Source organism: Moschus berezovskii, chromosome 23, assembly GCF_049115385.1.
Source record: "Moschus berezovskii isolate FMDL1 chromosome 23, NW_MosBer_1.0, whole genome shotgun sequence".
In the NCBI taxonomy this organism is placed as follows: domain Eukaryota; kingdom Metazoa; phylum Chordata; class Mammalia; order Artiodactyla; family Moschidae; genus Moschus; species Moschus berezovskii.
The window spans coordinates 31,183,172-31,426,964 of NC_142482.1; the positions used below are offsets into that span (position 1 = coordinate 31,183,172).

A 243,793-nucleotide genomic window follows, 5' to 3' on the forward strand; every position below is an offset into this window, starting at 1 on the left:
AAATCCTAGAGGCTAAATAAATGGTTTTGGGGGGAAATTGAACAATTTTGTAGGCAGGCTGTCAATGTACCTCCAACAAGGGGTTCTATGACTGTTTGGTGTGAAGGCGCTGGATCAGCATAAGAACATTTATGGCAGAGCAAAGTGGCACTAGTGAGGTTTCCCCCTTTCATCAAATGAAGAATGGGTAGTGAAAAAGCCTGAACCCAAAATCAAGAGTCATGCTTTCTATGTTTTGCTCCACTTCTTTCTAAACTGAAGAAATTCAGGCAAAACATTTTGCTTCTCTGGGCCTCCCTTTCTCATCATGAGGTGATTGGGTCAATTCTTTGATGACAGGCTTTCCTTCTGTGTTTACCCAAACTCAAATCAAATATTCTTGCCACCACAAATGCTTTCAGCATTACCCTGGGGTGAGTCATAGAAAGCAAATTTCACACTGTGATCAAACACATCACATTTTCCAACATGGCATATTCTGTAGCAACTATGTTATTAATTTCTACTAAGTTGTGGCACCAGTGCACCCAAGCCAAAAAGGAAAAAGCAAGAGTTGCAGAATGGATTAAAAAAATGACTTCTACTCTAAACTGTATCACAAATAACGACTAAAAATATATTGTGCATAGAGGGGCTACCGTGTTAACTTTGGAGATTAACTTAGGGTCATTTGTATGTAGCACCTTTTTAATTTTTTTTAATTTAATTTGTATTTTTTAATACCAAAAAGCATTTTGTATTGGTGTATAGCCAATTAACAATGTTGTTATAGTTTCAGGTGGACAGTGAAGGGACTCAACCATATATACATGTATCCATTCTCCCTCAAACCCCTCTCCCAACCAGAGTGACACATAACATTAAGCAGAGTTCCCATAAGCACCTTTTTTATTTCAATGCAAGCATTCTTTAAATGCACTTAAAACAATGCCTTCTTAAGAACATTAAAATTTTCCTAAATGTCATTTACAGTAACTGGCTTTGGCTTGCCTATCTGCACCTCCAAGGTGCATAAATTCTAAACTAGTGAGGTCTGAATTAATGAAATATTATCAGATTTATTTTTGGAATGTGTTGAATCAATTGATAACTAACTCTTAGAACATCATAAGCGAGAGAAATAAATCTGATATGATGTAGGAGACTACACTGGAAGCAGAGATCCCTTTATCTAGCAAATGCTGGAGTATATAGAGTTAAATTTAAAACAAAATGAGATTTCCTGAGGTCTTGAATGCTAATATGTACTGCATTAGCCTTGAGATGGGTACTGTCCTTCATAACAAAATAGAATCCTTGCCAAATCTGGTATCTTAAAACAGTAATGTAGACTCCAGCTTTCTGATTAAATTCTTTGGATATTAAAATTTGGTTTGACCTAGATTTGAAGTGACTAGATATATTTTTCCCCTGTAAATTTCAGGGAACTGCATATTGAGGCCGAAGGGCTGAATCTAAATCTCTCTTCTAAAGACACTCAAAAAAATATGCCCAGCATTAAAAGTTTCCACCCGAGGCCACAAACAAAACAAGTTGGATTCAAGCAGCAACAACAACAGTAAAAAAAAAAAAAAATTAGGAAATTCTGTAATTAGACCTCAACATGGAAATATGTTCTAAATAATTTAAGTGACTGCGGTTAAAAAAAGAACAGAAATGGCAGAGCTGTTCCATTTTTGCAAGAGCTAGTTTTCAGTTACTTTCCCTGCACTCAACAGCATCATAAAATGTTAGTGTTGGAAAGGTTGCTAATGACCATCTTTTCCAGCCCCTCTTATAGAGAAAGATGTCCAGAGAGGCAATGGAACTGAAATTGACCAGTGTCAGGAATCAATTAGCAATGGAATGCCAACTAGAACCCAGCTGTTTCTGAGCTAGCACACGGCATGGCAGTGTGTCTAACAGGCACTTACTAAATGTTTGTGGGATTGAATGAAGTTACCCTTCAAGTTTTCACTGGAAACCAAATGCATCAAAAATCACCCATTTTTTCTCATAGGTGTCTGTTCTCCAAGACATGTTCTCCAGGTCTGATTTCCTGGATTCAAGGAAAGATTTATGGAGAAGGGAGTTAAGTTGGGGCCATTGAAGGAAGTTTTTCTCCACACTGAAGTTTGGGCCGGGAGAGGAGAGAAGAAGATAAAGAGGAAAAGGTTATGCAAATGCAGTGATTTTTGCATCTTTTTTTTTTTAAATAGGATTGGTAGTTTGGTCTGCATTCTCATATTTCTGAGGGAGTTAAAAGTTATCCTGGTATAGAACAAAGTGTGTGTGTGTGTGTTAGTTGCTCAGTTGTATCTGACTCTTGGCAACCTCGAGAACTGCAGCCCACCAGGCTCCTCTGTCCTCAGGATTTCCCAGGCAAGAACACTGGAGTGGGTAGTTACTCCCTTCTCCGGGGGATCTTCCCAATCCAGGGATCAAACCCAGAGCCCCTGCATTGCAGGTGGTTTCTTTACCATCTGAAGCACCAAGGAAGCCCCATAGAACAAAGTAGGCACTTGTTAACTGTTGAATGAATGAAGATACGTTTTACTTGAAATCCCTCAGCTTTCTGGTTGCTGCTACCAATTCCTCTTTTCTGAAGGAGGAGACTGAGGCTCAGAGAACATCATGGTTGGCCAAAAGTGTTAAATAACTTCTTTGAATACTTTATACTTTTCCTCTTGGCTCTCAGTGAAAGAGTTCCAGTCTTCTCATCAACTTCGTGTTCTATTATGAATTTTTTTATGTGGGCATAAAGGAAAAATATAGGCCTCTAATGGATGGCTGAAACCACAGTGAATATGAAAAATCAAAATGCCTCTGGGTTGGCAGATGCCAAATGCCATTGAACAAAGGAAATTGCATGCTCATTTGGAAGGAGAGAAGGGTGAAAATAAATGACAGCTCAAGTGCCTTGTGATTTGCAACTGCCTGCTTAATCCTGTTTCCAATTTAACAGCATGTTCTAAGTCAACAGAGTCCTATGTTGAAAGAGACTTTGTGGGGTCTATGTAATGAGAACAGTATTGAGTTCCTGGGTTCCCTTTTCTGAAGAACTCAGTATAACTCCATTGGCATGGTCTCTTCCAATGGGAGAAGAGTGACTTTGTTTATCCCTGTATGTCTAGCCTGTGTCTCAGGGGATGAAATCACCTCTCAGCAAGTAATTTAGCTAATGGAAGAGGTCAGGAAAAATGACCAGTATTGCCTTTTTCTGAACACCACTCCATCCCCAAAATGAATTTTTTATGAGGGAAATGATTTGCTTATTAGGTAGGGTAAACAGAGACACAATGTCATGTTCAAATTGAGCAAGTTTAGATTCAGAGTGACACTGAACAAAGAGCCAGGCTGGACCTCTCAGGCTTTTGTGGGATGCGAAGTCGGGGGAGATGAGAATGATTCCAATTAACCTCACTGGGGAAGGGCTTGCAATGGGGCAGGTTTGAGCCACTGATGGCCAGGCCGTTCAACCCTGGAGAGCAGAAAGACGGGGAGATGGAAAGTCATCTGATAGCAGCATAACTTCACTCTTTAAACCCTGGAAACCAGACTCTGATGAAGATCTGAGAGTCTCCAGGTGAATTCTGTCTTTCTAACCACAGGGAAACTGAGGCTCAGGGAGGTGTAGATGCTCGCTCAGGTCCCAGAATAATTAACCTCTGGGGGAAGTCTTATATCCAGGCTTCTTTGTTATCATGAGAGGGGTGTGAAGGTATCTACCTTCACTCATTCTGAGCAAAACTCACCCGGCTTGCAGGAAACAGATCTGCCTTGGTCACTAACGTGCTGGGCACCTAGAAGATGCTCAAGAAATATTTGAAGAATAAAAGAAAGAAACTCAGATCTGAATATTGATCAGGACCAAAGATTGAAAGAAACAAGATTTCCAGACTATAACCAGCTTGGGCCTTGAGCTGGTTCCCGGGATGTAGGTTGAAAATTCTGTTCTGGGCCTGGACAAGGGACACACCAAATAGAATCTGGAATCAAAATGTTGTGATGATCAAGGGTAAAAGTCAGCCACTTCTCTCTAGCTTACAGTGTGACAAGGAATAAAGGAGTCTATAGCAAATACTTGGTGGAGTGCTCAATAATTGTTAGTGGTGATAATGATGGTGGATAATGATGACAATGATGACAAACTTTGTACTGTACCAGATCAAGGTCCTCAGCTGGAGGTTTCTTCCAATTTTTAGGACCTTGTGTGACCAGACCATAGTCATTGTTTTTCATAACTAGAACTAACACAGATATATTGTTCATTAAAAGCATTTTTAAAAATATGTTGGGACTCCATCTCAGGCTTCCTTATAATTCGTGATGAGTGTAGATGAGTAAAAAATGAGCTTCACAGAACATTCAGGATTTCCAACTGTGATGAAGTTAAAGCTTGTGACCTGTACAGTTCCCTTTCCCACAGAATGATCAGATTAACCTTTCTAAAGGTTGTGTTTGCCACGTCCCTCCTCTGCCCCAAAACCTTCAAGGGCTCGCCGCTATCACCCACACAGGAGCGTACAAAGAGTACCCATTCATTAGCCTGGTGCTCACAGGTGACATCAGCCTCACTGTGATTGGTCCCTATGATCTGTACAGAGCCTAGATTCCGTTTGCCATCCTCTGAACTCATCTGGCAACTTCCACCTTCACACATTTATCCCTACTCCCTTCCTCTTTCCCATGCTTCCATTTTCAGCTTGTCTTTAAAACCAGTAGGATTGGCTCCCCTTCTGAACTTGGACTGTGTCTTGTTTTGGTGCGCTTCATAAAATCTTTATGTCATTCTGCTACCTTGTTTCGTGGTCTTTGAGATTATTTTTCACACCAAACAGTAACCTTGACGTGCAAGACCATTTCGTATGCGTCTTTTCGTCCTCTTGAGTATTTTTCAGTTCAGTTCAGTTCAGTGGTTAATATTTTCCCATTGAAGGAATGATGGAATGAAACGTGGATTGGAAAAAAGCTCCAGCTTCTCACAGACCGAGGAGACTACCTGTGCATACTGTATTAATAAGGATTCCAGCTGTAGTTTTTCCTCTGCAGTTTCCTAGCAGGAGAAGACTGCCTTTCTCCCAAGGGCTATACGAGTTTGATGTTTCCTCCTGTGTCTGATACACTAAAAATGGCGGAAGGATTTGCATCGCCAGGTATAATACCGGTGAGAGGAGGAGAGCGATGCCACCCACTGATGCAACCACACTTTCCTGGATGATCTGCCCTGGCCCCTCGTTGACTTTAAACACCGCAAAGTCCAGAGTCCCCCCCAGCAGGATGCTCTTCCTACTCATTGTCACATGACTGAGCAACCATTGCAACAGCTCTGCGGGAGTATGTTCTGTATGTGCTTGTGTGAAGGATTGGAGAAGGCAATGGCAAGCCACTCCAGTACTCTTGCCTAGAAAATCCCATGGATGGAGGAGCCTGGTAGGCTGCAGTCCGTGGGGTCGCTAAGGGTCGGACACGACTGAGCGACTTCACTTTCACTTTTCACTTTCACACATTGGAGAAGGAAATGGCAACCCACTCCAGTGTTCTTGCCTGGAGAATCCCAGGGACGGGGGAGCCTGGTGGGCTTCCGTCTATGGGGTCGCACAGAGTCGGACACGACTGAAGTGACTTAGCAGCAGCAGTAGCAGTGTGAAGGATGGTGGAAACTGAGATCTTTTAATTGGAACCTGGCTGTGTGAAGAGGACAGGACTGGCATGAACATGGAGAAAGGATTATACAGACATGTTTAGGCTCAGGGAGTAATCCAGGTTGATTGGAGCTTCAAGTGGAAGAAGAGTGGAAATTTGAAATGGAAGAGTGAGGTCACAGTAAAGAGGGCTTCAAAGCCAGGTTTTAGGCTATGAAATCCAGGCAGGGGAAGGCAGAGCATGGCGGCGGGAGGATTTGAACTAGAGATGCAAACGGGAGGATCAACTCTTGCTCTAGAATTTAACCTGTGCAATTTTTAAAAAAATAAAGTGGAGCTATTTCCTATAAAACCATCATGCAGATTAAATTATATAGCATACATGAAACAACTCTGTGACATATGAATGGTAAATGAATTTGGCAAGTTATTGGTCCCATTTCCATAAAAGGTAAGAGGATAGATTTTGCTAGCTGTAGAATAATCATCGCAGTAGGGTTCTTGGGTGAGATTCTAGATCCAACGATTGAGAACTTGGTTTGTGGTTTACAAGCATGAAATAAAGAAGTTTTCATGTCCAGGAAGCAGCTTGGGTTCCCTGAGCACCCTTCATGCAGGCACAGTACCATTCCCTTGGTTGTAAGGGTTGCTCAGAAAATGCAGCAGAAGTAGCATATCAGAATTTCAGTGAGGCAAGCTTCTTTGCAAGCTTCTTCCTCATAATAGGCTGATGAACAAGATTGAAGGGGTGAGGAGGAGAGCACGCTGGCTTGTTTGAAAACAGGCCCTTCAAAGTGATGAAATCCATCACAGTGATGTTAAACTGCAGATGATTTCTAAGTATCATGCTACCCATTGAGCTCAACATTTTCAGAAAAGAACTTAGAAGAACATATAAAAGGTTTGCTTATCAAATACGCAAATGGAAAAGGCCCTGGAAGGAATATAAATGTTAAGTAATAAGACTTAGGATTTTTAAAAACTCTAATATTTAGAGACTGCTACAGTATTTCATTTATTTTGACAATAAACACTGTTTACTTCATGATGAGCTTTCAGAACAGTACTATCCATGCATCCAAATTACAAACACACTCTTCTCTCTCTCTGCTTCCTAAACTTCTATGAATATTCTGCTCCCCTGGCACAGAACCAGCCCCATAGGAATGGAACAAAGACAGAGCGCTCCTTCTAAAGACCAAGCTGTAAAATTAGCAAAGGAATAAAAAACAGCTGGCGAAATATGATAGCTGTTATTCTGAGCCCATGAACCTGAAAAGATAGTTTATTTTAGAAGACAAACAAAATCTGCCTTCTGTTTGATCTGGGACAGCATCCACCGTCAGAAGCCGTCCGTTTGCATTTAGTTACTCGGGAGGTTTGGGACAAGCCGTACAGGCACTGTAAATAAAGAACAGAAAGGATCGGTTTCCATCTTAATTTGACAGTAAACAGTACTAATTTGACTCTGCAGCTGTTTATCGATACCCAGGGAAAAAAAGAAGTTGCAATTCAATAGAGAGAACAGTAGCCAGTGTGTTGGGGCCGAATTGTTCCTAAGATGGCAGGAGCCAGGCTGTCTTGAATCTCTCCATGTTAGGAGAACACAATGCAAATTGCCACATGGTGCGGTTTTCATCTGGCAGCAGGGCCAGCAGTGGGGACGTGTAGTTTTTAGCCTTCAGAGAGGGCTCTCGCTTGTGGCTTCATCTTGACTTGTCTTAGCAGCTACCAATGGATCCCCTGTCAATCACTTAATATTTTATAGAAAAGAGTTCTGACCCCAGGGAAAATTCTTCATTCACTCACTCACTTATTTGACAAATGTTTATTCAGTGCTTCCTATGTGCCAAACTCTGGGCTATGTATCGGCATTAAAAAGACGAAAGAGCTATACAGAAAATTGCACACCAATAATGAAGACACTATAAGGAAAGCACAGTAATAAATAAATGTGCACACTGATTAATCAAAGATTCTGGTTAGTTGAGTTCTTGTTATGCTGAATTGGTCATACAGAAGTAGGCTTTGGTATCATAGACTGGATTTGAAACTTATCACGAACAAACCTCTTTTGTTTCCTTCACTCATTCGTTACATTTTGGGTGATTCTGACAAAGACGAATACACCAGACACTATGTGAGTAATGAGGATTAGCTCAGTTAATCCTCAAAACCACATAATAAGGTAGACTTATTTGGCCAATAAAGAAACTGTGGTGCAGCCACTATGGAAGTCCCTTTAAAAATGAAAAATAGAGTTACCATATGATCCTACAGTCCTACTTCTGGGCAAATATCTAGAAAAGATGAAAATCTAATTTGGAAAAATCCATACACCCCAAAATTCAATCTAAAAGTTCATTGACAAGTGAATGGATAAGGTATGTGTATATATGTATGTATACATATTTGCATATGTGCATATATATACAAATGTAAAGGAATACTGCTTTTGTTTAGTCACTAAGCTGCGTCTGCCTCTTTTGTGACCCCCTGGACTCTAGCCCACCACTTCACTTTTTAAAAAGCTGAAGCAATGAAGGCCACGGTTTCCCATTTCCTTCTCCAGGGGATCTTCCCAACCTAGGGACCAAACCCATGTTTGCTGCACTGCAGATGGATTCTCTACTGTTGAGCCGCCAGGGAAGCCCCAATGGAATATTGAAAGTGAAAATGCTAGTTACTCAGTCATGTCCAACTCTTTGCAACCCCATGGACTGTAACCTGCCAGGCTCTTCTGTCCATGGAATTCTTTAGGTAAGCATACTGGAGTGGATAGTCATTCCCTTCTCTAGGGGATCTTCCTGACCCAGGGATCGAACTCAGGTCTCCTGCATTGCAGGCAGATTCTTTACCATCTGAGCCAGCAGGGAAGCCCCAATAGACTATGTCAGCCATAAAATAGATTGAAGTAATGCCATTTGCAGCAACATGGATGAACCTAGAGATGATTATACTAAGTCAAACAGAGAAAGACAAATGTTATGTGATATTATTTATATGGGAAATGTTAAAAAAATGGTACAAATGAACTTATTTACAAAACAGAAACAGACTCACAAATACAGAAAACAAATTTATGGTAACCAAAGGGGAAAGGTGGAGAAGCAATAAATTAGGAGTGTGAGATGGCAAGGTCCTACTGTATAGCACAAGGAATTATATTCAATATCTTATAATAATCTATAAAGGAAAAGAATTGGAAATATATATACACACACATATATATCACTTTGCCGTAAAGCTGAAACTAATACAAGGTTATAAATCAACTATACTTGAATAAAAAGTTGTTTGTTTTGGGAAAAAAAGAAACTATGATGCAGATGTTGGGTTTCTTGCCTGTGGTCATGCAGCTACTAATGGAGAAGCCGGGCACAGAATCCTAGTTCTGTGAGCTCTAAATTTCATGATCTTTATGATAATGCTCCCCCTTAAGGTTCTCAGAGGTTATGAATCCCAGTGGCTCATCATGTTCATCAATTACCATTGTCATATATTTTTGGGAAATCATAGGTTTTCCAATAAAGACAACATTTATTCTAGTACTCTATGACAATTTACATCTCAGACCTGTTTGTAGAACATTAAACTGCCTCCTTGAGAGGATGGTCAGGGTCTCCTGCTTAGAATAAACAGGATATTGGGCTTGAAAAATATATTTGTTGACCACTTACTATGCACCAGGAATGAACGTGGGTTTTGTCATTACAGAGAGTCACAAATCCAATCAAGACATTGTTCCTGTGACATTATCCTGGGTCTTTACCAGGAGTTTCCTGCCTTCCCATACCAAATTTAAAACAAACAAAATCCCACAGGATTTCAAATAATTCAGAATATATTGACCACTTACTGTCAACCCAGGGGAAATGAACAGCTATTAGAAGAAAAGAAATCCTGTGATAGGTTCAGTTTAGTAAGAATATGCAATTTTACCAGTTATATCTTAATTTATGTTCCTTTCAGATGCAACTGAATCTCTGTCATTAGTTCATAGTTGGTCTGGCCAAATAAAGCATTCTATTTAGAAAATGGAACACTTGCTGCCACCAGCGTCTCTTTATTTCACTTTTTAAAAAGCTGAAGCCATGAACTTGTGACTTCTGGACAATTTCATGCAGTTGGTTTGCCTGTGTCCTAATGCACAGTAACTGTCAGCTTTGGAAATCTGGATGGCAAAGGACAGGGCATGTGAAGTTTATAAAGGAGCAGATTGGCTCCTTTATCTTATGTGATTTGTCTAGGACACCCATTTGCTCAGTTTAGTTTTATTATTTGACTTGCAGGATCTTAGTTCCCTGACCAGGGATTGAACCCAAGGCCTAGGTAGTGGAAGTGGTGAGCCCCAACCACTGGACCACCAGGGAAGTTCCAAGACACCCATTTGTTGAACACAAAAACATGTCAGAGTGTATTTCTGAACATCATTATAGGGAAATAAGCTGTGAAACTCATTTAGGTTGATTTGGCACCAAGATTCTATTCTATATCACTAATCTATACTTTGTTACCTGAGTGCTATGACCTGCTGGGGTTTTTCTGGGTCATTTGTTGTTATTCTCCCCTTTTTGCAGAGAGTTTGGAGCATTCAGTGCAAGTAATAGTTCCACTGATATATAAAACAGAATTTTCTAGTGATCTATAACCTGGGAGACCCTCAGGCTGTCTCAGTGCCAGCAGCCCAGCACTCTGACTCCACTGCCCTCAAAGAATTTCAGAGATGAGACCTCTTAGGACTGGCTAATCAGGTGGTTCAGAGACACCATCAGAGATCCACGTGCTTCCCATCTCTCTGCTTTGCCATCCCACAAGAGTTAGCATCATGTTCAGTCATATCCCCCTATGACACCAAGGTATTTTCAGGGGCAGGACCCATATCATATCCCAACACGCCATGTCCAGGGGAAGAAAATAAGGTTTTCCTTATGCCTCTTTTTAAAATCAAACAAATCTTTTCCCCAAGCCCCCAGAGGACCTGATCTCACATCCCAGAGGTCCAAATTGTGTTACATGCCCTGACCAGTCAGGCTTGTGTTACAGGTCCTGACTTCCACCAGTCACAGGCAGGAGGAATGGAGATGCCTTTGTGAGCTCAGACCAACAGAGCACCTCCCCTAAAGGGCAGGACTGTGGGAAGAGGCAAAACCTGAACAAAGTTGGGGTTTTTTTATCAAGAAGTTTGGGTGAGTACCTATTAGCTAGGCAACAAAGAGTGTCTGCTAGAAGGGTCGTGGCTGCTCTGTCTGACCTTCAACAGTCTTGTGTAGAAAGCAAGGCATGACATGGGACTTCCCTGGTGGTCCAGTGGCTAAGACTCTGCACTCCCAATGCAAGAGGCCTGGTGAGGGAACTAGATCTTACATGCTGTAAGAAAAGATCCCGCATGTCACAACTAAGAACCAGCAGAGCTAAATTTAATTAATTAAGAAAAAAGAAAGCTAGGCATGACAATCCCCAATAAACAGAATAGAAAATTGAACATTTTAGTTCTTTGCTCAAGACACTTGGAGTGAAATGGCAACGTTAAGATTCCAGCCAAAGTCTTCAGTCCCAAGTCTATTGTTCTTTGCATTACTGGTTTCCTTGGTCTCGAGATAGTCCGTGAGTTTTCATCCCTCTGGTGCTGACTACTGCCTTCCCTGGTGCCTGAACTCAGCTATGATTTGTCTTCTCACAATGCTGGATGAGCAACCAACATTTAGAGAGCATTTACTATGTCAGGCACTGTGCTGAGAACCTTGCTGCGTTAGTGCCACAAAACCCCAAATCACACAGCCAGTGTGAGGACTGAGGCTTGGCCCTGACCACTCAGTCCTAGAATCAAGTTTTCAGTCATTACACTACCAGGGAAGGGGCTTTGTATTGTCAAGGCTTCAGTGGGCTGGTGTGAAGTTAATTCAACACTGCACAACCCGGAGAGAACTTGTGAATGGAAATTAGAAAGGTAGATCACGTGCTCTTGGAGACCACTGTCACCTGGGACAGTGGAAGAGTCCTTGCATCTAATCCACTTACTCCCACTTACAGAGTTTTAGACCTTAGGGGAAAATATTCCAACTGAGCCTCAGTTTTCTTATTGGCAAAATGGGAATAAATATATTGAAGCTTTGTTATTGCCAAGATTAAGGAAGAATCTAAACAGAAATACTCTGTAAATTGTAGAACATTCTGATGATTATTGGTTAGTAATCATGATCCTTGGTATCACTGCTTTCAGAGGGCAGAGCATTCCATGCACACAACTCATCTCTGCCCTCTGAGATGGATAAGGGGTTAAGAGATGAGAACTGTGATATGTATGGTTGAATCTCTTCGCTGTCCACCTGAAACTATCACAACATTGTTAATTAGCAATACTCCAATATAAAGTGAAAAGTTAAAATAAAATATGTGTGCATGCTCAGTCGCTCAGTTGTGTCCCACTCCTTGTGACCATGTGTCCCTCTCTGTCCATGAGATTTTCCAAAGCAAGAACACTGGAGTGGGTTGCCACTTCCTACTCCAGGAGATCTTCCAGAACTGGGGACTGAACCCACATCTCCTGTATTGGCAGACAGATTCTTTACCACTATCGTCATCTAGGAAGCCCTAAAATAAGATAACTTGGAAAAAAGGAGAACTGTGGAGCACTACTGGCAGTCTTGCAGACTGCTGGGGACAGTCAGCTTCATCTTTACCCAGGGCTGTGCTATTCTCTGTAAGAAGTCACCCTCCACCACCCTTCCCATCCTCCTGGGATGTCTTCCACACCTCTCCTGCTGTTCCCTACATGCATTACCTCTTGCCCTCAGAATTATTTAATGCCCCTCTCCATCATGTGGTTTATCAAGTAGGTGGCAGCGACGGGTAAGATTGTAAATGACACTGACAAAATTACTGAATGCACATAAATCATAATGTGGATAAACTGCTGTAGATGGCCCAGGTCCTGTATAAGCCAAGCATTTGCTTATTGGAGCTGATTTTATTTGTGCTGCAGCAGATGTGGGCCAGACCAGAGAGAGAGCCAGCCTCCCCGGAGCAGGATGAGATAGACCCACAATATACTGTATTTGGAAAAGACCCTGGCAATCACCTAAACCTTTATATTCCTGATGTTAATGGACATCATGACTAAGAAAGAGGTTTGTTTGTTTAGCCACTAAGTCATGTACGACTCTTTTGTGACCCCATGGACTGCAGCCTATCATGTTTCTCCGTCCTTGGGATTTCCCAGGCAAGAATACTGAAGTGGGTTGCCATTTCTTTCTCTAGGGGATCTTCCCAACCCAGGGATTGAACCTGTGTCTTCTGTGTTGGCAGGCAGATTCTTTGCCACTGAGTCATCAGGGGAGCCCAAAATGGTATCTAGCATTTGCGGATTCACACTCAATCCAGACTCAAATATGGTCCCCAAACATGGAGGTAAACAAGCTTCTTTATTCACGGTTGGATTTTTGAAGTCTTTAATAGACGAATACATACTATGGATGTCTAAGGTGTAGTTTCCCAGAATAAGCTGGAAATACTTTTTTTTTTTTCATGGAGCATTGGATGAAATCAGTTTTCCCCGCCGTTGTTGTTCAGTCACTAGGTCCTATTGTGCTGTTAGTCACTAACGTCCTATTCTTTGTGACTCCACAGACTGCAACAGGCCAGGCTTCCCCGTCCTTCACCGTCTCCCAGAGTTTGCTCAAACTCACGTCCCGGGAGTTGGTGATGCCATCCAACCATCTCATCCTCTGTCGCCCCCTTCTCCTCCTGCCTTCAATCTTTCCCAGCATCAGGGTCTTTTCCAATAAGTAGGCTCCTCCCATCAGATGGCCAAAGTATTGGCGCTTTAGCATCAGTCCTTCCAATGAATATTCAGGTTTGATTTCCTTTAGGATTGATTGGTTTCTTCTCCTTGCAGCTCCAAAGGCTCTCAAGGGTCTTCTCCAGCACCACAGTTTGAAAGCATCACTTCTTTGGGACCCAGCCTTCCTTATGGTCCAACTCTCGTATCCATACATGACTACTGGAAAAACCATAGCTTTGACTCTAAGGACCTTTGTAGGCAAAGTGATGTCACTGCTTTTCAATATACTGTCTAGGTTTGTCATAGCTTTTTTCCCCTAGGACACTTATTAAAACCCATCATATTATTTTATATTTGAGGAAACTGAAGTTTCCAAAAGTTCACTGAGTTACTTAGGGTTTCAGACTGGCTAGAGGGAAACATAGGCTCCTGGTTTATCATATTCCATAGATGGTTCTCAACCTTGAGGTACATCAGCTTTCCCTAGAGGGCTTGTAGAAACAGATTCCTGGGTCCCACACCAGAGTTTTTGATTCAGTAGGTCTAGGGAGGGGCCTGATAATTTGCATTGCTAATAGAATCCCAGGTGATGCCCATATTGTTGATGTGGGGATCTCACTTGAAGAACCTGTACTTCATACTTCCTGGCTGTGTTAGATGCTACGACAGAAAACAGATGTATCTGCTTTCTCATCCGAGGAGAGGTGTGACTTTCTGGATGCTGAAGCAGCTTTTGACCTAGATAGAGCAAACACTTGCCCTTGTAACTTGTGGTTTAGGGGCCCTGGCACACCAGCTCATGTGTCCACAAAGACTCCACTTTCCCTGAACTTCATCCTTCCCTTCACCCGCCCCTTCAACCCTACCAATTGGAGATTCATCACCATGGTTCTTTGCTTCTTTTTGTCATAAATTGCTTTTTGACATTGTAAATGCTCCAGGAAAGATTGAGGACAAATATCAGTCACTCAGACATAAGATTTAACTAAATCAGGTTCCTCTTTGACCTGGTGGGGAATACCTTCATCAGAGAAAGGGGATTTTTGACTGGTTTGGAGAAATTACAGGAGGAAGACCTATTTTAAAGGAGGGAAGGTGAACTTTAAAATGGGTTGCTGGTGCCTGGTTGGTGAGCATGTCCCGGAGGCCATGTGCAGTTTTGGACTGAGCTGTTCCTTCTTGGAAGAGGGCATGGCAACCCACTCCAGTATTCTTGCCTGGAGAGTCCCATGGACAGAGGAGCCTGGCAGGCAACAGCCCATAGGGTTGCAAAGAGTCAGACTCTCACTGAAGTGTCTCAGGATGCTCCTTCTTGCAGTGAGGAGCTACTGAACCTGGGTTGGAGGAGGGAGGAGGAGAGATGCAGATTTTCCTTTTGAATCACAAAGGCACGTCCTCATTTGAATATGGGAGTCTAAGGTCTAGGGTAGATAGGATTGTCTCCCAGGGCCCTTGCAGAGCAAGACACTCATTCGGAGCAACACCCCAGGATCTGGTGAAGGAGTCTGAGTGCTGGGTGGTCGTGCCCTGTGTTCGTGGGGATGTCTGTCGGCTTTGCTGAATTCTGTTTACTGAAGAGCCTTGGCTTTGTTCCCTTGGACTGTAACAAAGGCCGCTCAGCCTCTGTCTCCAGTTTCCTTGCTCTGTGTCTCCCTCTGAACCGCCTCTTTTTCCTCTAGTCCTCCTCTCCCTTTCCCTCTGTTTCTAATCTCTTGGTCTCTCTCTTCATGAAGGGAGATGTGAGGAAACTTCTCTGGACTGAAGATCTAAATTGCCAGCATCTGGACTACAACCAGGCCCATTTCCAGGAGGTGCCATTAGCAGAGAATTCCTCCAAAATGGCGCCTTCTCAGAGTCGAGATCCCGTGGGGACTCTGGTCAGAGCCTTCCAGAGTCCCTGCAGCTGACTAGCTAGGGAGAATGAGGACGTGGTGAGCATAGGGATGGGCCTAGGAAGAGCAGAGACCCCATTCCACACGCCCAATACCAGGGACAGTTCCAGCTCCTTTTCATCTCATTTTCTGCTTCTTCAGGGCAACAGGCCACTATTCTAAATAGCAGATGGGATTTCAGACCCTGGCATGCCGACTGGGGAAATCGAGGTCAAAGATTTGGGGCTACCCATGGCTTCCCTCAGAGAAGGCAATGGCAACCCACTCCAGTACTCTCACCTGGAAAATCCCAGGGACAGAGGAGGCTGGTAGGCTACAGTGCGTGGGGTTGCTAAGAGTCGGACACAACTGAGCGTCTTCACTTTCACTTTTCACTTTCATGCATTGGAGAAGGAAATGGCAACCCACTCTAGTGTTCTTGCCTGGAGAATCCCAGGAACGGGGTAGGCTGGTGGGCTTTCGTCTATGGGGTCGGACAGAGCTGGACACGACTGAAATGACTTAGCAGCAGCAGCAGCAGTATGGCTTCCCTGGTGGCTTAGATGTAAAGACTCTGCCAGATTCTATCCCTGGGTCAGGAAGATCCCCTGGAAAAGGGAATGACTATCCACTCCAGTATTCTTGACTGGAGAATCCTGTGGACAGAGCAGCCTGGTGGTCTACAGTCCATGGAGTCACAAAGAGTCGGATACAACTGAGCAACTAACACACTCATAGTTTCGGGGGGACCTCTCTCACACTGTATCTAGGACAGTGATCTCTGGAGGACAATTAGCATCTGCCACCCCAGTCGCTGAGCCTTCTGATTCCCTTAAAAGGGTCTTAAAGCCGTCTTCTCTGTGCATTGCTGTCTTTTGTTCCTGAGACACAGGGCCGGGCACAGCAAGGACCAACAGCCGTGGAGAAGTGTGGAAATCATTTACTACAAGTCTCCCAGAGGAATGCAGAAATTCGGATCAAAGTTAGAATGGACCCGTCAGGCAGGATTTATCCTCCCCTTTCTGAGTTCTGATGACTGACATTGTTCTGTTTTTATTACTGGCCCTTGGAAGCAATTGTTTTAGAAAAATATTGTCTAGACCTGAAATTGAGTGAATATGACATTAATTACAGAGGCTTTCCTCTGTGTGTCTCTTTACCAGCTGTGTTTTCTGCTTGGGAGCCACTGGGGGCTTCCGGAGAGATGTTGATGGTGAAGGGAAGGAGCCGCTGAGTGGAGGACCTGCTGTTGGCCGGGTTTTGAGCAGCATCTTTAATACTGGTTCCTTCATTTCACCTTCATGAGGACCCTATGAAGTTGGCACCAGTTTCCCTGTTTGACAGATTAAAAACAAAGCAAAACTGAATCTCAGGGACATTCAGTATTATGTTCAGGAGCACACAGGGCAAAAAAGTGACATCAGGATTCAGATGCAGGTCAAGCAAACGCTGCAATTTATGTCCTTCCATCCATAGCTCAGTTGGTAAAGAACCCTCCTGCAATGCAGGAGACCCTGGTTTGATTCCTGAGCTGGGAAGTTCCCCTGGAGAAGGGATAGGCTACCCACTCCAGTATTCTTGGGCTTCCCTGTGGATCAGCTGATAAAGAATCTGCCCACAATGCAAGATACCTAGGTTTGATCTCTGGGTTAGGAAGATTCCCTGGTGAAGGGAAAGGCTACCCTCTACAGTATTCTGGCCTGGAGCAATCCATGGACTGTGTAGTCCATCGAATTGCAAAGAGTTGGACACAACTGAGCAACTTTCACTTTCATCCCATTTAGACCACTGCAGCAAGGTAGCTTGAGATGAGACATGAGGCATCCATAATGTAACAGTTATAGATTCACTTGACGTGATTATTTGTATAGATTTTTAAGGAAATTTTTTTCACCTGAGAATCATAATGTATTACTAGGTCATGCCATCAATGTAGTGTGTTATAATGACTGGCATTAAGAGAGACATGAAAGAAAATCTGTGTTTTAACTACACACAAGTGTGTGTAAGTTTGTATTTATGGACCTAAAGCAGAATTGATTTAGAGGCCCCTATTTATGAAAAAGGATATACAACTTATTAAGAATGAATTACTAATTTTAAAAAGCTGATCACAAGCATCACAAAACCTAGAAGACAACATGGTATTTAATTGTTAATTAATTGTTTGATGTGCTTTTTAATACGAGTTTTCCTATATGTGTTGGCTGCATACTCTGATTATTTCTTTATATAATCGCTTTGTTGTATATTACTTTCTACAGAAAGAGATATTTTCTTTCTTTCTTTTGAAGTATAATTTACAATGCTGTTTAAGCTTCAACAGGCTTCCCAGGTGGCACAGTGGTAAAGAATCTGCCTGCCAATGCCTGAGACACAAGAAATGCAGGTTCAATCCCTGGGTTGGGAAGATCCCCTGGAGAAGAAAATAGCAAACTACTCTAGTATTCTTGCCTGGAAAATTCCATGGATAGGGAAGCCTGGCAGACTACAGTCCATGGGGTCACAAAGAGTCGAACACGGCTGAGCACACACACACATACATTTCAAGTGTACAGCAAAGTGATTCAGTTATATATAAATATATTCTTTTCAAATTATTTTCCATTATAGGGTATTATAAGAGAAATAGATATTTGACCTTTCTTAGTGTGGTTGATTTAAAAAAATTTAATATTGACAGAAAAGTTTTTTTGCAGCATCACAACTTGTAACTGTCATTTGATATTTGATCAAATTTTCATTTGATATTAAAACTGTTCTCATATTTGGGGGGAAAATCTGTCAAGTATTTTTCATATATGTACTGCAAGCCTGGGTAAATTTCCCATAGTCTAGCTTCTAGTTTCACTCATTTCAAAACTTTTTCTCCCCTACAACCACAGGCTTTCAACGATGGGGCCATAGGACACATATGTACTGTGCTAAGACAGCTAAGGCGGTAGGTACTTTTATGTCACACCAACAATAAACTGGTACCGTGGGCAGTGGGAAGAATCCTGAGAGGTATTCCTATCTTGGGAGGACTGACTGGCAAACACTTACCCTAAAGATAAGTGGCTATGAGGTAGCATCTGTCAGTCTCTCTATCCATGTTCTCATTAAACAAAACTAACTATATCCCCAACCCGCTATCTCAGCTTCTACTTAATATGATCCATGAGATGCCCACTTGCCTTCCATCACTACCCAAGATATGGAGATTAGAAAGAAGGAAAGCTGGAATGGAAAAACACAATAGCTTCTATCTCTTATCTTTACAGACATTATAAAAAGCATCTAGCCATGTGAACACACCACTAGGGTCCCTCCCAAGGTCTTGTGTAAGTGACTGACATGAAGCTTAAGTGGCACTAGCTTCATGGAAAATCCTTCCTCCATAGAGGAGGAGAATGGTATTACTGATAGATATGCCAACAAAGGTCCGTCTAGTCAAGCCTATGGTTTTTCCAGTGGTCACGTATGGATGTGAGAGTTGGACTGTGAAGAAAGCTGATCGCCAAAGAATTGATGCTTTTGAACTGTGGTGCTGGAGAAGACTCTTGAGAGTCCCTTGGACTGCAAGGAGATGCAACCAGTCCATTCTAAAGGAGATCAGTCCTGGGTGTTCATTGGAAGGACTGATGCTAAAGCTGAAACTCCAATACTTTGGCCACCTCATGCGAAGAGTTGACTCACTGGAAAAGACTCTGATGCTGGGAGGGATTGGGGGCAGGTGGAGAAGGGGATGACAGAGAATTAGATGGCTGGATGGCATCACCAACTCAATGGACATGAATTTGAGTGAACTCCGGGAGTTGGTGATAGACAGGGAGGCCTGGTGTGCTGTGATTCATGGGGTCGCAAAGAGTTGGACACAACTGAGCGACTGAACTGAACTGAACTGAACTGATATGATTTTTCCCCTAAGGTGTGCTAAAGTTACAGAAAGATTGAGAACTGGAGTTTGGGAGTTGATAAAATACCAATCCTGGTGCTCTGTAGCTGGTGCTGTATTTAGTACAAGAGTTGTCTAACCTTTTCTGTAAAGGTAGTAAATATTTTACCCTTTGTGGGCCATGCAATCTCAATGGCAACAACTTAACTCTGTCTTCCTAGTGTAAAAGCGGTCCTCTATAATACATATATAATACTATGGCTTTGTTCCAATACAACTTCATTAAAAAAAAAAAAGGAGCAGTTTGCTGACACTTAGTAGGGCAGCACCCTTAAGGCACATGGAGAGTGTGCCTTACCATGCTACTATGTCTTTATTGGTGTTCGCCATCTTCTGGTAACTTTAGAACAGGAAGGATTGGAAGAAAGAAAGAGAGATGACTTGTTACAGGGACAAGACTAAGACATTTTAGGGACACAGATTTGATTTTCGGCTTCCTCCTGCCATTTTAAAGTCAAACATACTCTTAACTCATGGAAGCAGACTTGTAGTTCTCAAGGTTAACCTAGGTCGCCTCTCCAGATTTAACTGAAATACTTGGTCAAATTTGGTTTTGTCTATTTTTTTAGGTTTAAAGGACCCCAGGAACCTTCTGGCACTGACCCTTATCACCCAGACCCACCACTGTTGGTCCATGTCTATTTCCACAGCATCTGTGTTAACATTGTATGGCTGTGTGTTAGTCCTTCAGTCGTATCTGACTCTTTGCGATCCCATGGACTGTGGCCCACTAGGCTCCTCTGTCCATGGAATTCTCCAGGCAAAAATACTGGAGTAGGTTGCCATGATATCCTTCAGGGGATCGTCCCAACCCAGGGATTAAACCCTGGTCTCCTGCATTTCAGGCAGATTTTATTTTATGATCAAAAACCCTGCACAAGTGAGGGAAGCCCCTGTGTAAACGTTCAGTTCAGTTCAGTCACTCAGTTGTGTCTGACTCTTTGCGACCCCGTGAATCGCAGCACACCAGGCCTCCCTGTCCATCACCAACTCTCAGAAATCACTCAACCTCATGTCCACTGAGTTGGTGATGCCATCCAGCCATCTCATTCTCTGTCGTCCCCTTCTCCTCCCGCCCCCAATCCCTCCCAGCATCAGGGTCTTTTCCAATGAGTCAACACTTCACATCAGGTGGCCAAAGTATTGGAGTTTCAGCTTTAGCATCAGTCCTTCCAATGAACACCCAGGACTGATCTCCTTTAGAATGGACTGGTTGCATCTCCTTTCGGTTCAAGGGGCTCTCAAGAGCCTTCTCCAGCACCACAGTTCAAAAGCATCAATTCTTTGGCGATCAGCTTTCTTCACAGTCCAACTCTCACATCCATACATGACCATGGGAAAAACCATAGCCTTGACTAGATGGACCTTTGTTGGCAAAGTAACGTCTCTGCTTTTTAATATACTATCTAGGTTGGTCATAACTTACCTTCCAAGGAGTAAGCATCTTTTAATTTCATGGCTGCAATCACCATCTGCAGTGATTTTGGAGCCCCCAAAATAAAGTCTGACACTGTTTCCACTGTTTTTCCATCTATTTCCCATGAAGTGATGGGACCAGATGTCATGATCTTAGTTTTCTGAATGTTGAGCTTTAAGCCAGCTTTTTCACTCTCCTCTTTCACTTTCATCAAGAAGCTTTTGAGTTCCTCTTCACTTTCTGCCATAAGGGTGGTGTCATCCGCATATTTGAGGTTATTGATATTTCTCCTGGCAATCTTGATTCCGGCTGTGCTTCTTCCAGCCCAGCGTTTCTCATGATGTATTCTGCATATAAGTTAAATAAGCAGGGTGACAATATACAGCCTTGATGTACTCCTTTTCCTATTTGGAACCAGTCTGTTGTTCCATGTTCAGTTCTAACTGTTGCTTCCTGACCTGCATACAGGTTTCTCAAGAGGCAGGTCAGGTGGTCTGGGATTCCCATCTCTTTCAGAATGTTCCACAGTTTATTGTGATCCACACAGTCAAAGGCTTTGGCATAGTCAATGAAGCAGAAATAGATGTTTTTCTGGCACTCTCTTGCTTTCTCCATGATCCAGCGGATGTTGGCAATTTGATCTCTGGTGCCTCTGCCTTTTCTAAAACCTGTTTGAACATCTGGAAGTTCACGGTTCACATATTGCTGAAGCCTGGCATGGAGAATCTTGAGCATTACTTTACTAGCTTGTGAGATGAGTGCAATTGTGCGGTAGTTTGAGCATTCTTCGGCATTGCCTTTCTTTGGGATTGGAATGAAGACTGACCTTTTCCAGTCCTGTGGCCACTGCTGAGTTTTCCAAATTTGCTGGCATATTGAGTGCAGCACTTTCACAGCATCATCTTTCAGGAGTTGAAATAGCTCAACTGGAATTCCATCACCTGCACTAGCTTTGTTCATAGTGATGCTTTCTAAGGCCCACTTGACTTCACATTCCAAGATGTCTGGCTCTAGGTGAGTGATCACGCCATTGTGATTATCTTGGTCATGAAGATCTTTTTTGTATAGTTCTTCTGTGTATTCTTGCCACCTCTTCTTAATATCTTCTGCTTCTGTTAGGTCCATACCATTTCTGTCCTTTATCGAGCCCATCTTTGCATGAAATGTTCCCTTGGAATCTCTAATTTTCTTGAGGAGGTCTCTTGTTTTTCCTATTCTGTTGTTTTCCTCTATTTCTTTGCATTGATCACGGAGGAAGTCTTTCTTATCTCTCCTTGCTATTCTTTGGAACTCTGCATTCAGATGCTTATATCTTTCCTTTTCTCCTTTGCTTTTTGCTTCTCTTCTTTTCACAGCTATTTGTAAGGCCTCCCCAGACAACCATTTTGCTTTTTTGCATTTCTTTTCCATGGGAATTGTCTTGATCCCTGTCTCTTGCACAATGTCGCGAACCTCTGTCCATAGTTCATCAGGCACTCTGTCTATCAGATCTAGTCCCTTAAATCTATTTCTTACTTCCACTGTATAATCATAAGGGATTTGATTTAGGTCATATCTGAATAGTCTAGTGGTTTTCCCTACTTTCTTCAATTTAAGTCTGAATTTGGCAATAAGGAGTTCATGATCTGAGCCACAGTCAGCTCCCAGTCTTGTTTTTGCTAACTGTATAGAGCTTCTCCATCTTTGGCTGCAAAGAATATAATCAATCTGATTTTGGTGTTGACCATCTGGTGATGACCATGTGTAGAGTCTTCTCTTGTGTTGTTGGAAGAGGGTGTTTGCTATGACCAGTGTGTTCTCTTGGCAAAACTCTATTAGCCTTTGCCCTGCTTCATTCCGTGCTCCAAGGCCAAATTTGCCAGTCACTCCAGGTGTTTCTTGACTTCCTACTTTTGCATTCCAGTCCCCTATAATGAAAAGGGCACCTTTTTGGGGTATTAGTTCTGAAAGGTGTTGTAGTTCTTCATAGAACTATTCAACTTCGGCTTCTTCAGCATTACTGATTGGGGCATAGGCTCGGATTACTGTAATATTGAATGGTTTGCCTTGGAAACAAACAGAGATCATTCTGTCATTTTTGAGATTGCATCCAAGTACTGCATTTCGGACTCTTTTGTTGACCATGATGGCTACTCCATTTCTTCTAATGGATTCCTGCCCACAGTAGTAGATATAATGGTCATCTGAGTTAAATTCACCCATTCCAGTCCATTTTAGTTCACTGATTCCTAGAATGTCGACATTCAGTCTTACCATCTCCTGTCTGACCACTTCCAATTTGCCTTGATTCATGGACCTAACATTCCAGGTTCCTATGCAATATTACCCTTTACAGCATTGGACCTTGCTTCTATCACCAGTCACATCCACAACTGGGTATTGTTTTTGCTTTGGCTCCATCCCTTCATTCTTTCTGGAGTTATTTCTCCACTGATCTCCAGTAGCATATTGGGCACCTACCAACCTGGGGAGTTCCTCTTTCTAACATTACCAACTTCTAAATTAAACTGATCATAATATTAGCATGATTAAGGTAAAGTTTCTGTAATTATCTTCTTGAGGAGACTCTTTAAAGGAAAAACACAGAACTAGTCTTCTTTTTTTTTTTTTTTTTTGCTTTGGAAACTTCAAACTATTTCAACAAATCACTATGATTATTGTATACTTCAGAGTTAAAATTAGGAATAAATTTTAGTATTTCTTTCCTGCTTTCTTCTCTTCCCTCTCATTATAACCAAGTTATAAGAAAGGACTTGATTAAATAAAGTGGAAGGCATCATGTTGTAATTTAAAGCATTTTGGAGTTCAGTTTTCCTCATATGTGCATTCTCCTTATTATATTTCCACTACCCCAATTAGATGCTTAGCATCAGTAACAGATGCCTATGCTACATCTAATGTACCTTTATGGGATAATATCCAATATTAGCCCAGAGAGTTAACTAATTTTAAATGTAAATAGTATAAAATATTTTATTTAACCCTTCAGATATGAGTGGTTCTGTTTACCAACCCCACCAAGAAAAATGAATGACATTTCATTTATATTTCATTTATGGCAAAAACAGCAAATCTTGGCTAATGGTAAGTTAGTTCATTAGAGAAAATTAATGATGATAACTTTTACAATTGCAAAGTACTTTGATTTTGACTTTTTCTTTTGGAAATCACTTCCTGGAAATTATTTGAAAAGATATTATATTTCTTATATGAATGGTACAGGATCTATCAAAAGAAATGGGTCTGCAGTTACACTTTTGATAAATAATCAGGGTTGTGTTAGTCACTCAGCAGTGTCTGAGTCTTTGAAACTCCATGGACTGTAACTTGGCAGGCGCCTCTGTCCATGGGATTTTCCAGGCAAGAATACTGGAGTGGGTTGCCATTTCCTCCTCCAAGTGGTCTTCCCAACCCGGGGATCAAACCCAGGTCTCCCACATTACATGTGGATTCTTTAGTGTCTGAGTCACCAAGGAAGACTGATAAATGGTCGAGTTGGGACTATTTATCCAAGTTGGTACCCTGTCCAAAATATCCCCCCATGGTGAGAGAGTTAGGCTTCAATGTTGACTTTCTGATAGCATGGGGTAGTGATGGGTAAAGAGCAGGGTTTCTGAGTCACCCTGAAATATATTAGCATCCTGTCCTTGCCACTCTGATGGTGTGAATTTGGGCAATAATTTAGTTACTAGAACCTCTGTATTTCATGTGTGATCGGAAACAGTAAGATTCATCTTTTTTAGACTTAAATGAGATGGTTATGTCAGAGCATTTGATAAGCTGCAACTTAATTAGTTAGGTTCAGTACAGTTCAGTCACTCAGTTGTGTCCAACTCTTTGTGACCTCATGGACTGAAGCACACCAGGTTTCCCTGTCCATCACAAACTCCCAGAGCTTACTCAAACTCATCTCCATCGAGTCATTAATTAGGTTAGGTTATCTTTTTTTCTCTTCCCCAGTTTCTGTAAACAGTGGTTATTGACCTTGGATACATGTTTGAATTACCCAGATAGCTCTTGATGCCTTAACAAACCCCAGATAATGAAAATCTAATAAATAATTGAAAATCAGACCGCTTGTCTCTGAGATCATTTAATTGTCCCCACACCAAAAGTGGGCACGAGGGAGCCAGAAATCTTAGCTATCAACCCAACAATGTTTCATTTGTGTGGGGAGATTTGGTAGAAGGGAGGTGTCTTGTAACAATAGATTATATTTTCACAGCTCTTTTATATTATGTTTTAAAGAGCTCTTCATATATGTTACAGATTTTATTCTCTTGGCAACTCTGAAAGTTTTTTCAGCTTCAGAATTATTACACCACTTGCAAAAGTTCACAGCTTTCAAGTGGAGGAATGAAGACTCACTCCCAGGTATTCAAACTCCAACTCATACCCAGTCTCCAAACTTCACATTAAATCATTGTCGAAGATACTCCATTGTCTGCTTTGTCCAGTGTTTCTGCCCTCTACCCAGACACATGATAGAAGGAACAGAAGGGCTCCCACGTCTGGAAAAAGGGTATCTACTCCCACGTTGCCAGCCCCAGGAATCAAAGGCTGATTTTCCAGAAAGATGGAAGAAGGGACTCAATTATTCAGGGGTCTCCCATCTATAGTCTGAGCTCCAGTTGAGTGGTTCTTTGGTGGGTAGCTTGGCAGAGCAAGGTAATTTCCCCCCAAATTGGAGGACTAACATAGGATTACCAACGTTTAAATTTTACTGAACATGGACATAAAAAACAAAAGTAAAAACAAAACAACCCAAAATCTGTCATCTACTACGAGTATCATCTCAGTGAAAATATCTAACATGACCTCCAAAAAGATAAAGCAAACATACTCTCAGAATGAAGGACAGCTCTTTCCTGGAATAAATCTAGGTTTGTGAACAATTCGCTCCCTCCCTTCCTCCCTGGCTTCTTTCCTTCTTCTCTCCCCTTCCTCCTCCTCCTCCTCCTCCTCCTCCTCCTTCTCTTCCCTTGCCTCTCTCTCCTTCTCATCACAGAGCACTGCAGTCCTCCAGAAATGAAGCTTTCCATTTTCTCTGGGAACAGATCCTTCTTTGGTTTGGTAGAGGCCCTGGGGTAAGAGTGAACTAAACCAGTTGTGTATTTCTTGGAGTCTCTGAGATCCTTGTGTTTCCAAGAAATGTGCAGGATTAAAGATATGTGTTCACCGTGATGTAAGAGTGTGCAGCAGAGTGGAGGCGGGCCACCAACGCATTGAAATGTGCCCACTGAAAACAAAAGGGACCCACCTCTCCTCTTCCCAAAGGAGGTGCAAAAAGCTCAACTGCCACGAAAACACAAAGCCTGAGCACTGCCTCGGGGCTCCTTGGGGAAGAGGCTGGGTGGGTCTGTCAGGAGAGGGAGGAGGCTGTATTGCTTGGAGAGCCGTACTCCAAGTTGGACGTTGCCCTTTGCAGTGGGGAGATTGGGTTTCCCTCTGATTGTATTTAATGCTCATGCAATCGCAGTTGAACATGAATCACTTCATTTCCTTTTGGTGGCCCCACCCTCCTACCCACTCCTCTCTCCACAACACTTGGATATCCCCCCAAAGTTTCCAGAAATCCTCCACTAGGCCCAGATCTTTGCAGTTGGGGCTGTCTCTTGGTTGGTTCTGCTGTGACTTTCACAGGGCAGAGGCAGCGGTTTAAGTCAGGGGACACAGATTTACAGATGCAGTTAGTCATTAGTGAAGACTGCTTACATTCTACAGCCTCACTGATGTTTTGTCCATGGACCAGCATAGCAGGCATCTCTGGGAGGCTTGTAAGAAGTTCCTCACTCCTGAACCATCAAATCAGAATCTACATCTTAAAAGGTTCCCAGGTGATTTGTGTGTCCACTAGAGTCTGAGAAGTGCTACCTTACAGTTCTCTGGGTCTTAAAATATTTCTGACATTGGCCTCTGCCCACAGATCAGTTCAGTTCAGTTCAGTCACTCAGTCATGTCTGACTCTTTGTGACCCCATGGTCTGCAGAATGCCAGGCTTCCCTGTCCACCACCAACTCTCGGAGCTTGCTCAAACACTTATCCATCGAGTCAGTGATGTCATCCAAGCATCTCATTCTCTGTCATTCCCTTCTCTTCCCACCTTCAATCTTTCCCAGCATCAGGATCTTTATGAATGAGTCAACTCGTCGCATGAGGTGGCCAAAGTATTGGAGTTTCAGCTTTAGCATCAGTCCTTCCAATGAACACCTAGGACTAATATCCTTTAGGATGGACTGGTTGGATCTTCTTGCAGTCCAAGGGACTCTCAAGAGTCTTCTCCAACACCACAGTTCAAAAGCATCAATTCTTCGGCGCTCAGCTTTCTTAAAATAGTCCAACTCTCACATCCATACAAGACTACTGGAAAAACCATAGCTTTGACTAGATAGACCTTTGTTGGCAAAATAATGTCTCCGCCTTTTAATATGCTGTCTATGTTGATAATTGCTTTTATTACAAAGAGCAAGCATCTTTTAATTTCATGGGTGCAGTCACCATCTGCAGTGATTTTGGAGCCCAAGAAAATAAAGTCTGTCACTGTTTCCATTGTTTCCCCATCTATTTGCCATGAAGTGATGGGACTGGATGCCATGATCTTCGTTTTCTGAATGCTGAGTTTTAAGCCAGGTTTTTCACTTTCTTCTTTCACTTTCATCAAGAGGCTCTTTAGTTCTTCTTTGCTTTCTGCCATAAAGGTGGTGTCATCTGCGTATCTGAGGTTATTGAGAAGATAGTCTACAAAAAATTAAACTCTGAATTCCCATACAACTATAGAGTGAGTTCATAGATTCACTGAACTCATTAATCAAGAAAGCTACAGGATGTTAAAACTAGCTTACAAGAGAGTGAAAGAGATTGCAGTATATATAATCAATAAAAGACAGATGGAATAAGGTAGAAACTTTAAACACAAAATTAGGTGATGTCCGACAGGACCATAAAACCATATCCCTTGAAGTTATCTTTTATACTAGACTTTGCTTACAACTTTACCAGGTAAAAATTATATGTCATTTATCAATCTTCTATAAGTTAACATCTAACTTTACAAAGTCTAGCTCTTAATATTAAATAAGTCAATATTAAATAATAAGTCCTGATCCCTAGGACAAAATCAGCTCACTCTTAAAAAGGCTTGTGGGGAAGTGTTCTGGTATGAATCAAAAAGGGAACTCAGTTGTCTTTTGTGTTATTTCCAAATTTTGAATCATCTTTCTTTCCTTTTTTTCCCCAAAGTCTGTTCAAAAAAAAAAAAAAGCTCACTGGGCTTCCAGCTCCTCTCATTGGGCTTCCAGCATGATAAAGTCAATCTCTATCTCAGGGATGGTTTAGTCAAAGCATCTTAACCTGGGTTTCATAAAGAAGCTTCTGGAAACCTCTGCAATTACAAGCAGCATTTGGTGTTTATGTGACTTTTTCTAAGGAGACAGCCCATAACTTTTGTCGGAATCTCAAGGCGCTTATGTCCCAAACGGCCAGAATTGAATAACTAAGCTGACACTAGATTTTAAGAAGAGGCTGAAACTCATAAAATTTGCATTATTAGCACCAGAGTCCAACAAAGTGAGCACATTAGTCCATCTAGAATATAATTTAGAAAGTGTTCTTATGAAACGTCCCACCAGCCTTCCCAAGTTGGATTGACCTACAGGACAACCATGAGTGGCTGACTTTCAAGTTTACAGCCTCTCCTATTCGAAAAGTTCTCCTAACTTCTCACCACTTTCCCCCATCTATCCTTCAGGGCTCAGCTGTTCCATGGAGCCCTCCTCGAATCCTCCAGCCCTTAGAGGGCCCTCACCTTCTGAACTCTTATGGCCCTTGACCTGTCTGGCCTTATTAAGGGTTCATATCTTTCATTTCTGTGCACTGTAAATACTTTTAGAACAAGGAATGGAATAGAGAAGGATATTATTCCTCATTGCTCCAATAGCATTTGACTCAGTGTTTGGCTTCCCAGATGGCACTAGTGGTAAAGAATCCACCTACCTCCCAATGAAGGAGACGTGGGTTCAATCCCTGGGTCAGGAAGATCCCCTGGAGAAGGAACTGGCAACCCACTCCAGTATTCTTGTCTGGAAAATTCCATGGGCAGAGGAGCCTGGTGGGCTACAGTCCATGGGGTCACAAAGAGTCAGACAGGACTGAGTGACTCCATACACACACACACAGAGTGCTCTGCAATATTGCCTTTGAATGGTATTATGATTTGATTTTTCTATGTTTTGACTTTTAGACCACCCCCCACCCCCTGGCTAGGAGAGGTGGGGGCATCCTGCTGGGATCCTACTGACAGAAACAGAAAACCAAGAAAGACACAGATACAAACTAAAGAAAATGAAGGGGTCACCACCCGAAATCCAACATTGGTGATTACAGCCTCCATTTTACTCTGTTTCTAACTTGAACCATTTCCTCTGCAAATTATTTGGTATGGAAACATTGTGATGCCCCTCAAGGGAGGTGGGAAAGAAAGTAAGGTCGAGGAAAAGGGAGATCAAAGGGGCGAAAACTGAAAACAGGAATACAAAGGATGGATTCCAGAGACAGAGGGAAGGCTGTGTGAATGACCAAAGGCGGGGAGAGAAGGCTTCTCTGGACAACACGGGCTCATCGCTGGGCAGGCCTCTCCCACAGCTATGTTTGCACAAATATGTCAGGGGTATCAAGAATGTTATAATGATACTCCATCACCCATGGTTCTCGTTTTAACCACTGTAATAAGCAAAACATACAGAGCACATTGCTGGCTTTCAAGACTATAATTTTCTCTGAGGAGAAATATTGCAAAAAGGGGAAAAAAAAAAGACAGAGAGAGAAGAAAACATGATATTTTGTCCTGTTCCTAAAAAAAGCATTCCCCTGCCCCCCTTCTTTGCTGCTCTTTCCTTTCATTAAACTGTCCTTAAGTGCTTTTAGAGAAAACTAAGTAGGCCACAATTCTGGGCTGCTGACTGAATAATGATGAGTCTGGAAGGTTGTTGGGATGGCCAGAGAAAAAGAGGCCCAGGTCCACTGTCCTGAAATCCTGAGACCCAGGGGGATTGTGCCCGTTGTGGCCGGACTCCTCACGTTGAAATGATTTCTCATTTTAAAGGAAAATCAGGGACATTCTTATCCTTATTAGTCCTCTGAGAACTTGGGCCCTGGCCAGACTTTATTGGAAAATTGCAACAAAAGAAATTAAACATAGGGGGTTCTGCAAGGGTCTTATATTTTTTAAGGGTTACACGAGAGGCATATCGAAACCAGATTATTTCCAGAACAACCCTGCTCTATGAGCTGAGAGATATTCTTTGCTTTCTAAATATTCACTTATCCCTTGACTGAGATTCTGCTTGTTAACCATTGTTCATTTCTGGGTAAGTACTACTAAGATCGTCTGTGTGAGTGTTTAGTTGCTGTGTCTGACTCTTTGCGACACTGTGGACCCTAGCCCTCCAGGTTTCTCTGTCCATGGGGTTTTCCAGGCAAGAATATTGGAGTGGGTTGCTGCTTCCTTCTCCAGGAGGTCTTCCTGATCCAGGGGTCAAACCTACTTCTCCTGTGATGGCAGGCAGATTCCTTACCACTGAGCCACCAGGGAAGATCTTATTATAAGATTAGCCTCAAGGAATTTACAAAAGAGAGGTGGGTAGATCCTTGGCCACCACAGTGTTCAATTCAACTGGACAAGCCTCTTCTTGTTTACTGGGGCCCTGAGAATGACTGGATATGTGGGGCGGGGGTTGCGAGGCGGGGGCGAACACCAGGGAAGAGACGCAACAAGAACTGGAACAAGAAAGAAGGAGATAAGATTATATGTGTTTCCTATTCACTATAGGGAAGGACAGAGATTTATGTTCTCAAGTAGAAAGTGGCAAATGCAAGTGGCCTAAGGAGAAACAGGTCTGATGCATGAATCTCTCTGTGGTCAGTGTCTAAGCTTCTCACGGCTGGCTCAGCATAGAGAGCGCATCCAGGCTTGGGAGCCAGACACACCTGGCATGCATCCCAGTATTGCTCTTTGCTGTGACCTGAGCACATTCCCTACTCTTTCTTGACTTCTGAGAATGGATTGTAGCAGAGGATCCTCCAAGTGGCTCCCTCTGTTAAAATTCAGAGATTCCTCATTTTCTAATAACTTTTCTGCCAGTCTGATAGATTTGCTCCAGCTCATAAGTAGGACCAACCCTGCCCGCATCGCTGAAGGACCAGCACCCTCCAGGGGGCGAAGGCTGCTCTCAGATTAGTTTCAGAAGTGTGATGTAACTCTTGTCATTTTCATGTGGCATAAAGTATTACTCTTCGTGTACTTTTTTTTCCCAATCATTTGAAGGTAAGCCCATTGTAGCCCATGCCTGGTGGGCAGAGCGACCCAGCCAAGGGTCTCCAGCTTGTCCCCTTCAAGGGAGCAGGAGAGACTTGACATGGGTGAGAATCCCTTTCCATCTTCGCTTCCTTGTTCTCCCTCCCGGTACTCACATATCAAAGCTTATCACCCTGGTGATTATTTTTTTTTTAAATTGAAGTGTAGTTGATTTACAATGTTGTGTTAATTTCTGCTGTACAGCCCAGTGATTTAGTTCAGTTCAGTTCAGTCGCTCAGTCGTATCCGACTCTTTGCAACCCCATGAATCACAGCACACCAGGCCTCCCTGTCCATCACCCCACATACATATTCTTTTTCATATTCCTTTCCATTATATTTTACTCACAGGATATTGAGTATATGTCCCTGAACTGTACGGTCAGATCTTGTTGTTTATCCATCCTCTATATAACAGTTTGCACCTGCTAATCCCAAACTCCCAGCCCGTCCCTCTCCCACCCTCTCTCCCCCTTGGGAACCACAAGTCTGTTCTCTATGTATGTGACTCCATTTCTGTTTCGTAAATAAGTTCATTTGTACCATATTTTAGATTCCAAACATAAGTGATATCATATGGTATTTGTCTTTCTCTGTCTGACTTAACTTCGTTTAGTACGATCATCTCTAGGTCCATTCATGTTGCTCCAGATGGAATTATTTCATTATTTTGTATGGCTGAGTAGGCTTCCACTGTGTTTAAGTAAATACATATATAAGTGTATATAAGTGAATATATACATATACATGTTTGGTGGTGGTGTGTGTGTGTGTGCAGTCGCTCAGTCGTGTTCGGCTCTTGTGACGCTGTGGACTATAGTCCTCCAGGCTCCCCTGTCTGTGGGATTCCCCAGGTAAGAATACTGCAGTGGGTTGCTGTTTCCTTCTCCAGGGGATCTTTCTGAGTCAGGAATTGAACCCAGGTCTCCTGCGTTGCAGGCAGATTCTTTACCGACTGAATACGCTATAGTTTTCCTAGTAGTCATGTATGGATGTGAGAGTTGGACTATAAAGAAAGCTGAGGGCCGAAGAATTGATGCTTTCAAAATGTGAAGTTGGAGAAGACTCTTGAGAGTCCCTTGGACTGCAAGGAGATCCAACCAGTCCGTTTAAAGGAGATCAATCCTGGGTGTTCACTGGAAGGACTGATGCTGAAGCTGAAACTCCAATACTTTGGCCACCTGATGCAAAGAGCTGACTCATTGGAAAAGACCCTGATGCTGGGAAAGATTGAGGGCGGGAGGAGAAGGGGATGACAGAGGATGAGATGGTTGGATGGCATCACCGACTCAACAGACATGAGTTTGGGTGGGCTCCTGGAGTTGGTGATGGACAGGGAGGCCTGGCTTGCTGCGGTTCGTGGGGTCGTGGAGAGTCGGACACGACTGAGCTGACTAATATATATATATCACGTCTTCTTTATCCGCTCATCTGTCAGTGGATATTTAGGTTGTTTCCATGCCTTGGCTATTGTGAATAGTGTTGCTATGAAAAATAGGGGTACGTGTATCTTTTTTAATTATAGTTTTGTTCGGATATGCGTCACCCTGGAGATTCTTAATGCATTGTCCTCATGCACTAGAAGAAAAACAATTGGGAGGAAAGGAGTAAATGTTAGAAATGCGAAAGAAAGCAAATCATAACATTATATAAACAGCATAGTAAATTGTGATGATTTTATGTAATTCTCTGTTCTCTGACAGTATGCTGCTGCTGCTGCTGCTGCTGCTAAGTCACTTCAGTCGTGTCCCCATAGACGGGGACCCCATAGACGGAAGCCCACCAGGCTCCCCCGTCCCTGGGATTCTCCAGGCAAGAACACTGGAGTGGGTTGCCATTTCCTTCTCCAAGGCATGAAAGTGAAAAGTGAAAGTGAAGTCGCTCAGTCGTGTCCGACCCTTACGACCCCACGGACTGCAGCCTGCCAGGCTCCTCCATCCATGGGATTTTCTAGGCAAGAGTGGCTTGCCATTGCCTTCTCTGTCTCTGACAGTATAAAGATCACAAATATTAAAATCAGGAGAGAAACTAAAACATAAAGGAAGGCCATGAGCACAGTCTCAGGAAAGACCCACCACCAATTTAGATTGTCCTCTCCAGCTACTGTGCATTTTTCTCACTCAGCATCTATGGAAGATGGTAAGATGTGTTCTAAAAGAGACAAGTTATTCTGTTGCTAACAGAGAAACACCCTCTTACCTCATTTGGCCCAGAGTTTCATTTTGTGATTAGAGTCTCAGGGTTTCTAAGCTCTGCTGAAGTTTCCAATTCTCTCCTCTAGAGCCCTTGGGCTTAGATGTCCATTCTAGATGCCAAAGCTTCTAAATGTCCCTCTTTGAGAAGCTTCCCTATGCCTGCTGCGCAGAATGAGCTGAATGTCAAGAGCCCTTGCACACCGAGACAGTGGCCCCAAACTTGTAAGGCTAGACTAGGTCAGAGACATTGGTTCCAGCACTCTTCTTTGACATGAGGGGTTTCCATGAGTTGTCATGAACTTGAGGGCCCAGGATAGGCAAGGTTAAAACATGACTGGGGACTTTCCTGGTTAAACTTTCACCTTCCAATGCAGGAGGTGTAAGTTCAATCCCTGGTTGGGAAGCTAAGATCCCACATGTCTTAGGGCCAAAAATGCGAAAATGAAGCAGAAACAATATTGTAACAAATTCAATAAAGACTTTTAAAAAAAATTGTCCACATTTAATTTTTAAAATGTCTTTAAAAATAAAAGTAAAACAGAAACATGATTAGGTATGCGGTATGTATCTTGTAGTGTTAACAAAGAATTTCAGACTTATAATAGAACAAGAATCAGGTGTTTGCATTGCAAATATTCTCTCCTCTCTTCCTCCAACAGTGATTTTTGGAGATCACAAAGCAGTGGACTCTGCTCAGGAGCCTTGGCTGGAGACCTGCCCCTCTTGCCGCTCTGGCCTGGAGTGAGCCTGATACCCTGTCCCTGGCCTGGCACTGGGCCTCCTTCCAATAGACAGTTCATTCATGTCTTCATCCCAGTGTCTCCCCCTGCCACTAGAGTTGAGTGCACATGTGAAAATCCCTCAAAAGAGCTGCCCTTTTGACATTGTTATCAAACACCGTCTCCAGACCTCTGTGCTCCTGTCTTCCTGCTGTCTTTCCAAGACGCACTTTTCACTTGAGGCTCCTACCTTATAAATGTCAGGCTGGCTTCTCTCATCATTCTCTCCTGGAGAGCTTCATGAAAGGAGGGCTGAGGCCATATTTTATCCTGCTTGGCAGGACTCCCATGGGAGCCATAGAGTAACTCTTCCTGTCTATTACCATGAAGCACAGAGTTATCTAAATTGTGGTCCCACAAAAAGTTGCATGGGAGCAGAGACAAGGCCCCATGCTTTTCCCAGAGAAAGAATTCAATACAATGATGTTGGGTGTAGGACTTCCCTGGTGGTCCAGTGGTTAAGAATCCACCTGCCAATGCAGGGAACACGAGTTTGATCCCTGGTCTGGGAAGATCCTATATGCTTCAGAGCAACTAAGCCTGTAGGCCACAACTATTGAAGCCCAAGCACCCTAGAGCCCATGCTCCTCAGTGAGAGAAGCCACTGCAATGAGAAGCCCATGCCCCACAATGATGAGTAGCCCCCGCTGGCAACTAGAGAAAGTCCACACTCAGGAGCAAAGATTCCACACAGCCAAAAATAAATAAAATGAAATGTTAGGTGCATGAAAGTAATGAAGTACCCTACTTTTATCCTTCCTTTCACATTAATAATTCTTGGAAGTGGAGAGTATTGGTTAAACGATTTTACATTTTACCAAGCACCCTTCTTTGCTAACTTTTTGTTGGCTGAAACTGGAGTCCACTGCTATCAGAACTGTCAGTGGAGAATGTCCCTTTGGAAGTGCCCGCCTACACCTTTCCAGGGTTTGCTACCACAGCCCCCTCCCCAGTCAAGAAGGGGGCCCTTCTGTAGCCCCCAAGGCCTGACCCCCATCAGTCTGTCACCATGTCTGAGCTGGTGTTTCTGCTTCCACCTGTTCTGTGACTGTCAGCCAAATCTCGCTGAAATATATCACTTGTGTTCTCTGTCTGGGGATAATATATTTGCATTTAATAGGAACCTTTAGAAGGTCCTGTGCTCTCACTCCCAGAAGTGGCTTTAGAGTGAGGATTTCAGCAAGAAGAATGTTAACAACAAGTATTATAATAATTTATCTCTCCTCTTGGATTAAAGTCCTCTTGGGGGAAGGCCCCTGTTTTATACATTGAGTTTGCCTGGAAACACCTACCTCTAGACTGTCATCAATAATATTTCATGAATAAGTATGAGGTGACTAGCTAATATAGTAAGTAACTTGAGAGATGATATATATAGGGATTAGTATAATCCTGCCCACATCATGATTTGCATTATCCGTGATCCTCTACAGTGGTTTCACCCACTTTGGTTGAGAGAGAAAATTTTCAATATGGTGGTTCCAATGATCCCTATGTCTTGATATTCAGAGCCTTCCATGATCCCCTTCCCTTGAGTGAACTGCTTCAGGTCAATAGAATACAGCAATATTGATTAGATTATATGATCTCAGTATATTTCTATGATTAAATTACAATGATTGTCACTTCTTGGTAGCAGACACCTTTGTGGGCTTTGCTGAAGTAAGTTGCTCATATGATCAGAAATTCTTGTAAGTCTTCCACTAATAGCTGACAAGGAACCAAGATCCTCATCCAACAACTTGTAAGGAAATAAATGTTGTCAACAATGACATAAGCTTGGAAGCAGATTCTTCCCCAGTTAAACCTTCAGATTAGACCGCAGCCCCAGATGACATCTTACCTGCAGCCTTGTGAGAATTTCTGAAGCAAAGGATCCAGCTGAGCTGTGACCAGCCTCCCGACCCACAGGAGCCATGAAATAATAAATATTTCATTTTTTAAGCTTCAAACTTTTGGTAATCTATTATGCATCAATGAAAACAAATAAAGGGTCTTTAGCCCATTTGTCCTCCAAGTTGTCAGACATTCCCAGTGACATTTTCAATGGAATTAATCCTGAAAACAATGCCCAAGACTGAGAGATGAGTATAAGCCAAGTCTCAGGAAAGTTGTTCCTTCCCACTTTATCTCCTTCCCCAACATGACTCCTTTGAGAAAATTCACAGCATTGAACAAATTTCTCAACCTCTACAATCCTACAGAGCTCTGACTGACAGGGATTAAATAGATCCAAGAGGTGCTTACCCTGTGCTTCCTGTCTGTTCTCCTGTCTTCATGGAGGTCTGCCTGGGTCCTTAGTGAATCCTTCTCCCTGCCCTAGAGCTTGTCCATGTGAGCCTTCTCTGGAGGAAATGCCAACCCCTCTGGCAGCAGGTACCAATCTTTGGTTCATAAAATATCTGGACAGTTTGTTCAAATAGCAGATGTGGTCCTAACTCAGAGAGATTCTTATTCAGGGAATCTGAAATGAGGTCCAGGAATCATAACTTTTAGTAAGCACCCAGGAGATTCTGATGCAGATTTTGAAGGTGGTGAAGTCCCAGGCTTTGAGAAACCCATAGGTTCCAAAACATTTTACAAAGTTTCCCAAAGAGCACTCTTGGCACCAAAATGTCTATATGTCAATTACCTGCCAGCAGTATGTAATTGCTCTTGTGACCTTGAAACTATCAGTTAGTGTTAGGTTATTTCATTTAGTTAGAAATGAAAAAGCACCAGCTTTGGAGTTACAGGGCCTCGGTATGAGTTCCTGCCCCATCTAGAAGCCCTGAGGGGGAGAAAAAGCATCTTCTTGAGCCTCAGCTTCCTCACTTGTAAAATATGCAAAAGAATACTGGCATGGTCAGGTGTGAGGATGAAGTGAAGTAGTATTTTCATGGCATCCAGCTCAGCATCCAACACTAAGTACATCTCGAAAGGAGACAGATTAATGATGGTAACAATGGCCGATAATTACTGAATTTCTACAGCATGCCCACCTCCGTATTAAGAACTTTAGGTGTATTGTTTTATGAAATCCTCTTGGAGATGGGTATTGTTAAAAGCTCACTTCCACTTATTCCTAATATCCTGAGCCCTTTAAGGAGGGCAGGTACATCTTCATTCTTTCCATTCTGGATTGAGGAGGTGGCATGGTGAGAAGTAGCTTGCTGAGGGTCATGTGATGGCAGACCCAGGAGTAGCTCTGTGTCCCTCCATCTGAATCCTCAATCTGGGACTTCCCTGGTAGTCCAGTGGTTAGGAATCTGCCCGCCAATGCAGGGGACACGGGTTTGATCCCTGGTCCGAGAAGATTCCACATGCACTGAGGCAACTAAGCCCATGAGCCACAGCTACTGAGCCCGCTTGTTCTAGAGCCTGTGCTACTCAACAAGAGAAGCCACCGAAATGAGAAGCTCGTGCACTGCAGCTAGAGAGGAACCCCTACTCGCCACAACTAGAGACCATGCACAGCAACGAAGACCCAGCCCAGCCAAAAATCAATCAATCTTAAGTCTGAATCATGATGCATCAGCGACCTGTCCCAGCATCCTGGGGTCTCGTGTCCACAGGTGACGATTTGTCTTTTGCTGGCCTTGCTTGCTAATGAACGTGGTACCATCTGTGATTGTCATTAACAATATCCACCACCACAGATCCAGAAGGAGGGGAAATCGTAGTGCCTTCTGTATCTCGGGAGAAGCCTGTGGCTTCTACCCGATGTGTCCAGAGCATCGGTCTGAAGGGCTGGACAAACCCAGTTTAATGAGGTTGTTAACCAGCTCCCCACGGTGGTCACAAGGGACCTTGTTAGGAGAAATTTCCCATCCTTGGGGAGCTCTTTGCCAGGTGATGGACCACGCTGCCGGCAGTGGGTGGTCAGGATAAAAATCTAGGGCTCCTCTTATATGGGGAAAAAAAAAACCCCTCTGAGCAGGTACCTGATCTTTTCCACTTCCTTGTGGGGACCACCCACATGGCATGTGCCCTGGAAACAGGCGGGGAAGCGGCCATGTGTTTTCACTTAGGTGCGAGGTGCTCAGTTGCGCAAGTGTCACTGCCTACATGGTTTCGGCCCCGTGTGGCCCCGGGGTTCTGAACAGTGGCTCTGGCTCCCTCGCTCTGGTTTTGATCATGTAAGTTGAGAAAGAATCGCAGGAGGACTGGGTCACGAGCGCATCTAACTTACTGACCAGAGGGTCACTTCCCAAGTTCACGAAGCCGGATAGCAACATAGCCAGGCCCAGGATCTGCAGCAGCCACAAGTCAGAGCAGAAATATACAGGCTCACCAAGGAGCACCAGGGACCGGGTTCTGCTTTCTTTAGAAAAATTAGCCTGGCAGAGCTGCCTGTTATGTTCTGGAGAGCAATCAGCATTGTGATTTGCATTATCTCGTTTGGTCCTCACATCAGCCCAAAAGGCACATGCTGCTGCTATATCCGCTGTTTAGATGGCCGTGACCCAAGGTCACAGAGGCAGTAGGGAACAGGGTTTTTTCACCCTGCTTGAGACTAGCGGGTGGGGACTTCCCTGGTGACTCAGTGGTAAAGAATTTGCCTGCCAACGCAGGAGACGCAGGAGACTCAGGTTCAATCCCTGGGTCAGGAAGGTCCCCTGGAGGAAGTCATGGCAACCCACTCCAGTATTCTTATCTGGAGAATCCCATGGACAGAGGAGCCTGGTGGGCTACAATCCATGGGCTCACAAAGAGTAGGACACAACTGAACCGCTGAGCACGCATGCAAGACTAGTCTGCTACATGAATGGATCCTAAGAGTCCTGGGCTATCCTCCCCTCTTTCTTTCCAGTAGGGGCTGACTGTGGTGGGACAATGCTTTTTCCCAGCTTTATAAAGACCTCAGGGATCCTGGAGCATCCTCGCAGGGGTCCCATCACTGCTCAGATTTTCCCATGCCCTTCTCCTCACCCCCTTATGAACTCTTTGGAGGCAGCTCCGTGCAGACATGAAGTGTGGGCTGCGTGCAGTGATGTGATTTGAGGGCTGCTAGAAATCCCCAGCCCTGAGTCCCCTCCCTGGGGTCTTACTGCTGAGAGCTAAAATGTGAAGTCCAGCTCTGGATTCCAGCCCCCTGTGAATGCATCCCTACCTTACCGAGACAGTGTACCCCATAATTCTTGACCGTTCAGCCTCCCTAGTTTGTATCAGGAGGTTTCCTAGCTCCCAGTCTAGAAGATGAACTATATGGGAACGTTTGTCTCTGAGAGATGATGGGGGACCTGACTCGTGGTAGGGAAAGAGGGATACACGGTGAGGCTGAACTTGGACTTGAACCACAGCCATATTGGATGAATATGGTGGAATTCAGTTATCTGCTTGAATCTGAATCCAGAGCTTCTCAACCTCCAGTCCGGCTGAGGCCACAGCAGGGCTCTCAGTCATCAGCCCTCAGGGATGAAGGACCCAGATGAGTCGAGGGGCCCGTCATGTGTGGGTGTTTGCCGAGGGCACCGGGAAGGGTGCAGTGGGTGGCACGAGAGCCTGGCTCTAGTACTGCTGCCTAACGAGGCCAAGGGAGCCTGGTCTTCCCAGGGCAATTCCAGCACAGCTCATTTGTGCATGTTTTACAATAGTGTTGATAAAATCCCCATGGAGCCCTGGAGCATGTGTGAGGAGTTCCCACCAGAAATCTAAACAACGCCCTGGTGTTGCTGACAGCTTAATAATGTGACAAAGTTCAGCTCCTTCAATGACAGGGACAGGAATGCAGCTGGGCTGGACTGACCTAGAGCTTTAAAAATACCCACCCCGCCTCCCAGCTCTGACCCAGCATTTGACAAATAACCTTTCCTGAGTCTCCTTGAAGGCACCAGACAAAACCAAGTGCCACGCAGGGGCCACATGCCACCGTTAAAATGTTAAATGGAGTGGCAAGGGCCACCAGAGTCACTTGGGGCTGACATTTATCTTTATTATTATTATTAATAATAATGCATATATTGCTTTTTGGTGCATTCCAGGGTTTTTTGCACTCCTAAATCAGGCGGCTGTACATCAGCAGGCCCGATAAATCACCCCAAGAACCCAAATTCAATGCAGCTGTCAGGCCAGATCCGAGAGAAGCAGAGTCCGCTTAATTGAGCTGCAGCCGGGAACCGACGGGCGTTGCCCAGAACATCAGAATAATAGCAGTGTTGCTGATGACATTTCAAGAGCGAGACATGAACTGCTAGCTTCAGCTTTAATTTTACAAGAGGGAAGGGTAGGGGGGTGGGGGGACGGGTACAGGGAGAAATCTAGACTTCACCAAATATTTAAACTCTTAGCTTTTTTTCTTCTTTTTTTCTACCTCAAAGCCAGTGCAGACAATGAGTTCCACATTGAGAAATTTTAGTAGAAAGAATTCCTTTTTGTCCTTCTTTCTCTAGCTCCTTCTCCTTTCTCCTGCAGGCTCCTTCCTCTGTTCCATGCCCCTTCCCAACACAAAGAGAGCTGAAAGTAAAGGAACTACAGGGTTTGAGTTGGAGCCAATTGAATGGGCCAAGAGGTTACATATGGAGTCAACAAATCATGGGACCATGAAGGATATTACTGATTTAAAGTTATGTATGTTAAAGCCCGAATCTTAGCAGCATTCATAAAGGTAAAGGTAACTAATGGAGAGGCTTAACCGACAGAAAATGGGCTTTTGCCCAGGCTGCCCTGCCTCCCTCTTCAAAACTGCAGGGCATTTCAGTGGCAGACGGGCTCCCAGCCCCAGGGTCTCCCCCTGAGCTGATGTTAGCCTCACTCACCAAGGAAGCATGAGTTCAGCTGGAGCCTGCATTTATAGGAGGCCTCAGACACCATCGCTGGGTTTATTTTCCTGTGCCCGAGTGTGTGTGTGCTTCTTCTTCAGATGTTTTGGGGTTACTGAGAAAACCATTCCCTTTCCCCCCTTTAATTTTTAAAACTGTGTGTAATTTCAGGGAAATTTGATCCATGTGTTTCGGATTCATTTGCACTTAATCATGAATACCCCTCTGGAATGAGTTCTTTTCTCTCCCAGCAGATTCTGGTGCCCTTTTTAAGAAGCCCTGTCAGTGCCCTTCTACCCTGGGCTGCCCCGTCCAAGTGCAGAAGGTCATGTTTGGCCAAAGGAAAACCAACCTGACCGCTGAGGGCATGGGTCTGGTTTGAAATGTCAAACTCGTGAATTTGAACAGTGTTCTGCCAATGGGGAAATGACTTCTCCCAGCCCCAGTGTTTATATAGCCAGAGAAAGAAGACTTCCATTAAAAAAAAAGTGAAGATGTTCAGATCAACTCTAGGGTATTACCTTGTGGCCACTGGCATGTCAGCCTTATCTTCCGATTCACAGGTTTAGAATGAGCGATTACTGCTTTTTGGTTTGTTTGTTTGTTTGTTTTTTGAGGTTCTTTGAGAAAATGCTTTTAACCCAGAGATTCCCAACTACTAAAAAACAAAAAAACACCCAGTAACCCTTTTGGCTGGTAAAGAATCCTCCTGCAACGCAGGAGACTCTGGTTTGATTCCTGGGTCGGAAAGATCTGCTAGAGAAGGAAAGGATAGGCTATCCACTCCAGTATTCTTGGGCTTCCGTTGTGGCTCAGCTGGTAAAGGAATCTGCCTGTAATGTGGGAGACCTGGGTTCGATCCCTGGGTTGAGAAGAGACCCTGGAGAAGAGAACACCTACCCACTACAGTATTCTGGCCTGGAGAATTCCATGGGCTATCCATGGGGTCGCAAAGAGTCGGACACGACTGAGTGACTTTCACTTCACTTCTTCACTTCAATCCTCTTGGCTAGCTTCCAAGGGCCATGGCACAGCTGTACCCAGAACACACATTTCCCCTCCCTCCATCCACAGCAACTCAACCACAGCAAGAAAGCCACAATAGCGTCCCTTCCATCCAAAACAAACATGTCATTACCGATCTCAGATTAATTGATGCCATTTGTGTGCCCTGACTGTTGGGTTTCAGCTGGAGCCCACCCAATGGCGATGGCTGCCACCCTTGAAACCTCAAGGCACTCACAACCTTGGCCTTTGGCAGAATTCCCTCTACTGTCCTTCTTTAGCCCTGTGACTCCAGACCTTCCCTTCTCCCACTCCCTGCCTACTCCTCTCCCACTCTGAGGCTTCAGGAAATTTTGAAATGTATTTCCAGTGGAATGAGGTTATCTGTAGAACTGAGTTTTGCCTTGAGTAAATGTCTTTGCTCATTAATTAAAAAAAAATTTTTTTTGATGTGGACCATTTTTAAAGTCTTTATTGAATTTGATACAATATTGTTTCTGTTTTACGTTTTGCCTTTTTTGAGTCACGAGGCATGTGGAATCTTCGCTCCCCAAGCAGGGAATGAAAGCACATCCCCTGCACTGGAAGGTGAATTCTTAACCACTGGGAAGTCCTTATTTTGTTAATTTTAAGATACAGGTTTGTTTTTAACATCCCTGAAATTAGGATACTCCTTGCAATCGATAATGGTAAAGTAATTTGGGGAAGTGATGGAAAGCACTTCCCTTTTTAGTGGTGCATAGAATAATGGTGCATCAGGAATTTTCTGGCAGTCTAGCAGTTAGATGCTTTCACTGCAGAGAACCTGGGTTCAATCCCTGGTTGGGGAACTAACATCCTGCAAACCCCTTTGTGTGGCTAAAAGAAAAAGAAAAAAGAATACTAGTGCATCTATCCGAGTCCCCAGAGAAACATATGCTCACTTTTCAAAATACTGTGATAAAATTCTACCTCTCTCACTCATTTCCCCGCCATTCTTTCTTCAGTAAGAGCCTCTGGGCCTCATGCCTGATTCTCCACACAATCGGAAGGAGATAAGAAGAGTGTTGAAAGGGCCCCTCCTTTTTGGAAAGTTATAATTTAGTTCCAGACATAAGTGCATACACGACCAACCATGCAAAGTGCTAAATTAGTGGTGTGGCCAGAAGTGGTGGAGAAAATCAAGATGGAGCCATGAAGTGGAATGGAGGAGCAGAGCCGGGAGGCAGACAGCCTCGTTGCTGGTTTGGCACAATGACCCAAGGAAGTGTATTCCCACCTGCAGCGTGAGGGGCCTGTGGTGGGTCAGAGTGAGCCATGGTGTGCTCCACCACAGAACTGAATCCAAGGGGAAGCCTCAAGAGAAAAGGGTTCCACAGCAGGGGTTGGAATGGGAAGCAGGGCACTGAGAAATGTCACTATATTCCTTTCTCAAAGATTCCTAACACAGCTTAGAATATCATAGGCTAATGTAAAATTAGAAACAGACTCACAGACTTATGGAACAAACTTCTGGTTGCCAGGGGGTAGGAACGGGGGGAAGAGATAGGGAGTTTGGAATCAACATGCACATACCGATATATTTAAAATGGGTAACCAACCGGGACCTACTGTGCAGCGCCGGGAGCTCTGCTCAAAGTTATGTGGCAGCCTGGGTAGGAGAGGAGCTTGAGGGAGAATGGATACACGTATATGGATGGCTGAGTCCCTTTGCTGCCCACCTGAAACTAACACAACATTGTTAATTGGCTATGTTGTTGCTTAGTCACTAAGCCGTGTCTGACTCTCTTGCGACTTTGTGGACTCTAGCCCGCCAGGCTGCTCTGTCCATGGGATTTCCCAGGCAAGAATACTGGAGTGGTTTGCCATTTCCTCCTCCAGGTGATTTCCCTGACCCAGGGTTCAAATCTGAGTCTCCTGCATTGGCAGGTAGATTCTTTACCGCTAAACCACCATTAACTGGCTCTACGCCAATGGGGAAGAGGGAGGTGGGAGGGGGGTTCAAGAAGGGGAACACATGTACACCTGGGGCAGATTCATGTCAATGTATGGCAAATGAACCAATACAATATTGTAAAGTAATTAGCCTCCAATAAAAAAAAAATTTTTTTAATTTATTATTAAAAAAATTTTTTTTTAAAAAAGAAGTTCCCAACAGAGAAGTTCTACAGTGATGGAGTTATTCAGATTGTCTTTCATCAGTTCAGTTCAGTCACTCAGTTGTGTCCGACTCTTTGTGACCCCATGGACTGCAGCACGCCAGGCCTCCCTGTCCGTCACCAACTCCCGGAGTTCACCCAAACTCACGTCCATTGAGTCAGTGATGCCATCCACCCATCTCATCCTCTGTCATCCCCTTCTCCTCCCGCCTTTAATTGTTCCCAGCATCAGGGTCTTTTCAAATGAGTCAGTTCTTTGCATAATATGGCCAAAGTATTAGAGTTTCAGCTTCAACATCAGTCCTTCCAATGAATAGTCAGGACCAATTTCCTTTAGGATGGACTAGTTGGATCTCCTTGCAGTTCAAAGGACTCTTAAGAGTCTTCTCTAGAACTACATTTCAAAAGCATCAGTTCTTCGGCCCTCAGCTTTCTTTATAGTCCAACTCTCATATCTATATGTGACCACTGGAAAAACCATAGCTTTGACTAGACGGGCCTTTGTTGGCAGAGTAATGTCTCTGCTTTTTAATATGCTGTCTAGGTTGGTCATAGCTTTTCTTCCAAGGAGCAAGCATCTTTTAAGGTCATGTCTGCAGTCACCATCTGCAGTGATTTTGGAGCCCAAAAAATAAAGTCTGACACTGTTTCCACTGTTTCCCCATTTATTTTCCATGAAGTGATGGGACCAGACGCTGTGATCTTCGTTTTCTGAATGTTGAGCTTTAAGCCCACTTTTTCACTCTCCTCTTTCACTTTCATCCAGAGGCTTTCATCAGTGTTTTCCAAATATATTTGTTCCTTGGATACTTTCTTTCAGTCAGTAGCTGCTCAGTTCAGTTCAGTTCAGTCGCTCAGTCATGTCCGACTCTCTGCGACCCCATGAATCACAGCACGCCAGGCCTCCCTGTCCATCACCAACTCCCGGAGTTCACTCAAACTCATGTCCACAGAGTCGGTGATGCCATCCAGCCATCTCATTCTCTGTCGTCCCCTTCTCCTCCCGCCCCCAACCTTTCCCAGCATCAGAGTCTTTTCCAGTGAGTCAACTCGTTGCATGAGGTGGCCAAAGTATTGCAGTTTCACCTTTAGCATCAGTCCTTCCAATGAACATCCAGGATTGATCTCCTTTAGAATGGACTGGTTGAATCTCCTTGCAGTATAAGGGACTCTCAAGAGTCTTCTCCAACACCACAGTTCAAAAGCATCGATTCTTCGGCGATCAGCTTTCTTCACAGTCCAACTCTCACACCCATACATGACCACGGGAAAAACCATTGCCTTGACTAGACGGACCTTGGTTGGCAAAGTAATGTCTCTGTTTTTTAATATACTATCAAGGTTGGTCATAACTTTTCTTCCAAGGAGCAAGCGTCTTTTAATTTCATGGCTGCAATCAGCATCTGCAGTGATTTTGGAGCCCAAAAAAATAAAGTCTGACATGGTTTCCACTGTTTTTCCATCTATTTCCCATGAAGTGATGGGACCAGATGCCATGATCTTCGTTTTCTGAATGTTGAGTTTCAAGCCAACCTTTTCACTCTCCTCTTTCACTTTCCTCAAGAGGCTTTTGAGTTCCTCTTCACTTTCTGCCATAAGGGTGGTGTCATCTGCATATCTGAGGTTATTGATATTTCTCCCAGCAATCTTGACTCCAGCTTGTGCTTCTTCCAGCCTAGCGTTCCTCATGATGTACTCTGCATATAAGTTAAATAAGCAAGGTGACAATATACAACCTTGACGTACACCTTTTCCTATTTGGAACCAGTCTGTTGTTCCATGTAAAGTTCTGACTGTTGCTTCCTGACCTGCATACAGGTTTCTCAAGAGGCAGGTCAGGTGGTCTGGGATTCCCATCTCTTTCAGAATGTTCCACAGTTTATTGTGATCCACACAGTCAAAGGCTTTGGCATAGTCAATGAAGCAGAAATAGATGTTTTTCTGGAACTCTCTTGCTTTCTCCATGATCCAGCAGATGTTGGCAATTTGATCTCTGGTGCCTCTGCCTTTTCTAAAACCTGCTTGAACATCTGGGAGCTCACGGTTTACATACTGCTGAAGCCTGGCTTGGAGAATTTTGAGCATGACTTTACTAGCGTGTGAGATGAGTGCAATTGTGCGGTAGTTTGAGCATTCTTTGGCATTGCCTTTCTTTGGGATTGGAATGAAGACTGACCTTTTCCAGTCCTGTGGCCACTGCTGAGTTTTCCAAATCTGCTGGCATATTGAGTGCAGCACTTTCACAGCATCATCTTTCAAGACTTGAAATAGCTCAACTGGAATTCCATCATCTCCACTAGCTTTGTTAGTAGTGATGCTTTCTAAGGCCCACTTGACTTCACATTCCAAGATGTCTGGCTCTAGGTCAGTAGCTGCTACTGCTGTAATAAACCTTAGGAAAACTGTAAGTTCTGTTCTGGCATTCCAGGGAGGCACGAGCCAGTGTGGAGCCAGCGCCCACGGGAGAAGGACGCCTCTGAGAAGTGATGTGAGCTGAGGGAAGGGCTTCTGGCTCTTGGCTGTTGTGTGCCATCGTGTGCTGTGGGTGCCACACTCCTCAGGTGTGGAGTGTCATTGCTGAGAGGAACGCCTTGACCAATTGATCAGACAGGAAGCAGTCACTAAATATGTTGAATCTAAAAGACAACACCAGTGAATGGATATGCAACTCAGAAACTGACTTGCAGATATCAAAAACAAGTTAGTGGTTACCAGTAGGGAGGGAGGAGGAAAGAAGGACCAAGTAGAGATATGGGATTAATAGTACATATAAAAATAGTTTAGTAATAAGATAAAAACTACTATGTATAAAAATAGATATACAATAAGAATATCCTGTGTAGCATAGGGAAGGGCAGCCATTATCTTATAATAACCTCAAATGGAGTATAATCTGCAAAAATACTGAATCACAGTTCTGTACACCTGAAACAAATGTTGTAAATCCTTCAATAAAGCATAACAAAAAACAAATGTACTTATAGAAAAAGAAATATTAAGTACCTTTCTTGTACTTAATAGAGTTCCATGTGCTGTGCTGTGCTTAGTTGCTCAGTTGTGTTTGACTTTTTGTTACTCCATGGACTGTAGCCCACCAAGCTCCTCTGTCCATGGAGATTCTCCAGGCAAGAATTCTGGAGTGGGTTGCCATGCCCTCCTCCAAGGGATCTTCCCAACCCAGGGATCGAATCCAGGTCTCCCGCATTGCAGGCAGATTCTTTACCATCTGAGCCACCAAGGAAGCCCAAGAATACTGGAGTGTGTAGCCTATCCCTTCTCCAGGGGATCTACCCTTTGAGAGACCGGGAATACCTACAGAGAAGACTGGGTGCTAACAAACAGATGCAGTAAAACGGCTGGTCACTGAGGTAGAAAGAAAGCACCCCAAGGAGATTTACATGGCATTGAAGGCTTCCCACAGAGGAACCATCAGAAACAGAGCTTGAGTTTCATGTGCTGTGAAGGAGTGGTGTGAATATCTAAGTGCCTGGAACAGAAGCAGAAGGCGAACATTCTGGAAAGGGAAAAGAGCATGAATAAAGAGAAAACAGCATGGGACTGCACAAGTAGCTTGTAGCGGCTAGAGGGCAAGACTCATCATGATGAAGGCAGGAAACGAAGATTAATGAGTTAGTTGGGACCAGACCATGAAGGGTCTAACTCAGCAGTAGCGACAGCAACAAGAGAAATAAGTGACTTAATTATCTCTCGCAATAAGAAGTTGACTCCTTCTATGCCTCTACTTGGCTGTTCCTTGTCATGCTGGCTGCTCATCCTTAAGCTATTGCCTCGTGTCAGTAGATGGTATCCATGAACCAGGCATATTTCTCACGGGTGAGATGCCTTATCCTTGAACACGGGCATTTGGAGATATCCAATAAGCAAAGAAAGCCAGGCTTTTTTTTTTTTAACAGAAAGAAGTGATATGATCCATAGGTCTTTTTTATAAGGTCACTGGGCTGCAATGTAAAGGCAAGCGTGGGATAAGAGAGACCAGAGGTAACAGATGGTCTAGAATTGAAATTATCTAACAAGTATTGTACCCTGACCGGAGAAGGCAATGGCAAGCCACTCCAGTACTCTTGCCTAGAAAATCCCATGGATGGAGGAGCCTGGTAGGCTGCAGTCTATGGGATCGCTATGAGTCAGACATGACTGAGCGACTTCACTTTCACTTTTCACTTTCACACATTGGAGAAGGAAATGGCAACCCACCCCAGTGTTCTTGCCTGGAGAATCCCAGGGATGGGGGAGCCTGGTAGGCTGCCGTCTATGGGGTCGCACAGAGTCGGACACGACTGAAGTGACTTAGCAGCAGCAGCAGCATTGTACCCTGACACCTATTCCTAGCAAGACTTGGAAGAAGGGAGCTCTTCTCTTGAAAAACTGCATTCCATTTTTCATGGAAGACAATTCTCCCAGGCCGCCCCCAAAGATGTGCCTTCCCTCTGGTTGTAAATTTAGTCACATAGCTGCCCCCAGCACAAGGAAGGCAGAGATACTGAGTGTCTGGCAAAAGAGAATGCAATAGTCATGAAGCTACTCAGGATTTAGCCACTTCAGCTGGGCTGTGTCCTCAGTGGAATATTAATCTTTTATGTCATTGAGCTGAGAGAGATGGTGGGTTTTGATGGCCACAGCTGGATCCCTTTTCTGGTACACGTGGATGGATCCCAATGCGCAGTAACTAGGAAAGACAAAACGGCCTCATGGGTGAGGAATGAGATTTAAAGCTCAATCATGGCAAGTTTTGGAAGAGAGGGCGTATTGGCAATTATTGATGAAACTCAGTCTTTCATCTCTCCAGAGATTAATAATGACTTGTATCTGCTTGTATGTGATAAACTGAAAAGTACACAAAAAATGCTGAGTGTCTCATGAAATAAGTTAAAGAAACAGAATTTTTATCAAGAGTGGGGGAAAAAAGACAATTTAGTTGAAAGATTTGTTGAGAGACTTCCCACCCCACCCCTGCCCACTACCAAGAAGGATCACCTAAATATTTCACTCATGTTATACCCAGGAGGTCAACAGAAGATCATTTTTCTCCAAGAAACAGCTGTGATTGAAAGGCTGGGGAGTATTCAGCCCCCCAAAATGGATGCGTATGGAAGATGTTCCACTGGGGATACAAACTTGACAAAGAAAACATGAACTGCCACTCTCTGGACATCCCCAGAAACTGATTTCATACCAAAGGAAGGCTGATAAAATGAAATTCATGAAAACCTAAAGTGTCTCTCCCACTCCAGAGCCCCTGAAAGCGAAGGGAACACTGGGTTCTTGGATGTTGGCAATAGACGTTAGGAAGATAGAGTTGAGGAGCTCAGAGAAAAACAGAGAGGATGCTGTGTCAAGAAGCTTCAAATGTGGAGACAGCCCAAGAGGGATGAGAGAGCCTCAAAAGTCTGAAAACATAATAAAAACATGAGCTTTGTGAGGGATAAAAGGTCCCCACCTGAAGAAAGCAACATGGCCCAAGAATGGCTGCAAATTTCCACAGAATGAAAGTAGGAGAACATTACTGAAGATGGCTGCTTAGGAGTGGGACCAGTTGGCTGGAATCCAAACGATTAAGTCCCACCTGAGCTGAGCCTTTTGACATTCTAAAGCCATCATTATGGGCTCTTTGAGGTCTCATCAGAAGTCCTGACATGGATTGGTCTGTGGTTCGAGGTGGTACCACATGACCAAAGGAAGCCGAGTCCCCAGTGCCTCTCCCAGGTGTCACCCGTCACTCTAATGCTGCCCAAGCTTTAGCCTCAGCTTCCAGGTCAGTAACGAAGGTGAACCCAGTGAGGACACTTGTCCATCCCCTCCATGGCCCCTCCGAGAGGCCCCACCTGATAACTGTGTCCTGTCCTCCTCTGCCCAAGTCACGCCTGCACAGATCCTTTTCATCAGCCCAGCTTCAGGTGGCAATTTAAACCTTTTAAGGCCACCTGTCAAGCACCCACTAAGTAGATTTCCTTTTATCGTGGCTCACAGGGAGTGACTGGATAACATAATTATGGGGCAGGAGAATGGCGCATCTTAATTTGTCTTTGAGGATTCGCCAAGGGCCCCACAAGGGCTAAATCTGTGATCCCCTGAAAGGAAATCTAAGGAAGAACCTGCCAAATAAATCTTCCAGGTGCTCTGCAGGCAAATAGATTTGAAGTGGCTCTTTTCTGCCCTTTGTCACTGCAGAGCTCAAGGATATTTGGGGTGGACAAAGCTGCAGGGTGCATCCTCGTGGGAGGAGTTTGAGGGAAGCAAAGGAAGAGGTGTTTTCCAAATTGCCTGGAGTCAGGGCACAACCAGGTTGGGAAGCCCTTTGGATGTGGGATGATGCATGTAATGACTGCGTGGAGCAAGATCTCTGATCTCCTGAGACTTCCTGGGACATTACCAGTGCCCTGTTTAGTGCAGACACCTTCCAGTGCTTATAAGGTGGGTTCCAGCGAGGTGGTGCAAACAAGCCTCTTGGTCTCAGACTTCAGGGCACCGGATGCAAACATCCCATCTTTGATGCAGCAGATAGCCTCTCTGAAGATGCTTGAAAATGCTCTTAGCTGGTGCTTCAGATGCTTAAGTGGCATCCTGTTTTGGCTGGAATATGTGGAAACAGAAAGGAGCACATGTAGGATTTGTTCTCAAATGAACAAACACATGATCTATTCATTTCCTGGGGCTTCTGTAATAAAGTACCACAGTATGGGTGACTTCAAACAACAGAAGCTTATTCCCTCAAAGTTCTGGGGCCAGAAGTCCAAAATCAAAGCCTTGGCAGGAACTTGCTTCTCCAGAGCCTGTAGGAGAGAATTGTTCCTTGCCTCTTCCAGCTCCTGGTGGCTCCAGATGTTCCTTAGCTTGTGGCAGCATCTCTCCAGCTTCTGCCTCTGTCTTTCCACTGCTGTGTTCCCAGTATATTGGTCCGTGTTCAAATTTTCATCTTCTTATAAGGTTGCTGATCATCTTGCCTTAGGGTCCATCTTAATCCTCACCTTAATGACCTCACCTTAACCTGATTACATATGCAAAGACCCCGTTTCCAAATAAAGTCATATTCACAGGTACTGGGGTTAGGACATCCCCCAGCATGTCTCTTGGGGGAGCATAATTCAACCCATACCTCACGGTTTTGTGAAAAAGCAAAGTTATTATTCACATGATTTATTGAATATATTGTCATTTCAAGTTTGGGTTCATTCTCTAACAGAGGCAACGACTCTTTTATTTTCGGCTTTAATTCTAAAAGGAGATAATCTGGTATAATGTAATATAATGTATAGTAAACTCAGGCATAATGAAATTGTAATACAAGTTGAGAAGGGGGCTGTCTAAGGGGCAGAGAAGCTACTGAGGACCTAACTGTCACAGGAAGTGTTCTGAGAAGTGGGAGAGGATTGGGAAGAGGGAGAAAACTAATCAGTGAAGCTTAATGAATTGAAATCCCCCCATTCCTTGGGCAGACCGTAGCATGACTTGTTGATGAGGCAGCATGGTTGGAGAAAAACTAACAAAGCAGCACCAGTTTATAGCACGTGCGTGCTTGTTGCTCTGTAGTGTCTGACTCTTTGTGACCCTGTGGACTGTAGCCCATCAGGCTGCTCTGTTGGTGGAATTCTCCAGGCAAGAACACTGGAGTGGGTAGCCATTCCCTTCTCCAGGGGATCTTCCCAGGGATCAAACCCACATCTCCTGCAATTGCTGGTGGATTCTTTACCATCTAAGCCAGTTTAGAGTGTGTGGTCCTAACATTTCCAGAAGATCCTTGTGGTGGGAGAATGTTGGGTGCTTACAGAACTAGAGGTGCTGAGAAGAGGACTGAGGTGAGAGCAGGTCTGTGGGGTTCTCACCAGGGGCATGTCACACGTGGACTAAGGGGGTGGGACCATGCAAACCAGGTTGCCCAGGGACTCATCGCAGCCACGCATCCTCTCTTCACCTACCCTCGGACCTGGTCTACATGTGATAAAGTTCTGTTGATTACAGTTCTTTACTGAACTCTGTAGAAGGCTCTAATAGCTGGCATTTGTAATGTTCCTAAGGTTTCAGGAAAAGGGGCTAATGCTAGCAATATTGAATTAACCACCTGGAGGAGAAAGCACATGAAAATCAATGCGGATGGCGATTCTACAAGCCAGGTTGAGCACTAAGGGATGAATCTGGAAGAGAGGCATGATGGCTATCTATAAGCTTGTTCCAGGAGCCTAAAGATGCCGTGAATGGTCTACCTTCAAAAATAAACCCTGTGAGCTCATCTGACCTACCATAAACAGATTTTGACACATATTACATAATTTTCAAAATTGGTATTCAGCACTGTAGCAAAGTCACATAATCCAATTAATAAAACATATGAAAAGCTGTACAGAGAAAAAATCTCCTTCCTACCTTTTCCCTTTCTGGTCAACTCTTATCCTTCCCAGCAAGGAACATTATTAGTAGTTTTTTATTTATTCTTCCACAGAATTCTTACAAATTTTCCAGCTAACATAGATACACAATTCTGTTTTCCTTTTTTTACATCAAAGTAGCATGCTATATCGGAGAAGGCAATGGCAAGCCACTCCAGTACTCTTGCCTAGAAAATCCCATGGATGGAGGAGCCTGGTAGGCTGCAGTCCGTGGGGTCGCTAAGGGTCGGACACGACTGAGCGACTTTGCTTTCACTTTTCACTTTCACACATTGGAGAAGGAAATGGCAGCCCGCTCCAGTGTTCTTGCCTGGAGAATCCCAGGACGGGGGAGCCTGGTGGGCTTCCATCTGTGGGGTCACACAGAGCCGGACACGACTGAAGTGACTTAGCAGCAGCAGCAGCATGCTATATGGGCTTCCCTGGTAGCTCAAACGGTAAAGAATCTCCCTGCAATGCAGGAGACCTGGGTTCAATTCCTGTGTTGGGAAGATCCCCTGGAGAAGGGAATGGCTACTCACTCTAGTATTCTTGCCTGGAGAATTCCATGGACAGGGGTGCCTGGTGGGCTACAGTCCATGAGATTGCAGAGAGGCGGACATGACTGACTAACAGACCACAGAGCGTGCTTTTTCCTACAACCATTTGTGTGGGTATAAAATGGGGTACGTGGGATTTCCCAGGTGGCTCTAGTGGTAAAGAAACCACCTGCCAATGCAAGAAACGTAAGAGACATGGGTTCAGTCCCTGGGTCAGGAAGATCCTCTAGAGAAAGGCATGGCAAACCACTCCAGTATTCTTGCTTGGAGAACCCCAGGAGAGAAGCCTGGCAGGCTATGGTCCATAAGGTGGCAGAGTCAGACACGACTAAAGTGACTTGGCAAAGTGGGGTATATACACGCTTATTCATTACGGTATTGTTTGTCAAAGCAAAAATTTGAAAATAACTCCAGTATCCATCAAATGAGGACTAGTTAAATGATGGAATATCTCCATTGTGAAGTAATGCGTAGCTGTGAAAAAAAAAAAAAGCCTGTGTATTTACATGGAAAGATCTATAGGATATATTAAGTGAATAAGATACAAACAATATATGTAGTATGTATTCAGGATAGGAAAAAAGGAGGCAAAAATGATATATATTTGCATTTTTGCATCAGAATAAAAAATAATCTGCAAGGATTCACTAGAAACTAACAGTCTTTACTCGCAGATGTTGAAGGAAGTACAATGATCAGAGACGGGGAAGGGGATAAACTTTCCAGTATTTATTGTTACAGTATTTTAATTTTTGAATCATGCAAATGTGTTTTCTCTTTAAAATAAGAAATACAATTAAAATTAATTAGATGCACATCCCTAGCATCTGATAATTATACTACAAGGAATTACCTTACAAATATTTCTCACACATGTTCAAAGATACCTGCAAAGAAGTTCACCATAGAATAATTTCAACAGCAAAAGGCTGGAAATGACCTAAATGGCTATTAAATGTAAACCAGTTAAGTGAATTAAGTTACATTCAAATAATGAAGTATTATGCAGATATTCCAGAGACTGTGAAATATTTATTGATATGGAAAACCCTCCAAGATATATAAAGTAAAAAATGTGATATAAAAAGGCATTGTGCTCCAATTTTTGGTAAAATTAATTTGATACACACATATCCTCCCAGGTATCTTGTATGTTTATTAAAAGGAACTTGAGGTTCTATGTTTGTGTGTGTGTGTGTGTATACACATGGAAAATTCCTGGAAGCAGAAATATAAGAAGCTGCTCACAGTAGTGGCTTCTGGGAAGGAGGTAAGAATATTTGGAGAAGGAAGATCATCTATTTTTCATTGTAATGACTTTTGAACTGCATGACTTCTACTAAGTGCATTTTTTAAATTAAAAATATTTTAAAACCAACCAACAAAAGTATATTTGTACAAAAAAACATTGCAACTGTAAAACGAACCACTGAAAAAGCTTTTTATGTACTTACACAGAAGTTTCCAAAATACGTTGTTAAACCGTGCAGTTTTAATTTTAACTGCTTCAGGGTTTCCCCTACTTTGTGTTACCTATCAGTTCTACTTGGTGATCAACCCATACCCATTACTTTGGGCTTGAACATGTCACATCCCTGCCTTTCGAATCAAGGATGACTGTTTTTTGCTCTGTTCTGTCTTTCCCCGTCTTCCCTTGTGGCTCACCTAGTATAAGGATCCACCTGCAATGCGGGAGACCTGGGTTCGACCCCTGGGTTGGGAATATCCCCTGGTGAAGAAAATGGCAAGCCACTCCAGTGTTCTTGCCTGGAAAATCCCAAGGACAGAAGAGCCTGGAAGGCTACAGTTCCTGGGGTCGCAAAGAGTCAGATACGACTTTCTTTCCCCACCTCTAAGACTTGATATTAGTCTTTTGGGTTAAAATCCTGGCTCCTACTGGCTTGTGAACATGAGCGACTTAACTGCTTTGGGCCTCAGATTTCCCATCCATAAAAGAAAAACAGAACACATTACAATGATGCTGTAAGAGTTTGAAATAACCAGCATGCGAGGACCCAAGAGGAGGCATTTTTCAAGATGGTGGCTGTTATCGTCATTGATAGTCCATGGGATGTGGCGATGAGAACTGTAAACAGGAGGAGCCACACCCTGGTTCTCCACCAGGAGAAGCAAGGCTTTGTGTGTCGTGGCCGAGGCTGTTCCAAGGACCCAAGACTTCCGTGGTGAAGTCCAGTGTTTGCCTGGTCTTTTGGGCCACAATAGCCTTGGGTCTATATTTCAGAGAAGCAGCTACTAACAGTAGTTCAGAATTCAATATTCTCTGGGTGCAGCTCCTTTTCAGTTCAGTTCAGTTCAGCTCAGTCGTGTCCGACTCTTTGCGACCCCATGAATCACAGCACGCCAGGCCTCCCTGTCCATCACCAACTCCCGGAGTTCACTCAAACTCATGTCCATCAAGTCGGAGATGCCATCCAGCCATCTCATTCTCTGTCGTCCCCTTCTCCTCCTGCCCCCAATCCCTCCCAGCATCAGAGTCTTTTCCAGTGAGAGAACCCCATGAACAGTATGAAAAAGCAGCTCCTCTCAGGGAAGCTTATTCTCATTTTTAAGCATAAATTGTGTCTACTGACTCCCCCTCTTCCCACCAACATGCCTCTTATTGCCACCTGCTGCTCTCACTCCACTAGGCTTATTTATGTTTATCTCTATTTATAACAATGTCTTTCAAAAGAGGAAGTGAGGATGCCCATGTCTTTCTTCACTTTTCCAGTCTTTAAAAGAAAAAGAGTGGCCTCTCCGTGTTTTCTCTGTTTCATCTCCCAGTGCAGCTCTGGGTCAATTGGTCTCACTGATTATCTAGTTGGCTTTCTGCCTTGATGCATTTATAGGGTCTTTTATTATTGACTTTGGAGCTCCTTGTAAGGTACTCCAAAAAAGCATTTTAAAATAGTCTCTAGAGGGCAATTTACATTTTAACTGCTCTTTCATTACCCCCCTCAACACTCTCATATAGTTCCCTTTTCTAGAATTAAATAACCACATGATAGCTTTTGGGCTCCATGTCTCTTTTAGATGTTGAACTTGGCCCTGTTTTGGTGTTTATTTATATAGTGATTCAGTTAGAGTTTCATGATCGTTTCCATTCTTCAGCCTCATCTTTCTCCTAGTTTGTGTTTTCAGGTTATATGGCATCTTGATAAATCAAGGGCCGGATAGTGTCATCTTGGCCTTTTTTTTTTTTTTTCAGAATTCCTCTGAGAATCGCTGACCCTATGGTCAGGGACTGTGCTCAAGGAGTCATGAGAACGTTGTAGGCATGAAAGGAAAGTCTCCATTAACTAATCTAGGATTTAAGACGAAGCTTTGTCTACCTCTTGGGTTTTATTTTAGAGGTCACAATGATTTGGAGATCATTACCCTAGAGATATGGCTTGCTAGGTGACTCAGTGGTAAAGAATTTGCCTGCCAATGCAGGACACAAGTTCAATCACTGGATCATGAAGATCCCCTGCAGGAGGAAATGGCAACTCACTGCAGTATTCTTATATGGAAAATCCCATGGACAGAGGAGCCTGGTGCGCTACAGTCCACAGGGTTGCAAAGAGCTGGACTCGACTTAGTGACTGAGCATGCACACTTTATAGAAATATAGACTTGGATTTCAGGTTCTCTCTTGCCACTTTCCTATCACACTTTTATAAATCTCAGTGCGGGACCTGCCAACTTGCCTTTTTCTCTCTCTTCACTCATCTTCCCTAAGGATGGCCCCAACTTTATTGTGAAGTTCAATGAATAGTGAGAATTTCTGGTGGAATATTCCTAGTAGAAAATAGCACTTCACATGTCCAATATTAATGCTTCTGAAGCTGTAAGAGAGGACCCTGTCTTTACCCACCATCAGCATACACACACACTTTTCCATGTTATGTTCCCAGTACCTTTAAGACTATTCTGGCAGGGTGTACACTAGGCTTAATCTTATGTGGCCTAAAGATTTTTTTTTTTTTAATTTTTGTGTGCTTTATTTAAAGGAGGAATTATACATCCTTTTTCTCTTTCTACTTTAAAAATATACCAAGAAGTCCCAAGGGGATCAACAACTTCTCCAAGAACCATCTTATACTCAACTCATTCCATGAAGGGGCAGCCTCATGGGTACATAGCAGATGAACTGCAGAGGAGGAAATAGCACATTTCCCTCTGAAAGAGAGAAAACCTAATGTCAGTAAAGAAAGTGAAATTGTGCACTTAGCAGAGATCTTCGACAAGTGAATAAGCAGATAGCAGTCAGGTATATTTCACCTCTCAAACTGAGAAATTGAAAAATGATACAACTCAATACTGGGGATGATATAAAATTAGAAGCACTCACATTCTTCCCATGAGAGTAAGTTGAAACAGTCTGAAGGCAAATTTAGCAATAGTATATATCAGAAGCCTTAAGATCTGCAATTGAAACTTTTGATTTAGCAATTTCACCTTCAGAAATCTACTTTAAGAAAATAAAATAAAATAGAGCTAACAGAGAATCTCCCCTCTTGGAACTTTATGATAGCATTGAGTATAAGTAAAAAAATTAGTGATACCTTAGAGACCAAATAATAGGAAACTGGTTAAATGGATTATGATCCGTAAGAATGATGTTGTAGATGAAAAGGGACTTAGAAAGATGTTCTTGATATATAAGAAAAACATTGAAAAAAACTGTATAAAGAGTATTAGCTGACAATCATCACAATCCCCACCTCCAGAAGAAAAAAAAGCAAAGTACTTTCCAGGTAGTGTTAGTGGTAAAGAACTCGCCTGCCAGTGCAGCAGACGAAAGAGATGTGGGTTCAGTCTCTGGGTAGGAAAGATCCCCTGGAGGAAGGCATGGCAACCCACTCCAGTATTGTTGCCTGGAGAATCACCTGGACAGAGGAGCCTAGCAGGCTATAGTCCATAATACACGCTAAAAAGCAAGCCAAAACAAACACTGGAAAAACTTGTTGATTAGGAAAAGTTACGTTTATTAGATTTATTTCAATAAAGATGAATACAGAGTCTTGGTAATATAGCAGGAAGGGGAAGCTAGAGGAGGAAATTTAAGTGCTTTAAGTCAGAGCTGAGTGATTGATTACAAGATGGGTTTTACCAGGTAGGGAGCTGGTGGGGATTGAATGATTTATAACAGCTTTGGATTGATGGGCACAGTAAGTTCTTGAAGCAAACATTGTTGAGCAAACTGTTAATCTTTATAAGTAAGCCAGTATTTTCTGGAGCAAATAGTAGTTTATTTTTGCCTTGTCCCAGTATGGTTTGGCACAGAAACAGGAAAATATGTTGTTCCCTTCATTGTCTATCCTAGAGACAAGAAAGTACATTAGTTTCAGCTGTCAATAGCAGTTCTTGTTTTATTAGAAATGTTATTCATATTTATGCTTCAATCTCTCACTAGAAAAAAGTTTAGGAAGATACTTACATATAAACTAAAGGTGGTTGTCTCTGGGTGGAGGAGTTACAGGTGTTCTTCTAGTTTCTTTTATTTTGTTTATCTGTATTTTCTAAATTTTATCAATGAACATTTACTCAGAAAAAAAGTATATGTTTAACTCATATTAAGCCAGGTAATTGAGGACTCTAGTATCCAGTATTTTCTTCATGTCAAAGCTTCTAATGTATTTCTAAACATAACACCAAATCAAGGCAGAATTTTGTTGCCAACTTGAGAAAATGGCTAAATCACTGACTGATGCTAAAGCTGAAACTGCAATACTTTGGCCACCTCATGCGACGAGTTGACTCACTGGAAAAGACTCTGATGCTGGGAAGGTTGGGGGCGGGAGGAGAAGGGGACGACGGAGAATGAGATGGCTGGATGGCATCACCGACTCTGTGGACATGGGTTTGGGTGAACTCCGGGAGTTGGTGATGGACAGGGAGGCCTGGCGTGCTGTGATTCATGGGGTCGCGGAGAGTCGGACACGACTGAGCGACTGAACTGAACTGAACTGAACTGAATCACAACCATGCAATTCAATATGCATTCAGTTCATTTCAGTTCAGTCGCTCAGTCATGTCCGACTCTCTGCAACCCCATGAATCACAGCACGCCAGGCCTCCCTGTCCATCACCAACTCCCGGAGTCCACCCAAACCCATGTCCATAGAATCGGTGATGCCATCCAGCCATCTCATTCTCCGTCGTCCCCTTCTCCTCCCGCCCCCAACCTTTCCCAGCATCAGAGTCTTTTCCAGTGAGTCAACTCGTCGCATGAGGTGGCCAAAGTATTGCAGTTTCAGCTTTAGCATCAGTCCTTCCAATGAACACCCAGGATTGATCTCCTTTAGAATGGACTGGTTGGATCTCCTTGCAGTCCAAGGGACTCTCAAGAGTCTTCTCCAGCACCACAGTTCAAAAGCATCAATTCTTCAGCGATCAGCTTTCTTCACAGTCCAACTGTCACATTAGACAACTTTTAATCTTTCGGACAGACAGATTAGTGCTATACAGACTGTATTAGAAGGATCCATTTTTCAGATGTATATTGAAAGCACAAATATAGACATGTATTTCTGACCTAGACTCTGTTATCACTCCATTTTCAGAAGGATGATAAAGCGAGGGGTCAGGGGCTCCAAGGAATTGAAAAGTAAGATCCAAGGTGAACCAGAAGTCTAGAATATGTCTCATGAGTCTCTAATCAACCATTGATAAATTTAAAAAAATTTATTGGAGTATAGTTTATTTTTTTGGCACATCTAATATTTGCTGAGTGCTGGACAGGAGAGGCATGGCATAAAAATTGAATATCCTATGTTCCAGTCTCTGAAAGAGCTTAGTTTTCAGTGGGAGCTATGAGGAGTGATTGACACACAGGGAACAATTTCAAGTAGCTACAAAATGGCATATAACCAAGCCCAGGTGGACCAGGACTTGATTTTACACTTGTCTGTATTATATTTGTATTATGCATCTTGTGTGATCTAGACTCCAAGTCCTATAACAAATTCACTGATTTGAAGGCTTGGGATATTGAGATATTCTAGTTAAAGATGGGTTAAGCTCAAACTTTTAAAAATTTCCATACTTTATATTGAAAATCTTTCCAAAACTTCAGTCTGCTTTACTTTCTGGGCAAATAAATGCAACTCAATGACACTAATTACAGGGCTCACAATAATTTACTCTGCATTTAGAAGTAGATTTCATTCAATATAGATAAGAAAGATAGGAGACTGGTATGGATATGAACTCCAGGATAGCCTGAAATTTCCCTGATGGCTCAAATGGTAAAGAATCTGTCTGCAATGTGGGAGACCCAGGTTTGATCCCTGGGTTGAGAAGATCCCCTGGAGAAGGGAATGGCAACCCACTTCGGTATCCTTGCCTGGAGAATCCCGTGGACAGAGGATCCTGGTGAACTTCAGTCCATGGGGTTGAAAATGAGCAACTAACACACCCACAGCTTTAAAGGAGCCCTACCCTCTCGACTCCACACATGAATTGCTAGCATCTATGTGCTGTCTGGTGATCATCTCTTTCTATTAACGACCACAGTGAAACCTTCCAACAGACTGAAGATACCAATTGGCTGAAATGTCATTCCACTTGAAATAGCACTTTATTATTCATAAATACTCTTCATCAGGGATTTCATCCTCTTGTAACAGGGCAGGAACCTATGGGACTTTCTCAGGACAAGCCTTTCCTTGTATCTTCTGCTTTAGCTCCTTTCTGAAGTACCTGTTGTGTTGTTGCTGTTGTTGCTGCTTAGTCACTAAGTCGTGTCCAACTCTTTTGTGACCCCATGGACTGTAGCCTGCCAGGCTCCTCTGTCCATGGGATTTCCCAGGCATGAAAACTTGTGTGGGTTGCCATTTCCTTCTGCAGGGGTTCTTCCCAAACCAGGGATCAAACCTGGCTTTCCTGAATTGGCCGGTGGATTCTTTACCACTGAGTCACTGGGGAAGAACCTATTGAATAGATAATAGTATTTGATGCAAATTTCCTGAGTTGTTCTGCAGATGTGAAACCTGCCCCCTACCCGCCACCACCACCAAATGGAAGATATTAACTACTTGATGACCCTGAGTGCAGAACTCCAAGCCTCCTGAAGCCTATAAGGGTTGATAAAGTTAACCCTGTGATCCCGCCCTGTTAACTCACCATCAGCCAATCAGAAAACTGGGCACAAGTTGATCACACACCCTGCTACCCTCCCACAACCACCTGCCACCACCTGGCTTTTAAAAATGCTTTGCCCCTGCAATAAACTTTTCTCTGCTCCAAGCTTCGTTGTTTGGATTTGTTTAGTCTCATAGGCAAGAGGATTTGGTAACCTACTCCCAACCCCACCAAGGGGAAATTGAGACTCAAAAGGAGCCTTGCATCAAATCACATAGTAAATTAGTGATGGACCTATGATTAAAATTCTGGCTTTGTTTTTTAATCCTCGGCTTCTTACCTCTCCAAACTGATACCCATGTCTTTCCCCACAAGGTGAAACTTACTGAGGACTCTGGAGGTCTTAGCTACTAGACATAAAAGTAAAACAGACACAGCGCACAACATCTTTGAAGTGTATGAGATGCTCTTATTTCAAGTCCACCTTTTGGAAATCTCTCTGGAGCAGGGTTCCATTCTCCTCAACGCCAAGCCCGGTGATCGCCACTTGCATGTCCCTTGGTCTTATCATAGCAAATGGGGAAGGAAACAAGGCACAGAGAGGTGAAGACCCATGCTCCCAGCTCTTGGTCAACCTGTAGAGTAGACCCTCTGCATTCAAACAATGGATGAGCCAACTATTGATCTAACTGGCTATGAACAACAACGACAAACTTGGCTAATGTATCGTGTAGGTTGTTTTGGACCACTCAACACAACAAACACCCTCAGACAGTCTCGGATGTGTTATAGGACAGGAAATGTAAGATGGGAACCAACTTTAGAGTTTGACAATTCAGCAGCTCTGGGCCCATCCAGGACCCGGGCTCTCTCCACTCTTGCCACGTTTCAGAGTACTATTGCCTTTGCCTGAGGATTGCTCCTCATGGTCACCAGAGGGCAGCAGCACGTCCAGACTACACACCCACATCCCAGCACCAGAGGCAGTGACTTGGGGAGTCACTTCCTAAAGAATGTTTCTAAGAATATCCTGAACAAACCTCCTCTCACAATACTGGGGGAAACTTGGTCAACAGCCCATTCTGAAACCAACCACAGCCGGGAGGACAGGCTCGGACCATTTATGATTCACCCTTGAACCTAAGGTTAGAACCATTCTCACCAGAGTCACAGAAAGATGAGGAGGGAGTGGATGGGTGGGAAGGAGGGAGGGATGGGCGAGTAGACTCCTGACCCCATCCAATCGGCCAGAGGAAGACGGGGGTGCTCAGGATGGAGAGATGACCAGCAGCAGCATCTTCTCTGAGCTCCAGGCTGCCTCTCCTGCCAGGACTCATCCCCTGAGGCAAGGGTCTGATCTCTTCCAAAGTGATGAGAAGACTTTGTGACAGCATGGAGAGCACAGAGGTACTCCTCGGGTGCTATGTTGACTCCAGGTAAATCTTCCTGAGGATTCTGGAGACCTTAACCCAGAATCAGTTGGCATGATGGTAAGGGTGGGAATTTTAGGTCGGGAAGGCTGATAGGGTGAGGCCATTGAGAGCCAAGAGAGTCCTTTCAGTGCAGGAAGCCAGTATTCTAAGGTATGAATCACATCTGTACTATCACTGCTGGCCCACCCCCAGGTACAATACAGGTAGGAAACTGAAATGAGACCCATGAAGGAACATCAGGATATTTTTTTCACCTGACTCATGGACTACGATAGGATTTCTAGCCTTGCTAAAATAAAAATCCATTTTTAGATGGCTGGGTCAAGCGCTTTTTGCTTTTCCTTCTGTTATTCCTCTATTATTTTTTCTTTTCTTTTTTTTTTTTTTAATTGAAATGTAGTTGATTATGGGCTACCCCAGAGGCTCAGTGGGTAAGAATCTGCCTGCCAATGCAGGAGAAGCAAGAGACAATGGCTCAATCCCTATATTGCAAAGATCCCCTGGAGAAGGAAATAGGACTCACTCCAGTATTCTTGCCTAGAAAATCCCATGGACAGAGGAGTCTGGTGGGGTACAATCCACAGGGTCACAAAGAGTCGGACACGACTGAGTGCACACGCCATGCCATGCCTAGTTGATTTACAATGTTGTGTTAATTTCAGCTGTTCAGCACAGTACTTCAGTTATATATACATTCTTTTTCAGATTCTTTTTCCTTATAGATTATTACAATATACTAAGTAGAGTTTCCTGTGCTATACATAGGTCCTTGCTGGTAATCTATTTTATATACACTTGTGTATCTGCTCCCTGGAGGAGGGCATGGCAACCCACTCCAGTATTCTTGCCTGGAGAATCCCCATGGACAGAGGAGCCTGGTGGGCTACAGTCCATTGGGTTACAAAGCATTGGACTAAGCACAGCACAGCACAGTGTATCTGCTAATCCCATCCTTCTAATTTATACGTCTTCCCTACACTTTTGGTAATCATAAGCTTGTTTTCTGTGGGTCTGTTTTTATGCCTGTGGGTCTATTTCTGTTTTGTAAATAAGTTCATTTGTATCTTTTTTTTTTTTTTTTCAGATTCTGCATATAAGTGATATCACATGACATTTGTCTTTGGGCTTATTTCACTTAGTATAGTCATTTCTAGTCTACCCATGTTGCTGCAAATGGCATTGTTTCATTCTTTTTATTACCTGTTTTTTGGCTGCGCCATGTGACTTGTGGGACCTTCATTCCCCCACAAGGGATTGAATACGGACCATGGCAGTGAAAGCACCAAGGCCTAACACCTGGACAGGCAGAGAATTCCCTATTTCATTTTTAAAAAAATTTATTTGGTTTTGATTTTAAGAAGAATGAACATATTTCCTTTTGTAATGGGAAAATCAAATAACATTTGGAAAAAAGAAGTATTTCATACTCATTTCAAACAGCATAGGAAATCCCCACCTTCAATAAGATGTCTGATGATCGATTTTGTACTATTTGAAAATAAACGAACTTTATTTGAATTAGTCAATACCAATCAAGACTGGAAAACAAATTTATAACTGGTTCAGATTCATGAGGAAAACACTCAGCAATGTCTTCATTAAAAAGGAATTTTACATTATTAAGGCTTGAAAGCAAGTCCTGTTATTTTATCACCACAGTTAAAGGTCTTGAGAAAAATCAAGTGACCATCACTGGGAGTGTTTTTATAAAGTGAAATGTTTGATCTTTAATAAAAGCTAGGCTTCTTTGCTAAATTAGTTAACTCTCCAGCTTATAAAATGGGATAGCCAGGTGGTCAGGAAAGAAAGACAAATTCAAACATCAGTCAGATATTTTATATTTTAAGCATATGCATAGTCAATATCACAAAATCTCTATACATAAATACCATTGAAGACTGTATCCTTAAAATTATATTTTGCCAAAAAAACAGATTGCTTTTATAGAAATAGATTAACCGAAGCTCTACAGTGAGGCAATTTTTAATTTTCTTTTTGGTTGAGGAGGGGAACGTTGGATCCATTTCCTTAAGTAACATTAAGTAAGACTATGAACTCTTTGGGTCTTACCAAATCACAAAATGAAAGGGTCCTGAAACTAAGCTGGGAGGAGAATATTGACGAAGGGAGAGGATGATGCATTCATAGGAGGGCATTTGTTGTTTGGATTACATGCCGAGAGCCGTGGATAGAAACCAATGGGCCGCGTGTGCTAGGAGGATCCCAAAGCCAAGATGTGAACACTTCAGTCCTCACATCAGAACCAGGATGCTTCCCACGCATTTTCTAATGTTCCAGAGGTTTTTAAATGTTATTTTTAAAAATAAGGACGTGATCCCTTGGGAATCATTGGACTTACTTTTAATCATGAGTTAATGCTGCTCATTCCAAGGAGAAGTCACCAGCATCTTGGCTCCCTCTGCTGCTGAACTGGCCTCCTGGCCCTTGGAAATAGGAGTCACAGATCTACCTACTGGATGTCCCTTGCCCCTGCTGCTGCTGCTAAGTTGTGTCAGTCGTGTCCGACTCTGCGACCCCATAGATGGCAGCCCACCAGGCTCCCCCGTCCCTGGGATTCTCCAGGCAAGAACACTGGAGTAGGTTGCCATTTCCTTCTCCAGTGCATGAAAGTGAAAAGTGAAAGTGAAGTCGCTCAGTCGTGTCCGACTCTTTGCGACCCCATGGACTGTAGCCTACCAGGCCCCTCTGTCCATGGGATTTTCCAGGCAAGAGTACTGGAGTGGGTTGCCATTGCCTTCTCTGCCCCTGCCCCTAGACCAACTTAATTTCAGATGTGAACTCTCACTGTTTTTTCCTGATGGAAAACTGGACACGACTGAGTGACTGAACTGAACTGAACTGAGACCTGTACCTTCCTGACACTGCCTCCTTTTTTGTTCTATTTGTCCAGATCTTGCTGATTTCTAGGATCTTAGATCTTCAGGGTCCATTCCAGATGTGATCCATTCTACAACAATTCTAAGATACTTGGTCTTGTCTTTCTGCACAGTGGCCAGTGGGTATAGGTGTTATGAAGAGTTTCCGTTGTTTCATTTGACAAATGCTAGAAAATTCAGCCCAGGAAAACTCATTCTTGGCATGGCCTCTTTCTAATGAAAAGATCAAGCATTTCCATGGCCCCACCAGCAAGATAAGTGAACACTGAAGACAGTATCATTTCTTGGGAAGATGAAATTAGTTTGAGACCTGTGGTCAAATAACCCAATGGAGTGTGGGTTTCACTTTTCAATTCATGAGCTTGATGCCAGATAACTGCATCGTTTGTTCAAAACAAGACAGCCATACCCATTCTGGTAATTCTGAAGTGTCAGGTAATGAAGGTGTGCAATAGAAGGAACTACGTGCTGGATCAATCTAGATTTTACTGATCCAGCTCATCTTATAGCTTAAAATCTTATCCAATATACTCTCTCAGGGCAACCTGAGAGGCAGGCAGGATACAGAAGATGGGTAAATTCTACACAATTGTTCTGAATATGATTCTTATTTCTCCCTCTGCCTCACACTATGCTAACCCACCGGGGGGGAAAAGAAAGTGATGTAAAAACCAAAGGAGAGAAATAAATCTAGAGTGAAATAGAATCTCAACCCAAGTAAATCCCCTCTTACTGCCACTGAGATGCTTTTTGAGGTATTGATATGCATACCAGACCAATAACAAGGGTCACTTCTCATCTCAACACTCTGGAGTTCAGGGTCAAACTGCAGACCTTCAATACTCCCTGAGTTGATTCTGGGGACACCTGAGGACCTTTCCACACTGTGGCTGGGAGATGATATGCTGTGTACAGGACAAAGTTATGGCCAAAACCCAGGGAGACTGAAGGATGTGGAGAAAAATCTCTTTGGAAAAGAATCATCATAAGGCAATATTATTTAAAAATACTCTGATAAACCTTGTCATAGACATTAAAGCTTTAAATCAATAGTCGGTTGCATCATATGATAATCTGCTGCTGCAATAAAAAGATATTCCTGGATTGAGTACCAGGAAATGTCTTCCCTATAACTCCTCTCCGTCTATTAAATGGTTACGGTGGGGTCATCCAACTGCTCCGACCCCACCCCTGTGCCCTAATATGGTTACTGATGTAAAACCAAGTCAACCACAGAAGGAACAGCTAGAACCGACAATATTGATTTAGTTTGGCTTGTTTGTTTTTAAAGGCTGTGTTTAAAGACTTGCCAATTGCTGGATTCTGAATATCCAGTGTCCTCAGTGTTCAGAAACTCCTTTGTAGGGGTTACTCTGCCTGGGGCGCTACTCTGCCTGGGGCACTACTCCACCTGGGGGAGCTTCTCTGCCTGGGCATCCTGCCATTTTCACTGTCGCTCACTGGCTGTGCTTCTCAGGTATACCTCAAGAAGAGCACCTCTCTGGGTCTTGGGAAAGTAAACTGCCTCTTAGATCATCGTACTTATGCTGTGATCTGCAGTTAAGGATCTCTGAGGACAGCAGGAGTTCACACTAATGAAAGGCCTTTGGGATCATTTAAGCTTTCCTCTCCCACAAGACCAGCGTAGGGCTTTCCCCTGTTGTCAGAAGGATCGTTTCCTCATAGTTCGCCTTTCCAGGGACAGAGTTAGCAGGGAGTCCTGCAAAGTTTCCCTTAAAGGAGGAAATGAATCCATTCTCTCTGCTTTTGAATGAAAAGAGGCTTATAGGATGCCCACTGAGAAATGGCATCTTCCTCTCTGGGCTAAAGGAGACCCCCTGCTTCTTCTCCTCTGCTCTGATCACTGGGTCCCCTTTCTCTCCAGAGATCCCTGGAGGCACGTAGGTCCAGATATTGCTTGGGTTAGAACCTCGTGATGTTTCTACAGGAAGGCCCCATGCTATCCTGCCCTCACTGAGCAGTGAGCCAAGTCCTGGGGCTTTCGGGCACTTGGGAGCCTCAACCTCCAGCAACAGGCAACACAGAAGGAAGGACTATTAAAGGTGCGGGTCTGTGGTGGGTGGACTTTCTCCCAGGGCATTCATGGCAAGAGGGAACTGATGACTAGTTCATTTTTCTCCGTTTCCTCTGCACAGGTCCCTGTGCTCAGGCAGGGTAAGCTTTTAAGGAGGTGAAACTGAAGGAGAATGACTGCAGAGTGAAATATTAGCTAAAAACAGCTTCCTCTTTTTCATCGGGCATTTGATCAGACGTTAGGAAAATTTACCCAGATGCACATGTATTTTTTCTTCGAGTTTAAACCACATGGTTTCCCAATCAGAAAGGCCCATGGACTTTCTTCCTAAGGTTCCACGATCAAGCCACCTCCTAAATGTATCTGTCGTGCATCAGAGGCTGCAGCTGAATCAGAGAGCACCCGGCTAGCAGACCCACATCCAGGAACAACTCGAAGAAGCTGGAGAGTCATTTTTGGTCAATTGTTGGTATTTTGCTATGAAGATAGCAGCTACATGACATCATTGGTTTGAGACTTAGATCATAAGAGAAGAGATCTATCTAAAAGATTCCCAGGGAACACTGAGCCTCATACAAAGGTCTTCTTAGCCTCATGTATCCATCCCCCCCTCAGCCCCACCCATCTGCTTTCTCAGAGACCAAAATTCAATCGTGGATAAACATAGTCAAACCCAGGCATGTAATCCCCAATGAAACCACTCCCATAAGCAAGCAAACCCCATGGCTGGTAGACCCCACCGGCCTTTTGGCATCAACACTCCTCCCCTCCCCTCCCCTTCCCAGTTACCCCAGTTTGGAATGGCATGCCAATTTCCCTTCCTGGCAAGGCCTGGGCAGATAAAAATAGAGATCAGCATGAAGCCAGGTACGTGATAGCATCAGACTGTGCCCAGCACTGCAGAAAACTGAGACTGTCTGAAACAGTTTTCCAATCTGGTCTTCAGTGTCTGAAGTAACAAGAGTGCCAGAAAGTGGTGAGTGACTGGAGGTGTGTCTGCCAGGTGCCCAGACCCACGTCTGCCCCGTCCACTCTCTGTCTCCCCTAACACAGCCCTGCACCTCTTTCTAATAAGAACTAGCATGGCGTTTGGCCTTGGAGTTACTGACAAAGAGGAGGGTGGACAAGGTCAGCGTGTTGCAGGATTCTAATGCATCTGAGGAGACATTTCAATATTGGCAAAAGGGGCCAGTGACAATCCCACAGACGGGGTTCCCCCCGCCACCGACCCCAAACACACGGAACCCGTCCAGGTTCGAAAGGCTGACAGCTTGACCGTTTCTCTCCTTTCTGCTTGCAGGATTCCTGCCTGACCGGAGGGGGATGGCGCTGACTTTGGTCAAAGCCAGCAGGCTGGGGGTTCCAAGGATGCCAGCGAGATGTGGCCTGATGGAGACAGACGTTTCCAGAGGCGGCGCGGAAGAGGAGTGTGTGAAGCCAGAGTCCTTGGGGAGACGGTGGAGTCCTTCTGCAGCAGCGATGGGGCGAGACGGCCAAGTTCACGATCGGCTGAGGCGCTTGGCCACGTCGGCGTAGGCCAGCTCGATCTCGCTGTCCGCCGCGCACGTGTTGGTGAACTCGTCCCGGGCGTAGGCGTTCTTGAGGTACCGCCACAGACCCGTCATCTCAGCTGGGAAATCATAGTTGCGGTACTTCTTGGCCACAATCTGCAACAGAGATGGTGTTAAAGCGTGAAATAGATCACTGGGAAGTGTCAGTGACGTGGCCCCGTGTGTGCACAGTGGGGAGACCCTCCATGTATCCCCAGGGGCCAGCAGCAAGATGCTTGTTGTACAAGGTGACGCCTTTTTAATGCAACACTGGTTTATTTTAATTATCGTGTGCTATTTTATTTTTGTTGCATTATATTTTCCCAAGCAACTATAATTTGTCCTCTGATCTAGTAATTCTGCTTCTAGGTATTCCTTTCCTTAGGAAATATCGTGAGTGTATAAGAAGATTTAGTTTCTTGTAAATAGGACTGCAGGACTATTTGGAAATAGCCAAAAAAGGTACCCAACACAGATGTCCAACAACACATGAATGGATAAATACGTTGTCATATAAACATGCGGTGGCATACTGGAGAGCCATGAAAAACGAGGCTGCAGAGGAAATTCCAGGGACTTGAAAAACTCTTTAAGAGACTGTTCAGTCGTAAGTACAGTATAAAGCATTAGGAGAAATACATATGATGAACAGAAGTATATACACCAATCTGTTAGCAGAAGTTACGTCTGACTGATAGAATTATAGACCATTTTTTTTTCTTCCCCCATCCAGGCTTATCTTCAGAAGGGAATACAAAGCAAACGCCTGCAAGTTAGATGCCGGAATGCACATGGAGCTCCAGGGTATGTGGAGGTGAACAGACTGTGATTCCCGTTCTCTCCCTCGTCTGCCACACTCAGGGCTGTGGACCTGCCTTCTGGGAAAGTGGTGTTTGTAGTGAAAGACATGGTAGCATAGTGGTTAAAAGTGTGGGCTCTGGATCCCAGCTGACTGGATCTATAATCCTGATCCCATTACTTGACAACGGTGTGATCTTGGACTAGCTACTTAACTTCTCTGAGCCCCCAGTTCTTTTTCTCTAAAATGGAGATAATAAGATGACCTACCTTGGAGTAGTAAATTAGTTAATATCCATAAAAGTGATCTGGGAGAGGTGCTGGCTTTAAGTGTTCAAGAAACATTATCTAATGTCAGAATTCATTGAGACCCATCACATCTTTATCCGTTTATCTGTCAATGGACATTTAGGTTGTTTCCATGTCTTGGCTATTGTATAAGTTTTGATCATTCCAAACTCTTCCCTTTGCTCCCTGCCCTGAAGAAGGAACCCAAAGGTACATTTTGCCTCCCTAGTTCTTAGGTACTTAACTCTTACATTCTCTCGGTTAAAATAACTATTTTGAGGAGGTCAGTACCGAAGTCACCTGGCAGTGCCTGTCCATCCAGCATAGGTGTGGCCAATGAGCACAATGGGTTCAGGGTTCTTGGACAAAGCCCTCTCTTCACTGCAAGAAGAAGGGGCCTTGGGCTTGCCCACAGCCTTAAGAAAAGGCTGTCTTGGGTCAGGAGCAAATCTATGCTCCAATGAGGGAAGCAGCTTGAAACTGCCGGAGAGAATGAAAAAAGCCCACAGAATATAAATTGGTGCAGCCACTGTGGAAAACATATGAAAGTTTCTCAAAAAAACAAAACAGAACCATCATATGATTTGGTAATTCCACTCCTGAGTACATATCATTTTAAAAAAATGAGAATACTAATTTGAAAAGATACATGCACCCCGATGTTCATAGGAGTACTATTTATAATAGCCAAGACATGGGAGCAACCTAAATGTCTATCAACAGATGAATGGATAAAGAAGATGCGATACATATACACAATGGAATACTACTCAGGCATGAAAAAGAATGAAATTCTGCCATTTGCAACAACGTGGATGGACTGAGCATTATGCTAAGTGAAATAAGTCAGAGAGAGAGAGAGACAAATAATGTATGTTACACTTTATATGTGGAATCTAAAAAAGAAAACTAGATACAGAGAACAGATTAGTGGTTACCAGAAGGGAAGGGCAAAACTGAGGTAGGGGATTAACAGGCACAAACTACTATGTATAAAATAAGCTGTAAGTGTATATTGTATAATACAGAGAATATAGTCGGTATTTTATAGTAACTATACATGGAGTATGGGCTTCCCTGGTGGTTCAGATGGCAAAGAATCTGCCTGCAATTCAGGTTCGATCCCTGGGTCGGGAAGATCCCCTGGAGAAGGGAATGGCAACCCACTCCAGTATTCTTGCCTGGAGAATTCCGTGGACAGAGAGAAGAGCCTGGCGGGCTACAGTCCATGGGGTCACAAAGAGTCAGACATGACTGAGTGACTTCAATACCATCACACATAGAGTAGAGCCTTTAAAAGTTGTGAATCACTGTTGTACCCACGTAACTTATATTTTACATGAACTATACTCCAATTTTAAAAATGGAGAAAAGGAAAGAAAAAGAGCCATAATAAGGTCAAGGCATCCATTAAAAAAAAACCTGATCCACGAGGTGGCCTTGAGTCTCTCGCTGCTGGAATTTATTTTCAGGTTTGTAAAGGATATAATTTGAACTGGGAAACAACAGAGATGCAACATATGAATTTATATTTGTGTTTATATGTATAGCTCCCTTCCTGTTTGCTTCAGGGGCTGAACAGGTCACTGTGCCATGTGAGGGTCTGCGGGGAGGGAACAAGGGTCTTGGGGGCGGCGACAAGAGTCCCACGTGCCCCTCCCTGCCTGGACCCGTACACAATGAGCTTGACCAGAGCTAGTTCTTTCCTCACATGTTGTTCTCGAGTCAGGAGATGAGAATAGGAGGCAGCCAGACAACGAAAGTTCAAACCAGGCTGTCAGCGAGTAGCGGGGCCAGAGCAACTCAGCCTCCAAGGATGCAGATAAAGCTGAAGGAAAGCCAGTGAAAGAGAGAGGGGGGATGCGCACGGGAGAAGCTCTGACGTCTGCAGGAACCTTCTTGCTCATGTTCTGAATTTGCTTTCATATGAAAACAGTTAGCTCCCCCAGCCCAGATTAAGTCTTGGCATCTAAAGTCAAACTGGAGGTCTGACTTGGCTCTCCTTTCACGCTTTCTGCACTTGAGAGGTTTGCCAGGGCTCTGGGGTCTGATAAGCTGGATCAGCAGAAATCCAAGGAGATGAGAAGCGAGGTCCAGCCTTTGTCCCTTTGTGGGTCATCCTCCTTCCGATCTCCAGCTCCTCCGAGTGAATGATGCACTGAACATCATCCAAGGATGGGCATAACTGGGAGTCTAGGGCTGGAAAGAACTGGAGAAACCGGAGGATGAAGCATGGGGCCTGGGAGGTTCATTTGTCCACCTGACTGGACACACGATTCTTGAGTGGGTGGTCCAACCATGTGTGACCGAGAGACGGGGAGGAGAGAGGGGAAGAGGCGGGAAGGAAAATACCCACCCACACCTCTTCTTTCAGACATAAGAAAAACGACTTCCCCAAAGAGTAAATGACTTGTCCCAGCTCCTGCTGCTAGTTGGTGGTGTCTCTTGGACAGCAAGGAGATCAAACCAGTCAGTGCTAAAGGAAATCAATCCTGAATATTCATTGGAAGGACTGATGCTGAAGCGCCAATGATTTGGTCACCTGATGCAAAGAGCCAACTCATTGGAAAAGACCCTGGTGCTGGGAAAGATCGAGGGCAGGAGGAGAAGGAGACAACAGAGGATGGGATGGTTGGATGGCACCACCGACTCAATGGACACGACTCTGAGCAAACACCGGGAGATAGTGAAGGACAGGGAAGTCCGGCATGCTGCAGTCCATGGGGTTGCAAAGAGTTACACATGACTGAGCGACTCAACAACAACAGAACTTGAGTCTCTGGACTTCTAAAATGGTATTCTTCCCATGACCTCACTCTGACAGTGTTACTGATAGAATCACATCACCCATAATGGTGCCACTTCGTCCTCAGGAAAAGAGAATAAAGGATGTTTTGAAGGTGGGATGAGCGTGCAGTTATTAATAACTTCAAAGACATACAGCTTGGCCAGACTTACCAATCACCATTGGCTTGGCCCTGAACCCCAAAGTGTCTTCGTATGAATGGATGGCATTTGCTCTGCCCATCAGCCCTGGCCATCATGATTCCCTCCCAGTCTCCAGCCCTGATGCATCCCTTGGGAGCACCAGGGCAAGCACAGCTTATGTTTCAACTCCAGCTGGTGTGTGCTCTGAATGAAGGGTTCTGATTTCCAGCTCAGGACGTCAGCCGAAAACCAACAGGCAGATATCCAGCTGATAAATGACTGCATCTGATTCTCCTTAGTGACGGGTGGAAAGAAACTGAGCATCACAAGCTAGGTGATCAAATGGTCAACCAATGAGTGTTAATGAAAGGGCCACCATGTATCCACCATTGCGCTTGGAGAAGACCTGTTCTCACAGAGCTTTTGTCTGAGACAGAAAGATATCAACAGGTGTAGAAACAGGGGGCAGTCTAGCTCTACGATCCCACTGTCTTTTGCTCTGGACTGATGAGGGTCAGAAAAGGATGTGTTAGAAAACAAACTTATGGCTATCAAAGGGGATAGTGGGGGCAGGGGAGATAAACTACGAGTTTGGAATTAACATATATGCACTACTATATATATTAATAAAATATCTAAACAACAAGGCCCTACTGAATAGCTGCTGCTGCTGCTGCTAAGTCACTTCAGTCGTGTCCGACTCTGTGTGACCCCATAGACGGCAGCCCATCAGGCTCCCCCGTCCCTGGGGTTCTCCGCACAGGGACCTATATTTTATACTAACCTATAATGGAAAAGAACCTGAAAAACAACATATATACATGTATATGTTATGGTTGCTGTTATTTAGTTGCTCAGTTGTGTCTGACTCTTTGTGACTCCATGGACTGTAGCCCATCAGGCTCCTCTGTCCATGGGATTTCCCAGGCAAGAATACTGGAATGGGTAGCCAATTCCTTCTCCAGAGGATCTTCCCAACCCAGGGATCGAACCCAGGTCTCCTACATTGCAGGAGGATTCTTTACCGTCTGAGCCACCAGGGAAGCCCAGTTCAGAGAAATGCAGGGGACAAAACTGTCTTCAAATGAGATGAAGAGAGCAGCCCTATTCTGTGTTGCTCCAGAGAACCAAGCAAGCAGGGAAGCAGGTTTGGGCTCCACGTAAGGAAGGATGGCTCTTAATAATGAGAACCATCCAAAATGGTAGTGCTGGCTTGGTAGGCAGAGGGCTCTTTGTCATCAGAAATGTGCAGTCAAGCCTGTCACAGACACACAGGAAGGGGTCCACTTTGGGATGGGAGATTGGGATGACTCAGAATTCCTCTCTTCTTTCCATTTCTCGGATACTAAGGCTGTATGGGAAAGATTACGCTCTGTGTCAGCCATGATTGGGAAGTGCAATGGTAGCAAAAAAAAAAAATGTCATTTCTTGCAACCTCCAGCTCTTTAACTAGTAGAAGAGGAAGATGCTGTCTGCCTGCCTCAAGAAGTGGTTATAGGAAATAAGAAGGTGGGTCTGCCCACAAAGAAAACACGCATATGAGAGCACGCTTAATAGAGATCACGAGGTAGTGGGTAGCCAATGAAAACCTATGATGAAAAAGTAATGAAGAGATCTTTGGAGTGATAAGACTATATGTAACTACATAAAATAGGATTGCTGTTGTTTCATCACTAAGTCATATCCCACCCTTTGTGACTCCAAGGACTGTAGCCCACCAGGGTCTTCTGTCCATGGGATTTCCCAGGCAAGAGTACTGGAGTGGGTTGCCATTTCCTTCTCCAGGGGATCTTCTGGACCCAGGATCAAACGCACGTCTCCTGCATTGGCAGCAGATTATCTACCACTGAGCCAGGAGAGAAGCCCTTACAACATGGCAGGCATTTTCAGGCCACATTTAGTCTCCCAACAGCCCTGGTTAAGCAACACATGCCTATGTTACTGGAAATCAGAGGAGCTACACAGCCAGCATGCAGCAGAGGTTGACTCTGGGTCCCCGTTCACTAGATTTTCAAACTCTGATTCTCCATCAGCAGGTGGCCCTATCCTTGTCTCATCCTAGCAAGAAACCCAGGCCTTCGATGGAAGTGGATCTGGGGGGCACCCACAGGTAGAGTGCTCTTACCTTGACCACATGGAGCTTGGGCAACAGGTTGCAGTCAGCCAGGGTCAACTCATCCCCATCCAGGAACTTGCGCCGGGAGCCCTTTTCATCATCCCCGCGAGTGTCGGCATCAATCTCCTCTGGCAGAGGGGTGTTAAGGTAGTCATCCAGCTTCTTCAGAGCCTTGGTCAGGCCTCGCTCAAGGGCTGGTGATAAACAGCAAGGGAAGTGTCTTTAGTCAACCTCTTCACCACTGGATGCAGCCACAGGGACTCCAGGGTAAAGGAGCTTATCCAGAACCCTGTCCCTCTTGCCTTATTATTGTCCCCACACACACTAAAGAGACTTGATGAAAGTAAAAGAGGGGAGTGAAAAGGCTGGCTTAAAACATAGCAGTCAGAAAACTAAGATCATGGCATCCAGTCCCATCATTTCACGGCAAATAGATGGGGAAACAATGGAAACAGTGACAGACTTTATTTTGGGGGGCTTCAAAATCACTGCAGATGGAAACTGCAGCCATGTAATTAAAAGATGCTTGCTCCCTGGAAGAAAAGTTATAACCAATCTAGACAGCATATTAAAAAGCAGAGACATTACTTTGCCAACAAAAGTCCATCTAGTCAAGGCTATGGTTTTTCCAGTAGTCACGTATGGATATGAGAGTTGGACTGTGAAGAAAGCTGCTGCTAAGTCACTTCAGTTGTGTCCGACTCTGTGCAACCCCATAGACGGCAGCCCACCAGGCTCTCCCGTCCCTGGGATTCTCCAGGCAAGAACACTGGAGTGGGTTGCCATTTCCTTCTCCAATGTGTGAAAGTGAAAAGTGAAAGTGAAGTCGCTCAGTCTTGTCCGACCCTTAGCGACCCCACGGACTGCAGCCTACCAGGCTCCTCCATCCATGGGATTTTCTAGGCAATAGTACTGGAGTGGCTTGCCGAAGAATTGATGCTTTTGAACTGTGGTGTTGGAGAAGACTCTTGAGAGTCCCTTGGACAGCAAGGAGATCCAACCAGTCCATCCTAAAGGAAATCAGTCCTGAATATTCATTGGAAAGACTGATGCTGAAGCTGAAGCTCCAACACTTTGGCCACCTGATGTGAATAACTAATTCATTGGAAAAGACCCTGATGCTGGGAATGATTGAAGGCAGGAGGAGAAGGGGACAACAGAGGATGAGATGGTTGGATGGCATCACCAACTCAATGGACATGAGTTTGAGCAAGCTCCGAGAGTTGGTGATGGACAGGGAAGCCTGGCATGCTGCCATCAATGGGGTTGCAAAGAGACACTACTGAGCGACTGAATGGAACTGAACTGAACACACACCGAAGAGAATCTGACAGCCAGTACACCATGCCATCAGTTCAGTTCCGTTCAGTCGCTCAGTCGTGTCCGACTCTCCGCGACCCCATGAATCACAGCACGCCAGGCCTCCCTGTCCATCACCAACTCCCGGAGTTCACTCAAACTCATGTCCATCGAGTTGGTGATGCCACCCAGCCATCTCATCCTCTGTCTCCCCTTCTCCTCCTGCCCTCAATCCCTCCCAGCATCGGAGTCTTTTCCAATGAGTCAACTCTTCGCATGAGGTGGCCAAAGTATTGGAGTTTCAGCTTTAGCATCAGTCCTTCCAATGAACACCCAGGACTGATCTCCTTTAGAATGGACTGGTTGAATCTCCTTGCAGTACAAGGGACTCTCAAGAGTCTTCTCCAGCTCCATGCCATAGGGAAGTATTAAACAGCCTGAAAATGTGAATCTTAACCAAACAGTAAACATTTGCTAATCCATTTTTTAAAAGTATAATGTAAATACAAAAATACAACCATCAGGATAGCTATCAAATCCTTTATAGTTCTCATCTTCAAGAGATACCATAATAATTATCAACTTTCATTTTCTTATTTTATTTATCCAAATTTTGCCAATATTCTGCAATTAGCCCACATAATAATTTTGTAGGAAGAAAAGGCTATTAAATAAGGAAATAACAGTTATATAGACATCCTAGGACAGAGATAGGCACCAAATTTGGGGGAAGCCTTAGCCTTGGCTAACCCAACCAGAGAAGGAGAGGGGTCAAGGCTTCCAGGAAGACAGGACATAGAACAGTGAGTACCCATGTCTAGGGATGCCCCCAGAGAACCAGTGGATCTCAAGGAGGCATCCTTGAGTTTAATTTAGAGGGGCTGTTCTAAAGTGTTAGTCACTGAGTTGTGCCTGACTCGTTGCAACACCATTGACTGTAGCTCTCTAGGCTCCTCTGTCCGTGGAATTCTCCAAGCAAGAATACTGGAATGGGTAGCCATTCACTTCTCCAGGGGATCTTCCTGACCAAGGGATCAAACACAGGTCTCCTGCATTACAGGCAGATTCTTTACTGTCTGAGCCACCAGGGAAGCCCACTGCAGTCCAAAATGGAAGGGTGAATAAAACAGGCAGTGGGCTTCCCCAGAAATGTGCAACCCTGGCTGCATGGAAACCTGTCCCTCAGGAGGGAACATCCAAGGGAAGATAATACGGCAGAAGACTTTTCCAGCCTTGCCCCAGTGATAATCTGGCCAATCATTCATTTACACATAACAACAGGACAGATACTTCCCTGGAAGAAAATTTCTTGAACTGAATAAAAAGGAAAACACAACATACCAACTTAAAAATTAAATACATATATTAAAGAACAGAACAAAATACTCAAAGAAGCAGCTCTAGGATGTCACCATCTCTCAGAGTCATCCTTTAGCCTCGAAACTGTCTACCTAGGCTCCGAGAACAAAGCCGGAGGAGACGACTAGCCGAGTCACTGGCCCCTCCATCTGCATTATCAGTCCCACTGCTCTGCCCCCCGCCCCATTCCCCACCCCCAGGGCTGTTTTTTCCAAACTCTGGTTTAGAGCATGACACTGAGATGATGGGAATCAGTCTGGATGTTAATTCCAGCAGATGAAAGGGAGGAGTTGCCCCCAGAAGAAGAGCCCAGAGGGTTGTGCTCTTGTTCAGATTTTTCCCAAATGTGCCTTCTGTCAGCCCCTCCTCGCATAATCCATGTTTGTCTTTTCATAGAGAGCCTTTGTCTGAGACAATGAAATGACACCAGCCCAAGACACGGCCATTGAACACTTACTGGAATGTTTGGAGACAGGCTGGAGGTTGGACGTGGTTTCTCAACACTTCCTTCTCCCTGGTGTGGCATTTGCTCTTGGACTTCATCATCTGCTTTGTGTTTCCAGTTGGGGAAAAAAGGCTGAGTGGGGCTGGGAAAAATGCTTGCATTCCCCTTAGTAATTGTCTAGACTGGGATGGGACTGCAGGCCTATTCAAGCGCACCAGCAAAGGGTGGATACTCAACAGCACGTCCTAGCACCCCACCCCACCCCCACCCAAACAGCTGTGATTTCTATTGGGTCTGTCTGCTTCCACAAATCCTGCTGACCCTTTCAGCTATGGAGATGGTAACAAAATCTTGCTTCTAATGGAGAAAGGAACAATCAGATTGAATTCCTGTTGAAATATGGTGAGCTGATACCATCTGCGGGAAAGAGATATGGATGGGGTAGAAGACATTGCAGGTTCTAACTTCAAAAGCACCCTGGACCCCTGAGCTGGTCACTCAAACTCGTGTCTATCGAGGCAGTAATACCATCCAACCGTCTCATCCTCTGTCGTCCCCTTCTCCTTACCTCACAACTATGGCCTCACTGCCTATGTCACAACTATGATCCACCAAGTAATACCCCACGTCCAGATGCGCTGAGGATGTCCTGTGTGTGCCAGTTGCATCACTCCTATGTGTATGCTTTCGATCAGGAATGTGGAGGTCAGAAATGGAGATAACCATGGTAGAGAGGAGATGAAGCAGGAGGGAAGGGCCCACGTGACAGAACTAATCTTGTGTTTAAATTCTGACCCCACCTAGGGTGAGTTTTAGGGCTTCCCAGGCAGCACAGTCATAAAGAATCCTCCTGCCAACGCAGGAGACACAAGAGAGGTGGGTTCAACCCTCGGGTCCAGAAGATCCCCTGGAGTAGAAAATGGCAACCCCTTCTAGTATTCTTGCTTGGAGAATGCCAGGGACAGAGGAGCCTGGCGGGCTTCGCCTCATAAGGTCACACAAAGTCAGACAAACGCCTGAGCACACACACACCTAAGGGTGAGTTTCCTGTGATGCTGCTGAGGCTAAACCTCCAAGGCCTGGAGCATGACTTCAAATTCCTCATTGTATTGACTTTCTACTCCACAAATCCTGGAAACGTCCTGATCCTGGCACTTTTGAAGTGTGAGCATGGCCAAGTTCCTCAAACGCTCTGAGTTTCTCATCTCAACTATGGGACTAAAGATCTCTTACAAGGCCACTGTGAGGATTAACTCAGCCAATGCAGGGAAAGTGTGTCATACGATACCTGGCTCCTATTAGGATATCAGTTACTGACAGTTATTGCCATTGTGTTAGCAAGCCGGGCAATCATCCTGCTCTGTCCCTCAGTCCACGCCCTTGGTCAGTGTGAAGTGAAGTGGCGAAGTGAAAGTCGCTCAGTCGTGTCCGACTCTTTGCGAGCCCATGGGCTATACAGTCCATGGAATTCTCCAAGCCAGAATACTGGAGTGGGCAGCCTATCCCTTCTCCAAAGGATCTTCCTGACCCAGGAATTGGAGGCAGATTCTTTACCAACTGAGCTATTGGTCAGTTATCCAAGGTACAGCAGGGCACGAGAGAGCCTAAGCTCCAATCCTGAAGCCTAGTACCTAAAGGAAAGAAATTAACAGCTTGGAGCCTGGCTTCTCTTACTGACTGAATGTCCAGCCACAGTCCTGTCCCTTAGCCTCCCTTGGGATCCTTCTCAGTGCCAAGCTGTGTTGAGAGGCAGGGCCGGGGGGCAGCTAGACACACATGCTTGTGTGCAAACATGGTGCTGTGTTACCGAATGACAACGGCCAGCACCGATATGCTCCCTGCCAGTTCTTTGCTCTTCTACCTGCCAACTCATTCTTTCCCCTGACTCTGGCTCAATCTGGCCTCCATAGAGTTTAATGATCTTTTTTGGCTGACGGCACCCGGGTTGTGAAACCGTTGCTGTTGAACTTTCTGCTCTGGTGAGAGTGAAGGGGATGTGAAAGAAAGCAGAGCGACAAGATGATTTTAACTCCTTCCGTGTTGGCATCTGAAACTCTCCCTCCAAAAGACTTCCTCTGAGGGGAGGAAACGGGGAGCAGAAGGGAACGGGGGATCCCTTCGACAGCAGCAAGCCAGCCTGAAGCCAGGAGACCCCAAGACCCCCCGACCACTGACGTCCCAGGCACTTGATGGATCTCCAGTCCTTGCACGGCTTTCTTCCCCTCTCCACCCCGCCCTTCCTGTAAGGATTTATTCCGTACCACACACAAACGCACTGGGTAAAATATGTGATGAGGAAACAAGGGGAATAGTTCATAAATATTCTCAGCCATATGCAAACAATCTCAAATTTATTTTTCTCTTTCTTAAGGAGGGAAAAAAAATCCACCCATTCCATGATCACTTCCAGATTCATTGAGGTTGATATTACATAAGACCCAATATTGTTTTCTCGTTGTAGAGAAATAATGACTTGGAAACGGCAATTTGAGCTCAGAAAATAATATACTCTTACCCGGGCATGGGGGCTGAATGGAGACCAGGGAGCCAAGACTCAGCCTCCAATGAGCTCTTGCAAGCGCGGCTCAGCCCTGCTTTGAGGCGTGCTTTGCTGACATGCTTTATGCAGCAGGGGTACCGAGGAGCACAAAGGGCCGTGCAGACCCCTGGGGGCTCAAAATTCACTTGGAGCCATGCAGATGTCACAGGTGGAAGGACTGTGGGCCCGGATGGCTCTGTTCTCAGTTTCTCATCAGAGAGTGGATTTTCTCTGGCACGTGAGCTTGCAGATAGAGGAGAGCCAGGGGTCCACCTCTGACCATCGTCTGCAGCCTGAACGGGGGTCTGTTCACCTCTGCCGTGGAGAAGACGGTGGTCACTGGGAGATGGTCCCACGCCCCAGTACGCGTGCCCTGCTGTGTTCCTCTCACTGCTCGAAGCCTATTCCCAGCACCAGTAAGAAAAACACTGATGTTCTCAAGTGGACCAGGTGTTTACACCACTGATCATTTAAGTACACAGCGAAGCTATTGAGATGAGAGCCATTATTCATCCCCATTGAACAGACCAAGAAACTGAGTCTCAGTCTCATCCAAGGCACACAGGCCTGTGCCAGGAGATTGTTCGAACAATCATGGGATGTTCCATGAAGAACATACCTGGTTTTGTTTTTAACCACTCTGGTCTTCCTTACAAGCTCCCAACCCCCGGGTCATGGGAAAACCACAGCATTAATTTAGTCCATTCTGGATCAGAACCTAGTTGATGTAATAATCAAAGTAGTCCCTCTAGAGCATTCTCAGTCTCTTTTGCATAAAAATGCTCAGTTTCTCAGACAGCCTCCCTCTCCCTGGCTCTTCCCCCTGAGTTAATGGGGAGGGGAGGGGAGGAGGCTCCTGGGACCTCCCCGCACAGGGGAGACGGAAGTTCTGGGGTCTGCTGGGTGGAAGGTTGGGGCTACCTTCCACGGGGACTGTGTCTCTTCTCAGCGATGCTGCCCCTTCACGTCCTTCCAGAGTTACCATGGGGATATCGACCTTCGGGTGGTGGTAACAGATGGGATGCTAGCCTCTGTCCAGAACTTTCCTCGGGAAGGATACCCGCGCACAGCACCCCGTGACACTCTCCAGACACGTCTGTAGCTCCCTATCTCCCTCTCCTCCTTCGTCCCCCAAACCCTTGTCTCATTTCCATTTCCTATGTCAGAGATTCCATCATCCACAGAGCAGCAAGCCCCCCTGAGAGCTGATTCCTCCAGGCCTATTTCTTAATGTACTAACTTTGAGAAATAAAGGCCACTTAGAATGTTTTAAGACAATAGCTTGGCTTGCAAGGCTACTGTCTTTTGCAAATGCTATTTTGAGTAACAGAAGCTAAACACAATTTTTTTCCTTTCTTAGAATTCCTTCTACAGAACCCTGATCTCTCTTGAAGTTGATGCCTAGGACATATTAGAATCATGTACCCAGGGAGACAAAGAGAAAAATGTTTTCAAAATAGTAGTCTTATTATATGACTTAGGAGCAAAACTAGGATTTAAAACAGGAGCTGTCGGATTCCAAAACTTAATCTTCTTCTACTCTGCAGGCCATCTCTGGGTGCCAAGGAGTGGCCCACGGCTGCTTGGGGATCCATTCAGACTTCCATCTTCCCACTATGCTACAGACCATTCTCATATCCCCTTATCCCCTGACAAGAGCATGGCTGTCAGGGTACCATTCCACATATCCTAGCTTCAGCAGTGTGTGTATGCTCAGTCGTGTCCAACTCTTTTGTGACCCCATGGACTGTAGCCCGTCAGGCTCCTCTGTCCAGAGAATTTTCCAAGCAAGAATACTAGAGTGGTTTGCCATGTGATCTTCCCAACCCAGGGATCAAACCTCTGTGTCTCCTGCACTGGCAAGCGGATTCTTTACCACTGGTGCCACCTGGGAAGCCCAGCTAGTTGATACCATATTTGCACTCTGCTATTAATGGCTTAAACTGTGGAACATTCTGAAAGAGATGGGAATCCCAGACCACCTGACCTGCCTCTTGAGAAACCTGCATGCAGGTCAGGAAGCAACAGTTAGAACCGGTCATGGAACAACAGACTGGTTCCAAATAGGAAAAGGAGTGCGTCAAGGTTGTATATTGTCACCTTGCTTATTTAACTTATATGCAGAGTACATCATGAGGAACGCTGGGCTGGAAGAAGCACAAGCTGGAATCAAGATTGCTGGGAGAAATATCAATAACCTCAGATATGCAGATGACACTACCCTTATGGCAGAAAGTGAAGAGGAACTCAAAAGCCTCTTGATGAAAGTGAAAGAGGAGAGTGAAAAGGTTGGCTTGAAGCTCAACATTCAGAAAACAAAGATCATGGCATCTGGTCCCATCACTTCATGGGAAATAGATGGAAAAACAGTGGAAACAGTGTCAGACTTTGTTTTTTTGGGCTCCAAAATCACTGCAGATGCTGATTGCAGCCATGAAATTAAAAGACGCTTGCTCCTTGGAAGGAAAGTTATGACCAACCTTGATAGTATATTAAAAAGCAGAGACATTACTTTGCCGACCAAGGTCCGTCTAGTCAAGGCAATGGTTTTTCCCGTGGTCATGTATGGATGTGAGAGTTGGACTGTGAAGAAAGCTGATCGCCGAAGAATCGATGCTTTTGAACTGTGGTGTTGGAGAAGACTCTTGAGAGTCCCTTATACTGCAAGGAGATCCAACCAGTCCATTCTAAAGGAGATCAATCCTGGATGTTCATTGGAGGGACTGATGCTAAAGCTGAAACTCCAATACTTTGGCCACCTCATGAGACGAGTTGACTCACTGGAAAAGACTCTGATGCTGGGAAAGGTTGGGGGCGGGAGGAGAAGGGGACGACGGAGAATGAGATGGCTGGATGGCATCACCGACTCTGTGGACATGAGTTTGAGTGTACTCCGGGAGTTGGTGATGGACAGGGAGGCCTGGCGTGCTGTGATTCATGGGGTCGCGGAGAGTCGGACACGACTGAGCGACTGAACTGAACTGAACTGATTAATGGCTTGATGTTAGCTATAATCCTTGGTGCTCTCATCCACCATGATTGAATCTAGAAGGAGTTCTCTCTGAAGATGGAGCCTACCAGGGTTCTTCACATCATTCCTCATTAACAATAGCAACTCTGCCCCAGAGCAAACGTCTGGGTGAAAAGAGAAGTCCATGTGGGTTTTGCCTATGAAGGAAGACATATCTAGATACTGAGAAATACCTGGAGGATTGAGAAAAGTCAGTCACGTCTGACTCTGCAACCCCATCGACTGTAGCCCGCCAGTCCATGGAATTCTCCAGGCCAGAACACTGGAGTGGGTAGCCATTCCCTTCTGCAGGGGATCTTCCCCACCCAGGGGTTGAACCCGTATCTCCCACACTGCGGGCAGATTCTTTACCATCTGAGCCTGAATGAAGGTTTTACTTTTCATCTTGTCATTTGAGAGCATGTTGACATAAAGGATGCAAAAAGAAATATGCAGCTGTGGTTTGAGGCAGACCACAGCAGAGATGCTTCTGGCTATCACATACTCTTGGAGAGAAAACACAAAGATGGCAACACCTTGTTGATATTTGATAGTCTTAAGCATGAATGAAAATGTGGTGGGAACAAGAAAAAAATCAAATGGACTGTTCTATCGCTTCTCCCTTGCCTTTTGGAGGAAGAAGCTTTTCTTTAGAAACTGAGAGAGGCCAGATTGCTCCTGTGAGATGCCCAAGGGCCAAGGATCAAGGAGACAGGAAGGGGCTGGAACAGCAGAACGGTCCAGGAGAGTTGTGAGGGGTGGGGGAAGAGCAGGTACAGGCCAGGTGGGCAGAAATGTAGATGCTACCATAAAGAATACAATCTTGAGAAGAGACAAATATATTCTAAGGGATGTTTAGGACTTTCAGCTTCGTGATGGACAGTGTAATTCCCTCCCACTAAAAATATCCTATGTAAGGATCCATATTCATCTTCCAGGTTTGGGGATTTGAATCATGTAGCTTGTTTCCGTTACAAAAGTCCCTAAAGAGAGTAAGACTGCCCAGTCATATTGGGGTTACATGAGTATGGATGACCCCATAAAAGTAAAATTATAAAACGGGCAGAAACTGGGGGCCCTGATCCACAGTGACCTTTCTAGAACACAGAGCAGGTAAGAGGTGGCTGATCCCCACGCTCTCTTGTCTCTTAGAGCTGTATCTCTGGGACTTCCCTGGTGGTCCTGTGGCTAAGACTCTGCATTCCCAAGGCAGGGGTCCTGGTTCCATCCTTGGTCGAGAAATAGATCCCACATGCCACAACAAAGACTGAAGATCCCGTGTGCCACAACTAAGGCCCGGCAGTCATACACACACACACACACACACACACACACACACACATCTATAGGTATATGTACATATATGGCTTTCCAGGTGGCGCTGGTGGTAAAGAACTCGCCTGCCAATGCAGGAGACTGAAGAGACAAGAGTTCAACCCCTGGGTGGGGAAGATCCCCTAGAGGAGGGCAAGGCAGCCCACTCCAGTATTGTTGCCCAGAGAATCCCACAGACAGAGGAGCCCAGAACTTCCCAGGTCCAAGGAGAATTAGGGGAGCTCAGAGGGTGAAGCCCACTCCCACATTCCCGTACATGCTCAGGACCCCGAGTCGCCTGGGATCCTCTCCTTGGGTTTAGCCTTGTTCTCTGCAGGTGTAAAATTTTCTTGGTCTGATAGTTTGGAGAATCCACGTTCACTCTGGCATCAGACCAGGGAAGAGTGGACTTGGCCTCACGGGGAGGAAGATGCTGTCAAATTGGCTCCTGTCCATGACAGGCTCATAGGTGGGAAACAGTTCCCGGGCCTTCGTCTCTCGTGCTGGTGAAAACAGGAAAGGTAGAAAGATAGGGGTTTATGAGAAAGCGCCAGAAGCTTCGGCAGACCCCTGCTGTTCCCGTGTGGCATCAGCTGGCCTGGGGAAGAGTCTGCAGCTCAGGCTGCCACAAGTATTATTTCCTGGTACTAGAAAGGACTGGGGCCTTGAATGGGAGAGAGTTGAAATGACAGACTCCTATGGTTCTTCCAATAAAAGGCCAGTAAGTAACTCTCTAACCCCAAGGCAGGATTCAGCTCTAACCACGATGGTAGATTGGGATCTAGGACATCATTGCAGGCTTCCTACCTCTCTTTGGTGGAGAGAATCACCCAGTGAATGGGGCATTTTCTGATAGATTTCTAAAGAATGCCAAAGGACTGTCCTTGAGAAGAGACAGACCCTCTGAGTAGCTTCGTCCTCAAGCCCTGTAGGGGATCATTGTGATTTTTACAGCTCCACAAATCAATTTTATGTTTGCCCTTTGTTCAGCAGTATTATTCCCAATAACAATAAACAAAGACAACAAATATTTTTCTTTAAGAAATACAAGTCTTTGCCAGTTACTGTTCATTGTTCAGTTGCTAAGTCGTATCCGACTGTTTGAGACCCCACGGACTGCAGCATGCCAGGCTTCCTTGTCCTTCACTATCTCCTGGAGTTAGTTCAAACATTTATTAGGCTGTGTTTAAAACACAGGCGTGGTAGAGCATTTAGGACAATACAACATGCCTTTTATAAATTAAAAGTATGAAGGGAGGTATGGATCACACAGACAATTCCAGATTCAAATCATGTGCTGCATTTCCTAAAAGCCACAGTAAATTTGAAGAGAAGGATTATCACTTAGCTCTTCACATATAGGTTTCCTTGTGTGAACACAGTCTGTACCATGTAAACACCCCAGATGTTTATTTATGAACAGGAGGAGAGAGACAGAGAAACAGTGAATGGAGAGAGAACCAGCCGAAGAGGAAAACTGCGGGAATTCACCAGGGAGGGGGAAAAACTAGCTGGAGCCGCCCGCAGAGAATGTGGTCCCCATTAGGGAGCCTGGCCCAGACGTTTGCGATGGGGATGTGGCGCCCCCTTCTGGCCGCTCCTTCAGCAAAGAAAACTCCCGTAACTTGTAAAGCGAACGTTCTAAGTGTGTTTTCTATTAGGCTTTCCAGAAACTCATAAATGGTTGTAAACCCCATTGTGCTAATAGGAAGAGCAACATAAATGCTGACTGAAGCTATTAATGCTGGTTGTAGTTTATGCGGTGGACTGAATCAGGCTGAAAACGGGGAGCGTTTTTACGGTGACTTCCTAACAGGTTATTTTTAAGTATCAGGCCATAGATTCGGTGGGGTGCTGATGTTCAGACATTTGGAATGAACTTCTCAAGGGGGAATCTAACTTTCTCGGTCGTCTGTTCCAGAGTTTAGACCTAGAGACTTTGTTTTTCAACTTTCAAACCCCTCCAAACAGGCTGAAATTATTTAACCGCCCTCTGCCTTCTTCATCCTCAAATAGCAACATCTTTTACGTAAGAGCCATTAGCAATTTAAAAAACGGCCGGAGTGCCATCATAGCTCTCTATTTAAATATTTGTTGGTTCTAGTCATTTTGTGACTATCCTGTAATAGGTTATATAGTTGGTCCATTCTTTGATTTGTCAAATAGGTATCTATGGAGCGCCCTCTACGGGCAAGGTTTGGAACTCTTAGTCCCCCCTGGATTGCTGAATTAGGACTTCAGCAGTGAAGCTGGGATTGTTGGGCATTTACAGCGACATATACGTGGTAGGTGTTTGATCAGTATTTGTTGTTTTATGAGCTGATTTGATCCCAGTTTCCTAAATGACCTACCCCACCCTTATTCAACCACTCAGTCTGAAAAAAACGGAAACCCTTGTTCAACAACCCAGTTGAACATTTTCCATAATGGACTATATTAAAGATACTGTGCACAGACCACAGGACCAGTTGCCTAGGTTGGTATCCCAGATTGGCCACGTACTAGCTTAACCTCTTGTGTCTCAGTTTCCTCATCTGCAAAACAGATCACAGCATGGTACACCTTACAGGGTGGCCGTGAATAACACCTGCAGAAGTCTCGGGCTGGTGCTTGGCGTGCGTACAGTGTGTGATGATGCTGATATATAAGGACCAAAGCTACAAAACACCTAATAAATTCTTAGAGTTGCAAGGAAAAGGACTGCCAGATAAATATTGTGCTTGACCGGTCCTTTGCCCTGAGGAAGTCACACCGGATGAATCAGGTAGAGTTTCTTTCTGCGTGTTCAGCTGATCTTTTCACTCTGACTCTGCTGCCACGACCACAGTTGCACCAGAGTAAGCCTTCTCCTTAGCAGTTATGCAATGAGGCAAACTTAAGAGGTTAAGTTGGGAGGGGGGGTGGGTTGCGGATGACTGACACTTTTGCAGAAGTTCCCAGATTCTGCACAATTACACCCTCCCCTCCCTTACTCAGAGCAGATCTCTGGGTGCCCATTGCTGTCCCCCAATATGGATTACATTCCAGGGGGAGAAACTCTCCCCTGGGCATTATAACTTTTACTAAACAGCTTTTACTACACAAGTCTTACATCTTCTAAAGTTTGAACCAAGAGTGTCTCAGATTAAGTGTGCAATTTTATACTTCTGTTTCCTAAAATCTAAGTGGGGTAATGATTCAGATTTAGTTAAGCCCAAGGGAGAATTTGAAATAGTATGCCTTTTTTTTTGGCAAGGCTAGATCAGATATTTTCACTTCAGTTTTTTTTTAATCATCTTAAATTGAAAGTAGATTATATGCAAGAGCTCACTTTTACCTTCTTTGTTACCCAGAGAGAACCCAGATTTGTTCAGAGTAGCAACAAGCTGGCTCACAATTTTTTTTCCAGACCCCCAGACTAGAGAAGGCCAAATGATCAAGTTCTTCCCAATGATATACAAGTGGAAATTGATGGATATGCTTCTGAGAAAGAAAAGACAAGACACAGGTGGCACTGCTTGGGACTCAGATGTAATGTCTGGAAGTGGAGCAACTATCTTGTGACATGAGGATGCGAGTCACACACTCAAGATGGAGAATCAGATGCTCCAAGGAGCTGGATCCATGACTTCTTAAAGACCTACAACTGCCTGGAACTCTCTTCTCTCTGGACTTTTTGTGATGTGAGAAAGACAAACACCTATTAAAAAGCAAACATTTATAAAAATTGCTTAGATTAGAGCAGAGCATGGCATATAGGAAAATGCTACATAGGTTTTCCACTATGTAAAAATGGCATAAATATTTGATTCGCTTCTGTGATCAGGTTTCTATTATATGCAGCCAAATACAACCTTTGCCAGTACACATATTGCCAATATTTCATTATTACATTATTATTTTAGCACCTGGGCAGTGCCTGGTACTGAACATGTGTTCGTTGTAAGAACATGCTATTCAGTGGGGTTGGAGGAAAGATGAGAGGCCCTAAAATGTAACTCTATACATCTCCCTGTGCTTATGCAACGGGCCTCCTGTCCTCAGAGAACCTACGATGGGTCCTTTCTCTGCGTGATGCGAGCGCTTGGTTTCTGGAGGATGGATGCAGGGATTCCATTTGTTTGGCCTGGCGTGCCCTCTGGCAACATCATCAGAGCCAAACGAGAAGCAGAGGCCACCACCAGCCTGCACCCCTCTGCCAAGTGACACAGGCAGAAGGGAGACCAGGGCCAGACCCGGGCAGAGTGCTGAAAAAGCTTGCTTTGACATCCCCACCATGGAAACAAAATATGGATAACTGAGGACGCAAACGCCAATGGGCATGTGACCATCAGAGTTAGACCTGGGTGCAGGGCCGGAGAAATCATGAAGTGGGATGCTCTCCCCTGGAACTTTCAGGAGTGGAAGGGGTTCTGGACAGGGGCACAGATAAACCCATGACTTACTATGATCCAGATCACTAAATGCTTCTTTGACTAGGGGTTCCTAGAAAAATAAGGTGTCCCCTGGTTTCTGGCTGGAAGAACACTAGAATTCAGTCTGGTGTGTTTACTCTTTTGATTCTTCATGGCGTTTCACCTTTAACACCAAATATAATGTTCTTTGAATGTAGTTACAAAACTGAGAGTGACAAGAAAAATATCATTTAAGCCAACACTACCACCACTACCACACTGACAGTCTTCGTGAGGGGAACTATTCAGATTTTTACACTCTCATTGATTGGTTTTAAATGAAGTTCTTTTTTTTTTCCTACCATGAGACTGGATTTAATATAACAGAGGTTATATAAGCCTTACATGTTTTCAGCTGAGCGACAGTTCTAGCCATAGAGCATCATCAAATTTAAATGGAAACTGGGAAGTGTCAGGGGTGATCAGGAGAATCGGACAGGCTTTAAAGGTGTGTGTTGGATGGGCCAGGGCAGGAAGCAGCCTGGAGGAGATGCTCCTGACATCATCCTCTCTCAGAAAACAAGCAGGCAGGATCGAAGCATCTCAGGGTGTTTAAGATATGGTTTATTGATTCATTTAGCAAGTGTTTATTGAGCACCTGCTCTGAGCTAGAAGCTGAGCTGGGCTCTAGGGATAATGATGATGAATGAGATACAGGCAGCCCATCTCCATGGAGACTGCTGCCTAGACCCTACTTCTCAAAGCTCCCTCCTGGACCAGCAGCATCAGGACCACCTGGGAGTTCTCAGGCCTCACCCTAGACCTGCAGGATCAATATCTGCATTGTCACAAGACCCCTGGGGGATTCAGATGTCCATTCAGCTTGGAAAATGGTCCGGGTAATGAGGAAACAAAATGAAGTGCTATTCGCCTCTTAAGTCTTAAACATATGCATCTATTTAGCTGATGAGGCGTCTCAGGCTAAATTCACCAATAGGCTAGAGCTGGGCTGGGATAACTTCTGGAAAGACAGTTTAAGAGCAGAGTTTTCGAGAAAGCTAAAGGTTTTAAAGTCAAATTTCTAAATGGAAACATTGTTTTAATAAATTATCCTATCTAACTGCTGATAAATACCACACTGAATTTCACCTCTGGCTTCAATTCTTATGTTTTAGTATCACTCGTTTATAACAAAAGAATTTAAAGCTGAGAAATGCCTGGTCCTGCCTCGATCCCTGGCTCCATCATGTCTTTTGAACAGTTTAGCCACCCTTCAGCTTTCTTTGTGTGAAATGGATAGAATGATGCCCAAAATCCTGCCTGGATAAGACTGAGACAGATTTGACAAGCAGGGTTCATAGTCGGGATGTTTGAAGTTTTGGTTAGAAGGTTTGGCCCACCACCTGGATTTTACATCTTGTCATTTTCAGCCCCAGCTCTACCACAAATGGGGAACCCATTCTACAGGCTCATCTCCCCAGGGCCATTCTACAAGTTCACCTCCCCAGGGCCACTCCCCACCAAGAGTCAACAGAGAAGACGGGGACTTTTCTCTCAAAGCCATGTTCTAACCACAGAGAGGGGACTATGAGTGAAGTTACCATATAAACCTACCACAACGCTGCCGAACGGTATGCTGGGAGACCCCCATCATGTCTTGTGGCTAATACAATTTTACATGCAAGCACATTCTGTTTCAGGTTAATTGATCAGTGACCCTGGGTATTTAAGGAGCTATGTACAGTAAGTCCCCTACATGCAGAAGAGTTCCATTCGGAGTCAGCCAATCAGTTCAGTCACTCAGTCATGTCTGACTCTTTATGACCCCATGGACTGCAGCACACCAAGCTTCCCTGTCCTTCACCAACTCCTAGATCTTACTCAAACTCATGTCCATCAAGTCAGTGATGCCATCCAACCATCTCATCCTCTGTTGTCCCCCTCTCCTCCTGCCTTCAGTCTTTCCCAGCATCAGGGTCATTTCCAATGAGTTGGTTCTTCGCATCAGGTGGCCAAAGTAATGGAGCTTCAGCTTTAGCATCAGTCCTTCCAATGAATATTCAGAGCTGGTTTCCTTTAGGATTGACTGGTTTGATTGTCTTGCAATCAATCCAAGGGACTCTCAAGACTCTTCTCCAACACCACAGCTCAAAAGCACCAATTCTTCAGTGCTCAGCTTTCTTTGTGGTCCAACTCTCACATCCATACCTGACTACTGGGAAAACCATAACTTTGACTAGATGGACCTTTGTTGGCAAAGGTCTCTGCTTTATAATATGCTATCTAGGTTGTTCAGAACTTTTCTTCCAAGAAGCAAGCATCTTTTAATTTCATGGCTGCAGTCACCATCTACAGTGATTTTGGAGCCCAAGAAAATAAAGTCAGCCACTGTTTCCATCGTTTCCCCATCTATTTGCCATGAAGTGATGGGACTGGATGCCATGATCTTAGTTTTTTGAATGTTGAGTTTTAAACCAGCTTTTTCACTCCACTCTCCTCTTTCATTTTCATCAAGGGGCTCTTCAGTTCCTCTTCAATTTCTGTCATCTGCATACCTGAGGTTATTGATACTTCTCCTGGCAATCTTGATTCCAGCTTGTGCTTCATCCAGCCCAGCATTTCACACGATGTACTCTGCATATAAGTTACATAAACAGGGTGACAATATACAGCCTTGACATACTCCTTTCCCAATTTGGAACCAGTCTGTTGTTCTATGTCTGGTTCTAACTGTTGCTTCTTGACCTACATACAGATTTCTCAGGAAGCAGGTAAGGTGGTCTGGTATTCTCGTCTCTTCGGAGAGTGCTTCGTAAGTCCAATTTGCCTCAACTAACACAGCAGGCTGTCTACTGCTGCTTTTATGCTTGCTTCCTGACAACCTGGGTTTGAAATAAAGATACTGTAGTCTATACAGCACTTACAGCAAAGCACACAGACGCACAGCCACTGTAGAGGATGCACACACGTGAGCTCGTGCCCATCACGTGAACTAATTTACATGACTGGACATGCAAACACAGATTCACACCTTTGAAAGTTTGTTAAGTTGAAGGTTCGTACGTAGGGGACTTCCTGTAATGGCTTCTACTGGTGCATAGAGATATGAGAACACACACAAGTTGTGTGTGCGTGTGTGTGTGTATACATGCAGGGGGAGAGACAGAGGGACAGCTTGAGTTTCCATGGGCAGACTGCACAAGAGGTAACCACTGCAGGGGATAAAGCAAGGGTAGCCAGAGGTGAGAGAGCACTGAACTCATGTTCGAGTTAGTCATTTAATGTTCCTTTATTCCCCAGGCCTTGAGCGGAGGCCAGGCCAGGCCAGGCGAGCTCATTCTGGTCAGACGGCGGGAAATTCCAGCACATGGAATGGTGTTGGTGGTCTCTGCTCTGCTGCCGGGAGCCCACACAGCTAACACGCTCCCTCCACTAATGAATGCGCCCACCCACGCAGGACCCTCCCCTCCTGCCCCCTTCCCCCTCCTCCCCCCTCCCCGGGCCTGCCCGCTTCAACAGCCCGACGCCCCAACCGCCTTCCTGATGACTGCCCAAGGATTTGTTCGGGGGCGCAGCATCTGTGAAATTAGACGTGGCCACATCGGCCTCAATCGTGAACCACATCCAAGACCCTCTCTGGAGGGGATGCTCTGGGCAAGGGTCCGCAGGAGCTCCTCGACCTCTCCCCACCCTCCAGCTCTTAGCTTCTAGGACCCCCGCCATGGGTAAGAAGACAGCTGAGCACCTCTGCTGAGTGCTCCACACCTCGGAGGTGAGTCCCACAGAGCCTCGGTTGTTTTTCCTCGTAAGAATGTTAATCAAAGCAAAACGTTAACCCAACAAACAAACAAACAAAAGACCCCTAGTTGGCCCTGTGCGTTCAAGGGTGGCCAGGGAAGGCAGCCTGAAGGGTTCCTTTATGACCAGAGGCGTTTTTTGAAATGAGACAGCAGTGACTGCTTTGTGAGGAAGTGGGAAGACAGTCCCTTCGTTATCCTCAGCCCTGCGGTGGTCCAGGGACCACCCGGGAGCTGCCCTGTGATAACAGCCTGGGCTCAGGCCTTCTTCCCGGTAACCATCTGTCCTGAGTTGGACCCAGCTATCTGAGCCCGCGGCCACCTCAAGACCTCTGTCTTGCCGCAGGCTGATTACGACGCACTTTCCTGCTCCCAATACTGCTGACATACTGCCTTCGCTTTCACCTCCGAGCGGGAGGCTGGATGCGGGAGGTCGCGCCCGTCCCCTCGGGAGGGCCTGGCCTCCAGCCTGGGCCCGCCGTGACCTGAGGCCGACGGCGGGAGGGAGGAAGAGGCGCAGGAAGGAAGGGCCCCCGCGCTGGAAATGGCTGGCTGGGAATAATAAATGCACACACTGGCTTCAGAACGCGGCTCACCACATCCTGGGGAATCTGGAAAAAACGCTCCACCCCGCCTCCTGCCACCCCCTCCACCCCCACCCCCGACAGAAGTTGGCTTTCACGAGGCTGCGGGAGACAGCACGGGGGCTTTGATAGTAACGGGCTTGTTAGCTCTGGGCTAACAGCCCTCCCAGGCCGCTCCGACTCCTCGCAAACACTTTCCTATTTTAGGTCAAGGACGTCCATAAAAGCAAAGACGAGAGGTGATGGGAGGGGGAGCGGCAAGAGAGAAAGAAGCAGTGGATGGCGAAGAGCTTGTCCAGCAGGCAGCCAGCGACCTCTGGAGGATCCGTGGGGTCTGGGGCACTTGCCGAACTCGAAGCAAGGTGGCTTCGAGTCCCCGAAGGAGACCGAGCCTCTTCTGGAACCCCCAGCTAAAGCTGAGGCTTAACCGAGTCCTGGAACACGATGCTTAAACGTCCACCGGTCTCCCTATATTGAAGCAGGATTATCCGTCTCTAGGGCGGATTCCTCCACCTGCCAGAAGAGGGCAGCACATACTTCTGCATTACCCGGAAAGCTGGGCTGCCCAGTCCAGAGGGACCCCCGAATCTGGGGGGGACCCCTGAAATGAATAGCAGAAGGAGACAGCCATGTCATATTGATGCCTACTGTCTGAAGGGGCTTCCCAGTGGCGCTAATGGTAAAGAACCCACCTGCCAATGCAGGAGACGTAACAAACGCGGGTTCCATCCCTGGGTAGGGAAGATCCCTGGAGGACGGCATTGACAACCCACTCCAGTATTCTTCCCTGGAGAATCCAGTGGATAAAGGAGCTGATGGACAGAGGAGCCAGGTGGGCTATGGTCCATAGGATCACAGAGTCAGACCCAGCTGAAGCGACTTAGCAGTAATGTCTGAAGTGCTTCAATGCATTCATTCATTTAACCAACAGGACAGTGCAGGATAAGACACGATTATAATCTCCATATTAGAGACAAAGGGCTGAGAGGTGTAGAAATTAAGAGAGCTTGCTATTGTAGCCTGAGACTACCTAAAACAGAGCTTGGACTGTTATAATTATCATTTTAGTTCAAACTTTTTGGACTAAAAAATAATAGTCCAAGGACCAAAGCGAGATCCAGCCCACTGCCTATTTCTGCACTACCAAACTAGGAATGATTTTTACAGTTTTGGATGGTTGGGGGGGAAAAGTCAAAAGTGAATAATACTTTGTGACCCTGAAAATGATATGAAATTAGAATTTCAGTGTCCATAAGTGAAGTGTACTGGAACACAGCCATGCCCATGTGTTTACATATTGCCTGTGGCTGCTATAATGTTCCAGCAGGGGAGCTGAGCAGTAGTGACATCCTACATAGCCCAAAAGGTCTAAAAGTTTGCCAGCCCCTGAGCTAAGAGAGTGTTAGTTGCGCAGTCATGTCTGACTCTTTGCAGATCCCATGGACTGTAGCCCACCAGGCTCCTCTGTCCATGGGATTCTCCAGGCAAGAATACTGGAGTGGGTTGCCATTTCCTTCTCCAGGGGATCTTCCCAACCCAGGGATCAAACCCAGATCTTCTGCATGGCAAGTAGATTTTTTACTGTCTGAGCCACCTGGGAAACCCTCAAACTAAGAGATAAGCGCTACTTGTTTCCAGGCAGGAAAGACAGGGCAGAACTGACACTTTATTGGATATGGGTTAGGACAGCCATCCCTGAGGGATCTGGAAGCAATATTGACCTCAGTTCACTTTCTTTCCAATAGGGTAGCCCAAGGTCAAGCAGAAACGAGGGTTTGACATTTCTCATGCACAGCCTTTAGCAAGTAACAGAATGTTAGATTTTAAAAGAATTATGGGAACCGCCTTCCATATTTCATCAAGACTAAGATACACGCTTTTTTCACACTTGATATCTTTGAAATCAGACTGTGTCTTGCCATCAAAATCTTAACAAGAGTTTAAGTGAAAGTGTATTTTGTTTACTTGAAGGCATTCTTTTTGTTTCTTATTGGAAAATACAGCTACTATACTTATAACTTTGCCAACAAAGGTCCGTCTAGTCAAGGCTATGGTTTTTCCCGTGGTCATGTATGGATGTGAGAGTTGGACTGTGAAGAAAGCTGAGCGCCGAAGAATTGATGCTTTTGAACTGTGGTGCTGGAGAAGACTCTTGAGAGTCCCTTGTACCGCCAGGAGATCCAACCAGTCCATTCTAAAGGAGATCAATCCTGGGTGTTCATTGGAAGGACTGATGCTAAAGCTGAAGCTGCAATACTTTGGCCACCTCATGCGACGAGTTGACTCACTGGAAAAGACTCTGATGCTGGGAAAGGTTGGGGGCGGGAGGAGAAGGGGACGACCGAGAGTGAGATGGCTGGATGGCATCACCGACTCTGTGGACATGAGTTTGAGTGAACTCCGGGATTTGGTGATGGACAGGGAGGCCTGGCGTGCTGTGATTCATGGGGTCGCGGAGAGTCGGACACGACTGAGCGACTGAACTGAACTGAACTGAACTGATACTTATAACTAATGAAGGACAAAAGCTAGAGAGATGACTCAGTTCAAGTGTGGGACCCTAAACACACAGCTCTGGGGCCAGCACATCATAGGTACCCAAGGGAGAGATCTTAGGAATCTACTTAGGAAGTTAGAATTATCTTATCACGGCAAATATTTTAGCAGGAATATGTTAGGCTATCCCACTGTCTTCCATAGTTAGGAAGGAGTACATCTTTGCAAGCTCAGCCTAGAGACCCATCAGTCTTCCTAAAAAAGTGATAAGCATGATCCAACAATTCCGCTCCTGAGTATTTATCCAAAGAAAACAAAAATACTAACTCAAAAAGATATCTTCATCCTCCTATATATTGCAGCATGATCCATAATAGCCAAGACATGGACACAACCTAGGCAGCTCCCTGATAGCTCAGTTGGTAAAGGATCTGCCTGCAATGCAGGAGACCCCAGTTTGATTCCTGGGTTGGGAAGATCTGCTGGAGAAGGGATAGGCTACCCACTCCAGTATTCTTGGGCTTCCCCTGTGGCTCAGTTGGTAAAGAATCTGCCCGCAATGCAGGAGACCTGGGTTTGATCCCTGGCTTGGGAAGATCCCCTGGAGCAAGGAAAGGCTACCCACTCCAGTATTCTGGCCTGCAGAATTCCATAGACAGTCCATGGGGTCGCAAAGAGTCAAACTTGACTGAGTGACTTTCGCTTTCGCTTTGGACACAACCTAGGTGTCCATCCATGGATGAATGGATAAAGAACATGTGATATATATGTTTATATAGACACACTCACTCTGGAATATTATTCAGTGGTAAAAAGAAGGGAATCTTGTCATTTGCAACAACATGGGTGGACCTGGAGGGCATTATGCTAAGTGAAATGTCAGAGACAGACACTGTGTGATCTCACTTATATGTGGCATCTAAACACAAAACCAAACCAAAAAAAGAAGAGCTCATAAATAACAGAAATAGATTGGCAGCTGCCCAAGGCCAGGGGTAGGGAGCAAGCAAAATGGGTAGAGGAAGTCAAAAGCTATAAAGTTCTGGTTTAAAATAAATAAGCCCTGGGGATACAATGCACAGCATGGCAGCTGTACTTAATAAAGCTGTACTGCACATTTGAAAGTTGCTAACAGAGTAGATGTTACAGGTTCTCATCACAAGAAAAAAGCCTGGTTCATAATGTGTAATGGTGGATGTTAACTAGGCTTACTGTGATGATCATTTTGCAATGAATACAAATATTGTGTTCCACGAAACTATGCTATCCACCTGAAACTAATATGAGGTTATGTGTCAAAGATAGTGTTAGTTGCTCAGTTGTGTCTGACTCTTTGTGACCCCATGGACTGTAGCTTGCCAGGCTCCCCTGTCCATGGAATTCTCCAGGCAAGAATACTGGAGTGGGTTGCTGTGCCCTCCTCCAGGGGATCTTCCAGACCTAGAGATCAAACCTGGATCTTCTGCATTGCAGGCACATTCTTTACTGTTTGAGCCACCAGGGAAGCCCCAATTACACCTCAATTTAAAAAACCAGGGGGGAGGGATAAATCGGGAGTTCAGGATTAACAGATACATACTGCTATATATAAAATAGATAAAACAGCAAGACCTGCTGTATAGCACAGGGAACTATAGTCAGTATCTTGATCATAACCTTATGATGGAAAAGAATATGAAAAAGAATAACCTATAATGAAAAAAGATCTGAAAAAGAATCTATACATATATTCTTTATGTATATATATTATATATATATACACCTATATCTATGTCTGAATCACTTTGCTGTATACCTGAAACTAACACAATGTTGTAAATCAACTCTACTAAACAATAAACTATTAAATTATGAGTGAATTAATTAAATCCGATTTCATTCAGCCCCATGTTCACCACTGATGACATTTATGAAGGCTGGTCTAGGCCACGCTTGATTGGGTTGCATGGAAACTAGTGATTTAAAAATCTGTCTATGGGACTTCCCTGGTGGTCCAGGGGCTAAGACTCTGCCCCTCCAATGGAGGGGTTCAATACCTGGTTGAGGCACTAAGATTCCACGTGCCCCACAGTGTGGCCAAGGGAAAAAAAAGAGAGAGAGGGAATCCATCTGGGGAGGAGACTAAAAAGAGAGTGACAGGCGTCAACAGGACACGCCAAGTCTTGGAAGCAACAGAGAGAAGCAAGGAAGTTGGTGGCACAGGCCAGAGGCTGCAGGGAGCTCTCCCGGGTCTTCCAGAGAAGATGATGAAGAGAAAGAAGATGGACATCAGGGGTAGCAAGGGCGGGGGGAGAGGAGGCTGGTGAGGGCGGTGCAGCCAAAGGGTGGGGTGAAGACAGGGAAGTCACACTGCCACGACGTCACCCGGCCTGGACTCCAGGAGAACGTGGAGGGGAGCCACAGATACAGATGGACAAAGAGAAGGGCAATAACAGCTTTTCTGTGACTGCAGCTCCAGCCCCGCGTCAGGAACACTTGTCACTCTCCTGGGAGGCAGGTTTGCCTTCATTCTGCCGAGGGGCTGTGGTCCGTCATCCGCTTCCAGCACAGGGCTCTAGGAGTTGATTTTCCTGTCTCTCTTGCCCTGAGCTTGTTTCATGACCCCCGCCCCCCCCAGCCTTGTTTTTCTTTCTCACCTCCTTCTAGAATATGCTGCTCTGCAGTGCTTTTCGTCCCCCTGTGAGTGGCTATAAAGCCTTTCTGGTTCGAGTGGAGTATACATTTTAAAATAAAAAGAAAGCCCCCAGGATAGATGGAAACAGAGACGGAAATAAGAGAGAAAGCCAGACTTGAGGCGGCAGGAGTGAGGGAATTCCAAGGGAGTCTTGAAAGACCAAAATCATCTAAGCTGGAAAAACAGCACTCAGCACAGAAAGAGGTGGGCTCCGCAGTCTGCGTCAGATATGAGAAAAAGGAATACACACAGGTGAGAAGGAAAAGCGGGTAGGCTGCATAGGATCTGCTTGGATTAGACACAGTCAGGTAGGTTTGGGACTCTAGACCTCTTAGCAGAGGAAGAGAGCCCCGTGGACGTGGACCTGGGCGCAAGGATAACGGAAGGAAGATGCAAACGTGAACAGACCAGGAGAAACGACGGCTGGATTCTGTCCTCAGTCCACAGGTACGTACGTGTCCACTTACTCTCCAACCAAGAAGGAATGGAGAAAAGTACATGAGGATGCGCCACAAGCCAAAAATGAGACAGTCATGGGGGCACAGATATTAATACACCTAGGGACACGTGATAGGGCTGGAGCGAATAGGAATAAAGAACGCAAAACACATATGAGATCCCTTTGCTGATTGTCTGGAACCCGCAATATGTGCAAACAGTGAAATAAACCAGTAGATGGATAGGACTGAAGCAGAAAGGAAAAGAGAGGTTGGGGACAAAGAAAGTAAAATACAGTATCTATGCCTGGATTACAATAAATAGCTAAAGTGAGTTCCTTGATAGCCAAGGGGTTTGGCAGAGTACGTTCAAACAGCACTTTGAGGGTAAGAAATGCAAAATGCAAGATAGGTATTCAGAGAGAAGCCCAGGTCCCCTTACGAGATAACCGAGAAGAGTGGGGGTGACCAGGTAAAGCAAAGCATCAAAGAAACCCCTCGAGGGAAAGGATGCACCCGAGAAGCCAAACTGACATCCCAGTGGGCAGAATGCTGAGCCAGTGTGGGGTCCAGGGGAGAGGGGGCGTGGAGCTGCTGAGTCTGAGGGTTGCCATCCAGTCTCGCGTCACCGAGGTCCGTGGGCCATGGCTGTATCCATGAGGAAGGTGAACAGAGAAGTTCCAGGAGGGGCACTCGCAGAGAGGGAAGGCCATTAGGTACAGAATCAGCAGCATGGATGGAAGTGGCCTCTGCCGGGCGGAGGCAGGATGCGGGGTGCGGACAGAGCTGAGTGCAGCGAACGCCAGGCTTGTTACCGGGCTTGCCAACGGTGAGACAGGCGAAGCGCATGCCTTCCCCGCCCTTCCCCACCATCCTTCTGCTTCAGAACTCCATAAACTGAACAAATCCCATAACTTTTCCCTGCAAGGTTGAAAGACAAATGTGTGGGGCCCAGAGTAGGGACTCCCGCGGCCAAATCTAAATGCAGGGCCGCTCTCTTGCGTCTCAAAGACGCCCTTCCTTGGGCCTCCTGCTGCACCTCCACTATCCAAGGGAGAAGGGCTCGTGCTCCTGGGCAGCCTGGCCAGTCTGTTGAGTAGGGTCTGAATAACAGGCTGATGCCGATGAGAGAAACAGTCAGAGAAGGGTGCCTGAGGACGCGTCCAGAAAACTGAACTCAAGAAGCAAAGTCTACCGTGAGCTGTGCAGTGCTTTATATCGCAGATGCAACTTCTTTAGAAAGCTTTTCTTCCTCATCTACACGATCCCCCCACCACCAGGCCCCCTTCCTCACTTGCTAGTCCTTCTTAATCGTCCTCCCTGGCTCCTTCTTCCTCTGGTCCCTCTGATCACACTTGTGTGGGTGATCCCTGGGTGCTGTCCCTAAAGGGCTCCTCTCCTCACTCACGGACTCCCTCGGGCACCAGAAATCCACACTCAAGTCCCTTCACTTCTGCAGGTCGCACATCTGTGGACCAAGAGAGCAACTGTCTACCTTGGAGAAGAAGGAAATGCACCCAGGAAACGGGAAACAGAATCAAACAAGTCAAAAAGAGACTAAATGGTTGGGAGATTTGGAAGTGCTCGTTAGGGTTCATGAAGTAAGAGCTGAAGCAGCAGTTTCTGATGCCAGTATTCGTGTTTATCTCATTTTTGCTCTAGGAATAATCACAGTTAACATTTAAAGAGCATTTACAACGTGTCCGGCAGTGTGCTAAGGGATTTATAAGCATCTAATTATAAATAACATGACTCTGCATGCCAAACCTTGGATACGCTCTTCATGGCCCCGTTTGGCAGATGATGAAATTGAAAGCATCCCTAAGTATATTTTAACAGATGCAGAAAGAGGCTCTGCACTCCCTGCTCTGTCTTCACATGTTCCCCCACGCCCTTCGCCCACCCGGCCAATCTCTGTGTGTCCTCTTTTCTTCATACAAGGACCCTGTCATTGGATTTAGGGACCACACTAAATCAGCACTATCTCACCTTGAGACTCTTAACTAATGACATCTGCAAAGACTCCATTTCCAAATAAGGTCACCCTCTGAGGTCCCAGGTGGACATGCATTTTGGGGACAACACTCAACACATTCAGTTCAGTTCAGTTCAGTTTAGTCACTCAGTCGTGTCCGACTCTTTGCAACCCCATGAATCACAGCATGCCAGGCTCCAAATAGCAACAAAGCAAGAGCACTGAGTATATTTAAACTATTTCCCACGTCTCTCCTTTTTCTTGTCCCTGAAAGCCCGCCCTCCCTATGGTACCTCTTCATGTACCTCTAATGACTACCTTGCCCACAGGGTAAAATCCAACGCCCTCCACACCTCCCCTCCCCACCCCGGCTGCCACTGCCAACTCCAGATGCTTCTCCTGGACTCTGTCCCTGGAGTCTTCTCACCCTCTCCACATCCTCCACCCTGTGTTCCCGGTCAAATGACTCCCCCTGAATCTTTACGACCCGGTTGAAATCCCTTAGGAAACTTTCTCAGACGACCTAGAGGTGAATCCTTGCTGCTCTGAACCCCTTGGGAGATACTCTTTTCTCTGTTCACAGGCCAGCTAATCAGCCCTTCAAACTCCCTTTGATGAAGTCATCACCCACCTCTTATCTTGTTATCTTTGTGAACGCAAGCCTTTTCTTCTGCACGAGTCAGGCCTTGAAGACTGGGTTAGTGTCTTTTTCTAGAACCTAGTTTTGTGCCTGGCATCCCCAGGTCTGCAGGAGCTGTTACTGAACCCACTGCACCAACAGTTCCTGCCAAAAGTTCTTCTCTTTCATCTCATGCATGGCTGTCTTTCCTGGTCACCTTGGTCCAAAGAGGTGCCTTTCTCCTCGGGGCTCCTGGAGCAGTTAGCTCCAAGGTGGTCCAAGCCAACGGGCCACCTGGTTTCAGGATCCATTGTATGATCACCTGTGGTATATTCAATCCCTCATTCATTCATGAATGTACGAGAAGTGCTGTTCAGTCAATCACTATCCATTCATTCACAAAGTTTTCGTGGCACCCTTGCTCTGCCTGGCTCAGGGCCAGGTTCCATCCTTCTGTTCAGGGGGCCAGCAAACTTCCTCATCCTTCTTCCTTCTCCTCCCAGGGACTAACACAGTTCTTCAAGGGTCACACATGCTCAATGGGACACTGCTATTCAAATTGCTTTGAAAGTGAATGTGAAGTTGCTCGGTCGTGTCCGACTCTTTGCGATCCCACGGACTGTAGCCTACCAGGCTTCTCCGTCCATGGGATTCTCCAGGCAAGAACACTGGAGTGGGTTACCATTTCCTTCTCCAGGGAAGAACCAGGTCAAATGAAGGACTAAAAATGCTATCAACTTATGGGACTTCCTTGGCAGTCCAGTGGTTAAGAATGTGCCTTCCAGTGCTGCTGATGAGAGTTCGATCCCTGGTCAGGGAACTAAGATCCCACATGCCTCGGGGCAACTAAACCAGAGAGTTTCAACTACGCCACAACTAGAAAGAAGCCTGTGCACTGCAATGAAGATCCCACGTGCCACAACTAAAGACTGATGCAACCATAAAAATTATATATATAAACCCAACACTGTCAACTTAGGACTTCCCTGGTGGCAGAGTAAATAAGAATCTGCCTGCCAATACAGACAACATGGGTTCAGTCCCCGATCTGGGAAGATTCCACATGCTGCAGAGCAACTAAATCCAGGGTTTAGTTGAACCTGCGTGCCACAACCACTGAACCTGTGTGCCTAGAGCCTGGGCTCTTCAACAAGAGAAGCCACCACTCTGAGAAGTCTGAGAGCTGCAACAAAGAGTATCCCCCACTCGTCACAACTAGAGAAAGCCCTTGAAAAACAACAAAGATCCAAGGCAGCCAAAAATAAATAAGTAAATCCTATCAACTTAAATGAGGGGCTCAAACCCCTCTGAGAAGACCACTGGTGACCGGGAGGCCACCAAGCCTGAGCTCTGTGGCCAATGCCTGAAGTTAAGGGGCGAGTGGAGGATGCGCCCTTCCCTGGTGACTGGTGGCTTGGATGGTACAGAATTTGCCTGCAATGCAGGAGACCCAGGTTCGATCCCTGGGTTGGGAAGATCCCTGGAGGAAGGTATGGCAACCCACTCCAGTATTCTTGCCTGGAGAGTCCCCATGGACAGAGGTGCCTGACGGGCATGGGGTTGCAAAGACACAACTGAGTGACTAAGCAGCAGGAAGTTGAGCCAGGCTTTGAGAAGAGGCTCCCAGCATTCTCTGCACTGGCCGTGGTGGGGGGTGGGAGGGTGGGGTTGCAGAGGGTCAGGCTCTGCCTTGAGCGTTCACCATAGTGGTGACAGCCCTGTCCCACCATGGCCTCTGGTCAACCCCCTGTGAAGTCTTTCAGGGACCAGAAGGCAGCTGCAATGTGTTGTTCCAATCAGGACTTGCTGTGAACAGAGCAGGGTTGTGAACTGGGAATAAATGGACAGTAGGCTTCCTAGGTAGTGCTGAGGTAAAGATTCCACCTACCAATGCAAGAGATGCCAGTTTGATCCCTGGGTCAGGAAGATATCTTGGAGGAGGAAATGGCAACCCACTCCAGTATTCTTGTCTGGGAAATCTCAAGGACAGAGGAGCCTGGCGGTCTATAGGGTCACAAAGAGTTGGACACAACTTAGTGACCAAGCCACACATGGCCAAGGCAGGACCCTGTGTGCAGTGTATCATGATGTGTGCTAAGGCAGGTCAGAATGCAACCAGCATCCTTCTTCTGATTCCACGTAAGGACCACCGGCCTCTTTTCCTGCACCGGCCAGAAAGCAACATCTATCACCCTCTCCCCTGCATCAAGGGGCCTCAGGATGAACAAATAAAAGCACTGGTTCCAGGTGCTTCTTGGGTGAGTATCTGAAGATGCCCTGGGCAGGGGAGAGCACCAAGGGTGGGGGCCTGGGTGGAAGGGGGCCACTCACCAGCATTGCTCTGCTGCTTCGTGTTTTTGATGTAGGCGGAGAACTTGGCGAAGATGTCGATGCCTGCCGTGTTGGATTCCCGATGTTTCGCAGCCAGTCTGGGGTACCTGGAAGGCAAGACGTGTTCTCAGGTGAGTGAGAACTCAGAGGTCCTTTAAGGGAAAGCCTCTTTCAGTCATCTCATGATGAACAACATTCTTGCCTCCAGCAGGATCTATAAGTCTTTTGAGGTTTCCCCAACCTATCCTGTAGGGAGGGTGGGCACTTGTACCCCTCCCTTCAATGATAGCGCCGGTGAGGGGGCTGGATTTTATCCCATGGGCAAGGCAGTCGTTAGAGGTACGTGAAGAGGCACATAGGGAGGGTGGCCTTTAGGGACAAGAAAGAGAAGCACATGGGAAACATCTAAACATGCTCAGTGATCTTGCTTACTTGCTATTTGGAGCCTGAAATATGTTGAGTGCTGTCGCTACAATCTGTGTCCACCCGGGACCTCAGAATGTGACCTTATTTGGAAAGAGTCTTTGCAGATGTCATTAGTTGAGAGTCTCAAGGTGAGCTAGTACTGATTTAGTGTGTTCCCTAAAGCCAATGACTGGTGTCTTCGTAAAAAGAAACGCAGACACACGGAGTCGGGGCGGGAGAAGGGGGACATGTGAGACTGAACTAGGCAAAATTGTAGGGGAATCCATGGCTTTGACCCCATTGGCGCCATCAAAACAAGCCATTCTAATCTGCAAAAGATATTAGTTCATGAACATCTTTCATGAATGGCCAGGCAAGTGTGGACGGAAGTGGGGGGAGGGGCAATTGCTTGACCATAAGTATGTGGACCTTTATGATCTTCGAGTGAAGAGTGGACTGCCAGCTCTTTGGCTACTTTATGTTTAAAATGCAAAATACTTTTTTTGGCTTAATGTTTTAAATAACTTGAAGCAAAATACCTTTAACAAGTATTTGTTGTTCTTTCATTTTTTTTTTGTTCCTTCACTGACCCATTAGCTAGGGCTACCTACTCCTGGACCACGTTGAGTGGCTGTTTAATTTCAGATACTGCCATTGGACAAGTCTTTCAAAAGTCACTGGGTCCAGCCCTCTGCCCTTGGGCAGATATGAGGCATTATCATCTAATTTTACAAGGAAGCAATTGGATACCAGAGAGGTTAAATGACCATTTGAGGTCATTTATTATTTGAGGTCATAATTTATTATCATAGATAATAAATAGTGACGGGGCCATGAGAACCTGGTTTCTGGGCGCTGGAGCAGCGATCCTCTCACTTCCCCTCTTCTCTGACATCAGTAAAAGCTTACTTGTACTGAGTGTCCACTCTGTGCCAGGCACTATTCTAAAGCCTTGCCAAATTCATGATTTATTCCTCACAATCCCACGGGTATTGTCATTAGCTTTCTTTCCCACAGGAGACAAACAAGGTGCAGAGAAGCTAAGCAATTTGTCTGAGCTCAGGAGACCAGGTGTCAGAGGCAAGAATCCAACGCAGGCAGTTTCGCTTTGGAAGCCCAGCTCTTAAGTTCCCTGTCCTGTGGCCTCGCCTCTACTCTGCTGTTTACCCTCCAAGCCACCAAACACTCCCTGGAGCTGGGCTGAGCACCATGAAGGAACTGATGTCGGCCACCAGGGGGCGCTCTGCGCAGGTTCTGCACACATCTCCCCGAATACACTGGGAATTATCAATTCATCTGCTCTGACTGCGGACACAAAGCGATTGTCCCTACAAGATGCTAGGTAACCTTCCAAGATGAGGGAATTTAGGATTATCCGTCCCTATTTTGGCTTTCCCACATAGAATCTTAAAACTGAATGTCTTAAATTATTATCAATACATACAAAGTACTCCTTGTTTTTGCTTGATAAATAATAAAAACAGAAGGGACCAGATAATGCATTTTATATTTGGATTTGTTGGGGTTTTTTTTCCTGCCATCATTTGATCAGACTTCCACTCATCCAACCATTTCTTCATGACCAGTATGGGCCAAACATGAGTAGGTGATACCAAATCCAAGTTGGGTGAAGGGCCATGTGTCCAGAGAGACTATGCCAGTTCCATCCTGTGTTCTGAATAGTATCAGTCATTGAGACTTGACTTCATAGCATAATGTCCCACTTGAAGACTGTCCTGGTAGGAAGTGTGTCTTCAAATATTAACCTCACAGATTTTGGTAACTAGACTTGGGGCAACTACTATTCAGGACGTTAAGCACTTTTATTTTAGCTCCATGTTTACACTGTATTTTAAATATGCAGATGAGTGGGTTCCAGGGTACCTTTTGTTTCTCTAAAAGGCTAACAAGTAGTTTCTTTATCTATAGAAACATCTTTGAAATAAGATTGTGATGTGATCTGGTGACAATCAAAGAGATGGGCAATTTCTTTAACTCAGGGGTGAGTCAACTATGGCCTGTGGGCCAAATCCAGCCCAACATTTGTTTATGTGGCTCCCAGGAGCTAAAACTAGCTTGCTGCTACTGCTGCTGCTAAGTTGCTTCAGTCGTGTAAGACTGTGCAATCCCACCGATGGCAGCCCACCAGGCTCCCCCGTCCCTGGGATTCTCCAGGCAAGAATGCTGGAGTGGGTTGCCATAACTAGCTTATACACTTTTAAATGATTGAAAAAAAATCAAAAGAAGGATATTATTTTGTGATGTGTAAAAATCATAAGAAATTGCAATTTCCGCATTCACAAATAAAACACAGCCACATCCATTTATATAGATATTATCGATGGCTGCTTCTGGCTCTCCTGGTGACTCATCTGGTAAAGAACCCACCTGCCAATGCAGGAGACTCAGGTTCAATCCCTGGGTCAGGAAGAATTCCCTGGAGAAGGAAACGGCAGCCCACTCCAGTATTCTTTCCAGAAAGGTTGGACGACCTCAGCTCTCCCTCATGGAAATTTCTCTCCACTCTGTTTTTAAGATATCTTATTTCCAACGCATGCATTTTAGATACGCACTTAAGCTTCATTCTGGGAAGCGAAACAGTTGGCCATTCATCAAAACAATTTTTTTTTTATAAATAGTGGCAAAAGAAAAGATATGATTGCAGATGGAAATGCTCTGATTGGCTGAGAGTTCCAATTGACGTCTCACTGACTCACCATAGGCCACCATGCCCCCGAACAAAAGAACAGCATGCAACTAAACCAACATGCAGTCATGCCAGGGGTTAGGCCCTGTCCCTGGCATTGGGAATACACTGGAGAAAAAGAGAAGACAATCATCGCATCCTCATGGGGTGACCTCTGCTGATTCCAGGGCCTCTTCTGGCAGCCTGAGTGTTGACCTCGCATTTCCTAATGAGCTGAAAAGTGGAAGGGTGTCCCCTCTCTCCCTGACTTCATACAGTAAGCCCCCTACATACGAACATGCCAGTTGCAAACTTTCAAAGATGCAAACCTGTGTTCACACATCCAATCATGTAAGTTAGTTCAGAGCCATGAAATTAAAAGACACTTACTCCTTGGAAGGAAAGTTATGACCAACCTAGATAGCATATTGAAAAGCAGAGACATTACTTTGCCAACAAAGGTCCGTCTAGTTAAGGCTATGGCTTTTCCAGTAGTCATGTATGGATGTGAGAGTTGGACTATAAGGAAAGCTGAGTGCTGAAGAACTGATGCTTTTGAACTGTGGTTTTGGAGAAGACTCTTGAGAGTCCCTTGGACTGCAAGGAGATCCAACCAGTCCATCCTTAAAGGAGATCAATCCTGAAGGATTGATGTTGAAGTTGAAAATCCAATACTTTGGCCACCTGATGAGAACCGCTGACTCATTTGAAAGAACCCTGATGCTGGGAAAGATTGAAGGCAGGAGGAGAAGGGGACGACAGAGGATGAGATGGGTGGATGTCCTCTCCGACTCAATGGACATGAGTTTGGGTGGACTCTGGGAGTTGATGATGGACAGGGAGGCCTGGCGTGCTGCAGTCCATGGGATCACAAAGAGTCAGACATGACTGAGTGACTGAACTGAACTGAAATTAGTTCACATGTCTGGCACAGTCGTGTGCATGCATCCTCTATAAGTGGCTGTGCTTCTGTGTACTTTACTCTACAGTGGTGTACAGAGGAGAGCATCTTTATTTAAAGCCCAGAATGTCTGGAAGTGAGCATAACAGCAGCAGTGACCGCTAACGAGCGCCAGCTGTTGTCGTACTGCTGTACTTTTCAAGGCCCTGTATTGTGAGAATAAAGATGGTTTATTATTTTGTATTTGTTTTTTAGGCATTATTTATGTATAAAGCATTATAGACCTTTTACAATACAGTACTATATTGCCAATTGTGTCAGTTTCATTCCTAGGCTCACTTTTTCTGACTTACGAACAAATTGGACTTGGGAGCAGCACTCTCAGAAAGCAACTCATTCGTATGTAGGGAACCTTCTGTACTTTCAACCACTATGCCATCCCACCCTTGGTACTGAGGCTGCTGCTCTACCTCCCAAAGAACCAACAAGAACCTTCATGATTATTGCTACCGTGAAATAAAATAATGAACGTGTCTTAAAACAATAAGGGACGTGTCTTAAAATAATGAACTCAAAGTGTATTCCACTTTGGCTCTGAGCCCTGTTAATAACTTGCGTGACAGCTGACTGACTAAATGACAAGACATGTAACTAGTCCACTAGTTCACTCTCCTGAATTTTTATCTCTGATTATTTTCAACAACAACCAGCTCCAGGAAAGTGCTTTGAGAAACTCATGCAATCACAGAACTTCTGCTGAAAGGCATCTTCAGAGATAAGGGAATGGGGAAGGTCCGAGACGGGAGCGAGGCTTGCCCAAGGTCATACAACAAGCACTGTGTAGAAGGGTGGCCAGACTCTGGTGTCTTGACTCTCACTGATGGATCCCGTTAACTCGGACCATTCCACCAGGATGAAAGGCAAAGGCCAGCACATCAACTATAATCCCGCCGCTTCCCTGTGGAGCATTAACTGGGTCAGTCTAACCAGGGGGATGGAAGCGAGTCTCATTTAGAAACTACTTGAGACTGCCTGGATTCCTCATTTTGACACCAAATGCTTTGTGGGACCAAACGTAATCTTTTAAAAAGATTGTTGGAGTGTTTGTATGTGGCTTTTTTTCCCCCCTTTAAAACATAAAACTAAGGGGAAAAAGGCTCCCATAATTTCTTGGCTCTCTGGCAGCTTTAACAAACAGTGGTGTGATGAGAAGCACATGCTGACTGGCATTTGCGGAACAGAAAAGGGGGTTTTGCTGCCCTCTAGAGAACCAGATCTCCAGTGTTCTTGCCCGGAAATCCCAGAGATGGCGGAGCCTGGTGGGCTGCTGTCTATGGGGTTGCACAGAGTCGGACACGACTGAAGCGACTTAGCAGCAGCAGCAGAAAACCAGAAGGCCAGCCTGCCCTCCTCCGGGGCCTCGGGACACAGGCCGCCCGCCCGACCTCCCAGTTAGTGGTGGTGGGAAGACAGCTGAGGCGGGTGACTTTGCTGCGGGCTGAATAGCCGGTCTCTCCTTGTGAGGCTGAACGACTGGCTTGCTGACATTTCTGGGGCAGACTGGCACCTGCCCCAGTCTGACCCACTCAAAGGCACCTAAGGGACACTCTGGGGAGCTCCACAATGGTTGATGGTCTCATCCCTAGGACCCCACCTTGGTAGCCTTCTGGAGTTGTGGATTTTAACAGTTTTGAGGTTCTGCTGCCTGGGCTTGGTGGATTATAGGGTCTCTGATATATCAGGAATGGACTTAGTAAAAAGCTCCTACATACACTGCAGTCCAGGGGCACCTGGACGAGATGAAGCAGAGCTCAGGATAGGTGGAAAGGGAGGGGAGGAGGCAGCATCTATGTCCTGCACTGCTTAGCCTGATTTGGACCATGGGAAATTTCCAGTAGCTGATGATATGGTGATGAATCTGATGATGGCCCTCCTCTGGAAGAATCTGCCTGTACACAAGGGCATATGATTCTCAGGGGGTCTCATGGGCCCTCTTGGTCCTGTTGGGGATGTAGATTGGAGAGCCCCCTGAAAGGCACTGCTGGATGGGGGTGGAGGGAGCCTGGCTAAGATGGGCGTGAAGGGTCATTCTTTCCCAGGGGAGAGAATGGACACTGACAGCAGGAAAGGGACTCTGTGGAGGGGTCACAGGGCATGACTGGCAGAGCCAGGAGTGGACCTCGGGCCTCCAGACTCAGCCCAGCCCTGCACACTTCCATCCACTGGGCTGGCTATCCATCCTCCGAGCTGTTCCAATTCCCCATACTCTACTGGCCTTGACAGAAGCAGGCACTCTTATGAGAGGGCGTTACTTCTAGAAGGGGAACTGCGAACTTCACGGTGAACATTCCCCTCTGGGTCTCCAGGGCAAAGTTAAAACTCTATGTAGCTATTGAAAACAGCATTTATTTTCTGTTGTTGCATTTCAAACCAGCGCCAGCCATGAGGTTCAGTCCCAAAGGATGGAAGATGGAGCCTGAGCCCTCTGGGGGTCCTTTCAGCACAGTGGCTGGCTGGTGTCCCATTCAAAGATGTGTGTGGCTAAGCTGGGTGTTCCAGGTGGGGCTGTCGGGCTGATTTACTCACTCCATCTATTTTTCAAGACATTTGGACTTGAGGCAGCTTTCCATGCTCAGTATGGAAATAAACTGTCCTAACGGCGATGACCAAGAATACACTTTCAGGAAGAATGTACAAATGCTTTGAGGCCTAATTAGATCATGATGTTAAGTGTTAAGTCCCTCAGTCATGTCCAGCTCTTTGCAATATCATGGACTATAGCCCGCCAGGCTCCTCTGTCCATGGGACTCTCCAGGCAAGAATACTGAGTAGGTTGCCATTTCCTTCTCCAGGGGATCTTCCCAACCCAGGGATTGAACCCAGGTCTCCTGCAGTGCAGGCAGATTCTTTACTGCCTGAGCTACTAGTGGAGATCCTCAATGTGGATGACAAAGAAAACACTTTTAGGAAGGATGTAAAAATGGTCGAGGCTTAATGAGATCACAACGAGGAGTTAAAATTTAACAGTGATTTGATAGGTGTGTGACCTTGGGGAAGCTACTTAACCTCTCCAAGCCTCAGCTTCTCCAGCTGTAGTGAGGGTTGTAGCAGCCCCAGTGACCTAATGGATAAGGCACTGGCCTTTTAAGCCAGGGATTGTCGGTTCTAGTCCCACCAATAGTATGATACAGGCTTCCCTGGTGGCTCACATGGTAAAGAATTTGACCACAGTGCAGGAGACCCAGGTCTGCTGCCTGGGTCTGGAAGATCCCCTGGAGGAGGGCATGACGACCTGCTCCAGTATTCTTGCCTGGAGAATCCCATGGACCGAGGAGCCTGGCAGGCTACAGTTCATGGGGTTGCAAAGAGTGGGACATGACTGAGAGAATGTTTCAGTTTCAAGTGAGGGCTGTAGCGATATCTGTAAAAAATAAAACTATAAAATCAATGCAAGATGGTCATCTTTCTTGTCAGTCCACTTATTTCACCTATGCAAGTGAAAATCGCTCAATCATGTCCAACTCTGTGTGACTCCATGGACTATACCGTCCATGGAATTCTCCAGACCAGAATTTCACCTATGAAGTATGTTCTAAAATCCTTCCTGCCTCTCTGCTCCCACCTCACTGTCCCTGCCTGAGCCCAGCCCTCTAGTCTGTCTTACCTGGAATGTTACCAACTGGCTCCTCCTAGTTGATTTCTAGGAGCTTTCCATCCTCTGCTCTCCCTATACTCCCCCATCCCCCAAAGAACCTGAAAACGGACTCTACAACACCTTCGCTTAAAGCTTTTCAGGGACAAGCCTGCAGGATTAAGTTTCTGCATATCTTACTCTGTATGTGTTAATAATATTATTGCTCTAGTTTTTCTTTTTTCTAAAGCTGATTGTTTAAATCTCCAATTTCAGTCTAGGTACAATGCACACGTCTAGTTTCCAGCAGCTTTTCGGATTTCAGGGCTCTTTTCTCCTTTCCAGTTAGGAGCAACTTATCCATAGAACAAGAACCCAGAGTGCTCTGGTCTCTTCCCTCCCTGACCTCGTTTTCAGAAGTCAAACTGCTTTCAGTCCATTTCTTTTCTTCATGTTTAATTATGGGCTCCGACCAGACGGGGTCAGATTTATGGATCTTACTCATACATTAGTGTGGTTTTAAGTCATGGGATTACCTCTCTCCTGGCTGACTTTTCACTTCCCTTCATTGACCTTTCAGCTCTAGTTCTGCCATGAAGGAGCCTCTGCCCCCACTCAGGCAGAGGGGCTGGGAGAGAGGACATGTTTAGGGGGCATCAGCTCTTGGGGGCTGGGCTTTGTGGAGCAAGCTGAAGATGAGCAGCCCTTTGTGGGTGAGGAGGGCTGTTCGAGACTCTCTCTTTGCAAAGAGGGTCCTGAGCTCTGAGTCGATGAGGCTCTTTTGGAAATCTACTCCCAGGATCTAGAGAAGCACACGGAACCCTCCCCGTCATTAGCTCCGGAAAGAAGCAGCTCATTACTTTTCAGGGGTCAAAGTCTCCTCCAGGAACTCCTCAATCTTATTGACGTCTGTCTTCACATCCCCGTTGAATGTCAGGAAGGGTGGATGGGTACCAGGGGCGAGGTTGTGCAGGTCAGCTGGCTTTCTGTGGAGAGGAGAGAGCAAGGTTCAGGAGGTGGCTTACACCAGGGCGCTTCATGGACACAGAGACCTGGGGTGGATCATTCATTATATGCCCGTTAGCAAAAACAGACCTGGAATGGGACATAGGGCAGAGAAGGGTGGAGGTTCTGGATGAATGTGGTGTGATCTAGGAAATCCAGCCAGTGGAATTCAGTAATGGGAGCAAGACAGGATGGACTTTGAAAATAGCAGAGCCTGATCACAGGAAGCTAGAGCCAAGAGTCCAATACCCAGGGCAGGAGTTGGGGTTTGCTTTCAAAAGGTCCTTCACTTATTCACTTAACAAAAATGTATTAGGCAGAATCCCGAACTTTGAATATTCACGAATTCATTCGTGCTTTTCCACTAAGAACAATATTTGTGTTCTTCAAGGTATGCACAAGAGGAAGGAAGTGACGTTGTATTTGACATGGGTCCTTATTCAAGTCAGAAGGTGGGAGCAGGGATGCAGCAAAGAGGGGGGAAGAAGGGCCAGCAGACGGACGGAGGACCTGGGGAGGGAGAGGCCTGCACAGAGCACAGAAGGAGGCGGAGACACCATGATGGAAGCCTCCCGGGGCCGGGCTGGGACATCAGGGTCATCCCAAACCCTCTTTCTGAGAATGCACACTCCTTGTGGGAGGCAGGCGTGGAGGGAAACAGGAGAGAGAGGAACCAAGAGAGTAAACAAGTGGGGAGAGGACTCTGTAATGAAACACATTCCGGGCGTCATCAGCCTGGGAGGGGAAGACAGGAATTTCAATTAAGGTGTCCCTCCCCCGCCCATGCCCAAACGCACACACTCTCCAGCTGCTTCCTGGGGCACTTGGAACTCCTCAGACAATTGACACTGAAAGCACTTCTGAAATCTAACTTCCTGAGTCCCTGTGTTTACTTCATACGTGTTCCTCCTTTCAGACAATGCAAGGATATTCTTTACCTTCTCTTCCTGTGTTTTAAGGGCTTCCCTGGTGGCTCGTATGAGCTCACCTAAGGCAGTGATGGGCTTCCCAGGTGGCTCAGTGGTAAAGAATCCACCTGCCAATGTAGGAGACACAAGAGATGTTGGCTGAATCCCTGGGTTGGGAAGCTCCCCTGGAGTAGGAAATGGCAACCCACTCCAGAACTCTTGCCTGGGAAATCCCATGGATAGAGGAGTCTGGAAAGCCACAATCTAGGGGGATCACAAAGAGTCAGACATGAATGAGCCTGCATATACACACACACACACACACACAAGGCAATGATGCTTGGGTTCCCAGCAGGGTGGGAAAAATACATACTGATTTTATATTTCAGCAATGACCTCTCTGTGGCTTAAAGATCCGGAAATTATGAAAGTTAGTCACTCAGTTAATGTCTGACTCTTTGTGACCTCATGGACTGTAGCCCGCCAGGCTCCTCTGTCCATGGGGATTCTTCAGGCAAAAATACTGGAATGGATTGCCATTTCCTCCTTCAGGGGACCTTCCCAACCCAGGGATCAAACCTGGGTCTCCTGCATTGCAGACAGATTCTTTACCATCTGAGCCACCAGGAAACTCCTGGTGAAATTATTAAGGATGATTTTTTTTCTGAGACTCAGCAGAACAATGGCCTCTGGAGTCTGGCATCCTTCTGAGGTACTGCCTGCGGCTGCTGGAGCCCAAATCATGTTGCCCATGGACGCTGGTCAGGGCAGGCCCCGTCTCTTTGTTGACTCCCTTCAGCAGTTGTGAAATTAAATAAATAGGACTTAATTACCTACTGCCAAGTCTAACTTATGGATTATTTAATATACATCAGTCCTCTTTCATGACTGGAGGTCAAGTGCAAGTGGTCCATGGCCTGCCTCCCCAGATCCTCACAACAGAAACAAGGCACCACTGCTATGCCCATCGTACCAGTAAGGAAACAGCCTCAGGAAAGAGACGGTAACTTGTTCAAGGAGACTCAGTTCATGGTGGAGCCAGGATAAGAAATTAGTTTCGCTGGGAAGTGCTAAACTTCACTGTATCAAGCATTTCAAAAGTTCCTTAATTCATATATATATATATATATATATATATTTTTTTTTTTTTTTTCCCCAGTAAGAAAGTCTCCTTATCTATAAAACTGGAGTCCTGATACTTGACTGGCCTCCTTGAAGGGCGTTGGCAGGATCAGATGTGATGACAGAAAGGAAAGAGCCTCGAAGGATCTGAGGAATGCTGGGGTGGCTGATCCACAGCCAAACACAAGTCCACGTTCACAGATGATACTCCAAGGACCTCCTCTTCTCCACTAAAGGAAGCCAATCTTCCCAACTGTACAAAAGTCAGCTCTCGCAGACACTGTCTGCATTGCATGTGTGTGTTCATTCATTTGACAGAGGTTAGTTGGGCCCCTGAATGAATGAATTAGCTGCTATGATGGATACAAAGAAACTGAAATATGATCTCAACCTGCCCTTGAGGGATTCAAGGTCTCATGTGAATGACAAAACAAACTTCATAACTGATGAGTTCTGAACAGTATAGTATCTGAACCAAGGAGATGGGGTTTTTGGTGACAGCCTCTCCAACTCTAAATGGGCACCTTAAACAAGCCATTTAAATGTGTGTCTGCTGCTACTGCTAAGTCACTTCATTCGTGTCCGACTCTGTGTGACCCCATAGACAGAAGCCCACCAGGCTCACTGGAGTGGGTTGCCATTTCCTTCTCCAATGTGTGTCTAGGTTTCCTCAAATGGAAGAAAAAAAATCACACTTTATGTGATTTTTTTTTTTATGGGAAAGCAAGGCTAATTGTAAAGTATTGGGATTGTAGATATCATAACTTGGTGAGAGGCAAATTGATGGAGCCGGGCAGCCGGGACCATAGATGCTGGGTGAGTCTGGGGAGGCTGAGCAATAGATGTGCCTGAAAGTGGTGGGGTGGGAGGGGGAGGCTTCCCGGGAGATGGGGTTGATCCTGGGAACTGGGCACCATCTCTCCACAGGGTTAAAGGATTATTTTAGGGAAAATATCCTAAAGGATAGTTTTAGGAAGAATATCCTTATGATAACATAAAGATGATGAGAGACTGACAGAAAGAACCCGGGTGGATGAAGACCAGCTTGAAGAGCAAAGAGACTGTCTAACTACCAGGGGTGGGATTTGGACGGAGTGTGGGCTTTGAGAACAGACGAGAGAGCGTGGAAGTAGGAAACAGCCCGGTGACAGGATGCTTGGCTACTGATGGACAAGGAAGGCAGCAAGAGGAGGAAGCTGGAAATGCTTCGGTGCCTATAAAAATGAAAGAACAAAGGAATTCAGGGTTTTTTTGGTGGGGAGGACTCAAAGGGAAAATGAAGGTACAGGTTTCAAGACAGATATTTTAAAGTGATAATAGAGAATGCAAGTGGAAACAGCAAGAGGAGAGCAGGGGTCTAGGTACAGAATAACTGACATGAAGGTGACAGGGAGAGTGTGCCAAGCTCATCGAGGAGGAAGATGAACACCAGGAGAATGCGTCTGAGCCAGTCCCCATTTAAAGGGGAAGCAGAGGAGAGAGGAGAGAAGCAAGAAGGAAAGCGTGTGCGTCGTGTTGGGGAACGATGCCTGGATTTTAAACAGTCATTAAAACTGCACTTTAGAAGCAGAATACTAGTAACATTCCATCCCAGTCTCTAATCCAGAGTTTTCTCTTTTTTTTTCATTTTTTTTTATTTGACAATATTATATTGGTTGGTTTTGCTATGCATTGACATGAATTCGCCCCAGGTGTACATGAGTTCCCCCTCCTGAACCCCCCTCTCACACTAAGGACTTCTAAAGATGGGAACAGAGTGGGAGAAATGGTCTGGATCTCAGCTCCATGGAAACTCAACCTCTCACACCTGGAGTCTGGCTGGGGTCCCCCAGGATGAGGGCATTCGTAGGATGGGAATGGCTCACTCTGGATTTTCAGATGTCCATGCCCATCTCTGTGCCAGACACTCAGTAATGATACCCAGTGCCCAGTCCCTCCTTCTTCCTTGCAAACTGGGACTTGCTCTGTCCCAGGGGTGATGCTTGTTTTCTCAGCCTCCCTTTTAACCAGGGGTCTGGCCAAAGAGGTGTGAGCAGGAGGCAGCTAGGAGCCGAGAGAAGGGTTTCACCCTCCTTCATGGACGATCCTCTGGTCCTGCAGTGAAACCTATTGCTCACGAATGCACCATCCTTTACCTTTTCAGATCCACCGTGGTGACATTGAACACAACTCCTTTCAGCCAGAGGATCATAAAGAGTCGCTGAGAGAAGGGACAGTTGCCAATGCTTTCCCCATCGATTCCAGCCTAAAAAGAAAAGCACGAGAGTCCTGAGTTGGCTTGTGCACATTAGCAAGAAGGCATATAGGATTCTAACAGCTAGACGCCAGTTTGAGGAGAACTAAGTCCGTGCTCCAGCCTTCCTTTAAAGTTGCCTTTTAATATTTATCACTGTCTTCCTAATGCAGGGTGGTGCTTGGCACAGAGTAAGGGCTCAATAAACTCTGTGAAACTGAATGTGAGTCTTCAGCATGGTGATTATGCAGACCCGTAACTTTCTGAAACCGTTGAACCCTAGCATCTTAGAGTAAAAAGAGACTTTTAACGTCACAGGAAAAGTGTTGTGAAACTGTTAGTCGTGTCTGACTCTTTGAGACCCCGTGGACTGTAGCCCGCCAGGCTGCTCTGCCCATGGAATTCTCCAGGCAAGAATACTGGAGTGGGTTGCCATTCCCTTCTCTGGAGGATCTTCTCCCTCCAGGGATCGAACCCGGGTCTTCCACATTGCAGGCAGATTCTTTACCATCTGAGCCACCAGGAAACCCCTTAACATCACATAATCCGACACCAAGAATGTTGGACCAACTTCTATACTCCTGAGTAATCATCTCGTCTATGCTTGAATAGCTCCACTCACCAGCAATTTATATCTCTTAAACCAGTCCATTCTGAGGACAGTTCTAGCCATCAGAAATGCTTTCCTTCAGTTATATTAATAATCTCACCGAAGTATGTTCCTCTATAGTTTATCCTCTACCCTTTAGTCCTTGCTTCATGAGGATGTCATGAGTACAGATTCTCAGATTTTGACCTCTTTCTATCTAATCTGCAGGCTCAAGACTTTAATCAATGTCCCACTTAGTTCTGACTACTACTTGACCTTGTGTCAATAACCTATTCGTTTGTTAAATTATTCTTTTGAACAGTGAATACATATTGATCATGTGCAAAGCACTGTACACAGCGGATTCAAAACAGCATTTACTCAGGAGCTTAGGACCCTCTGAGGTGTGGGCCGGGGGATGAGACAGTGCACACGGACTTCCCCCTTCGCAGGACCCTCCTCAAAACAGAAGTTTTTCTCTGAAAGGCAAGTCCACTTTTACCTCTGAGTGGGCTGCAGAGACATGAATTCTATAGAGTATATTTTCAGTAAACACAGGAAGCAAAAGGTTGGAGAACTGATTTCTTTGTGATTTCCACTGAGTGGTTTAGTGGCTCCAAAATGGTACTTGGAGGGAGAAATCATCTACTCACTCTGTTTGGAGCTTCCCCGGTGGCTCAGATGGTAAATAAAAACCACCTGCAATGCAGGAGACCTGGGTTCAATCCCTGAGTTGAGATGATCCCCTGGAGAAGGCAGTGACAACCCACTCCAGTATTCTTGCCTGGAGAATTCCATGGACAAAGAAGCCTGGTTTACTGGCCCCAAAATGGTACTTGGAGGGAGAAATCACCCATTTACTCTAGTTTTTGTTGTTGTTTTAGGGTTGTTGTTTTTTTTTTGCAGATGTCTTTGTATTGGCCTCAAGGCATGTGGGATCATTAGTTCCCTGACCAGGGATCGAACCTGTGCCTCCTGCAGTGGAAGCTCAGTCTTAACTTCTTGACCGCCAGGGAAGTCCCACCCACTCACTCTAGTTTGTCCTTGGCTACCCTGGCAACTGTGGCCTCATCAGGACCAGGCTCCACCCACAAGGAGGATCTCTGGAGGAAAGGCCCATAGCCTGGCTTGAAAAGTTGACAACAATCCAAGCAACATCCTGGAATGGGGGCTTACTAAGACTTCTTTTCTTTCTTTTTTTGAAAGAGAAGGAGAAAAAACTGCCCTCCAAGCTCAGCACATTATTTTTCCCCTGCAGCTTTGTTTGCTGTGGGGTTGGGGTGGGGCGTGGTACGGATGTCTTCTTTCATACAGGAGAGACTCAGAATGTGCTTATTTCTACCTGGCCCATCACTCCCAGCAGAGGTTCAGGTTTACAATGGAAAGCTGGTGCCTTTGCTGGTGTCGCTTGTAGGTAATTGCTATGAAATTACAGTTATTTCACCTTTCTCTTAACTCTACCTGGAACCCCATCCTTATTCAGTTCTCACTTTCCTTAGTGCTGGAAACAGATCCACTCCAAGTGTTTCAGAAACCAGGGGCTTGGTTATAGAAAATCAGAAAGGTGGAAGGCATAGGGCAGGCGCCACCCTGACCACAGGGCTAACGTTACCGATAAAGCCACACTCAGACAGGTAACTATGGATTTAATAATGACTGGTGCAAAACTTTAGTCGATGACATCAGTTCCTAAAAGTATCTTTCTCAAGAAGCACCCTTTTGACAGGTTCTTGGTCCCTTAAAACATCCTGACAAAGGAATTTTTCCCCAGGGTTGGTTATGATGTAAGTGACAAGCCCAGAATTCAAAAACAAAAGCCACATACTCTTATCGGTTTTTACCTCTGGTGGTGAGGATGGGAGTGGGGATACTCATAAGAGACTCGAAGCAGGAACTACAGAAATATTGGCATTCTTATTAGCTGGACCCAAAATTCATGAAATAATGTTAATAATACTAATGAGTATCTATACTGTCAGGCATTGTTCTAAGTGCTTTCCATATATTGTTTTTAATTTAATTGCATTATCTTGAATAACAAGCTCTCTGTTCAATTCAAATCTTTTATTTTTATTTTATTTATTTTTGGTCGCATCACCTGGCATGTGGGATTAGTTCCCCAACCAGGGATTGAACCTGAAGCCCCTGGATTGGAAGCACAATAAAGTCTTAACCACTAGACTGCCAGGCAACTCCTGCTTTACATAACATTATTAATGCATTTATTCCTCATGTGAAACCTGTGTAGTGAGATAGTGTCATCCTTTTACAGACATGGGAGCTGAGGGGAAAGTACAGAGAGGGCACATCACTGGCCTGAGAGCCCCTGGGATGAACCCAGGCAATCTGGTTCCAGACCCAGAGCTCTTAACCACCATGCACGGACTCCATCCTGAGGACCAGCCCAGACAGGTAGCACGACCACCCAAAGTCATGGAGCAGGAGGTGAGGGCGCTGGCGATGTCTGAACATCCCAGACAGCAGTCCCTATGCCACAGCTCTGCGGGCTGTAGAGGCTGGAGGCAATCACAGTTCCCCCATGTCCACTATTGTCTTGTTAGGATTCTAGATGTAGAAAAAAAATTTGCCAAAAGACCAAGAGAAACAAGACACAAGGGGTCTGTCTTACCGTCTCTGCCTCTCTCCTTCAGCTTCGCTGTCCCTTCCCTTCCCTTTCCTTGTGCTGGGAACACCTCTCATGAGATCTGCCCTCTTAAGACATGTCTCGTGTGCACGGCGGTATTGTCGACTATCCAGTGCTGTAAGTGGCTCTCCACTTCTTCCTCACTTCGCTCAAGTGAAACTGCATTTCTGTTATTAGGAACTCCCCACTTTCCCCTCTCCTTGGCCCTGGCAACCACCTTTCCACTTTGTGATATTATGACTTTCACTATTTTTCAGTTCAGTTCAGTCGCTATTTTAGTTACTTCCTTTAAGCGGGATCATGCAGTATTTGTCTTCCTGTGATCAGTTTAATTCATTCACCGTAATGTCCTTGAGATTCATCCATGTTGTTACGCATTTTAGAATCTCCTTCTTTTTTAAGGCTGCATAATATTCCATGGTGTGTATACATCAGTTTTTTTATCCATTCATCTATCAATGAACATTTAGGCTGTTTTCATATCTTGGCTATTTAAATAGTGCTATAATGAACACAGGACTTCCCAGGTAGTGCTAGTGGTAAAGAACCCCCCTACCAATGCAAAAGATATGAGACATGGGTTTGATTCCTAAGTCAGGAAGATCCCCTGGAGGAGGGTGTGGCAACCCACTCCAGTATTCTTGCCTGGAGAATCCCATGGACAGAGGCGCCTGGTGGACTACTACCCATAGGGCCACAAATAGTTGGACACGATTGAAGCAACTTAGGACATACACAGTCATAATGAACACAGGAGTGCTAATATCTCTTTCAGATTCTGATTTCAGTTGTTTTAGCTGACTCCCCAGAAGTCGGATTCCTGGGTCCTATGGTAGTTCTATTTTTTATTTTATTGAGGAACCAAGATACTGTTTTCCATAGTCACTGCTCCAGTTAGTATTTTCACCATCAGTGTGTGAGGGTGCTAATTTCATCCTGGCCAAGACTTGTCATTTGTTTTTTCTAGAATAGCTATCCTGAGGTGAGATCTCATTGTGGTTCTGATTTGCATTCCTCTCGTAATTACTGATATTAAGAATTTTTTTTGGTTGGGTGTTTGTATGTCTTCTTTGGAGAAACATCTATTCAAGTCCTTAGCCCATATTTTAATTGGGTTATTATTTTTTTAGTATTGAATTGTTCATTTTCCTCTTTTTCTCCTTCCCAACTAACCAGTCCTGTGCTCCATATAAACCATTTGATAAACTCATGGGTTAAATGTGGTATGCTTGTGGAAGCATACCAAGAACTTGAAACATCAACCAAGAACCTGGGGGGCCTCAGGGGGACCCCAGGCTCTGAAAAGTATGAGGAAAAAATCCAGATGGACTGTGGCCCAAAGAGGCTCTGAGAAATGGGGGCTGGGGTAGTCAAAAGCATGGTGAACTGGGTTGAATAACATTTCCTCCCAAATTCATGTCCACACGGAAATGGTGAGTGTGACCTTATTTGGAAGCAAAATTTTACAGATAAAATCGAGTCAAGATAAGGTCATGTTGGATTCAAGTGGGTGCTAAACATTTGGGCACAGACAAAAATGTCGTATTGAGACGGAGGCAGAGATTGGATTGATGTATTGGAAAACCAAAGACACCAAGGATGGTCAGCAGACCCCAGAAGCTGGAAGAGATTAGGGCAGGGTCTTCTCTAGAGATTTCAGAGAGAGCATGGCCCTGCTGCCAACTTGATTTCAAACTTCCAGCCTCCAGAACTGTGAGAGAATACATTTCTGCTGTTATAAGCCACCCAGTTTATGGTCATTTATTCTGGCAGCACTAGGAAACAAATGCAAATAGTGGGGTCAAAGGAGAATGATGTACAGCAGCTGGCAAACCTCCCAAGTTCACTATTCTACTTTCCCATGGGCCTCCCGTGCACACAACTGCCAGCCAGCTCTGCCCCCAAAGTACTCTCTCTTCCCTAGGTATAGTAAATTTATTTACTAGAACATGTATATGCTAGACTATACTTTGCTATATTACACTGTATTATTAATACATTCTATGTCATCTAAGTTGTAATAACCCATAAACTCTGGGACACACAAACATATAAACTTTGTACCCCAGTGGCTAAGACTCAGCACTCCTAGTGCAGGGGGTCTGGGTTCAATCCCTGATCAGGGAACTAGACCCCACATTGCACAACAAAAGATCCTGCATGCCACAACCAAGACCCAGTACAGTCAAACAAATAAAAATAAATATTTTTAAAAAACATAAACCATTATACACTATGTAATAGTACATATAATAGTAATGGCAGGATGCAATTATATAGGCTGTATGATTATACATCGTATGTTGTATGCCAACTAAGTCATATTATATGCTATGATGTAGTCTCTCACGCTATATGGTAAGCTCGGCTAACATTTTATTCACGTTGCCTTCAGCAGCAACAAGCCCAGGTACCTAATACTGAGTGCCTGTTAGAAAGCATGCATGTTGAGGGCAGGATGATATTGCTCCATTTTTATGACTTATCTCAGAATTTTGATGTTGACCCTCTAAGAGCATCCTGAGGAAGAAACTCGGGTAGCTGAAGGCATTCTAGCAGAAGAATACGGTACCAGACCCACCTCTGCCTCTGATCCACCCTGTGACCTTGAGTCTCAATCTTTGCAATTATAACTTTCAGCAATTTTCTAAAATCAAGCAGCTAATGGAAAATTATCAGCTTAAGACAGTCTTTTTCAAACTCTTTTGGTTTCAGAATCCTTTTGTGCCTTTCAAGATTGTTGAGGATACTAAAGAGCTTTTGTTCATGTGGATTATAGCCATCAATATTTACTATAATTAAAGCTAAAACAAAAAAAAAATAAAGCTAAAACATATTTATTTCCCTCATTCATTAAAATATAATAATAATGACAAATATACTACATGTTAACACAAACAGCATATTTTAATATAAAGAAACCATATATTTAGAAAAAATTTGGTAAGAAGAGTGGCATTGTTAAAGTTTTACAAAATCTTTGACTGACTTAAGAGAAGTCAGCTTCTGCATTCAGTATTTTCCTATTTGTTTGGAGTCTATGAAAAAAATCTGGCCTTACCCAGATACACAATTGGAAAAGGAAGGAGTAATTTAATAGCCTTTTCAGATAATTTCAGATAATTGCAAGTATTTTTCTTTCATACCATACTGAAACTCAACAAGTGGTAGTTTCTTAAAAGTTAGTTGATAGGCGGAATTTGAAACCCTATCAATGAAATTCTTCCATTCTACTAAAAAGAAAAAAAATTCATCTATCTCGCACTTTGAATGGATCTTTTACTCATGAATGGTTTTGTCACATCACAGACTCATCATTTTGAAAATAACATTTTACAGACTTAAATCTTCCAAATGGTCATACATTTTCTCATATGATAGCAAAATATCTCATTCACTAATATCACCGCCAAGTTCATCAGAAAAATTTAAGCAAGGAGAAGCTGTCAAACTGCTAGCGGCAAATACCTATTTTCCAATATTCTCATTTTCTCTTCAAAGTTTGTCTTTTATTATTGGCAATGGATACCGCCAGCTGTCAGTCTTGAAATGACAAACTCATTTCCTTCATTTTCCAGGAAATGTCTGGAAAAACCATGGTTTGTCTGCTGGTTGTCTTTCAGGTAAAAACTGTTCTGTTAGAGAAGCTACTGGTCAGCTCAATTGCACAAGTACTTCTCCTGAGACAATCACTGTGCTTGGCAATGTGGCCAAAGAGCTAAATATGCATTTCCCATTTCATTCACCAGAATGTTTAAAAGATACGTACTCACGGGCTGAGATTTTAATTACATTAGATAACTTTAACAGCTTCGTCAAAATCATTCAAAAATGAGACCGGATCTTTTTTTTTTTTCTCTTCGTGTATGACAACTGTATACCACTTCCTTTATTTGCACTAAAACCCCGGCAGATTTTACCCACAAAATAGCAACCTGAGGGAGAAACGATGACTTTGAAAATAGCGTGACCTCCCAGGATCTCTGAAAGGATCTCAGGGACCCAGGAATCGGTGAACAACATTTGAGACCTTTTGGACTAAGACACTCCACACACAGACCAAGGTACACAGAGCTTCGTCTCCAGACAATAAAGGGAAGCTGATAATTGCCCAAAAGTCATTTGTGGGCACCAAGGTCCAGAAGAGAGAAGAATGATTCAGAGAGGACCACAAAAGAAATAGCAAGATGAGGAGAGATGACATTCAAGCTGGACAGATGTCGTGACACTTATCAATTTATTGTTTCCCAGCTTCAAAGGCACCCTTCAATAAACGTTGGGTGAGAAATGATGGGAATTCCTTTCAGCATTTCTAAAGTGAGCGTGGAGGTAGGGTTTCCCTGGAGAGAGCATGGGAGGGACCCTGCAGAAAGAAGGGGCTCTCCTGATGCCTCTGGTGTGGGCCGGGGGGTCAGGTCTCCAGCCTCAAGCCAGGAAGTGATCCCTCTGGCCTCTGCAGCCTCACCTGCTGATAACCTTTCTGCAGCCCTCTGAACACAGAATTGAAAGCCCCCATGTCACCTGCATACAGCCTGCCTGTGGTCTAGACGGCCTCACAGATCTGCTACTTACTCTGCAAGCCCCATGTGGCCTGAAGGTCCCGTGTACCCACCAGTCCCTGGACCCTTCTGCTCACCTAGGCTCCCAGTGCTGATCATCTGTTTTCCTCTTAAACTCAGGAGGGTGGCCCACTGCTTGGCTAGCAATTCCAAAACAGCTCTGGCCTCGCCAGAAGAGTGAATTTCGATGCTTTCTGTGGGCCTGACCACAGCTTCTCCAGTGAGATTTGCACCCCTTCCAAGTCTGCCACCCCTTGGCTATTCTCCTTCAACTCTGGAGTCTACCATATAGAGTGTTCTTATATGTAATGGTTACTCTGGTATCATAATTAATTATCGCTTTATGTTACACTTCTCCCACTAAAACCACTGTGTGGGTTCTCTCTTCTGATTGGAAGACAGACTACAGACTACCCAGACTACAATAGATGCTTAAATGTCTGATAGCTCAAATTGGAAGATTTTTAGGCTATTTAACTATTCCTTTAAAAAAGAATCCCATAAAATTAAGTTCTAAATGAGGTCAAGAAAGAAGCCTGAATTTTCTCCAAGAAATTAAATGTCACATTTCAACTTTCTGTTGCTTTAGCCTATGAAAACTGTCCCTCAGGACTTTAGTGGTTAAACATTCTTTTCAAGTTTCAGATAAAAATTCTACAGCAGTGGGGTTGGAGTTGACTTCAGACATAAAATGATCTAGCTCTTTCTTTTTAGTTGTAAGGAAATAGGCCCAGAAAGGCTAGATCTCTTGCCCATGGTTGCATAGCCTAGACCCATGGCAGAATCAAGGATATAATTTTTTTTTTTGCTGTGCCATGCAACTTGCAAGATCTCAGTTCCTTAACCAGGGATTAAACCCAGGCCACAGAAGTAAAAGCCTAGAATCCTAACCACTAGACCACCAGGGAACTCCCAGGGATATAATTCTTGATTCCTAACTTTTCTCTAGACTAGTTATTCTCTTACAGGAAAGAATGTTGAAGTGACAAAAATGACAAGAAGAGGACTTTGTTTTGATATAAAACAATTCATCTACATAGCACCAAAATGATTCATATCAAATGGAAGAGAAAGAATTTTTCTTTATAGTATTTACTTTCTATATAGTATTTGGATCTGCCTACTTTCTTCATATAAGTCAGATGGTATGCCTTAGTATGATCATCTTTTTAATACCAAATGATCTGTCATTCCAATCATTTGGTTGGTCAGCCTTTCATGATAGAGATGAGACTTGGTGATTTGTGGTCCACTTGAAGAAGGTAACTTCTGCCCTTATTCTTTTTCTCAGCAGTCACATAAGACTTAACTCACTGGGGTCAATGTAGGCATTTTTCATTCAATTGTTGTTCTGTGTTTATTCACTAAGTCATGTCTGACTCTTTGTGACCACATGGACTACAGGATGCCAGGCTTCCCTGTCCTTCACTATCTCTCAGAGTTTGCTCAAACTCATGTCCATTGAGTCGGTGATGACATTCAACCATTTCATTCTGTGTTGCCCCCTTCTCCTCCTGCCCTCAATCTTTCCCAGCATCAGGGTCTTTTCCAATAAGTCAGCCCTTCACATCAATGGCCAAAGTATTGGAGCTTCAACTTCAGAATCAGTCCTTCCAAGAAATAGTTAGGGTTGATTTCCTTTAGGATTGACTGGTTTGATCTCCTAAACAGGTAATAAATAAGTACATTTGAGGCTTCAGAGATTGTCAGCATTTATCTGAAGTTGATTACAAAGGCTGAATAAGCTCTATGCAGAAAGCTGCCTGTACAATGTCACATGAAGAATTTCAGGTGTATTGGTCAGGGGTCTGCAGAGAAATAGAACCAACAGGATTTGTGTGTGTAGAGATCAGGTTTTAGAAAAGGCAGAGGCACCAGAGATCAAACTGCCAACATCCGCTGGATCATGGAGAAAGCAAGAGAATTCCAGAAAAACATCTATTTCTGCTTCATTGACTATGCCAAAGCCTTTGACTGTGTGGATCACAATAAACTGTGGAAAATTCTGAAAGAGATGGGAATCCCAGACCACCTGACCTGCCTCTTGAGAAACCTGTATGCAGGTCAGGAAGCAACAGTTAGAACTGGACATGGAACAACAGACTGGTTCCAAATAGGAAAAGGAGTACGTCAAGGTTGTATATTGTCACCCTGCTTATTTAACTTATATGCAGAGTACATCATGAGGAACGCTGGGCTGGAAGAAGCACAAGCTGGAATCAAGACTGCCGGAAGAAATATCAATAACCTCAGATATGCAGATGACACCATCCTTATGGCAGAAAGTGAAGAGGAACTCAAAAGCCTCTTGAGGAAAGTGAAAGAGAAGAGTGAAAAGGTTGGCTTGAAGCTCAACATTCAGAAAACAAAGATCAGGGCATCTGGTCCCATCAGTTCATGGGAAATAGATGGGGAAATAGTTATTTTTTTGGGCTCCAAAATCACTGCGGATGCTGATTGCAGCCATGAAATTAAAAGATGCTTACTCCTTGGAAGGAAAGTTATGACCAACCTAAATAGTATATTAAAAAGCAGAGACATTACTTTGCCAACAAAGGTCCGTCTAGTCAAGGCAATGGTTTTTCCCGTGGTCATGTATGGATGTGAGAGTTGGACTGTGAAGAAAGCTGACCGCCGAAGAATTGATGCTTATGAACTGTGGTGCTGGGGAAGACTCTTGAGAGTCCCTTGGACTGCAAGGAGATCCAACCAGTCCATTCTAAAGGAGATCAGTCCTGGGTGTTCATTGGAAGGACTGATGCTGAAGCTGAAATTCCAATACTTTGGCCACCTCATGCGACGAGTTGACTCACTGGAAAAGACTCTGATGCTGGGAGGGATCGGGGGCGGGAGGAGAAGGGGACGACAGAGAATGAGATGGCTGGATGGCATCACCGACTCGATGGACATGAGTTTGAGTGAACTCCAGGAGTTGGTGATGGACAGGTAGGCCTGGCGTGCTGTGATTCATGGGGTCGCAAAGAGTCGGACACGACTGAGCGACTGAACTGAACTGAGAGCTAGAGATAGAGACAGAATTGTCTCCATCTGATTTCGGAGGAAGGTGAGTCTAAAACCTTATGGGCTATGTCATCAAGTTGGAGACTTAGGGAAAAGTCACAGTTCAAGTTCAAAGACAATCTGTTGGCAGAATTCCCTCTTCTTCAGACATTGTCAGCCATATTTCTATTAAGGCCTTCTACCGACTGGATGAGGCCCACACACAGGATAGAAGGTCATCTGCTTTACTCAAAGTCTACTCATTTAAATGTGCATCTTATAAAAAAAAAAAAAATCTGCCTGGAAGCAGTCAGCATAATATTTGCCCAAATACCTGACCATGACAGCCTAGCCAAGTTGACACATGCAAATTAAACATCACAACAGGTGAATTTAAAAATATTACTTGAGACAGGTAACCCATCAATTTAGTATGTGTCATCAACACCTTAGCTCGCCAGATGGTTTTTATAAACAGCTGAACATAGTTATGTAAATATCCCCTCCCAAAGGAACTTGTAGGCTCCATGCCCAGAAAGCTACTTGGCTCAAGTGTCTGACTAAGAGAGCAGGGTCCAGAGATACCCTGGACCTGAGTTTCTAGTCTGTTCCGATAATGACTTTGGGCCCAAGGCTGCCTACAACTCAAGGAGTTGAGTAATATTACTGGGCTCAAGGCCTCTTGGGAGCGACCTTCAGCCTGCCCTGAGCTTTATGGCTTCTGCACAAAGCCTGTACTCACCCTCCTGTTTGTCCACACACCCTCCAAGAAAGAACCGCCCCTGCAGCCCAACACCATGCCCATGCCCCCTTTTCAGGCCCCTTCTTTCCATTTCTATGTGTTTTCCTTCCTATTGTTTCATGTCCAAACTATTCACACAAGTGACTTGGTTTCCCAAAATTCTTGCCAGTCCTGCTTCTACTTAACAGCCTTTTTTCTTCTTTTAAAATTTATGTGACTGCATCAGGTTTTAACTGCAGCATGCAGGCTCTAGTTTCCTGATCAGGGATCAAACCTGGACCAGCTGCATTGGGAGCATGGAATCTTAACCTCCGGACCACCAGGGAAGTCCTTCAACACTTTCTTATAAAACAGTTCTCTTTCAGTCACTTTCTGGGACTAAGCACTTTCCCTCCCTCCCATGTTTCCTCCCCTTGCTCTTTCCATTCCTCTCTCCTTGCATTCCTTCCTTCTTGCCTCTCTGACTTACCCTTACTTGACTAGTCTCTTGTCACTAGAACTGTTGTCTGTCTCCTCCTCTTAAAACTCAGCCCTCTGCCTTGTCACCTGCTGCCTCTCCCACACATGCCATTGGTAAAGATGCACGAGACCCTGAGCTCAGAAGAGCCCCACACTTGGCTTAACGCTCTGTGGTTGCTGTCTCGAAATCCTTTTAATCATTTTGAATGAAGGATGCCACCCCTTCACGTTGCAGTGGGCCCCACAAGTTGATAGCCGGTCTACACGTGACTCTTCTGTTCCTCTGCTGACACCTTCCTCTTCCTAACCCTTGCCCTCTCAGCTAATAGCTCATCCCCTACTACATTTGTACACTTTTGAGAACTCATCTAGTCCTGAGAACATGATTATCCTCCCTGAGACTGCAAGAGCTTTGGCTTTTAGGCCCATAAATATACAGTTCACTCTGAGCTTTTAAAAAAGGAAAAGGAAAGAAAAGGAAGAAAGTTGAAATGCTGCAGAGCTTGCTTGGTTTAATCCTTCCTTGTTACTTTTGTCTCTTGTCCTGTCTGAGTCCGTTGTTAATGTATTACCATAGAATTCACCCCATTTCAATTAAATAGTTCCCCAGTTATTAGATATCTGAGGTTTTCTTATTAGTACATCAGACTTACCAATTAGTAAGCACTTAATAATATTCTTATTATTGTTTTTTAATATCAAATGATCAGTCCTTCCAATAATCTAACTGGTAAGCCTTCAACTAGCATGGATGTGACTTGGTGACTTGATTTATTTGGGGTTCTCATTTTATGAAACCCTAGGAACCCAGGAAGGACACAAGAAACCTAAGTTTGATGTGAAGGAAATCCTAAAAAAAAGAGGAGATATATGTATATATATATATATATATAGCTGGTTCACTTTGTTGTACAGTAGAAACTAACAAACATTGTAAAGCAACTATACTCCAATAAAAATTAATTAAAAAAAAAAGAAATGTGAGCTTGATTGCCCTGAGAAGTCTTCCAAGTGACTCCAGCATGCTTCAGAAGACAGGATGATTCTCGTTCATATCATGAACCTACACCAAGCCTTAGAAGGTCCCAAAGTCCAAATCCTCTGTTTCTGAGTTTGACTCTTTCTGCTACATTGACCCCGGGTGTAATATTTAACACAGCTAGATTCTACTGCTTCACAGAGTTCTGCGGTACAGTGTGAAGGGCTGGTTGTAGAGCTGGGCAGATCTGGGTTCAGATTCCAGCCCTGATATCAAACAGCTACTGTGGCAGATTTTATTTTTCCAAAGTGGCTACAGTACAATTTTCAGTCCCATGGGCTCTCCAGTGGAAAAGTCTGTATTTTCCTTCTTGAAACTGGGCGGACCTTTGCGCCAGCTTAGATGCACAGAAGAATGTCATAACATGTGAGTTCTGAGACCGGGTCATTAAAGGAGACGCAGACTCTGCCCGGCCCTCTGTGTCTTCTTTGGGAACTCAACCGCCATGTTGTGAGGAAGCCCAGAGCCCATGAAGAGGCATCACGGAGCGTTCCGGCCGACAACCCCAGCTAAGTGTTCAGCTGACCAGTGCCCTCAACCATCAGACACGTGAATGAGTGAGATTTCAGATAATTCTAGTTCCCAGGCTTTGAGCTGCCCCAAATGACAACCAGAGGGTCATTCCCACCAAGCCAAACAGCAAGTTCATGAACAAAATAAATGCTTTCATTGTTTAAAGGCACTGCGTTAGGGTGGCTTATTATCCAGCAGATAACTTACATACACACTTAGCCTCAGGCTCCTTATCTACAAACTGGGGGCAAGAAACATCTACTTTGTAGGGCTGTTTCATGACTCGATGATAATATGTATAAAACATGATATTTGCTATTGGCATGAGCACAGAAGACAAACATTTAGGAAGAGCTTATTAAACATCGCTATTTATGAAATGCTATGCCTTAGTAAAGAGTCAGGAGATCTCTCTTTGATGCCACAAAGATTCAACAATACCTCTGTGTCCAGGGTTTTGGGTGTGGAGCAATACATTCAATGGAGAAAGCAAATACAGGGAGAACTATGGCCACTGCCCATTGGCCAGAGATGAGTATTCCTAAGCCAGGGAAGGGTCACATTGACCATGAAGGGGAGAATGAAAAGTGATTTGTATTTGGTTAGCTGTTGGTACAACCATGGACACAGGCACAGCAACGTTCCACCACCAAACAATGTATTCAAGTAGCTCAGGAACCAGACTCAAAGGTTTGTATGTAATTCCAGGAAGATGGATGGATGAAGCTGAGGGATCAGGTCTGTGACAGATTCCTGGCAGTTTTCTGCTGAAGCCCAGTGGAAGTCTGTGTTCTCTGAATATCCAGGAACCTTTGCCACAAATGTTGATAACCATCATGCTATTCTTTAGGCCTGATTACGGCTCTCTGTACTTGAATCAGGAGATCTAAACGCTGGAATTCTTCCACTTCAGAAATGCACCACAGTGCAGGAGACCAGAGAGCAATACAAATCTACAGTCTCAAATAAACAGAACTCCTTCCCACATGGGTTTAATTTGAAGACGACGTCTTCTCACTTAAGCCTCCTCTGGAGGATACCAGTCCTTAATGGAGGAAACATGCCTTCAACTTAATGAGCCCACTGTCAAAGTTTTGCTTTCCTCCCTTGACATTTTTTTTATTATTATTCAAGACGCTATAGGAATTAGTTCCAGCTTTTGATCATGCATCCATTCCCCCTTCATGGAATGAGCCCACAAAGCCTATAACCATCCTACAGAACAAGGGTATATCTCAATACTGATTCTCTGACAAAAAGAATGGTGTTTGGAATCCTGTGACAACAGAGATTCTGCCACTGTTCCGCATCCTGCCCTCCGCTCTGGTTGTCTGCATGTGGGTTTTTTTTTAAATTTGTTTTAAATTTCAATTATTTTGCCAATTTTTTTTCAATATTATTTACTTATTTATTTGGCCATACTGCATGGCATGGGGACTGAAATGGGGCCCCCTGCAGTGGAAGCATGGAGTCTTAATCACTGGAAGTCCCTGCATGAAGGTTTTAAATTGAGCATCTTCATATCACAAACTGATCTGCAAAGACTTTAGAGAAATCACAAAATCTGTCACCAAGCCTCTCAGTTGGGTTCAGTGAGCTCTCATCTATCCAAACCTCTCAAATAAGACAGGTTAAATGCCTCGTAGCACTAAAATCGAATCTGAATCATGAGATTTACTAAACAGGGTCATGTAAATCCAGGAACCTTCTGGCACATTCTTTGCTAAATTAGTGTTTTATGTCAGTATATTAGGATTTATAAAGCTCGAAAAGTCTACCCTAAAATTCATTTAATCATGCCACATCCAGGTCCCACACTCAGATACTCTGATTAATTAATCTGGGACAGAACTCAAGTCCGGCAACCCACTGCAGTCTTCTTGCCTGGAGAATCCCATGGACAGAGGAGCCTGGCAGGCTAGAGACAAACACGAACTGAAGTGACTTAGCACACATGGAGAACTCAAGTGATTTTTTTTTTTTAAACTCTCAAAGTGATTCTAATGTTTAACCAGGGCTGGCTTGTTGATGCTTTAAAATTAGGGATAGACAGTACACTCCTCTAGGATATGACTGAGTGACTGAACTGAACTGAACTGAAAGAAACATGATAAAACAGAAAACTGACAAAAGAGCTCCCTGAACCCACATGAGATACAGGGAACCAGAGTCTCAGGAGACACTGGAGCTGCCCTCCCTGCTCTGTTGGCTCCCTATTTGCTTAGCGAACCTGGAAACTCCTTAGGATCAGAGCCGCCCTCTCCCCCTCACCCCACCGCTACTGCTGTCCCTCCCCATCACCAGTCCTTGTCCTGGGAGAAGGGCACCATCTTGAGTCATTCAAGGAATGCGGAACACATTTTGGATGAGGATGTCTGCAGAATCTAAAGTCAAAATAGACACAAACAGAAGCTCCACTCGCCAACTGATGTCTTCCCAGTTGCCCGTCCACAGAGCTCTGCCGGCAGGTCCTCCCTGAAGGTGACAGCATCTGACTGTGTCCAGAAATCCTGCTTCTTGGCGGAAGCTCTTCCATGATGAGATGTGCTCAGCTGCCTTCCTCTCCTCAGGCACTATTCTCTACCGTCTTCTAGCCAACCGTGGCTGGAAACTTTACTTCTGCAACACAGGATTCCATCAAGTCCCATGTCCGGCTTTCCCGGCTTTCCTGGCCATGTAGGAGGCTTTAGCTCTATCTCCAAGCAAGTGCAGTCACCTGGCCATGTGAGGAGCGGGACCAGCATCTTCACTGGGGGCCTCTTGGGTGCTGAGTCTGGCAGGAACAAGACCCTGTCCCACATGGAGGAAGAGATGATGCCCAGGTCATATGCGGAGTGCAAGAATGATAGAACCTGGGTGGAATGCAAGCAGGAAGGAGTGATGGCCCCAGATGGAGGGTCTTCTCTGCCACCATGCAGGAGAAAAATGTTCTATTCACCAAGTACCTTCTGTCCCATAAGCTCCCAGCTCCTGCAGAACTTATTGTAAAATCTGTCATTCCAAATGATTATATCTCCTGCTTCAAAGCAGGGGGTGGGGGGACGGTTTCAAACAGCCTTCCAGCCACAGACGCAGAAACTGAGCCAGGTTTTGCATCGAGGAGAACTCATTTCATTTTCTCTGCATTGAAAATCGTCTGAGCTCACTCACGGCTGAGTTACACGTTCAAGCTCAGGTCAAGCTATAATTGAAAAGAAGTCTGTCTTCTGTAATTCCTGAGGCCCAAAGGGGAAATGAAAAGCTTTTCCAAATGGCGGCCTAAGGCAGGAAATGTTCTATTTATTGTACTCCCATAAAAAAATAAATTGACCCCAGTAATTATACCACACACACAAGAGTCCAGGTCATCAACCAGGAAGCCACAATCTGAGATGGGGGTCTGCGCTTCTCCCCCAAAAGGGAACCGTTCCAAGACCCATCATATTTTCCATCACAAATTCTAGCTACAAGAGACAGATTGCCCATCCTATCTTCTGCCTGACCAGTGGGAGTCACAAGAATCCCTGGGCTGGTGCCAGATGTCCTGCAGGGTAATACGCCTTTGAGAACATCATTGCTTAGTGTCACCTTCTGCAACCTTGCCCATTAGATGAAGGGATGACTGGACAATGTCTAGTCCTGAATTCTTTGTTTCTCTCCATGCTCCCTTGTTCAGCAGTATTAATTGGGCACCAAGAAATTATAAACGACCCTTGCTTGTGAAAAACTGTAATGCAAATTCTCCACTATGTGCTTAGGAGAAAATATTGACTGTGGTCATCATAAAGATACAAAACTGCTCCCAAATTACTCTGAAATAAGTGAGGTGCAGAAGCTTTTCTTTTCTTTACAGACATTTTTCTTCTCCTTTACTGGAACTTTTCTGTACATCTCAGAATTTGGTGTGCTGCTTCTCGGTACTCAAGTCCACAAGTACCACAAAATCGCAGTTTTTGGCTTCTGCATCCTAACACTGAGACCTGACTTATTGGAAAAGACCCTGATTCTAGGAAAGATTGAGGGCAAAAGGAGAAGAGGGCAACAGAGGATGAGATGGTTGGATGGAATCGCCGACTCAATGGACATGAGTTTGAGCAAACTCCAGAGACACTCTTTCAGATCAGCCATTTGGACATGAAGAAGCATTTTCAGCTCTACCAGAGATCACTCAATCCATGGACATTTATGTCACTGTAGACCGTCACCAAAGCATATCATTTGTATTTCCATTTAGTTAGAAGGTTTCGCATAGAACTGTTGCGCCTGTGTGTTAAAAATTGTACTAATGCCATGTCCTCCACACCCCAACCCCCAATATCCACCATTACAAGCCAAGACAAGCTAAAGTCACAATAGCTTCCCTTTACTTGTAAAACCTATCTAAGGAAGGAAACCTGCTAATGTTGGGTTATGTTTAGACTAGATGATGCTAAGCAATGGCCTTCAACAATTTACAGCAGATTGCTGGATCTTATCTAAGGTTTAGAATCAACCCCTTCAAATAACCTTTTGATGGAGAGGCAGAAGAAATGGGGCACAGTTAAAATGTGCTCAGTCGCTTCAGCCAGGTCCAACTCTTTGAAACCCTTTGGACTGTAGCCCATCAGACTTCCTTGTCCATGGGATCCCAGCAAGAATACTGGAATGGCTTGCCGTGCCCTCCTCCAGGGGATCTTCCTGACCCAAGGATCGAACTGGCATCTCCCGTGTCTTCTGCATTGTAGGCAGATTCTTTACCGCTGAGTCACCGACCGGGGAAGCCCAAAGCTAAAATAAGAAGCATCACTTTCCTCTGTGTTCTCCCAAGTGGCTTTTATCACATCTCTCTTTAACAGGATTTCTTTTTACTAAGTCATAGTAGAATGACTGTTTTCTCTTCTCAGTTTTGTGACATAGTTCAGGGCCGGATATAACATTCTAGTTGTTCAAAAATATAGTTTATATGCAAAGACCACAGTCTTGGAGACATAAGGTGGGGCTGAAGAGAAACAAGATCTTAGGAACGATGTGATGTGAGCAGAGGATGTGATTATCCAAGACTGTCTTGCTCTGTCGCATTTGCAGCTCTGGAATTAGCTTTGAGCATGGCATTTCCTCTCAATTGGTTTACCCAAAGGGGAATAAAAGATGGCTTGAACTGGCCTCAAAGGTCTCTCCTCCTCAAGTGGGAAAATAACAGCTGCTCACCTGATTCAAGTTCTCTGTGAAGATCAAATGAGGTACTGTACATGCAAATGCCCTGAAAAGATGGATAAAAAGACTAACATTATGACTCCACTTCTGGTCCTTCTCCAGAAATTGTTAATGGAAGTTCATGTGCCCCATGTACAATGAGGCCAAACAAACTGAGACGATGGAGTCTGGAGCAAAGAAAGGTTTCCTGCAGGGCCACACAAGGAGGTGAAATGACTCAGGCCCTAAAAAGCTCTGAGCCCCCTAAGGGTTTTAGCAAAGCACTTTGAAGGGCCAGGTGGGGGCGGGGACTGTCGCAGGGTCTGTGATCAGCTCGGGCACAATTCTCTAACTGGCTGATGGTGAGGTAACAGTGGTGTAACAAGGGTGCACATTATCAGTCCTCAGGCTCTAGGAGGCCTGGGGCTACATAGTTGTGGTTTTCAAGCAGTTAACCTCTTCCACTTGGTGGTGGGGAGGGTGTTTTCACATCTGCAAAACAACTCAGGAAATGTGGCTCAAATACTGCTATCTAAGTACTTCAGAGAGGAGCTAAAGCAGAGGACAAGAGGGAAGGCCTGTCCTGGGAAGGCCCCATAGCGTCCTGTTCAGTTACGAAATTATAGCTAGAATACGGTGCTGGTAAAGAATGTGCCAGCAATGCAGGAGACCTGGGTTCAATCCCTGGGTTGGGAAGATCTCCGGGAGAAGGGAATGGCAACCCATTCCAGTACTCTTGCCTGGAGAATTCCATGGACAGAGGCTACAGTCCATGGCGTAGGAACGAGTTGGACGTGACTGAGTGACTTTCACTTTCATGGTGCCCGGCAGTTCGACAGTAAGGTAATGAATGTGCACCCAAGCCTCAGCTGAGTCCCATTAAGAATGTCTTGTCTTTCCCACAGAGCTCCCAGCAGTGGCCCTCAAGGGAACAACTGCCTTCACAGGAGGAAATTCTAGGTTGTCTACAGCCTAACTCAAAGTTTGGTCCACGGACCAGCAACATCAGCTTCCTCTAGGAGCTTGGTAGGTATGTAGATTCTGAGAAACTACTCCAGACCTTCTGAACCCAAGACTCCATTTCCAACAAAAACTCCAGGTGATTTATGTCTACCGGTGTTGGAGAAGGCTGGTCTTCAGAATCTTTGGATGTACAAAGGCCTCATACAGCAATAGGGCAAAGACCTTCATGATCCATGCACTAGAGCAGTGATGTCCAGCTTTCCTTTTTGAGCTTAAAAAAAGTACATTTTTGCACATTTGGATTTCCTATAATGCCTGTATACAAAAAAAAAAAAAAAAAAACCTCTACTCTTGTACCTAGGAATCTGGCCCTACCAGGTTCTAGAAATGTGAGTGAATCTCAGCCAAATTTCCAGACCTTGAGCAGAGGAGAGGAACCTGCATGCTTATAACAAAGGCAGCCTGGTGCTGAAAGCAAACCTTACAGCTGAAACTGGAGCCAGGGTTAAATTATTGATTGAAATTCCATGATGTGACTTGTCCAGCAGGAGCCGGCAGAGCATAGAGTCACTGAATATATCATCCCGTGCAGGCCTGATTCCCCTAGAGCCCCCTGCCTCTTTGCCTGGAGTGGGGCAGGGTGCTGGTCAGAGATTGGACCCTCTCCTGAGAGGTGAAGTTATGGAAACCTAACAAGTCTTGGGGGAGGTGACCTCAGCTTTCTGAAGGTGCCACACTGGTGCCCATTGCTGTGTAGAGCAGGCCACCTGCCTGCCTGCAACCCTTGGGACATAGAAAGCTTACACAGAGAAGTACAGAAAAACAAGAAAGCCAACATGCTGAAGCTTTAAAAACTATATCAAAAAAATTTTTTTAAACCAAACAAACACAATTTTCTTCCTGAAAGTCCCCTGGAGAAGGGAATAGCAACCCACTCCAGTATTCTTGCCTGGAAAATGCCATGGATGGAGGAGCCTGGTGGGCCACTAACAAGGTTTCTACTGCATAATGGAAAGAAAAGGTTTCTTGGCCAACCAACATGTCAATGTATAGAAAATGAATTAATTTCTGTCGATAAGTTGTCCTTTTATAATCATGAATACTTTTCCCCAAAAGCAAACTACTGCTAACAAGATGCCCATTGAAAGCGGAATTATTGACTACAGGACAATACAATCATATTTAATGCCACAGTCCACAGATAGTAAAGAGAGCGAATATGTCTTATCCTGCAAAGAATTTCATGGTGGGAAAAAAATGCAAGTCACAAAGTGACGTGAGTAGTATGATCCCTTTTTATTTAAAAAAGAAAAAGCAAAACCCTGTGATACATAAAAACACATAAAATACATAAAAACAGGGCTTTGTTTTTAAAAGAAAAATGTGTGTGTGTGAGAGACAGAGAGAGAAAGGGAGAGGGCAGCACTTAACACTGATGTCTGCAATGTGTGCGCAGTCGCTTCCATTGTGTCCAACTCTTTGAGATCCCATGGACTACAGCCGCCAGGCTCCTTTGTCCATGGGATTCTCCAGGCAAGAATACTGGAGTGGGTTGCCATGCCCTCCTCCAGAGGATCTTCCCAACCCAGGGATCAAACCCGTGTCTCTTATGCCTCCTGCATTGGCAAGCGGGTTCTTTACCACTAGTATCACCTGGGAAGCTCCACCTTAACACTGATGACATCAGTTTTTCTCCAGTAGGAGGCATAGGTGGGATAAGGAAAGTGGAGTCTTCACAGTTTCTTTAGATATGGTTCTCAGACAAGGAAATATCTGAAACCCTTCAGCCAGGTATGTTTCAAAATTTTTAATATTCTGGAATGTAGAAAGGTGACAGGATACATGTCATCCCATCCCATCCTCAGCAGACCCTGGGCACCACCCTGTAATCAAGTCCATTAACCCTTCTGCAGCAAAAAGTGGGATACATAGAGACCACCAACACCTCCAAAAATTTAGGTCAGTTTTGCCTCCAAATTAATTAGCCACAAATTTACTAAGGAACTTTCATGTGTCAGAGATTTTTTAATTTCAAGATTTTGGCCAAAAGATCTGGATCTACATATACCTTCAGGGTCTGGCTTGTCACACTGATCGTCTATTTATAATTTAAACCAACAGGGTAAAATAAAAGAGAAGGGACAAAAGAGAAAGGAAAAATCAAGGGAACCCCTCTGATGTACCCTTGGATACTTGTGCCTCCAAAAGGCTCTGACTTGGGACTTGAGAGTGACCAAGGACACAGCTTTGGTGACACACATCCAGAGAGCAGGTTGACTTGTGCATCTGAGATGTTAGCAAATTCAAGCCTGCTGGCCTGTTGTGAAGCAGACACAGGAGAACACGAAAGATGAAAGAAAATAGTTTTAACAAAACAGAAAACCACTTAGGTGCTAGGGATGAACCAGCTCCTAAGACGTGGTTCCTGTTACTCAATGTGCAACTGAAACCAAAGGCTTTGCACCAAAGTTAAGATGCGTTTTGTGTGAGGTCAACGGGGAATGGCCAACACACATCAATGGCACCCCCAGTGCACCATCAACTTCTTCGGTGATGATCTTGGATTCTCACTGGACAGGTAAGCGTTTGCTTTTTGTGGGTCTCCAGAAATCTAGCCATTTAATTTATTTATTTATTCGGCTGTGCTCAGTCTTATTTAGGGCATGTGGGATCTAGTTCCCTGGTCGGGCATTGAACCCAGGTCGCCTGATTGGGAGCATTGAGTCTCAGCCACTGGGAAGTCTCACCACTAGGGAAGCCCCTAGACATTTCTTTTACATATATATAGAGAGAGTCATGCTGTTGATTTATAAAATATCTTCAAAGGTACCAAACATCCAATTACACCAAATCAAAAAGAACAAGATAGTATTTTAACTGTCAGTCTCCAAGTTGTAAGTGCTGGATAATCTAAACCAGGGCAGCTGGAGCCTTCGTTTCTCTTCCTGTGAAATGGGGGTTAGTACCATTAACACCCTCACCCAGAAGGTAATCAGTAAAACTAAAAGGTGTTTCAAAGTCTTTGGATTAATGTATGTTGTAAGTGATAAATGACCTATTTCTCTGCATTATGGAAGTGAAGGATCAGTGCCTGGATGTCCCAAAGGGAATAAAAATGACCACTGGAAATCACTGAACAGGGAGTCAGAAATCCTAGACTCTGGTCTAGATGCTGCCTTAAAAGTGGGAGCTTACTTCATACCCGGCTTCTGCCACCTGCCCTGTCCACCTTTCAGAGTGACGACTAGAGTTCAAATGAGATCATGTGTATGGGAAGGGCTCTGATCAACAGAAGTGGTTCCAGCTTCAAGCTACCTATGAATAAATGAATATAATAATCATAATCACTACTGTGTTTATTATATAATAAATTGCTATTATTAAAAATAATCATAAATTATATATAAGGAGGAATGAATAAACAGTAAATACTGTCCCACTGATGTGTTCTACATGTCCAGGAAGCAGTGTTTACTTCTGGGTGGGAGATTAGGACAGCATCCTTCCATTCTCACCATCTCCCATCTGGATTTATTTTTTGTACACTTGCTTATTGAATGTGTGGGGTGACCAGCCATCCCAGCTTGCCCATCACTGAGAGTATTCCAGAGCCTTCACAGCTTAAAACTGGGAAAGTCCTGGGCAAACTCAGATAAGTTGGTAACACTATATATGTCATTTTTACTTTCAAAATAGGATTTAAAGGAACATGTGAACATAGATGCTTACATTTAAGAAACTCATGCGTGTGGATGTACCCCAATGTTCCCTGTAGCACTGTTTATAATAGCTAAGACATGGAAGCAACCTAGATGTCCAGCAACCTAGATGAATGGATAAAGAAGCTATGAGAATACTGCTGCTGCTGCTGCTAAGTCACTTCAGTCGTGTCCGACTCTGTGCGACCCCATAGACGGAAGCCCACCAGGTTCCCCCGTCCCTGGGATTCTCCAGGCAAGAACACTGGAGTGGGTTGCCATTTCCTTCTCCAATGTGTGAAAGTGGAAAGTGAAAAGTGAAAGTGAAGTCGCTCAGTCGTGTCCGACCCTTACTACTCAGCCATAAAAAGGAACACTTTTGAGTCAGTTCTAATGAGGTGGATGAACCTGGAGTCTATTATACAGAGTGAAGTAAGTCAGAAAGAGAAAGACAAGTAGAGTATATTAAATAATGTATACAGAGCCTAGAAAGATGGTACCGATGAACCTATCTGCAGGGCAGCAGCATCGACACAGATGCAGAGAACAGACTTGTGGACAAAGGCAGTGGGGAGGGAGATGAGGGTGACTGACTCATTCATCAGTGAAGACAGTAGCACAGAAGCATATACACTACTGTATGTAAAACAGAGCCAACGGACATTCGCTGTACGGCTCAGGAACCTCAAACCAGGGTTCTGTCACAACCCAGAGGGGTGGGAAAAGGTGGGAAGTGGGAGGGAGGGACAAGAGGGAGGGAACATATGTACACCTATGGCTGATTCATGCTGATGTATGGTAGAAATCAAACTAATATTGTAAAGCAATTATCCTTCAATTAAATAAACTTTAAAACATTAAAAAAATTTAAAAAAAGAAATTCATGTATGTGGAAAGAGTTCATTCATATCAAGCAGCTTGGAAATTTCCAATAATCCCTCCTTAGTACTTTTCGTTCATCATCTTACAATTTTATCCTTCATGGGATCAAATCCAGTGATTCTTAGTATTGAGATAGGGAGTTTGGGACCGATGTGTACACACTGCTATACTTAAAACAGATCACCGGGACTCCCTTGGTGGCCCAGTGGTTAACACTCTGTGCTTCCAATGCAGGGGATACAGGTTTGATCCCTGGTTGGGGAACTAAGATCCCACAAGCCACACAGCATGACCAAAAAACTAAATAAAATAGATAACCAACAGGGCCTACTGCATAGCACAGGGAACTCTGCTCCATATTCCATAATAACCTAACTGGTAAAAAGCTTGAATAGATACATGTAAAGGTATAACTGAATCACTTTGCTCTACACCTGAAACTAACCCAATATTGTTAATCAACCATACTCCAAAATAAAACAGAAATTGAAAATATAAAAATGAAAAGAAGAATCACTTTTTAAGCGACTCTATTTAAATGAATGATGGACGTGGTAGTGGCTCAGACCTATGAGTTTTCCTAAAATAACTAGAGGAAATGAAAGGCAGTTAGGAAAACAACAATCACAAAGGGCCATTAATTACAAGTGTGCCATGTGTATGCGAGGTACATATTGTACTGCCATGTTCACTTGACTTTTGACTGAATGGGCAGTGTAGTTTAAATAGATCTGCCCACATATCAAAAGAAGAAGCTGCTTCCTCTCAGAGCTTTGTCTTTTGCAAGGAAACTGTGCTTAAGCAATACAATGACTGATAATAAATATCTGTAATAAATATTTATTTCAAATAAATAGATTGGGTAGTTGCTTTTATTCTACCCTTGAATAGCAGGGATTAGAGCATTGTCTCCATTCTTCATTTTTGACCCTGTGGTTTTTTGGATTTTGCATGCCTCTTTTCTTGGACAGCCCTTCAGGCTTCATCAATGAACTGTGAACCTCATTTTTATCAAATGCCACTGCAAGTTTTACGGACAGGAATACTATCATTGTTATCACTGCCTGCAAGTTATAATGAATCATAGTGGCTATGTGACTTTTGGAAAGATGACTTTCTTGCTGCCAAGCCAGCAAACTCCCCCAGATCTGCAGTCCAGCTGTGGTTCATTTCTTCTGTCATCTGTAACATTAAAAACAACGGACAGATATATTGGAATGTTCTAAGTTGATCCCTTGGCCCTTCGGAAGCCATATTCAAACCCCCTGATGACCTTTCACTGACAATAGGATAGAATCCAGTAGGTTGCTTATCAGGGGCCCCACTCTCTCTTCCTAGTTTTTTTTTTTTTTTTTTTAAGGGAATTCTTTTTATTTTTTTAATTTTCTGGATTTTCGTCTCTAGTACTTTTACAACTTTATTTTTTGCATTTGCTTTTGTACACAGCAGGGATTTAACTTACACTTTTTTCTTCTATTTTTGGGCTGTACCTCGAAGCATGCAGGATCTTAGTTCCTGGACCAGGGATCGAACCCACACACACTGCAATGGAAGTCTCAACCACTGGACTGCCAAAGAAGGCCCTCTCTTCTCAGTTTTTCCTTGCCTCCTCACTCCTTCAGGCATATCACTTGCCCACCACCTGTACTGGAAATTGTTTTGCTATATCTGTCCTGTTATCTGCACCCTTTGTGTCTTCTAGATGGCATTTTCCCTAGGTCTTCACGCTCAAATACCAACTCAGATCCCACCCTCCCTGGAAAGCCTTTTATGGCCATTCTTATTAGAGTTATTTTGTGGATAGTGCATTTCATTCATTCACTAGACACATATTAGGTATTAACAATGCATTAGGTACTGTTCTGGGTACAAGAGCTGTCTTCTGAGTCTCCACTAAGCATTTCTGCCTGGGATTTGCCACAGCTCTGATGTTCTCAGGAAGATGCAGAGTGTGGGAAGGTTACATACAACAGAAGGTCAGCTCCTGGCCTTAGGAATCTTACTGGGCTTTGCCACTTACTAGTTTTGTAATCTTGGGCAAATTTTTGAGGGTCCTCAACAAACTAAAAATAGAACTAACATATGATCCAGCAATCCCATTCCTGGGGGAAAAAGAAAAACATTAATTCAAAAAAAATGCTCCTTAATGTTCATAGAAGCATTATTTACAATTGCCAAGACAGGGAAGCAATCTAAGTGCCCATCAGCAGATGACTGGATTAAGAAGATGCGATATGCATATACAATGGAATACTACTTAGCCATAAAAACAAATGCAATTTGGCCATTTACAACAACACAGATGGACTTGGAGGAGAGGGAATTAAGTGATATTAGACAGAAAAACAAATATAGTATGATATCTCTTATATGTAGAATCTAAAAAAATACAACAAACTAGTGACCATTACAAGAAAGAAGCAGACTCACAGAGAACAAAGTACTGGTTACCAGTATGCAGAAGAAAGGGGGAGGGGGACTAAAAGTTGGGGAGAGGGAGGTACAAGCTACTGGATGTAAGATAGACTACACGTATATACGGCATGTTCAACATGGGGAATATAGCCAATATTTTAAGCAGTTGTATTCAACCCCTTTCCCAGTCCAAAATGACCCTTTGAATGGAAGAGATCCCTCTAAGCAAGTCACATTCTTTCCCAGTTTACTGAAGCATTATTTAGTATCTTAAAGACCCAACTCCCTGACTCAAAACCTGAAAGAAGCTTTGAATCGAGAGTCACTCTGGAAAGGAGTATTTAGGGAAGATATGCTCAGGGCCATATGCAGTCTATCTACCCCTCCAGCTTTCTGCCTGGTCTGGAATCACCGTGTATTGCCAAGAGTTAATTAAACACTTCTACCACACAAGATTAGCACTGGTGAAAATCACCCTCACTAAATTCTATTTCAGTGTCATGGCCTCAGTCTTTGCCAGCTGTCACTGGAAGAAATCATCATACAAAGCTTTCTACTGCATTTACTGTTTTTAAACAGTTATTCTGCGGTGTTTCCCCACACACCACATAAAGCATCATTTGAGAAAAGGCCTTAGGACCCAGTGCCACTAAGGATACTTAATGTTCAGGGAAAATTCTAGTGATATAATGCTGTGAATAAAGCACACTGCTAAATGTATCAGTTCAGTTCAGTTCAGTCGCTCAGTCGTGTCCGACTCTCCGCGACCCCATGAATCACAGCACGCCAGGCCTCCCTGTCCATCACCAACTCCCGGAGTACACTCAAACTCATGTCCACAGAGTCGGTGATGCCATCCAGCCATCTCATTCTCCGTCGTCCCCTTCTCCTCCCGCCCCCAACCTTTCCCAGCATCAGAGTCTTTTCCAGTGAGTCAACTCGTCTCATGAGGTGGCCAAAGTATTGCAGTTTCAGCTTTAGCATCAGTCCCTCCAATGAACATCCAGGATTGATCTCCTTTAGAATGGACTGGTTGGATCTCCTTGCAGTATAAGGGACTCTCAAGAGTCTTCTCCAACACCACAGTTCAAAAGCATCGATTCTTCGGCGATCAGCTTTCTTCACAGTCCAACTCTCACATCCATACATGACCACGGGAAAAACCATTGCCTTGACTAGACGGACCTTGGTCGGCAAAGTAATGTCTCTGCTTTTTAATATACTATCAAGATAGGCTACATCAAATGTCCCTAACCTCCAGGGCTTCCCCAGTGGCTCAGCAGTAAAGAATCTGCCTGTAATACAGGAGATCCAGGAGAGGAGGGTTCAATCCCTGGGTCGAGAAGATTCCCTGGAGAAGGAAATGGCAACCCACTCCAGTATTCTTGCCTGGAAAATACCATGGACAGAGAAGCCTAGCAGGCTATAGTCCATGGGGTCATAAAAGAGCTGGACACGACTGAGCAACTAAACAACAACCTCTAGGATCTAATGCCTGGTCATTTGAGGGGGAGCTGAGGTAATAATAGCAGAAATAAAGTGCGCAAAAAATGTGATGCACTTGAGTCATCCTCAAACCATCCCCACTTCCTGCCCTCATCCCTGGAAAACTGTCTTTCACAAAACTCATCCCTGGTGTCAAAAATGTTGAGGACCACTGGGCTATATGATCCTAATATTTTAAAAAATAGAGAGAGAAAGAAAAAAAAGCTATCAGAAATTATCTCTGGGTGGTGGATTATGAGTGATAGTCTATATATTTATCTGTTCCAAAATTTCTACAGAGAACATGAACTACTTTCATAAATAGAAAAAAGTTAAATTATTTTTCAAGGTAATTCAGTGTTAGGGAATTTTATTTAGATGGCTTCTTCCACTTTCAAAATGAGAATTCTATAACCGATGTTGCGTTCTTTTTTTTCCCCTTGCCTTCCAAGAATCTCAAAATCATATTTGAAACTCACACTCCTTGATCTTAGGTTGTTGAGAGTCCTTATTTTCATTTTCAATTTTATTGCAATTTCCTACTATAAGCTTTTACTTATTAGACAAGTAGAACTTTTTTTTCCTATGCAATTTCTGAAATTTCTAAAAATACCCTGGACTTCAAAAAACGCAGTAGGGAGCCACAGCAGGTGAAACATTTAATTCAACAAATTAAATACTGCAGCTTCTATTATAAACACTCATGTCTTAAAGGCTTATGTTTACAACTAGGGAGAATCTGAAGCAGTGGGCGAATCTGAGTTGATGTTTTTGTTTGTCAGAGGCCACACCGTGAAGGACATTTGTCTTCTGAATGCAAGTGATACTCAGATGCAATACAATGAGGCTTCTCTGACCACAGACTGTGCGGGGGATGGGGACTGTACCTCACTATAGCTGTTCAGCTTTTTTCTTTTAAATTATTTACTTATTTACTTGGCTTTGCTGAGTCTTAGTTGCAGCATGCAGAAGCTTTTGTTGCAGCTTGCGGGACCTAGTTTCCTGACCAAGTATCGAACCCAGGCCCCCTGCATTGGGAGCACAAAGTCTTAGCCACTGGACCACAGGGAAATCCTGCCTGTTCAGCTTTGATGGGTGTCAGGAAAGGGGACCACTCTGAAGGAAGCCTCGCTATCTGATGGAACACTGAGAGCAGTCAAGGATGAGTCTGAGGCTTTGATCTAGGACCCTGGGAAATGGCAAAGCCAATGAGAGGGAGTTTTAGGGGAAAAGTTCAAATGTGAGATGAGGTGGCTGCACAAGTAGCAGCTTAGAACAATGAAAGCCAGACCACAGACCCAGCAGGGGCTTCTGTTCTTGTCCCAGCCCCATTCTACCTGTTTCGGTGACTTGGGGGAAGTCCCTCCTGCCCCAACCAGGGACTCAGTTTCCTTATGAGCTGAGCTAGTTCATCCCTAAGGCTTTTCCAGTTCTTTCAGTGGGTGAGTATACAACATTATATCCACAAAAGCTCAGGAGAGATTCCACACGTGGAGATGCCGACCCGGGTCCTCTCTGTCTCAGGTTGCCTGGCCGTGTAGACTGAGTGGTTTTAATAAGGGACATTTAAGACATCAATGATTGGCTTTCTGCACTGATTAACACCTTTATCTCTCATCTGGGAGTTGGTCTAAGTGACGAGCCATTGGAGTTGGGAAGAACTGCAAAGGATAATGACACATCCAGAAATGGAATCAGCCTTGGGAAAAGCTGAGAAATAATTTGAGGATAAGGTGAATTACTGAGGCTGGTTGGCTAATTTTATGGACTGTCCAGGGGAAAGCCCGAACATTCTGGGACAGAGAGAAATATGGAAAAGCAATACAAGAGAGGAGCTGAGCATATACTCAGTGAGAGCCCATAATTCTCGATAAATCTGTTAAATCCTCAGACCTCTACCCAGGGACTCTCTCAGCCCAGCCTCAACTAGCGGAAAATTCCTATAGTAGCACAGGAAGGGAGGAGTGAAGGGAATCGCTGGGTAGGCCTTTACTGGCATTCTTACTGAGAAGCTGTAAAAAGCCACACCTCCTGGTAAGGGGGACAGACAGTCATGCTCCAAGCCACCTAAGTGTTACTGAAAGAATGATGTCCCACCTATACTTCTGAGTAGGGGGTGGAGTTGATACGTGAGGTCAAGACAGGAAGCATTCATGCACAGCATGTGGTCCTATCTGGGTGGCTTTCCTCACAGCCTGCTGGGAGGGTGGCATTCCCCAGAGGTAGCTGGGGGTCACACTGCTCCCGTACTCAGCTCTCCACAGGGAGTTATGGGATGACAGGGCAGAGGGAGGGTAAAGAGCCACATGGAAGAGTTAGGTATGGACCAGCTGGGGCCAAGAGGCAATGGGGAGGTCAAGGTGGGTTGAAGGCATGTCTTGTTTAAAAGAGAATACACTTATTCATTTTCACTTATATGCACACATATGCATTTATTCACCAAATGTTTCCTCAGCACCTAATAAGGGCTAAGCCCTCTGTTCGGAGCAAAAATATTGCCTTTCCTAGATGCTCTTCTATGCCCCTGCTTCCTCCAAGTTAGTCGCCTACTTTTTCCTCCATAGCAATTTACATTTTAAAAAAAATTATTGAAGTATTAGTTTATATAAAATATCATGTAAATAACAGGTGTGCAACATAGTGATTCACAACTTTTAAAGGTTACACTCCATTTCTAGGAGAAAGAGGGGAGGAGGGAGAGACAGGAGTCGGGGATTAACAGGTACAAGCTATTAGGCATAAAATAAGCTACAAGGATATTTTGTACAACACGGGGAATATAGCAAGTATTTTGCAATAATATAAATGGACTTTAACTTGTAATCTATTTATTTCTGTCTTGTCTCATTCACGAGAACGTAAGCCTCGTGAAGCCTGGAACCCTGCCTACTTCGTTCACTGCTGTACTCTGGCACCTGAAACAGTGCCAGTCATAGCACAGGCCCTCAAAAAACTGTTTTTTGAATGACTGACTCACAGAAAGGAACAAAACCTGGTCCTTCAAGAAGAGATTCTAAAAGAGTATGGACAAGCAGTAAAGGAAAGGGAAAGCTAGTACAGAAACTAAATGGCACAGCCCTCACCAAATTTAATTTTTTTTTCTTGGCATCAAAAAAAGCAAAACAGACGAATCATTAGTGTATTGGTTTCTTACCTTCCAGACCTCCTACCATCTTCAGCTACAGGATGCCAACACTCTTTCATGTGGCCCAGCCTGTCCTTAGACTCACCGTACTCAAGCAGAAAGAACACTGGGCAGGAATCAGGGAGCCCAGCCCTGCCTCCGCTCATAACTGGTTGTGTGACTCTGGGCAAGATGTGTGACTCTGGAGTTTTCCTCTGTCAGATAAATGGGGATAATGACATTTGGACTAAGTGCCCCCCTCCCCAAACACACACAGTTTTGTTTCAAGGCTACATATTAGATAAAGTAGCGTGTGTGCTCCATAAACTGTGACGTCATGGGTAGCCAATCACAATTCGACAGTCACCAAGAGCCTCCCCGCTGGGACTCACTACAGGAGAAGCTTTCAGGGGCCTATTGCCTTCACTGGGGCTGGTTACCCACACAATGGGATTCTAAGAATAGACTTTTAAGGAAAAAAATCAAGAGGTGAGTGCCTCTGTTTCCAGTCATCACTCAAAGCCACTCATGAAGAATTCATTGAGTTTCCCATGATACCTTGCTTTCAAAGATGAGAAGACTGGGGTGCAAGAAATCCTTTCCTTCTACAAATGTTCCCTGCAGCTGTGGCTCAGGCACTGTCATAATATGAGGGCAGTAAGGTTAGTAATCGCCAGCCTTGACCCCATGACTGTTTCAAGGACAGACACAGGACATCAGTCTTTGTGAGCATTGGACAAAGCCACCCAGAGGACGAAGAGCACTGGCTGGGAGTCAGGAAACCCAGGTTCTAGTCTCATCTTGGCCCATGAGTTGCTATGTGACCTCAGGCAAGTACAGATCCTGCTCAGCATCAATTTTGATGAAAGGACTTTGCTGCCTTAGAAGGCAATGGCATCTGCAATGAGAAAGAGTAGGCACTGAACTGCAGAGTTTGGCCCATGGTCCCTGGAGTTTGAGTGTTCTGTTCAGGTGCTACAGAGACCCTTGGGGTTGGGGGTGAGTCAGAGCTCCCCTTCTTCTATCTTTTTTTTTATGTATGAGGTTCCACATATGATTTAGTGAATTCCAAAAAATAGAATCCATAAAAGAAGTCCTTGCTACCTGGAAATACTTGAAGCCATGAGGTCTTTTCTGATGTTTAGAACTGAGATTTTTCCCCTCTGCTCACTCACTGGGTACAGAACCTTGTCAGGGTGCTATCTCCTTACAGTCCACAAGTATGGTGGCCTGGAGCTCAAGCATGGGTGGCATCCCTTAATTGTGCCGATTTCAAAGAGATAGTACCTGTGACCTCGCCCAACATAAGGAGGCCTGTGCAGAGACAGACAGTCTGGAGCCATGCTGCTGGGTCACAATCCCAGAACAGCATTAACTTGAGTCATTTTCCACGAACTACTCGTTCGTATCACTGGTAGTTGTGTCTTACTTGAAAGTCAGAGTGGCTCCAGGGATGCCGTGAAACTGGAGACCTGATACTCTTCCACTGGCAGCCAGTGGCAGATGCTGAGAATAGCAACATGAGTGGTACTGTGGACTTCACCCAAGCATTTGACCCCATTAACCTAGCCGGTATGTAGGAAGCTTTGCAAAAAGTTTGCTTCCTGAAGACCTTTACTAACATCACTTCTCACTCTACAAAACTTGTCCCGATAATGCCCTTGCCAGACAGCAGTCGTCGTTCATCCATCTGAATTCAACAGTTAGCATCACCGTCTTCTGCCCTTTAAAGTTAGATGCTGTGGGTGTGCGTGTCCACACTTAAACCTCTTCTGCTGAACTGAGTCTCCACTGGAGAAAGCAACATGTGGTACACATTTCTATAGTCTCTGCAGTATTTACTGATTTATGAGATGATCGTAAAAGTTGACCAGAAGAGGATTCACAGAATGCTTTTGATTTGTTTGGGCTGTTATGCAAAAGACCATAGACTGTGTGGTGTAAACAAAAGAAACTTGTTTCTCATAGTTCTGGAGTTTGAGAAGCCCAAGATGAAGATGCCAGCGGATTCAGTTCCTGGTGAGGGCTCTTTTCTTGGCTTGTAGCTGGCCGTCTTCTAACTGTGTCCTTATATGGTGGAGAGATCTCTTTCTCATTTTGTAAGGCAACCAATTCTATTGGACTTGTGACCCGCACTTATGACCTCATTTCACCATAATTACCTCCTAACAGTCCTATCTCCAATTACAGTCATGTTAGGGGTTAGTGCTTCACACTAAGAATTGAGGGGGGGCAGCACAATTCAGTCCATAATACTCTACCCCTGGCTCCCCAAAATGCATGTTCTTCTCACATGCAAAATACATTCATTCCACCCCGACAGCTCCAAAGTCTTAACTTTTTGCAGCATCAACTCTGAAGTTTAAAGTCCAAAGTCTCATCTAAATATCATCTAAATCAGATATGAGAGCAACTCCAGTAGGATTCATTCTAAGGCAAAATTTTATCCAGCTGTGAATCTGTGAAACCAGGAAAATTATGTGCTTCCAAAATACAGGAGTGGGACAGGCATAGGATAGACATTCCTGTGTCAGAAAGGGAGAAATATAAAAGAAGAAAGGATGATGGGTCCCGAAAATATCCCCAACCTAGCGAAGAAAATTCAACTAGATCTGAAGTCTCTAAAGTAAACCCCCTGGCTTGATGTCCTGCACTGGGGCCGCAGTCTTGCCCCCACAGCTCTGGGTCCTCCCTCCCAAGTCTCTACAGGGTGATTTCACCTCTCAGCTCTGGTCGGAGGCTGTCTGACCTACAGTGACTTGGGGAGAAAGCTGAAGGCCAGTCTTCATGTATGGGGCCCCAGCTGTGAGTTCAGGGGGTTGGTATTGAGGGCCGAGGCTCCCCCTCCCAGACAGCAATGTTAATCTCTTGCCCACCTGCCTAGAAATCTCTACCATCTGGAGGTATTGATGTAGGTGGGGGACTTGGTCTGCCCTCCTAGGCTACACTTGACATCCATTTGAACTTGTTTCTTGTGAAAATGTCGGGAGGAAGAGTCAATACAAGTATGATTGACAGAATTCCCTGGCAGTCCAGTGGGTAGGGCTCTGCACGTTCTGCTGAGGGCCTGGGTTTGATCCCTGCTAGGAGAACTAAGATCCCACATACCTCGAGAAGTATAATTAGCTTTAACTCTGAATACTCTCCCTGCCCCCCAAGGATGGTTTCCGGGTGTCATTTTACATGGACTGTGTTCCCCCTCCTGCTTATCATCGTTAAGACCTCAGAGACCCCCTTCCAGGTTCTCCTATACTTAGCCCCCAACATCCTGCTGAATCCTGTTGAAGGTGTATTGTTCTGTAAATATCCTAATCCCTGACACTGCCTCTGTGAAAATTAATCATTTTGGCTGGAAAAAGTCAGGGCTTCTTTGAGATTTTGGAAACTGTATTAGATAAAACCACCTGATTAAGCTGTAGATCAATGGAAGTAGTTTTCTAGATCCATCCCTTTTCTTTGCCTAACATGACTGTTGGACCAGTATCTTGGGTGCTGCCTTCAGTGAATGGGAATATGAGAAAGGTCATTCTTGCTCTCTACAAAGATTCTCTGCCCTGGCCCTGTTTTGTAAATGAGGGATATTAAATACACAAAAACAGCTTGAGGAAGCTACACATCTCATTAAGATACCCAAATTCCCCAAGGATCCCCCAGGGCAAGTCACAATAGCCTTCAGGATTGGAGCCAGTAACAAAGTACCCACTCTTGGCTAGTGTTTGAGGAGTTTCACCAACAGGATGATGGTGGAGCTCTGGGGTCAAGTCTTGGGTGTTTCCGTGGATCCAGACGGAATTTATTTCACATCTGCAAGCTTTCATCAATGACATCCCCCCACCCCAATATATCCATCTTTGCTCTTGAGAGGGGAGTGGAGGTGGGGAACTTGGCTGTAAATGCCTAGGCAGGAGACCCAGTTCTCCTTTGTACATACTCTGTGATCTTGGCCAAGACCCAGAGTTTCTTCCTGAACACATCCCCCATCTGGAAAGTTGGGGGTTGGAAACAGAATTGTTAGGACAATTCAATGATAAAATAATACAAACATCCTTTATAGGCCGCAGTCTGTTTTACAAACAAGAGGTATGATGAAGATCAGGCCAAACCAGGTAGAGTCTTTGCGCGCCTCTAAAATCCTCACCCTCTAGTGTCCCTGCAGGTGGCACCAGTGTTGGGCTATTATTTTTTAAAGTGGTTTCCATTCATGCTTAAGTTACCAGTTTCCATTCCAGCAAATGGGTCAGCAAGTTAAAGAAGTGGCTAAAAATATAACTGTCTAAAGCAAACAAAAGGAAACTTCCATCTTGACTTTTGTTCCCTTTTTGTTTTAGGAAAGCATGTGAGTTGGTCCACGAGTGTTTGATGGAATGAAGTTTGCTAGAATAATGGCAGGTTTAATATCTGTCTCCCAACTACAGTAAGTGGAGTGTTACAGAACCCCCCTGAGAGTGCAGGGCAGTCTTCTCATAAGGGAAATTTGAATAACAACATTTACACTACACTACACATCAAAAGAGACTCGTAAGCAGACCTCACTTAATCAGGGAAAAAACTCATGGAAGAGAGACTGTCTCGCTGGCCTTGGAGGAGCAAGCTGTTGTGATGTGAAGTGCCTATGCAGAGTCCCTGTGGCAGGGAACCATGAGGAGCCCCAAGGGGCTGGAAGCTTCAATCCTATTTCTGTCAACCCCCTTGAGAGCTTGGGAAGGACTCTGAGCCCCAGGTGAGAAGCTGAAAAGAGGATCCAGTGAAGCAGCCAGACTCCTGATCCACAGAAACTCTGATATTAAAAAAAAAATGTATTGGTTTAAACCACTTACGAGAAGGCAATGGCAAGCCACTCCAGTACTCTTGCCTAGAAAATCCCATGGATGGAGGAGCCTGGTAGGCTGCAGTCCGTGGGGTCACTATGGGTTGGACACGACTGAGCGACTTCACTTTCACTTTTCACTTTCACACATTGGAGAAGGAAATGGCAACCCACTCTAGTGTTCTTGCCTGGAGAATCCCAGGGACGGGGGAGCCTGGTGGGCTTCCGTCTATGGGGTCACACAGAGTCGGACACGACTGAAGTGACTTAGCAGCAGCAGCAAACCACTTAATGTTTGTGGTAACTTGTTACACAGCAATAGAAAACAAATACACCACTGCTTCTGGAAGTCACTGCTAGAGACCGACTTGGATGAAAGGAGGAAAGCGTTTACTTTTCTCTATCTATAGAAGTGTTGGGTACAGGGATGAAGGAAAGAAAAGGAAGCTTCCCCAGACACATCAGTCCCTTTTTAAAGGGCTGTGTCTGGTGTAGCCTCTGGGAAGACGTCAACACTCCGGACCCTCACCTGGCCCCGCCCCCTGGCAAAGCCCAGGTCTCCATGGAGCTGCCCAGTGGCCACCTGGCTCTGGTTTGATGACCTACCCTATCAAGTTGGGCTAATTCTCAGCTGTGTGGGGGAAGCCTTAGTTTCTACATCTGCAAAATGGATCAGAAGGATGTTGTAAGGATAACACAGTCACTGTAGAAATGGGTTCTGTAAAATTAAAATAAAAAAGAATGACAGCATCATCCTTCAGAAGAAGGGGGAGGGACAACTTCTGACCCCTTAAAGGATGGGCTTCTAATGCAACCTGCAAGCAGCCCCTGCTCCCATCCACAGGGGAAGAGTGAGGGTCAACAGCACTGAGGTCTCAGTAATTCAAAGCTAAGCAGAGATAGTAGCTGTTAATTGTTTAGAAAGGCTTTTAAAATTAGCCCTTAATTTCATATTATTGAGTTGGTTCCCACCAAATCCCCCCCCAAAAGTTTTAAGGACACTCAAAACTAGTGATGATTATAACAAAAATAATAACTCTTTCTTATATTCAAGAAGTATCATGACTTGGTTGCAAACAGAGCAGATATTCAGGCCACATCAGTTGTTCAAGTATTGCCATGTCTGCACTGGTCAGTCAGGCATCATTGTAGAGTACCTCACCACCACCCTACCACCCAGCTCAGAACCCTCCTGACTCCCCAGCCTCCAGCATGAATGGATTAATGGCAGACATGGCATGGGGTAGCCCACATCTTGCCTGAGCGCTGTAATTGACACCAAACCTTAGGACATCTATTCTCGACAACCAAGCTTTCTAAGTGGAGATGTTCCTTCTCCCAGGCACCCCCCCCTCACCCCATGCCCTACACTCTCATGCGTTGTCACATTTTTCGCTATTCCCTCTGCCTGGAATGTCTTCTCCATCCCTCACTGCTCTCTGCAGACCATATAGGAATCTGGCTCTGAGACACTGAATATGGCGACCAACTTCTCTAAGCCTCAGTGTTCCCCTCCATAAAGTGGGACTTCTAAGAGGACCCACAGTGCAGGTGATGCCTGAGCATAGTTCCAGGTGCAAAGAGATAGAGCACGGCCTGTTGGTATTAATATTACCAGCCTTGCTCTTCCCATGACTTCTTCTCAAATACGGGCATCCATGAAGCCTTCCTCCAAGCCCCTTTGGCTTGAAGCAGTGGCTCTCCCTCAGAACCTCTGCGATCCACTCCATCAGCCTTCCTTCTGGCCCCGGCTCCCTCCATCTCCCAGCGTCCTGCAGGTATGAAAGGGGTCTAGCATTTTCCATCTGATCAAGGGCAGACACCCTGATTCATTGTGTCATTTCTGAGCCCGGCGTGGCGACCACCTGGGAGGCTGAAAGTGCCCAGTGAAGCTTTGTTGACATAAGATAAAATGGGGAGAGAAGTGTCTGTTGAAGGAGTAAAGGCCAGATGCTTTCAGTGAGAAATGCCATGGGGCTTTGGAGACAGGAGAGCAGCACAGGGTCATGGACAAAGCCACACACTAATAATAGTCCAGCTCTGTTGAGCATTTACCACGTGCTAGACACTGTTTGAAGCACTTGGCAAACTTGAACTCATGTAATCCTTGCAGCAGCCCCGTGAGGGGGTTGCTGAGATGGTGGCTCATCTGCTGAACACCTCACAGGGAGCAAGCAAGGACCATGTCCTTCATCCCCTGTTCCATCCCAGGGCAGGGCAGCTGCTCACCAAGCCAACACAGGCACGTCTGTTTCACCATCATGGCACCTCCCTCACCCCACCTTTGGGATCCTGTCTTCTTCTGCTTCTCCCCCACCGTCCCCCCCACATCTGACTCAGATGCTTCACTCACACTAAAGTATGAAAACCATTTAAGTCTCCCAGGGGCAGCGGCGCCACTTGGAAAAACACAAAGATTTTTCTTTGTGTCCCTGAAATCACACCTGTTTTAATCATACATAAATATAGTACTGCAAATCCATATTCTATTAACTGAGAAAGAGGCTATAAGAGTCCGCGGGATGCAGGAGAATCTGTGTCAATCAGAAGGGGGTTTCTTTAAAATAACATAATCCTGAGCTGGTTTCTAAGAAGGGGAAGGGGAAAGAAGAAGAGCATTTCAAGCAAAGAACAGGGTGCATCGGGGGCTGAGGCTGTCATGGGAAAGTCTAGCATGAAGGCAACAATAGATACAGATTTATTTCAACACCAGAGTTCCTGGGTAGAGCCTAGGGGCTTGTATTTTTCAGAAGCTCCCTGGAAGGTTCCCACGTGCAGTCATTTGAGGATTCACTGGATTAAACCAGGGATGCCCAGTTCTGGCTGCATTTGGAATCTCCCAGGAAGCATGAAAGCAACACTGAAGCTCAAGCCCCACCATAGAGATTCTGATTTAATTGGTCCAGAGCGAGGCCAGGCACTGGGATTTGTTGAGGCCTTTCAGGGGTTTTCTAAGGAGGGTTAGGAATACAGTATCCAGGTAGCAGGCAGGGATGAATATGAACAGAGGATCAGGGTAACGGCAAAGGAGGTTCATGAGATGGAGTGTGAGGGATTCAACACAGACACTTGACAGCCTGGTCAAATACAAGTATTAACTGAAATTGTGTGATTTTTTAACAAGATTTTTAAAAATTTGACTTTTATTTTATGGATTTTGCATATGTCACCTACTTCCAAAAAAGATATGATCATAACAAAAGTAATTAGCAAGAGGGAAGACAGACCTCATTACAAGGTTGATGCGGTGATGGAAGAGAAAATTGGATTCAGGGTTTCAGAGGATGTGAGGCAAGGTTCTTCCCCTGACTTGGGCTATTCAAGTCATCAGCCATCCTTCCACAGGATCTAGGGTGCTTACACTTGTAAGTTCCATCCCTCACTCTGACCCTGACTTGGGGGTCCCTGACTCAGGGCCCTGGTTGGTCCTGCATCTTTGCACACCCCCTGGGAGACACTGAAACCCTCCCACTGAATAGGGGCTCAGCAATCCTGGTGAAATGAATTGTTGACCCAGCTCCTTCCTAAAAGGCAGCTTTTCCAGAGAATGACAGAGAATATGGATTAACTGCATTTGAAGATTGTATGCCGTGTTCACTGAAGCGTCTGCCAGTTAAAATGAGAATGGCTATTCAGGCAGGAAGACAGTTGCAGAAAGTGTCGCAAAGAACCCAGAATTCAGTCCTGCTCCTGCCACCAAGTCACATTTCTGGGTGAATTTGCTACAGCATGTGTTACCCCAATAGCCACACGTGTAGGTGCAGTATACATGTGGATGTCCACGTCCATATGTCAGTAAATCTGCTCTATCTCGGTGTTTCTCAACTCTGCTTTTCATTGTCACCTCCTCTAAGCAGACTTCTTAAAAATGTTTTCCTCACTAACCTCCTCCCTGTGAAAATTTAAGACCACAGATATACAATCTGTTTATATGCTGCATGTATCTGTGCTTTACATAAGAGGGGGAAGATTTTTCACTCCCAAAGAACCAATTTTATCCTCCTTGGGGAGATATTGCCCTCACTAAGAATGCATGGCCTATATGTGCATCTGTGTGCCTGCGTGCACACACACACACACACACATACACATACACACATGCACACACCACAAAATAGCTGGCTCCTGGGGAAGAAACCTGCAAAGCATTTTGAGCACTTAGAGAGGATACTCCTAACCAATCACAGCCAAAGCAGACAGAAGCCCTGGTGCAGGGGTTCTCATAGGAAATGGACACCAGCCATCAGAAAACCAGGGAACTCTAGCAAGTTCTGAAGCTCCCTGGGCATGACCTGGTCTGTAGATCTCCAAATCTTCAGAGTTGGAAGAGATTTTACAGACCAGAAAATATCTGTGTGTGTTAGTTGCTTAGTCGTGTCTGACTCTTTTTGGCCCCATAGACTGTAGCCTGCCAGGCTCCTCTGACTATGGAATTCTCCAGGCAAGAATACTGGAGTGGGTTGCCATTGCCTTCTCCAAATCTGATTATTCATAAAAAGAAAATACCTAAAATTCTAATTTTTGCACTGCCACTGCAAACCACTATATTCACACATCTACTTTAAAGGGAAACAAAACACATTTGGGACAAAAAAGAACCATTAGCATATTTATCGTTTTACAGGTATGGTCACCAGAGGAGGCGAGATTTTACTGAACAATAAATCAGTCTCTAAGTATCTGTCTAACGTTTTAATTCTGTGCAAAGACTTGCAGGGGGTATGGAAGTAAAGGTCAATGACTCTGCCTTCAAATGTCTTATAGTCCAGTTTTGTTGTAACTTAAACCACGTGTTGGCATCACTGACTCAAAGGATGTGCGTTTGAGCAAATTCCTGGAGATAGTGAAGGACAGGTAAGCCTGGCATGCTGCAGTCCATGGGGTCACAAAGAATCAGATGCAACTGAGCAACAAAACCACATATAATATCTGAGGAGTAAGAGGGCTCTCAGGAATTGCTGTAACCTGTTTCCACTCAGTGAAAAGGCTTTACTTTGGTAGTACAAAGGGCGACGAGGAGGGAGCAGGAAATCATAGCATGATCTACTTGACCCCCATCTTTCCCAGTGAGTCAGATGCTTCCACACTCATGACAAGAACTCCATAGGATCCAGATCTATGTTTTTGTCAGTCTCTGTTAAAATCATCCCAAAGAAGTCACTGAACTTATCAAAGAATATTTGGTGTTAAATCTCCTAACAACAGAGTCTAAGCACTTAAACTAGGTATTATAATTAATGTCATAAGATCATTAGGACATAAAAGAAGACTCTGTTGCACAATCTTTCCTAAGGAAATACTGATAAGGGCTCTTGGTGGCAAACCACAGGGCTCACTGCGGCTAATTTAAGCAGAAAAGGAAATGGGCTAGAAAGTCAATTCCTGACTTCTGCCTTAAAGAAGCAGGGCCCAGAAAAAGCACACTCAAATGGTGCAGGGTCACAACAAAGTAAGACAAACGTCCCCTACACATGTCAATACTGAAATTACTGAAAATAGTCTCCAAAATATAAACATATGAATAGTGAGCAAAAGTAGCCTTTGCTATTACTTTGTTGGCATTCGAAAGAACCAATTTCCTGCCAAATCATGGTATCTGTAATTGTTGAAAAAGAAGGCCTTGAATTTGAGGAAATAAGGCATACACACACAGAGATACACACAGATACACACACAGACACACACAGACACACAGATGCATACAGACACACGTGCAGACACATAAAGATACATACAGAGACATATACAGACACACAAACACACATCATGAAACTGGCCAATGTGAAAGTTAATCAAAATGAGTCAACAGTAGCCAGAGACCATAAGTGGATTCCATGAATTTACACAATCTGAACTGAGGCCAGGATCCAGCCAGCCCCGGAATGCGGTTCCATCTATTTCATAGTTGAAAAATTCCCCAGAGAGGTCAAGTGTCTTGGTCAAGGGCCCAGGGGAGTCAAGGGCAGAAACCATTCCAAGTGTTTACTGTTAGGAATGCTAGCCTTATAAAACAACCTTCTCCTTTCTCAGGAGATGCACTTCCTGGAGCAGTTGTACGAGGCCTCGGCAATCGGCGTGCCTGTTTGAACTGCTTACCTGTCTCACGTGGCACGCAGAATTGGTTGGGAAATGCGGTCATGATTGTATTTTTACCTGCTGATGCGCCTGGGCAGACCCTGTAGCTCCTGCTCATTGCCAGGTGGCTGCATCACAGCTCACCAATGTCAGAGCACTGCCCGGAGAAGCAGCATGTGTCAGCAGCACGGGGCTTGGTGGAAGGCAGGCCAAGCGGTAAACGTCAAGGGGATCATTTGACAGAACAACACCCCAAGAGCAGGGCATGAGACACAACGCACGCTGGCAGGAAGAGGGAAAGGGCTGTCTTTCCATATGACTCTCCTGCACAAGGACTCAAGTCCACAACCACAGAAAACTCTTCCTGGGTCTGGTACCAAAGTCTAGAGGCTCAGTTTCCAGGAATATTTCATCACGTGCAGAATAGATATATTATTAATGTGGATTCACCCAGAAACACCCTCCAAGAAATTCAGAATATATCATCTTACAGCTCCACCCTGGGTGGCCAGATCTCAAGGCTTACTGGCAAGCAGAGTGACAGGTGAACGTGGGCACCTCCCTGGAAGGCAGCCCCTCCAACCTCACCTTGTGACAGCAAAGGCCAAGACCTCTACTCTGGACAATACACCTTGGGCAGTTCATTTCCTTGTCAGCCTGGCTCCTAGGTCAGGGGTCAGTCTACCACCTGTTTTTATAAATAAAGTTTTATTAAAACACAGGCATGCCCATCAACTACATATTGTCCATGGCCGCTTTCTTGCTACAGTGACAGAGTTGCATAGTTGTGATGGAGACTGCACGGACTTTAAGGCCAAAAATGTTTACTATGTGACCCTTGATGGGAAAGGCTTGCTGACCTCAATCTAGGTTACTCCTTGGAAGGAAAGTTATGACCAACCTTGATGGTATATTAAAAAGCAGAGACATTACTTTGCCCACAAAGGTCCGTCTAGTCAAGGCTATGGTTTTTCCCGTGGTCATGTATGGATGTGAGAGTTGGACTGTGAAGAAAGCTGATCGCCGAAGAATTGATGCTTTTGAACTGTGGTGTTGGAGAAGACTCTTGAGAGTCCCTTGGACTGCAAGGAGATCCAACCAGTCCGTTCTAAAGGAGATCAATCCTGGGTGTTCACTGGAAGGACTGATGCTAAGGCTGAAACTGCAATACTTTGGCCACCTCATGCAACAAGTTGACACTGGAAAAGATTCTGATGCTGGGAAAGGTTGGGGGCGGGAAGAGAAGGGGACGACCGAGAATGAGATGGCTGGATGGCATCACCGACTCTGTGGACATGAGTTTGAGTGAACTCCGGAAGTTGGTGATGGACAGGTAGGCCTGGCGTGCTGTGATTCATGGGGTCGCGGAGAGTCGGACACAACTGAGCAACTGAACTGAACTGAACTGAAGACCCCTCACCAAGCAGACAGTAAACTGCTTGACAAGGTCCCTTTGAAATCTTCCATCAGGCCTCCCACTGTGGTCAGTACACAGGGAATCTATCAATCTATCTTGGATAGAATCAATCTATCCAAGAATCTATCAAGAATCAATGAGTTGAAAGGGATCTTGACTATCATGTCATCCAATCCTCTTATTTTAGAGATGAAAAAACCCTAATGACCAGGCCAAAAGCCTAGAGTGACAGGAAGCAGAAGCAAACAGAACCCTTCCTGAATTCCATTGTACTGCTGAAACTCAGTATATAGCCAGTGAATATGGAATAAGTGCAAAAATACACAGAGATCTGTATAGCAGAATCAGGAGTTGAGCATATGGTGTATGTCAAACACCATATGGATATACGCATTTCAGTCCTGGACCTCAAACCTTGGGAGAAAAGTGGATATATAAAAATGTGTATGTACATTATATATTATGTATAAATATTATGATAATGTATGCACATGTGTATACATGTGTGTGTATAAAGTGAAAGGAAAGTGAAGTCGCTCAATCATGTCCAACTCTTTGCAACCCTGTGGACTGTAACCTACCAGGCTCCTCTGTCCGTGGGATTGTCCAGGCCAGAGTACTAGAGTGGGTTGCCTTCCCTTCTCCAGGGGATCTTCCTGATTCAGGGATCAAACCCAGGTCTCCTGCAATGCAGACAGATGCTTTACCATCTGAGCCACCAGGGAACCCTGTGTGTGTGTGTGTGTGTGTGTGTGTGTGTGTGTGTGTGTGTGTAAAGCAATAATAAAATGATGGTGCACACGCTCCTTTGTAGGAAACAGCCAGCTATGAGGAAAGGCTCTGTCTAATCTGTGACTTCAAGGTAACCATGCCAGTTGGATACTGTTCTCCTTGTTTGAACCCAACTGAAGGAAATCAGCTTCCCTGGTGGCTCAGAGGTTAAAGCGTCTGCCTCCAATGCGGGAGACCCGGGTTCGATCCCTGGGTCGGGAAGATCCCCTGGAGAAGGAAATGGTAACCCACTCCAGTATTCTTGCCTAGAGAATCCCATGGATGGAAAAGCCTGGTAGGCTACAGTCCACGGGGTCGCAAAGAGTCGGACACGACTGAGCGACTGAATGGAACGGAAGGAAATCAGCACCAGCTCAGGGGACAGCCATGTCATGGGTGATAGTTGTCTTCCATCCCTGGCTTCTTTTTCTAGCTCCTTGCAGACCATCCTCACCCCACGTCACAAGCCCTTCATCCATGAGGTGCATCTGATAACTGCTTCTTTGTCCTCCTCAGCTGATGTCTGATCACACATCGGGAGGTACTCCTTCACCCCAAAGTGTTAACCATCCAGGCGTTCCCTCTGAGGACCCTTTATCTCCACTCTGGAATGAAAGGTGCCTCACCCTTGATAATGTAGTTCTTGGCACACAAGTCAAAAAATGTTTTGTGAAGAGCATCAGGCCTAGATAAGCTCCAATTGCCCTTTACAGTGATCTAAAGTGGGAGCAGGGCCAGAGAGATAGGGCTTGGGCTCTCTCCAGGGTGCCCTTGTTTTCCTGGTCAAGAGAAGCTCCTGGGTCCTGATGGGGTGGAAAACAGGGGGCCTTTCATCACCAGCTCCCCAGAATCTGCCCTGGCAACAGGTCTGCTGGGAGGAGATGTGGATGGCTTCTTCTCCCTTCTCCACCTCATTATCCACCCCTGAACTTAAACCCAAGCCCTTATCTGCTTGTGCCACAAAACTCAGCTCAGTGCCTTCCAGCCCCCTTGCTTCCAGCTCCCATAGCCTTGTACTTGCCCTTGGTCCCAGTTCTCCTACATGTCCAGTGGTTGCCCTACCTGCCCTTCTATCCCAGACTTCAAGTTCTGTGTGTGCCTGATGGTATCTGCCTTGTGTATCTTACTCTCTTCCAGACTCGGAGCCAGGTACCTGGTCAACCTCACTCAACAACTGCCACATGGAAAAGTGCATTGTGAGGGTGTTTGACTTTAATTTTGTTACTTTTCATTACTAACATACAAGATGTGGTTTTGTAGTCAGTCAGATCTAGGTTTGAATTTCAACTCCACCACTTTCCATGGGACCCCAAGTTAAGCCTTAACATTTCCAAACCCTAGGTTTCCCACTGGTCAATCAGTCACAATGTACCTACCCCATGGCTTTCCTGCATTAGGGATACTGAAATAAATGCAGTGGTGAGCACAATGTCTGGAGCACAAAAGATGCTCAAAAAATTGAGTTTATTATCAAAGCTTCCCACCATCTTGCTGCTTTTGACTATGTCATGTGTCTCAGAATGACTCAGAAAAGTGTTGAGCATCCGTGAGGCTGGGCCCCCGTGGAGTAAACTGCAGCCAGTAGCTCATTTCTTCCTTCTCTCTTCAGACTGCTGTGTGGCAATAGAACAGCCTACCCTCTCTGGGCCTCAGTGTCCTCTTATCAAAAGCACCATCAGGCTCCTCAGAAGCTGCTGGAATCTTGTGAGGACTCAGTGGAACCCACTGAATTCCAGGAGAAACACTGTTAACTTTATTTTGATGTAATATTGTTCATGTTTGGAGTGCCCTGGCAAATTGTCTGTAATTATTTTCATTATAGGTCTCTACTGTAGCTCTATAAATGAATTTGGTTTAGTTGCTAAGTCGTGTCTGACTCTTTGCGACCCCATGGACTGTAGCCTGCTAGGCATCTGTATCCCTGGGAATCTCCAGGCAAGAATACTGGACTGGGTAGCCATTTCCTTCTCCAATAAATGAGTCTAGTTCTTAGTAATGGAGTACGGGCAAAGTAACTGGCATAAACATAGGTTTATCTCAAGACAAGGACTCCCTCCTTGCAGAGATGAGTTTCAAAGTTTACCCTGGAATCCTGAGGCACTTTGGCCAATGGCCATCTGTTGGCAAAGTGGACAGAGTCTGCCTTGGGTAGCCACCCACACGTATCATACAGCAGGTACTACCTCTACTCCCGGCCTGATGGACAACAAGCTCAGTGCACATGCTGCCCTCCTAGTCTCTCTCTGCCCCTCTTTCTGATCCTCTTCCTCCTGCCTCCTGATCTGATAAAGCAGTGAGTACCAATGTGGCAGCAAGGGCTACAGTGTCCAGATATAGCCCATGCAGGGCTATATACATTTCATATAGGACCTCTGGGGACAGATCTTAAAGCAAAGAAGTCAATGGAAGGGTGGGAACTGACTGACATCAAAAGGTAGGAGCTGATTGACAGCAGAAACAGGAAGAAGATTTGAGAACCAGTGGGTCTCTAGGCAGCTCTGACTTCCCTGTGTGATCACTGCCCGGTTTCTAATGTAGAGATCTGACTTGGCTTTGGACTATTCTTTGTGACCTACAGAGAGTTAAGGGAAGGCAAAGTCATGGGCATCCTACTCCATTAAAAAAGCATCTCTTGACTTAGCACAAGCACATTCTCTTCACATAGCTGAGAGGGTCTGGGTGCAATGAGGCAGCAGGGAGCAAAAGTCCCATTGCTTCAGGATGGGTCCTAGCTCTGAGGCCTTGGACAGGGGATCAGTCTCTTTGAGCTTCATTGCCTCATCTCTAACTTGAGAGTAATAATAGCAATAAGAGCATGTCCTTCCCCATGGAATTCAAGGAGCTAAATAAGCAAGGGCTTCAGAAGAGCATGGGCTTCCCTGATGGCTCAGACAGTAAAGAATCTACCTGTAATGTGGGAGGCCCAGGTTTGAGGCTTGGGTTGAGAAGATCCCTAGGAGAAGGAAATGGTAGCCCACTCGAATATTCTTGCCTGGAGAATTCCATGCACATAGGAGCCTGATGGGCTGCAGCCCATGGGGTGGCAAAGAGTCGGGCACGACTGAGTGGCCAACACTGTCAGTACACAATCAGAACAGTGCACAGCCATGGCTGACACTATTCAGTTTCCAAACGCATTCTCTGACTTTTGAAAATGCAGAGACAACCATGGGACCAAAGAGAACTGGGGAATGAGGGCTGATTTTTCTCCTTCATAAATCAAGTCAGCTCCCCTCTGCTTCTCCCACTTTCCTCCCCCCCCCACCGCGCCGACATCTGGCCCCCCATGAATTCCTGACATTTTCCGCCTCAAGTGCATTATATTCTGGGCATGGGGATGGACAGCTGTACCAAAAAAACAAAACCAACAAAAAAAAAAAACACCACAAACCCATGACTGCTTTTAATTCCATAGGCCATGGAGCAGGTTCTAAAGTCAAGGGTCAATATTTAAGATGACTGTAATATAATGTACATTGAGGTGACCTAGGAACAGCTGGTAGACTCACTTGCCCCTCAGATTTCTCTCCAGTGCCTATCCCAGTCCTTCACATTCCCACCGTTAGACTCCCTTCTCTGGATCCAGGGTGTCCATAGGGACCCTTATTAGGTCATGGGCAGTGCTCCCATAATGGACTATGCATTGGAATCCTGGGGCACTAGCCAACTACAGATGTCCAGGACCTCCACCTCTGAAGACCCTGATTCATAAGTGTGTGCTGGAACTTGGAAAGTGTCCCAAGTGAACTATGTAAACATGCAAGGCTGGGACACCCTGTTCTGATCGAGATCACTCCCGTCTGGGGTCAGGACCTCCAGCTTTCTCCCTCAGCTCCTGCAGAAGAATGTGGAGTACAGGCCCCAGAAAGTCACCTTGTGTCTCATGGGGATTAAATCTCTTCCTTTCTCCAAGGGACTGCATGAGGATAAAATCATGCACTCTTCTTGTTCAGGCTCTCAGTCATGTCTGACTCTTTGCGACCCCATGGACTGCATCACACCAGGCTTCTCTGTCCTTCACTATCTCCCAGAGTTTACTCAAACTCATGTCCATTGAGTCAGTGACACTATCCAACTATCTCATCCTTTGTCACCCCCTTCTCCTCCTGCCTTCAATCTTTCCCAGCATCAGGGTCTTTTCCAATGAGTCAGCTCTTCGCATCAGATGGCCAAAGTATTAGAGCTTCAGTTTCAGCATCAGCCCTTCCAATGAATATTCAGGGTTGATTTCCTTTAGGATTGACTGGTTTGATCTCAAGGGACTCTCAAGAGTCTTCTCCAGCACCACAGTTCAAAAGCATCAGTTCTTCAGCATTCAGCCTTCATTATGGTCCAACTCTCACATACGTACATGACTACTGGAAAAACCATAGCTTTGACTATATGGACCTTTGTCAGCAAAGTGATGTCTCAGCTTCTTAACATGATCTCTAGGTTTGTCATAGCTTTTCTTCCAAGGAGCATGTGTCTTTTAATTTCAAGGCTGCAGTCACCATCCGCAGTGATTTTGGAGCCTACGAAAAGAAAATCTGCCACTGTTTCCACTTTTTCCCTATCTATCTGCTATGAAGTGATGGAACTGGATGCCATGATCTGAGTTTTTTGAATGCTGAGTTTTAAGCCAGCTTTTCCACTCTCTTTTTTCACCTCATCAAGAGGCTCTTTAGTTCCTCTTCACCTTTCTGCTATTAGAGTGGCATCATCTGCATCTCTGAGATGTCAGATGAGAGACTCAAAAATGCTTCTGAAACTGTATGGACAAGAAAGGAACCATTTTAGGATAGTCTAGGAAATCAAGCCAGGAGAGGGAACAAAGGCTTGGTTGGAATATCGTCAATGTCAGGTGGAAGCAGGTGAACTTGATATAGCCGGAAGAGGAGTATATGACAGAGAGAGTATTCCAGAAAGAGTAAAATCAGGGTATCAAACATGGTGGGCTTACCACGTGGCTCAGTGGTAAAGAATCCACCTGCCAGTGCAGAGGACACAGGTTCAATCCCTGGGTCAGGAAGATCCCCTGGAGAAGGAAATGGCAACCTACGACAGTATTCTTGCCTGGGAAATCCTATGGATAGAGGAGCCTGTCAGGCTTCAGTCCATGGGGTTGCAGAAGAGTCAGACATGACTTAGAGACTGAAAAACAATAGCAATCAACCGCGGTGGGCGGAGGAGAGGCTGCTGACAGGGTGCCCTTAGGGGCTGACGAGATGATGCAGCAGCAGGAAACAAGGAAATAAATCATTTCTACAGCAAAGATGGGCTTGCTGTTTGTCAAACCTACTTCACCTTTTCCTGAAAACACAGTGGATGACACTCACGCTCCAGCCTATGGAAAGTGGGTGGAAGTGATTCGGCCACTTCTAGGGAGGGACCATGCAAACTCTGCGTGTGATCCTCCATTCTTCCCTGTGATGCTCCATCCCTTCCTCTATGTTGATCCAGTGCAGAGTCCAGCAGAGGAGGTGGCAGCCTTAGGGGGGGGCAGGACCACAGAGAAGAAGGAGCCAGAGGAGGGGAGGTCATTCACCAAACTCTGCACTGAGCTATTCTGTGAGCAAGGTGATGAGTGCATACTGACCAATAATACAATGTCTTAAACAATGAAAGCTCTAATTTACAAAAGGTGTTCATGTTCTGATCTTATTTGATCCTTACAGAAACCCCATCAGACAGATCGTATCTCTGCTGTACTCCTACAGTACTCCTGGGAGAAGAGGTCACATGACCTTCCCCACATGGCATCTCTCTCTCCCCAAAGTCCTGTGGTCCAGCCCTGCCCAGAACCCTTTATCTCCACAGGAAAAATCTGAGGCATTTGTGATAAAGCACCACAGACATATGGCTCCTTTGGTTTCCAAGGCAAAAAAACAAAGACACAGTGGATGCTAGATTTTATGATATGACTATAAAATGCCAAGAACTCAAAAGTGAAAATGAATAAAAGGCAGGTGAGGTTGTCCATCCCCCCAACAACCCACCTGCTGTGTTTCCTGGCCCTCTGCCCCCTGTCAGCTTTGGGAAGCAGAGGTGGGCAGGCAGCGGAGGGGAGCTTTGGCTGAGTCAAGAAGTCTTTATTAGTTGCCATGCCAACCTCCCAAACTGAGTTTTTAAGCAATAGTAACTGGGACATGGTTTTCACTTCCTCTGTGTTCTAGCTAATGGGTTCCCAGTTGGAGTCCATTCACTACACACTCTCCCTCCTCCATTTTCTGGGTTATCTCTAGCCTTACACTTGATTCTTACCCGCTCACTGCAGAATAATGATAAATAGAACTGGAAAACACCACGCTGAGCTCCACGGAGGTTAGCATGGGGTACAGGGTAACCAGTACCAAACTGCTGCACACCCAAGCACAGGGAGATGAACTCCCATATCAGAATACCCTCTGGGGCCAGCCAGGCTACCTACAGAAAATTAAGTACTTCTTTTAAAATTCAGTTGTCCCACAAGCAGGAGGTTAACACATGCAATCTTTCACATTTTAAATAAAAACCCCAATCACTGAGTTTGCCCCATGATCCTACTCAAACTGTCCACCCTCCCCATATCTCTTCACAGGCTTTGCCACAGCCCAGCAGAACACTGAATTCTTCTAGACACTTCCTAACCCCTTCTTGCCTCTACAACCATTATTGATGTGGTTTCCTTCGTCTGGGATGTCACATTTATTTCCTCTCTGCTTCGTCATCACCTTTGCTAAATCCTCCTGTGCCTCGTTTTTCCCTCTCACATGGGCATTTTCTAAAGCACAGCCTTTACCCACTTCTCCAAGCTCCTACCTTCAGGGAAGCCATTCTTTCAACAGCAGGAAGGAAGCACAAGTTCAAGTCCACACCCCCGACCTTTATCTCATTCTTAGCTCTGGTTTTCCAGCACTCCAATGGCCATGTGCCCTCAACTCTGGCCTGCTGTCATCTCAAACAGAACAGTTCTAAAACCTGAAGACTGCCCTCATTACCAACAGCTCCATTCTCATGGCTCTATTTCTACCCTAGATCCACCGGGTTTCCGAGTTCAAAGGAACCGTGAAGCTCAATTCATTCATCTGCACTCAATCCACTTACAACAACTTAGACAATAATGGTCAAGCCCACAGCTAGCATCCATCATTCCAGACATGGAAACCAGCCTCTCCAGAGGTGAACTGACCATGAATCTAAAGCTTGGGCCTCCCTCCTGTGTTTACACAGGCTTCTTCCAGGGCTTGCACTCATTCTGTAGCCAGATCACACTTCCCCAGCATGCTCCTCCTTTTAGCCCTGGCTTGGGTTCATGATGGTCTCCCCGCAAGGAACACTGGAGAAGCCTCCTCCCAGCCTCGCAAGGCTCTCCTTATTCATAACCAGCTTGAACAGTCATAAGAGCAAAGGCAAAAAGAGCAGCAGCTCACGAGTCTTCTCACGTCTTTTCCTTAAGCCCATAAAGCACACATAACCCAAAATGTTACACTCTGAATTTTGATAAGAGGGCATCAGACCAGATGACTTCTCAGAGGTTTGTCCCAATCAAAAACTCTGTGATTTTGTGATCGTTGAGCCCATCTTACAGGAGAGAAAGTTTTTCCTTAAAGAAAGTCGGACCTAGAATCCGGGTATTCTAACTTTGAACTCATTAGTCTTCCCACCACATTGTGCAAAGCAGTATAGGAACCATTCTAACAAAGCAGGGGCCAAATCAAGCTCCTGTTCTGGGTAGAACCCCCTGGTTACTCCACATTGCTCACAAGGGGTCAAAACTCACTCAGCTGCCATTCAAAGTCCTTTCTCACCATTGTGTTTCTATCTTATTTCCAACTGTGCCCTTCCATATACCACTCTTTTCAGCCAACCTTGAATACCCCACTCCCAGGCACTCAGTGACTCCCCATCACTCTTCAGAGCACAACTCAGGGACTTCCCTGGTGGTCCAGGGGCTAAGAATCCACCTTGCAATGCAGGGGGTGGGGGTTTGATCCCTGGCAATGCTGCAGAACAACCAAGCCCTCGAGCCACAACTGGAGAGCCCGTGTGCCGCAGTGAAGATCCTGCATGCCATAACGAAGACCCCACGCAGCCAAATAAATCAGTAAACGTATATATGTATGCCTGTTTTTTAGAAAGTTCAACTCAGGTCCTACCTCCCCGAGACTAGACCTGGAGACCTCATTTGAGCCCCATGCGTCCCTCATTTCATTGCCTACCATGCAAGCATTGCCTACCCCTCAGCTTCTAGTTCATGGGCTGCTAAGACTCCATCATCTCTGATCCCCCCTCCCAGCTTTCAGCTGTCACAGAGCCTGGCATAGAGTAGGTGGCTCCACAAACATGTTTGTTAATTGGTTAACTGATTGATGGATTGTTTTCAATCTCTTAACTCCCCACATTCTTTATCTTCTAACATTTCCTTCACACCCAGCTTCTTAAATGACTTGCCACTCCTATATCATTAAAAAAAAAAAAAATTACAGAGGAAGAGAAGCAAGTTTAAAAGAGAGGTCAAAAGCATTCCTTTCCTCCCTTCTCTGGTTTATTTAGGGTCAATCCTGGGTGACTCATGCGAATAAGCATATTTGCCTCAACCGCCTCCATCCCAAGAAATGCATACTTGCAGTGGGGAGTTAACTTTCTCTTGCCCTTTGGATCCTCCCCCAGGTAGGTTCAACCCTATTTACCCACAGTCTGAGCCAGCTGTTCTCAATCTGATGAATCTGAGGATCGCCGGGGAGAGATGCCTGGGATTCACCCCAACCTCTTGAATCTGAATCCCTAGGGACAGGGCTGGGCAAACCTGTATGAAGAAGCTTTGCAGTGACTTTTTATGCCCCAAAAGTTGAGTGCCAGTGGCCTAGCCATTGTTCACCATGAGCACTGCAATAAATATAACTCAAAGAACCTCTCCGTGCTAACAGAGTCAGAGCGGACCTCTTTCCAGAGGTTAATAACTCCATTGCTTTTTACCAGAAAGAGTTCATTTTAGTTCTGACAGCAGATTATCTATCTTATTTACCCTTAAGTATTTCACATCTCAGATCTAAGACATTCCTTGAATAAATATGGATTTCCAAAGTAGGTTGTCACTCAGGGAGCTTGCAGACACTTCCTCAGTAGTTGGAACTGACCCTTCAGAATGCCAGCAGGGTCAGATCTAAGGTGGAGACTCACCTTCAGGAAACCCATGATTAACCACTTTGCATCTTCATAAAAAAGACACCTGGGGATGGCTTCCAGGTAATAGTTTTTAAAGGTACCGGATATTGAGAGTCTATTATGTTTTCCCAATAGTCTAGATAGGTAATATGTATACGTGTGTATGTGTTTTATACTGCAAGGAGATCCAACCAGTCCATTCTAAAGGAGATCAATCCTGGATGTTCATTGGAGGGACTGATGCTAAAGCTGAAACTGCAACACTTTGGCCACCTCATGCGGCGAGTTGACTCACTGGAAAAGACTCTGATGCTGGGAAAGGTTGGGGGCGGGAGGAGAAGGGGACGACGGAGAATGAGATGGCTGGATGGCATCACCGACTCTGTGGACATGAGTTTGAGTGTACTCCGGGAGTTGGTGATGGACAGGGAGGCCTGGCGTGCTGTAGTTCATGGGGTCGCGGAGAGTCGGACACGACTGAGCGACTGAACTGAACTGAACTGAACTGAGCCATGGCTAGGCAGAGCTTGAAGGCTGCAAGCAAATGGGAACACTGCATAGAGGTTTCAGGGGTCCTCTTGGAACTAAAGGACCTGGAACTCCAAAAGCTTCTTTCCTACTGAAGGGTCAAAATTGTAGCATCTGCGGATGAGCCCGGGAGGCTCCACCTGGAACCCAGTGACAAGAAGGGGATGAAACCTGGAAGTAACACCCCCGTGGAGCTGAAAAGGGAGGGGCCAGGGCAGCACTCCCAGCGCTTTGATGCATCCTAGTCCAGCCCCTTGAGCTGTGTGGGAGCAACTACCAGAGGAATCAACACCCCTTGAGCTGGAAGAGTCTGACCATTGGTGAGCGATCTACACTCTCCTGGGGTTACATTTCTGCAGACAGTAGTTGGCAGGGGCCTCCAGCTCTTGGAGCAGCAGTCCCGTCAGAGGTGATCAGATCCAGAGACCCCTGTGCTCCGGCTCCCATCAGTCTGTGTCTCTGCACCAGCGACTTCTGGGACACATTAAGGAAGGAACGTACAAGGGCTTGGCTTCTCGCTTTTTGGGCTATCCTAGGGACAGGGGATGCTTTTGAACTGTGGTGTTGCAGAAGACTCTTGAGAGTCCCTTGGACTGCAAGGAAATCCAACCAGTCCTTTCTAAAGGAGATCAATCCTGGGTGTTCATTGGAAGGACTGATGCTAAAGCTGAAACTCCAATACTTTGGCCACGTCATGTGACGAGTTGACTCACTGGAAAAGAGTCTGATGCTAGGAGGGATTGGGGGTGGGAGGAGACAGGGACGACAGAGAGTGAGATGGCTGGATGGCATCACCGACTCGATGGACATGAGTTTGAGTGTACTCCGGGAGTTGGTGATGGACAGGGAGGCCTGGCATGCTGTGGTTCATGGGGTTGCAGAGAGTCGGACACGACTGAGCGACTGAACTGGACTGAACTGAGGGACAGGGGAACCTGGTGGGCTGCCATCTATGGGGTCGCACAGAGTCGGACTTAGCAGCAGCAGCAGCAGGCCTGCAGAGGAGATTCTACACATCTCGTTCAGTGCTCACAGCAACCTCAGGAAACAGGTATTGCCATTATCAGCATTGCACAGGCAAGACAACTGTTGCCCAGAGATGTCAGGCAGCCTGTCCTAGCTCACACAGCAGGTGACCTTCAGGGGCATTGGAAACTGCATTCTTCTACTGCATCTTCCATCACCACTACTATGGGCTCAGCGTCTGAATTTCAAAAGAAACCAAGAATTAAAAGCTTTTGACTTATCTGAATCCATGGGCTCTTTGCCCTGGGTGGAGAAAGCTACCAAACACTCCAGAGAGACAGCTCAGGTAAGCAGGGAGGCAGGGGCTGACACCACCAGCCGTGGACTTTAACATCTTCAGACCCCCAGTCCTCACTGTCACCACCTGCCAGGGTACCTGAGACTTGTATGACTCGACCTTTGACATCGGTACTCCCAGGGATGTGTTACCAGGTAAGGATGCACCGTTGACACAGCAGGGCAGATGGATTTACGTATTGCATTACTGACCAAAGAACAAAACCAGGAGAAAACAGTGGCCTAATGTGATAAAAGGAACTTCAAAACCTGATAAACCCATGACTGGCCAGGTGACCAGGCAGCCAGTGGGCAGCTGGAGTCTGAGAGGTAACACAACAAAATTTGATCCTGTCTGTTCTGGAAGTCAGATGACCATGCCACAGGTCGCCATGACTTGACTTGTGCTCTGCATCACTGTCAGAGCCTTCTGGATCACTCCATAAATGAAATGACTAGTCATTTCCATCAGACAATCAGCAGGCCTCCGTTCTGTTTCCCCTGGGGGCTGAATTGATCATTATTTACTAGACCGACCCCACACACAGACTGTTCTGGAGTCCTGCAGATAAGGGCTTTATGGTCCGTCAGCATCTGTTCACTGCAGCACTATTGGCTGTCAGCTTTCTATCAACAGCACTCCTGATGAGAATGATCAGGATGACCTGAGGCTGTTAGACGTTCTAGACATCCATCCACACTAGCAAAGCCACCGAGCTCAGTAGTGGCAAAGCTGCCTGCCAAGAGACCTGCCTCTGATCAGGACTCAGTGGCTCTACATGAGACCACCACTCTGGAGTTGCCTAGGGGTGGGGGTCAAAACACCACTTCTGGGTTCCACCTATAGAAATTGTGATATAACTAACCAGGGAGCAGCCTGGCATCAGAAGTTTTAAAAATCTCCCCCAAATTATTTGATTCTGTAGCCAAATTTGAGAACCACTGGTTTCTGTTGAAACTCAAGAGACATTAATTTCAAGTTGGGTGGCTTTGGTGACTTTCTACGTCTGGGGTCTAGGGCGGGGACTGAAGGTGGAGGTGTCGATTCGGAAGGAGGAATGCCTTGATCTAACTACACAGCACATCCTGTGTTTGTCTTCCCAAATCACTTTCTGTTTTGCTTTTATTTCCTTGTTCTTTTTTCTTTCAATAAACCACGCTCACTGCCTCTATCAACTCTAACCTGTTGTCCTCCCTTTGTGATCAAAGTCCCAGCTGTGTATGATCTCATTTATTCTCAAAATAGCCCTGTGAGTGAGGAAGCAGCCAGGCCATTGTTCCCTAAGGCAAATCAGGGACCTGCAGATCAAGAAAGGTTCTATCTGCCATGGGACTCACATCCTTATCGAAGTCAATGTGTTCTCAGCAATTTTCAACTTACACAATGTTTTCCTTTATTTGTTCCCGTGGCATCCTTGCAGCCAGTCTGTGGTGACAGCATTTTCATAACCAGGGTGACCACACGTTCTCATCAACTCCAGGTGACACCTGCTGTCCCAGACTACTGGAAGTACCTTCTTTCTCTCTCAGGAGTTTGGACAATAAAAGATAAGGGCACTTTATTTATAACTACCCTCTTGTTTTAAGAGGGGGGATGCTGAGATTCATAGAAACTTGTTCAGAGTCACTTGGCCAACAAGAGGCAGAGACAAGATTTGAATGCAATTCTCTATCCCCTCTGCCCCATTCACATTTGTTGGGAAATGAGAATCAGAGCTGTCCGACTCAAACCTTTCTTATTATAGATGAAGAAACTAAAAATGTTGGGTCAATGATCTCTTAAAACATCCCCATGAGATGGCTTCCCTGGTCGTCGGTCCAGTGACTGGGAATCCGCCTTGCAGTACAGGAGACGCCACTTCAATCCCTGGTCCGGGAGGATCCCATATGCTCACATGCCTCAGAGCAACTAGGTCCACGTGGCACAACTGCTAAGCGTGTGCTCTAGAGCCTGGGAACCACCACTTCTGAGCCCACGTGCTGCAACTACTGGGGCCTGTGCTCTGCAACAAGAGAAGCCACTGCAACCAGAAGCCCTCGCACGGCAATGAAGAGTGGCCCCCACTCCCGAAGCTAGAGAAAGCCCTCGTGCAGCAACAACGACACACCAAAACCAAAAAAAAAAAAAAAAAATTTAATAAATAAATAAATCTTAAAAAAGAAATCCCCATTAGAATGTTCCCTGGAAGGGAAAGACTTGGAGTACCGAGCAGGGATGGGTGGGAGCCTTGATAGCGGTCCATGACCACATCAGAATGGACTGGAGAAGGAAATGGCAACCCACTCCAGTATTCTTGCCTGGAAAATCCCATGGACAGAGATCTACAAAATTCCTGGCGGACTACAGTCCATGGGGTCACAAAGAGTTGGACACAAAGAGTTGGACACAACTGAGTGACTAACACATTAGAATGGATTAGTAAATTACCAGCAAGTGTCATCTTAGAAACACTTGAAAGGCTGACTTGGCAAAAGAAGGGACAAGGCCTGACATATGGGTATTTGAGAAAGAGTAAAAAATTCAGAGTCTAAACTGCTAGTTGAGGGCTGGATCTGAATGTTATTTACTGCTATCTGCTTCTGAACATTTCACGGATGCTCTCTGAGCATCTGAGTTTTTCAGCCATAAAATGGGATGTTTCCTGAGGTTGTGACAGGGAGAGCAAATTGCAGTTGCAAAAGTGTTCTCTCAGCAGCATGTCTCAAGAGGTCCCTGGGAGCCACGTGTCATTTGTTTTCATCACTTTTTACCTGTGAATCAAGGCTCATGGATCAAGGAAGCTGGGGATCCAATGAGATAAGGTATTTGAATGTGCTTCCTAAGTCCTAAAATGCCACCATTTATTATTATAAAAAGCAGCAGCAGTGGGAACAGACAATGATCACCAATAGATGTGGCATAGAATCTATCGTACGTCCTTGAAACTCTCACGATAATGAACGTTTTGAGTGACACACAGAAGGCTTTCCTGGTGGCTCAGTCGGTAAAGAGTCTGCCCGCAATGCTGGTGACCTGGGTTTGATCCCTGGGTTGGCAAGATCCCCTGGAGAAGGAAATGGCAACCCACTCCAGAATTCTTGCCTAGAGAATTCCACGGACAGGGGAACCTGGTGGGCTACAGTCCATGGGGTCACAAAGAGTCAGACACAAGTGAGTGACTAACTTTTGCTTTCACTTTTCCCAGGGGACAGGCCAGGTTTGGAGGGGGGTGGGTCTCTTCAAGGGAGTGTTGAAGATGACCACATCACAACACTTCCTGGGTGAGGAGAGCCTGCCTGGAAGGCTTCCTAGAAACCAACCTCACTGGGCCTGCAGAAATCACCTCAAATACCTGAAGCCTTCCACAAGGCCTTTCTTCTGATGGGACTCCTACAGCTACGAGACATGATAAACTATGGAAATACCTGATTCTGTAAATAAAGACATGGCTGGCTGCCTGGGCAGTGTCTTTATTTCACAATTATTTTTAGCCTTTACTTGCCCTCGTAAATGATCACTACTAACCAGAAGCTCAAAAAGGGGGTGGGGGAATCAAAAGAGCTTTCCTATCTGATTTTTTGTTCCCCATCAACTTGGTTTCTGTGCTGACCAAGAAGGCCTGCCTGGCTCTCATGGATTGCTTTCCTTTAGGAAGAAAAAAAAAAAAAATGACAACACAGGTACTTTAGAATTCTTGTGGGCACTGGGGGCTGCTAAGTGAGCTTTTCATACAAATGGAGAAAACCGCCAAGTTGCCAACATGAAACTCAGAAGGTGCGGGTAGAATGGGCTTCTCACTTAGGAGCAGGGCAAAGGGCTCTTTTGGTTCTAAAAGAGTCAATTTGTGTTTCAAATAGCTTTCAGGAACTTGACACTGTGAAACTACCTGCTCCCAGGGAATCTGAGAAAGTCCTAGAATAGCTTTCTTCAAGAAGAACAGCAAGACTCCTTGCTCTGTGAAAGCTCTCCGTATTCGCTCCCTTAGACCGAAGGCCTGGATGCCGGGGGTCAGGGCAGCCCTGGCCAGCTCTGAGTCCAATGCTGCCCAGCCTGGGAGGACATGACCTCTTTCACTACCTGGGTCTGCCAGAGAGCCTGAAAATCCTTCCCAGAGGGGTCCCAGAAACCAAATGAGGGTCACGGTGACGGAAGCCACATTTGGGGGAAGAGAAATAGGTCCAGGAAAGTTGTCTCACTAAAAAACAAACGTAATGTCTATGCATAATTTTGCAAAAAAAAAAAACCCAAATGTAAGGCCCAGCTGAAATATTTAACAAAACTTTGTGGTAGGCTGGGCCAACTGAAACTACTTTTCCAGTGTAAGATGAGTCACAGCTCGTTTATTATTTTTTAATAAAATAAATAAAAATTACTGAAGACCAAAAGGTTGCTATCAGGGTCATGTAGATCTTACACTTCCTGCGAAAATCTATTTGTTTATTTAGTTTGTAGATAAGGATCGTTTGACCAAAACAAATTTAAAAGGCATGTATATTTCCATACATTTCCCCATGTATAAAGGGAAATATACATGTCTTTTAAATTCAGCCAGAACAGGCACCAAGTTCTCTTCCTTTCTCAGTTACCTGTATATTTCTAGGGAAACTGCATTCTAAGATGTTTGGTTTTTTTTGAGTTTTCCCCTCTTTTGTGAAAGTTCTCACCGCTCAGGCAGCCTGCCGGCGGCTGCCCCTCCCCCAAGCCCTGGCGACTCTGCACCGCCCTGGAGACAACTCTTCTGCGCTCAGGTTTCTCGGCTTCTGGAGGACCTATCAAATGTTTCTTTCTTATTACACTGGAGGACCGGGAAACGGTGCATCAGCCTCCATCCTTCCTCCTCCAGGTTGCAAAGGAAGTGTAGCAGCTTTTGACGTTAGACTGTTTCGGCGCAGGGAGCGAGGGGACTTAACGAATTCCCCCCCACCCCGTGCCCCCACCTCCCTGTCTGCTTCAGGTCACCCTTTGCATTTCCTGATACAACCCCGCGGAAACATGATTATGACACTAATAATAATGTAGGCGAGTGGAGTGTTTGCTTTCCGCCTTCCAGATCACAGAACAAGAACACATTTGTTCCCTTTTGCTTTTCTTTTAATAAAGTAAAAGAGAAAAAGGAGGTTTTAAGAAATGTTATTTCTACTTTGCCAAAGATCATATTATTAATAATGCTTTCTTTTCTCCCTCTTCCTTCCCCTCACCTCCCCGCCTTTTTAGAAGAAAGCTTCATGAGTCCAGCCAGGTTCCTGCCCTCACCCGGCACCCGAAGATGCCCTTCAGGACAAACCAAAATCGCGCGTAGGCAGGGTGACCTCCGGTCCTGCGGCAGGTTTGACAAACTCTCGGAGAAGACAGCCACCTGCCAGAATGCACCTGACTCCGTCCCGCCCGGGAGCCCCGAAGCGAGGCTCCGGTTTGCAGGAAGGCCACCCCGGGGACCGCCAGGGCCAGGCTGCGCTCCCTGGGGAGGGTCGGGCGTCCCAGAGCGCTCGGCGCCCGGGCACGTGAGCCGCGATCCCGGCTGGAGGCGCAGCAGGTGCGGCGGCGCTGGGACGCCGACCTACCTTCACGAAGAGCTCGATCTCGGGGTCCCGGTCGTCCCCGTTAGCTGTCGCCGCGTCCGTCATGCCGTCTGCGCCCGGGGCCAGCGTCCCGGGCCGGGGAGGCGCCACCTCTGCGGCGCCCGGGCCAGCGCTCCTGCCGCCGCTGCTGCTGCTGCCCGGGGGGGCCCCCTGCGGAGGCCGTTTATTTATCTAGTTGCTTTAATCTATTTCCCCAGCCGGTGACAGCGGCGCCTGAGGGATCGGTGTTCCGGGCGATCGCCAGGAAAGGAGAGAAGCCAGGAGAGGGCAGAGGACGAGGCGGAAAAGGTGGCCTCGGGGATGTGCGGCAGGTCCCGGGAGCAACAAGTGCCGCGCGCCGGGAGGTGTCACAGGATCCGCGCGGGGCGGCGATCCTGCGGCCGCCGCCCGCGCCCAAAATAGCCGGCGCCGCGGGGCGGGGTCAACCCGGCGGGCGGGAGGGGCTCCGGGCGAGCGCGGCCCCCGCCCCGCATCCCAGGCCCTGCGGGGCGCGCCGTGGACCAGCGCCGCCGCACCGCCGCTGGGGCAGGAGGATGTTCTGGGAAAGATAAAGGGGTAAGAAGTGTGAGAGGAGGCGGGGGAGGTTGAGAGAGAAAAAGAGATGGCTTTAAGCCTTGCGTTTCATTTAATGAAGCATCAGCTCCTCCAAGTTAACTCTCCTACCAGCCCTTTCCACTAGGAAACCCCCTTCCTGGCTTAGGGATGCTCAGAGTGGAGAGGAGCTATGGGGAGCCGGGAACAGAACGGAAGGACCCTGAAAACTGTGCATTTGCCATCCTCGTGCGGGATAGGTTAGAGTAGGACTGGGGGAGGAGGAGCAGGGAAGGGCAGGAAGCTGTGTAAGGTAGAGAGGTGAGCCTGCCGGGTCAGGATACGGGTCCTTTAACCTCTGGGCTGTTTTTCTTTCCCCTTCTTTCATTTTGTTTTTTTCTTTGGCTTTCTCCTTTTTGTTTGTTTGTTTTCTATTTTTATTTTCTTTATTTTCTTTTTTTTAATGACATAGAATATGCATATGGGCTTCCCTTGTGGCTCAGCTGGTAAAGAATCCGCCTGCGATGCGGGGGACCTGGGTTTGATCCCCAGTTTGGGAAGATCCCTGGAGAAGGGAAAGGCTACCCACTCCAGTATTCTGGCCTGGAAAAGTCCATGGACTATACAGTCCATTTACTTTGCCCACCCGATGCGAAGAACTGACTCACTGGAAAAGACCCTGATACTGGGAAAGATTGAAGGCAGGAGGAGAAGGGGACGACAGAGGATGAGGTGGTTGGATGGCATCACCAACTCGATGACATGAGTGTGAGTAAGCTCCAGGAGTTGGTGATGGACAGAGAAGCCTGGTGTGCTGCAGTCCATGGGGTCTCTAAGAGTCCAACAGGACTGAGTGACTGAACTGAACTGAATATGCATATGGAAAAATATTCACATCGTAAGTGGATGTAAGTTCAATATATTTTCACAATCTGAACTCATCCATGAAACCAACACCAGAGAAAGAGGTAAAATGTTAGCTTCTCACCTAGAAGTTCATCCTGGTCTCTCCTCTCTAGCTCTCCTCCTTCTCACGGCTGTCACCCACCTAGGTTTAACTTATTATCCCGACTTGTAATAACAGCACAGGTTAGCTTTGCCTGGAATCTTACCATAAGCGCAGTATATACTCCTTGGCGTTTGGCTTCTTTTGTGTTCACCACTACGTTGGTGAGATTTATCCATTCTGCAGTGTGTAGGTGAAAGTCACCCATTTTTGTTGCCACAAGTTATTTATCCATTTGCCCTCTGATGGATATTTGCATAGTTTTTAGTTAATGACTTCCATGGGGCTGCTATGAACATTCTATCAAGCATCCTTTCACAATCCGTGGACACTTTTTGTTGGCTATATACTCAGGAATGGGATTGCTTGTTTCTAGAACATTAGAACGCTCTTCTCGAGTAAGCACTGCCAGGGGGTTTTCCAATATGGCTGTACCAATTTACATTCCCATCCTCCATTTCTTTTAAAAACAGGTGCTAAGTCTTCTGTATCTGAAATCTGGTCAACTTCTGTTTGTGTTCTTTGCCTTCTCTAGCTGATCCTGTCTGTGCTCTGTCCTGCCTGACTTATAAATACATATTTGTTACATGATTTTCTAAGAAAAAATTAATCACTTATAAAAGTAAGTAACAGTACTTATTAGGTACCAGGCAAAAAATGCTAAACACTCTTCATGTCTTAACTTATTTCATCTTTATAGATAGTGTTATTGTCCCAATTTTACAAGTGGGGAAACTGAGGCATATTTATTAATATTTAAGTCATTTGCCCCTAGTCATTCAGCTAGGAAATGATGGAATCAGGATTTGAACCCAGACAGACTAAGCCTATGCTCTCAACTATTCTCATCGCCTCTCTCAAACTTTGTGCACACTGGGTAAGGCACTTTGGGAAACAAAGGCACTGTGCTGGTCTTAATGGAGATTAAATCTATTTTAGGAGAATATGCCCATGTAAAGAAAAACTCAGACTGCCACCGAATTGGGTAGATGAAAGGGCTATGTAAGTCAGCTTGCTGAGAGATTATTCATCATCATTGGTGTGGCCAGAAAGAAAGATCTCATAGAGCAGAAGAAACTACAGCTGCAACTTCGTGAATGGCAGGCATCTGACTGGCAGAGAAGATGGCAAGGTGTCCTGACCACCATTTATGACAGGTTGTTTCCCCATAAACTCCAAGTGCAAATGTCTCCTGCTCATCTAATGAAACAGTCACCAAGCCCAACTTGCAACCCTCATGGTACCCTACAGCTTAATCAAGGTGAGGCTTAATTGCTGTCCTCCTCGGTTTCGGGCTTACATCACCAAAGCCTTTAGCTGTCACCTTCACAGCTGTACATTCCAAGCCAGTGACTGCATACCCTGGGAAAGACAAGGTTAGAGAGGGAGACTGCTACCTTCACTGCCTGCCACACAGACTCATCACTTTCCTGTTCTGGACTGTGGACAATATTTGCAATAGTAATTGACAGAGGTAAATGAAATTTTATGCTAAAGTGCCTTTGAGAGCTTTTTAATTTTCCTGAATGAAGATGCTTTACACATGTGGTTATTTTCTTGGCTATGAGCTTAACAATATGTGGTATGACCTCTATTTCCCCCTAATCCCAAACCTAGCAGAGTTAGCTTTTTTAAAAAAACAACAACATTATTTGCTTATTTTATTTTTGGCTGTACTGGGTCTTTGTGGCTGCACACAGGCTTCCTCTAGTTGTGGTAAGCGGGAATTACTCTTCCTTGTGCTGCATGGGCTTCTCATTGTGGTGGCTTCTCTTGTTGCAGAGCACAGGCTCTAGGTGCATGGGCTTCAGAAGTTGCAGCACGGGGCTCAGAAGTTGTGGCCCACGGGCTTAGTTGCCCTGAGACAGGTGGGACCATCTTGGACCAGGAATCGAACTTGTGTCCCCCTGCATTGGCAGGCGAATTCTCTTCCACTGGACCTCCAAGGAAGTCTGAGAGTTAGCTTGTATTTCATCTTCTCCAAATATCTACCACCTACTGAAAAATGGAACAATTCCTTTTTAATTTCTAGATGCCTCCCACATGGACATCCCTGTAGATAACTGATAGTTTTGATATTATAAACTTTCATTTAATAAAAAAAATTCTGCTCTGGTTATAAAATACTTCTGGCATATTTCTAGTTTTTAACTCCACATTCTGTTTCATTTCACAAGAAAAAGACTTCTTTTTTTTTTTTTATAAAATGACTATCCTTTCACATCAAAGTATAATTGTTTAGGCAATTCTACCTTTCTTCAGAGAAAAGCACTTCTCTGATCATATAGACTGTATTTCTAGTAATCATAGTTTCATAAACTTGTTGCAAGTTTTGGATAAATCCTTATTAGGCAAGCACTTCCGGAGAAGGCAATGGCAAGCCACTCCAGTACTCTTGCCTAGAAAATCCCATGGATGGAGGAGCCTGGTGGGCTGCAGTCCGTGGGGTCGCTAAGGGTCAGATACGGCTGAGCGACTTCACTTTCACTTTTCACTTTCACACATTGGAGAAGGAAATGGCAACCCACTCCAGTGTTCTTGCCTGGAGAATCCCAGGGACGGGGGAGCCTGGTGGGCTTCCGTCTATGGGGTCACACAGAGTCAGACACGACTGAAGTGACTTAGCAGTAGCAGCAGCAGCAGGCAAGCACTTCAAAAACATAACCAGTGCTCACTTTAGCAGCACATATACTAAAACTGGAATGACACAATGAAGATGAGAATGGACCCAATGAAAAGATGATGGGCACATCTGTGTAACACGCATATTTTTGTATGATTGCTGACATAAAAAATTTTATCTGACTGGGTTTTCAATATGTTCATATTCAATGATATGACAGAAACATGAAGGCAAAGGAATTTATATAGCTGTCATATCTCTATATGTCACTTGAAGTGGCAAACTATGAACTCTAAGCAGATTAAGAAAAGTCAGGTATGCATGTGGTAACCACTCCTAAACAACAGCTATAAAACTTACACGAAGAGAGATGGTTTTTAAAAAAAAAGTAAGTTAAAGTGTAATGGCAAGAAATACTCAAATAATCTAAAAGGAAAGAAAAAGAAAGCAAACAGAAAACTAATCATACAATGGCACACTTAAATCTAAACATTTCAATACTTAAATTTAAATGGTCTAAATACAACTAAAAGTTGGAGATCGGGGATTTCCCTGGTGGTCCAGAGGTTAGGAGTCTGCCTTGCAGGGGATGTGGGTTTGATCCTTGGTCTGGGAGGATCCCATGTACCACAGGCAGCTGGACACAAGTATGGCAGCACATGGACCCCGGGGCCCACACACCACAACTAGAGAATCTGTACGCTGCAAGGAAAGATCCCACATGACACAAGAAATATCCCACGTGCTGCAACTAAAACCTGACAGTGACAGTGAAGTCATTCAGTCATGTCCAACTCTGTGACCCCGTGGACTGTAGCCCACCAGGCTCCTCCGTCCATGAGATTCTCCAGGCAAGAATACTGGAGTGGGTTGCCATTACACAGCCAAATAAATAAATACTTTTAAAAGCTGGAGACTTTTGGATTGGATTAAAAACAAACCAACCAAGATCCAACTATGTGCTGTTACAGAATCTCACTTCAAATGTAAGCAGATGGGGAAAAAATACCATGCAACTGCTAATCAAAAGAAAGTCACTATATTAACATCAAACAAAATAGACTCCAGAAAAAGGAACTCATCATGGATAAAGAGGAATATTACATAATGATAAAAGAGTCATCAAAAGCTATAACAACCCTAAGTGTGTATGTACCTAATAACAGAGATTCAAGATACATAAAGCAAAAGTGATAAAACTGAAGGAGGAAAAAGACAAACAAGCAATTGCATTTGGAGGCTAAAACCCTCCTCTGTTAGAAATTGATAGCAGAACAAGACAAAAAGTCAGCAAGAGTATAGAAGACGTAAAAATAACACTATCAAACAATTTGACCTAATAAACATTCCCACACAACAGAATACATACCATTTGCAAGTACGCAGGGGACAGTCACCCTAATAGACCATATTCTGAGTTACAAAACAAACCTTAATCTTGTTAAAAGAATGGAATCTTACACATACATTCTCTGACCATAAAATAATCAATTAGACCAATAGTGAAGTTATATGGAAAGCCCTTAAATGTTTGAAAATTAAGCAATACACTCTAAGAAATTCACTGGTTAAGAAGCCTCAAAAATAATTAGAAAATATTTTGAACTAAATACAAATGAACACTGCTGCTGCTCAGTTGCTCAAGTCAGGTCAGACTTTTTGTGACTCTATGGACTGTAGCCCACCAGACTTCTCTGCCCATGGGATTTTCCGGGCAAGAATAATGGAGTGGGTTGCCATCTTCTCCTCCAGGGGATCTTCCCAACCCAGGAATTGAACCTAGGTCTCCTGCATTGGGAGGTGGGTTCTTTACCACTGAGCCACCAGGGAAGCTCACAAATGAACATAGAATCTATCAAAATTTGTGAGATTCAGGTAATTCAGTACTTAGGAAGAAATTTATATGAGAAATGTTCTTTTTAGAAAAGAATAAAGGTTTCAAATCAATAATCTAAACTTCTATCTTAAAAAATTAGAAAAAGAAGAGCCAGCTAAACACCAAGGAAATCAGGGAACCCCACCTCCACCCCTGGTCCATGGAAAAATTGTCTTCCATGAAGCCGGTCCCTGGTGCCAAAAATGTTATAAAAGATCAACACAATTAATAAACTTCTAGCTATATTTATCTTTTATACAAGATAAAAACGTATATATTATTATGAAACAACGATCATCTTTGTAAGGATATCAATATCTTACCCAATGCCAGGGTATATCATTAGTTTCAAGTTCAAACCTTTAGGTACCTAATGACATTTAGTTGAATTCACTCTTTCTGCCCAAGGTAGCTATTTACATAGGAATCGGTTTCTTTCACCCTTACATTCTCTACAGAGGATCTTTTGGACAATCTCAAGGGCTTTGGTTTCAAGCTGAGGGGACCAGCAGATTTTTATCACAGTTGCTAAAAGCCCCAGTTGTATTGTGTCTTTGCGGGAGGACCAAGTGAATGTAGCCAGAGAGAGGTGAGTCCTTCCACTTGTGTGAGGTCACAGGTTGGGCTGTGAGGAGGATGGGGTGGGTTCCTAGTTCTGTTCCTTTATAATCTAACATTTGGGTGTGCCCAGCATTGCCAGTGATCTTTGTCCTCACAGCAGTCTGCCTGCCTGTGCTCAGCAAAGGGAGAGGCCAGGGAGTAGGCTGGACTGAAGCCAAGAGGCCTTGTCAACAACTGTCATTCATCCCGTTGGTTCACTCACTACTCATCCTTCCACCAGGGTTTGGGGGATGCTATGCTCTTTCCACAATCCTTTGAGAACACGCAGTGTAGGTGAGCAATGAGCAGTCTTAGCGCTTGCACTATCTCTCCGTGGAATTCCTTCAAGGGTTGAGTCATGTCTTTCTCACAATAAAAGCTCCTTGAAGACAAGAATCCTCTTTTGCATCTCTTTTGCACTACCCACAGAACATAGTGGCCCCTTGTTCAGTTCAGTCGCTCAGTCATGTCCGACTCTTTGCGACCCCATGAATCACAGCATGCCAGGACTCCCTGTCCATCACCAACTCCATTTGCAAACAAACTGACTATTCCCAGTACAGTGTACATGCTCATTAAACAATGGTCAATGGGATCAGTTAATAAACAACTGTGTGTTGTTCTTTTAGCTGCTTAGTTGTGTCTGACTCTTTGTGACCAAATGGACTATAGTTTGCCAGGCTCCTCTGTCCATGGGATTCTCCAGGCAAGAATAGTGGAGTGGGTTGCCATGTCCTTCTCCAGGGAATCTTCCCAACCCAGGGATCAAACCCAGGTCTCCTGCATTGCAAAGAGATTCTTTACCATTTGAGCCCCCAGGGAAGCCCAAATAAACAACTGGCGCCTCTTTTATTCACATCCTCTTCCTCCTCTTGGACTTCTGTTCACATCATGCAAAGGCTGACCTTAGTGAAATGGCTTTACTGTGTGGTGTCTTTATAATTATTCTAATTTTGAGCTGAAACACAGGAAAGGATTCTGTAACAGTAACACTAGTTAACACTTACTAAGAGACCACCATGTGTGAGAACTCTAAATCTCTTACCAGCTCTTTTCATCTTCATAATAATCCAAGGCAGGCGCTATTAGTCTCATTTCATAAATGAGGAAGTAAAGACTTAAAGAGATGAGGAACTTGTCCAAGGTCACATAAATAATTATAAACAACATAGCTGGTACTCTGACCTAGGTCTCTCCATCATTAAAGCCTGTTTTCTTAACCTCCAACATTTTGACCACCTGATGCAAAGCACCAACTCCTTGGAAAAGACCCTGATGCAACGTTTAAATAATACTATTTATGCACATACATAATGCAGCCAACATACTGAGTGACACATAAACAAAGGACAAAAGCGCTCTTTTGTATATAAGGCAGTGCTACATTTCACAGTCAGTTTCTGACTTGATCTTTCACTTAAGATAGCTACTATCAGTATTCCGTTTTGCAGAAGAGGAAGTAGATACACATAGGTTCGTCAGGAAGCTCTAGAGCTGGGGTTTGAATCCAGGTCTGCTTGACTCCCAAATGTCTACTTTTAGTGACCTCAATAACAAAGCACTATTTAATTATTTTATTATTGCATTTAAATGCATAGAAACGTGAGAGAAGAAGAGAGAAACAGAGACAGAAAAAGGAAGCAAATGCCCAATTTAGAAGTGAAGGCTGAAGATCAGCTACTAGAACATTCAAAAACAATGCTCCCAGGTAAAGAATGGAATTTATACCCTGCAATTACCCTGACCCATGTTCGATGGCCTTCATCCTTTATCTGATTGTCTCCATGTCATTGGAGCAGCTCTTTAAGCTACATAAGGAATTATTTTCTGAAAGCCAAAGTATATTATTGAGAAAATTATAAATTCTTTCTTGGAAATAGGCAGAATTGATCAAATTGAATTGCTGTTATTATCTTTAAGGGATTTCCCTGATGGCTTTGCAGGTAAAGAATTTGCCTTCAATGCAGAAGATGCAGGAGTTGTGGGTTCCATCCCTGGGTCGTGAAGATCCCCTGGAGAAGGGCATGGCAACCCACTCCAGTATTCTTGCCTGGAAAATCCCATGGACAGAGGATCCTGGTGGGCTATAATCTGTGGAGTCACAAAGAGTCAGACATGACTGAACAAATAACACTATTATTTTAAACATCATCTGTCTTGAAAGTGGGAGCAGCAACAAAAGTCAGTTCCCGTCCTAGAATTCTAGGAATGTATGTGTATGTGAGTATTTTCTTTCTTCCTATATATTTCCTTGTGTATATCTCTCTCTCAACTTTAGGAACTCAGAGAAATAGAACATAATATTTCTGTGCATAATTAACCTGGTCAAAGCTAAGCAGGTACAGAAGAAATTTATTTCTGCTGCACAGTAATAAGTGATTCTCTTTAATCTATATTCAGAGTGGAAGATTTAATTCTATTTTTGTCATATATTTTCTCCAATCTTGTGCAGTCTTTTTAATCTGCCAGGAAGATTAACCCTACTCCCACAAAGCTTGGACAGAAAAATCTTAGAGTATTGCCTTGAATTGTTTCAATTTCCTTCTTCCAGGGAGAAGACAGAAAGCACTTCAAATATCTCACTCTAGTTAAATTCAGCAAATATGCCCTTGTTGGCTTGTCTGTGCCAGGCACTGCCTTTAATCCTGAGGATGATTTTTGAAAAAGACCCAGCCCCTGTCCCATAGAACTCACAGTGCCTGAAACAAGCGTGTGTGTGTGTGTAGGGGGTGCTCCCGTTCTTCAGCCCTTCTAGTTGAGTAGATATAATGTGTTCTGTTGTTGTTCAGTTGCTAAGTTTGTGTCTGACTCTTTTGTGACTCCTGGCTAGGTTTCTTTGTCCATGGGATTTTCTAGGCAGGAATACTGGAGTGGATTGTCATTTCCTCCTCCAGGAGATCTTCCTGACCCAGGGATCGGACCCATGCCTCCTTCACTGGCAGGTGGATTCTTTACTGTTGAGTCACCAGGGAACCCAAGGAACATGGAATTGAAATAGATCTGATAATATTGAGAAAAGATTCTCATTGCCTACGTTTCTGTGACCAGACGGCCCTTGAATCTTTACCAGTTGATTCACAAATGAGTCCTCTTCCACTGAAATAGTCACAGCCAGGGCTACTTCATGTTCCATTCCTTTATCTATTGACTACTTATTAGACACCAAATATTCTTGGAAACACTGGATGTACCTTGGGGAACAGAACAGTTGATCATAGCCCTCGCCTGGTGGGTCTTTCAATTCGTGGTGGGAAATGGAATAAACATATAAACAATAAATAGATGTATAGTTATAAAAATTGATCAATATTATCTAGGTTACAATGCTGAAGAATCACAGTGAGGAATGAGGGAGTCTCTTTTGTAAGGTGTCTCTGAGGTAGGCCTCTATGGGAGATGATATTGAAGCCCAGATGTGATTGATAAAAAGGGGCCAGTCATGTGAAAACTGAAGGGAAGAGAGAAAGGAACAGAATGTGTGAGGGCCCTGAGGCAGAGAGAACAAAGCATTTAATGTTGAAGAACTGAAGGTCTAGCTTGAAATTCTCCATTCTATCCCTGTGTAATATGGTGGGGTCACATTTTCATCTTTTCCTAGTAATTACATTATGCAACCTTTGTAATTTCAATACCTTGTAGGAGAAACTCTGCCCACAGATTTTCATTCAGTGCAAAGTTCTAGCATGAAGAAATAATGACAGCTCCATCGGCTGTATATTGAATTTGCAGCCAATCACTGTCTGTATTGCTCTGTAATGATGCATAATTTCCTCAGTTAAACACACTTTGGAAAAGTTTGAAATACACCTCTATACGAAAGACAGACATTAATTTAAGACTCCTTTGCAATATCCACTTTTCCCCTCAAGATCCCTCCTACTTGGTTCTGCTCACTGGCTGCATCTGTCCTAGGCTAGGGGCCTTCTCAGGTGGCCCTAGTGGTAAAGAACCCACCTGCCAATGAAAGAGGTAAAGAGACACGGGTTCGATCCCTGGGTCTCAAAGATCTCTTGGAGGAGGACATGGCAACCCACTCCAGTATTCTTGCCTGGATAATCTCAGGGACAGAGAAGCCTGGCAGGCTATAGTGTGTAGGGTTGCAGACTTCGATTGCAGTCACAATTGAAGTGACTTAGCTTGCACACATGCATACCATGGGGAAGATGGTAAACCCACTTCTAAAGGCTGATATTTCATCTAACTGATTTTATGTTTTTAAAAAATGCATTGAAATTGATTTAATTAACAGTGAAACTCATTCTTATTTTTTTTAACCTTGCTCTTTTGGAATCTTGTAAACTCAGCCATTGTTACTTCTTCCTCTCATAAAATCAAGTCTCTGAGTAAACAGAGCTGAATATAACCCCAGTCACCGGTCCTCCATCAACACAGCACAGGGTTATTACGTCACTAGACACTAGACTTAATGCCCTTAACTGAGCCTCCCAATGTTTAGGGCCCAAAGGGACAAACGCTGACCTAACTTCTGTCTTCCTCACCGCACCCGGCTCCCCATGGGAAGTCATCAAATTAAAGGGCAGAGGGATGCAAAACAGCCACGCCAAAATGGTCTGGCCACATTCACTAGTCAAGGCCAACTCCTCTGCTCCTTCCATCTGGTCTCAGGGCTGGTGTGGATCCAGCCAAGTGGATGCTGAAATGGCTCAGCATCCCTCATCCCCATCCTGGGAGACTCCCAGCAGTCAGGGCTGCTCACCCCTGGGTGATCATTTACCCTGCAGTGAATAAGGCCGAAGCGGGGTCTGTCTGTGTGATAACGTAGGCACCTGCCACTAATGAAGACAAAATATCAGAACAATATAAAGGGAAGCAACTTGCTCACACTGTGCACACATATCTACACCTCTCATTTGCTGACATTTGAAGATCTGTTTGCAAATAGATGGGAAGACAATGGAAACTGTGACAGACTTTATTTTGGGGGGCTCCATAGAGACGGGGACGACAGAGAATGAGATGGCTGGATGACATCACCGACTCGATGGACATGAGTTTGAGTGAACTCCGGGAGTTGGTGATGGACAGGGAGGCCTGGCGTGCTGTGATTCATGGGGTCGCAAAGAGTCGGACACGACTGAGTGACTGAACTGAACTGAACTGATAGTCACTGCAGATGGTGACTGCAGTCATGAAATTAAAAGATGCTTGCTCCTTGGAAGAAAAACTATGAGCAACCTAGACAGCATATTAAAAAGCAGAGATAATACTTTGCCAACAAAGGTCCGTCTAGTCAAAGCTATGGTTTTTCCAGTGGTCATGTATGGATGTGAGAGTTGGACTATAAAGAAAAGTGAGCACCAAAGAATTGATGCTTTTGAACTGTGGTGTTGGAGAAGACTCTTGAGAGTCCCTTGGACTGCAAGGAGATCCAACCAGTCCATTCTAAAAGAAATCAATCCTGAATATTCATTGGAAGGACTGACGCTGGAGCTGAAACTCCAGTACTTTGGCCACCTGATGTGAAGAACTGACTCATTGGAAAAGACCCTGATGCTGGGAAAGATTGATGGCAGGAGGAGAAGGGTATGACAGAGGATGAGATGGTTGGATGGCATGCGTTTGAGTAGGCTCTGGGAGTTGGTGATGGACAGGGGAGCGTGGCATGCTGCAGTCCATGGGGTTGCAAAGAGTCAGACATGACTGAGCAACTGAACTGACTTTTTAAAAACATTTTTATGTTCACTAAAAAAACTGAGCACTAAGTATAGAGTTTCCATATACTCCCTGTCTCAACTCACACACAGCCTTCCCCATTGTCAGCATCCCGTGCCAGAGTGGTGCATTTGTTACAATCAGAGACGCTACATGGATCATCATTATCACCCAGAGCCCATAGCTGCCATTAGGGTGCATTCCTGGTGTGGTACATTCTATTGGTTTTAACAAGTAAATGAAGACATGTATCCACCACTGTAGTATCATGCAGAATCGTCTCATTGCCCTAAGCATCCTCAGTGCTCCGCCTATTCATCCCTTCCTCCTCCTGAGCCTCTGGGAACCACGGATCTTTTGACTGTCTCCACCGTTTTGCATTTTCCAGAAATGTCATGTAGATGGAATCACACAATATCAGCAGCCTTTTCAGATTGGCTTCTTATACAGAATATTATCCATATCTTTTCATGGCGTTCATTCTCTTCTTTTCACCAGCAGTGAGCACAGAGCCTCACACAGAACAGGTACTCAAATGGTATTTGTTGAGTAAATGAATTGATTAAGGAACAAATGAATGAGTGTAGTTCCTGCAGTTTTTTTGGTGACTGTGGATGGAGACCTACTCAGTGCTGGCTGTCCCTCAGGCATCGTCAAACAATGATAACATTTGCATGGGTCCTCCAAAAACATTTCTTATTTTATCATACCAGCAGTCAGGAAAAGTAGAATAGGTATGTTTCTTATTATCCCCATTTTAACATGATCAGGAAACTCAGATCCAGACAGGTAAGATAAGTCGTGCAAATTGCCTGCACTGCAGAGTGCCCGAGACAGCACTGGCCCCTGGAACTCTCTGATGTACTTTGATGTCTTCATCCCGTACAATGTCTCCCCTGAAGTCAGGCTCTGGGTCATTCAGACTAGCAAATATTCAACAAGAAATTAATTCATGTGGATATAATTGACAAGCGAGGGCTAACAGCCACCCATTCCCAATCTTGTTACTCAGGGGAGCCCATCTGCTCACAAAAAAGAGAACCCCAATTTTCCTTTCACTGGGAGCAACCTGCTGTTGGGCTGCAGAATTGAGCTCTGGGGAAGGAAACTTGAACAAGGATCCATGAGCAGCTCATTCTCTTTCAACAGCAAAGAATGAGCCACTAAGCTTCCTCCACTCTTTTTAAGAAAGGAAAAGAACTTCAAGGATCTGGAACCAAATTCACTTTAGATCTGCAGTGTGATGGGCTGTCAGAGGGACAATGAACTTCTAGGAGTGATGCCTGGTTATGGGTGAATCGGGGTGAAGGTCATGAAGGTCCCTAGTGTGAACCCCAAGGCTACCCATCCTATCCATCCAGGGTTCCTGCATTCATTCCCAGATCTGAGCTCTCTGCCTTTATCTCGTCCCTGACAGCCTCGTGTTAACATGTAACTGTGCTGCGTAAATCCCATGGGCATCCCAGTTTCCTTAAAGTCAACATTTCCAAAACACCACACAAATAATCTTCCCCCAAGCCTCTCCTTATCCTGTATTTTCTTTCCCCACTAGTGACATCATCATCTATCCAGTCACCCAAACCAGAAACCAAGCCCATATTTTTGTTTAGTTCCTCCATCATCCCCAATCCAATTAGTCACCAAATCCCTACTCTCAAATCTCTCCACTTTTCACTTACATGGCCACAGCTGCATTGCCTCCTGCCTGAAGAGTTACAGAATATTCCTAAGTGCACTCCACCGTGGCCAGCCACCCACCTTGCCCTCAAGTTCATACTCCTTCCAGTGTTGGAGTGAGCCATCTACAAGGCCTATAGGGTCACACCAGCCTTTGCTCCAAGCCCTCCAGGGGCTTGGTGTGGACCAGAATGTGATGGATTATGACCTGCCTGCCCATCTGGACTCAACTGGCCTCAGGCCCTAAAGATTCTGGGAACCCTACGATGGTTGATTTCCTACATACACACCCTGCTATTTCCTGTCTCCCATTCCTTAATACTTTTGTACATTTCTTCACTCAGCAAACTCTTTCTCATCCTTCAACTTGTGCTTCTGTAACCCATTATGCAAATATCTCTTCTTGTTCTACTCCATTGAAACTATTTATGTGTCTGTTGCCCCCTAGAGCTAGGATCTTCAAGCACAGGAAAATTCTCATCCCTCTGTTCATCACGTTTAGTATTATTCTCATCATCTTACTTAGCACCTTACACATGCACAGTCCCAACAAATCTTCAGGTTTTCGGAAAGCAGGGTGATGTTTCTTATCTTTGTTTCCCCGTTTCTTATCTTTGTTTTCTCATACCCAGCATTTGGCCTGTGTCTGGATCTATCCATCCATTTGTTCAACAAATCCTCATTAGATTGTAATTTCTGGCATCACTACGCTCTGCAGAATATAAGATGTTCCTCTGGTTCTTAACGGCCTTACACCTTAAGTAATATAAACAGTGCTTTTTAAATACTGAGCTGTTGGTTCTGATTTGTGTTTGCTTGTTTTTGGCTGCTCTGCGCTGGGCCTTTGTTGCTGCGCACAGGTTTTCTCTAGTTGTGGTGCGAGCAGAGGCTACTCTCTAGTTGCGGTGTGCAGGCTTCTCGACGCAGTGGCTTCTCTTGTTGCGGAGTGTGGGCTCTAGAGCAAAGCCTCAGTAGTTATGGTGACAGACCTAGTTGTTTCCTCGCATGTGGAATCTTTCCACACCAAGGACTGAATCCATGTCCCCTGCATTGGCAGGTGGATTCTTTACCACTGGACCTCCAGGGAAGTCCCTGATATTTTGATTAAGTGGAAAAGGGCTCCCTTGCCCCTCACCTTCCCCTTGACATTTACTCTTTTCAACTCGTGAGTGTTTACTCTTTGCCAACATTGATGCAATAGTGAAAATAAGAAAACACAATGTGTGAAAACAGAGGTGAGCCTTGACTCTGGGTCGAAAATATGAACAGTTAGCTCACAAAGACAGGAACCCGGGAACTAATAAATACAAGCAAAGGTCTACGACTCCGCTGAGACATGGTAATTGCACTGAGTGGTTTTTTTCTCTTATTCAGTTAAAAAAATGTTTTAAAGACTCACAATAAAAATCGTTGATAAATATGCAATCTGAGTAGGGAGTATAAACTGGTACAGTCTTTTTGGTGGGCCTGTTATCCATCAAACTTGAAAACAAATTTGAGTCATATAAAGACCCAACAGGGCCACTGATAGGAAATTCTTATGTGAGTAAACAGTGTTGATTCAAAGATGTTCATTGCATCATTATCTGAAATACGGAAAAACTCGAAGCAAACTAAATGTCCACCAGAAGGAGATTGGAAACATTTTGCTGCATCCACATAATGAAGGCTATCACATAAAAGACGTAGACAGTGTGACAGGGAATGATATCCAGGATATGTTGTTAAACAGAAAAAGATAACAAATTGTGGAAGAATGCACGTATTTGTTTTGTTTTTGTAAAAATATTTGTCATTTTGTATTACATTATTGTCTGGAAGGCTACACACAAAACTAAAGCGATTGTTTCAGGACAGTGGGATGAGGGAGAAATTTTTCATTTTCACTTTTTACAGTTTTTGCTTTGTACATTGCTTGATTTTTTTTTTCCGGCATGTCAAGAGACTGTCAGAGCTCCCTCTGGCCATGTGGGTCCCTCGTCCCTCACATTTGTCTTTGGGAAGCCAATTCCCTCTTCTACAGACTTGCCCTGGATTCGGGACCCTCGTCCCCCAAGACACCATCACACTGGCCGATCCTACTTTCCTTTGGTCACTGGATAAACACATCTGGAGACCCTCCCACTGCCCTTAGCACTTCAGCACACAGCACAAAGGAACTTAGCCAATGGCTCAGTCCCATCACATTTGCATTTTCAAAGGACAATGCAGGTTGATGGCAGTAAGTAGCACAAGGACTAGGCTTCCAAGAAGGGCATGGGGCCAACAGAGTTTCTTAGGACAGTCTGTTCCAGAATCACTCCGGGAGCTTCTGGGAAAAAAAAAAAAAAAGTGTTTCTCTGAGTCCTTCCTGCAAACACTGAATCCAAGGGTAGGACCTGGAAATCTCTGTCTTATAAGCTCCCCCCACATCCCCTTGTGATTCTCTTGCCCACTGAAGCTCCGTAGCCCCCACAGCAGAAGGGGAGAGGAGAGGAGAGTGTGGGGACTGGAATTTTCCAGCTCCCCTCCCAGCTTCCTGTCTTTATTCTGAACACGCAGGAAGATCCACCCTGTGTCCTGACAGTGTCAGCCCAGGAAGCTTCAAGTCTGGACTCTGAGAGTCCCACACAGACCCTGGAGAGAGAAGAGAAAAGAAATGCCAAAGCGTAGAAAACTAGCATCACTTTGTAAAGTTAAATTTCTAACCATGGATGCATTACTCTGCAGATTTATCCACATCTGGGGGACACCTTGCCTGAATGGTCCTTCCTGTGCTGAATTTCATCACGATAGAAGGACTGATCACCACCAGTTATTTAATAAGAATAAACTTTTAAACAATCAACATTTGATCCTTAAATGGTATCTGAAGAGCCAGCTTTGAGAATAAGCCCAGTGGATGATCATAAAATGCTAGGCTAACACATCACTTTGCCAACAAAGGTCCATCTAGTCAAAGTGATGGTTTTTCCAGTGGTCATGTAAGGATGTGAGAATTGGACCATAAAGAAGGCTGAGCACCAAAGAATTGATGCCTTTGAACAGTGATGCTGGAGATGACTCTTGAGGGTCCTTGAAAAGCAAGGAGATCCAACCAGTCGATCCTAAAGGAAATACTCAGTCCTGAATATTCATTGGAAGGACTGAGGCTGAAGCTGAAGCTCCAATACTTGGGCCACCAGATGCAAAGAGCTGACTCATTAGAAAAGACCTTGACGCTGGGAAAGACTGAAGGCAAAAGGAGAAGGGGGCAGCAGAGAATAAGACGGTTAGACAGCACCACTGACTCAATGGAGCTGAATCTGAGCAAACTCTGGGAGGGAGATGGTGGAGGACAGAGGAGCCTGAAATGCTGCAGTCCGTGGGTCACAAAGAGTCAGACAGGGCTTAATAACAACAACGATGCAAGAGGCTATGTATGAGTTTTTAAAGGCAACAGTGGCATCTTAGAGTAAGAAGACCCAAGGATAGAGCCCTGGGGCTGCAACTCTCCACTTGCTAATGTAACAGAAACAAACAAATAATCAAAGATACTAACGGAGATGGTGCCAGAGCAACTTCTCCCTGTTCTGGGGAGTCTGGATCATAAAACACTAGAAGCTCAGGTTTGCCCTTGGAGAGAGCCTTCTGTTTTCTGGGTCAGTGGTTCTAAAACTTGGCTGCATTCAGGGCCTGTCAAAATATTTATTCCCATTTCCCATCACCATAGACTCTGATGTCCTTGATACAGGTTGTGGTCTGGGGCACTGAGATTATTCTTAAAGCTCCTCAGCTGACGTAACATGCAGCCAAAGTCGTCACTGTTTTAGTCGCTAAGTCATATCTGACTGTCTGTGATCCCACAGACTGTAGTTCACCGGACTCCTCTGTCCATGGGATTTCCCAGGCAAGAATACTGGAGTAGGTTGCCATTTCCTTCTCCAGGGTATATTCCTGATCCAGGGATTGAACCCACGTCTCCTATGTCTCCTGCAATGGCAGGCAGGTTCTTTATCACTGAGCCACCTGGGAAGACTCTGCAGCCAAAGTTGAAGCAACTGCTTTTAAGAGAATCTTTTTAGTCCCACAGAATGAAGGTAAGACCTCCCGGCCAGGTATCCCTGAGCCAGGGGCAATTCTAACATGGGTGTTTCAGGCTGAGCTGGTGAACATATTGGGGAAAAAGATAGTTGTAGCCCATCCTGGGGGCATTCCATGTCACAGCCTAGAAACCCACCCCCATTTTCTACTGTAGCTTCAGTGACAGTTCAGTGTGAAGACAAGCCCACCTCAAGGGCTGTCTCAGTCCTTCTCTCAGCGTTTCGCCTTTCACCATTCTATCTCAGATCTACGTGGAACAAGAGGAATTCCCAGCTGTGTGGCATGCTGTGTGGGCTCAAACTGTGTCCTTAGGGTTAAAGGGAAGAGTGACCAGTAAAGTTTGGAGAATCCTGGTTGCAATGGCTGTGAGGCTTTGCACGAATCATTTAACCTTTCCAATTGGTAGTTTCCTTATCTATGAGTAGGGCTAGTCATGTTTAACGTGGACTCTTGTCCTTCAGCATTAAATGACATAAAGAATGTAAAAGTACTTGATTAGAAGTAGGTCCTCAACACATTAAAAATTTTACTTCAAATTTATCTTACTTCAAACCCAAATAACCCTGGAAGATAACTAAAGCAGTCCATGTTGTCACCATCTTGTGGGGTATAAAGCAAATCCAGAAAGGGACAGGTCTCAAATTTCAAAGGGCACCCATGGCAAAACCAGGTCAAGAACTTGGATCTCTTTGCTCCGAGCAGTCACTTCCTTTTTCCTAGTTTGTATTGAGCCATGACCTTTTCCTCAAAAACCAGCAGGAATTTTCAACTTATTGGCTAATATTGGAAGAAGAAAAAACAAAGACAAGCTAATGAAACAGAGTATTTTCCTTCAAGTAAAAGGCTCTTTAAACAACAAGTACAGTCATTTGGTTTAAGATGTATTGTTTAAATAATGTGCTGTTTAATGACCACCTGGCTGATGCTTCAGTTCCTTTTAAATGATGTAACTCGGCCTCAGCTCCCCTCTCAGTGCCTCCAGCTCTACCATTCTTCAGGTCTATTTGCCTCTGGACATTGAATCTCAGAATTGTGTTTGAAAAACTAGTATTGATTTACCTTACATCAAGCCTGTTCTCTGTCTGTATTGACCTGGGATTCTCATTTAGGCTGACGTAACTGGTCAGTTTGTACAATCAGTCAAGTCACTCGTCACTTGTCTGATGGGGGCAAAAACCAACCCCGTGGTTGCGTCACAGTCAGAGTCAGCTCCTTTTTTAGCCCTTTATTTGGGCTTCCCTAGTGGCTCAGACAGTAAGGAATCTGCCTGCAATGCGAACTGTCTTACAGTTCCAGGTTCAATCACTGGGTTGGGAAGATCTCCTAGAGGAGGGAATGGCTATCCATTCCAGTATTCTTGCCTGGAGAATCCCATGGACAGAAGAGCCTGGCGGGCTACATTCCTTGGGGCTGCAAAGAGTCAGACATGACTGAGGGACTAACATTTTCACTTTCACGAGTCCTTTCCACTCAAACAGCCTTGCCTATGTCCTCCCTGAGTTCAAATGCTCCAGTTCCACCTCATCAGGAAGCCTCTTTGACCCTTTTGGTCTATGGTGATTTATGCTTTTTGAAACTCAGAGTTACTTTTATTGTTTCATTTGGCATTTATTTAGCATTTGGCGATTTATTTATTTTTACCCTTATTGTTTAATCCTCAACTGTGTTCTATTATTAGTTTCCCTTTAGTTCTGTAAATCTTCCTCCCCAACAAGATTGCAATGTTGTTGAGTTTAGACTGATGTCTTACAGTTCCTTATATTTCCCCAGGGAGCACCCCCAGTGCTAGAATCATGCTCAGGAAGTATTTATTAAATAAATGAATGGATGTTGATTAAATTCAGTGGCATCACAGAATACCAAGTATTTTGTTGATGGATTCCCAAAGGTTCAAGGTTTATAAACTGTATGTGTTTTGCAGTACAAGAGTTAAGCTAGCTTCTTTTGAAAATAACACAGGAAGTCATATTCTTAGGAACCCCTGCCCTCCAAATTCTGCCTACCCTTTAAAATTAAAAATAAGACAACAGTTGAAGTCTCCACAGTATATTCTATAAAAGCAGAAAAAGTGATTTTAAGATTCCTACAGAAGACCTAGTGAGGGGAAAATATAAAAAATTTTCCATTCTTAGTATAACAACTCTAACCTCAGGTCTTAACATTAAAAAAATTATTGAGATATAGTTTACACATAATATGTATCATCTTAATTTTGATGTACAACACAATGATTCCATATTTGTGTATAATGGGAAGGTCTTAATATATTTTTCAGATGTTATATTTTATCTCCTTTGCTTCCCTCATGAGTATTTAAGGAGCTCCCCCCAAAGAAGAACAGCCCTGTCATTCTGGTTGATAACTATTAATTATTCCTCCCGAGTCCTTACTCACAGCAGTGCTAAAAAGCCCTATTGCAAATGAACATCCAAACCTCAGTTTGATTCAAAAGTCAAAAACACAAGCTTTTTGATCACAGTTTATCGACTGAGTGGCATGCTTGACCAGTTTGAAAGAACAAAGAACTTCAGTTGTAACTTCAGAGCGTGGGTACATGGATTGTGCTCACTAAGAAATTAATGAAGACACGAGGACTAAATAAGTAAGCGGATGGACCATCCACAGAGCTGTCAGAGGGCTCCCCCGGTTTGCTAAACAGTTCTTGCTCCTCTTGGGTGTGTACTAGGAATGGGTCATGGTGGGTGGCTGAAAGCACAGTGGGGCCATGTAACTGGAGAATCACAGTAAGGTCTGGCACTGGGTTACAGACAGGAATTCACCAAAAGGCAGATTGCTGAGTGGGTGAAAGATACTGAAATTGTATGGAGAAGATTAAGCTAGTGACAATGAACCTTGGGATTAGAGGCTGAGACCTGAGACAGAGGTCAACCTTCAGATGGAGTCTGGGATTTACTGGATTCAGAGGGCTCACTTACAAATAATAGTATTTTTTATTTGGCACAACCCACTGATCCAGCCCCTTGGGATAGCCATTCTGTGATATCAGACGTGTGTGTGTATGTGTGTGCTTAGTCATTCAGTTATGTCTGATTCTTTGTGACTCCATGGACTGTAGCCCACCAGGCTCCTCTGTCCAGGGAATATTTTCAGTCAAGAATACCGGGGTGAGTTGCTATTTTCTCCTCCAGGAATGAAGTTAGATGTCAGACATGCTAATTCTAAAGTGAATGGAACCAGGAACCCACCTGGTGAAATTCCTTCATTTTCCCCCTGTCAGTTTTATCAATGACAAAAAAAAAAAAATCGAAGCCCAGATATTTGATCCATAGTTAGGAAATATTAGACTCAAAATATTTGTTGAATACAAGAACGGATGTTGAACTCATCTATTTTTGCTGTGACTGCAAAATCTAGTCTCCAAACTTAATGACGCTGCCTTTAGGAGAGGTGCTGCCCACCCAGTGGGACCTCATACTGTCCGGCTCCTTTAGTACCCAGGAGCAGTGCTCCATCTTTGAGAGAAACGGGGCAGACAAGGGTGGTGTGGGTTGACTCCTCAGAAGCCCTTCTCTGGAACCATTTTTCTAATGTATAGCCAAGTTTTGCTTGCTGCTCCTTGCCAAAGTCAGCACATAGGCATCCCATACAATGCAAAAGAAGGGAGCTTGGAGAAAGGGAAATTTACTGGCATCAAAATTCCACTTTACAGCACTGTGGGCTTCCCCGGTGGTTCAGACGGTACAGAATCCGCCTGCAATGCGGGAGACCTGGGTTTGATCCCTGGGTTGGGAAGATCCTCTGGAGAAGGGAACAGTTACCCACTCCAATATTCCAGCCTGGAGAATTCCACGGACAGAGGAGTGTAGCAGGCTACAGTCCATGGGGTCGAAAAGAGTTGGAGATGGCGGAGCGACTTTCACTTACTTTCACATCACTGTGTTATAAAAACTTGGCTACAGTGGGCTGAGCTGTTTACCTGAGTGAGTGTCCATGTGCTGGGAGTCTCTTTCTCTCTCCCTCTCCCAGAATGGCACATCTAGAGGTCTTGCCTTTCTGAAATATTTTGGCTTTAATGAAGATGTCATTGTTTTTACTAATTTGAATGCTGTTTTTCAAGTAATACAGAAAACTGTTTCAGAATCTGAATCATTTATCTCCCTAGATTTTGCAGTTACAGCAAAAGTTGATGAGTTGGGAAAAGGAAAATTCACCAAAATTAGTTGTATCCTTTTTCTTAGGTGATGAATAACTTAATAATGCTATAAAGTAGGTACTCTGGTGATCTCTGGAGAAGGGAATGGCAATCCACTCCGGTATTCTTGCCTGGAGAATCCCACGGACAGAGAAGCCTGGCGGGCTACAGTCCGTGGGGTCACAAAGAGTTGGACATGATTGAGTGACTAACACACACACACACACACACACACAAACACACACTCTGGTAATAAAAATACCACTTAACACTTATATAATAATTTCACTCTAAATGAGAACATTTCTTTGAAAGGAAAAAACCTTACAAGAGAAAAAAGAGTATTATGAATAAGTAAGAAATTAAAGCTTATTCATGAATGGAAAGCCAAATATCCTTAAGATAACAAACTCTATTCATATGATAACAATTTAAGTCTTCATAACATTTTTGATTTTATGTTTTAGATTTTATAAAATCTGAAATATGGGTTTTAAGATTCCTCCAGAAGAACAATGAGGAAAAATATCAAAATATTTTATTTTTTCCTAAAGGAGTGATAAAGGATTTAGTTTTTAGATTATAAAACAAGTGTAAATTACCAAAACTATATGATATTGGGTTAAAAGCAAGAAAAATATAGAATAAATATTTCAAAAGTAGATAAAATTATAAGAATTTATTCTATGGACAAATGGAATACACAAATGCAAGGAATAATTATTATTTAATACATGGGGCAACCAAGTCACAGTGAGGAGAACACAATAGATTCACACCTTATAATAAGTTTTGGTTGAAGTAAAATGATTAACATAAAAAGAAAAATAGAAGAAAATAAGCATATTCTTTACAATTAAAAAAGGAAGAAACATTTTTGACTCTTAATATATAATTAGACAGCTGAAGAATTGATACTTTCAAACCATGGTGCTGGAGAAGATTCTTGAGAGTCCTTGGACAGCAAGGAGTTCAAATCAGTCAATCCCAAAGGAAATCAATCCTGAATATTCATTGGAAAGACTGACGCTGAAGCTGAAGCTCCAAAACTTTGGCCACCTGATTCGAAAAGCCCACTCATTGGAAAAGATCCTGATGAAGCCAGGAGAAGAAGGGGACAACAGAGGATGAGATGGTTAGATGGCATAACTGATTCAATGGACATGAGTTTGAGCAAACTCCAGGAGATTGTGAAGGATAGGGAAGCCTGTCCTACTGCAGTCCATGAGGTTGCAGAGCTGGACATGACTGAGTGACTGGACAACAACAAGAATGAAAGCAAAAGGGCTTAAAAGATAAAAATGTAAGTGAGAAAATTATACATTATAAATGTTGAAGGAAAGTCCTTACCATAGAAAATAGAAAATTGATTTAATTATTTAAGATTCAGCTTCAGCTTTCATTCAAAATTAAGTCACAGGAAATAAATGGAGGGTTTACACACAATGAAATGCAGACAATAAATCATACCAAGGAAAAATGTTTAGACTCAATAGCAACTGAAGAAATGAAAGCCAAAGAACTTTGAAACACCACAGTACATAGACTAAACAAAGCACACGCATTGGCTGTTCAGAGAATGGTCTTTGGAGTCAGATATAGACATGGATCCTGATCTTGTCACTTATCAGTTGTGTCTTTGATCAAGAACTCTCAACATCGGTTCTCTAATTAGTAACAAGAGGCTATCATGTACTTACAAGAGTTACTGTGGGACAAAACCATTACAGCTGATGATAGTAATGGTTCTGTTTCTGCTTGTGTTGGATATCGTAATGATGATGGTAGTGGCTGAGATGTTGGGGATAGTGGTCATGATGGTGGTATGGTCAAAAAAATGTTAAAATTACCATTTTCTGTGGATAAATCAGAAAAAATTAAGTATTAAAATTTCAATGTTATTGGCCTTGTAATTTATTTTGCAGTCCTTCTAGGAAGCAATCTAGCCATATATAGTAGAAGATATAATATATGGTACACTTTGATACAGAAATTGAACTCTTGGGAGTATACATCAGAAAAGTATCTCCCAAATTAAAAATGATCTGGAAATGGTGTGAAAGTGACAGTCACTCAGTCAGGGCCAACTCTTTGCAACCCCATGGACTATACAGTCCATGGAATTCTCCAGGTCAGAATACTAGAGTGGGTATCCTTTCCCTTCTCCAGGAGAGTTTCCCAAACCAGGGATCGAACCCAGGTCTCCCACGTTGCAGGTGGATTCTTTACCAGCTAAGCCGCAAGGAAGTGGTATAGCAGTGCTATTTAAAACTGTGAACAACCCAAAGCCTCAACAACAGGGAAATGACTAAACAAGTAATGAGACATCAAGATGATGGAAAAATATTATGTAATTATTTAAAGTGAAACATAAGGAAATAAGCATATTAAAAAATCAATATTAGACCCACACAAAATTGTTTAGTCAGTGTGCTTATAAAGAAGAACAGAAAAAAATATAAATACATGTGCATAGAGCTCAATAAAAGTTTATGAATTAAACTTTTCCCTGTTTATATTCTTGCTCAACAGATTTAATTTAGGAAGGATCATGACTGAACTCAAGCTATACCTCACTCCAAATAACTGATCCTTAACTGGCTGATTCTGGAGTCCATTTACCACCTCTCTTTCAGTCTTCATCCCAACTCTTATTTTACTCTCACAGCGGTTAGAAAGAGCTTTCAAAGCCAAACAATATTTTGTTTCGACCCACCCCTCCATTACCAAAAGAGAGATTATAAAAAACCTAGTAGTATTGATCTAAATGGGCTTGCCTGATGGCTCAGATGGTAAAGAATCTGCCTGCAGTGCAGGAGACCCAGATTCAGTTCCTGGGTTGGGAAGATCCCCTGGAGAAGGGACTGGCAACCACTCCAGTATTCTTGACTGGAGAATTCCATGGACAGAGGAGCCTGGTGATCTACAGTCCAGGGTTCTCAAAGAGTTGGACATGACTGAGCGACTAACACACACACATTGATCTAAGTATGAATCTATTCATTTGAATTAATTCAAACCTAGGCGACTTCACTTTTCACTTTCACACATTGGAGAAGGAAATGGCAACCCACTCCCGTGTTCTTGCCTGGAGAATCCCAGGGATGGGGGAGCCTGGTGGGCTTGCATCTATGGGGTCACACAGAGTCGGACACGACTGAAGTGACTTAGCAGCAGCAGCAGCAGCAGCAGAGTTGAATTAGTCACAAACCTAGCGTTAGGTTTGTGATTGAATGTGAAAAGCCCACAGATGTTGCTAAGTTGTGAAATTGGGGGGTACTTATTTCTTTGTGCCTCCATTTCTCCACTTATAAAATAGTAATGACAATATTAGCAAATTGGTAATAGTAACAAATGGTAAACAGTAGCAAATTCATTGAGTTGTTGCAAGGATTGTGAGGGGCTCCATGTAAAACATGGCAGAGTGCCTGGCACAGAGTGTTAATGCTCTTTATTATTTGTATTGAATGCAATAATTGCTATTCCAACTGTATGCACTCTTCCAGAAAGTATGGAAAGCTCTAGACCAGAATCAGAAGCACTGAGTAACCAACTAATTTATACAATGAGAGGGTTAGTTCAAGTCTATGATTCTGTGGTTTGGGAAAGAACAAGGTTTTCTTTCTTTTTGCCTCATATCAGGAAGAGTAATAAACTCAAGAAATATAAATGAAAATGGACTTCCCCTAAACTCTTACTTTAAAAAAATTAAATATTACATTAATAGAATACTAAAGTTTACCTTAGAGAAATATCAATAACCTCAGATACACAGATGACACCGCCCTTCTGACAGAAAACGAAGGACTAAAGAGCTGCATGATGAAAGTGAAAGAAGAGAGTGAAAAAGCTGGCTTAAAACTCAACAGTCAGACAACTAAGATCATGGCATCTGGTCCCATCATTTCATGGCAAATGGATGGAGAAACAGTGGAAACAGTGACAGACTTTATTTTTCGGGGCTCCAAAATCACTGCAGATGGTGTCTGTAGCCACGAAATTAAAAGACCCTTGATCCTTGGAAGAAAAGCTACAAGCAACCTAGATGGCATATTTAAATGCAGAGACATTGCTTTGCCAACAAAGGTCTGTCTAGTCAAAGCTATGGTTTTTCCAGTGGCCATGTATGGATGTGAGAGTTGGACTATAAAGAAAGCTGAGCACGGAAGAATTGATGCTTTTGAACTGTAGTGTTGGAGAAGACTCTTGAGAGTCTTGAGACTTGAGACTCTCAAGTCCAACCAGTCAGTCCTTAAGGAAATCAATCCTGAATGTTCATTGGAAGGACTGATGCTGAAGCTGAAACTCCAATACTTTGGCCACCTGATGCAAAGAACTGACTTGTTGGAAAAGACCCTGATGCTAGAAAAGATTGAAGACGGGAGGAGAAGGGGACAACAGAGGATGAGATGGTTGGATGGCATCACCGACTCAACAGACATGAGCTTGAGTAATCTCTGGGAGTTGATGGTGGACAGGGAGGCCTGGTGTACTGCAGTCCATGGGGTCACAAAGAATCAGACACATCTGATCGATTGAACTGAACTAAAAGTTTACCTTGCTTAAATATTCTGAACATTTTCTTAGCCGACTCAATGGTAACACGAAAAAGACTGTATTTCCTCTTGAAATGTTACTTATCTTTGAAATAAATAATATTTTCTTTTTCTAAGTTGGACTTAATACTTTTTTTTCAATAATTTCCTGCTTAACTTGAGTTTCTATACTTCCAGTTTTTATCTAGGGTTTTTGTATATGGTTTTAATTTTTTTTAATTTTTCAAAATTTTCAAAACACATTCAATTTCAGTTCCAACAAGACAGAAACAAGGATGCAATGAGAACTGAAGAAACAGGCAGATAACAGAGGCCTTAGAAAGGACAGAGCCTGGATATCCACACAGGTGTTTTTCCTACTCTCCATCCTCAATACGGACACACCTCTGAAAACCCCTAGAGGGCGCTGTTCTCTTGCTTGTTATCACGTTCCCCTTGTTTTCTCCATAGGAAAATGAAGAGTGAAGTATCGAATAGATAGTGCATCATAAAACAGAGCCTGTTCACGCCCAAGGGGAATGAGTGCGTGGAGTCTAAGTTTCTATTTCCCGGCTAAGGATGCAGAAGTCCCAGAGGAACAAGGTGCTTGGCCAAGGTCACTCTGCTGTTTGTTAGTCGTTCAGTCTCGAAGTTGTTAGCAGCAGAGACAAAGCTAGAATCCAGACCTTTTCAGCTCCAGTACCTGCCCCTCTCAATGGGAAAAACATATTATCTATCAGGCGGGAACCTGCACACACAATTCTGATTGCACATCTCTCTTGCTTTATAGTTTTCCTTTTCAAGGAGCAGTTTCTGATTGATAGGCAAGAATATATTTTAAAAGGTATAATTCACTGGGATTTTCTGCCCTGTGACTCTACCTGGCCAGCCCCAAAACCGCTCCTGATGATTTTCCTCATTAGCACTAACAGAGCTGGTTGCTGTTTACTGAGCGGGATGGTGATGGTGATGAGAATTCAGTGGTGGTGGTGATGGCTTACGTATACTGGGCACCTTCCGAGTACCAGTTACTTGCCAGGCTAGATGTTTTGTATGCCTCTCCAGAAATGTACAAAAATTTGGAAATTTCATGCCATGATTCTGAATTCCTTGCCTTCAATATTGTTATGAACTTTCAGGGCACAGGTAAAATGTAAGTGGAGACATACTGCACCCCTCTGAACAGACCTATTTGTCGGTGCTAGGAATCTAGATCCCTTCAGGTGACCTGAGTGAGCATGTTTTGGATTCTGGATTCTCTCTCATTTAACAGTCATCTATATATCCTACAGGGTTTGTCTTTGAGGGACCATAAAGGTACTGAAGGTGTCTAGCCATTCCTAGGGTTACAACACAATGAATAAAAGCTATGATCTAAGTTTTATCCTATTGAAGCTTAAGAAACTGTGAGATCTTCAGCTGGAATTCAAAATGGATCTGGAAAAAAAAATCACCAGACAATGAAAATCAAACGCAAAGCTCTCTCCTGAATCATCCAGGTTGTGGAAATTCATCTGCTGAGTTTGATGGCCTCACTCTCGGGCTCTCAGCTTCCCCAGAAGTCACTCCCTGGTGGCTCAGTCAGTAAAGAGTCTGCTCACAGTGCAGGAGACCTGGGTTCGATCCCTGGGTCGGGAAGATCCCCTGGAGAAGGAAATGGCAACCTACTCCAGTATTCTTCCCTGGAAAACTCCATGGACAGAGGAGCCTGGTGGGCTACAGCCCATGGGGTCCCAGAGAGTCAGACACAGCTGAGTGACTCACTTTCACTTTTCAGCTTCCCCAGAACCCCACTGGCACCTAGCACACTTTCCATAAATAAGTAACTCCGAGGTTGCTGACCTAGAGCAGTAGGGAGGCAGCTGCCAGCCCTCCCTGCACCCGGCCACCCCTGCTCTCCTCAGAGCAAAATGCCCTCTTACATTATTAATGCTACTCCCAAGACTCTGTGTCAAGTTTCCACAAAGTTTGCCACAGTAATTAGCTGCCTCTTTTTAATAGGCAGTTTCAAGAGGTCAGAAAATAAACAATTTTGACAACAATATTTGAAAAATGTGTTAAAAATATTGATTCAACATTCTTCCTTTTCAAGAAGCATTGGTTTCTATAATTTTACCACCTGGTCTGACACCCTGAAATTTATTTAATACAATAACAACCATGTTATTATTATTTCTCTTGCTTCCTTTCCTTCCTTCCACTCACAGATGTGTGAAACATGACTCACCCTGGATTGACTCAGAGTGACAGTGACCTCATGAAATACTCAGAGCTGGGGTCTCCAGGGGACTATTTTCCATGATTCTGGGCACCAAGAAACCAATAATCTTCTAGGCAACAAGATAGTCTACCACTTAATTTTGGGATCTTTTGTGTCCATTTACTTAATGCCATTGGGTCCATGGTTCTCTGTTTATCAAACAAGATAACCTAAATAAAAAATACTAAGCCAAATAAAATGTATTTCATTTCATTATTACTTAAATTTAAGGTAAACCTATTTTCTTTTTCAAAGAATATATTTAAAATTTAGTAAGCAATTTATAAATTGGAAATAATCTAAAACTAGAGATATAAAGAAGAAAAAAATGGCAAGTGCTTATAAGTTGACTATGCAAATATAATCCCTGTTAACAATTCTCTTCCTTCTCTGTGTTCTACACAAAGTTTTTTGTTTTTTTACATGTTGCAAAATTGAAATCATACTGTATTACCAATTGGTATGTATCAAGATCCCACTATCTTCCACATATTCTTCTTTCCTATTAAATAATATCCATAAAATTTCTACCATGCCCTAGTCATTGGAAGATCTGAACAATTGTGCAATAAATGTTTGGTATTATGAATACTATACCTTAACTGTGTACAGACAGGTATAGACACTATGGGATAGGTACATGGGAGTAGGGAATGGGAGATAGGGCTGAGAAGACGATGCTAGAATTACTCCTTAGTCTCCTGAATTATCTTCGCTATAAAGACTTTGCGTGAACATCAGTTTGCATTGAAGCTAAAGAAACAAAGTGGACTTGATTTCCAGAGAGGACTCTTGCCTCACTTCCCAAGAAGGGTATCAGTTTTCTTAACTTTGACTTGTAATTTTGCCTGTTGGGACTGTGACTCCCTCCACTGTGCCATGAAGACTATCTCCAAGGCTCCTTTCTTTTCTGATAGTCTCTGCTGCCATCTTGTCTGTCTCACTTACAGACCTTCCTAGTCAAGGTAAAGTTATCAGCAAGGCAGGCTCATAAATTTTACCCCTGGAACAAAGGAAACAGGATAAAGGATTAATACAAAACAACCTGTGACCCTTGTCTAACACTGCGAAGAGAGTAGAAGGTCAGAAGCCTCTTTACTATCTGACCACCTGGGATTGACTGCCTGGCCCGAAGTTAGACGTTTTACATCAGCCCGTGTGGTCATCAGTGTGATCACCAGAGACTCCCACTGCTCACCAGAAAACTGTGTCTTCTGTTTTCAGTTGAGTGTATTTCCCAGGCAAGGCCATTTGGAGCAAAATCCATTTGGCACAGTGGTAAAGAATCTGCCTGCCAATGCAGGAGGTGCAGAGACAATGTTCCATCCCTGGGTGGGGAAGATCCCCTGGAGAAGGAGATGGCAACCCACTACAGTATTCCTGCCTGGAAAATTCCACGGACAGAGGAGTCTGACAGCCTGACAGGTCATGGGATCACAAAGAGTTGGACACAACTGAGTTCACACACTCACACACACACCATTTAGGGTAGTTTTAATAACAGTGATTTTCTTAAAAAGCAGTGAGAGATCTCACTGCTGTATTTAAAATGGGTAATCAACAATGTCCTACTATACAGCACAGAGAACTCTGCTCCATGTTATGTGACAGCCTGGATGAGAGGGGAGTGACGGCAGTGAGATCTCTCATAGAGGAGGCTTTGATTCCTGACTGACAGCACGGATTCGGACAGGAGGCACCTGTCCTTACCGAGTGTCTGGATCAAGTGTGGAGTCCGTGATGGCCAGTTGTCATGTATGTGATTGTTGAAAGATCAGGGCAGAGACAATTTGGGTCTATATATTTGGTTGGCATAAGAAGAACCTTAGCACCCTGTGACCTAACCCACACAATTTTTATTGTGTTATTGTTTAGTAGCTAAGTCGTGCCCTACTCTTTTGTGACCCCATCAAGCAAAGCCCACCAGGATTCTCTGTCCATGGGATTTTTCCAGCCAAGAATGCTGGAGAGGGTTGCCACTTCCTTCTTCAGGGGATCTTCCTGATCCAGGGATTGAACTTGCATCTCCTGAGTCTCCTGCATTGACAGGTGGATTCTTTACCACTGAGCCACCAGGGAAGCCCATATTGTGACACTGACAAAACTCAAAATCCTTGACACCCTCCCTCCCTGCCTCCCTGCATTACTCTCTTCCAAGGCTCTGAAAAGACATACTGGAGTGTTCACCTGATCTTTTTTTTTAATTTGCAAACATAAAATATTTATTTGAGCTGCAATTGGGTGAGACCAGTGTTTTGCCATGACAGCTTGCCCTCTGTTACATTTTCTCCAGTACCAGATGATACTGAAGTGGCCATGGGCATTTTGAGGACTTCACTCAGTGGAAAGTTAAATTGGGGAGGCATCAGAGGTACACGGGTGATGGAGGAGAATCAAGGTTTGAGGTACACAGAGTTACAAACTCGTCTCTGGTAAGTTCTCCCAGTTATTACTTGTGTAAATTTGCAAACAGAGGACTTCATTCTCACCAATGCCTGGTCAAACAGAAGTTCTCTCCCATCAGGAATGTACTCAAGAAAGCAGCAGAAGCAATAATAAATTCACTATACATGTTTAAGGTGAAATAGCCAAAACAGACTTTATGTATTTGTAGCATGCAAGCCTTTAGTAGTTCTACAACTAGTTGCATCTTTGCATCCCAACTATCAATACTAAAAATCAAATACTGGTTGATTGTGCTGGTGGAGGGATTAGATTATCTTTTCTCCTTCCCATAAAAAAGAATATTTACAAAGTTGTTGTCAAAGGAAGAAGGAAGCAAAGTATGTGTACTTGGCAAAATACAAAGAAAAAAGTATTGCAGATGTGTGCTAACGACTTACTAAAGCACAATTACTTTTCTGAATTTTTTTTTGATGTCGGTGGTATTTGACAGCTTCTTTTTAAAAAATAATTTTGTTTCGTGTTAGGGTCTAGCCAATTAACAATGCTGTGACAGTTTCAGGTGTACAGAGAAGGGACTCAGCCATACATGTACACGGATCCATTCTCCACCAAACTCCGCTCTCATCCAGGCTGTCACATAACATTGAGCAGAGTTCCCTGTGCTGTACAGTAGGACCTTGCTGATTATCTGTTTTAAATATAGCTGTGTGTACATGCACATCCCAAACTCCCTAACTATCCCTTCCCCGATTCTTCCCCCTGGCAACCGTAAGTTTGTTTTTGAAGTCTGTGAGTCTCTTTCTGACAGCTTCTTTTAAACTTCTCATTTCTTTGAATTCCTTTCTCATTGTAAATAAATACTTCTATGCCTAGTTTTATATTTGTAAACGTGGATCTGTTTGTTGAAGAGGCTCACGGATTGCATAAGCTTCAGGTCTCACAAACCCTGGATCAATCCTTGCTCTTAACCTAACCTTTGGTGTGGGAATATTTTCCTTGCAACAGCCAGAAAAATGGACTCTTCTTGGTTGGCAAATGATGCTGAAAGTCACACAAAATTTAATTTGAGAATTCAAAAACCAGGGTGGTCAGAAGCAAGGGAGGAAAACAAAGAAACTGGTTGTTCAAAGGCCTTTTCCTAAAGGCCTCCTGTATTAATAATCCCTGCAAGTCCTAGGGTAAGGTCTATTTGATAAAGATAAGAGGCTGATTACATTAATACTATTTTGCTTTGCAAATGAAGGCTGAGAGGAATGGTTTAGGGGCTGCTCCACAGGACAATCATTCAAGAGTCACCGTAGACCATTTCAATTCATAATCATCTTTGCCTTCCTGGGGATGTTTTCTAATGATGTTTTAACTTATGTCCAAGCATAACATCTCCCAGGGAGTTGTGATAGTTGTTGGAAAGTGTGATAAAGAAATATATGTTATAAGCTCTTAGAGGTAGCCCTGTGGCAAAGTCCTACCCGTGCTTCTATAATAACTTAATCCTCCCTCCCTGCCTTCTTTCCTCCTTTCCTCTCTTCTTTTTCCATTTCTAGAAGGGAAGTTGGATAATGTAGGAGAAATAAAGTGCCCAACTATGACATGGTCTTCTGAAAGAAGAGGTTTAAATGCACCCCAAGTTTAAATGCACATATCTAGTAGAATAACTCACAGTTAAAAGAATGGGTTTTGGAAGCCAACAGACCCAAGGATGAGACCCACTTTCAACAGAGCCTTCAGATCCAGGCAAAAGCTGACATAGGGATAGGCAAAACTCATTTCATCAAGAGATAAGACATTGGGTTGACTAAATCATCTCAAGTGGATTTCGTGGAGACTAAATGTTCTTTTCTTTGTCATCAATTAGTTTTGGGGTGCAGTATCAATAGCTTTAGTCAGAAAGATTAAGATGTATTGATTCCACTATATGGGATGTTATAGTTTCTATTTCCAAAATAGTGGAAAATGCTAGGTTAAACAGGGTTCGATTTTTCTTGACTGATTTTGTTCTGCTTTTATAGACTGTTGTGCACTGTGGATTTGCACGAGAAAGAAGGAGTAGGTCCTGTTCCTCAAACTTCTTTAGCCAGAGGATCTATTTTTGGGTGGAGTGTGTCAAGGATGTGTGTTCTATGGGATATACTTTCAGAAAGAATCCCCAGTCTTAGGAGATCACACTGTGACTCTTGCCCACACATATCTCAACAGCAGACCATCTTTGAGCCACATAGATGTCAGCAGGCTGTTTATTTGCTGCTGCTGCTGCTGCTGCTAAGTCACTTCAGTCGTGTCCGACTCCGTGTGATCCCATATAGTTGCCCTTTAATCTGTCTCCATGTTTCTTTGGGTCCCTGTAACACACCCCATGCAGAGGCCCTATTCTGGTTCTTCTGTTAAATTGGATTTTCCAACATAAATTTAAAAGGGGGAGGCTATATAAAAATATTTTTTAAGAAATGGAAACCAAGACAATATGCCATTTGTCCAAACACAGAATAAACTTGGCGTCCTGAGATGTTCAACCATGTCATGTCATCATGCCTGCTAATGGGAGAGAGGGCCCGCTAATTGCTGAGATTGAATCATCTCATTTTAGGGCAGAGTTACTAACCGATGCCAAACCAATTTGCTGCTCTGTTAACTTTAGAAATTAAAACACTAATAGTTGCATGGGCTTTCCAAACACAGGGATAGTATTTCAATACTAAATAAATGTTGTTGCCAGGGAAAGGGGTGTTTTCTCTTCTATTTCTTTGCCACAAAAGGAACATGGGCTCTAGGGCTCTTTGGCTCAGGTGGAAACAAACATATTTTAGAGAGAATGGATTCCACCAGCAGGTCCCCATTTCTCTTGGAATTTTTTAAGGTCAAGAAACTTCTCTTGACATTTACAACAGATTCTTCAACTTGTAGCTGTATCCGTGGCAAACTATTCTGGGTGTGTTAGTCGCTCAGTCGTGTCTGACTCTTGCTACCCCATGGACTGTAGCCTGCCAGGTTCTTCTGTCCATGGAGTTCTCCAGGCCAGAATATTGGAGTGGGTTGCCATTACCTTCTCCAGGGGATCTTTCTGACCTGGGGATTGAACCTGGGTCACCTGCATTGTAGGCAGATTCTTTACCATCTGAGCCACAGAGGAACTTTTCTAAAGATAACCAAAAAGGAGAAATAAGAAGAATAGCCTTCCCAAATCACACATATTATGTATGTACGTGAAATTAAAATGCGTATCTATATTTGTGTATGTATAGAAAATAAAAGCATATGTATGCTTGTGTGTATGCATAGAATACATAATCCCCCCATTAAGGAATCTCTGAGGTAGGGGGATAGAATTTCTGAGAATAGACAATACTAACTACAAAAAAATGTGTCTCTCCCAGCCATCAACAATGGCCCTTTTTCTGAACTCCTAGAACACTTAACTGAACAGCCCTCCTCTGCTCTAGTGTTTGCTGTTACTCTCTCCTCTGAGCACTTGCGAGCTCCTTCAGGGTGGAAACCTTGCTCCCACTTGTGGGTCCCCTAGCCCCTGGGGCAGCGGCAAGCTTGTACCAGAGGCTGGGTAAATGTTTGTCGGGTTAAGTTATGTTGAACTTGGAGACCAGCTTGCTAGCACTCACGACTATTATCTCCATGAGATTGGAGGAAAATTCTTTAACCTCTCTGGATCACAGTTTCTATGTATCTCAAACAAGCAAGTTGAATCAAATGACATCCATGATCTTCCCTAGATCTGAATATCCCCAAATCTGTTTCTCTACCTCAAGGTCTTCACCAGCAAAGTGAGGATAAACTCTGATTTAGCCCTGGGTACAGACAGAGAAGGGCCTTCCCTGGTAGCTCAGCTGGTAAAGAATCTGCCTATAATGCAGGAGACCCCGGTTTTTTCAATTCCTGGGTCCAGAAGATCCCCTGGAGAAGGGACAGGCTGCCCACTCCAGTGTTCTTGGACGTCCCTGGTGGCTCAGCTGGTAAAGAATCCTCCTGCAATGCGGGAGACCTGGTTTTGATCCCTGGGCTGGGAAGATCCCCTGAAGGAGGGCATGACCAACCCACTCCAGTATTCTTGCCTGGAGAATCATGGAAGGACAGAGGAGCCTGGCAGCCTGCAGTTCATGGGGTCACAAAGAGTCAAACACAACTGAGCAACTGAGCACAGCGCAGGTGAGAAAGGGTTTCTATCCTCTTTTCCTAAGTGTTCCCTGCTGTGACCCGTGACTCTAAATGCAGGATGAGGTCACCAGCCCTAGGATATGTTTAGAGAATGTGCAAATGTTCCTTTTCATGTTCTTCCCTCGTGGCTTCCCTGGTGGCTCATATAACTGAGCTTCCCTGGTATCTCAGATGGTAAAGAATCTTTCTGCAATGCAGGAGACCCAGGTTCAATCCCTGGGTCAGGAAGATCCCTGGAGAAGGGAATGGCTAACCCACTCTGGTATTCTTGCCTGGAGAATTTCATGGACAGAGGAGCCTGGCAGATCACAAAGAGTTGGACACAACTAAGAGACTAACATTTTCCCTTTTTTTTTTCACATTTTAACCCTCATGACATGGTAACTGAATTTCACCACCACAACCATAATTCCTGTATTTGTTTTGTGTTTTATATTTTATAAATACTGTCTCGTGTATTTTATCTTTTGATGCTCACAACTGCCTCACAAAGTAGGAAGAGAAGATATTATTCCCAGATATGGAAATGTGTCTCAGAGAAGTTAATTTGACTAAAGACATCCAGTAGTTATGCTGGTCTGAATTGAGCCTGGGGGTGCTTTTTCCCTGGACTCAGTCTCTGAATTTAGGCATCATGACCAGGGAGTAAATCTGTAACTTGGGGGAGGGGGTGAAGGTGATACTTAGGACCCATCCTCTCAACCCCCTTCTGCATAAGCATTCAGCAAACATTGTTAATGTCTCGTGTATTTCAGTCCCAGAGCTGGTATAATGCCAGTACATTAATCCAGTATTTTCCACAGTGTATTTCATGAAGCATGGTGTGATTTCCCTGAAAAAAAGAAAATCTTGCAGTCAAATAATTGGGAAATACTCCATCTGCACCCTCTCTTAGAGCTTTTCCAGTATGTATTTGCAAATGAAAAGGCTGAGAAGTTCTGCAGTAAAGAGCCCTATTCAAACACTTGTAAATTCAATAGTTTCAAAACTATATTTAGAACCTTTGTGCATGAAATATTATTGATAGGTTTCTGCCCACAGACCTTCCTGAGATCCTGCTGAAATAACAGTATAGAGCCACGGAAGGGATAATCTCAAAAGGGTAAGGGAAATGAGACAAGACTACCAAGGGACAGAGGATGTAGACATTCTGGAGGTGAGAAGGCAGCTGGGAGCACACTGACTGATGGCACAGAACAACAAATTACAGCACAGAATAAACTCCAAGGGGGCTGCAGAGGCGGTGAGGGCCATGCGCTCTACCGAGACCCCGGAGAAGCTGTAGGCTTGAATTTGGCCAAATCCACAGGGAGCGGGAGGTCCAACGTGAGGCTCAACTGCAGTGACTCACTAAAGTCTGTTAGAACGGCTGGCTCAGCGGAGTTTACCCCCAGGCTGAAGATGGAAGATCCTTGGGACTTCCCTGGGGGTTCAGAGGTTAAGACTCTGTGCTTCTAGTGCAGGAGGTACATGTTCTATCCCTGGCTGGGGAACGAAGCTCCCTGGGGAGTTTCTTCTCCCCAGGAAGCTCTCTGAGTTGCTGGGGAAAGGTGCTTCCAATGTGCATGTGGAAGTGCTCCCAGTCCTTCCCTTTTTGGGCACTTGGAGATCCATTTCCTTTCTACTCACTGTGAAGTGGCTTCCTCTGTCTCTCTTCCCTCGTAGAATAGCATGGAAAGATGCGAAAAAGGCACAAGTAGAAAATAAAACTAGAGTTATGAGGAGTTGAGAATGTCACTATGAAAAATGAAACAGAAGGGTTGGAATACAAAGAAAATCTTTCAAATGCTGCCTGCCATATCAGTTAACAAAGGATGTTGCAGCTGTCACTCCATGAGCCACTGCAGCCCTGAGGAGACTCAGGATGGAGAAAAGCAAGATACTGGCCCTGGAGAGCTAAGGTGCGTGTGAAAGGAATGATTTCAACGAGCCCAGCCTCTTGCAACTTCCTGGCTGGAGAAAAAGACTAAATTCATTCACTTGAGGCATGTGGGTTTTTTTTTTTTTTAATTAATGGTCATCTTTTGATGTTCTGACCACCTGATTCTTGTTGCAAAAACTGTATATTCTGGCTCCTTTTTATCTTTTCAGAGCAGTCCCCCAGAGCTACCTGAGAAGTTGTCTTCTGGGTCAAAGTCCTCAGAAAGTCCATGGAATAAAACATAATTCTCAATTTTTAGATTGTGCTTTTTTCACTTAAAAAAACATAGTAAAAAAGAGAGAGAGAGAACATGAGGAAAGTAGCAAGAAGCAGAGGTCAAATCCAGAAGGACAACACCCAACTCATATGAATTACAGAAAAAATAGAGGGCAGGGCCACGCCTGACACGTGATGTACTCAGCACAACCATTCAAGAGCCAGACCCCAAACAGGTCAAGTTCCTGTCCTGGGAACCAGTCAACCTTCTGTTAATAATAGGGCAGACCAACCACAACAAAGTTTAATGTCAGGAGCATAAAGCAAACAGGGGGTAAGGAAAGAGAGCAGTAGAGCTCTGCTGTGTAGAGTGAAGATGATATCTGAGCAGCGACACCGCAGCAAGTAAGGAATTGAGCCTCGTTCAGTCCATGTTCCCTGAATGAAGGAAAGAATGAAAGGATGCGGATAGACGAGTGATTTACGGCCCTGAGAAAGGCAGCCCTTGCTGTTCTCACCTACAACTGAGTGGTTCCACTCAGTCACCCCCGAGCCTTGTCCATCATAGTTAGAAAGCAGGCTTCGAGCCCACCCAGAAGAGCCACTGCAATTGTTGAGACCAGGCATTTGTGACTTCAGGGAACATCCCATCTGTCCGACAATGTGTTAGGAGACCAAGGCAGTGCTTTATCACAGGCCGGATTGCTTCTCTCAGCAAATGGTCTCCCCCGAGGTCCTGAGAGCTGGGGTTTTATACTGGGGCTATTTTTAGCTGTCCGCAGAGGCTGCTGGGACCTATTACTTCAGGAGGGGCTGGTGAAAACTTTACCCAGGGGAGAGGCATTGCCTTCTGTAATCTTAGCCTGAAGAACTCTCTAATGCGATGTGAGGATTTACAGTCTCTGAGAACTGGATGCCTCTTTCATGAAATACAAGATCAGGTAGTTGTGCTCTGTACCCAGCAGTCAGCAAGAAACGGGCCAAAGTTATTTTGGTCTATGGGGTGGTAGTAGTTCCCATTCAAAATCTTTTGCTAAATAAAAGGGACTGTTTTGCTTTGGGACTGATTGGTACTTGGAAAGTTTTGGTTGAGGGCAAGTCTGGAGAAGATGTCCCTAACATTGAGTTTTCAGGAGGGCATCCCGGGGTGAGGTGGGGGTGTGTGTGTTCCAAACTGCATGTCCTTTTCTTACCAGTAAAACAAGGCATTGAGTGGCATTCAGGAAAGCAACTTGTAAGGTCTGGTTGGGAGATTCTGAGCTAGGTATTTAAATTGCAAATGTTTCCACCTCCTTCTCTGCTCCAGAATAATAAGGGCAAGGCTGCCTGTAAAACCTACTGCTGTTGAAATCATCTTCCCAAAGCACAGTTCTGACCTTGCAAGTTCCTAGTTTTAAAACCCTAGATACTCCCTGCTACAGATGAAATACTATCTAAAAGTCCTAGGTGTCATTTTAGACCTTCTGTATTCCAGGACAATCCCAAGGTTTAATTTTGCTTCTCCTGTGCCTCCACCTTCAGCTCCAATCAAACTATATCACTGAATGTTCCCTATAAAGGTATTTTCCACCTCCATGCCAGTGATGGACTCCATATTTGTATACTCCCCACATTCATATTTTGAAAACTTCAGTTTTACACATATGAACCTATTTCATCCTCATAATAATCCAGTGAAAGATTAAATTGCCTAAGTCTACATAGCTAATAAGAGACAGGATCAGGATGTGATCACACAGTCTAGCTCCAGGTTTTCTCCTGTAACCACTAAGCAAACTGCCTCCCAGTGACATAGGATTGAGAAAGATGATGTGATTGCTGAGGCCTAGCATCTTATCCTCGGTCCCAGGTCCCATCTGCCACCTGCGTGCCTCCATTTCCTTCAGAGTTTAAAGTCTTCCTCTTCCATGAAGCCCCCCCTGATAAGTCCAGCCCTCTTCCATTTCTGAATGCCTTCAGTATTTATTTGATAAAGTGTATCATGTATTCTTGCAACTGATTCTCTCTCAACTCTCATTTTAGTTCTAAATACTTTACAGTGGGTGTTAATCCTTCCTTCTAGCCAGCTGGTCAGAGCCTCACCAGTGAAGGTCCCCAGCTTAGACTGCTTTTCTATTGCTCCCAACACCTGCACACCAAGTGCAGAGTACAGGCTTCATAAAAGACTCATCAGCCTGTTTGTTTGGAGATGGATTAAAGGGATGCACAGGAAGGAACAGGCAATTGGCCTGAGCTCATTCTTGCAGCTACACATTGCTTATGATGAATCAAGAGCTCACCACACGTACAAGAAAATCACTCAGCCTTCACCCTCTTATCTTCTCAGTAAGCAGCCCCCTTGCCCCACCCCAGATAATCCCTCCTGCTTAACGTGGCAAGTTGTTTTGACTGAGGAGAAGGACCTTGATCTCTGTGTCTAATTTCCAGACTTAATGCTATTTGGTCCAAGTAGCCGAAGGGGCAGCATCCTCAGTCCTCAAAGTTACTGCTGCTTTGATGGATAACACTTACCACAGAGAGACCCTCAGTGGGCCTGGGCATGGCCAGTGGATACTGACAGCTTTACTGAGATTCACAATGAGCTGTAGAGCTTTGCCTAGTCAGTTGCCATTTGAAAACCACTGATTCATATGAACTTATAGCACAGATGCTATTTATCAAGGAGAATAATTTTCACTGGTGATTTCTTTATTTTTGGGGTAGGACCACTCTTCTTTTTCACTAAACCCAATCACTGAACCTTTTACTTTTAGACAAGGGAATAAAGACCCAAGGCAGGGCCTGTGACCACACAGCTGTTGAGTCTTCATGCCGGGTCTGAACCCAGATCACCCTACAGTAGTACTGTCTTATAGAACTTTCCGAGATGCTAGAAATATTCTCTAGGTGTACTTTTCAATATAGTGGCCAGTAGCCACATATGTCTGACTGGCACTTGAAATGTGGATAGCATGACTAAGGAACTGAATTTTTAATATTTTTTTCAGTTAAATTAATTTAAATTTAAATGCCACATGGAGCTAATGGCTAGTGTTTTGAACAGCACAGTTCTAGAATAACCAAGACAGTTAACAGAGGGTTGCTATTGTAAATACAAAGAGACTATCCACCAAATTCTTTCCTTTCTTGCCACCATAAGAGAACAGGACACAAATACTTCAGATGGGGAAAACATGCAGTTGTACTCCAATTAACAAAAGGCCCTCATGTCAGTTATTCATTACCACCTTACATATTTACCCTGCAATTGTTGTCACTGAAACCTCAGAACATTAGTGGTTTCGTAAACAATGCATCCTCTTGTTTATGTTAGCTGTTGCCATGTGACTGTCGTGCACCAAGCTGGGCAATAATGAGGAGCTGGCACTTTTGCAAACCCACAGGCTCATGAAAGGATGCAGAGAGCTCTGCTCATAAAGCATAAACACGGGGCATGGCTTTAAGCCCAGGTTTCTAATCTGTGCCCTCACAAGATTACACAGAATACTTGGTTTCAGGACGGAAAACATGTTCCACTCACAGGGAGTCATCTCATATTTTCAAGGGAGTGTCATTTGGTAGAACAGCTGCCAGTCAGTGAATTTTCCTATGGACGCAATACAATTTATACACAAAGTCAACCTGGATTCTTTGGGCCTGGGTGTTGGAAGATAGCTTAAAAATAGCATCCCCTTTTAATAGTAGTGAAGTCCTCTTTTCCTGCGGGTTTTCAAGGGAACTCATGGAATCACCAGAGGCTTGAATGGTAAGAAGTTAAAAGATGAGAAATGGCATTGCATTTTGACTTTGGTTGATGAATGATTAGCTGGGACATCTATTTTCCTGTACCCTCATTGCTCAGAACTGAAAGTGCAAAATAAAGACAACATAGTCTTAAAAGAAAATGGAAAGATGGAAGGTCAGCAAGCAGATTTTGACTGAAGGCCAACATATCTGCATATATCTAACTCCCATAATATCACTTTAATGTCATTATCATTAGACTTTAGTCCAGTTGAACTTTATGAATATATTCCAAGCTCCAATTCAGACCTGTCTTCAAGGGACCAATATTTGGAAGAAAGGAGAAGCAACTCAAGTGAAATGAGGATCTTAAAGTCAATTCTGACAATCTCCATTTTAGACAAGATGGATGAAAAGGAAACAGATTTTCACTTAACAATAGAAACTTTCTTTAAACAACAGGTAAAGCAGACAAACTATGTGAAGTGATGGTTTTCAGACACTGGAGACAGGTAACATAGTACCCCAATAGAAGCTGATTCTCTCTGAGTTGAGGAGACAGCAGAGTTTGATATTTCAGAAGGTCAAGGCAGCTAGAATTCACAGATCTAAATAACAGACAGGATGGAGGTGCGGCGAGAGAGAGAGTGATAGAATTAGAGACAGATAGATAGGTAGATAAATGTAATCCATATTTTTAACCTGATGGAAAATTAGCTCAAAATGGATCTTAGAGTTAAATATAAAACCCGAAACTGAAAAACTTCTAGAAGAAAATACAGGAGAAAATCTTTGTGACCTTGGAGTAGACGAACATTTCTTAGAACAGAAAAAGCACAAACCACAGAAGAAAGAAATTGATACATGGACTTCATCATAATCACAACCTTCAGTCTTCAAAACACACTTATGAAAAGGAAAAGTCACTCTAAACTATGTGAAAAATACTTATCTGATAAAGAAATTGTATCTTGACTATATAAGAAACTCTTAAAATTCAATAATATTAATATGACAATGCTAAAATAACAATAATAAGCAAAATATTTGAACAGATACTTCATCAGAGAGATGTAACAATGGCTAATAATCACATGGAAAGATGTTTAACATCATAAGTCATTAGAAAAAAATGTAAATCAAAGCTGCCATGAAAGATCATTATACACTTATTAGTACACCTACAACTTAAAAGACTGACAAAACCAAGTACTTGGTATTGAAAAGAAGCAATTAGAAATCTTTTATAAATTCTCCCAGCCACTTTGAAAAGAACTTGAAAGATTTTTTAAATAAGGTTAAACATTCACTGACCATATGCCCCAGTAATTCCACCCTTAGGTATCTGACCAAGAGAAATGAAAACACAATCAACACAAAAGCTTATATGTGAACACTTATAGCCATTTTATTAATAATAGTCAAAACCTGGGAAAGAACCCAAGTATCCGTCAACTGCTGAATGAATGAACAAATTGTGGTACAGTCACACAATGGACTATTACTTAGCAACAAAAAGGAACCACCTACTGATGCATGTTCTGATATGGATGAATTCAGAAACATTATGCTAAGTGAAAGAAGCCGCACACAAAAGGTTACAGAGATTAATTCAATTTATACAATACTTTTGAAAAGGCAAAACTATGATGATAGAAAGATGTGTGGTTTCCAGGATTCAGGGCGCGGCTGGGAGGGGACCCATAGCAAAGGGTCAAGAGGGAATTTTCTCAGATTATGGAGATATTCCTTATCGTGATTGTGATGACTGTTATACAACTGTATATATTTGTTCAAAATTCAAAGAAAGTGTATGTAAATTATGTCCCAACAAAATTGACACTCAAAAAAGGAAGGTACATACTAGGATATATAGTATAGGACCATCTGTATTAAACAAAAGGGAAAAAAAGATAATTTCAAATATATGAACATACATATATTTGACAGGATTGTGTAAAATGTTTCAGGAAGCGTAGAAGAATAGAATAAATCACCTCAGAAAATGGAAATGGAATGCCTGAGGGCGTGAGGTGGAAGAGGGACTATCTTTTATACCCTTCAAATTTTGAACCATGCAAATTGTGTGTGCGTGTGCGTACGTGTGTGTGTGTGTGCTAAGTCACTCAGTCGTGTATGACTCTTTGAGACCCTAAAGACCATTGCCCTCCAGTCATCTCTGTTCACAGGATTCTCCAGGCAAGAATACTGGAATGGGTTGCCATGCTCTCCTCCAGGAGATCTTCCCCACCCAGGTATCAGAGATCCAGCATCTCTTATGTCTCCTGCATTGGCAGGTGGGTTCTTTACCACTAGCGCCACCTGGGAAGCGCTGTGCAAATGCTAAATGTATTCAAAAGGGGAGAAGAGTCAGTTGGGCTCCAAAACCTGTTACTGTTCAACACGAGTTGAGTCAAAGTCCTGTTTCCATGTGAGGAAGAGAGGTAAAAAGATAATTATCACATTGTTTTGGGTTGATTACGTCTCCCCAAAATTCATATGTTGAATCTTAATCCCCAGGGCCTCAGAATGCAACTACATTGGAGACAGAGTCTTTACTGAAGTAATCCAGTCAAAATGTGATCGTTAGGGTGATCCTAATGAGATCATTGTGGCAGACCCCTAAGCCGATATGACTTGTGTCCTCGTAAGAAGAAGAAAGTAGGACACAGAAGCACACAGGGGAAGACGCAGGAGGAAGACGGCATCTCCGAGTCAAGGAGAGAGGCCTCCGTAGAAACCAACCCTGCCACACCTTGATTCTTGCCTTCCAGTGCCCTGGAGAATTCTGGAGACTTCTGACCTCCAGAATTGTGAGAAAATATTTATCTGTGTACCACCAGTCTGTGGTACTTTGTTATGGCAGCATTAGCAAACTGGTACATGGAGGTAAGATCCAGCCTCGTGGGGCCAAGAAAAGCTCGGGCGAGGTCCCAGAGTCATGAAATGGCATGAAGTGTGCAGGGAAATAGGGCTTTCAGGTGGCTCAGTGGTAAAGGATGCACTTGCCAGTGCAGGAGATGCAGGAGACTCGGGTTCGATCCCTGGGTCAGGAAGATTCCCATGGAGAATGGCAACCCACACCAGTATTCTTGCCGAGATAATTTTATGGACAGAAAAGCCTGGAGGGCTACAATCCATGGGGTCTCAAAGAGTCAGACCTGACGGAGCATGCAGGTGCAGGGTAAAACAAGTCAACATGTTTCAAGGCAAAGTGCGAGTGAAGAGCAGCCGGTGATGAGGTCTTGGCTAAAAGCTTGATGGGACATGAAGACCTTTTGATACATTCTCTCATGCCAGCCTTTTTCCTGGGGGCAGTGGGGAGCCACTCCAGAGCCAGAAACAGAGAATGGTGTGGTCAGATGCCAATCTGATGACTCTGCGGGGCTTCTTAGGAGGAAGATGGGTCTGGAGGCAGAGTGACCAGTTGAATAACTGTGGCCAAGATGACAGTGGCCAGTAGTGGCCAAGAGGGAGAGGAGAGAACAATTTAGGCAGTGAAACTGACTGGACTGTTGGGTGGTAAAGAAGCAGAAATCTCATTACTCAGAAGTTTTAGTTCATACAGTTGGTGACACGGCTCACAAGGTGGTGGGATGGGGTGTGGAAGCAGGGACCGCCGTTAACTTTTCAGTCCCTTTGGAGAAAAAAATGTCCAGAATTTTTCTTGGAAAGCAGGCGGGTTCTAATTTGGGGGTATTTATTTCAGAATATCACATCGCCTTCCTTTTCAGAGCTAACATGATCCCTCCATGATGACCAAGGTAATGCACCTTTATGACTCTTTAGCAAGTGTTTCTCCCCATGATTTCTTGAGATGCTATGATATAAAGCTTAGAGCAAGAAGCCGACTCCACACAATGGACAGAGTCAGCTGGACCACTCAAAGTCATTCTCCCCCTCCCACGTGGAGACACAAGGTGTGAGGACCCAGACAGGGAAGCAGAATGCACAGAGACAGATAAGATCAAGGGACCCTCCTGAGATCACCTTTCATGAAAAAACATGCATGGAGTTTAGAATGCTCCTGAACCCCCAGTGTTAGCTGCTCAGTTCCGTTCCGTTCAGTCGCTCGGTCGTGACCGACTCTTTGCGACCCCATGAGTCACAGCACGCCAGGCCTCCCTGTCCATCGCCAACTCCCGGAGTTCACTCAAACTCGGTGATGCCATCCAGCCATCTCATCCTCTGTCGTCCCCTTCTCCCCCTGCCCCTAATCCTTCCCAGCATCAGGGTCTTTTCCAGTGAGTCAGCTCTTTGCATCAGGTGGCCAAAGTACTGGAGTTTCAGCTTCAGCATCAGTCCTTCCAATGAACACCCAGGATTGATCTCCCCTAGAATGGACTGGTGGGATCTCCTTGCAGTCCAAGGGACTCTCAAGAGTCTTCTCCAGCACCACAGTTCAAAAGCATCAATTCTTTAGCGATCAGCTTTCTTCACAGTCCAAATCTCACATCCATACATGACCATTGGAAAAACCATAGCCTTGACTAGACGGACCTTTGTTGGCAAAGTAATGTCTCTGCTTTTTAATATGCTATCTAGGTTGGTCATAACTTTCCTTCCAAGGAGTAAGCGTCTTTTAATTTCATGGCTGCAATCAGCATCTGCAGTGATTTTGGAGCCCAGAAAAGTAAAGTCAGCCACTGTTTCCACTGTTTCCCCATCTATTTCCCATGAAGTGATGGGACCAGATGCCATGATCTTAGTTTTCTGAGTGCTGAGCTTCAAGCCAATTTTTTCACTCTCCTCTCTCACTTTCATCAAGAGGCTCTTTAGTTCTTCACTTTCTGCCATTGCTCAGTCATGTCCAACTCTTTGCAACTCCATGGACTGTAGCCCACCAGGCTCCTCTATCAGTGGAATTCTCCAGGCAAGAATACTGGAGTGGGTAGCCATTCCCTTCTCCAGCGGATCTTCCCAACCTAGGGATCAAACCTGGGTCTCCTGCATTGTAGGCAGACTCTTTACCAACTGAGCCACCTCACCAATTCAATAGACACAAACTTGGTCAAACTCTGGGAGATGGTTAGGGACAGGAGAGCCTGGTGTGCTGGAGACCATGGGGTCTCAGACAATTGGACATGACTTGGCAACTGAACAACAGGACCTCCTCCAGCATATTCACAATATCTAGCACCCCAGGTTAGGAATGCCAGTAAGAAGGAAATGCCCTAGATGGGGGTGGGGGGTGGGGGTCAAAGCCCTGGCTTTGCTATTCATTTGCCATCAGGCTTGGGTAAGTTATTTAGCTCCTCTGGTTTTCAATAGGCCTGTCATAGCACTAGGATTCTGTTCCCTCTTTGATTGATGCCATTGATTCATAGAGGAAACTAGTTTCAACGGTCACCTAGAAGATGATTTTGAATAAAACCAGGACTTGATTATGTCCCCAGAATTCTTATTAAGAAGACATTGTGACAAGAATAGACATCTTCATTGAAACCTGCCCCTTGTTCCATATTCGTGTTTCAAGGGTTCCATAAAAGGACAGCTGGGCACATGCAACAGGTTCAGACTTGCACTTTGTCACAGATGTTTCCAAGGGCATATCTGATGAGTCCTGATTACTGACATTAGAGCAGGCCCTCCCTAGGGGTGGTGAACAGGAAGCCTCTTGCAGGGTTCTAAATATAAAACTTCCGAGTAGTTCAGCCAGGCTAAGACAGATCTCACAAACACATTTTTTTTTTTAAATGTCAAACTATACTAAAACAACATGAATCAAAACTTTGTGCTGAATCCATATTATACTTTTCCCCAACAAAACATAAAGTACCAAGATATACATTTAGATAATATATAAATCAGCAACACGCTTGGTCGCTTTTCTCAGATATTCATCTGGATGAAATCAAGGATACAGATATTTGGATATACCCAGACTCTCAGCTGAATGCATAAATACCTAAAAAAGAAGACAGTCATTATACACAATGTATTTACATTTAAAAGTTTCACCTAATCTTCAAAATGAAACTTAGTAGATGTTTGTTTGGTTCTGTCCTACACTTTTAAGTGGAAATGCTTTTTAATTTGCTTATCCATCACCCTGAACATTGCTTTGCTCATGATATTCTCCTCCAATATCATGCTACTCTCAGTTGCCTTCAGGATAAAATCCAAGCTGCTCAGTGTGCCATGTAAGACCATGCCTAATATTTTGTAATAGCTTATAAGGGAAAAGAATCTGGGGGAAAATTAGATATATATGAATCACTTTGTTGTATACCTGAAACTTTGTAAGTCAACTACACTCCAATGAAACAAACAAACAACAGCAGAAAGACAGAAGGAGAATAAAAGATATAATTAAAAAATGAGAAGAGTGTACCCTTGGTTCTTCAGCCTCAGCATCTCTGCTGCCTCGATGGATGTCTTCCCTCCACTCCAGCCCCACAGACCTGCTCGCACACACGTGTGTATCTGCTGTGCCCTTGTGTCTGCTGAGCCCATGGCCTGACACATCCCCATGGCACCTCACCTGAGTCACATCTCAGTAAGCAAATCCAGCTGCATGTCCCTCATTTCCTCAGTGGGATTTCTTAAGTCCTCGCCTCTGATGGGGAATTTTTGTTTGCCTCTAAGGCAAACGGATGCAGTGTGTTGCTTATGAAAACTGGCAGGAAGGAACCGGGAGGGGAGGGGAACTATTCTCCCCAATCTTGGCCGAGGAAAGCATCTCAAACCCCAGATGGTGAGAGAAAAGAAAGGAAACCCTGTAAGTCAAAAGGATTGTAAAAACTGAGCGTATCTATCAATGCAGAACTTAACCATTTATCCACAATGTACACGCATTTATTCATTTACAAATTATAGTAACTATGATTATAGTAGAATAATTATAGTATACTACTATAAGAATACACTATGCACATGATGAAATACATAAAATAACATTGAAGAAGACGAGGTTTCCTCAAATAGAAATACTGCCTAATACTTTTTATCCTAATTACAGTATTCTAAAACAGCCCGTGGATTAGGTTGAATACTCTGTTTTGGATACCAGGCTACGAGTTTAAGAAACATTTACTAGGGCCTGTATGTTGCCTGACTCCAGAAGGACACCGTTTACATTTTCTGTGAATGGTGTTCCCCAACTTTGCTCCGTGCACAAGATGTGCAGCGCTGCCTGGGGACCCTGTGAGAGCCTCGTCAACAACAGACCCTGAGGACGCGCTTTCCAAGGAACAGACTTCGCGTGAGCTGAGTGAAAAGGCATGTTGATTTCTTGCTGGCCCTCCCAGTCACACCCAAATTGGGAGAGCCTAATCATTATCAAACAGTCTCCTTGAGAGGATAACACGTGTGCCAGACACGTGACGCTGATACAGAGCTGGAGCCACATGCCCGGGTCAAAGACTGTAAGAGCTGGAAGGGCCTGCGTTTCAGAGGTGAGGAAACTGGGCGCAGGAATGCTTCATAGTGAATCATTGACCAAAAAGTGTTAGAATCTCCTGACCAGTGCTCTTTCCACAATATTACATGGTCACCTGAAGATCAGCAACCACAATATTTACGATGTCTACTAACTAGAAGGCTTTGTGGCTAAAATAAAAGTTATTATTTTATGATGGTTCAAATTCATCACAATAAACAATAATAACTCAGGCAACCAGTCCATTCTAAAGGAGAACTAAAGGAGATGAGTCCTTTAGACTGATCTAAAGGAGATCAGTCCTGGGTGTTCATTGGAAGGACTGATGTTGAAGCTGAAACTGCATTACTTTGGCTAGTTGATGTGAAGAGCTGACTCATTTGAAAAGACCCTGAAGCTGGGAAAGATTGAAGGCAGGAGGAGAAGGGGATGACAGAGGATGAGATGGTTGGATGGCATCACCGACTCAGTGGACATGGGTTTGGGTGGACTCCGGGAGTTGGCGATGGACAGGGAGGCCTGGCGTGTTGCGGTTCTTGGGGTCACAAAGAGTCGGACACGACTGAGCGACTGAACTGGACTGAAGTATAGAGCATTTACTATATGTCAGATAGTATTCTAAATGATTTACATGAATTCCCTTATTCAACCTTCATAACTACTCTATTAAGAACATAACATTATGACATCGATTTTACCAAACAGAAGACTGATAAACAACCTAACAGAAATTAATTTGCTAAGCCAGGGTTCAAACCATGCAACCTGACTTCAAAACCTGCTCTACAACATATGTATATATATATACTGCCTTCCATGATCAATGACATCAATAATGTGCAGGACAAATGGTGTTCATTTGTATCCTTTTTCTTTGCAACTGCCATAATCAGAATACTTTCTTTTCCTTTGCATTAAATACCAGAAATGTTTTCTCTCTCTTTCCTTCTCCATCTTCCTGTCTCTCTCTTATCTCATTGATATCTCTATTTCCTTCCTCCCGCTTCTCTGTCCGTCTTGTCCGTCTATTTCTTTCTCTTTCACACACACACACACACACACACACACACACACACAGTTAGGACAATGTCTATGAGGTCCTTTAATTTTAGCAGAAAGCAGCAGACAGTTCTTATAATCCTACCAGCAATCTGAACTGACAGTCTTTCTTGATCGCCTGTGACTTGGATTGTATCTCTCACTAGAGATCTTTCTTTTGCTGGATCTCAGTCAGTGGCCACGAATAAATTATTTCTTTCCTCTCATTTTCAAGAACTGTGTTTCTCTGGACTTTCCTGATGGTCCACTGTTTTAAGACTCCAGGCTTATTCTTCAGGGGGCACGAGTTCTGTCCCTGTTCAAGGGATTAAAATCCCATATGCTGAGCTGTCCAGACCAGGAAAAAAACAATAACTGTATTTCTCTGTCTTCCCCAGAGAACAGACAGTGGCACTTGGGATGTGCTGCTTTCATCTCTTATATCCAGCGTCCGGCATGCAGTATGTTGTAAATGCAGGAAGGAAGGCGGGAGGGAGAGAGGAAGAAAGGGAAGGAGGGAGGAAGTGAGGGGGGGATGTATGAAAGGCTGCAGGATCCACGTTTTCTGGATCACACGTTCCTGGAGAAGGAGTTCACAGGTGAAATGGAAATAACTCCTCCATTCACCCAGTGGCAGTATGTTGTAAATGCAGGAAGGAAGGCGGGAGGGAGAGAGGAAGAAAGGGAAGGAGGGAGGAAGTGAGGGGGGGATGTATGAAAGACTGCAGGATCCACGTTTTCTGGATCACACGTTCCTGGAGAAGGAGTTCACAGGTGAAATGGAAATAACTCCTCCATTCACCCAGTGGCTCTGGTCTAACCCCCTAGGGCCAGCCTTGGCACCTTCCTTTTTCAGTGTTACACATCAGACCTGCCAGCAAAACCTCTGGGCTCTCTCTTCCCAACCATCTCAACCCTGCCCTGTTGTCACCATTGTCCAATCCACCATCTTTCCTTGCCTAGTTTTCCAAATGCCTCCAGCCTGTCCTCCCCGCCTCTACTCTGTCTCTGCTCTAGTCTATCATTGAAGAGGCAGTCAGAATGTTCCTTGCAGAACCCTTTGATGACAACCCCCCTCCCCCCCGCACTTTTCACTCAGAGTAAAAGTGAAACTTCTTTCTGTGGCTCATCAGGCCTCAAGGTGACCTGGGCCCACCCCAACCTCTCTTTCCCTCCCTCGCTCACCCCACCCCGGCCACACCACCTCCTCCCTCCCCTACTCAGCATCATTCATGGTCCCACTGTGGGAAGCTGAACAATAGCTCCCAAACACGCCCATGTTCTAATTCCCAGAAACTTGTGTAGCCAAAGGGACTTAGCAAAAGTGATGAATTAAAGGATCTTCATATGAGGAGATTATCCTGGATTATCCTGCGGGCCCAAACTAACAATTTTCCTTGTAAGAGGGACCAGAGGAGTCAGATCGGAAGGTAAGGGGAAGCTGGAGACTCCAGTAGTTAAGACTCCATGCTTCCATTGCAAGGGGCGCAGGTTCCATCTCTGGTCAGGGAACTAAGAACCTGCATGCTGCACAGCATAGCCAGGAAAAAAAAAAAATAAAGGTGAAGCTGGAAGCTGGGGAGAAAGGGAGATGTGATGTGGGCCATGAGTGAAAAATGAACACTGTCCCTGGAAGAGTACTGTGCTGTGCTGTGTTCAGATGCTCAGTTCTGTTGGACTCTGTGACCCTGTGGACTGTAGTCCACCTGCTCCTCTGTCCATGGGATTTTCCGGGCAACAATGCTGGGGTGGGTTGCCATTTCCTCCTCCAGGGAATCTTCCGGACCCACGGGTCAAACCCACATCTTCGGCATCTCCTGCATTGCAGGAGGATTCTTTACCACTGAGCCACCAGGGAAGCAAGGGTGAGGGGGGAAGGAGGTGGGGTGGTGGGGAGGGTGGTGGGAACAAACTCTCCCTGGAATCTCCAAAAGGAACACAGCTCTGATCACTCCTTGTTTCAGCCCCCCAAGACTCACTCCCGATTCTGAATGTTGGAGAATTAATTTGTGTGGTTTGGAGCCACTGTGTTTCTAGTAATTCCTTAGGGCAGCCGCAGGAAATTAACATACCGGTTATTTAATGTTTCTTTATGGCACGGTCACCACTGGGCATGTTTTATATTTATTTCTTTATGTGTCCATCTGTTGTCTCTCCTGCTATGAAGCAAAGTGCAGGGGAGCCTGGGCTTTGTTTTCTTCCCTGTTGTACACCCAGAACCTGGTCCAATAACTATCTGTTGAATGAATAAATAAATGACGTATTTTAATTAATTGATCAACACCCGGAAGTGGCTGAGCCTCAATACGAGGTTGGTTGAATACACAGGTATTAACTTGCATTCCATTTGCTATCTGTCCAGACAGAAAGAGACATACACAAATGAGGGCAGGTATAGCTGCAGCCCAAGTTGCTCACTCACTAAGTGACTCTTTGCGACCCCATGGACTGTAACCCTGGACTGCAGCCCACCAGGCTCAGACTTTGTCCATGGGATTTCCTAGGCAAGAATACTGGAGTGGGTTGCTATTTCCTTCTCCGAGGTATCTTCCTGACACAGGGATGGAACCCATGTCTCCTGCATTGGCAGGTGTATTCTTTACCACTGAGCCACCTGGGAAGTCCAAGAAGAATTCATACAGGGAGTCAAAAGAGGGTCTTCTGGGTTCACAGTAGCTGGAACATTAATGGAACATCAGCAGCCCAAGTGGTCCAGCCCAAAGCAGCCCAGGAGGAGAACAACCCCAGAACCCCAGCAACAAAGCCCACTAGGAAAATGGTGATCCCCATCCAATGCAGGGGTTCCAGCACCCACTCCTTGGAGCTGGGAGGAGCATGGAGTTTGAGCTGGTCACCTTCACGCCCTCCACTCTTGGGCAGGACCAGTCACTTGTCTTCATGTTATGCATTTTCGCTCCCCATGGAATAAAGAACCGCAGTGGGGGTGGGGTGGGAGTTGAGAAGCTGGGATTAAGACTGTCCTTCTCACTGAATGATGCTGAGTATCATCTCTTAAAAGGAGTTCACACATAGGAGCTGAGGTTGATTTTATATTGTATGACCCCTTAGCAAACTTAGAGTTAACTAGATCCAATATTTGCTTTAGGGAACTATGGATCTTAAGAACTTAGAAACCATAAGTTACTATCAAATAGTTTTTCCTGTGGCTGGCACCAGTTGGAGATGCCAATACTTCTATTTCCTCCTACTTCTGTTTGGTTCAACGGCGGTGGCAGGATAATTTCTGATGAAATCAACACTTTGCCAAATATACAAATAATGGTCTGATGTGCCTGGAATGATGGTGATCATGACAATGATAGTTCATCTTCAATGATCAGGATGATAATGATTCAGGATGCTGATGGTTTCAGGAAGTTACATGGATACCTGGGTCTTGAGGAAAATATACCCAGTCCTCACTTTTGAAAGGTTGTTTCTTTTTTTTTGAAACTAATACAGTGGTAAATGGATATAAAGGCTGGAAGGCAACTTGAATGACCCTGTTGGAACTCTGCCTCCTCTGGGGAGCCTCACTTGACTCTTGCGCGCACCCTCGGGCACTCCCAGGATACCCACAGCACTTTACTTGCTCACTCCTCTATTTCACCAAAATTCACAACTTGCAAGTCTGTCTCCTGTACCACATTGTTATTTTTTTAACGCAAGGGCCTGTCTACCGACCCATCTCCCTCCCAAATGCTCAACACAATCCCAAGCAAGGTTTGCCAGGTACTTAAATACAAATGTAACACTCTGCTTGGTGTTTTGAAAAAGGACCTTATGGTCAAATAAAAGAGACACGATTTATACACCAAAAACAACTAGGAAAAAATACAGAGTAGGAAATAATTATATATTAAATTAGCAATACATACAATTAGTGCATTTCATTAGAGGAGTTAATTGGAAACCAGAAAGGTGAGAAATGGGTGTAAACTGAGGCTTTCATAGGTTCGTAGAGGAATCATTTTTGTTAGCCATGGGTAGCAGGGTTTACGAATATGTTGTCTTCACATTAAAGAACTGTGTCAATATGAATTTGGGTGGGGGGATGTTGGGAAAAAAAATCATCTTGATCTATAAAGATGACTTGTTTAACCCTGAAATGCTTTTTATGTCTTGATAATATTCATAACCTCAATCTTTATTAGATTATCAATCTAATACAAAGATCATCAAAGTTCTTTATTTAAATATCCCAAGGGTTAAACATTAACACTGACCCTAAGTGTCTTACTACCAGTGAAATCGTTTTATCTCAGCAGATATTTTAGTTATATTGGTGTCAAAAGGGCAAACTGAGTAACATTTATTGACCATATATATGAAGTACTATCTGTGAACTTAGAAACGTTCAGGAGGAAACACTGGTGCCCGACTGTAGTCTTGACTTTCACAAACCGTAATTTGGTTTTACAAAATCACATTGATGAAGGAAATCTAACCAGGCAGGAAAATGGTACTTGACGTCTGTCACAAAGGAAAGGATTTGAGCAACACTTTCTGCTCACTCATAAGCGAAATTTTTTTTTTAATTTTGATTTTTTGCTCATCATGGATGTTTTCTGGCATCCATTTTTTACATTTTTATTTATTTTTTGGCCAAGCCCCATGGCATGTGGGGTAGTAGTTCCCCAACCTGGGATCAAATCCATGCCCCCTGTGGTGGAAGGGTGGACTCCCAACCCTGGACCACCAGGGAAATACCCTCAAGAGGGAACTCTGAAAAAAATGCTTTGCCCATGGTACAAAGAAGCGATCACAAGACACACACTTTAAATGTACTTTCCAATTCTTGTAATTTTGAGCCGTTCTGAGCAAACCGTTGAATGCCTCACTTCATCAGCCCTACTCCTGAGTAGATACCGACATCCAAGGACCATGACACCACACGTCTTTCCCTGGTCACTCAGAGCCAAATAAAGCACCAGTTAGGCCATCTGCATGTGCAGGTGTGCCTGTTTCAGGGAATTCCTTACCTTCACAAAGAGGTTAATCTCGGGGCTTGTGGAAGCCGATTCGTTTCCTTCTGAAACATCAGCAGAATAGCTGGTAGGGGAGATCTCGTGGGTGGAGAAGGCTCTACTATTCTGGATGGTGAAGCTCGAAGGAGAAGGCAGGTCTGCCTCCATCTTGCTTCCATTCTCCTGGGGCTCCTCTGGGTCAGACCCCTGGGGCTCCTCTGGGTCAGATTCCTCCTGGTCCTTGGTTGGTGAGAACAGTTCTTCCAAGGACATGTCCTCATTATCCGTGGGCTCCCCTGGGTGGGGGTCCTGAGCCTTAGAATATACTTCATCAGGCAGGACATATTCTCCTGTTTCTGGCTGTAAAGAGGCCGAGGTTCTCCCCTGACGCCCAACAGTGTACACGGCCACAGAGTCATATTCGTGCCTTTCCGGCTCATTGACATATAAGTTGTCTTCCCTCTTCACATCTTCATGGACTTCATCGTAAAGGGGACCTCCGTTTTCTGCTGGGTCTGAATCCTCATACACCCTCTCTGTTTGGACTCTGTTGTAGATGGTGGTGCTGTAGTTTTCATCATTCATGTTTATTGATCTGATAGATCCTTTCGCAAGCAGACCCAAGTAGGTTTGAGGTGAGGAAAGGGCTAGAGGATGCTGCACTGCCTCGCAGAGGAATCAACAGGCTTTTGAAACACAGCAACCAGCCACAGCTATCAATGACAGGTCTCTAACAATCATTTACCGGAGACTTTAGTCGGCAAACCACAAGTCCATTGGACATAAGATAAAGCTTACACAGTCAGTTAACTCCTTCACTCCTGAGGATATTGTCAAGTAGACTCTGTGGTTTTTCTCATTGCCAGCAACTCCAGGATTCTTTGGATCAACTAGAGGTTGAATTATCTTCCCAGTACACATTGAAATTCTGAATAGTTACCATTTGTCATTGAATAGGGCTCCTTCTTCCAACTACCTCCAAATGCTGACAACATTCAAGAAGTCCCTACTGTTCGGTGGAAAACAATTCTGTGCAATCATAACTCATCCGTGAAGAGCTGAATTTGTTACTCAAAACAACTGTTGGAGCATTGATGCCCTGTGATAAATGAGCTGTATATGTTCCAGTTAGGTAATGAATGCCATTTATGTTTCTTATCTGGAAACACCATGAGGTGATTCAGTGGCAGAAGGAAAAGAAGATAAGTGCTCTGTCCTGCCATCATATCAGTACAGATCACCCCAGCTAAGGCACTCAAAGATTTATCCTTGGGTTTTATTTTTTTCTCTTCAACTGGCATGTGATCATCATGCCAGTCAACACAGCTTTACAGCAACACTTTTCAGTGCAGAAGACTAGTTGAGCACTAAACGCTTGAGTTAGAAGATACATCCTCTGTCCTCAAAGGACTTCTGAAGCAAAGAACTGTATGCACAAGCTGTCCAGTTGATGTCATCTGCAGATGCCACGAATCCACAGGCTCTTTGTTTTTTAACCTGGTACTCTAGTCTGCTAATTCCTGCTTCCCTTCAGCACACCATGTACATCGTTCTCTTTCAAATAATAACCCAGGTGGATTATAAAGGGACTTTTAATTTCCAGAAATCATGTGAAAATTGAGAAGTAACCTGCGTGATTGACAGGTTCCAAAGCACCTGATGAGCGTCTTATTGACACAACTTCATTGTACCCTTGCCTCCAGTACTGCAAAGAATCTTCTGGAGTGAACTAGAGCAGGATTTCTAGAAATCTAGCTTTGTGGATAGCTTAAAGAATAGATCAAAGGAAAGATGCCAGAGACAGACTTTAAAGTCTATTGATGCTACCCCCTTATTTTATTGAAAAGTGAAGTTTGTTTAGGTCCGAATACCTGACCAATTACCATAGATCCCATGCTGCTGCTGCTGCTAAGTCACTTCAGTCGTGTCCGACTCTGTGTGACCCCACAGACGGAAGCCCACCAGGCTCCCCCGTCCCTGGGATTCTCCAGGCAAGAACACTGGGGTGGGTTGCCATTTCCTTCTCCAATGTGTGAAAGTGAAAAGTGAAAGTGAAGTCGCTCAGTAGTGTCCGACCCCCAGCGACCCCATGGACTGCAGCCTACCAGGCTCCTCCATCCATGGGATTTTCTAGGCAAGAGTACTGGAGTGGCTTGCCATTGCCTTCTCCGATAGTCAGGTGTATATAACTCAGTGGAGCCCCAGTTCAAATCCTTCTCACAATCTTAGCACTGGAGAAAACCTAAACGGTCCTTCATTCTAAATGATTTTACATTTGAAGGCAGCCTGGAACCTAGAAAGGGGAAGCAAGTGGTCCAAGTTCTCACAGTGAGTTAATACTGAACTGATTTCGACTGTGATTTCCCAACCTCCAGCTCAGTGATCTTCCTGCCACTCACTCCCTTCCTGAGTCAGTGTTCTCCAACCTTTTCTCCTGATCATACAACCTCCCAACCCGGGCCATCCCTAAAAGATTCTTTTCAGATATTTCTCCCATGTAATTAAAATACTGCCGATATACCACATATCTGTTTCAGTTCAGTTCAGTTCAGTTCAGCTGCTCAGTCGTGTCCGACTCTTTGCGACCCCATGAATCACAGCACGCCAGGCCTCCCTGTCCATCACCAACTCCTGGAGTTCACTCAAACTCATGTCCATCGAGTTGGTGATGCCATCCAGCCATCTCACTCTCTGTCGTCCCCTTCTCCTCCCGCCCCCAGTCCCTCCCAGCATCAGAGTCTTTTCCAGTGAGTCAACTCGTCGCATGAGGTGGCCAAAGTATTGGAGTTTCAGCTTTACCATCAGTCCTTCCAATGAACACCCAGGACTGATCTCCTTTAGGATAGACTGGTGGGATCTCCTTGCAGTCCAAGGGACTCTCAAGAGTCTTCTCCAACACCACAGTTTAAAAGCATTAATTCTCTTACTATATTATAAACTCCTGCAGGAAGAAGCTGGGTCTCCCATAGCACTTTGTATAAAACAAGTTGGCTTGTTTGCTTGTAAAAGGAAGAGTCCCTCAGTCAATTAATCAATTAGAAAGTATTCTGAGGGCCCCATATGACTGTGACATATAACTTAAGGAAGGAAACAAGGTATACATTCATTTTCTCGAGACGTTCTAAGAAAGAACCTGTGTGCTTTCTGAAATACAAGTTTGCTTATATCATACCCATGTTTGGAAATCTTCAATGAAGACATGTACAAGAAGATGTCTATTCCAATATTTTTCACAAATGGAAACAAGTCTATCTGCCCAGCCAGCGTCTCCCTCAGCACTCCCCTGAATGTCCTACTCTGCAGCAGGAACATTGCTCTTCCCAGAATCCACTATCCCATTTCCTGCCCCTATGCTTTTACACATATGGTGCCTCCACTGGGCAAAATGCTACTCATTCCACTAGATCCAGGATACAAATATACATAAGACACGATCGGATGTGCACACGCGACTGAGGAAATTTACAAATTAGCTGTTCCACAGAAAGGATCCAGCTGGGACTACAGCAGCCCTGCCCATTGTCTTAGATGGCTGTGGGGCCAGCGTCTAGTCTTCTGCATTGCATGTACAAAGACTCAATTTGGTAAGTTTACACAGGGCTTTTCAAACATTGTAGAACTGAGTCACCTTAACCAAACTAAAAAACAAAACAGAATATCAGTTTATCAACATAAAGGGCAATTTATTAATTTACCTCCCAAAGCATAACTGCCCCATCAACCTGAATATTTGCTTAAGATAATAAGCAGGACCTCTTCACAGTAGCAAAGTCTACACAGAGAATCAGTTAAGGTAATATCCTCACATTATGTTTATATGATGTCTCTAGGATCTGAGACAATACCTTTAAATAAAAAACCCAAATCAATGATTTGTGCCTCTTCTTATCCTGATCAGTCTTATTAGGAATTTTTCAATTCTACTTCTTTCTAAAAAATGTTTGACTTTATTAATAGTCTCTATTGTTTATTTCTTTGTAATGTCATTAATTTCTGCTCCTATCTTTATTATTTCCTTTCTTATCCCCTTTTTGGTTTTACTTTTTTGTTGCTATTTGTTTTACACTCCAAGATAATTGTGATGGACACATACCACTGGCATTTAACTTTTATTCTTTTCTAATATATGCATTTAAAAAATTTTTCCTCTAAGGACAGCTTTATCTACATCTCACAAGTTTTGATATGATTTAATTTCCTTATCATCCAATTCAAAATACTTCCCATCTTCTGTTTAGATTGTTTTCCTTTATCCACGAGTTACTTATAAATGTATCGATCTATTTTAGAAGAGTTGAAGATTTTCTAGTTATATTTTTGCTATTGATTTTTAGCTTAATTTCACTGTAGTCAGACAAAACCGTTGTCATGATTTTAATCTACTGAAATTTGTTTTGAGATAAGTGGGAGTGATCTCAGGGCTGCAAGATTTCAGAAGAGGGCAAAGTCCCCTGGGTTGAGTGTAAGGAAAAGGGAAAGTGACTATTTTAGATGGTAGAAGAGATCCAGACAATGAAGTGGAGAAGGGTGATTAAGGTATGAAATGTGATGCTGAATCAAGAATTCACAGTGATGGAGATAAACCAGACTGGCTGGAGTATGCGGATTCTTGGGGGAAAAAATAAGAGAAGTTGGCAACACCGGGGTTGATTGTGGATAACCTTGAATGCCAAAATCAGAAATCTGAGATTTATGCTCACAGGATGATACGGAAGATAAGCAGACATATAACACAGCAAGTCATTCAATTCCACGATGATTTACACTCCAACTGGCTTTAAGACAGAGACCTGTGCTCAGAGAAAACCACTTCCCAGCCGCTGGTGTTGCTTATTGGAGCAATGTGGTCCACTGACACGTCACAATATAACAACCACATCTCAATATGGGCACCGGGAGTGGGCAGAAGGCATCTGAGAACTTGGGACGGTTGTGCTAACTGCGAACCTGCCCCACTCCCCTGGCACTCTCACCTCTTTGGAGTTCCATCTAACGCCATGCCCAACCGGTCACTGAATAGCTTTATTTTTGTAACCTTCATCGAGTTGTTGTTCCAATATTCTGAATTTCATGCCTCACGATTCTGACTCTGCCTCCACAGCCCGCCATAGGCATCTCTTAAAATTTCACCAAACTTTCTTACTTCTCAAGTTGCAAAGTCTTCTGTGTCTTGACTTGTCATTACATTAGCTGGTCTACCTCAGCGCTACTTTAGATCATACAATCTGGGAGAAGACCTGAAGGTCCTAGAAGCCTGAGTAAAAGTCATTTATGACGTTTTATTGCTTAGAGGAAATGACAAAGAAAATAGAAAGAAGGATAATATTCAATATTAGGAAGATGAGAGATGGAATGCTCTTTGCTCAAACTTGAATTTAACTTGAATGGAAGGGACAACAAGGTTGTTTAAATAAATTTGATAAAGAAATTGAACACGGAGAAATGACGTCATTTTTTAAATAGAAAGAACCACACCCCCTCAAACCCTCAGGCAGGACACCCCCTGCTTCATCATGTTGACTTACCCAGGCTGGGAATACACCCTGAGCCCCAGAGCCCCACCCTCAGTGACATCCCCAGGTCGTCCCCTTGCCCTTCCTCTTTATTCAGACTGAGTCTTGTTTTTTCCCTCCACTTCCTCCCTCTGCTGTCTCCAACATGACCAAAGCCTGACCCCTTAGTATCTGTCTGTCACTTCTCTAGAACCTTTGGTACAAAAGAAGCGCAGCTGGAAGCAGATGAACTTGCAGCTGCCCAAAGAACTGCCCAGAGAGGCAGTTTCAAAGAGAGGAGAGGAGAGATGGGAACGGCCTTCGCCGGGCTTTGGCAGACAAGGGTAAAGGCACACTGCCTCTGTGATGAAGGGACTTGAAGAAATACCAAGGTTGCTCGGTATTTAATGGAGCATTCATTACTGGGCTGCTTGCATTCTTCAGCCTGAAGGGAATGTGCATTCTTTCCACCACAGACGACTTGACTGCACTGAGTTCTCACCCCACCTTCTTCCAGTACATTCTCCATCTTTGGGGATTTTACTTTGTGGTGTGAAGGGTTCCAGGGTTTTAATATTTGGGGATTTTTTTTCTCCGAAGACATCCGGGAAGTTTGGCTGGGTATTACAAAACTAAAAGCAATCTAGCTCAGTCATGTTCTGAGTCATCACTCTGTACGTTGTATACTTCTCTAGACAGTCTTCACTCGGAATCTGAGGGGCACTGGTTCCAGGACGCCCCAGGGATACCCCAATCCGTGGATGCTCAATCTCTTATGTAAAACAGAGTCCAAGTGCCCTCCATATCCTTGGGTTCTGTATAGCAAATACAGAGCAGACTTTGTAACAGCTATAATGTAAACTGTAACTCGAAACCATCCAGAGAAAATGAAGAGAGGGCTGTGGGCTTTGAAGATGAAACATGAGGAATGATTCCACTGGGCTGAGGATGAAAGCTTGAGCAAACCGTCCTTTCATACTTCAATTGTACATTTTCCAAACTGTATCGCCCAAGGCCACTGCCTTCAAGTTACTCCACAAGAAACACACTTACCTGGAAATAAGTACACAGCTGTCATTTTGAGCTTCTTAGTTTCTTGCTGTGGGATCGAAGATGTCTGTGCTTTTATATTAAGGAGATTTCTTTCCATTATAAGTGTAGTGCATGCTTATTATAAAAAAGATATTAAGAATCATCTGTAATTCCACTATCCAAAGGGAATTATGTTAATTTTCTCTTACTCTTTTTCTACCCATATATTGTTAACTGGAATTATGGTAATCTTTGTATTCTGATTTAAAAATATTGACATTATACAGTATATATACATGGAATTTAAGTGCATTTATATGAGTATTTTTCAGTCAACTCAAATATTAGCTGATATAATTTGTCAATGTAGAAGATTCAAAGACATTTTTTCTTTCTCAAGCCAAATGACTTTTTATTTTTTTATTTTTTTTAATTTTAATTTATTTTATTGGAGGCAAATTACCTTTCATTAATATATTGGCTGGTTTTGCGATACATTGACATGAATCCGCCCCGGGTGTACATGTGCTCTCCCTCCCGAACCCCCCTCCCACCTCCCTCCTCCCCATATCCTCCCCCCATGTCATTCCCGTGCACCAGCCCCAGGCATCCTGCATCATGCGTGGAACCTGGACTGGTCACATATGCTAATATACATGCTACAATGCCATTCTCCCCAATCATCCCACCTTCACCCTCTCCCACAGAGTCCCAAAGACTGTTCTATATGTCTATGTCTCTTTTGCAGTCTCGTACACAGGTTTCAGGTTTCTATCTTTCTAAATTCCATATATATGCGTCAGTATACTATATTGATGTTTTTCTTTCTGGCTTACTTCACTCTGTATAATTGGCTCCAATTTCATCCACCTCATTAAAACTGATTCAAATGCATTCTTTTTGATGGCTGAGAAATACTCCATTGTGTATATGTACCAAAGCTTTCTTATCCATTCATCTGCAGATGGACATCTAGGTTGCTTCCATGCCCTGGCTATTATAAACAGTGCTGCAATGAACATTGGCGTACATGTGTCTCTTTCAATTCTGGTTTCCTCGGTGTGTATGCCCAGGAGTGCAAGAATGCAAACTAGTACAGCCACTTTGGAGAACAGTGTGGAGATTCCCCAAATGACTTTTTAAAAGGCGAAGGATTTTGTTTAAATAAGTGATGGGCCCAACTAACCAGACAATAAAATGGGAAGCTCTTTCATCATTCCTGCCTCTGCACCTTCCAGGTTGTGACATGGTGACTCTGCAGCAACATCAGGTGATATTCACAGCAGCGCAGAGCTCACCAAATCCAAGGGCTCTCAAGACTGCCTATGATTTCCTTTAAATATCCCTATCTACAGATGATGTAGTCAATTTATCTACACGTTTAAATTATCTTATGGTTTTAATTTACATTTGGGTAAGGAGTGGGCAGGCCTGGGAAGCAGAAAAACGAAACTATGGAATTGTGGGGTGAAAATAAAACCAGCTTAAGGTTTACTGAAGTGTTTATTGTTTACAAAAATTATGAAGATGAAGGGGGAATGTTTCAGCAACATGGGATAAGGGGAACATTGGTGCCAAATAGACCCGACTCTCCCACTTACCTTTTCTGAAGCTTGGTTTCCTTATTTGTAAAAATGGAAATAACACCTTCAAAGTGTTGGTGGAAAGTTTAAATGCAAAAAGTATGTGTGAAGCCTCAAAGCCTGGCAGATTGGACAGCGTGTTCAGTGTTAAGTCCAATCCTTCTCCCACAGTTAAGCTGCATTGGTTTGAGAGCTCATAATGAAGAGATTCTGGAGGGGGGAAAATAAAAGTAACATCATGACATGTTAGTATGTTAATGGAACTTAGTTCTACTCTGAACTGCATTTATTATTATGCATTTTGGGAGTTATGTTCTTTCCATAACCCTGATACCTCCTTTAAAACATAATTATATTTTGCATTTTTGTATTCAGTGCAACCTGAAAGACAGCATTTTGCACAATTGGCCAAGTATGCAGTAAGGCAGGTATTACAAAGTCCACTTTACAGGTTTGAAAGTCATGACTCAGGCTGCTTTTCTGGTGCGTGTTTATAACACCAAGATTAGGGCCCTGGTCCCCTCACAGCTGACGCTGAACTTTTTCCACAGCTCAAGATTGCTGTGACCATTAAAAGAAAAAAGTTGAAAATGTAAACTCTGTAAATGCATCTCTGTAGAGTCAGGGAAAATGTCAGATGTCTGTAACTGAACCAGAATGGCAGATCATGCAATAAAAACGAGTATGTTTTCACTGAAGGCAAGCCCAGTATGTAAGAAGGATCAAGTTCAGAAACAAGGGGCAGAGTTTAGCAGCTCTGTTTCCTTTCACTCATACTCCACCAGGGGGCACTGTTACCCGCTCTCAGCACCGACCTGGCGCCACCTCAAGAGCTGTTTCCTTCTACTGGGCTAAAAATCTACGTAATCGTTACAGTTGACTGAATTCCTGGTCTGATGGCTTTTTCCCATTTCTTAATTATTTTTCTTTGAGGATAAGGTGCCTCAAATTCAAAACATGTTTAAAATATTTTATCTATATATTTCATATTAGAGCTCAAGTCCCTCCCTTTTTAAAATTCCTTACAATTCATTTAATGAGTATTAAATTTTAAAATAAAGGAGAAAGGAGATCATGAAGACCAATTGACCTTCATATCAACCCGAGGGCAGCTTATCTTTCTATTTTACACCCGTGGAAACAATTTCAGAGAAAGCAATTTGTCCAAGGTCAGGTAGACAGTTAAGCAGAGAAGCCAAATCCAAGTTCTTTTCAGTTTCCTAGCTGGGACTATTAGTAAATTCAAATGATGCCTTCCTAGAATTGTTAGACAAACAAAACAAATGGAACAGCATTTTAAAATGATATCAATTACAAAAATTCTTTGTGGCCTCTTTAAAATTTTTCTCTCTTTAGTAATTCTTTTTTCCTAGAGTCAATCTATTTTAATGTGTTTTACTCCAAGTAGCTAGCACTTTACCCCAAGTCTTAGCTCCTAACATGGATAATGTTCAAATTGAATAGAAAAAAAGTGTAGTGATATCTATCTAAATTCTGGATTGTTCACAACAAAATCTGATTTCATTTTGTGTATGAGTATACACATTTGTCTATATACACATAAAATTCTATTTGTACCCAACTTCCGTACCAATATTCTGTGGCACTTTTAGTGTCCTGAATTTCTGATGTTTGCAGAAACTGTCATTCAAGAAAATCTACTGTCGCTGCTAATAATCATGGCACATAGTATCTGCACTAGTAGCTCTACAATATAAGGTCTCAAACTACAAGCGAAGAAGTCTCCTTGAATGAATGAACATGGACACACAACCTGGTACGTGTACAGCTTACAGGATTAGGAATCATGGGGTCACGGCAGTCTCCATCTCTTACTTGGACCGTCATTCTAGTACAAAAGTTGCTCTCTCTCTACCACTATCTCTCAATCTAACTCCTGGTTTTACCAGGGTAACTAACCTACAGTGCAGCCAAGGATACACGTCTTCCTGTCTCTTATGTATCACTCATGACCCGGATAGGTGATGCCTTCCCCATGAAACCCTGTCCCATCTCTTCAGACTTGTTTTCATAGCTCTTGCTGTGAGCATCATCTTCTGCCTATTATAACAGCTTCATCTTCCTTCCCCAACACCCTTTCTTTAAATCCTTCGGCCATGACACACAGCAAGTGGGATCCAGTTCCTCAACCAGGAATCTAACCTGTGCCCCCTGCCATGGCAGCACAGAGTCTTATCCACAGGACTGCCAGGGAGGTCCCCCCAACACCTTTTTTATCTTGCCCCATTTCTTGAGGAAGATAACAGTATCTTATTTATCTTTACATCCCCTAATGTTGTGCTTCTTTAACTTGATTATGTGTAAGAATTATACAGGGATCTTGTTGAAATACAGATTCTGATACAACAGGCCTGGGGTGGGGCCTGAGACTCTGCATTTCCCAGAGAATCAATCTAATAGTATGGGTTCATGGACCACGCTTTCAGGAGCTAGGCTCTTGTACACCTTGAATAATAATATTTTGAACATGGCAAGTGTTAACTCATACGTACTAGAAAATCTAAAGGTAGAACCCAAGTACAAATACAATGAGATAGCACTACACAATCAACACTGTGGCAACCCCAGTGTTGGCAAGAATGTCTGAGTGCCTCTCATAAAAACATCTTCCAGGATGTAAAATAGTATACTTACTTGAAGGAAAGATCTCGTTGTCTTTTTTTAAACAGAATTAATGTACACTTGCCCTATATCGAGCAGTTCCTCTCCTATCTATTTACCAAAGAGAAATGAAAACACAAAAAGATCTGTACAAGAATGCTCAAAACAGCTTTACTCACAATAGGCCCACCCTGAAAATATTCCTGGTGTCCATTAACTGGTAAATGAATGAATCAATCTTGGTGTATCTACCCTGTGAAGCATATGTGTGTGTGTGCATGTGTGCTCAGCTGCTGAGTTGTGGCCGACTCTTTGTGACCCCATGGACTGCAGCCCACCAGGCTCCTTCACTGTTGGAATTTTCCTGG

General features: G+C 44.4%; 1 protein-coding gene and 1 non-coding gene across 3 annotated transcripts; one reads left to right on the plus strand and one right to left on the minus strand.

Moving 5' to 3' along the window:
• Positions 1–63,762: 63,762 nt before the first annotated feature.
• Positions 63,763–233,344, minus strand: CLIC5 (CLIC family member 5). Of its 2 annotated transcripts, none has more exons than XM_055407221.2 (6): positions 232,712–233,344; positions 116,939–117,048; positions 112,629–112,754; positions 104,146–104,252; positions 74,903–75,087; positions 63,763–68,880 (listed from the first exon to the last, which is right to left on the minus strand). In XM_055407221.2, exons 1-6 carry the CDS (start codon positions 233,279–233,281, stop codon positions 68,713–68,715), a joined length of 1,266 nt encoding a protein of 421 aa, XP_055263196.2. In that variant the 5' UTR covers positions 233,282–233,344; the 3' UTR covers positions 63,763–68,712. The 2 variants fall into 2 exon arrangements, with proteins under 2 accessions (XP_055263196.2, XP_055263197.2); XM_055407222.2 differs by lacking the exon at positions 232,712–233,344 and adding an exon at positions 177,867–178,403.
• Positions 182,089–182,195, plus strand: LOC129543939 (U6 spliceosomal RNA). The gene has a single exon (XR_008683390.2). It is a non-coding gene; the product is annotated as a U6 spliceosomal RNA (small nuclear RNA).
• Positions 233,345–243,793: the final 10,449 nt, after the last annotated feature.

Excerpts from the sequence above, each read along its gene's own strand:
- CLIC5 (XM_055407221.2), bottom strand. The coding sequence starts at position 233,281 with ATGAATGATGAAAACTACAGCACCACCATCTACAACAGAGTCCAAACA. Across the intron at positions 112,755-116,938 it reads ACCACGGTGGATCTGAAAAG|AAAGCCAGCTGACCTGCACA; the intron begins GTAAAGGATGGT and ends TCCTCTCCACAG. Across the intron at positions 104,253-112,628 it reads GAGACTTTGACCCCTGAAAA|GTACCCCAGACTGGCTGCGA; the intron begins GTAATGAGCTGC and ends CTTGCCTTCCAG.